Genomic DNA, 281429 nt, shown 5'->3' with positions numbered 1-281429 from the left:
TAGTTATGTTCCATTTGGATGTCTTTGTCTATGCATCCTATGACCAATTCAATCATTGGGGACTCGTTTCAGGATGTTTCAATGGATGGCACTTTTATCTCAGTGGTGCCCACTTATAGATGGGAAATTGAGGCACAGAGAGGCTAAGTGACTTGCCCAAGGTCACACACACAGTCTGTGGCAGACCAGGCAATTGAACTTGGGTTTCACCTGTCCCAGGCCAGTGCCTCAACCAATGGGCCATTGTTCCTCCCCTTCTTTTCGGATAAGAAGGAAAAAATAAATGCAAGTGTTGTGCGGATATTTTTAAAAATGGATTTCATCTGAGAACTTCCTCAACTGTCCAAAATGTAATTTGTCTCCAAAGGTATAGTATAAATTTTTTTTCAGTAATCTCTGAGGAATAACATTGTGTGGTCCTGTAGAACCACTAGGTGGCACTGTCCTCACAGTATTCCATTGCTCAACTGATGCAGGATATCTTTATGAAGAAAAACCATACGTAAAATAAACCAAAAAAAGTAGCGTATACTATTTTCCCTTCTGTAGCCAGATCTAAACCTCTGTACTTCAGATGAGTTCAGTTCTCCAATATACGAGATTGCTGTGGCATCCTTGTATTTTGAATACAAAATATTTCAGGGACTTATTTTCATACATCAGGCCCACAAGCATCATTGTGTGTGCAACCATGTGCCTACTTTGCACATGCACTTTTCCACATGTGTGCTCAAAATGGGGCTTTGCACAGTATATACAGAACTATGCATGCAAAACAAGCGCACAACTGTCTGCACAAAGTTGTGTGTGAACAGGGCTGAAAAAGGGGAGGAGGGAAGGTAATTGTTCCAGGGTCCTGAGCAGCGGGGGTGGGGTGGGGGGTGGACCAACATCTGAATAAATAAAGTGAAATGAGAGAGGGTGAGGCTGCAGCAAATATGATGCACCAGGACTTCACATTTTTCTCATCAGGTCTGGGGGGGGGGCTGCTTGGAGAAAATTAGGTCCCTCAGAATGTTGTATTCATTATTAATTAATTGTTAATTAATTAACTATTAATTGTTAAGCTCTGACAAGGCCCTTAATGCTGTACAAAATGTAAAATAAAGATAGTTCCTGCCTTGTTATTGGCTCCCTGGCAGGTGTTGCAGAAAAACGTCTTACGGAATTGGTTATGGAGGCTGCTCTGACAGGCTTGGCAGTGTTTGCCTGAAACCCCCCCAACCTGCTATCCAGTGTTGACCCAGCTGTGAAATAGTTAAATGGGATCTGCCGACTCACTGAGGTAGCTTTGGATATATAAGGGAGGCTGGAGCAGTTGACTTGGAGAGAGCGGATTTAGGGAATGAACACTGGAAAATCAAACCAAATAAGGTTTTGTTTTCCCTTTTTGCTTGTTGAAATTAGTGAAATGCTGATTCAGGCTGTAAGTGAGCAGATACAGAGTGAGTAGATAGTTCATGCTGTATCAGTTCAAAAAGAGAAAACTAGAAATGAAGGAAATCAACTAACATTAATGGCAGAGTTGTAACCTTTAAACCGGACACAAGCATAAGGTAGTATTGGCTCTATGAGCTAAGAGGTGAAAACATTATCTAAAGTTGTATCAAGGAACATATTTAGTACTGTAGCTAAGGAAAACATAATGCAAAGTGCTTCTTTCATATGCAAGATATAAAATACCAATAGAGGGGCAGTAACTGTTATAATTTAAAAAAAAATCACTTACTAACATTTCCAGTAGTAAATGCTGATGTTCCACCACAATTAGAATTATAAGCTTTCTTAGTCATGAAATCATTTTTTAAAAAGTGCCCATTGTAAATGCCACATAGTTGCATACAAAAAACACAGGCAGCATAGCTCTTAGAGAATTCTCAGATGTCTTCTAGAGCCTAGAATGTCTTAAAGGTAAATCATATATTAAAATAGACAAATCCAGAATTATTCATTCACAAAGAAAAGTTCCATTTATCCTAAGCAGATAAATTTAGAAACTGAACTTGATAATACAGAAAAGCTAGGAGTTAGTAAAAAGGTAGAACGCCAATAAAGTGTATTCGTTTTATGGTGTTATGAAGTGCTGAAGTTATAGTGGATGATGTTTCAAGATGGGTGTGACCGGGCTCCTAGTAGGGAGCCAGCTATGGTCACTCAATTAGGGTGAACTGCAAAGAATGGAGCAGACAGTCCCCATAAAGCTGGTGGATATTCCAATACTTAGGGTATGGCTACACTTGAGAGTTGCAGCGCTGGGAGTTACAGCGCTGGTCGTACAGCTGTGTAGGGCAAGCGCGGGTGTGTGGCCACACTCACAGCTACCAGCGCTGCAGTGTGGCCACATTTGCAGCATTTGCAGCGCTGTTGGGAGTGATGCATTATGGGCAGCTATCCCAGCGTTCAAGTGGCAGCAACGTACTTTTCAAAAGAGGGGGCTGGGGTGGAGTGTGACCAGGACCGGGGGAGAGAGAGAGAGTGGATTTTTGGAGCCAACACTGTGTATCAGCTCCCTGGCTTGCAAAATCAGAAAATTTTCCCGACCCCTTACTCTTAACTGCAAACAGCCTGCAGACCAGATAAGCAGCTGCTCCAATGGACTCCCTTTCTCCTCCCTGCCCCTGCTGTTTCTATCCTCAAGCAAACACTCATCCCCCTGCCTGCCTCATTCACAGCAAGGCAGTGGGTTATCTCATTTGATTGTTCACAGTCAGTTACAGATTGATCACAGCAAACAGGAGCTGTGTTTGTTTTTTAGATAAGCAGCTCCTGGAGCTCACAACAAAACAAAGAGAGGCAGCATAACAAAACAAAGAGAGTAATTTAGTTAAAAGCATTCTGGGATATCCTAATACCCTGGAGGCCAATAACAGTGCTGGTGTGTGGCCACACTTTACGAGCAGCGCCGTAGCACCAGCGCTGCAATCGTTATACCCCAAGCAGACCCAGGGGTACAGCCAGTGCTGCAGCCAGGGAGTTGCAGCGCTGGATGTGCCCTGCAGGTGTGGACAGTTACTAATTGCAGCGCTGGAAAGCCTCCACCAGTGCTGCAACTCTCAAGTGTAGCCATACGCTTAGGCTATGGCTACACTTAGCGCTGCCACGGGAGCGCTCCCGCAGCAGCGCTTTGAAGCGCGAGTGTGGGGTCCGTACTCCACCTCCCTATGGGGATTAACATCACACTGGCGCTTTGCAGTGCCGCAACTTGCAGCGCTGGAGGGGGTGTTTTTTCACACCCTGCTGCAGCGCTGCAAATCTGCAAGTGTAGCCATGGCCTTAGATTCACCAGGCCAGCACAAAACAGCTTCTTTATTACCTTACTGGCTACTCAGAAATCCAAACAACACAGTTCCCCTAAAGAGATCCAGCCTCATTCCTCCATCTAGGTACCCATGTCAAATATGATGAAAAATTTCTGTAAATCTTATTTCATCATATAAAAGAAAAGGTTCTACCAATCCCAAAGGATCAGACACATTACCTCCCAGGTTATTGAATGTTTCAGATCTTACCCAAATATGTGCTACAGCCAATTCTTAACTAAACTAAAATTTATTAAAAAACAAAGGAGAGAGAGTATGGTTAAAGGATTGATATACATACAGACATGAGTTCAATTCATTGAGGTGCAAATTCATAGCAGAGATGGTGAGTTTTGTAGTTGCAAAGAGTTCTTTCAGAAATAGTTCATAGTTTATAGTCCAATGTCCAAATATCATATTCAAGGCACACCAGCATAATTGGGACCTCAGAATTGACTCAAACTTCCCCTGATATCGCCTAAGCAGATCTGAGATGACAGAATCAGGACCCAAGGGTCTTTTATACAATTCCATGTCTTTTTGACAAGTTGGAGTTCCTCTGGGAACAAAAGTTAATTAATTAATGTAAGGCCATTTGCTTGTTCCTCCACCATTCACAGACTATTTGCTATACATTTCAAAGAGAGGTGAATACAGAGATATCCTGTGTTTACAATTCATTTAAATGATAGTCTGTTCTTTTGACCTCTGAATTATCTGAATACAGCATAGACAGGGACTGTTGATTACGACCCTATTCATACATATGTAAATGCACAAAAACACAAACATTATCTCCCCACATGTCTTTTGAGGGTTATTTATTCGGCAGGATGTTTAACCCTTTCTAGCCACCCGTCACACTGCTAACATGAGACTGGTGTGGAAGGACGAAATTAGAGTTCTGGATACACCTTAAGGACCTTCCAACATTGATATGGGCTGTGTTTATATTGAATTCTTTGTAAGGCCGAATTATTGAGGTCTGCTTTGGCCCCAGCCAAAAACTTAGTCCATACTTTGTGAAACACTTTAGTGATTCCAGGGTTTGGTCTATGTGTTGACTTAACATAGCCATTAATGTTCTTCAGAGAGCACTTACTTTGGCCTTCAGCCCTGAAGGCTGTGAGGCGCGGTACCTCAGTTTTCCCTTTTGCACAGCAGTTCAAGCTTGTAGAGGCTTTTCTGCTGTGGAAAGTTTTAGAATCGTGTCTATGCATTAGCTGTGAAGCCTCAACATCATTAGGTTTTTTAACGCAAAGTGTGTTCTTGTTGAACCAAACAACATAATTATAAGGGTTTCTATTAGGTACCACTCTTAACATGTTCAAGGGCTTTTCCAAAAGACCAGGCACGTTGTACATTTTTACAGTTCTTGGTTTCAGCAACAAGTTAGTTACAATCATTAGCAATAACATTAACATCAGTTCTGTCACATGTGTACATTTACAATTATTTTTGTCATGCCAAGCCTTTGGTTTAGACAAATCATTCTTTAGGTCAGCTTGTTCAATAGCCCTTTTGAATTTTTGTAGCTTTCTCTTGACTTCAGGGTCTTCCTTCACATAGGCTTTCAGTTTAACCACTTCCTTGGGTTTTGGTATTTTAGGGTTAACCCGTGGCTTTTATTTGCAAGGTTTAATCCTTCCCTTCCTCCCTGTCCAGTAGGGTCAAAATATGAACTCTTTTGTGTAACAGAATCCATTGAGTGGCTGGGTGTGTCCTCTTTGCTAATGGCTATGGGCAAATCTTTCTCCTCCTAGTCAGTCAGGTTTCAGAGTAGTAGCCGTGTTAGTCTGTATCCGCAAAAAGAACAGGAGTACAGGAAGGGAGAACTTAGAGACTAACAAGAAAGCTTATGTTGAAATAAATTTGTTAGTCTCTCAGGTGCCACAAGTACTCCTGTTCTTCTAGTCAGTCAGGTAATTTGCATCAACTCAAGCGTTACCAATTCCAAGGCTGGACTCTGTCTTAAAGAGATACCATCCATTTTCACTAGAATGTTAGACTCAAGGTTCTTTTGTCCTTCCACTATCAACCTCTGCTTCCACATGGGATCAGATGTTAAGTCCACTAAGAGACTACAAGTCATATCCAAAATATCTAGAGATGAGTTTCCCTGCCATCCCCTGTATGTATCTAGAGGTTAACTGCACAACTGTCCTCCTGCTCTGCAGATTCAGCTGTCCAGTCTTCCCTCTGAACCAGAAATACAGATTGTTTACATGAACTGTCCTGTCCCAAAACCATTGTCTCCCTGACAAGCTGGTTAAGCTTATAGGGCTGTCTAAACTCCCTAACAATTGTTATTCCATCTGAAATCTCCTCAAAGCTACCCACACTGGATTTTTTCAAAACAAATTCAGTGGATTCATTTTCATTTGAAAGACTTTGGCCACTAGGCACCAACACACTTTCTCAGAAAAGAGACTATTTACTATCAAAAATGGCCCATTAAGAGTCAATGGAAACAATTCCCTTTCAAAGACTTCACCAAGAATTTCCTTTCCTTCTGCAATGTCATGCACTGCAATAGGTTCTTTCTGAGCTTTATTTATGTCCATAACCAACTTTGGCACAACAGACAAATCACCAAACTCCTTCTGAGTTTCACATACATCCAGAACCACCTCTGGCCCATCGGGAGGATTTTCACAAAACCCCCTTTCAGGTAAACCGCTAGACTTCATAGTCACAAGATTAGAAGCTTTCTCTTCCTTGTTACATGTTTCTACACTGTCAGTGGGTAACACAATCCAATCACCTTCATGCTTTCCTTGTGCCCTGGCTGTGCTATCACCCCAATCAGACAAGGTTGTCATATCTTTACCCAGCAGCACACTAGCAACAGGCAAAATAGAAGCACCAGAATCATTTGGTCCCTGGGAGCTATTTATGACATCAACTGGATGCAACCTAGTTGCAATGCCATCATCCCTAGCAGACACAAATTCAGGACCACTTCCTTCCTGGGCTTTAGTTGTATCCAGAATCAACTCTGGGTCAACTGATAAATTTTCAACCATCATAGGCTAACAGGCTTCTTCTGTCTGCTTTACAGATAGAAAAGAGCTGGAGAAACATTCCCCTTAACAGACAAACAGCCTGGGATATCCTTTCCTTTGTGGCAGCACACATGGCTATTCACAGACAGCTGCCTGGAGATTGGGGTAGCTCCCTTCATGGACAAGTAATTACCCCTAACAGACACAGGAACATTTCCTTCACTGTCACAATTCTCCACGCTGGTAACAGGTAAGGTATAGGGATACTCATGTTTCACTAACCTTGCCTTCCAAAACTGCTGATTAGACAAAGCCGCCAGTTCAGAAGGCAGCCTATGCTCATCTAAACGTTCATTTCCTTCCCCTCCCTTAACAGATACACTGCTTTCCCCCCACAAATAGTGCCTTATTACACAGAGCTACCTTAAGCACATCGCTTTTACCTGAGTCGGGCTTACTTTCCCAAGCTTTACTAGCCTACATTCCATCACCATAAAAAATTTACCCTTTTCTTCCTCAGTTAGGGCTTTAACCTGATCACTAACTTTAATCTGCTCTAGAGAAACATCTTCCTGAGCCTTATCTAATGCCTGATTCACTTCTGAGATACCAGACAGACAATTAGGAATTTTTTCCACTCACGCACTGCTTCTTTGCACGGATAAACAGCTACCTTCCTCATACAAACATTCGGAGAAACCCTCCATAGGCAAATCCTTTCCCCTAGTAGACACAGATTCAGGATTATTTCTTTCCTGTGACTTATGTCAACCTGACTGAACAAAGCTTTAATATCATCCCCAATCAAAAGATCCTTAGGCAATAACTTCCTTACCCCAGCTATAACTCCATGTTTAACACCATTCCATTCAAGATGGATTCTGGCTAAAGCCACGCGTACAGTAAACTCATAGAGGCTTACAATATTCACACTCTGATTTGGTAAATAACCTTCCTCTTTGACAAAATCTGTTTTAACAAGAGTGATGTTAGAAGCTGTACTTTGCCCTAAACAGCTTTTACCATTGACGTTTACATTCTCTGCTCAAGTTATGGGGTTACCTTCACCTGAACCCACATTAAAAGCATTTACATAAAAGGTGGCAGTGTTGGGGTAAATTTGGTTACACACAGACAACTGCTCAGAGTCAAACAACAAACCAACATTGTTACAAACTGGATAGATTCTAGCCCCATCTTTGTTGTTGAGAGGAGCTGGCTTTCCAGAATGATACAGTTCCTACTGTTCCTTTATTCTCTTGAGTTGGAGCTTAAGTCTGTCCACTTTTGCCTTAGCTTCTCTCTAGTTCCTGCAATCGAATATCTGCCATGTTTTGTTCCTGTTCAAAACCCAGGTGTTCTCTTTCAGCAGCTTCTCCTTCCATCTCGGTTATTTTTTGCTTTTGTTCAAGTTCTAGCTGCTGGTTTCTCACTGCAGGCATTTTCACGGGGGCTGCTTCCTTATCACTGGCAATTAACAGATTTTTCAGTTCCTGTTCTGGGGCCTCCTGCTTAAAATACAGCCCTCTCTGTAAGCACAATTTGTCCAGGCTTTTTCTGTCAGGATCTTGATCGTGGGTCACTCACTGTAACTGATTCTTAACCTTTAAACTCTCCAATATCAAAATTAAATTTTGACACGCGCGTGGTTCTGATCCAAAAACCCAATTAACCCATGGTAATGTGCATCCAAGCATGACTACGCCACTGTGACCAGGGCTCCTAGTGGGGAGCCAGCTGTGGTCACTCAATTAGGGTGAACTGCAAAGAATGGGGCAGACAATCCCCATAAAGCTGGTGGATATTCCAGTACTTAGATTCACCAGGCCAGCATCAAACAGCTTCTTTATTACCTTACCGGTTACTCAGAAGTCCAAACAACACAGTTCCCTTCAAGAGATCCAGCCTCAGGCCACCATCCAGGTACCCACGTCAAATATGATGAAAAATTCTGTAAATCTTATTTCATCATATAAAAGAAAAGGTTCTACCAATCCCAAAGGACTGGACACGTTACCTCCCCAGGTAATGAACATTTCAGATCTTACCCAAATACGTGCGACAGCCAATTCTTATTAGCAAAACTAACATTTATTAAAAAACAAAAGAGAGAGAGAGTAAGGTTAAAAGATCGATATACATACAGACATGAGTTCAATTCATTGAGGTGCAAATTCATAGCAGAGATGGTGAGCTTTGTAGTTGCAAAGAGTTCTTTCAGAAATAGTTCATAGTTTATAGTCCAATGTCCAAATATCATATTCAAGCCACACCAGCATAACTGGGACCTCAGTCTTGTGACTCAAACTTCCCCTGATGAAGCCTAAGCAGATCTGAGATGACAGAATCAGGACTCAAGGATCTTTTATACAATTTCATGTCTTTTTGACAAGTTGGAGTTCCTCTGGGAACAAAAGGTAATTAGCCTGACTTTGAAGGAGGTTCATTACCGGTACTTAGCTATAGAATTAATGTAAGGCCATTTGCTTGTTCCTCCACCATTCACAGACTATTTGCTATACATTTCAAAGAGAGATGAATACAGAGATATCCCGTATTTACAATTCATTTAAATGATAGGATTTCTTTTGACCTCTGAATTATCAGAATACAGCGTAGACAGGCACTGTTGGTTACATTGATGTAAATACACAAAAACACAAACATTATCTCCCCACATGTCTTTTGAGGGTTATTTATTCTGCAGGATGCTTAACCCTTTCTAGCCATGCGTCACAATGGGATAAAAATCTAAAAGCCTGAATCCAAGAAAACGTCCCAATTCAAAAAAAATTGCTTAAATGCTTTCCTGAGAGCATGGCTACACTCGCAGATGTAGAGTGCTGGAGTTAAACCAGCCTTCGGAGACTGCAGCAGGGAAAATGCTGCCGTGTGTTTACACTGTCAGCTACCAGCGCACTGGCATGGCCACATTAGCAGCTCTTGCAATGCCACAAAGAGCAGTGCATTGTGGTAGCTAACTCAGCATGCAAGTGGCTGCAACATGCTTTTCAAATGGGGGGTGGTGGAGTGTGACAGGGAGTGTGTTGTGTGTATGTGTGGGGAGAGACAGTGTGTTTTGGGGGCCAGTGTGTCAGCATGCTGTCTTGTAAGTTCAGACAGCAGCAGACCCCCCCTCCCCTCCCACTCACAACAGCAGCATTCCACACTAATGGTTTGCTTTGTCCTGGAGCAGATAAGCATGCTGGCTGTCAGAAACGGAGCTTTGAAAGGGGCTATCCGCATGCCTGTAGCTGATTTCAAAACAATGACAAGAATGGCCACTTGACTTCAGGGGATTATGGGACATTTCCGGAGGCCAATCACAGCGCAGTAATGCAACACCTCATCCACACTGATGCCCGGGGGGTTTCAGCCAGGGCACAGCAAGCTTTATGCTTCTCGTGGAGGTGGATTACCAGGCGCGCTCCAGCTGCAGAGTCCAGGAGCTCTACATGCCTTGCCCGTGTGGACACATCGGGAGTTAGGGTGCCTGGGGCTGCTTTAATGTGCTCTAACTTGCAAGTGTAGCCAAGCCCTGAATCAAGGCCTTAAGGATCACAATGAACGACTTCAGGCATTTCTTTGCTACCAAATAGTAACCTTTCAGCAATTGGCTGTCAGCAACTGGTTTAGCTGAATCAGTGCTAGCCATGGTTTAGCTGTAAGTGTAGACAAAGAGCAGTTTCTAAATGTCATTGCAGCAAATCAGTTTTACTGCCAATAGCTGCAACCTTTGAAGGCTCACGTGTGTCTCTTATGCAGGAAGGCAGCGAGTCAAATTTGCCTCAAAACGAAGCAAAAAGAAGCTGTGTCCAGGTTGAAAAGGAGATAGTGACAGCATGTTATGGGCGAAAAAAAAGCACATGTGGAAACTGATCACAAATCACTTGTCTTTAGCCCCACTTAGAACATAGTTCAATAGTTTTCTCCTTCACTATCATATCTACAGATGCTACCCTTACGACAGTGTCACAAATCCAAGAATTCATGATTGTTATGGTAACACGAGAGAGTTTTGTTGTTGTTATAATTGTTTTCAGAGAAGCTGTATAAAACAGGCATCTTCTCTCTCGATATGTAATACCACATTTGTACAAGAAACAAATGACTCATTAACCACTCACTAGTGAGCTTAGTATTATTTTGAGATGTAAGATGGATGTCAGTATGCGATGCTTTTTCACTTCTCTCCTGTCTGCTCGGTATTGTAGTTTAAAATGTGATTACAACAGCCATCTGGGATCTGGGTTATAGATGTATGAAACTTTTATCTAACTTATGAAAATATTGTTGCTCATATTGTTTGGTGTCGGTCCTGAATCCTTCCAGTTCATATCCTGGTTCAATTCTTTCAATCAGTATTTTTTTGGGTTCTTGACTTTGAAAATTCTGTACCAAATCCATAGGTTGACAGGCTTCATGGTATTCACTCCACTCCACACCATGGGCGCGTGTGAGACGGTTAGGAGGGATGTGATTGTTTCAAAAACCTATTTTGAAAAAAATACTTGCAGATTAAAAAAAGGTTTTGTGCTTTAAGTGCCTTTAACATGTATGGAGTACAAATAAGTGCAGAGTATTTATGTACAAGTGTGAACAGGGCTGGCTCTGGCTTTTTTGCTGCCCCAAGCAAAAAAACAAAACAAAAACAAACTAGAAAAAAAAAAAACCTGCGGGGCAGCCGGAGCAGCGAAGGGAAAAAAACCCCAAACCTGCGGGGCAGCCAGAGCGGCGAAGGGAAAAACAAACAAAAAAACCCCTGCGGGGTGGCCGGAGCAGTGAAGGAGAAAAAAAAAAAAACCCTGCGGGGCGGCCGGAGCGCAGGTGCAGGGGTCTCCCAGCCCTGCAGATGTACCCTGGGCAGCAGAGTGCACGTCCTGGCTAGCGGGGGCGAGAGAGAGAAGGGGGGCGGCCAGGGCTTCCTTCAGCAGGGCGCTCGCCACGCTGCCTGCCAGGAGGGCTCCGCGCCGCTCCGGTTGGTGGGCAGAGAAGGACGCAGGTTGCCCTGCCGGGTTTGCTACAGACCTGGCACTGCTCCCAGCAGGGCGCTCCCCTCCTCTGCGCTGCTGCCCCCTATGGGGCGGCCAGAGCAGCGAACCAAAAAGAAAAAATCCTGCAGGGGCGGCCGAAGCCAAAAAAAGGGATTGGACAGAATTCCGCCCCTTGGAATCTGCCACCCCAAGCACAAGCTTGCTCGGCTGGTGCCTGGAGCCAGCCCTGAGTGTGAAGAGTGATTCAAAATGCTTACGTATGTACTTAAGAACATGGTAACACAGCTAAGGGCCTCTCTACACAGAGAAGAAATGCAGATGATGAAGATGTGATTTCTCAAGCGCACTGTGTTGCACATTAATTGGTCCATGTAGACCAGGGATTCTCAAACTGGGGGGTCACGAGGTTACTGCATGGGGGGGAGGTCACGAGCTGTCAGCCTCCACCCCAAACCCTGCTTTGGCTCCAGCATTTATAATGGTGTTAAATATATAAAGAAGTATTTTTAATTTATAAGGGGGGGTTGCACTCAGAGCTTGCTATGTGAAAGGGGTCACCAGTACAGTAGTTTGAGAACCACTGATGCAGACCCTGCTGGTGCTCACGAAAGGTTCCTTAGTGCACTTTAACATGGTGCTGTTCAAAACACAACTACATTAAAGGGCACGAGGGAACGTTACGGTATGTACGACTGTAAATGAGTAATGTATATAATACACAGTATTACAGTATGTGTGTAAGACACGATATATTCATTTCAGTATATACAAAAAAGAGCCCCCCCAAAACCACTGATGTATGGACAGCGACATAAAACTCAAAAATTGCTAAAAATAAATCCCCCCAAATGAAAGTAATAAACCCCCAAAGCAGAAGCCCTACGTATATACACAATAGCCAGTTCATTACAATACATTTAAATAATAACTTTTTATTTTCCTTAATGCAATGTAGCAACCGCAGCAAATTCTCTGCAGATCATAGTCTCTGAGAACAGTTAGACTAGGGCACCTAGTGGATCCTTTCCTTTGCTAATTTCTATGATTCTGGCCTACTAGAAGTGGAGTTTTGCACTGCTTTGTTCAGGAGAGGAAGATTTGATTCCTGGTTCTAGTATCTTACTTTCTCCATGAGCTGGTAGAGCTGTCAGGACAGTGTGTTTGTTTTACTGGGGAAGGGAGCATGTCACTTAACAGTGCGTCCTGTAGCCAAACCAATGGACCAAATTCAGCCTTTGGATAGCTAGAAAGAAGGTGGCTTCAGAGCTGAGTCTTGAGTGTGAAGGAAACAAAGTGAAGGTCGTTTGGGCTTCAGTCAAGACACAGAAGGCCAGATCCTCATTTTATAGGTCAATGGAGCTATGCTGATTTCTATCAGCTGAGGATCTGGCCAGAGGATCCTGCTTTTTGAGGGAAATGGAGGCCAGAAGAGAGGGAAACTTTGCCTAACTCTAAATACTCAACACTAAGAATGTTAAACATGTGTAGGAGCTGTTATGATTTAGCTTTATCAAGTCACGTTTAGGGCAATGTTCCACTCCACATGATGTGCACACAAAAGTCACTTCATCTTTTTGTTGTATTTGGGGGATCCTAGTCCGTGAGTACGGCTCCTGAGAATTGTGATAATACAAATAATAGATAAACATTTGTTTAAATATTTGAAAATTCTTTAGAAGCCCCGTGGAATTGAACAGGAGAATGCAAGCTTGCCTGTCATGTATTACATGGATGGGATAATCAAATAGCCCTGAGGAAGCAGTACATTAATGACAAGGTCAACCCTCATCCACCCCAAAAAAGGCTTCTGTATAGGTGTATGTAATTTCAGTAGGTACCAACTTCGTGACCTCTAGATTTGTCATGTCACTATGGAGCTATGAATAGAGGGAGTCTATATATTGGTAAGGTTTGCAACTGACTCCTACATAGTTGTATCTCTTGCTTGAGTTAAAAGCTCCTTAGGCAGAGGATCCACTTTCAGATGTACTCTGAGCCTATATAAATAATATCCTTGGACGTCTGTGGGTGGTTTTATTGCTTTTTGAACAATTTAAGTAGGGATCAAATTCAGTGGGGTGGGTAAGCAGAAGACAGAAAGGGAATATGGGGTCAGTCCCCTTGCTGAACATTAACTACTTAAGCCCGGGTAAAGTGGAATCTTATTGGCATGCCCAGAGGTGACAACATATTTGTGATCTCAGAAGACCTGTCAGAATATCTACACCCTGATGATAATTCTTTGCAAGATCATTCTCGTCCATGCAGTTTGGTTTCTCATCCTGTCCTAGAACTGATGAGTGTTTCATAGCCCCTGAAATTCTGCTCTTTTGTTATACTTGCTGCTTGTGTTTATATTTTGTTACCAGTAACCTGGAATCTGAAATGAATGGACATATTGTAGTGTATTATGTTTTCATATTCAGATCTGGATATGGCCAGCGTAATGACTGTATTAAATTTACTGGCAGAGGGTCCAATCCTGTGCAGTGGGAGGCCTTCCACTTATTTCAGTGAGAGAAGGATCAGACCCAACGTGGGATGTTTTGAACTCTACTGGGGAGCATTGCCTTACAAATCTCTAAAGCCAGAATATGTAAAAATGGATCCAGGAATTCCAAAAGATCAGACGTGAGATAATCTGGGTTTGGGAGGTTTTTTTATGTTAAATCCAGAGCTCTCCGAATGAGCCATTTAGAATTTCTGCACAGCCCCAAAATAATACGTTGTTCTAAGAGGCATCTGCAAACAGACTGTGTGTGTAAAATGTGAAAATCATAACAGAGAGGATGGAAGGAACTCCATGTTTCTGGGTTTGATTTCTTTAGCCACAGAGTGGCCTTCTTTTCAGACACTTGTCCTAGATAAAAATATTGTTTATGAAACTTTCAACAATCGAAAGGTTAAAAATAATTAAACATTTCATTTGATCTGAACGAAATATTTTGTTTTGCCTTTAAACATTTTTATGTTTTGTTTTCCAATTTTAAACAATAAATAAATAAATAAAAGAATAAAAGTAAAGAACAAAAAGTCACCTTGAACTGAAAAATCACACAGTTTTGTGTTGCAAATGCTGAAACAGTTCCCCCCCCCCCAAATAAACAATTCAGCAAAATCAACATGAGTTCCCAAAACATTTTGGTGTTGCCAAATATGCATTATTATTTTTTCTGCGGGGGAAAAAAAGTTTTGATCAAAAAACGTTGCCTAGCTCTATTCTCTCCTCTTTAACTGGTGAGGCTGGTTATGTAAGCTTTCAGAGTTAGTCTGTATCCGCAAAAAGAACAGGAGTACTGGTGACACTTAGGTCTGGTCTACACTAAGAAGGGGAGTCGAACTAGGGTACGCAAATTCAGCTACGTGAATAGCGTAGCTGAATTCGAAGTACCCTAGTTCGACCTACTCACCCGTCCAGACGCGGCGGGGTCGAACTCCGCGGCTCCCCCGTCGACTCCGTCACCGCCGTTTGCAGTGGTGGAGTACCGGAGTCGACCGCGGCGCTTCCGGAGTTCGAACTATCACGTCTAGATCAGACGCGATAGTTCGAACTCTGAGAAGTCGAACTCACCGCGTCGACCAGGAAGGTAAGTGTAAACCTACCCTTAGTGACTAACAAATTTATTTGAGCATAAGCTTTCGTGGGCTACAGCCCACTTCATCGAATGCATAGAATGGAACATATAATTCCCCATAATCCACTCATTCCGGCTGTGAGGGAATAGGAATGAACACAAGGCACTTAGGTGTTAATGTTGCCAAAGGAGTGGAAGAAACCTTTGTGTTTCTGCTGCACAAGCAGTAGAGCGGATGCAAAGGGGATTTGCAAACCCTGCTCAGCATGGGGCCCAGCAATTTGGGGGAGTCTTTGAATGGCTGCAGGCAAGCCAGTACTGGTGGTGAGATGTGGGACGGAGACTAGAGGATTCTTGGGTCTTTCTGTTCCCCCAAAACCTTCCCCTCCCTGGGCAGCCTTGAGAGGCTTTTTCACCAAGTTCCTAGTGAACACCGATCCAACCCCTTGGATCTTAACACAAGGAGAATTTAACCATCCCCCCTTCCCTCCCCCACCAATTCCTGGTGAGTCCAGATCCAATCCCCTTGGATCTTAACACAAGGAAAAAATCAATCAGGTTCTTAAAAAGAAAGCTTTTAATTAAAGAAAGAAAGGTAAAAATTATCTCTGTAAAATCAGGATGGAAAATACTTTACAGGGTAATCAGATTCCTATAGCCCAGAGAAACCCCCTCTAGCCTTAGGTTCAAAGTTACAGCAAACAGAGGTAAAATCCTCTCAGCAAAAAAGGAACATTTACAAGTTGAGAAAACAAAATTAAGACTAACACGCCTTGCCTGGCTGTTACTTACAAGTTTGAAACATGAGAGACTGATTCAGAAAGATTTGGAGAGCCTGGATTGATGTCTGGTCCCTCTTAGTCCCAAGAGTGAACAACCCCCAAAACAAAGAGCACAAACAAAAGACTTCCCCCTGCCAAGATTTGAAAGTATCTTGTCCCCTTATTGGTCCTCTGGTCAGGTGTCAGCCAGATTTACTGAGCTTCTTAACCCTTTACAGGTAAAAGAGGTATTAACCCTTAACTATCTGTTTATGACAGCTCCTATTACCCTCCACCCCCATCCCGATTTTTCACACTTGCTATCAGGTCACCGTAACTAGAAAGAAGACACAACAATGCACTCTTGCTTGTTGCCTGTAGGGCAGGCTTTGTTTGCCATAAAATACCTTTAGTTGGTTTATTCTTAAACTGATTCTTTTGTTTCCGTTCCTTAGAGCACAGTGATGAAGTGGAGATCCATCTAGAAGAAGTTTATTCATCATAGTGCACTGGTGACCCTTATGTCTGTATACATGAGGCCATGAAGGATTAAATAGTGAAGTGTGTCTAAGGCTCTGTAAATATTATCTGTTATATTTGGCAGGGACACATCAAGATGTAAAAGCATTTGATACAGTGGTACACAATGTCAGCACTTTCTTGTGTGAATAGGAATGCTTCAGTATTCATACAGAGTTAGTTTGTATTCTAGTTCTGGTTTATAATCAGCTAAATCTGGATAGTACATCAATATTAGTCTCATATAAAACATTTGCTTTTGAGAGAAGGTTTGTAGTTTTAGTAAAACCAAACAGAAATAAACTAACATTTATATGCAATTTGATAGGAGTAATTTCAGAAGGCAACAATTTTGCCAGGGGCTGAGTCATAACAGGGCAGAGAATATAAAACATTTTAAGAACAGGCCAATGCCATCTTGGTTGCCTTTCTTTGTTAATCCTAATCCCAAATTTCTGATTTTTACCGTGCCCTCCTGAATCCCCACCTTCTGTTATAGAGCTGCTGCAGTGACTTCAGGGTTAAAGTTACAGCTCACAGTTATGAATTCTACCCCCAACTTCCTCAGTGTATTCTCCTTTCCACCTCACATTTCTCGGTGTGGTTTCCTGCACAAAAAGGACACATGTGAGAAAACCTCTGGCTAATTGGACAGGATGTTTTAGAGATCTGGGAGTCTGAAAAATGAATGTTGTGTTTTTCTGTTTTGGAAGTCACTTAACATTTAAAAAATGTTTGGGACATTGTTATTTAAAAATTGACTTTGCCTAGGAACTCCAAATCAGTTTTATTAATTTGCCCTCTGTGTGACTAGTGCGGTCGTTTTAGAAAAGCTGTGTATAGAGAGAGAGAGAAAAGAGAGAAGGAGATCTCACTGGGGTTTATACATTGCTTCATAAATCTGGGGGGCTTTGATGAACTTCTTCATAAGTTTAGCAGAGTTTATAAACCCTGCTCATGAAGATGGATGAGCTTACACACATTCCAGTCAAAACAGATATGGTAAAGGAGTTTAAAATAGGGCTGTCGAGCAATTAAAAAAATTAACTGCAATTAATCGTGTGATTAATCACAATGTTAATAATAGAATAGCATTTATTTAAATATTTTTGGATGTTTTCTACATTTTTCAAATATATTGATTTCAATTACAACACAGAATACAAAGTGTACAGTGCTCGCTTTATATTTATTGTTGATTACAAATATTTGCATTGTAAATAACAAAAGAAATAGTATTTTTCAATTCACCTCATACAAGTACTGTAGTGCAATCTTTTTATAATGAAAGTTGAACTTACAAATGTAGAATTATGTACAAAAAATAACTGCACTCAAAAATAAAACAATGTAAAACTTTAGAACCTACACGTCCACTCAGTCCTACTTCAGCCAGTCGCTCAGACAAACAAGTTTGGTTACAATTTGCAGGAGCTAATGCTGCCCACGTCTTGTTTACAATGTCATCTGAAAATGAGAACAGGCATTCGCATGGCACTGTTGTAGGCGGCATCGCAAGATATTTACGTGCCAGATGCACTAAAGATTCATGTGTCCCTTCATGCTTCAACCACCATTCCAGTCCAGAATACATGCGTCCATGCTGATGACCGGTTTTGCTCGATAACAGTTCAAAGCAGAGTGGACCAACGCATGTTCATTTTCATCATCTGAGTCAGATGTGACCAGCAGAAGGTTGACTTTCTTTTTTGGTGGTTTGGGTTCTATAGTTTCCACATCAGAGTGTTGTTCTTTTAAGACTTCTCCACCCCTTGTCCCTCTCAGAGTTTGGATGGCACTTCAGATTCTTAAACCTTGGGTCGAGTGCTGTATCTATCCTTAGAAATCTCACATTGGTACCTTCTTTGCGTTTTGTCACATCTGCTGTGAAAATGTTCTTTAAAAGAACATGTGCTGGGTCATCATCCGAGACTGCTATAACATGAAATATATGGCAGAATGCGGGTAAAAAAAGAACAGGAGACATACAATTCTTCTCCAAAGAGTTCAGTCACAAATTTAATTAACACATTATTTTTTTAACAAGCATCACCAGCATGGAAGCATGTCTTCTGGAATGGTGGCCGAAGCATGAAGGGGCATATGAATGTTTAGCATATCTGGCACGTAAATACCTTGCTCTGGGCTGGGGCCGAGGGGTTCACAGTGTGGGAGGTGGCTCCAGGGGTGCGGGGTGCGAGCTCTAGGAGAGAGTTTGGGTGCAGGAGGGAGCTCGGGGCTGGGGCAGGGGGTTGGGGTGCAGGAGGGGGCATGGGGTGCTGGCTCTGGGAGTTCAGAGAGGTTGGGGCAGGGGTTGGGGTGCAGGAGGGGATGTGGGGTGCTGGCTCTGGGAGGAGTCAGGGCTGGGGCAGGGGTTGGGGTGCAGGAGGGGCATGGGGTGCGGGCTCTGGGGGGGAGTTCAGGGCTGGGGCAGGGGGTTCGGGTGCAGGAGGGGGCATGGGGTGCTGGCTCTGGGAGGGAGTTCAGGGCTGGGGCCGGGGGTTGGGGTGCAGGAGGGGGCATGGGGTGCTGACTCTGGGGGGGAGTTCAGGGCTGGGGCAGGGGGTTGGGGTGCAGGAGGGGATATGGGGTGCTGTCTCTGGGAGGGAGCTCTGGGCTGGGGCAGGGGGTTGGGGTGCAGGAGAGGAGATGGGGTGCTGGCTGTGGGAGGGAGCTCAGGGCTGGGGCTGGGGGGTGGGGTGCAGGAGGGGGCATGGGGTGCTGGCTCTGGGGGGAGCTCAGAGAAGAGGCAGGTGCAGGAGGGAGTTCAGGGTGCAGGAGGGGATATGGGGTGCTGGCTCTGGGAGGGAGCTCAGGGCTGGGGCAGGGGGTTGGGGTGCAGGAGGGGGCATGGGGTGCTGGCTTGGGGGGGCTCGGAGAAGAGGCAGGTGCAGGAGGGAGTTCAGGATGCAGGAGAGGATATGGGGTGCTGGCTCTGGGAGGGAGCTCTGGGCTGGGGCAGGGGGTTGGGGTGCAGGAGAGGATATGGGGTGCTGGCTCTGGGAGGGAGCTCAGGGCTGGGGGTTGGTGTGTGGTGTCCAGCTGGGGGGCACTTACCTCAGGTGGCTCCCGGGCGGTGGCGCAGCAGGGCTAAGGCAGGCTCCCTGCCTACCCGGTCCCACTCAGGCACATTGGCACCTCCTCCCTATTACGAGTCGGGCCACCCCCAACCAGCCAGTAGTGAACCACGTGGCCACGCCACTCTCGGAAGGGGCCAATGTGCCCCTGCAGCCCCTGGGCGGGGAGGGCGGGCACAATGCCCCTCTCTGCAGGCACCGCCCCTGCAGCACCCATTGACCACAGATCCCTGTTCCCGGCCAGTGGGGGCAGTGCTTACAGGCAGGAGCAGCATGCGGAGACCCCTTCCGCCCTCCCCCCGCCCCCTTCCCAGGGCCAAGGGGGCGTGCTGGCCACTTCCAGGAGTGGCATGGGGCAGGGGCAGGCAGCCCCACTGCACCGCCGCGGCCGGAGATCGTGATTGACTGGGAGAGTCTCCGGGATCAATCAGTCGATCGCAATCGACGAGCTGGTGATCACTGGCATAGACACACCCACTCTGCCTAAGTGAGCAGCACGATGGAGCTGCTTTGCCCAAATGACCACCTTTGACTGGTATTGGATTGCAAATCACTTTGGTATTGGGTGCAGGGGTAATAAATTGTTGTTACCTTTGCTGCGTGGGTAGAGGACAACAGAACTGTGTTTGGCATGCCATGATTGTGGGTGGTCACCCTCAGCTGAACTGCACTCACTAAGCAGGGGCTAGGGATGTCTCCAGTGAAAAAGATTGGCTAACCTGCCTTAGGCTCCTGCATTAACTGCTGAAATCACTGAGAGCCCTGTTCAGTGGGGGGACCTCAAGACATCACAGAGGCTAGAGTTGAATAACGCAGCGGGTGATGGTGCAGCGGCAGAGTGATTGATGGCATGGCAGCTGCTGTGGCTGTGTTTGATGCCTTCCCCCTGCCCTGGGGTAGGAGGTGAACTCATGCAAATGCATCTGTGCACTCTGGGTCTTTACTGACCAACGGCGACAACTGTGAGTGGGGTGCGGTGGAGGGAGAGGGGAGTGGCATGTTAAAGGAACATTTGTTTGTCAGACTTTCACACCACAAGGTGAGAAGCTAAAGTGAAGTACTCTGCCCAAGGGACTCTGGGGTGGATGTTTTGTTCATGGTTATTTGCTTGTAAATCACCTTTGTGGCATTTTCCCAATTAATGCTGGGTTCCTTTTTTATTATTATTAAAAGTTTTCTTTGCTATACACTGACTCAGTGCTTGCAAGAGAAGAGGTATTGCCTCTTAGGGTATGGCTACACTTGCAGCTGTAGAGCGCTGGGAGTTAAACCTGTCTTCGTACAGCTGAGTAGGGAAAGTGCTGCAGTCTGGCCACACTGACAGCTACCAGCGCACTGTCGTGGCCACATTTGCGGCATCTGCAGCGGCATTGGGAGTGATGTACTATGGGCAGCTATCCCAGCGTTCAAGTGGCTGCAACGTGCTTTTCAAAAGAGGGGGTGGGGTGGAGCGTGGGGGAGAGAGAGAGTGGATTTTTGGAGCCGACACTCTGTCAGCAGCTGCCTTGCAAGTTCCGACCCCCTCCACCACCCCTCTCTCACTCACTGAAAGCACATAGCCCTCTGTTTTTTTTCCTCACAGACCAGATAAGCAGCCGCTCTGAAACGGACACCCCCCGCCCCGCCCGCCACGCTGTTTCTCTCCTCAAGCCCCTTCCTTCCCCATCTCTTCAAGCAAACACTAGCTGTGGGCGTTCCAAAGGGAGCTCATTCACAGCAAACAGGAGCTGTGTTTGTTTTTTTGATAAGCAGGTCCCGGAGCCCGGAGTTCACAACAAAACAAAGAGAGTTATCTTTACTTAAAAGGATTATGGGAAGGTTCCAGAGGTCAGTTACAGCGTAGTAAGATTATTCCCTGTTTACACTGGCACCCCAGCGCTGCAGCAGCAGCACTATACTCTTTATTCCTCTCGTCGAGGTGGAGTACAAGCAGCGCTGTAGCCACGGAGATACAGCGCTGTATGTGCCTTGCCAGTGTGGACGGGGAGTGAGTTACAACGCTATAAAGCCACCACCAGCGCTGTAACTCTCAAGTGTAGCCAAGGCCTTAGAGCCACCATGGGGGGGTGGTTAAGTTTCCCAGATTACTGGGTGGGGGCTTTAGCACAGAACAGGCTCTATTGTTAAGAAGAGCCCCCAGATACTGAACCTGGCCCTTGTTGCTGCTGGCTCCACCTGGCAGAAGGGTTACGAGTATAATCTGACAGATCACTTAGACCTGAAGATGAACTCGTGAGGTTAGAAACACCACAGTCAAAGCCTTACTATGTATGTGGAGCACTTGCCTCAACTGAAATTCAACCACCCCGGAGGTGAAAAGTAGCAAAGTAGCAATTCTTTAACAGTGTACTCCAACACCGCTCAACAGTGTTAGGAACAAAAGAGAGAGAAAACCCTGGGCCATTGCATTTTTAGCACCTTTCCAACATTAAATGTTTCCACCCATGATTCCCCTTGTTTCTTGCTCTTAAGGAAGAGTTCTTCCTAGCATCCTGTGTGTTACTTCTTTATAACCTTTAACATTTCTCATTGAAACATTTTTTTTGAACATATAAAAGCAAAAAAGAACAGAATGGCAAACTTTAACATGACAAATGAAATGTAACCGAGCGACATACCACAAACACATTGGGTAGGAGGCATTCCTGAACACAGATGACAAATAGCCCTAGCCAATAGTAGACAGGAACATAAGAACAACCCTACTGGGTCAGACCAAAGGTCCATCTAGCCCAGTATCCTGTCTTCCGACAGTGGCCAGTGCCAGGTGCCCCAGAGGGAATGAACAGAACAGGGAATCACCAAGTGATCAATCCCTTGTTGCTCATTCTCAGCTTCTGGCAAACAGAGACTAGGGACACCATCCCTGCCCATCCTGGCTAATAGCCACTGATGGACCTATCCTCCGTGAATTTATCTAGTACTTTTTTGAACCCTGTTATGGTCTTGGACTTCACAACATCCACTGGCAAGGAGTTCCACAGGTTGACTGTGTGTTGTGTAGAATAAATACTTTCTTTTGTTTGTTTTAAACCTGCTGCCTATTAATTTAATTCGGTGACCCCTAGTTCTTGTGTTATGAGAAGTAGTAAACAACACTTCCTTATCTACTTTATCTACATCAGTCATGATTTTATAGACCTCAATCATATCTCCCCTTAGCCAGCAGTGTATTATCGCCTAGGCCAACAAGGCCTAGGCCTAGGGTGGCAAATTTGCAGGGGTGGCAAATTTGCTTGTGACCCCTCCCCAACTCTGCCCCTTCCCCAAATCCCTGGCCCGCCTCCTTCCCCAGGTGCGCCGCGCTTCCCTTCTCTCCCCTCCCTCCCAGGCTAGCCGCGCGAAAGCGCTGGTAGGGAGGGAGAAGCGAGTAGCGGTGTGCTTGGAGGAGGCAGAGCAGAGGTGAGCTGGGGCCCACGGGCGCAGGGAGTGAGTCGGGGGTGGGCAGGGAACCGCTCTCTGCCCCAGCTCACCTCCACGCCACTGCTGCCATCCCTCAAGCGCACCACAACTCCCCTTCTCCCCCCTCCCTCCCAGGCTTACCACGGGGGAGCAGAGGTGAGCTGGCGGGGGGGGGATTTTTTGAGGGCGTAGGGGCGCCAAATTTGTTAATCCGCCACTGCCCTTAGCCATCTCTTTTCCAAGCTGAAAAGTCCCAGTCTTATTAATCTCTCCTCATACGGAAGCCGTTCCATATCCCTCATAATTTTTGTTGCCTTTTTCTAGACCTTTTCCAATTCCAATATATTTTTTTTGCGATGGAGCGACCACATCTGCACACAGTATTCAAGATGTGGGCGTACCGTAGATTTATATAGAGGCAACATGATATTTTCTGTCCTATTATCTATCCCTTCCTTAATAATTCCCAGCATTCTGTTCACTTTTTTGACTGCCGCTGCACATCGAGTGGATGTTTTCAGAGAACTATCCACAATGACTCCAAGGTCTCTTTCTTGAGAATTCTGGATGCTGAAGTATGAGATCAAAGTTTCTAGTTAGAGCTCAGTAAATACCGCAAAAAGCTGCCTTATTATAATTGTTTATTATTTGTATTACTGTAGTGCCTAACAGCCCTAGTTATGGACCAGGTGCTTTATAAACACATGTTCACTTGAAGTCATGGAAAATTTACTTGTGCCTCTGTTGTGTTTGCGCTCCATGAATGCTCATTCACTTGAGTTGTGCTGACACAGTGTTCATCCAATGAGAATTTCAAAGTCACATGTAAGCATTTATGCAGAAACCAGATGTTAAATATAGACATGCAAGTATTTGTGCTGAAAGGGCTTATGCACTTCTCCAATTAGGAAATAGAAACAATACCACATGACTCATCTGAGCAACCACAACTAGCTGACACATCTCGCATAGTAAACGATGCATATGGAACTCTTGCAAAGAACTGCTCACAATCAAACCAAAAAGTTGCCCCAAAAAATTAATCACAAAATCAATTTGTTAGCTAGTTCTGAATAATGAGTAAATCCAAGGAAGTGCTCATCTGCTGCTCTGTCACCGAGCAAGTAAAATGAAGCTATGAGTGTCCTGTAAAGGAAAGAAGAGATGACAGAATACCAGCAGGACCTGCTATGAACATCCATACTTCCTTACCTGGGCTGGACATCTCTGACGTGAAACCTTATCAATTGCTCTAAAGAAATTCTAAATATACAATTGTGACGTTACTGGCATAACCAGTGACCATATAAAGCATGGTTGCGACTATTGTCATATATTTGCAGCAAATATTGTACAAAGGTTGTCGTGTAAGGTGTCTATGGAAAGGTTATGATTTGCTAATTATGATTATGCTATCTGTGTGTGTGTATCATTTTTGTAGTTAAAGTTATGAATATTGGCTGTGAACTTGTATATCAATGTATTTTGATTCTGCAAATTAAGTGCTCAATCAAGAAACACTTAACTGATAGTGGATTTTGGGAGACGCCAATCCACATCTGAGTTTTCCTGGAAACCTTCAAACTAACGTGAACAATTGCATCGGTCTGCAAACTGAGTCATGCATGGACATGTGACTTGCCCATGTGACTCCAAACTCCATTTTGCTGTAATTTTCCACAGTAAGAAAAAAGAGGTGTTCTTACACCTGGAAGAGATTATAAAAGGCTGTTGCCTCATCTCCATCTTGTCTTCAGTCCTGCTTCTTGCCTCTGGAGGGACTTTGCTACACTGTTAAACTTTGAACAAAGGACTAAATGACCCATCCCAGCGAGGGATGTACTCCAGAGACTTAATTTGAACCTGCAGTTTATTCCATTACTGCTACAAGCCTGAACTAAGAACTTTGCCATTACTGTATGTAATTGTTTCTATTTAACCAATTCTAGCTCTCATCTGTATCTTTTTCCTTTTATAAATAAACCTTTAGATTTTAGATTCTAAAGGATTGGTAACAACGTGATTTGTGGGTAAGATCTTGTATATGTTGACCTGGGTCTGGGGCTTGGTCCTTTGGGACCAGGAGATCCCTTTTTCTTTTAGTGGGACATTGTTTTTCATAACCATTCATCCCCATAACGAGTGGCACTGCTGGCGATACTGGGAAACTGGAGTGTCTAAGGGAATTGCTCGTGTGACTTGTGGTTAGCCAGTGGGGTAAAACCAAAGTCCTCTCTGTCTGGTTGTTTGGTTTGCCTTGGGAAAAACCCCAGCCTTGGGCTGTACCTGCCCTGCTTTAAGCAATTTGTCCTCAACTGACTCCCTCATTTGGGTCCCACCAAAGCCAGCATCATTACAACAATATCTGCTGATTTTCACTTATCTGTCATGCCAGTGATATGAACACAGAACTCCAGCTGGTTTTTGAGGCCTCAATCCAATGCCCTTTGAAGTCAATGGACAGAGCCCCATTGACTGATCTTTGTCTTAACCATGACTGCCCCTACCAGAAGCCAGGATAACTTTCCAGTTGTCCAGGTGTTCTCCCACCATTGGAAACTGGGAAGAACTAGCATCTCACGTCTTTTATAATACAATACAAGACACATCTTTTTGACCAGGTCTATCCCGTGGCTACAGAATAGGGTGACCAGATGTCCCGATTTTATAGGGACAGTCTCGATTTTGGGGTCTTTTTCTCACATAGGCACCTATTACCCCCCACCTCCTGTCCCAATGTTCGACACTTGCTATCTGGTCCTGGTCAGCCTACTACAGAAGAAGAGCTAGCAAGATGGTTCCTTCTCCAAACAAATCTATGGAGAAGAGCAGAGACATGGTCCATTCCTAAACAACTGACACTTTTCTTAACTGTTCTATTGCTGCCTAGATACCCCCTCTCCTGTTCACTGGCCCAGTATGAGGTTGTTCAAGATTGGGGAAGTCTGCCTTGCGACTTTACACAACTTTGGGAAACTGGGTCTGAGTCTCCTTTGTGCGCTCTGGATTGTGTGTCAGACCCACTCAGACAAACCACCAGGAACAAGGCTTTATTCTGTAAAGAACATAGAATAGGATTACAGTCCAGAAACCTCCTCTCTGCTTGCCGGCTACATGCTCCCAGCTCAGTCAGTGCTGAGACCTCCTGCTGCGGGGGCAGAGGGTACATTGTACAACACATGCACTAGACATCCATGAATATAGATAGATCACATATATAGTGGCTTGCCACATAATTGATATTTATAACCTGGTTGCACTCTATTATAATAATAACACCAAGCATTTTTCATCAGTAGATCTCAAAGCACTTTACAAGGAGCTCAGTATCATTTTTTTTTTTTTTCATGCCCGTCACCCCAACCGGGGTATGGGCCGCCAACAACAGATCTCCATAGTCTTCTATCCTGGGCCATTCGCTCTAGCTGGTTCCAGGTATATATATTTTTTTTTGACTCGTTACATGGTCCCCATGTGTGTGTGCTGGTGGCTGGGCCTCTGAAGAAAGAAAGGCTTGATCGGCTCGCGGCTTTCACACACCACCACCACCAGCGTCTGATTTCTTTTCCCTTCTTTTTCCTTCTTTTCCAGGCTAAGTCTCTGTTAACTCTATTGTTTGCGTTTTGCTGAGCTTTTTTTTTTTACAGGGTGGTGGCCCCCCCCCCTCCCCTCCCCTCTCCTTTACTACACAGAGGCAGGGCAGGCCCAGAAGCTCAGTATCATTATCACCATTTTACAGATGGGGAAACCGAGGCATGTAAAATGAAGCGACTTGCCCAAGGTCACCCAGCAGGCTAGGGGCAGACCTGGGACTAGAATCCAGATCTCCTGAGTTCCACTCCAGGGCACAAGCCACTAGACTACATTGTTTGTCTCTTGACTTGTACTCCCTCTTTATACTACTAATAAATACATAATTAATAGCATTAATAGTGGAAACAGCCTCCCAAAACTGTCATGAAAATGTACCAGACCAAGCACAAGAGTTGCTTACCTGCCCTTTGCCAGGATGATTGATGCTAATGAAAAAAACCCCATGATGCTTTATTTGCCAATCTAAAAAATTGCTTGCCCTGGATGAGTGAATGAGTAGAATTTTACAAGGGCTCAATGGAATTATGTTTTCCCTTTTTCCATATCTTATGAATGAATCATGAATTAGTGAATTCTTGAAAAGACTCATTAATTTTCCTATTCATTCATTTTGGAACACGTGGATGTATGTTAGCTGGTCCTAGTATCTGTTTACTTGATTCTTTGTTGTCAGAGCCATCTTGACTAGGAAAATCAAAGTGAAAGGGGAACTGGAGAAGGGTTTGAAAATGAGCCTTCTAGTGTCAAGGTTTTCTGTGATAGGCCCAGTTTTATTCACCATTTTTTCATAATGAGCTGGAAGAGGGAGTTAACATTTGCAGACAATACTAAATGAGGACGTGTTAAGAACAGCAGCAAGGATGGACACACAGAATGAAAGGCTCTAGCGAGGTTAGAAATATGGCCACAAAATAATAAAATGAGACTCAATTTGGAAAACGATGTAGTATGTGAAAAAAGCCAATTCATTTGTGAGCAGCATCTGCGTATCAGTGCTTCCTTCAGAAACGCGAACCTGCCAACCTCCCTGTAAAGCACAGGAGTCCCACTCTCAGAAACCAACACTCTAGCTGGAAAATCTCTCCAGCTATTCCCCGATCTCCAACTTCCCAATCCTGTGCATAACAACAACAACAACAACAACAATAATTAATAATAAATAACAAAATGCTTAAAAATCATTTAGAAAGTGGTTAAAACTAAGCTCCAAAAACTTATGATCCCTGCTGACATCCTGGTTGCTTCACAATCAAACTTCAGAGAGGGAAGTAACACAGAGTGAGCCCTTGTAGTACTGCTGGATAACCTCCTCATGGCAATCAGTACAGGACATATTTCACTGCTTGTACTACTTAACCTCTCAGCATCATCTGACCCAGTGGATCACAGGGTATAAAAGTCCTGCCTGCATGAAATAGCTGGAATAGACAGCACAGCATTCCATTGGCTCCAATCATTCTTCTCCATCAGAACCCACAGAGTGGCAATGGGCAACCTTTCCTTTTCCTGATAGGCCCTCACCTCCAGAGACCTGCAAGGATACATGCTGTACTCCCCTCCTCTTCAACATCGACATCAGACAAGTAGTGAGATATCAGAGGATCCACTACCAACAAGATGCCAATGACGCTAAAGCTGTCACCAACCAGAGTGGATGATCTCGGTGATCCGGCAGTCCTCCTGGCCTTAAACTCTCTGGCTATGGATTACGGTAATTCACTGTTGCTAAGGCTGAAGGTGGAAGCAATTAAGAGGCTTCAGGGTGTGTAGAATGTGGCTGCTTGTCTTCCCAGAGAAACTGTCCATTGTGAGTCCATCACTCCTTGCTGGACAAAGAACTAGAAAATAGGGAAGAATCCTGCAGTGGCCATGGGATGGATTGGATAACCTGATATACTTTCCCCATGTTTAGTTTCTATGGGAAATTAGGGCACTATCCCTTTTTCAAATGGTACAAATAAGTCTTGCACTTAAAACTTCAGAGCTAAAGAGGGGGAGTCATGCAGTGTGGGGTGGCTGGTGCTTTCCTGATAGCTGTGAAGTTAATTAAGGATAAGGAGCAAAAAATGTACATCAGTGACATGCTATTGAATCTAGGCTCCAAGACATGAATGGATGGGTTATGACATCACTTTTTAGCTAGGATCAGAAATGTAATGAAAATTCCTTCCAAAAGTTTGAGATGCTAATGAGGTGTCTGACTGACACCACATAATTCTTCTCAGGAATGCTGCCAGCCAAGGAATAATCTCTGGAAAGATAAGGGCCAATGGGTTATTGTGAAATGCTACCTCCTCCCCCGCCAAACTGGATTAGAAAGGAATGTTAAAATAAACCAGATAAGGGGGAAGCAGACATCCTCTTTGCCTGAAAGAAATAACCATCCAAGGCTGAAGGGAAGGGTAAGACTCAATATGGCCAATCCATACTGGATATTGTCCAGGAAAAATGCACTATCTGAGGAGGGTCACTATAGACCAGGTGGAACACATAACCACTATTGGAGTCTGTTTAAAACAAACTTGGAATCAGGATTTAATTTGGTTTTAGTACTTAATGTATGATATAGACTCCAAGTTTGTTTGTTTCCTAGATGTTGGTTTTATTGAGCTAGATTCATGGTGTAACATAAGTAAGACAATGGAGTTAAACCAGAGAGGAATTTGGCCCATTCTCTTACAATGTTATGGCTAGATATGGACTTCAACCAACACTCCAGATCTGAACACCCTTCAACTTTGCAGAAATCTGAAACCCAGACACAGGTCCAAATGCAAATATTAGGGCTTAAGCCCATCTCTATAGTGACATCACTGAGTATGTTTGATTTAAGTGTTTTTAAACTTCATGACTGATTTTTAGAGCTGGGTGAATTATTCCTTGAGAATAATATTCAGTATGAATGTTTGCATTTTAAAAATTCTAATGATTATATACGAATAACCATCTTTATTTAACAACCTGTAACTTTAAAAATCTGTGTGTGTATATATGTGTGTGTGTGTGTATATATAGAGAGAGAGAGAGAGCGAGAGAGAGAACAAAGCCAGACATCTTTGTTCAGTGAAACAATACAGATATCTCAGCACTACTGTGTATTAATCTCAACTACAGCAGGGAATGTCACCATTCCAAGAGTGTGAATGTTAGCAACCACTACCATTGTCTTTTTTTTTTTTTAATACAAGGGTTTTACACAGACTTTTGCCACCACAGGGGAAAAAAGCTACATTTTCATTCTCACCGTTTGGAGCTCAAAATGTAGCAAGCTGTAATCAAAAACTTGAAGCCAGAAAAGATAAAGATATGTCACTTGGGTGTGTGTCTGAGATCACTATTTAAAAATAAGATGTTTTGAAGCAGTTCAAACTAGAAAACAATATCTTGTGCCCAGGACAAACTTTGCACATACCCAAAAAGAGAAATACAAAAATAGTTTGTGTAATGAAGGAAATAAAATTGTTTGAGGATTGCAGAATATAGATGTCAAGTGTCAGAGGGGGAGCCGTGTTAGTCTGGATCTGTAAAAAGTGACAGAGTCCTGTGGCACCTCTTTGTTGCTTTGTACAGAATATAGATGATGATACAGACCTCAGTCTAGCAAAGCACTTAACCACATGCTTAACTTTAAACAGGTGAGTCGTCTCAATGACTTTAATGAGACTACTCATGTGCTTAAAATTAAGCACATACTTAAGTGTTTTGCTGGATTGGGACCTAAAGAGACACCAACTCGAAATCTAGTCAGTTAAAAACAAATGGTTTCAGGTACCCCCTGCCCGTATTTGTGGTTTTACCATCATGTTTGCCTGTTTTTTAAATGTTTTTCTTTGCCCTGTGGTTTGTGTGAATGATTCATCCAAACTACAGGGGAAACCAGCTGAGGGCCTGATTATAAATGAGCTCCATATTCAACCTTTGACCCCATATTGCAACATCAAGTCTTAGTCACATGAGTAGTCACACTGACTTCAATGGGGCTATTTGTGAGTAAAGTTACTCTCCTGTGTGTTTGCAGCTTCAGACTCTCATAGTAAGGAAACTGTGACACTCCCCAGACACAAAATGTTGTCGAATACACAAATTAAACGAACAGAAAAAAAAGTTTTTTTCCTTTCTAATAAGTTTTAGTGGTTTTAGACATTACTTATAATAAGAGTATACAAAACATGTTCAGCGAGATGTGATTTTAAATTGATGCTGTCCCTTAAAATTTGGGGTTTAGGGTGGGTTGTTTTGTTTTTTTTAAGAAAAGAAAACCTGTAAAAGGAACCAACTTTTTAAAGATTGTGCTATCTACCCTGAGACAATCCATGATTTTAGATGAGTGGCCTTATAAAAATATACTCCTGTATTCTACACTGATAGCCAGAACCATTGCAGCATCTTTATTATCAGCTGTCGTACTTTGGATCATTACTGTAGAATGCTGCAGTGCTATTTATAAGGATACCATGCAGTATGGCCCTGATTCAGCAATGCACTTATTCACATGATTAATTTTAAGTGTGTGCTTTATTCCCATGTGATAACGGGTCATGTATGTGGATGAATTAAGCATGTGCTGAAGTGTTTTACTGAATAGGAAGGGTATTATTACTAACATGCTTAAATTTGACCATGTGTTTAGGTGCTTTGCTAGGTCACAAAAAATAAAACGCTGTTGCAACTATGGGCAACACGTTCAGAGGCATTGCAGAGCAGAGGCATTGCTGAGAGATTCTCTGTAAAATGGCTTCAAGGGGCCATACCTGGAATACTGTATTTTATTCCAGTTACTGCAACAGCAGAAATAACAGAAATCATGTGGAGGGAAAGCAGAAAATAGGAACAAAATGTGTTAACCATATGAGGAAAGATCCAGAATAGCCCCCGCTTCCAGTGATGACCCTTAAAACTTTTCAGTTGCCTTAGCTAATTCCGGTTCTTGATATGGCAAATACTGAGATAACCTCATATAAGGTGCAACTGGAGTGCTTTAAGGGTAACTCCTGTGCCATGTTCAAAGCACCGTACAAACATTCACTAATTAATCTTCATAACATCCCTATGAGGCAGGGTCATAGCATTATTATCCCCATTTTGCAGACAGAGGTGCTGAGGTGAATGGATTTATCTGCAGCCCAACAGCTAGTCAATAATTAAGCTGGCATAAAATTCAGGGATGAAATTCCGCCCTGCTGAAGTCAACAGGCATTTTGCCATTGACTCACCGGGGAAGGATCTCAGCTCAGACTCTCTGCTGTATATACGCTCAAGCCTCCATCCCACACCCCTTCTGTAGTAAAAGAGCTAGCTATGCCGAGGCTGCCTAAATGGTGCCTCAGGGCTTGATCCTGCTCCACTGAAATCAATGGGAGTTTTGCCATTGACCTCAATGGAGATATGCCTATGCTGCAGCTGGGCGCAAGCCTCCCAGCCCGGGTAGCCAGACTTGTGCTAACTCGCTGAAAATAGCACTGTGGACATTGTTTCAGAGGGGCAGCCGTGTTAGTCTGTAGCAGCAAAAACAATCAACGAGGAGTCCTTGTGGCACCTTAGAGACTCACACATTTATTTGGGCATAAGCTTTTATTTGGGCATATACCTGCCTACTGGATTTTCCACTCCATGCATCGGATGACGTGGGTTATCGCCCATGGAAGCTTATGCCCAAATAAATTTGTTAGGGCTTGTCCACACCACCAAGTTTAGTTGACAAAACTTAGGTCGACACCCAAAAGTTGACAAAACAAAAATTGCCAAAGGGGGTTCACGCTTGCTCCCTCTGTCGACAGATCATGTACACAGTGAGGACACCATCATTGACAGGGTGAGCAATGCACCGTGGGGATGTATCCCACAGTGCAGTGTTGTGGGAAGGACGAGCGCATCTTGGGATTCTCTCCGAGTTCTCCCACAGCCCCCTCAGCTGCAGAAAGCAGCATCATGAGCAGCTCTGTGAGCTCTCTGTGCTGAGGAAGGACAGCCTGTCCCCCTCCCCCTGCAGCGGCAGTCTGCCTGCTGCTTGGTCCCTAGTGCTGGACAGAACCGGAGCACTCCAGTGATTTACTCTTTGTTCCCCAAAGGGAGCAGCACACAGATACTTCCCGGAGCTTTGCAAGGGGAGGGGTGCATGCCTGCGGGGCAGCAGAGATCAAAACACTGAGCAGAGCAATCAGGGCAGGCATTGTGGGATACTGGCGGAAGCCAGTTCTGTCGACAAAACAATCAGCAGTGTCTACACTGATTCTTTGTGGACAATAAAGGGAGGGGAAAAGAGAAAAGTCTCTCATAGGGCGTTTTTTGTGACAAAAGTCCCATGGTAGTGTGTGCGCTCTTGCTGTTTTGTCGTCAAAAGGCAGTTTTTGGTGACAGAACTTGGTACTGTAGACAAGGCCTAAGGATATGTCTACCCTTACAGGGTTTTTGCGCTATAAGTTTCACTGGTGATAGGGAACTGGTGAAAGAAAAGTGCTGCTTTGGGTACTCACTCAGTTCCTCTGGCGTCAGAGAGTGTTTATACCCGATGAGAGCAGCTTTGTAGGTCAGCTACCCCACAGTGCAGCTCTCTCGATAGGTCTTGTGGGGAAGGGGGGTGGGGTGAGTGGAAGGCATTCTGGGTCCCTGCTCAGTGCCCCGTGCCTCCCTGCTTCATGTCTCAGGAGCCCCGTTACTTCCTTGTTTCTTCCATGGCATTTTTAAAAAAACTTCCTGCTGTCTGGCTGCTTTCCCTGCCACATCTACAAACAAAGGGAAAGGGAGCTTCAAACTTCCCGGGGCTTACACGGGGAAGGGCGGCCGTCCGTGCGCGTCAGAGCTGCGGATATGCTGGCCAGAGCAGTCGCTTTTGGAACTGTGGGATATCCTGCGGATGCCAAAAGGTGTCTGCTAGAACACGTCTTCACTTTCACAGCAGTGCAAAAAAACAAACAGCGGTAAGAGCTGTATGCCTCCCATGAAGGTGGTTTTCTTTTTGCGGTGAAACTTCTGAGTTTTACCGCAAAAAGTCATTAACAAGTGTAGACGCTCCTGCGGTTTTAGCACAAAAAAGGGACTTTTTGTGCTTTAAATGGTAAGTGTAGACATACCCTAAGTCTCTAAGGTGCCAGAAGGATTCCTCATTGTTTTTACTGTGGACATTGGGCTTGGCAGGCAGCTCAGGCTCTCAAACTCACCCAGCTCCCCGGTCTGAGCTCAGGTGGCTAGCCCAAGGCTCAGCTGGAACGGCAACGTCCACACTGCTATTTTTTAGTGTGTTATCTTGAGCTAAACTAGCATGAGTCCAGATTACCAGGGCTGTGAGGCTTACTCCCAGCTGCGGTGTAGACATACCCATTGGGAGCAGGCTCAAACCCAAAGAGCGTGTTCCTGCCAACCCTACTGACAGTAGAGCTTACTCCTGGAAGTCAATGGGGCAACACCTAATGCAAGCACTGTGCATGGTATTGAGTGTTTACAGGTTCAGGCCCCAAGGGAGGATATGAAAACCATCCATTTAAGGGTATAAATACCAATGCAGGAGAGAAATTGTTTATTATGGCTCAAGGAAGATGTAGCGAGGAGTAACAAGGTGAATTAAGAAAAGGTAAGTCACATTAAGTCCAAATTCTGTCAAAAACTTGGAGATGATGCAGGGAAGAGCCATAAAAATGATCTGAGGGCTGGAAAAAAAAAAGCTGTATAGTGAGACACTGGAGACACTTATCAAAAAGAGGATTTATTACTGTGTATAAGTACCTCCACCGGCAGAAAACACTGGGTACCAAATGGCTCTTTAATCTAGCAGCGAAAGGCAACACAAGAACCAGTGGGTGGAAGGCAAAGCCATACCCATTTAAATGAGAAATAAGGCACTAATATTTAACCTCAAGGAACAAACTACTAAGGGGAGTGGTAGATTCTCCCTCTCGTGAAGAAAACTGTCTGTCTTTCGGGAAGATTTGTTTTAGTCAAACACAAGGTAGTGGGCTCAATACAGAAGTAACTGGTAAAATTCTCTGGCCTGTATTATGCAGGAAATCAGACTAGATGATCTCATGGTCCCTTCTGGCCACAAGATGTACAAATCTATACAAACAAAGATGGACTGTTGTGAAATTAAGAGCCAGGTGCTCCAAAGTACAGAAGAGAAGACTGCATGAGATTTGCCACATTCTTTAAAGTGACTAATTCTGGGCATATGTAGTGATGCTGTAGCTGGGCTGGCCCCTCCAATTTTTTTTTCTCCTCCTCCTCCTCCTCCCTTCAGTGACTGGAGGGGTGTTAACAGGCCACCTCACCTTGAAAATGAGTGAACTGCTTATGCTAAACTATCTGTTCCACCTTGTATTTAGCTGTGATTCTCAGAGTACATTTCTCAGACCTGCGGAAGAGCTCGGCGCAAGCTCAGAAGCTTGTCTCTCTCACCAACAAAAGTTGGTTCAATAAAAGATATTACCTCACCCACCTCGTCTCTCTGCTTCTGGGGGAAGAATGACCAAAGCACCTCAGCAAAGGTTAGGTCTCCTGCACTCACCATCCAGGACTTAAACTATCTTTTAAAAAAATTCTGCAGGGTTCCCATGCCAGACACGTTATTCATTATTATTTCTATAGCACGAAATGTGTGCTAGTCACTTTATAGCCACATAAGGGAACACATGTCCTGTCCCAAGGAGTTTACAATTAGAGATCCAGTCCTGCAGACTCTTACTACTAAGTGTAATGCTTACTACTGTGAGTAGTCCCATAGGGCCATGTTCCTTAGTGCTTTCAGGATTGAACCCCAAACAGGCAACATATAGACAAAGGATGGGAGGTGGAATACAACAAAGCGCAAGAGACTGAGTGGAGGAGTTTGGTATGTGCCTTGTTAATTGCTTGTTTTTATTTTGTGTGTGTGTGTGTGGTTTTTTTAAATGAACGATTGTATGAGGTAAGCACTAGGATTTGTACGTGTCCTGGAGGAAGTGCATTTTGAGGAGGGGACTTGAAGGGGGAATGGGTGGCGGGATGGTAGCTAGGACAGTTGGTTTTACTGCAGAACTGATTCACTTGATAGAGCTGGTTTACATTAATTACCCACCTCCTGAGCCTGTTATCAGTTTGTTCTTTGGTGAGTATGGATTCTTCAGGCCCATGTCTTTCTAATCTCTGTGAAGTGCCATACAAAGTTAGTGCACTAGCTCTCTCTTTGATAATAATAGCAGCAATAATAATTAATGCCAAGGCCAAAGATCAGACTTTTTTTTATGGTATCACGTAGAATATTTCCATCTTCCCAACCCCCAGTGAAATTGGCGCTGTTTTAGATGGAAAACTGTGATATGAGGCTGAAAGAAGGTCTCCCTCTCCTCCCTTCCACCTCCACTGTACCCACCTACCACCAGAAGGGCCTGGGTCTGAGGGGTAGATTTCAAGTAGAATCTTTAGACTTCTGCTCCGGGGAATTTGGAAGTTGAACACAGCCAGGAACAAGCTCCTGTTCAGCTTTCTATAGATACTGCATGTGGCCCCCTGGAAATGATTTTGGCTGTGGTCACCATTTCAGTGACCACAGACTGGTTAACCACAGACTGAAAGGCTGGTAGCACAGACCCATAGCTTAGGTTAGCCAATCAGCTACCAGTAACCAGGTAATTTATACTAAAAGAAGTAACCGAAGAAGAAAACGATAAAAGGTCTGTGATATACTGTGCTAAACTTCATAGATTTTAAAGGGGCTGTGGCAGGGCAACGACTCACTGGCACGGTGCCTCCTGCTGGTCGTCTCGGGAATTAGCTCTTTCCAGCCCAGAGCGCCCTCTGCAGGCCGGTGGCTTAGCTGCCGCTGGCCCCTGTGTTTCTACCAGACCCCGGTGCCCTTTGCCCAGGGGTTCTGCTCATCACAGTACCCCCTCGCTCTGGGTCTCCCCTCCCAGGGGAACCCCCAACCCTTGTGCCTTATTTTTCATTTGAATTTGCCTGGATTTAACTTCCAGCCACTGGTTCTTTAAGTTTTGCGTCACTAGATTGAAGAGCCTTTAGTACGGGGTATACTTTCACCCAGTGTAGGTATTTAATCACATCTATTTTAAAACTCTCAATTCACTTTGCAAAATTTGACTTTTGGTTCAGTGAAATACAGTTTTCTATGGTGTGTCACTTTCTAATTGCAGGTGTCAAGCAATAATTTGAAAAGCAGCAGGATGCAATTCTTTATAAATATTAGAGATCAACAATAGCAGTTAGTTGCAATTAGTTGTCGAAGGCTTTGAAAATTAATAAGAATGACAAATTGCCGTGCCAGCTGAGAGATGTCTGCAGAGCTGTATCCTTGACAATGTCTAAGAATGAGGGTTTGGTTGTTCTATTTTTCAGCATAAAACCTTTAACCATAAATCACAACTCAACTGAAATTAAGGTGACTAGAGCCCTCAGCAGGCAGCTCTAAATAATATTTCTCATTTATTTATTTTAAAATGTTGGCTCCCTGGTGTAGGCTATGGGATGCACATCTCGTTTTCGTAAGGGACCGTAGGTGACAGCAGCCCTACAGTATTATTCCATATATATTGTTATGCAAATATGCAGGACACATGCTGAGCAGACAAAATTGCAGTTCATTTTACAATGAGAGAACTTTATTAGCCAACATGGCTTAAACCTGATCATCCTCTCGCTTATATCTGGGTAACCCCATTGACATCAGTGGAGTCACGCGGGTATTACAGTGTGATGAGAGGAGAGTCCTGATCTTTCCTCTCATCCCTTGTGGTCCCCGCCATCTCCATTCTCAGTCTTCATTGCTGTGGATAACACCCCCATCCTCCTCCAAGCCCAAGAACACAACCTTGGGGTCATCTTTGCCTCTGCCCTCCCATTCTCAGTGGTACCAGATAACAGAACAAGGAATAATGGTCTTAAGTTGCAGTGGGGGAGGTTTAGGTTGGATATTATGAAAATCTTTTTCACTAGGAGGGTGGTGAAGCACTGGAATGGGTTTCCTAGGGAGGTGGTGGAATCTCCTTCCTTAGAGGTTTTTAAGGTCAGGCTTAACACAACCCTGGCTGGGATGATTTAGTTGGGGATTGGTCCTGCTTTGAGCAGGGGGTTGGACTAGATACCTCCTGAGGTCCCTTCCAACCCTGATATTCTATGATTCTCCCCCTACATCCAGGCTGTGACCAAACCCTGCCTTCTTCCTTTACCTCTCCAGAGCGCTCCCTCCCAATTGCTCCATCCCTTGCCAGTGATCTGGCCTTCTACTGCCTCAGGTATTAACCTCTTCTCACTCCAGCCTGCCTTCACATCCTTTGCTTTGCCCACATCACACGCCACTTCACTGACTCCCTGTTGCACTTTGTGTCAGGTTCAGACTTCCCCTTCCGTGAGCGATGTAGTTACCCGACCTAACCCCTGGTGTAGACAGCGCCATGTTGATGGGATGGCTTCTCTTGCCGACATAGCCAATGCCTCTTGGGGAGGTGGAGTACCTACGCCAACAGGAGAACCTCTCCTGTTGGCATACGTAGCGTCTACACAAGCACTACAGCAGTAAGTGTGGATGTATCCCACACACCTCCTGGGTATGGGGTTCTGTCCTATGTAGTGGCGCCGAGACCACTTAGAGAGAGATGAATGAGTCTGCTCTACAGCCTTAGCTAAGAGCCGCATGGTTTTTACCTCATGCAGTAGAGACTCACACATTTAGCTCCAGAGGTCCCAGGTTCAATCCTGCCCGCCAACAAGCTGGGGTCTGTTGGCATTACATAGACAAGCCCTGAGACTGCAGCTCTGTCTAATGAGTGTGCCTGCTCCTCAGTTAAAAACACAGCCAACTAATCGTTCACATGCAGTGTCTGAACTACCAAGGTGTATGTATGTGTTTCTAAACACATTAGCCTATTTCTGTAATCCATATCCTTCCTCGCCTCTCCCTTTCCTTGTGCTGGGTCTCTTGTCAGTCCTGTTCATCAATTAGACTGTAACCTTTTTGGAACAGGCCCCTACCTGTCTTCTCTATGTTTTCTGCTATGTATCTAGCATTCTTATGGGTGCTAAATGTAACAATGGTTGGGCAGTTGGTGTGCTGAGATGGCTGCCCATCATGCTGACCTACCCTCCGTCTGTTTGTATCCACCCGCTGTCTCTTGTCTTACACCTAGATTGTAAGCTTTTGGGGGCAAGGACTGTCTTTTTGTTCTGTGTTTGTACACAGTGGGGTCCTGCCCCACGGCAGCACGGTAGTCAAATAAATAAGCAGCAATATTAATAATCATAATAATAGTATTGAGATGAAATGGTAGCTGGGGGGAAAGGGATAGCTCAGTGGTTTGCACATTGGCCTGTTAAACCCAGGGTTGTGGGTTCAACCCTTAAGGGGGCCACTTAGGGATCTGGGGCAAAAATTGGTCCTGCTAGTGAAGGCAGGAGGCTGGACTCAATGACCTTTCAAGGTCCGTTCTAGGAGATTGGTATATCTCCAATTATTACCTTTATTATGTGCAGGTGTCACTGTTGCCCTAGAACATAAGAACAGCCAGACTGGGTCAGACCAATGGTCCATCTAGGAAGTATCCTGCCTTCTGACAGCGGCCAATGTGAGGGCATCAGAAGGAATGAACAGAAGAGGTCATCATCAAGTGATCCATCCTCTCTTGTCCAGTCCCAGCTTCCAGCAGTCAGAGGCTTTGGGACCCCTGGAGCATGGGCTTGCATCCCTGACCATCTTGGCTAATAACCATTGATGGTCCTATCCTTCAGTAACTTATCTAATTCTTTTTTGAACCCAGTTATAGTTCTGGCCTTCACAACATCCACTGGTGATGAGTTCCACAGGTTGACTGCACTTTGTGTTAAGTACTTCCTTAAGTTTGTTTTAAACCGACTGCCTGTTAATTTCATTGGATGACCCCTGGTTCTTAGGTTATGAGAAGGCATAAATAACACTTCCTTATTCATGTTCTCCACACCAGTCGTGATTTTATAGATGGCTATCATATCCCCTCGTAGTTATCTCTTTCCCAAGCTGAGCAGTCCCGTTCTTTTTAATCTCTCCTCATATGGAAGCCGTTCCACCCCCCCAATCATTTTTGTTCCCCTTTTCTGTATCTTTCCCAATTCGAACATGACTTTTTTGAGTTGATCTATTGGAGAGGATCGGAACCATTCAAATATGTGTCAGAGGCCCCGCACTGCTACAGACTAAGGCCCGGAGTGTCCCAAAGGAGTTAGGCACCTGAATACCTTTGCCAAACTGGGCCTAGCAGAGGTTACCTTTTGGCTGAGGTGGTAGTGAGCAGTGCTTTAGAAGCAGGAGACTCGGCGAGGTCCATCCCCCTGAAGTTCTGAATGGCTTTTGGGTTTGTTGCGCTTTGCCTAACTACATTTTCAATGAGGACTTAAACCAAATAGCACAAAGATGCTCAGAGAGTGGGAGCAGAGCTGATCAGAGGATGCGGGGTGGGGAGCAATGGCTTGGAAAGTTAGAGGAGTGAGAGGGCTGACAGGTCTGAGCAGAGATTTCTCACTGCAGGGGCCTGCCAGCCTGCAGCCCGGGCTGGGTGCTGCGCCCGAGGAGGAAGCTGTCAGCCGCAGAGCGAGCGGTCCCTTTAAGGAGCGGCCTCGGCTTCGGGGCGCTGTGTCTTTAAAAGGCTGGAGCCTGGCGCCGGGCTCCGGGAGAAGGCGATGGCCATTGTTTCGCTCCGGGCTTCCCCCGCGTTCCTCCGGCGCTGATTAGTGCAGCCGCGCGGGTGATCCAGGCAGGCAAGATGGCTGAGATGGGCAAGGGCGTCACGGCGGGGAAAATAGCCAGCAACATGCAGAAGAAACTCACCCGAGCCCAGGAGAAGGTAAACGGAGCTGGGGGAGCTGGTTTCACTGGGGACGTGTCAGTGCAAGGAGAGGGGGGCTGGGGGCGCTGCAGTCTCCTCCCCCCCGCCCGAGTTTTCCTCCCCACTTCACTGACAGCCCGGGGGGCGCGGTGGCTAGTGCTAGCCAGCCCGGACTAGCCACTTGGTGCCGCAGCTGCTGTGGCTCAGAGGGGCGCTGAGAGATGGGGGGGGGGGCGTTGATTGACGGCCGGTGGAAGAGGGGCGGGGAGTGTGTGTGTGTTGTGTTGTGTATGTGGGGGTGTCACAAACAGTTTGCTTTCCCAGGCAGATCGGACCTGTGCATTTACCCCCCTCCCCGGGCAGCTTTCCGCGTCCCCGCCTGCCTGGCTGCAGATGGTGCCCCCCCCCCCCAGCTGTTCTGCCCTTGCTCCCCTGCACTGCCTGGAGGGGGATCCCCCGGCATGGCACCCCAGGGGGATGTCCCCAGTGGATGGCTGGGCGGGCTGTATTACACAGGCAGGTCCCAGCGTGAGACTCCGCGGACAGGGAGGGAGTGACATGAGCTTGTGACATGGGGTGGGGGGATGGATTAAATCCAGGGAAGGCTGCAAAGCGCTCCCCACCTGCCTTGTCCATCAATCCAAGCGCTTGGGTTGAACGCAGCCTTTCAAAGGCTATTCTCCGAGCAGCCCCATGGATCCTGGCATGGGAAATGTTACAGGGCCAGGCTTGTAACATGGGGCCCAGTAGCGTGAGAATCTCCCCCTGAGATGCTAGCCATCCAAATCTGTCAGAGAGCAGCTCTCCTCTGGGCTGCCTGACCCCGATGCTGTTACGCACCCAGGTTAGCCCCCCGGGTTTATCACTGGAGGAGATGCCCGGTGGAGGAAATCAAAATTTTTAAACAGGTTTTCAGGGGGCTGCTGCAGGTGGGGTCACTGCAGCTGTCTCAAGCGTTTGCCAGGCGAGAATGTGACATTTCGCAGCAAGGTTTCCAACCTGTTCTTGTGCTCTAGTGGGGATCAGCAGGGGTGTGTGTGTGGTGGGGGGGAAGGATCAGGCCTGTTCCCTTTGAAACTCATTGCTGGCTGTAGATTGAACAGAAATCCCTCCTGATTTTTAGAAAGCTCTGGATGGCAATCTGAGCAACTCTTTGTGCTTCGTTAGCTGGAGGGTGCTAAGCATGGCACCCAAGGGTGGGGGAGTAAAGGAGTTCAACACCACCTTCCTCCCTGTCTCATCTTCTCTTCTGAAACCTAGCACATCATTTCCTAGTGCTTTCCCCTTTGATTCTCAGATTCCGGAGTCTGTCACTAGGCGATGTATGCCTTCCTCCGCTAACATCTAGCTGTTGCTGCAGGGGGATGAATCAGGGTCTCTTTTTCCTCATGTTGGGGAAAGCTTAGGGGACTATGCAGTGGATAGTTTTCATGTTCATCTCTCTGGGATCCTGCTCTGGACGCCAGATGCCTCGTCTGTGCAGGGATTATCGGACATTTTATGCAGGGACACTGATCAGCTGTTTTTTATCTCAAGCATGCTCATCTTGGTTTTCAGTGATTGCTGTCAGAGAGATGACATTGACTCAATAAGGAGCGGTGTGTCTTTGGGAGAATGCTTCTGCCATGACTGTTCCTATTTTCTAGGAGTTACCTTTAGCGACGATTCCTTCTAGATTGAAGGGCTGGGTACACAAAACAAAGGGAATGTAAAATACTACCAGATCAGAATGGTGAATGGAGGTCAGAGGCCCCCCGCCCCTGCCTGCCCTCCCTGACAGCTCTCACCGAATTGCACTTATTTAATGAAGCTGGAATTGGGCCCATAATTTTGTCTGACTGCTTTAAAAAGCAACCGAACAGTAACAGCACAGGGGGCAGCAAAGAAAACGCCTGCTCCTACACACTAAACCAGGGAACTAGGACAGCGACATCTCTTGGGTTGTAAACAACACAAAAAGAATTGCAGGGCTTGGTTCATCCTCTGCTTGGCCTCTAGGAACTGATTCAGTGGAGAGTGTGATTCATGTGGCATGGGGGTAGGGTGACCAGACAGCAAATGTGAAAAATCGGGACAGGGGGTGGGGGGTAATAGGAGCCTATATAAGAAAAAGACCCAAAAATCGGGACTCTCCCTATAAAATCGGGACATCTGGTCACCCTACATGGGGGAGACCTCACCTCTTCTCCTCGGGAATGGCTTGCATAGAGGAGAGTTATTCCACTAATTTAGATACTAGCAAAGTGAGAGGTAGGCGTACTGCAATAGTCACAGGATTATGCTCAATTCCATACGACGTGGTAATACAGGGAGACAAATGCAGTGAGCGTTATGCCATCACCCTGGCATTTGCCAAACTTTTTATTTCCTTTAAATAACAGATGCATTTAAATCATTGCTTGGTGGGAAGAATGTAATGCCCCTCTGTGGTCTGAGAGAAGAGTTGTGTATATTTAAAGACGGACATTAATAGTTGCATTAAGCAAAAGTGTTTGAAGATAAGCTGGGTGCTCAGCAATCAAACCTATTTTAAAAAAAGGTATGAAAAGGTTATCCCGAAAGGATGCTCTGAAAGATACAGCAATTTCCTTTAAAAAACCGTATTGAATAAAGTTGAAATAGCTTTGGAGCCCACTGTATTAAATGTGAAATATATACATTATTGTGGGCTCATATGTAACTTTGCTAAGGGGGAGCTGTGACCAATGTGAACCCTGAGAGGTGTTAAGAGCTTCAGAGGTCTATTTGCTAGGCAAGAATGAACTTTTGGGACAAAGTTAAGTTGGTTTCCTGGAGAGGAGGTGAATGCAAAATCCCTCCTCTGGTTATGCAAAGACCCAGCCTTTTGAAGCTACGCCCTGAGAAGAGAACCATTGTCTGCTGTTCACCTGCTACTTGAGGCCAAGATCAAAGCCCAAGCTTTATAAAGGAAAGAACTATCCGTGACTGTGTGTATTCTGAGCTAAAGCTGATATAAAACTGTGATCACAGGAAAGAACCCTAGGAGGGGTTTGAAGGAATGATCGCTTACCAGAGCCCTTGTTGGAGCTCAGGGTGATCTCCGGTAAGCTTATTAGCAGCCATGTAGGTTCTTTTATTGTTTCTAATCTGTTTTCTCTGTAATGCTTTCACCTTAATAGTAAATGTGCTTGCTTGGAAGGGGCTGTGTGGGTAACTTACCACTGTGGGCTGTTGTGCTGTTTATAGCTTCTGGTGAGAAAGCAGTGTGCAGCTGCTGGCTGTTTGGGCTGTCTGGCTTGCTGGGGATATCACAATGTAGGCTGGGAACTGTGCAGCATGGAAAAACTGGTCTGAAGGGAGAGAGACGTGAGTCTCCCCCCAAGAGAGGCCATAGCTGGGGAGCTAGAAGCCTACAAGTGGGTGCCCTTGCTGGGCCAGAAAGGGGGAATACCGATGCAGTTGCCTTGAACTGTGACAGATGCTCCAGGGAATTTTCATTTGCTTTTAAGCATAGGTGCCAACTCCGTGGGTGCCCCAGCCGATCAACTCCTCCCCGTCCCGCCTGGCTGCCGCGATCAGCTGTTCCATGGCATGCAGGAGGTGCTGGGAGGAAGGGGGTGGAGCGGGGAAGGGGCGCACAGTGGGAGGAGGCAGAGAGAGGTGGGCATGGAAGCTTGTGGGAATGGATGGAGTGGGGATGGGGCCTGGGGCTGAACACCCTCCCCCTCCCCCAAGCCCACAACGGAAAAAGCAGACACTTGTGCATTTAAGGTGGGTGTATTTTAGTGCTTAAACACACGTACAGTGTCCCTGTTATGTATCCTTTTTAGGTTTTATATTAGAATGAGAATCCTTCCTCTTACATTGATTTCCAGCTTGAGTGCTGAGAGTTTATGATCTCAGCCATTTCCCAGGTGATGAATTTGAGCCTTGTATTGAATGAAGAATGATGTCTTATTCAGTACCAAATTCACAATGGAATACTGGACACATCCTCTTTCCGCTTCTGAGATCTGTTATGAAACGATGTTCCTTCAGATATGGTGTTTGTGTCCTCTTTTCACCAAAGCTCTCAGTTTATTTCCAGAAGATACTTTCTTGTGTCAGGCAGAAATATGTGGCAAAGTGGTTGACTATGTGGTTGGGTAATTGGATACAAAATCTTGTATATTCATGTTCAGCCTAGAGTAGCAGTGACTTAAAATTGTTACCATCTGGTGGTTGTTCAGTGATCTATGTAAAGAATGATTTTGGTGTCTGACTGGTTACTAATGGACAGGTGTCCACCTGGCAAAAACAACCATCATAAATAGTACTTACTCACACCCTTTTTGGCAGTCTTAACAGAGAAGCTGGTGATTAATGGGACAAAGGCAAGAAATCACCTCTTGCGGTATGTCTACACAACAGCTGGAAGAGTGATTCCCACCTCCAGTAGATATAGATGTGCTAGCACTTTCTTGAACTAGTGCGCTAAAAATAGTGATATGGATGCAATGGCTCATGCTGGCCTCATGAATACATACTCACAGGTGGGATTTTATTTGGGTGACTAGCTTAAACTGCTGCTATTTTTAGTGTGCTAGCTTGAGCAGAGCTAATATTATCTAATGATCTCTACCTGAACTGGGAATCACACACCCCCACCAGCTGCTGGGTAAACACCCTTAGTCATTTAGCTGGTTCTTAGTCAGGAATGAGGCATGTTGGCGGGACATGTTCATTGCAGTTGTCTATCCTGTAGATAACTGGCGGATCTTCAGCTTCTAAGACTTTAAATATTTTGGTTCTAAACTCACTGTAAATAGGAGAAAAAAGGTTGGTACCACACAAATATTACAGATGTTCACGTCGGAGGTCATCATAGGCCTAGTGTTGATGTTTGTCTGCCCTTTCAGCTTGGAAAAGAGGAGACAAAGGGGGGGATATGATAGAGATATATAAAATCATGAGTGGTGTGGAGAAAGTGAATAAGGAAAAGTTATTTATTTGTTCCCATAATATAAGAAATAGTGGCCACCAAATGAAATGAATGGGCAGCAGGTTTAAAACAAATAAAAGGAAATTCTTCTTCACACAGCGCACAGTCAACCTGTGGAACTCCTTGCCTGAGGAGGTTGTGAAGGCTAGGACTATAACAGCGTTTAAAAGAGAACTGGATAAATTCATGGAGGTTAAGTCCATTAACGGCTATTAGCAAGGATGGGTAAGAATGGTGTCCCTAGCCTCTGTTTCTCTGAGGGTGGAGATGGATGGCAGGAGAGAGAGCACTTGATCATTACCTGTTAGGTTCACTCCCTCTGGGGCACCTGGCATTGGCCACTGTCAGTAGACAGGATACTCGTCTGGATGGACCTTTGGTCTGACCCAGTATGGCCATTCTTATGTTCTTGTGTTCCTTTTTATGGCATGTAATAAGTGCTCCACAATCTATGCTTTTCTTTTGTTTTTAACCTATAATAATCTAGTTTCTCATCTTGATTGTAAATATCTCTGTTCCCTATTCCACATGGACACTTTTCCCAATGCTTTACCGATACCAGTTTTACACACACAACTAAGTCATCCTAGCTCTGTTCCAGGGATTCGCTGTTTCTAGGCCTTTCAGTCTATCTGCATGAGCACACGTTTTCACTCAACATTTAAATAAAAACGAATTTGGCTGATTGGAATGAATCTTGGTGTCCTAGAAAGTCCTCCGTAAAATTCCAGGTGGAGGGTCGATTAATGCCGCAAACTGATCACTGACTTCTTGTTGCTCAGCTGGCCATAACTGGGCATGTCACGGAGACAAACCTGTTTTAGTTATTACTAGCATCTCCGATTGGCTGGCTAGAGAGCAGGAGTGGAATGATACTAGCTGTGTCAAGAGCAGCTCAGGATTTAAGGTGTCTGGAGGCAAGCCAACATGGTGAGGAGAGAAATGTGTGGTAGATGCAAGGAATAGAAAACCATCAGGTTTTGGGCAAAGGATTTCTGCAAGAATAATGTTAGGCAGAAATAATAGACTAGTTTATTCCTATTGCTCCAGGCTTGGGGTGTGTGTGTGTTGCGGTGTGTGTTTATCATATTTTTATTGTTTTGTTCTGTTGGTACTTAGATAAGAGTGGTCTCTTTGCCTAGTAAATATTACATTAAAAGACCTCTGCAGCTAGTTCAGCCTTCCAGAGGTACAGTCTTCTACTGTTATGACGTCAGTGGGGTGTAATCATTCTAGTTAATGTGAATGCTGACAAACAAATCCATCTTCACTTCTCTATCTTTATTCCTAATCTAAGCAACCTAAGAGCAGGAGGGATTCCTTCTAGATCAAGCTTTGTTTCAGTGATAGCTTACATTATGGGTGGCCTCCCTAGTGTGGTTTTAGATCACAGATCTGGGAGTCAGGACTCCCAGGTTCTAACTTTTTCCAACTCTGCCACTGACTTGCTGGGTTACCCTGGGCATTTTACTTCAACTCTCTTTCCCCATGTGTACTCTGGGGATGATGACACATAGCCATCTTTGGTGGGGCTTTGATGGCCTCAGAAGAGTGTTCTATGAGTGCCGAAGTGTTATCAGTTTTTTATTATTGGTGAGCATAACACTTTATATCAGTAAGACAAGCACTGCTTTAAAGAATTTACAATCCTAGGCAAATGGTTAATGGTGAGAAATAACAAAGGACCCTGGGGTGGAAGGGGGCTGGAAAGGATAAAAGAAAACTGTTCCTGCTCTGCCTCTCAATAAATTGTCTGCCACAAGAATGGTGTTAGTATGACACAGTTCAGAAGGGAGCTGTCTCTTCACTGCTCCAACTCTGTTCCTTTCTTTTTCTCACTCTTTCTTTAGCCCTCCACTGAACGGGAGCCATGAGAAGGATGTCAGTGGGTAGGAAGGGTTTAGCAAAAAGGCAGGCCATGCACGTTGCTCAGACCTGGTCTCAGTCTTGACCCTTATGTGAAGAAGCCCAGAGGTGGGGTCCAAGAGCCAAGAACCCTCTGAGTGAAATTCTGGCCCTATCGAAGTCAATGGGAGTTTTGCCGCTGACTTTAGTTGGCCCAAGGATTTTGCCCCGTGGTCCCCAGAGTCTTAACCTGGTCTCCTCCAGCAGTGGACTGCAGCTGTCTGGGAGGCAGCCTCGGGATGGCCAGGTCCTAGCTCTGAGGATGTCTGTGGAGGTCTTTTTAACTTGTATTGAAAAAGTAGAAAAGGGGCTAGTGCTGTGTGTTGCCTTGGCCCTTCCGTTGCGGGGAGTAAATGTCTGGAAAATCTACGCCTGCCTGATCTGTTCAAAATGGCGGAATTCATTTTTGCTGCACCTCAGGTTCTTCATGGCCTTTCAAAGCCTTGATCTAGTGCTACTGTTTGACCTCATTCCTCGGCGAAGTGTCAAACGCTCTGTGTGATGTCAGGCAGGAGGAGCGCAGAAGTGGCAACGCAGCTGGGGATAGAAGTACTGGACACGTGCTGATTCTGTCAGGAACTGTCTTTTTCTGGAGAACTCTCCAGCAGCTTGTACAAGGTTTGCTTTGTGGGGGGTGGTCTCTCTTCTCCACCTGCCTTTTCTAGAGCTAATCCTGGAAGTGACAACCTGACTCTAAGAGCTCTAATTAAGGACAGCTGCAAACTGACCACATTGTAGTTAATTCATTTAGGAAACATAAGGCTCTGGAATGCTTTCTGAGACTCTCTCCCTCTCTTCACCTGTGACTTAATTTGATTATTACAGCAAGCCCTCTCTAAAATTATTCTTGGGAGGTCAGGGGTTTGCATTGTTTACTGAGGTGTTGTAAAGGGAGTATTGATAAGACTTCAAGGGAGATTTACAGTAGCCCCCTGGAAGTTGCACTCTAGCTGGGAGAAACAAGGAGAAGTCCTGGTTCATGTTGAGGATAGCTCACTTCCACCTTAATTGAATTGCCCTGGTTAGCAGTGACCCCCCCCCCCCACTTGGTAAGGCAACTCCCATCTTTTCATGTGTTGTAATATATATCCTGCTTACTGTATTTTTCACTCCATGCATCTGATGAAGTGGGTTTTAGCCCACAAAAGCTTATGCCCAAATAAATTTGTTAGTCTCTAAGGTGCTACAAGGACTCCTCATTTTGTGTGATACAGACTAACACGGCTACCACTCTGAAATCTAGCTGGGAGATTAATTAAAGAGCGTTCATCCCTTCAGCCTTTCTTTGTTGCTAATCATTGCCCTAGAGCAAAACCACATCATTTAATTATTAATTATTGTTACAGCATCATAAAATTGCCTGGCACTTTACCAACAAATGAGACCAGTCACTGCCCTGAAGCATTTACAAGCTGAGGTGCTCAGCACCTTGTCAGATTGGATCCTACGGGCATGGCTGCACTACAAAATTAAATCCTAACTTAAGTAGGCACGCAGCTGCCGCAGTGATTCCATCGCTTGTCCGTGTCTACACTTTGTTCCTTGTGTTGGGGGTCTGGGTCCTCACCAGGAGCACATGCACCGATTGAACTGTCAGTGTGGTGTATAGTGGGACGGCTTCTGAAAGCCCGCAACAGTTGATGTAAGCAACACAGTGTCTACATTGATGCTGTGTTGACCTAGCTACGTTGAGATTGACTCTACGCCTCTCGTGGAGGTGGAGGTAAGTGGGTGTGGGTGAGTTCCGTTGGTGGGAGCGAAATTGTAGTGTAAACACTTTCAGAATTAGGTCAACATAGGTTGACGCAAGGCTGCTTAACTCTGTAGTGTAGACGCTGTCCTCCTTTCCTTCCCACCACCCTCCTCTTCTTCCCCTGAAAGGATCAACCAGAAGAGCCTGTGGTTGCTCTGTGCAGAGCTGTATGGTGCCTCGAACAGTGTCACCAACTTTGCCGATATTATTATTTTTTTTATCACAAGGGACAGGGCTTTGGAAGATGTTTGGAGCCCATCTGGTGAGAAGCTCCAGCCCCCTGCGGAAAGCCGGCCGAGTCTCTTCCCCTTGGCCTGGCTCCACTCTCACCTTCAACCCCATGTGAGAAATACAGATAGGACGGTGCATGCATCTGCTCCTTTCCCCTACCCACTGCAGCACCTGGCTTGGGAAGAGGTGGGGGGAGGAGGGGATGAAGAGCTCCAGGAGCTGGCACTCCAGGCTGGGAAAGGGGGAGATGGGATCCTGCTGTAGCCTCCCTGGTCTGGGGGTATGCGAAGAGCCTTAGGAGGAGCAGAGGTGAGGCTGGGAAGTGGGGACTGATGGGACTGGGGGGTGGGGTGCTGCTGAGTTCAGGGAAGAGGAGAGGCTGCAGGAAGGAAGAATAATTAAAATAATTGTTGTTTTTAGCTATTTGGACAATTATGAAGATTTAAAACTAAATTATTGTAATTACTGAACAATGTATATATTTATGTAGTGATCAAAATTATTCAGAGAAGAGAAACTTAAAATGACTTTTGAGATACTTTTGAATGTGACTGAGTGGATTATTTAAAAATATTTAGGGATTTATAAATATAATATAAGACTCTGGAAGTTGTTGCAAAGATATTCTTGCATGTGAAGGTCTTTGCAGCTTGTATAAATCATTACTGAAAAATAACTGGAAAATTTGCTACTTTGAGAGTGCCTTATGTTTCCAGGATGTTCATTTTTCAGCTCCATTTTATAGGCTTTGTATGGTATATTTTAAAATAAGTATGAATTAGGTTTTTCCATCATATTTTATCTTTATCACACTATGGAGCTCTCCACTGAGCACTTGTGTGTGCAAGAACTTAACAGAAGTGTGCCCCCTTTTCCCTACCAGTACAGCTGCCTTCCTTCCACCCCATCTTTCCATTTTTGAAGGGATACTTTTGAGGGGACGTCCATCCTAAAAATGAGATACGGTTCACGGAAGCATTACAATGATATTGAAATGAGTCTCTCTCGCTGCTTAGGAGTAGCTCAGATAAAACAAAGTCTTAACCGTTTTGTGACTGCTCCCTTCCAATTCTCCTAAATAGGTTTGTGTACCTTCAGCCTACACTGACTCTCTATCTCAGCAGCCAGGGAGAGGGGTGCATGCGTTAATGGTTGTAGTCAGTGAAGTCGTAGCCATGTCGGTCCTAAGATAGTAGAGAAACAAGGTAGGTGAGGGTCTGATAAAAGATATTACAACTTCTGTTGGTGAGAGAGACAAGCTATTGAGCCACCCAGAGCTCTTCTTCGGGTCTGGAAAACGTACTCCTGGTGTCACAGCTAAATACAAGGTGGAACAGATAGTTTAGCATAAGTAGTTGGCACATATTGTAAGGGATCATTCAAGATAGTGGCCCGTTAACACATCCTAGGACAGAAAGGGGGGGATAGTGGGTTACAGATTGTTGTAATAAGCCATAATTCAAGTGAGAACCTGCTTCAATACAGAAATAAACTTCTCTTGTAACCTGCCACCCCACACTGGAACCCATCTGGGGTATCATCAAACTACAACCTGTACTCCCTGGGGGACCCCCTCTTGAAAGAAATCGTTCCTGAACTCCCATTTCTGGTCTTCAAGCAACCCCCAACCTCTCCAAGCTCATCAGAAGCAAGCTCCCCAGAGACCAGGACCCACCAACTCAGTGACACCAGACTCTGCCAGGACAAGAGATGCAAAACCTCCAGACATCTCTCCTGTTCACTGCTACAATGATCAGTGCCTCCCCAACACACCCCTTTCAAGATCCAGGGATCCTACCACACCTGCCTATGACAACAAGTGGTGCATCCCATCCTGTGCGCTGAATGCCCCAATAGCAACAATGTCGGTGAAACCAGACGGTCACTGCTCTTGAATGAACTTACACAGGAAAATGATGCAAGACAAAAACATCCTGTCTGTCGCCTGTGGGTGAACTCACCTCTCCATCCTCATCTCAAAGGAAACCCACGCAACACTTTCAAAAGACAAGCCTGGGGCTTAAATTTATAACTCTGCTAGACCCTAAAAAATCAGACTGAACAGAGACACTGGATTTATGGCTTCTTACAACAATCTGTAACCCACTAACCCCCCCTCCCTTTTTTTTTTGGTCCTATGACTGCAGAGGTGTTAATGGGCCACTGTACCTTGAATGCAAAACAGGTACTTTGTGGGCACCTTAGACACAAATTTTATTGTAGCAGCATGCTTTTTCGAGCTAGCTCTCAGCTTTTTTTGATCCGAAGAAGTGAGCTTTAACTGCTCATAACTTCTTGTTCAGTGTTAATGGTCTTTTTTGTACTCCTTTTTTTTTTTTTGCTTTTTTTAACACTACTCTGACTCTGAAACCTGTACCTTGAATGGTCCCTTAGCATACGTAGTTAGCACATACTGCAAACAAGCTGTTCCACCTTGCATTGTGCTGTGATGCTGGAAGCACCTTCCCCAGACCTGAAAAAGAGCGCTGTGTGTCTGCATTCAAGGTTTACTTTTCCACCTGACATTATCAAACACACGTTGCCAGGAGAGTAGAGGGGAGTTAAAAAGTCAAATTACAGATGAAAAGCATGTTTGGTCTTTTTAAATCTCATGACTTGTGGGGTCAATCACATAATTTTTTCGATCTTCTGAGATTGGCAATACTGCTTGAAGCTTCTACACTAAAAATTGTTTCTTTGAAGGGAAGATGAGAGCTTAATTGACAGGCATCTGATTCTTGTCATGTTATGGGACACCTCCTAGTTCCATCACACAGTGCAACCTTCACAGTTCCATGTGGGCTGCCAGATCCTACAGAGCCTCTGTGATCAAATCATGCCCCAGTCAGTTGCACTGGCAATTTACCAGGATCCTGAAGGCTGCACTTGATTCGCGTTAACAGAACAGATTGCAGCCACCCTCTTCAGGGAGATGCAGCGGATGATACTAGCGTTCAGTCCTCTCTATTTATTTCAGTGACGCTGGGACATGTATTCCGAGAGCTGTCTTTTAAAAATAAAGTTGTATTATTCTGAGCTGTATTTGGCCAGCGGTCTCTGCATTATCCACCCTCGTACAATGTGCCTTTTCTATTTATGCAACGCAAGAACAAGAATTAAATTATCTGCTGTGGTGGCTTCAGAGACCGCCCACACACAGAGCTTGGTCTGCTAATGTCAGCAGCGTAGAGGAGATTGATGGCGACTTGGCATGGACAGCCTGCCTTTTAACCTTCCGCTCCAGAGCTAGTTTATTTGTCTCGCTGGAGTTAATTAACAAACAATCTAAGTTTCAGTGGTAGCCGTGTTAACCTGTATCAGCAAAAACAGTGAGGAGTCCTTAGTCGCTAAGGTGCCACAACAAATTTATTTGGGCATAAGCTTTTGTGGGCGAAAACCCACTTCATCAGAAGCATGGAGTGAAAAATACAGGAAGCACATATAGTGTAATATAACACATTACACCACATGAAAAGATGGGAGCTGCGTTACCAGCTGGGGGGCTGGTGCTAACAAGGCCAAGTCAATTAAGGTGGAAGTTAGCACTGCCCTCGCGTGCCCCCCCGCTGGCCTCGTTAACACTGACCCTCCACCTTGGTAAGGCAACTCCCATCTTTTCATGTGCTATAATCTGTATATACTGGTGGGGGTGTGTGTGTGTATATACACACTGCTTCCTGTAGTTTTCACTCCATGCTTCTGATGAAGTGGGTTTTAGCCCACGAAAGCTTATGCCCAAATAAATGTTAGTCTCTAAGGTGCCACAAGGACTCCTCGTTGTTTAAATAATCTAAGTGTTCCACAAGAGAGAGAGTGAAGTGAAAGTATAATAATCTGGTGTCTGCAACTGCTGAGCTAAGAGAAACTGAAATGTAGCTTTTTATTTATTTATTTTGAAAAAACTTTTGGAAGGAAAGTCACCCATTTAACATGCAAGTTTAGATCATTTGACACTGCAAGTCGCATCACATTTTAAATAAACAGCTGAGACATGAGCAGAAGCCTTTGCAGAAAAGCTTAGTTTTTAGGACAGTAGGGACAACAGATCTGACATGGGATTTCTGCCAAGGGGTACGTTTTGGTGATGTATAGACCTCAAATGGTTCAGGTCAGCACTCAGAATTTCAGATACATTTGCAAATTATTTGAACCTCTTGGATCTTTACAAACTGGCAGAGAGGGTTTCTGCCCTGATAAAAACAAACTATAGTAGTGCAAAGCAAAGAGAAAATAACTGGGCAGGGTTGGTGAAGATTAAACCACATTTTTTGGTTTAAGAAATGCAGGTTAGGGTTGACTTGCATGCATGGTTAGTGTGCTCACACATGCAAACTAGGTAACTTTTGGAGGTGTGTCTACTTAATTTGCCGGTCCAGTTACTAAATGTGTATGCACAATCCTGGTAAATATGCAAGCAAATTAAATGGCTAAACTGAAAATCTGGCCATAGATTTGTAATGGATATAATAGCTGGTGAGATCACAAAAAGCTCAAGTTTACCTGGGGGGGTGGGGGAGAAGGTACTTCTGCCTGTTTTGTGTAAACTTTCTTATAAATTAATAAGCTGATAAAAGGCTTTACCCTCTCTGCTGAGGAGGCCTTGGAAACTAGTGTATGCATAGCAGCGGCAGACATGGCCCAAGCCTGGCCAGAGAAACCAGGCATACAGGAACACTGAAGATGGAATTGTTGATGGATTGGAAAACAAGACGCTGATTGTGCCTTCTCACTCTTTCTGTGTAATGTAAACAAGTCCTGAGAACTCTACTCTGTATTAACTGAGATATATGGAACATGTTCAGGAGACCTCTTCCTCCAGAGCTGCACCCTGCAGTTTAAAATCTTTAATTGTCCCTCATGGCAGCAGAGTGCTGTTTCTTTAGGGCAATATATACCTTCAAGTCAGCAGCGCTGCTATGGGTACCCGCATGGCCTCACAGTAGGCCAACATTTTTATGGCTGACTTAGAACAACGCTTCCTCAGCTCTCGTCCCCTAACGCTCCTACTCTACTTGCGCTACATTGATGACATCTTCATCTGGACCCATGGAAAAGAAGCCCTTGAGGAATTCCACCATGATTTCAATAACTTCCATCCCACCATCAACCTCAGCCTAGATCAATCCACACAAGTGGTCCATTTCCTGGACACTACTGTGCTAATAAGCGATGGTCACATAAATACCACCCTATACCGGAAACCTACTGACCGCTATACTTACCTGCATGCCTCCAGCTTCCATCCAGGACACACCACACGATCCATTGTCTACAGCCAAGCTCTAAGATACAACCGCATTTGCTCCAATCCCTCAGACAGAGACAAGCACCTACAAGATCTCTATCAAGCATTCTTAAAACTACAATACCCACCTGCTGAAGTGAAAAAACAGATTGACAGAGCCAGACGAGTACCCAGAAGTCACCTCCTACAAAACAGGCCCAACAAAGAAAATAACAGAACACCACTAGCCGTCACCTTCAGCCCCCAACTAAAACCTCTCCAGCGCATCATCAAAGATCTACAACCTATCATGAAAGATGACTCCTCACTCGCACAGATCTTGGGGGACAGACCTGTCCTCGCTTACATACAGCCCCCCAACCTGAAGCAAATACTCACCAGCAACCACACATCACTGAACAAAAACACTAACCCAGGAACCTACCCTTGCAACAAAGTCCGCTGCCAACTCTATCCACATACCTGTTCAAGTGACATCATCATAGGACCTAATCACATCAGCCACACCATCAGGGGCTCATTCACCTGCACATCTGCCAATGTGATATATGCCATTATGTGCCAGCAATGCCCCTTTGCCATGTACATTGGCCAAACCAGACAGTCTCTATGCAAAAGAATTGATGGACCCAAGTCTGACATCAGGAATCATAACACTCAAAAACCAGTAGGAGAACACTTTAACCTTTCTGGTCATTCAATGACAGACCTGCGGCTGGTAATTTTGCAACAGAAAAGCTTCAAAAACAGACTCCAAGGAGAAACTGCTGAGCTGGAATTGATATGCAAACTAGATACAATCACCTTAGGTATAAATAGGGACTGGGAATGGCTGAGCCATTACAAACATTGAATCTATCTCCCCTTGTAAGTATTCTCACACTTATCAAACTGTCTGTACTGGGCTATCTTGATTATCACTTCAAAAGTGGTTTTTTCCTCTTACTTAATTGGCCTCTTAGATTTGGTAGGGCAACTCCCACCTTTTCATGTTCGCTGGGCTCTCTGTGTGTGTGTGTGTGTGTGTGTGTGATATATATTCCATTCCATGCATCCAAAGAAGTGGGCTGTAGCCCACGGAAGCTTATGCTCAAATAAATGTGTTAGTCTCTAAGGTGCCACCAGTACTCCTGTTCATTTTTGCGGATATAGACTAACACGGCTGCTACTCTGAAACCTATTAAACTCAGTCATTGCTGACTTTTTTTGCCTCTTGATTTAGAAAAGTCTAGATGGCAGTTGTTCCTTAAAATAGGCTGCAGGGCAGGATGAAGCGAGTGCTAAATATTTGACTTTTTCAGAGTAAAACATTATTTAGGAGTAGGGTGACCAGACAGCAAGTGTGAAAAATCTGGACAGGTGGGGGGGTAATAGGAGCTTATATAAGAGAGACCCAAAAATCGGGACTGTCCCTATAAAATTGGGACATCTGGTCACCCTATTTAGGAGTGACAAATCCATGACTAAAGAAGCTTGGGCTACGTCTTCGCTACCCACCGTATCGGCGGGTAGCGATCGATTTCTCGGGGATCGATATATCGCGTCTCAGCTAGACGCAATATATCGATCCCCGAATGAGTTCCTGTCGACTCCGGAACTCCACCAACCCGAACGGCAGTAGTGGAGTTGACATGGGGAGCCGCGGACGTCGATCCCGCGCCGTGAGGACGGTAGGTAATTCGATCTAAGATACTTTGACTTCAGCTACGTTATTCACGTAGCTGAAGTTGCGTATTTTAGATCGATTTCCCCCTGTAGTGTAGACCAGCCCTGAGTTACTATTACTAGTTTGATAGTGCCCTGGTAATAAATAAAATCTAGAGTGCCGGACTGTCTACAAGATGTCTGCCATTTTAGGCTAAAGAAAATAGTTACTTGGTTTGGAATGATTCATTAACTAGGCAGTTCTGTCAAGCATTCCCTCCCCCCACCCAAGTTGGCGGGCTTTTTGGGTGGAATTGCATAATAACTACCCCTCCCAAGGAGTTCTATTATCAGTATAGTAACTAGAGCTGAGCAGAGATCGTGTAAACATTTTTATTGAATAGTCTCTCTCATTCCAGTGTGAAATTGAATTAGGCAGGACTATAACGCTCTTCCATTCACTTTCCATGACCATTAGTCCAGTACTAAATGTTGGCTGAAACATTTTGAGAGGCATCAGCCATTGTAAAATTTGCAATTCATCCTGTGTCAAATACATTATCCAGGTATGCTTGGCCAAATGCATTATCCAGTCAAGGACCAGACACAAGAACACAACTTGTTCGACAAACCTACCTATGAAATTCAAATTGGTCACAGAACAGACTTGTTCATGCTACAGTAATGCCAAGAGGCCCAACTGAGATTGGGGCCTCACTGAGACAGGCGCTGGACATACAGAGTAAGATGGTCACTGCCCTGAGGACTTTACAGTCTAGGGTGAGGCAAGACTGATGAAAGGTGGACGAAAAGAAGGGTTATTATTCCCGCTTTACAGATGAGAGACTGGGAGCCTGATCCAGAGTCATTGAAGCCAGTGGAAAGACTTCAATAGACTTTTTGGATTGGGACCAAAGTGACTTCCCCAAGGTCACATAAGAAGGCTGCAAAGAGGCAGAAACTGAACTCAGCTTTAGATTCTCTTTATTCTGGTCTCTGGCTCCCTTTCTTTCCATTGTTATGAGGGAGGCCTTTTATAGAAGCCTGGCTTTCAACCGCTCTGGGAAAGTTACACAATTTCACCCATTGGTTAGGTTAATGGTCAATGTCTGTCTCGCCTCTGCTGCTGTTGCTATAGTCTGGCTCACCCTGTCAGCTGCTGTCCATTGTACATTTCCCTAAGGGGGGATTTTAACTTTAATAAACTCAAGCTCTAGCAGAGGCAAAATAGGGTTATTACTTGGTGGTTTGCACTGACTGGAAAAGCCTCAGGGGTTTCTTCTCCTGTTTGCCTGATGCATGTATAGGTAATTCCCATTAATGCCCATATGGGATATCTTTCCATGTTCTTATGCTGGCGCCTATCAATTATGTTGTCCTATCAATCTGTTAGGATTGCAAACAATAAGGTTCTGCAGAAATTACACTTAATACTTATAGCATCTACCCTAAAACTCTATAGATGAGATCGTTTTTTTTGTTGTTTTTTTTTAAGAAAAATCCATCCGTTAGATTTCTACAGCAGGAAGCAAATGGTCTAGTTTCAGTTAAACTGAATAAGATTTTTTCATAAGGGGCTTGACAGGAATTGAATGCGTGTCCGGTGGTGAGAGCAGAGCTCAGTGTTTTCTCCATATCAGTCACAGATAGTTTGGACCATCTCTTTACCCATCTCACCAATAGAAATCCTAGCTCTGTAGCTCTCCATAGCAGATCTACAGGTGGTGTTCCCAAATCCCCTGATTTTACTGCAAGTGTCATGATAGTTGGGGTGTTTTTTTTTTAAAGCCCTGATTTCTTGAGTCATGTGAATGTGAGAATCTCCATTTTCATCCTTAATTTTTTTTTTTTAAATAACCCTCATGGTTGCAGAGACAAGCTTGAAAACATGACTTCTAATGTTCTCAACCAGGGTACGTTTACCCATCAGGGTACGCAGAAGTCTTCCAGGGGATACATCAACTTAGCTAGATATCTGCCTAGTTTTATAACCGGCTACATAAGAAGCACTAGTGAAGTCAGTACAAACTACAATTTCATATGGACAATGACTTGTATATGCTCCTTCTGTTTGTTTGCTGTCTGTGTTTTCATCCTCTAGACCAGCGGCGCTCAACCTTTCCAGATTACTGTACCCCTTTCAGGAGTCTGAGCTGTCTTGTGTCGTCCCCCCCACCCCCAAAGTTTCATCTCACTTAAAAACTGCTTGCTAACAAAGTCATACATAAAAATACAAGTGTCCTAGCCACCTGTACTGAAATTACTTCCTTTCTCATTTTTACCATTTAATTATAAAATAAATCAATTAGAATATAAATATTGTACTTGCATTTCAGTGTGTATATAGAGCAGTATAAACAACTCATTGTCTGTATGACATTTGAGTTTGTACTGTCTTTGCTCAGGCTTTTTCTGTAGCCTGTTGTAAAACTAGGCAAATGCCTTGATGAATTGATGTGCCCATTGGAAGGCCTCTGCACATATCCCTGGTTGAGAACCGCTGTCCTGGGCTATCCAAAGGAAGGGATTAGTTAGGGTTTTTTGACCATTTTAATAGTTTATTGTAAACTGGACATTGCAGAAAGTGGGCATTCTTAGGGGGGATTTGGGTGATAGGCTTATGGCAATTGTCCAAAAAGGGCTGTATTTTTGGAGTTTAATCTACCCACCTATATCATTTGAAAGCTCATTTTATGACTGTTTAGATGAGGTATGATATGGAGCTGTCAAGCGGTGAAGTAAGCCTGTAGGCAGCCTGAAACAATGGTACCCAAAATGAGTTTTTTTTTTTTTGCACATTTCCGGAAACACTGCAACATGGCCATGACTACAGTTATTACTGGTTAAGTTAATTTCAACACCTTCATGTGGTGATTATGGGTCAGAGCTACCCAATGACAGTGTTTTAAAAGATTTGAATTGGTGTTGCATGGGCAAGGATTTTTCCCCTCAGAAATGATGAAGCTGTTTATCATGTTGCAAAAATGGCAAATCAACATTTTGCAATATATCAGGGGTCGGCAACCTCTGGCACGTGGCTCGCCAGGGTAAGTACCCTGGTGGGCCGGGCCAGTTTATCTGCTGCATTGGCAGTTTCGGCTGATCGCAGCTCCCACTGGCTGCGTTCGCCGTCCCAGGACAATGGGGGAGGCAGGAAGCCGTGGCCAGCACATTCCTTGCCTGTGCTGCTTCCTGCCTCACTCAGTGGCCGGGGACAGCGAACCACGGCCAATGGGAGTCGCGATTGGCCGAACCTGCGGACATGGCAGATAAACTGGCCCGGCCCACCAGAGTGCTTACCCTGGCAAGCAGCGTGCCAGAGGTTGCCGACCCCTGCAATATATTAATGTGGAATGGTTTCGCATTGCGCATTCTGAATTGTCAAAGTATCTCACAGGTGATTATAGAAGTTTGCTATATTTTCAGTTGAAACTTGTTCACCCAATCAGTCTCTCACTGAAGGTTGTGGACGAGTAGCAGTAGATTGCATGCCCATAGCTTGTACTGCATAGTGGGTAGTTGTAAATGTACACGAATTCCTAATGTAATGCTTCTCCATTTGTAAACTTTTGTACATACAATTTAGCATTTAGTCTGCCTGGTAGAAAGTTTTAACTTGTAACTGCCTTTGCTTGCAGTGCTAGTCTCTGAAATATTCTAGAAACTAGCTTTTTAATTCAGTGATGTTTATGCACGGATCAGTATTAGTGTCAAAGATGTCCGTACACAGCTTCATATTATGAATATGCAAAAGCTCTGAGAGAAAGAAGTGGCCTAATAAGTAGTGAAAACAAAGTCCATGAGGAGCACGTTACAGCTCTTACCAACCATGTCATTAACAATATGGCAAATCCATTTGACCCTGAATCGCATCCAGAGGTGCTTATCAACATATCTGTGGACTTCATCAGATGAACAAGTTTCACTACTGAAAATAGCAGATGTTGGTGAGGAAGAAATGAAGAGGTTTTTGAGAGGCGCATTTGATTCTGATGGGACATGTAGCTTCTTCAGCCCAGTCCAGAAATCTGGCATTAAAACATTTGCTGACATGGCCAAGAAGACAAAGGTAGATCTGCCAAGGGAGAGACGGTCCCTGTTGTGGTCAGTTCAGAAATTGCTTTCTGCAGATCCCTGTCCTTGGCAAGATGCAGAGATGAGGGTTCAATGGCAACTGTTCTTAATCACCAGTAGGACCTGTGCTTATGACCCTATTCCATGCTGATGGAACGATAAGAAGAAAAGACAAAGTTGAATTAGGGCTGTGATGCTCTCTAAAGGGGAAGTCGAGATTGAGACCCCTGGTGCAGACTAAGTCAATTTACCTTGGGGCCAGTGCCAGTCATCAAATCCTCCCAGCGGGCCAATAATGTCACCGAAGATGGTGTTCAGAAAAGAAAATGTTTATATCGTAGTTCTTATTTAGAATCTTAAAAATAAAACTGTCATACAATTCTTCGCCTGCCAGAGAGTTTTTAGTGTTTTGCCAGACACCTGGTAATGCTTCAGTTCTGTCAGTTTGTTGATGTTTGTTTGGCCTCAGTGGCTGAGCAGTTGAAACCTTCAGGATGGCAGCAAGGCGTGCACAGATAGTTGTGTTGGGTCCACTTTCCCATGCTCTGCTGACAGCAGGATCTTGCTGGGCTGGGCTGGGCCTCCTTGGGCACAGAAGCGGCTGAGGAGGAGGCACAGTCATGGTCTGCCCACTGGTCAGATGCAGGGGGTGAGGTGCATGGCAGTGGGTGGTTCTAACCCTCCCTGCGTGTCTGGGATTATGCTCCCCTCTGGTTCAGTGCCTCCTGCTGAGATGGCCCTGTTCTACACAGCCTACCAACATTACATGGGACAGTGAGTAAAAAAGTAAATTTTAAAGGGCCCCATTTCATTGCACAGACCTGCAGCACCAACAGCTAGAAATAATCTCTTTCCTTTCTTACCTTCACCTTATCTGTAGGCACCAGGTACATTGCCTCTGCAAACGCCATCCTCCGGAGCTCCCATTGGCCACGGAGTCGCGCTCGGGAAGGGGGAACGGAGGCAGTGTCCTCTTGCGCTGTCATTGGAGCCTCATGAGTTACGCCACCTCCCAGCCCGTTTTCCCACCCTTTTCCCTCACTCCCTTGGCCTCATGCCACCCTGGCTGACTCTACCCAGCGACTAGAGACGCTGCCTCCATGGCTGATTCCGCCCGGCGACTAGTGATGGTATCTCTGGCCCTCTTCCCTAGCCGATGGGAGCTGTGGGGTGCAGTGCCTGCAGCAGACAGTCGGCAGCATAGCTGCATGTCTCCTGCCCGCTCCCCTCCTAACTCCCCCCCGGCCAGCAGCCATGAGGGCCAGATGAAAGAACGTTTAAAAAAGTTTCCGCGGGCCGCAGTGGGGAGGTTCTCGGGCTGCAGATAGCCCACGGGCCGGGACTTTGAGCCCCTTGATCTACATGATTATGGTCTTCAGTTTTACAAAATTATTGTACAAGGTGCACCTTGTAAGGTATCATTGGAAAAGTTATAATCTGCTGAATATTGTTGTCCTGTTAAAAGTGCGTATCAACATTATGTATGGAATTGAGATTTTTTGCTATATGTTTGTGACTCAAACATGCATCTGAGAGATGCCAGCAGGTTAGCTATTCAGGAATAACAGAGGGATTATAAACAGTGACATGGAACTGCCTGACCTCATGACACAGCAAGGACTTTTTTTCCATTAAAAAAGGTCAAGATATAAAAAGGGGAAACAAAGGCTCCTTATCACTTCTCTCTCCTTCTCAGTCTCTGGACTGGTAAATACTGATGGGGATTCTGAACAAAAGGACAGAGATCCTCAAAAAACTATTTTTGGGCAACCCAGAGAAACACATAGAAAACTAGCAAATATTACATCCCTACTAGCGTTTGGAATTACAAACTTTAATTCACGTGTAAAGTATTCACCTGCTTTAACCTCTCTAACTTTTTTTTTCCTTAGCTAATACATTTTTAGTTTACTAAAGAAATTGGCTTCAGCGTTATCTTTGAGATCTGAAGCATACCTTGGCCTGGGGTAAGGTACTGGCCCTTTGGGGTTGGAAGAACCTAATATAGGGTGATTTTGGTTTTAATAACCTTTCTTCATAAAGTCCAGTCTGTCTGGGTGGTAAAGTGGGGGCTGGAGAGCCTAAGGAGGACTGTCCATGGCTTCATGGCAAAACTAATGTGATCCAGGAGTGCACACTTGTTACTGGTTGGGTGAAATCTACTAATAGAATATACCCAGCTGCCCTGTTTTCTGACTGTCTGACCTGAGAATGGGCTCTCTCAGCTGTGACCCATTCCGGGCACCCGTAACAAGGGCAGCAGCTGGAAGCTCAATGAGCTAAGAGCATGCAACAAAGAAACGGCAGTGTATATCAGATGCCATGGGTGTCATACAAATGATGGGTACAGACAGATTCCACACATTCGATTAATTGATCTGTTTTCATGTTGCCTAAACAAAGGGAGTTTATCCTGTTTAGAAATCTTGCAAAATTGGGAGAGTGACCGACAAGCTGCAACTTTTGCAGCAAGACAGTTGATAGTAGTGCTGCATGACCAGGGCAAGAAAGAGAAAAGGGTTCCCAGAGACCTGAATGGCTTGCACCCCAGTCTTGCCATCAAAAAGGAGAATTGACTGGCCAAACTCCTACTATGCGAGAACAGTTTTGAAGAACATGTCAGGAGAGCATCTTGGCAAACAAAGTTTTGGATGTCTTCACATATATGCAAACCAGATATTGGATCGTCATTGCTACCTGGATGGAAGAATGTGGATGATCTACTTCCTGAATTCTTCCAGGCATCTGAGCTTCTACAAGACCTCATTTGTGTACCCCTGTAGGGGTTGCTGTACAATCAATGTGTCTGTAGTCAGAAAAATCTTTCCTGCACACAACTGGGTACATGCCAAGGCAATGAAGACTGTGGTAACCCACTCACTCTCAGCAGGGATCATAATGGTGAACAAGATGCTAACGATGATGACTAGAAATGACACCAGTGCTACTTCAATGATTCCGTACACATTTAGAATTAGATTTTTCTTTTTCCCTTTAGATTGTGGTTGGGATGCTTTGAGGTCACAAATCCAATATTTTGTCTTGAAATAGTCATTAAACTAACAGAAATGAATGCATATATTTCAAAGTGGTTCTTTCAACGTGTTGATGTCATTGTTTATCCTTGTTTCTGCGGTAAGGGCACCACGTGACGGCTCCACATGAGACCTCATCTTTAAAATGGACGTAATAAGCTTTCAAGTGATGTGCCTGTGTGTGTAGAGGGTGCATTAAGTTGACTAGTGATGTCTGATGCTTGCCTGTGAAGAAGGGGTAATGGTTTTGTGAACTAGCACAGAGATGCCCAATCTACGGCCCATGGGCCATACACGGCCCACCAGAGCATTTCATAAGGCCCGCGGCCCGCTTCAGCACAATATACTAACAACCAATTCATCATTAGTGTTTTGTCATCCTGTTTACATCACTTTAATTTACACAAGTGTGTAAATAGACAATACTGTCTAAATACAAAACGCAACAAGCTGAACTTAAAATAAAAATCGCTACAGGCGACTTTAAATCTAGGTAGAGTCTGTTTGGCCCACCCAAGGTTGTGCTTAGCTTTGGGTGGGCCAAAGGTTGGGCACCACTTCACTAGAGCATTGAGGCCGTTCTGCACACAGGGCGCAGCATGGAAAATCTCACAGCCAGGAGCGGGCATAGTCATCAGGGCCTGGAGGATGAGTGGAGGGTGGCGTCGGAGGAAAGGAGGCTTGATCTGCAGCCTGGAGAGGAGTTGTGCAGGACTTTGGAGGTGAGGACTAAAAGTTTGACCTTGATGTGGTAGGAAGGGCAAGTGAGTGGAGAGATGAAGGGATGACGTGATTGGTTAGATAGGCGAATGGACATACAAAGTCCTGAACAGAATGGAGTTTCCAAATCTCTGATCTTCCAATAGTCACCTATGAATGGGTGACTATAATCAGCCACCGGACCAGATTTGTCCTCCCCAGATGCATGTAACCGATTCTGATGCTCTTTTAATACCTGACTCTTGGCACGTGTGGACAGCTTGCCAAAAGGAATACAGCGTTCGGCAGCCTGTCTTGGTTTCTCAGCTCATATGTGAACTCCTGAGGAGCACATCAGGATGGTGCAAAGTCCTTGCCACACACAACAGCACTTCTACACTTGAAAACACCATGGGGCAGAGTCACAGCTGGTGTGCGTTAGCACCGCGTCATTGACTTCAGTGGAGTTACCCCCATTCACGGCAAGAGGATCTGGCCCATCTCTCAAGTGCTCCATTGGTCGTTCCATTGACGCCGGTGCCTTACGATACTATAGGAGAGGAGGGGAATCGGGGCCCGTGCTGCTTGCTTCTGATTTTCTAGGGTCGGAATAAGTTCTGCAGAAAGTGACCAACAGAAATAGAAATCTGAAAGAGTAAATCTGAGAGAAGCCTTGACTTGATTTGCAGGACCAGTTAGATCTGCAATCAGTGATCACACACTCACTGCCCTTTGTCCATGTAACAGGCTGGGCTTTGCACCCAAGCTCAAACCTGCATTGCTGCATTACCAAGGCATTTCCAGCTATCCCACCCACGGCGATGCTGAGCTTTCCAGGTTCTAGCTTCTCTGCAGCGTATCAGAGGTCCTGCTGTTTTTCCTTCTCCACTCCTTCGATTGCCCTCCTCTCTGGGACTCAGACCTACCCAGCAGCATTACAGGACTCTCTCCTCTTCCTAATGGCCCAGGCTCAAACCTGCCTTGCGGCAAATGTTACAGTAGCTGTCCTGTTCTCTCACCTGCACCCAGGCTCAGAGCTGTCTTGCAGTACTACAGCACTTCCCCTGTGTTCCCAAATATTCTCTGCTCCCCAGCTGGGATCCCCACCTCTGGCCTGTGCTTCAGATCCCCTTCCCTCGTTAATTTGCATCCTAAATTGGTCACCTCATTTTGCATTTGCGTCCAGCTCTGGAGAAACGAAAATAATTGTTGCCTCTGTATCAACATTTAAACCGAATGTTACAGGGGCGAGATGGAGGAAGAGACGAGAGGCGGGGATTTGTACAAATGGCACTATTTGCGCTATCTATCCTCCTTTCTAGTGTTACAGCCAGCTATAGATAGGGCTTAATTAAGCCCTGTTAAATGCCTATCCAAATAACACAGATTTAACTTCTTGTGGAGTTCTGTCGGCTGGAATGTGACATTGATGCAAACTGAATTCAGTGATGCCATTTTGGCCCTCTTGGTTATGTGGTTACTATGTAGCTAAGACCCTGATTCACTGATAAGATTCTGTAGGTTTTGTCTCATGATATCAGCAGAATTTATTGTGGAAATTGACCTAATTTCACAGAGACCATTTTAGGTTATCCACAAAACTGACTAATAGTTACCTAAGATTTTGTTAATGATGAGGTTGGAGTATATTCCTTTCCCCCAGAATTCCTGCTTTTCAGGGATTCAGGGTGTGAGTTTTAAAGTTAGGCACATGCAATAATGTGCAAAACAAAACAAAAAAACAACCCCAACCCTAAATGCAATTGTGTGTCTAATTTGTGTGCAGAATGACCTTGATTGCACATCTGGTAATTGTGTGCACTAACAATGAGTTGCATGCCAGCTGATTTACCAAAAAAAATTACATATGCAATTGTATGCACCAACTTAAATAAATACTCAGCCTTGATTTTTAAAGTGACCTGACAGTCACAGGTGCTAAGTACCCACAGCTACCATTGACTTCTGATGGGGTGTAGGGTGTTCATCACATTTGAAAATCAGGCCAAGTGCCAAAACTTCAGGCTCTCAAATTTTGGGAAGTTTTTTGTTTCAGTTCTTAAAGTTCTTGGTCTCTTATGGCTTTAAATTAATATCTTACTTAATTGAGTTTTTAAGGCAAGAGATGCTGTCAAAATACAAATCCAATTTAAAAGCTATTTCCTTTGGTGTATAAACCCATTAGACAATTTAAAACAAATCTCATTTAAACTTTTAACTTTGCCATTTTGTTTACTTTTTCATTTTGCCTTACCATCAGCTTGGCTGGTTACACCAGAATGGTCTCTTCCAAATCTCATGCACTGATACAATGCTGTTTTGTTTGAGATGGGTGCAAGGGCATTGTCTTAAATTTAAATGAGAGCCTCTCTTTACATGTAAACTGTTAAATCTTTCAAGCATAAGAAAGCAACTGAAAATAGGTTTGTGTTTTTTTGGCATCCAAAGCAAGAATTTAATGTTTTCCCAATATGTTTACTCAAAACAAGTCAAGAACATCTATTTGCCCAGCAAAATCTGTTAAATACACAGTGCGTTCAGCCTATATTTAGGAAAAGTTGATTGACAGTCTTCTGTTCTTCTGTGGAGAAGAACGGAGGCAAAATAATTACACTAGAAATTAAAATAAGAATAGCATGTGTTTTATTTGCTTTACTTTAGCACCTGGTGACATCTTACACATGAACTAAGGTGTAAGCTTTGCTCAGGGTTGGATATATCACGGAGGACAGGCAAAATGCAAAGGGGCCTAAGAGAGCAGAAATATGTACGAAGCAGTAGCATAGTCAGATTAGACCTGGGATAATGCATCCGGAGGGAAGCAGTCCTCTGTGGAACCTTGGGATCAGCTGTATTGGAAGAGACTTTAGTGTTAGCGGACAGCAAAATGGATGTGATACTGCAATGTAACTTGTTTTGAACTTGAGCTACGCATGCAAAGACACCCTGCCATGGAAAAAGGAAGCAATCTTCCCACTCTGCGTAGCAGTGATGAGATCCTACCTGGAATATTGTGTTCTATGTTGGACATGACGATTCTAGAAAGAAATGGAGAGAGTTCAGAGAAAAAGCAACCCAAGTGCTCCAGAACCTGAAGGGAGAAACTATGGGGAGAAAAGAACCAAGCAGGCCAGATCTTCAGAACAACCACCCCGAACAACACAAGTCTAGCATTCCCACGTGCAATATGGGGACCTCTGCCTATTTATCAGGGCAGATGTCGGAATTGCACATGCGATGACTGTTAGGAGTCAACGATCCTCTTAAATGTACATTGTTTGTTTTTAGCTCTATACTTGACATTTTATTTTGAAGGGATGGTGCTTCAATTTGTTGAGCCAAATCCTCAGCTGATGGAAATCAGCGTAGCTCCCTTAATGCTATCTGAGTTCTGCAGGTGGGAGAGGCATGGCCTAGTGATGTGAGCAGAAGACTGAGAGCCAGGATCTTCTAAATTCTAATCCCAGCATTGTCACTGGCTTCCCTCTGCGGCTTTGGGCACGTCCTAGAACCTCTCTGCTTAACTACGGAACAGAAAGCTAATACGTTGCAAGAGCGTGGTGAGAATTAGTTCCTGCTTGTAGAGCACTGTGGAAATTAAGCGTTTGGATAGATTAGTATCAACAGCTGTTGCTCAGCAGTGCAGTGGTGGGGGTGTGAGTTACAAACTGTAAAAGAACCTTAAACTCTTGCATGCTGGAGATGGACAATATACAGTACAGTCCTAAATATACAGGACAGCACTGTCAAGTATTGTGGGTTGGGAAGGAATTATCCCTGAGGTCAGATTGGCAGTGATTTTGGGCTGTTCTTTCTGTCTTTCTCTGGAGCATGGGACATGGATCACCTAGGCATCTCTCTCTCTCCTAATTAATCAATGCTCTACCATTGCCAGGGTCTCAGGCTTTGGTGGCACCTTGGTCTCCTCTGTTCTCTGTCTGTGGCAAACAGTCTGAGGACTGACGTTCTTTGGTTTAACTAAAACTACTGGGCTCAACAAAGGAGTATCTGGTTGGAATTTAATGGCCTGTGTTACACAGGAGGTCAGACTAGATGTTCTAACGATCCCTTCTGGTCCTAGGCTCTATGAAACTAAACAACTTGTTTGGCTGGCTGATTGGAAAAACACCCGTATTCCAGAGGTTGATTTTTAAAAAATACTAAGGCACAATATAGCTTTATTATTATTCCTCTTTGCTAGAGCAAACATGGACTTTAAAACTAGCACCTGCTTCTAATCAGTGGACTGCAGACTCCAGACCGCTGGTAGTGTCCCTGATTTCCTTGGTTGGCCTTTCTGCTCTCTTACCGGTCTTGGGTCTCCTAGTTTTATTGCATTAGATATATATATTGCTGGTGCAGAAACCAGTTTCAGAAATGGTCAACATAGGACTCGTGCATAATTCTGCCACTCTACTCAATGCTGATTTAGGCCTCAACTGGAGTATTGTGTCCAGTTCTGGGTGCCGAATTTCAGGAAAGATGTGGACAGATTGGACAAAGTCCAGAGAAGAGCCACAAAAATGATTAAAGGTCTAGAAAACATGAAATATGAGGGAAGATTGAAAAAACTGAGTTTGTTTAGTCTGGAGAAAAGACATGACAACAGTTTTCAAGTACATAAAAAGAAGAGGGAGAAAAATTGTTCTTAACCTCTGAGGATAGGACAAGAAGCAATGGGCTTAAATTGCAGTAAGGGAGGTTTAGGTTGGACATTAGGCAAAACTTCCTAACTGTCAGGGTGGTTAAGCACTGGAATAAATTGCCTAGGGAGGTTGTGGCATCTCCATCGTTGGAGATTTTTAAGAGCAGGTTGGACAAACACCTGTCAGGGCTGGTTTAGATAATACTTAGTCCTGCCTTGAGTGCAGGGGACTGGACTGGGTGACCTTTCGAGGTCTCTTCCAGTCCTATGATTCTGAGATGATCACTAGCATGGTTTCATTTTTAAAAGTGTGGGGTTTCTACCATATTCAGCTGAGCAGCCACATCCTTCATGTACCTTCAGTTTTAGCCCGTGGCTTAGTGCCTTTGTATCTAAGTGACTTTTGTCAGTTTCATTTAACTTTTTAAAACTCTTTAGAGACCCAGAAAACATGTGCTATGCTTGCTCCGAGCCCATCCAAATAATGACAGAACTGTAGGCAACATCCTCTATGGTGCAACCTTCTATTGTAATCATATGTTGCAATCTCAGATGCCAAAGGGATGATTCTTATTTTTATCTTTGCCTTTCCCTGACTGCCAACCCACTGGCTGAGTGCATGATAGAGCTCTTGCTGGCAAACGTGAGAGAAATACTCTTTTTTCAGGCTGTCACCCAAAGGTTCTATGGGTCAGCTGATTACCTGGGCCACTAGTAAATGGCTTTGTTACAGCCCCAGCTTCTGGGGTCATGTGATTACATAAGAATCTCAGCTTTCACTCGGGGCGGAAAAAAAGGCAAGTTTCTTTGGCCTCGTGGCTGCAGAGAAAAGCTTGAAAATGTGATTCCTAAAGACTCAAAATCCAAAAAGCAAATAAAAAGACCCAAAATGGATTGTCTTTAAAATATGAGGTTTTTTAAAATAATCTCATGGTTTTTGGGGGCTGGTCTCCTGATTCCCTCCCCCCCTCCGTTGGCCCTCTTGTCTTTTTGCCTATGAAGCTCTCTGTTATGTGGGCCTCATCCACACAATATATATACTACTGTATGGCCCTGAGGATGTCACATGGGCCGCAGCTGTGTGCTGATTGGGCCGCATGCTGCCCACAGGCCGTGGGTTGAAAACCACTGATCTAGATGTTTTCTCATCCAAGATCTAGAACTATTGATTTAATTTGACACTGGCAGTGCAGTATTTATGGCGTGACATTGACAGCAACTACCAGGGGAAGAGACAAATGGAAAATTGGGCAAACAATATTTGTTAGGCACTAAGAGTCCAAGATCCAAAGGAGACATGGTCCCTGCCACAAGGGCACTGAAAACTAAATTGAGGGGCGTGTGGTACCCACTAAGGAATGGAGGAAAAATGGACCAATGCAGGAATGTAAGGATTGCAGTAAATTGCCAGCATGATGGGTATAGCAGAGTATGTAGCAATGAAACCATCTCTCAGCAAAAGTGCTCCTTCTGCTCCATGGATGGCCTATTTTAGGAAGTTGATTCCATAAATGGACTAATTCACTATGATTAGAAGGCTTTTGGAATGTAGTTTTCCAGTTCTGTTACCTGCAAGGTCACTCTACCCTTTTTAATCTCTTCTCATATCAAAGCTGTTCCACACCCCTAATCATTTTTGTTGCTCTACTCGGTATCTTTTCTGATTCTAATTAGGGTGACCAGACAGCAAATGTGAAAAATCGGGATGGAGTGCGGGGGTGGGGTGGGGTTTGCAGGGGTAATAGGAGTAAGAAAAAGACCCAAAAATCAGTACTGTCCCTATAAAATGGGACATCTGGTCACCCTAATTCTAATGTACCTTTTTTGAGATGGAGTGACCAGAACTGCACGTAGTACAGTAGAACCTCAGCGTTACGAACACCTCAGGAATGGAGATTATTTGGAACTCTGCAATGTTCATAACTCGGAAGAAAACCTTATGGTGATTCTTTCTTTCAAAAATTTACAAATGAACATTGACATAATACAGCCTTGAAACTTTACTATGCAGAAGAAGAATGCTGCTTTTAACCATCTTAATTTAAATGAAACGAGCACAGAAACAGTTTCCTTACCTTGAGTTTTTTTTATTTCCATTTATTTTTAGTAGCTTATTTAACACAATGCTGTATTGTATTTACTTTTTTGTTTGTCTCTGCTGCTGCTTGATTGCATACTTCTGAGGTGTTCCAAATGAGGTGTGTGGTTGACTGGTCAGCTCGTAACTCTGAGATCTACTGTATTCGAGTGGTGGGCGTACCATGGGTTTATATAGTGTCATGATGATATTTATTGTCTAATTATCTATCCCTTTCCTAATTGTTGCTAACATTCTGTTAGCTTTCACTTGTACATTCAGTGGATGTTTTGAGAGAACTGTCCATGATGACTCCAACATCTTTCTTGAGCGGTAACAGCTAATTTAGACCCCATCATTTTGTATGTATAGTTGGGATTGTTTCCCAAGGTGCATTACTTTGCATTTCTAAACACTGATTTTCATCTGCCCCTTTTTGCGCAGTCACCCAGTTTAGTGAGATCCCTTTGTAGCTCTTAGCAGTCTGCTTTGGACTTAACTATCTTGAGTAATTTTGTATCTTCTGCAAACTTTGCCACCTCACTGTTTACCCCTTATTCAGAAGTGATCTGAAAAACATTGAACAGCACTGGTCCCAGTACAGATCCTTGGGGGACCGCGTTATTTACCTCTCTCCACAGTGAAAGCTGATCATTTGTTTCTACCCTCTGTTTAACCAGTTACTGATCCATGAGAGGACCGTCCTTTAGCATATAGAAGAAGAGGAAAGAGCTGAGGTTAGATTGGGAATCTCCATGAGGCAGGATCAGAGTAGGAAGCTACACACTTCTAGGGAATCTTCAGAAGTACATTGGTGTTGATGCTTATTTATGATTGTTACTGGGGTTAGCAGCTGAAGGAGTTAAGATGTATGCACTGGAGACATCTGTGGATGTGTCAAAGGTTTTCCCCACCTTTCCTGAGCATTTGTGTGTATGGACCAAATTCTGCCCTTGAAATTGCTCACGCATCCCCAGCTGACATCAGTCAGTGGGACCTGTGCGTATATATCTAGTGAGCTGGCTACATCTTCAAAGCCCTGCATAAACTTAAATTAACTAATCAGTTCTCACAGCCTCCGAATGAGGAAGGGAAGTAGTAATATCCCAGTTTAACTGATGCGGGAAACCGAGACCTAGGATAAGGGCTGGATTTGGGACTTGTCTACATTGGTAAAATTACTGGCATAGCTCTGCTGGCAAATCTCCCTGTGTAGACACTCTCTTATCCTAGAAGAACAGTGTTTTTCCTGGTTTAGGTTTTGTCGCTTTGAAAACTGGTTATCTTCCCCATCTAGACAAATCCTTATATATTTGGGATCATGTTAGTCCTTTGTCTGATAAGTTAAAGAGCCCTCTATTATCCAATTTCTGTTTCCCATGTTGTACCAAGAGATTTTGCACAATGTAGGCACTCGGAGTGTGATCAAGTCACCCCTTAACCTTCTCTTGGACAAAATTTAGACTGATTTAGATTAGAAATGAGGCACATTTTTTTTACCAAGGAGGGTAACTGGGACAATTTAGAATCCTAGAATATCAGGGTTGGAAGGGACCTCAGGAGGTCATCTAGTCCAAGCCCCTGCTCAAAGCAGGACCAATTCCCAACTAAATCATCGCAGCCAGGGCTTTGTCAAGCCTGACCTTAATCTCTAAGGAAGGCGATTCCACCACCTCCCTAGGTAACACATTCCAGTGCTTCACCACCCTCCTAGTGAAATAGTGTTTCCTAATATCCAACCTAAACCTCCCACACTGCAACTTGAGACCATTACTCCTTGTTCTGTCACTTGGTCCACTGAGAACAGTCTAGATCCATCCTCTTTGGAACCTCCTCTCAGGTAGGTGAAAGCAGCTATCAAATCCCCACCTCATTCTTCTCTTCCGCAGACTAAACAATCCCTACCCGTTGAGCCTGACGATCTAGCCAGCTTTCTATCCATCTTATAGTCCATTCATCCAGCCCATACTACTTTAACTTGCTGGCAAGAATACTTCAAGGGCTGTGATAGATTCTCTATCACTTCGAACTTTTAAATTGATTGGATTTTTTTTTCCCTGAGAGAGAAACTCTAGTAGTGTCTGAAGTCATGGGAGATGTAGGTGCCCAACGAATTAGGCCCTTGGTAATTTTTCTTAAAGCAAGTTAATGACAGAGTTGGGATTAGATCTTGGAGGTTGCTGGTTCACATCCTCGTACACATTCTTTTAGGTTACACTGATTATGCTGCCTGGCTGAAGGCAGAATTTGGCCCTGTGTGTTAACCTACAGATTTTTGTCCCTCTTCTTGGTGCGTTAAAGTTAGCCATCATGAATAGGAGCCGAATGAGAAACAGGGTTGTAATCGGATCTGGAAAATGGTGGGACTGAGAATGAAGTGCTTCTTATGAACCATCTGTAACCTCCTGCCAACATCAGCTAATTTGCAACACTGAGACAAGGTGACAGCTGAGGGCTATGTAGGGAGATGCACCCTGCAGAACATTCTCTCAGACTGTACGGTGGCACTGGCCCTGGGCCAGTAATGCTACGGACACGCTATGATATTAAAAGGCCTGGCAGATATTTTAGACAAGGAGAGGTTGAGGACAAGGATGGTGGGGGGGAGGTCAAGAATCAAGAATGGCTCGGTAAATTTGCAGCTAATAGTGTGCTGGGGAACGAAGAGTCTCAGGAGGGAATTCTTTCTACATTCGGGGAGAGAAGAATGGGAACAAGCCAGGAGGCAAAGCATTTGTTTTCTAGATTAAGCAACCACCACAGCTTCGCTATTCTCATCATCTTGCCTTAACTGCCACTCCTTTCTCTGTGTCCTCCCTGAGCCACGGCTTTCCAGGCTCCAGCATGTGCAGAATGTCGCCGAACAGCTTCTCATGTATAAAGAAGACAGTCCATGTTCTCAAACCGCTCATAGCTTCTCTGTCCATTTCAAATTACCCTTGTTTTTAACATTTTTGCAGAAAGTGAGAGTGAGTGTAGTGTTAAATGACAATAGTTGGTTATTGTAGGATTGCTCGAGTGCTGGGCTGTGGGCAGTTCTTCCTTCTCCCCCTGCACTGTATCTCGCTGTGCAAAAAAGAGCAGTTAGCAAACACTTTTTTGGAGGGGTGTGAGGAAGTAGGTGTATGTGGAAAGTTGAAGCCTGTAAAACACGGTGTATGTGGGATTTGAAGGCTGCAAAGGGTTTGTGCTGATCTTCTGCACAGGGGCAAATTTTTCCTATACAAATTTAAAACCCAGAGTCTCAAAGATATGTAAAAATACCTTTTGAGGATCGGAGTCTATATGCCTGCAGGCAGATAGAAAAAAGGAAAAGAGTCACAATGAGCTTCTAAAACATTTTTTTATAGTTTTTTTTTCCTTTTATTATAAAGGGAGAACAAATATAAAGACATAAATACATAGTCCCTGTTAAAGGTATTGTTCTTAATAGCCATACGGGGACCTTAATAACCCTTTAACAAGTCATCGTGTGACCCTGGCTGGAATAAAGTTTGCTAGTGACAAGGGTGATTTCACAGGCCTGGAGATTTGAGGAAATTTGTTTATAAACGAGGTGTCTCATGATGAGTTGCTCTGATCACTAGGAAAAGGAAATATACATGTAATGCCTTGTGCTACCTTAACCAACTGGCTCTTTCTCACTAAATCCCTTTGTTTTTTGGTTTTTTTTTTCCCCACTTGTTGCCTTTTTAATGTAAGAGTTCCAAGGGCTCATTTAATGATTTCCTCCCTTTCTTAGGACGTTGGATTGTAAACGGTGTGAATCAGGGGCAGACTGGCTGATTCTGATGTCGTGTATACAGGGACTGGACTAGATAACCTCTTGAGGTCCCTTCCAGTCCTGTGATTCTATGAAGTCAGTTTTCAGATTACCAGCCATGTTAGTCTGTATCAGCAAAAAGAACAGGAGTCCTTGTGGCACCTTAGAGACTAAGGTGCCACAAAGACTCCTGTTCTGTTCTTTTTATGAAGTCGGTGAAATTCTAGCAGTGTAAAAAAGCCCTGGTGGGACGAACGTCCGTTCCACTGTCTTCTATTGGTCTGTAAAACACCATGAACATTTATGGTGTATTTAGTGCTTGCTTATTAAGGCCCCATAGCATTTCAGCAGGCTGTGGATCAAGGCCTCAGTGGCTGGTTAACAGGACTAGCCAGAAGAAGCTATTACACTTTGTGCATATTCCAGCCGTGAGTCCTTCTGGTGCAGATTCCCAAGGATCTGACTCTCTTGTGTCATATGCACATGGCCACGTTGCTGGGACCCACCAACCTGACTTTCACTGTGACTTCAGCACTCTGCTTTCTAGAGGTGAAAGGCAGGTGTGGCTACGCCCTGTGCAGCAGAGACCCACTCCTTCATGCAGCTGACTCAAAGCTGAAAAGTCAACAGCTTTTTCCATGCTTGCATCACCGCCCACTAATTAGAAACCGGAAGGTAGAAACACGGCCAACACCTTCCCATTTCCCTTATCAATAATAGGGTTTGCCTCTGCGTCTGGAACCTTATCTTGCAGGCGCAGACTGATAACGCGGTTTAGTAATAATACTCAGCATTAATGTAGCCCTTCAAACCACTGTGCAGCCATTAACCAAGAATTCCCACAATCCCCCCTGGGAGCTGAAGGGGGAGGGGGAAATGTCTTTAGTCCCATTTTACAGAAAGAAACTGAGACAGAAAGGTCCTGACTTGCCCAAAGCCACAAGTCGATGGCAAAGGCAGGATTTTAGTTCAGGCTTGCCTGGCTCCTAACCAGCCCTCCTCTGGAGGGGAATGTTTATCCTCATGGCTAATGCATGCCGGAGGTGAGAGTGTAGTCCTTGGTTCTGCCCGAGTTTCCGGTGTGGCTTTTGGCAAACCAGCCAATCCCTGTGTCTCAGTTTGCCGTCTGTAAAATGGGAAGAATAATCTTATTTCATCTATTAAGGTGGGAAATGTTTGGGTAGGGAACTGTTTCTTACTATGGGCATGTGCAGTGCCTAGCACAATGGGGCACTGATTTTTGGTTGGGGTGTCTGGGAGCTATGGGAATACAAATCCTAGAGATGTGCTGCTGCAAATAGAAATTAGCCCAGCCTACCTTGTAACTGGTCAGCTGCACAGAGGCAGGCTGAATCCCCTGCCCCAATTCACTTAGATAGCATTTCATTGGTAGTCTTGTTTCCTCTCTCCGGAGTGCAGGAGTAGGAGGCATCTGGCGCTGCCAGAGAAATGTGCTGCACCTGTTCTATTGTTGTATCCTGGACTCTGCTATTTCTGACTCGTCACTTTTCCCCTTTATCTGGAGGAAAGTACCCTGGTGTGATTCAGAGGAAGGTCTCCTTGTGCTAAATGCCAGCTGGGGGAGGGGGAGCAGGAGGTGGCATAAGCAGTAGCTGTTGCTGTTCACAAGTTCTAGGAGATGGATTCATCCCTAAAGTCTCGCGTGCCCTTGCAAAGATCTCACTCGCTCTGCTTAGCAAACCCCCAAGCCCTCACAACGAACTTCAGCTGCTTGTATACAGGGTGATCGCTTTTAATTTCCCTCCTTCCAGGCACTGCCTTCCTTATTCCCCATCTGCTGTAGTCTCCCGCCATCTCCTCGTGTGGTGGAGAACCAAGCACAGAATGAGATGGCTGTCCTGATCATGCAGATTCTAAGGAGGAGGGTTTCCTTATCCCAATAACCAAGGGAAATCCCTGGCAGCCGCCTCCTCTCTCTGCTACTCTCCCAGCCCCTGCTTGTCTTGGGAGAAAGGAGCCCAGTGCTGATTGCATCTTCCTGCCAGCAGAACACCAGCTGCATCATCTCCCTGCGCCTCCCTTCCTCCCTCCCCCTATTTTCCCTGGTGTCTGTATCAATCTTTGTCTCCTGCCTTTCCCATCTCTTTTGGCTGCTTTTCCCATTTGACCATCACTTCTCCATGTCCCTCTTGCTTTGTGTTTTAATGTAGTTCAGTCCTCGTTCCAGGCCCTCTTGCTGTCTTTGTTTATTCCTCTCCTCCCCCTGCCCCCCAAGCCTTTGCCTGTGGCAGTAACTTAACTGGAGCATAATTCCAAAGGAGCTGCTGCTTTGATGCTCTTTCGTTGCCAGGTTGCCATTTAATAACAGGGATCTGATGACTACAAAGGAAATAACACACCAATGCAACCCTGATCCTCTCTCATCTTAAAGTTTAATTAGAGATCAGGGTGATGTACAGGGGCCTCTGAACACAGGAGTGGTTATGCGGTGTTGAGACATTTGCAGCTGGATTGGATGCTCTAAGATCACTGGCTGCCTCAGCTCTTAATATGGATTTCATTGATCCTTCAGCTCGATTTTGGTTCTTTCTCTTCCCCACCCACTCCCCCCATTCTTGTTAGTAGCTCGAGGCATTTCTGTTTGGCGGCTGTTCTCCTGTCTGTGGGTTTGCAGTATTGATCCAGGCCTTTGCAGTTCAGTGTTTGTAGCAGTTGGATTAACTGTAGGGGCAGCAGGTATCTTTGGGCTATTAACTTCAAGTCAGTTCAGTGATCTTACTGCCCTGTTTGTCCATGGAGAATAGAGAGCAGGAGAAACATGGGCTGGGGCTGTGCAGCAGAGCTTGAGCATCTCCAGTGGCACCAATAATGCTGGGAATCTTTGTTGTGGACACCTGTCCATTAGGGACCAGACTGAAGTTACCCGAGCAGCTGACAGTGGAATGCACTTTGATCATCATGGGCCAGGCTTTCAAAAGACCACAACTTCCATATAGGCACCAGAATCCGTGGCCAGCTTTTCAAAGAACATGACATGTGGGCCCTTGATAAACCATGGCCATGAATGTCAGCGTGGGAGCTGCTGGGTGCTCAGCAATTTTGAGCATCTGGGCTCAGTCGTGGGAGCTGAGCATTAGAAAATCTAGCCCGATAATCCTGGGCTGCATTTGAGCCAGAGACCAAGCAGTGGGTGCCACAGTGACCTAGTAAGAATACTCTGAACCTCTGCCTTGCTTCACCTGCAGTAAGATGCAGGCAGAGGACAATAACCTAATTTCAGCCTTGATAGTCTGTTTGCAAACGTGTGGCCCATAGTCTTTCCTGTGTCTCAGAGCAAAGTTACCCTTGATGTCAATGAGTGTCTGCCATGGCTAATAGTTATTAAAGGTGCACTGTCCCCTAATTAATATTTATTCTGGTGCGGAACATTTGTTTTATCTTGGCTTCTCATTGGCTTAATTAAAATGCACACACTGCAATGTCCTCTTAAGGAGACTGCAGTATGTAAACTATTGAGCCAGCATTTGCAGTGGACAGTGTGGAAATTCTCCAAACAAACATGTCGCCCGCATTCTTAAACAGCTGTGTGGCTTTGTTTGCTTGTAATTTAGGTGCTAACCAGTTGGGGGAAAAAAAATTGTGTAACGTCAATCAGCTGATGCAAACTGAGTCTTAAATTCATTCCTATTGGAGGAGACATAAACCCAATATCCTGACTTCTGAATTCCTGCACTCTTGTGAAAAGAGGTGGTGAATTTGGCCAAAACATTAGGTGACCACCTTCTACCTACCTAATATTTCCTCCTGCAGTTTCAGCTGGTCAAGGTATTCACTTCTTGTCCTAGGCTGCCTGCTGTTGCTGATCCTTGCTACCTAAGGCTCTTGTTACACTAAATTACTATTTGTATTCTTGTAGTGCACAGGACCTCTAGTGAAGTTGTCCCCGTGGGGTTAGGTGCTTTACAAACAGAATAAAAAGATGATTCCCTCTCCTGAAGGTATTGGATCAGGGAAAGAATAAACTAGATGGAGCACCTGGAGTTTGCGATGCCTGTAGACCATCTTGTGTCCGTAGACTCCATGCCTACAAGCATTAATTGTACCAATAGGTTGTGACATTGGGGAGCAGGTCTCCAGCCATGTCGGACTGGACTGTCATAGTCTTCAGTACTTCTAGGTGGGCAGCTGCAAATACAGCAGTTGCACCTATTTTTGTTGGTCATCCTGTTTCTATCCCACAATGCAGAGCTTCATGCTTAGAAATTACCCAGAAGCTCCGGCTTCCAGCAACAGTGCTAGGATGGGTGCTTCAGGATTCCCACAGGATACGCACAGGCGTCAGGCATGTTGACCTGCCAAAAAGGTTCTGCTGTGTGGATGGCCCAGCACAGTTAATAGGGCAAGCAACGTGACGACTCGCTTCAAGCAGCCAATCTACCTGCAGTGGTTTTGTCACAGTTTAGATGCAGCCAAGGTGAAGCCCTACTGTATCACGTAGTCTGTTTGGAGGGCGCTCTGGAATCCGTGGCTAAAAACATGTTAAAGCAAGTCACGGTCAGAACTAGTGCTTTGGTGTGTGTCTTTGAGAGATGCTGCTTCACAAAGAAACATGGGGTGATACTAGTGGTGTGTGATTCTATTTGTTATCCAAACACAGGCAGTAATAAGAGCCTGTGTCTGAGTGGGAGAAAGAGAGGCTAGTCTGTAGCGTTACCAGTGGGATTTAACTCCGTAATTTCAATTTGTATTGCACGCTGCTCAGCTCTTGGGAATCCAAGAAACTTCACACCAGTCCTAGCATAGCCACAGAACCATTTGAGTTACAAGACAAAGGGGCTACAGGACAGTACTTTGTTTTGCATATTTTTTTCTACAAGAAAAAACAAACTTGCCATTGGTCCAGAAATGAGACCTATTTACATTGAAGTGGCACCATAAGATGTGCTTCAGCAGATAGTGAGGGATTGAAACAAAACACTGAAATGGAAGAAGAATAAAAAGTATTTGCTGTGATTCCTTCTTCCTGCCAAATGGTTATATTGAATTTTGGTGCTGTCTGGCAGACACTGAAGTATGAGCAGTGACAGCACACGCTTCCTCCAAACTGCCCTGCTGGTGCATTTTGTCCTGTACCTACAAAGTCCACTTTAGCAGTCGATGGAGACTAAAATTGCACTTCCATCTTTGATATCCCTCTGTCTAAATTTTTTTTGTGCATGATGTGGACACCTCTCCACCTGGAACTGGACTGAGGCCATTGGATCATTCATGGAAGAGCTGTGCAGTGGCTTTTGGTGTTCTATGTGAACCAGCAATCCAGGGGTGGTAGGTCCCATATCTCCTTGCCAGGGTCTCGAGCCCTCTAAAACAGGGGTGGGCAAACTTTTGGCCCAAGGGCCACAATGGGGTAGCAAAACTGTATGGAGGGCTGGGTAGGGAAGGCTGTGCCTCCCCAAACAGCCTGGCCCCTGCCCCCTGACTGCTCCCCTCAGAATCCCCCACCCATCGGACCCCCAGCCCCTAACCACCACCACCCCGCTTCCTGACTGCCCGACCCCTATCCACACCCCTACCCCCTGACAGGCCCCCTGGGACTCCCATGCCTATCCAATCCCTACCCCAGTTCCCTGTCCCCTGACCACCCTTTTTCCTCCCTCCACCCCCTGTCCCCTGACTGTCCCCCGGGACACCCCTCTGCCCCCTTACCATGCCGGAGCCAGCCACACCGCCGCTCTGCGTGGCAGGAGCAGCAGGCCAGAGTGCTGGCGGTGTGGCGCCGTGAGGCTGTGGGGGAGTGGGGACAGCAGGGGAGGGGCCAGGACCTAGCCTCCCTGGCCAGGAGCTCAAGGGCCAAGCAGGATGGTCCCGCGGGCCGTAGTTTGCCCACCTCTGCTCCAGAATGTGATTAGTTTTCCAGAGTCTGGGTCTTCCTTTCACAGGAGCGTGCAACTGCAGCTGGTGTGATGAGAGCTGCATGCATGTCAGAGCTGCACGTCTGTTGCACTCCCCCCTGTTCCCATTTCCCAGCTTCCCTGAATCCAGTCCCTTTCAGCCTGGCTCAGTTGTGCTGAAAGGCCCCCCCAGGACAAAGGCTCCTTTGTAGACAGCTGCAGCTGGTCACATCCATGTCCTTCTCTCTCCATTGCTTCTAAACACTTGTTGGTCCCCGCAGTACCACCCGGTGACAGCAGTGCCTCTCGGGATTGGTGTTGCTCGGTTTTGCCAGCCAATGGACACTTTGGACTCTGACACGTTACAGAAACAATGCTGTCAGAGGGTGTCGCAGAAGGAAAAAACAAACATGTGGCAGTAGCGTGTGTGGATAACAAACTACTCCCTGAGACCCTGCCAGCAACAATAGGCCTCACCCCCACCTCTCCTTACGTTCACCGTTAGGACCTTCCATTCATAAAGCCAGATCCCAAAGTCCTGCCTCAGTTTCTACCTGTCCATACACAGTCAAAGCTCCCATTTGACTCCCTCGTCTTTCATTCGTTTCAAACACTGTGCACGGCTGTCACCGAAGTGCAGCCATTGCTGGGGTGGAATGCGGCACCACCACGCAGCTGCAACTTGGGAACCGGGCCGCAACCATGAGATTGCAAATTTGTTTCTGTCGTCCTCAGAGTGGCTGCATTCCCATTTCTGGTCCCTGTAACTGCTTCTGTGGGTGCTGGGGAAGGGAAAGTGAAATCCGCAGGGGGAAAGCAGGGAGGTTGAAGGCAATGACCAGAAATGGCGATTCTTGTAAGTGAGAGACTAAATGATCACAACGGGTCTCTCTGAAAAGACACCCACGTGCCAGATGTGCCTTCACAACGTGGTCCAGCGTGGATGCGAAATAAGCAGCTGCTGTTGTGTTTACTACCCCGTTTGCAGAGTATTTTCCTCCATTGCTCCCAGTTCCTGGCCCTTGCCTCTCCTTCCTGCCCGCTAGCGCTCTAGACTAGAAAGCCATTAACTGAAGGGCATCTTCTGCAGCCCCCAGGCTGCCTGGGCAGCGACACAGAGGTTCGTGTGCGCATGTGTCACTCTCTTCCCTGAGTTGTTAGCGTAGCCGTAGGCAGCAGCGGAACATTTGCTGGTCACCGTCATGACTCACATTTTTATCCAGGCACTGCAAGGCGAGCAGGAGTATTTATAGGAGCTGCCTGGAAGGCTGATGTGACGCTGCCGGAAAAGGCAGCTGCGTGCGTTAGCAGCCGCGTCGCCAGACGATCGGCACAGGGCCAAGCCTGTTGTCTTTGCCTGATTGCAATCGTTTAACGCAGTCCAAATCCATAGATTGAATGAGCGAGTCGATGGCTGCTCAGGGGGAGTCACTGCATGGCGCGGTGTGGCAGAAACACTGCATGTGCCAGCCTGGCAACATGATGCTGCCAACCCTGGAAATATTTTTTTGTATTTGGGGTCAAAAGGGAGAGGAGATGTTGTTGTGTGTTTTTTATTATTATTATTAAACCGATGGGAGTTAGGCACTGAAATACCTCTGAGGATCTGGGTCTTAGTGTGTGTGTGGGGAGAAGGTGAAGGGAGCAGATTATCCCACATCTACCTCCTGCTAGGAATTTTACACCTTCCTCTGAAACGTCAAGTGTGGAGAAGGGATGCTGCGTGAGAGGGACCACGGACCTGATCCAGTCCAATTCCTTTGCTCTTTGTAGCAGTACGGTCTATGAGAACGAGGAATGGTTTCCTAAGGGAGTGGGGCGAGCCCTGTTTAAAACCAGGATGGCAAATGTATTTCAGGGGACAGTCCTACCCTGGCTTCTTAGGGAGGGACTAGATGAAGAATCTGGTGGGATCATCTCCCATGGCTCTGGTTTAATCCCGTTCCGTTGGGGCCTGCCTGGCTGGTTACTCCTGCTATTATGTTTTGAGTTCTAAACAAATCGTTGAGCCAAAGCAGAGCCCCCCTGTTCCTTCCACTTAGGCATCAGCCTGATTCTCCTAGATGCTGAAAATATTTCAGCAATTTCCTCTCTGTGGATTTTAGCACCAGACACCTAAAGTCTGGGCATTTCTCTTTAATGCTGGTAGCGACCAGCGTCTGCCTCTCACCTCCCTCCCCCGCCCGGAGCCTGGGTCTCATGACCCATCTGTCATTCTCCAGGAATGCTCTTTAAATATACTTAGGTGGGCTGGTGAGTGTGAACTTCCCCTTCTCTTCACCCCTCTTCAGGACCCCATTTCCTCCGCCGCTGTTTCTGTTCCAGGACAGCTTGTTTGTGTGATCCTGTGCGAGTAGAACTTAGGGGAGGCGGTAACAGAACTCCTGCTGGTTCGTAATAGAAATGATGCTCTGAACGTTATCAGATTGGGCCCTGCGACTCCTCTGTAGCACATGCAGTGTAATGTTACTTTATATTATGCATGGGCATCTGAAGGGCAAATGCTCGGCTTAGCTGAATGCCCCTCCCACTCCCCTGTCTCCCAGCCCCGCCACCTGTTCGAGGGAGCTCTCCTTAGCTTCTGCTCTCCTGAGTCAATGTTTTCGCCTTCCTTGTGCTGCTTCCGCACTGATTCTTGTCTCCTCTGGCTCAGGTGGATGGGGGTGGGGTTTATTCCCTGCTGAGATCATACAGAGTGTTACAAAGGGCCATGTGGGGCCTGCAGGGTGTTGACAACTCCAGGGACCTCTCCAGCTGTAGGAGAACAGGGTTGCCAGGTGTCCGGCTTTCGACCAGAACGCCTGGTCGAAAAGGGACCCTGGTGGCTCCGGTCAGCACCACCAACTGGGCCGTCAAAAGTCCAGTTGACAGTGCTGCAGGACTAAGGCAGGCTGGTCCATACCTGTCCTGGCACCGCGCTGCGTCCCGGAAGCGGCCAGCAGGTCCAGCTCCTAGGCAGGGGGGCCCACAGGACTCCATGCGCTGCCCCCGCCCCAAGCACTGGCTTCGCACTCCCATTGGCGAGGAATCCTGGCCAATGGGAGTTGAGGGGTGGGCGGTGCCTGCAGGTGACAGCTTCGCATGGAACCTCCTGGCCCCCCGTCTAGGAGCTGGACCTGCTGGCTACTTTTGGGGTGCAGCATGGTGCCGGGACAGGCAGGGAGCCTGCCTTAGCCCCACTGGGCTGCTGCCTGAGGTCAGCCTGTGCCCCAGCTCTGAGCGCCCCCCCTGCACTCCAACATTTCATCCTGCACCTCAATCCCCAGGCCCCTCCTGCACTCAGAATCCCTCATCCCAGGCCCCACCCTGGAGCCTGACCCTGCAGTTAGAGCCCTCACTGCCTCTTGCTCTCCAACCCCTGCACCAGCCCAGTGATGGTGTGGGAGAGTGAGCCACCAAGGGAAAGGAATGTAGTGAGCAGGGGGTGGGACCATGGGGCAGGGGGTGGGGCCTCAGGGAAGGGGTGGGGCCAGGGTGTTTGGTTTTGTGCAATTATTAGAAAGTGAGTAACCCTATAGGAGACCCAAACACCGCACAGGGAACTTGAAAGCAGAAAGATGTTGGATACTTCTCTTGTGCTATCTAAATCAGGTGGTGAACCTCTTTGATAAAAAAACGATGGTTACATGCATAACGTTCCATAAAGAAGGAAAATTATGCCGTAATCTTTTTTACTCTAACAGTTCTCCCTGCCATTTTCTGTGATCTATTGGTCCAGGTCAGTGGTCCTCAGCCTGTTTACCATTGTGGGCCGCATATGCAGCTCTGTGTTATGTGGGCTGCACCCACACCATATATATACTTCCTGTATGGCCCTGAGGATGTCACATGGGCCACAGCTGTGTGCTGATTGTGCTGCAGCTGTCCACAGGCTGCAGGTTGAGAACTATTGATCCAAAGGGACCAGATCTAAAGTTTTGGCCACATATCCAAACTCCCCCAGAGTGTTGGGCTGCAGGGTTTTGCTTCTGGCCTGATTGATTTGTGTGGTGTATGTCTCTTTGGGCGTGCTCCGGAAGCTATGTACACTGACCCAAAAGCTGTGTAAGGGGCGGAGCTGACTCAGTAGTTCAGAGATGTGTGCTGCTTCCTTCGGAGAATATTTTTCCTCTGACAAAATGGTTAGGGGAGGGAATGGAATGTCTTCCCTGGTGGCTCTTATATTTCCTCACCCAGTGGAAGGTTATGCCAGAGCCCCCTCTGAAGAGATGGTAACGCTCTGGAAAATGTCATTGGCTGCCCCTCTAGCATGAAGGGTGATGGAGAGGCTGAGAGGTGATATTCTCCTCTATCTCCCAGCTTCTCTTAGAAACTTGATGTTTATGTATTTCACCTCCCGCCCCCAGCAAAGCAGCATGGAAGAGGAATCTTGGCTTCCTGGGTGCATTGAGAATTTTCACCTCTAGGTCAGAAGTTCACCATTGACCCAGCTCAGCAATGACCAAAACTCAGTCTTGTCTTTTGAGCAATAGGCTGTTGATCTCGGGCTAGTTCCTAATGGACAAGTGCTCTCATCACAGCAGAGAGAACAAGGACTGAATGGGGCGTAAAGCTCCCTATTATGTCTTCACTGTGGAGTTAACCCTAACCCTCCTCCCATCCACACACACACAACCCTCTCGTCTGAGTTTGGTGGTGCTTTCACCCTGGAATGGGTGAGGGTAGCCTGACGTCTCTGCCATGAGGATGCAGGCTAAATCACTCCAGAGCTGATAGTCCTGCAGTGCCTGTGTGCTCAGATGGACAGACAGGTACATCTCCATTTATTTAAAAAACAAAAAACAAACCTATCTCCTAGGACTGGAAGGGACCCTGAAGGGTCATCAAGTCCAGCCCCCTGCCTTCACTAGCAGGACCAACTACTGATTTTTGCCTCAGATCCCTAAGTGGCCCCCTCAAGAATTGGGCTCACAACCCTGGGTTTAGCAGGCCAATGCTCAAATCACTGAGCTATCCCTCCCCCCACAATTTGGTGGGAAAAAACCACAGAGCAGCTCAGCTTGCAGCAGCGCTGAGAACCCTGGAATGCACCCCCAGGGGAGACACCTGGGGGAAGGCAGCACTAGTGAGGACACAGGAACTCTGGTAAGACATCGCCGCGGGGATGCTCACACCCAGGCTAGACTAACTAGAGGGCTCTGACCCAGTGGCTGACCACGCAGGTGAACTCTGCAGTGAAGACGTACCCCTAGAGGGTGGTCCCTTCCCGGTACAGGCAACCATGCAGGGCAGCGTCGGGTGGCAGCTTGCTTTGCCCCTGCCTATGCTAGTCCTGCTTTCTGATCATGAAAATTTTTCGTCAGTTGGCCGCCTGCCTGATTCCTCTTTCGTTCTTGCTTCCCCTGTTGTTGCTCTCTTCCTTCTTATAACAGCTGCTGAGGCTGCCATATAGAGTCTTCTGTTGCTTCCTGCCATGCAGAAGCATCGTATTGCAGTTGAATCTCCTAAGCCATGTTCAGTCACCTCCTTTCCAGTTCTGGGTTCTTCTCTTGCATTCTCACACAGCAGGGATTTAACCCACAGAAAAGCCAAAGAAAACCTGCTGTCAAATTTTTCCCTCACATAGGTCATTAAGACCTGGGATCTCCTCCTGTATGACACCGGGGAACAGGAACTGAACCAGGAACCACAAAGGTTACTTTATGTGCTGTGAAACCAAGCCAGAAAGGAGACCTTAATTGAATGATCCTATTCCTGGCAGTGGATCTGCTCTTTTACATGCTTCAGATGAGCTGTCTCCTGGAAAATGAAGCTTGTACTGTATTTGTTAGCTGTTGGAGGAAAACATCAAACAATTTAAGTGAGTCAATTCAGCAGCGACCGTAAACGTTTAAAATCTCTAAACCACAACACTCCAGACTGCTGAGGTAGCACCACTTTCTTTTAAAGACCGTCTAGTTGGACGGTTAATGTTAGGACCCAAGTCATGGATGGTTGAGTGCAGATGGTTAATGCTTAAACAGGGCAGGTTAAGTATGAGGAAGCCTGGTTTTGTCACACATGACATGCCTATTCCAGTTTATTGTAATAAAAAGTGCCACTAAACTGATCCCATTGGAGTCTCCAAAACAAATCTTAGATGGCTTTGAAAAATGAACACACCAGCTTGTCTGCCACTTTCTAGTGTAAAGTGTTCTCACACGTGCATGTGCACACACAAATACACTCACGTGAGGCAGAGAGTATAAAGCTTTAGCACAGCTGTGTCAACTGGAAAACCATTCTGGGTATTGGCATTTTAAGTAAGCCTCCAGCAATTCCATTTCACTTCCAGGCCTCTTTCACACTGGCACTACTGTAGCAAAGTGGCTTTTATTGGGAATATTAGAAAGTGAACTAGACAGCGGGAACAACCTGATTGGTTAGATGAGGTTGTAATTTCCACATAATTATGGGACAAAGACCACACAGTACTTAGACTTACTGTGATTTCAATTTGGGTAATTGCAAAAACAAAAATCCCAGTGGAATTTAAAAATAAAAATGAAGTATGGACATTGGACACTGGAACATGAACTTATTACTGATCCAAGGTCCCATCCTCTTCCTCACAGCTGTGTGTGTGTGTGTTCGTTCCACATTTTGACTATTAGGGGGTTGGGTTTTCTTAGTTATTTATTTTTTTTAAGATGCACCTTGGAAGCTACTCAGAAGTTTGCAATGTTAAAAGGAGCCTTGGCAGAGAGAACCTTAGTGGGCAGGTGAGACAGTCAAACGTACATGTGAAATATAAGTTTTGGTTAATCTTGCTAGGTATTGATACTGTGCTCACCCACATGGCATCAGAGTGGCTCCTGCTTGGGGATAGTGCCATGCATAATGTCTCCCTCTAATGGCTAGTCCACATGAAAGATAAGAGCCTGCTAGCAAGTGGAATGGCTCCTTTGGCTCAAGTGCTGGTGGCCCCCTGTGTTGGAGCTGAAAGTTGTGGGATCTATTCCTAGAGGAGATTGTTAGGGAAGAACAAAATACATTGTAGGTGACTTTCTAGAATCCTAGAATATCAGGGTTGGAAGAGACCTCAGGAGGTCATCTAGTCCAACCCCAACTAAATCATCCCAGCCAGGGCTTTGTCAAGCCTGACCTTAAACTCCTAAGGAAGGAGATTCCACCACCTCTCTAGGTAACCCATTCTAGTGCATCACCACCCTCCTAGAGAAAAGGTTTTTCCTAATATCCAAACTAAACCTCCCCCACTGCAATTTGAGACCATTGCTCCTTGTTCTGTCATCTGGTACCACTGAGAACAGTCTAGATCCATCCTCTTTGGAACCCCCTTTCAGGTAGTTGAAAGCAGCTATCAAATCCCCCCTCATTCTTCTCTTCTGCAGACTAAACAATCCCAGTTCCCTCGACCTCTAGTCATGAGTCATCTGCTCCAGCCCCCTAATGATTTTTGTTGCCTTCCGCTGGACTCTTTCCAGTGTTTCCACATCCTTCTTGTAGTGTGGGGCCCAAAACTGGACACAGTACTCCAGATGAGGCCTTACCAATGTCGAATAGAGGGGAATGATCACGTCCCTCGATCTGCTGGCCTTGCCCGTAGCCCAAAATGCTGTTGGCCTTCTTGGCAACAAGGGCACACTGACTCATATTCAACTTCTCGTCCACTGTAACCCCTAGGTCCTCTTCTGCAGAGCTGCTTCCTAGCCATTCGGTCCCTAGTCTGTAGCAGTGCATGGGATTCTTCCATCCTAAGTGCAGGACTCTGCACTTGTCCTTGTTGAACCTCATCAGGTTTCTTTTGGCCCAATCCTCTAATTTGTCTAGGTCCCTCTGTATCCTATCCCTCCCTCCAGCGTATCTGCCACTCCTCCCAGTTTAGTGTCATCTGCAAACTTGCTGAGAGTGCAGTCCACGGCATCCCCCAGATCATTAATGAAGCTATTGAACAAAACTGGCCCCAGGACCGACCCTTGGGGCACTCCACTTGAAACCGGCTGCCAACTAGTCATGGAGCCGTTGATCACTATCCACTGAGCCCGACGATCTTGCCAGCTTTTTATCCATCCTATAGTCCATTCATCCAGCCCATGCTTCTTTAACTTGCTGGCAAGAATACTGTGGGAGACCGTATCAAAAGCTTTGCTAAAGTCAAGGAATAACACATCCACTGCTTTCCCCTCATCCAGACCCAGTTATCTCCTCATAGAAGGCAAGTAGGTTAGTCAGGCATGACTTGCCCTTGGTGAATCCATGCTGACTGTTCCTGATCACTTTCCTCTCCTCAAAGGGCTTCAGAATTGATTCCTTAAGGACCTGCTCCATGATTTTTTTCCAGGGACTGAGGTGAGGCTGACTGGCCTGTAGTTCCCCAGATCCTTTCTTCCCTTTTTTTAAAGATGGGCACTACATTAGCCTTTTTCCAGTCATTCAGGACCTCCCCCGATCACCATGAGTTTTCAAAGATAATGGCCAATGGCTCTGCAATCACATCCGCCAACTCCTTTAGCACCCTTGGATGCACCACTTCTTTCTCCACAGAGGGCTGGTCACCTTCTCCCCATACTGTGCTGCCCAGTGCAGCAGTCTGGGAGCTGACCTTGTTTGTGAAGACAGAGGCAAAAAAATCGTTGAGTACATTAGCTTTTTCCACATCCTCTGTCACTAGGTTGCCTCCCTCATTCAGTAAGGGGCCCACACTTTCCTTGACTTTCTTCTTGCCAACATACTTGAAGAAACCCTTCTTGTGACTCAACATCTCTTGCTAGCTGCAACTCCAAGTATGATTTGGCCTTCCTGATTTCACTCCTGCATGCCTGAGCAATATTTTATACTCCTCCCTGGTCATTTGTCCAATCTTCCATTTCTTAAACGCAAAAAAGAAGCTTACAAGATCAGCAAGGATTTCACTGTTAAGCTAAACTGGTCGTCTGCCATATTTACTATTCTTCCTACACATCGGGATGGTATTTTTCTTTTTTTCCTGCAACCTCAATAAGGATTCTTTAAAATACAGCCAGCTCTCCTGGACTCCTTTTCCCCCCTCATGTTATTTTCCCAGGGGATCCTACCCATCAGTTCCCTGAGGGAGTCAAAGTCTGCTTTTCTGAAGTCCAGGGTCCATATTCTGCTGCTCTCCTTTCTTCCTTGTCAGAATCCTGAACTCGACCAGCTCATGGTCACTGCCTCCTAGGTTCCCATCCACTTTTGCTTCCCCTACTAATTCTTCCCGGTTTGTGAGCAGCAGGTCAAGAAGAACTCTGCCCCTAGTTGGTTCCTCCAGCACTTGCACCAGGAAATTGTCCCCTACACTTGCCAAAAACTTCCTGGATTGTCTGTGCACCGCTGTATTGCTCTCCCAGCAGATATCAGGGTGATTAAAGTCACCCATGAGAACCAGGGGCTGTGATGTAGCAACTTCTGTTAGTTGCTGGAAGAAAGCCTAGTCCACCTCATCCCCCTGGTCTGGTGGTCTATAGCAGACTCCCACTACGACATCACCCTTGTTGCTCACACTTCTAAACTTAATCCAGAGACTCTCAGGTTTTTCTGCAGTTTCATACCGGAGCTCTGAGCAGTCATACTGCTTTCTTACATACAATCCTTGTGTGTGCTGGATAGTTGCATACGTGTAGCTTGGGCCCAAGTATACATCTGTATGATTTATGTTTGTGGCTCCAGGTTAAGTTCTGCAAAATCATTCTTTCAAGGCATTTTGTGGGAGACTATAAAATCCTAGAGAGATTTTCACAAGATCCTGAATGTCTGATGGGAAGGGAGAAGATCCTTCCAATTTAGCCACCAGAAGACAGTCATATCCTGTACCTATTTCACTATGGGGCTCACTCAGCTGACATTAATTACCAAAATTCATACAGAAGATGGCTGGACAACTGGGGGAGAAAATGTGGATGGGTTCTGTGGGGCTGGTTAATTGCCCTAGAGAGAGACCTTGGAGAAATAAGGTTAGGCTGGTGCTGTGGATAATTCATGTAACTGATTAATTTTTAAAATCTAAAAAGTCACGTTGTTAACGTCAATAAAAGCCTTATTCATTGCTCCTCTACACACACGTCATGAGTCAATTTAATCCTTGGAGCGATCCAGCAACAAATTTGATCTGCATCACTTGTGACCAGATGAACGTTAGAGTCCATTAGTGCATCAACCACAATGCATTAGCTTAAGGTTGGAACTTGATGGTTGTTAGGACTGGTTGAAAAATTTCTGTCACAACTGGTTTTGTGAGGAAATTGGGTTTTATACTTCCACGGACAATGTCTGCTTTCTGGGCAAACTTTTGACTTTTTGCCTCTCAATTGCAAACTGAAAATGCTTTGGTTTCCTGATGAAAAGTCAAAATTTTCTACAGAAAATTAAACTATTTCTTTTCTGTTGAAACTTTTTGTAGGGTGAAAAGATCCTTTCCACCTAGCTTGACTATTAATACCCTGCATGGCAGAGGGTCTTGGACTGTGAACTCTTGACACAACAGGGCAATGGACAGAACAGCTGAACTCCGAAGCTTTGCCAAATTAGTTGTTGCTTGAATCTGGAGTGTCTCCCCCCGCCTGCTCCTTTCATTTAGTGTGCAGGCTAGATAGGCCCAGTACAGCATGTGTATTTGCAAATTCACTATATTGGGCTATAAGTGGGTGAAGCAGTCTAGTAAGTGAAACACTACTAAAAAGCGCACATAAGCAACACACACTACTCTTCCCTCCCCCCAGCTGCTGATCTGGTCACATGCTGTCCCATATCACATGAGTTTACAAGGCTCTGCTGAGTTTGCTGCCATTGTAAGTCTCAAAGACCAGACTTGAGGCTTTCATTTGTTGTTTCCATTTCATATGCCCTGTTAAGTGACAAAGCTGGGCAAGGACGTTTTCAAGGGAAAAGCAGGAGAAAATGAGACCTTTGTACGCACCATGATATTCAGAGTAGGCATCACCTTTAAAAGGTTATGGAGCTTTCTCTGGATTGATATGAAATTAGTTCCATTTTACTTAGTTGGTGTCTATTAACGGATATAACCACCATGATCACCTGGCGTGCTGAACAGTATGTATTTGTGGGGATGGAAGGCAGCTGAATTTGTTAATAGTGGTGATCCTGACTCATTAATAAATTGATCTTGTAATTTTATGTCCACACACAATCACTTCAGGCATGATAGTTAAGCCTCCTTTTTACTTTTACTGCCCTGTCGGGATGTGTATTTCTTCCACTCCTGGGATTGATCTCCCAAACACCTAGGCCTGTTGTGCAAGGGCCATGACTTGCACACTAGTGCTGGCTCTTGTAGATGAAATTTGTGTTCCTAAACTCTGGTCTCTGAAGTTACATGTGTGAGACTATATTGTTAGAGAAAACCTTAAGTTCCCTGTCAAGATTTGGGTGCTGAAGTCCATTGTCAAGGTGGCAATTAACGGAGTTAACCCTGTAAGAAGGGGCTGTAGGCATGCTATTGGAATAATCTGCTACGGACATTCAGAGGCCCAGTGCTGGTATGGAGGCATGGGACCTCTGTGCAGCTGGCCCTGCACATCCAGTGGATCCTAAAAATTCGTATGAATCTTGTGACCTGTGGGGCTGGGTGACCAAGACTTCCTGCTCCTTCTCTGGGATGTAAATCCTGCCCTGCAGTTGGAAAAGATTGGGATGAAACTCCATTAGGTGGAACTTCATAGGGTGACTTCCTTCAGTAGGTGCTTCTCCCATGCATGGGAGAAGGCATTTTGGCCCTCAGCCAAGGTGGTAGACTTTAGGTTTAATCACAGCTGCTATAAGGTGCTTTAGTTGGTTTCTGATAAGAGGGGGAGGGGGTGGCTTGGCCAAGATTTATTTTGGTCACCCCGGTGTATAGAAAAGAAGTTACAGGAGTGGCTCTGTGTGTGTGTGTGTGTGTGTGTGAGAGAGAATTTGGACAGAACTTTTGAGATCCTTCTCAAATGCTGGATAAACATGTGAGATCATTGTGTGTGGGAATGATGGTCTGTGACTGGGGCAGTCCCATGCTCCAGCTATTGATTGGCTGCATCGGAACCATGGGCAAGCTAGAGCAGCCTTTGAGACGACTGTGACCTGTACTGGGAGTGGTAGAGGCTCACATAGGGTGGCCAGGTGCCCAGTTTTTGACCCGAAAGTCAGATCAAAAAGGGGACCTGACAGTGTCTGGTCAGATCTACTGACCGGACACCCAAAGTCCAGTCACTGTGGGTGAGGGAGGCATCGAGTCATTACCTCCGTCAGCTCCTACTTAGCTAGGGCCACCTCCTACCTGTGTTGGGTGGCTGTAACTCCCAGCCCCAGCTCCAGCTCCACAGGCAAGTCCCTCCCGACCCAGGCAGAGGTGGGGGAGAGAGGGGAAGAGCAGCGAGCGACGGGGGGAGGAGGAAAGAGGAGCCAATGGGGGCAGGGCTTCAGGGGGATGGGGCAGAGCAAGAGCAGGGCCTTGAGGGAAGGGGCGGGGCCTCAGGGGAAGGGGAGGTTCCTGCTGGAGTGTCCGGTTTTTAAATATTACGAAGTTGGCAACCCTAGGCTCACAGCAACGCAAAGATCCGGCAAGGGACCCAATCCCCTTTCTCTCCAGCCACTACATCAGACTGTGTCCTAAGCAGGAATAAATCAGGGGCTAAATCTGCACCTGTGCCCTCTTCTTGCCGCTGCCCCCCCCTTGTTTCTAGGTGCTGGAAGCGTTTAGGGTCTCGTTCTCAGGTATGCCAAGGCCCCTTTATGCCACTCTGGCTCCTGCTTTAACTGAGGCTCAAGCCTGGCAAACTTTTCTTAGGTGTCTTCACTCCAGAAAGTCAAACCCAATTAAAAAAGGACGGGCCAGATTCTGATCTCAGTTACACCAGTGTAAATTGTGAGCGCTTCTGTTGAACTGACACCGGTGTAGCTGAGATCAGAGTCCAGCCCCAGGAGTTTTACAAAGTGTCTATTCTTCTTGAAGCCCATGGGGCTCTTTTTGTGTGAGTGACAGCTGGAGGATCAACCCCCTTCCCCCCCCAGCTGTATGTTCTTCCAACATATTACTGATGTCACTTCTTCACGACTCGTTTGTGAGCAGATGAAATGAGCAAGTTTAATCCATGCTTAGTTCGTCAGACTCTCTTGCATAACGAAGGCTCTACTCTGCCGAGCTCTGGACGCATAGTGGCTTTCTGCAATCCCCCTGCATTGTGCACTGGTGCTGCTGGTCCATTTCTGGTTTTAAGGATTTCTGGGCAGGGCTGTAATAGGAGGTGCTGGCGCCTGGGAGCAGGAGCTGGGAAAGGGAGGCCTGAAGGTTGCTGACAGTCCTATGGTTATTAATGACCAGGGCAGGGACCGGCAGGCCTGAGAATAGACTCCACACTTGCTTTAAAGGAGACAGCTGACAATGGTGTTTGATACAGCGATACTTCTTTGCCTGACATTTGACTGACAGCGACACAAACCCAGTCTCCTCTCAGCAGTAACTTAGATCTGGTGACATTTACAAGCAGAGCTGCTTTCTCCAGCCTAACTTGGGAGGGAGGGGTGTGTGTGTGTGTGTGTGTGTGTGTGTGTGTGTAAGTAAAGGCAGAAGAAAACTTATCCAAACAGATGAAGCAAGGGTACTAACAGTGGCTAGAGATCGAAAGAGGATTCTCTCTCACTTCTGTGCTTGCTTGAAAACTTTGTTAACATACCTAGAGGATGTGTGGTTATTCTCTGCCTTAGCGTGTGTGGGCCTTGCTCCCTTGAAGGTTTAATGGTAAATTTGTGTAACTGTGTGACTCTCTCTAACCCAAGTGTTCGTTTCTGATTGTTTTGCAATGCGAAGAATGTCTGTGTATATCTGAGTGTCTGTGTGTATATGTATAAGTAGGGGATGAGTGTTTAAACGCCAGGGCTAGGGGTCAAGCTAGTTGGAAATACAGTGTGGTCTCCTCTGGTAACTGAGATTTCATTTCTTTCCTTATACTTCTATTTTTTTTTCAAATGAATCTCCTGTTGGTGAAAAGCTGCTGGGCTGCCAGAATAAATCTGCACGCCACAGAATTGCTGCAGTCGCAGCTCGCCAGGCTGACTAGAGCTTGCAGCAGGATTCAACCCTGACCCAAAGGGAGCAGCTTTGACTGGCGCTTAGCCTGAATGGCCATGCCAGTCCTTGGGGCGTGTGCCGGGTTCTGATTGTTTGCGATGTGGGCACCTGTCCACCAGGCGTTGGGCAGAGCCCTGCTAACTCGTTTCATATACACTAGGTCACTGAGCCAATGTCAGATGGTAACTTTCTGTTACTAACAACCTGGGGCCAATTTCAGACCAGTGACTTAGAGATGAAAGGCTTCATATCCCATTACCAGCCACCCCTTGAGCCATCCGCCACCCTGCTGAGCCTACATTTCTTGAGAAGCTGCTGCTTGTTGGCAAACACGTCTTTTCTCTGAGGCCATCTTCTCCAAGGACTGAGCAGGGAACGGGCCATGCAATCTAAATAGAAATGAATGCCTTTTTAGTCTGATCCTTTGGGTGAGGGTGCCTCAAAGGGACATATACTGTACATCCTCCTTTGGCTGCATCAGGGTTTTGCAAGGGTCTCCTCCTGGCATCACAATGAGAACATACACAAAGGGCGGCCAAATATAATCCAGGGGAAACTTTGACACTATTGGCCATCCCTTGCTGGAGAGCTAAACCGTGACTTTAGATGGGATGAAAGTGGCAGTGTTTTCCTCAGGGGCTCTGTGCTGAGCGATATCTGGAGAGGCTGTTTGTGTGTGCTAGGGCTTGGCTACACTTGCAGGTGTGCAGCGCTGGGAGTTACAGCTGTCTTCGTACAGCTGTGTAGGGAAAGCGCTGGAGTGTGGCCACACTGACAGCTACCAGCGCTGCAGTGTGGCCACGTTTGCAGTATTTGCAGCGGTGTTGGGAGTGGTACATTATGGGCAGCTATCCTAGCGTTCAAGTGGCTGCAATGTGCTTTTCAAAAGAGGTGGGTGGGATGGAGTGTGACAGGGAGCGTGAGCGGGAGAGAGTGGATTTTTGGAGCTGACACTGTGTGTCAGCTCCTTGCCTTGCAAGTTCCGATCCCTTCCTTTCTTTTAAGTTTTGCCCAAGGCGATATCAGTGCAACCCCCAGCTCCTCTCACCTCCTCGTTCATGCTCTGTCAGCTCCCTGCCTTGCAAATTCTGACCATTTCCCCGACCCCTCATTCACTCTGGTCTGCAGGCTATTTGCATTTAAGATAAGCAGCTGCTCTGACGGACTCCCCCCCCCCCCCCCGCCGTGCTGTTTCTCTCCTCAAGCAAACACTAGCTGTAGACATTCATCCCCCTGCCTGCCTCATTCACAGCAAACAGGAGCTGTGTTTGTTTTTTAGATAAGCAGCTCTGGGAGCCCTGAGTTCACAACAAAACAGAGGCATCATAACAAAACAAAGAGTTCTTTAGTTAAAAGCATTATGGGAAAATTCTGGAGGCCAATTACAGCGCTTTCGGTGGCCACACTGGCGGAGCAGTGCTGCATCACCAGCGCTGCAATAGTTATACCCGAGGCAGAGCAGGAGTACAGCCAGCGCTGTAGCCAGGGAGATGCAGCGCTGTATGTGCCTTGCAAGTGTGGCCGGTGAGTAAGTTGCAGCGCTGTAAACCCACCGCCAGCGCTGCAACTCTCCAGTGTAGCCAAGCCCCTAGATAGACATGTTTCAGCGTGGGGCTAGCGGTTCTAAAAGTGGCTCTGTCAGGAGAGTGTAATGAATGAAAGATCTCTCTGAGCTTCCCTCCTAACCAACGGCTAAGGCCCAAATGTAGCCCTGGCATAAGCTGACACAGCTTCATTGACTTCAGTGGGGTCGCACCTGCTATGTCAGCATTACATTTGTGCCAAAGCTTTGGAAAACGTCGACTCTAGCAAGCTCCCGACTCGCCGGCTGTAAAGAACTCCAGGCTCTGTTAAGTGGAAAGAAGCAAGCTGGAAAGTGTTTCCATTTCTTCTTCCTCTCAACTTCAACTTCCCTCCCTGCTTCACGTATTCTTACGTAAGCAGCACTGGGAGTATTTTGAGCTGACAGATGTCCATCAAATGAGCATATTCTTTCTCCTTCATGAGATGTGGACATCTAAGTATACTTCAGTGCACCTTTTCCCTAATCAGTTGGCCAGACGTGCCAGATTCACGGGTATAATTGCTATTCAGTACTCTTTCTTTGCATTGCAGTATTGCTTATCCCTGGATCAGGACCTCATTGTGTTATGTACTGTGACCGTACACCCAAAAGAGGAGGAGGTCCTTGTTCCGAACAAAGCCACTGCATTGAGTCACCAGAGCAATCATAAGTGGTGCAACCAGCCAGGCCATGCTGGTGAATCTGTCCCATAACCTCTCTTACCTGGATTTGGGATTTTCTGGGGAGTTGTGGGTGGAGAATTTGATACATTAGGATCTCTATGAGGAGGTTCACAGAATGAAAGCTCTGGGGTGCTGCCAATTTAATGGGCATGTCTCTTGTTCCCTGGGTTTTGTTCAGGGATTGCACCTACTCCACCAGCTAATAGCATGGCATCAGAAGCTGTGGCCACCCTCTGTTGGGTCTGTAAATCCAGGAGAGGTGTGTTGGCACTGACTTTTAAATCCGAGAAAGCTCAAAGGGGAAACTTTTCTCTAACCACGAATCTGATTAGAGAGATTTCCCCAGCCATTCTGTGGTGGTGACACTCATTCTTGGCTTTTTCACTGCTGTCTTCTGTGTCGTGGTTTTAAATAATCGCCTCTGTATTGTTATCCAGTCTGTTTTAACCCTGATGAATGTGCCTATTGGGTGGCAGGAATAAAAGCTATACTGAGACTATCTGAAACGAACCCTTTTGAGTTTCAGTGGCATTATGCCTCTCTGGGCCATTGGGCACTGACAGCTTTTGTCCACTTGTATGTAATATATGCATCATCTGTCGCCACTCGCCCAGCCCAGAACTGAGCAAACACCCTTCGTATCCAAGCCTGGTAACTGAATCCTTAAGTGCTGTCAAAAATAAAACCTGCTGAGTGTGAATCGGCTCCGGTTATCTGAGAACTGGAAATATTCTGAAGGACAGAAACGAGTCAGTCGATAATTGGGCATGTGGGGGGCAGAGAGAAGTAACTGGCCACTCCATTCTTGACATTTCACTTTAGTTTAAAAATCTTGGTTTGGGGCATGGTTAAGAAAATCTATTTACCTTTTTTTAAAAGCACCTGAGCTCCGCAGTGTCCCTATATCCTAAAGGGGAGAGACAGTGAACGTGTCTCTGTACGTACTTAGCATACCTTTCCGTTGATGTGGATGCTGCATTGGTACCAGAGGGACGTGGTGAATTTGATTCAGGTTTTAGCGAACGCTAGCACCCTTCTGCAATTCCAGCTTTCCCACGGGAAAACCAGATGATGTTTCTGTCTCTAATTTGTGGCAGCCACAGGCAGGCTCCTCATTTGCAGAGGACCAGGCGTCCACGCCATTTCTGAAAGCAGAGTCTCTCCTCCTCTTTGCGTTGGAGATGGTATTGTGACAACTCCTCGTCCCCCTAGGGCTTCACAGTAGTCATGTTCCTGGAGACCATAATCACTTGGAACTTCATACCAACAGAAGGTCTACAATTCCTATCCTCCTGCTCCAAAAGCACACGCTTGTAAGACAAGAGCTCATGTGGAATCTTCATTCGCTTTTGGCAGCATAGGGCATATGATTCAAAATTGAGCAGTCCTGATTCCATCCAGTGGGGGGGCAGCGTGGTCACACATCCATACTAGCATTTCACTACAATACTTCGCTGATTTTTATAGCACCTTTTGTCAGAGGGTCTCAAGTGCTTTTCAAATATTGGCTATGTAATGAAACCTTGACAGTCCCTCAGTGGGGAAACTGAGGCACAATGTGGGGTGGTTTCTAAGTGACTCGCCCAAGGTCATTCAGCAAGTCAGTGTCAGAACTGGGATGAGAACTCGAGCATTCCTTTGTTCAGCCCATATACCCATCCTGTCTAACATGGACAATGTGGCCTGTGGACATTTTAAAGTTCTCATCACATGATGGTCCAGCTTTGGTATAGGATTGCCAGGTATCTGGTTTTCGACTGGAACGCCCGGTCGAAGAGGAACCCTGGGGGCTCCGGTCAGCACTCTTGACCGGGCTGTTAAAAGTCCGGTCGGTGGCGCAATGGGACTAAGGCAGGCTCCCTGCCTACTGTGACTCCACGCAGCTCCCGGAAGCAGCCTCATGTCCCTCCTCCAGCTCCTATGTGTAGGGGTGGCCAGGGGGCTCCGCACACTGCCCCCGCCCCAAGCACTGGTTCTGCAGCTCCCATTGGCTGGGAACTGCAACCAATGGGAGCTGTGGGGGCGGCACCTGCGGATGGGGCAGCATGCAGAGCTACCTGGCTGCGTCTCCACCTAGGAGTCAAAGCGGGGGACATGCTGCTGTTTCCAGGAGCTGCATGAGGTAAGCACTGCCTGGAGCCAGCACCCTGACCCCCTCCTGTGCCCCAACTCTCTGCCCCAGCCCTGATCCTCATCCTGTCCTCCAAAACCTGCATCCCCAGCCCCACCCCAGAGTCTGCACCCCCAGCCAGAGCCCTCACCCTCTCCTGCATCCCAACCCCCTGCCCCAGCCCAGAGCCAGCTTCCACACTCCGAACTCATTTCTGGCTCCACCCCGGAGCCTGCACCCCCAGCCTGAGCCTGCACCCCAACCCCCGAGCCAGCCTGGTGAAAATGAGTGAGTGGGAGAGTGTGGGGAGAGTGAGCGACAGAGGGAGGGGGATGGAGTGAGTGGGGGCGGGGCCTTGGAGAAGGGGTGGGGCCTCAGAGAGAGGGCGGGGCAAGGATGTTCGGTTTTGTGCCAGCAGAAAGTTGGCAACCCTGGCTTGGTCTGAATAGAAGTCTTTGGTGACAGTCTTGCAAGTGGGTACCCCATAGAGCTCCACATTGTAACGGAGGGGCACATGTGGTCTGGTCCCGTCAGTGCAAATGAAAACTCCTGGCAAGTTGTCAATGTGACCCTGACTCGGGGGGAGTTTTTGAGCACTTCGTGCCTGAGTTTCAGGATCCCTGTGCGATAGGGTTCTTCAAGGACTCTCCCCATCCCAAACAGGGGTAGTGGCAAGGAGAGCAGGCCTCTGAGTTAGACTTGCCAGCTGTGTTTTGGTTGGTGAGTATGAGCGTGCACATGAGGAGTTCTCGCTTCTGCTGTCCTCACGCTGCGTGGGCAGGGCAATGAAGCATAAGAGACTATTGGTCCCGGCGCATACAGCAGCGAGCAGTCCGCTCAAAAGAGCGCTACATTGAACTGCTAATGCAGTGCTGCCTTGTGCTCTAGGAGAAGTAGAGGCCTGTGCTTTTGGAACCAGGGGATCTGAGCTGCCGGGGTCCCATGCAGTTCTGTGTGGCTGTGGTGCCCAGCAGTGACCGCCAGGAAGTCCTGGATTAGTTATTATAATCTAGTATTTCTGTCATATCGTCCATCTGAGGATCTCAAAGCGTTGTAGGCTGCCTGCAGAGCTGAGCGGAGCAGCAGACATCTGCTGGGACAGGCAGCCATCTGCCAGCCATAGAGTTCATGCGGAAGACCCAATTTGGGTCTGGATTCTTGTTTTAAAAAAAAATCTAGTGATGAATTAGAGAAAAGAACGTTGCTAATGAAGAGGGGACATGCTGGGGTGTTCTCTAACCCTTGAAAGAACCAGTTTAGATGGGTTTAGTTCTCCAGCAGGATACAGAGCACCAAACATACACTTAATCAACAATGCCCAGGGTAAAAGTATTGCATCTTCAGAACATCTGGTCATTGGCCGCTCGGGATTCTGTAGCCGAGGCGCTGTGACCATGCTCTGAGAAGCTGTTAGCTTTTCCAAATAAACCTTTATGGGTGTTGGCATACTACGCCAGGTAGAGAATGTTATTGTAGGTCACCTTTAATGTTACCAGCTTTGTAGCACTTCTTGAAGGGATGTTGTAGATCTTTTTCAGGGCAGTTAATAAAACTGCTGACCACTCCATTGCTTGGGCAGTAGTTTTTGTTTTAGGATTTGTTCTTCTTTTTTAAATATGTGAAAAAAGGAAGAAAATCTAAATTGCTGATCAATGGTGGGTTTTTTTAACTGAAACATTTCTTCGGCTTCTCCTGGGGATGAGTTTCTCTTGACCCCTTACTTGGCTTGAAGACTTAAATTTATCTTTTAAAAAGACCTATAATTCCAGATACTTGAAAACAAGCAACAGTCTAAAGAAATGTGATGTTTACAGAAAATGCCCGTTCCCCAAAGACAATGTGATTTATTGGCTTCTTGGCCTGCTGTTCTAGTGATGTTGCACAAAAGTGACTGGCTCCCTCTCAGCTTGGCTCCCACTCAGAGAATTAATCTTTATCCCTTTCTTAATGAGTTTGTACAAGGCTGAAACTGGTGCAGACCAGCAGCAGTCCACTTCCTGTGCGTTCAGTTTCAGAACTCTGATGAACCACCTCCCTCACAGAATGGAGGATTGTCTTTTTTATTTCCAAGAAACTGCATTTTGAATGTGGTTGGTTGAGATGTAGGCAGGATGTCACACAGGGAGTCCCTTAAACTACTGAGCCTTGGTGGTGTGAACTATGAGCTTTGGTAATGTGTGCACTGCCTAGGTGTCTGTGCTATGCACTGAACTCGCCAGTTTCATTCCAGCATGCAAATGGGCCCTGTGCAAAACCTGGGATGAATTCTCTTGGGGCGGTATCTTTGCTTCAAATTCCTGATCAGGAACCTGGATGGGGTGTCACCAGGACCTTAGAGGAAGTATTGAAAGCCAGGGTACCAGCAAGGTAAATTACTATTACTTTTCATACCTGGTTGCTTCAGACACATTTCTGTGCACTTTGCCTTTGATCCACCTTCACCCAAACTGAAGCACATCTGTGTTCATGCCTAATCTTGCTGGGCAGAAGATACAATCGATATTCTAATGAAAATTTGTGGACACAAAGGAGCCCTAACAAAAAAAACTGCAGCGTGTGTGTACGTGTATGTAGGTTTATTTACTAGAGAGAGGACTGGTCTCTAGATCAGTGGATGGTTTTAACCCTGGCTTCCTCTCTGCCTGGGTGAACAGGCTTAACTTCCAACTGTCAGAGAAAAGATTTCGAAAGGGTGATGAAGATCAGTACAGAAGTCTCATTGTCTTAGATCTTCGCCTGCTTTTCAGCAAAAGCAGTATCCCAGATAAATTAAATACAGGTGCAAGCTAGAACACTAGTTGCAACAGTGTATTTCCTCTTCTCCCATTACTCTAGAAACACAACCGTTCACATGGACTCCAACTGAGTCCCAATGCATACACTGCATGAACCTTAGGCGAGTGGTTCCCAACTTCCCTGCACAAACTCGGCGATATCATGGCATACAGGGAGAAAATGGGAAACTGGAGATTTCTATCTTCCCAGTGGGACTCCTTCCCTTAGGCCTGCAATAGCAGACTTTAAAAACATTACATCTTTAGATGCAGAAAATGTATGAAGCTTTTTTTTCTAGAGCTTAGGGGGGCCCTGCGCCCTCTAGACCGGATGAATAAAAAAAATGGTCCAATAAATGTTTTCAAAGCTCTTTTTAAATGTAGGGTTTTTTTGTACCACCTGTGATGGGGTGTTGTGGTTTTATCAGCACTCACAATATTCTGCATAGAGCCCATCCGTCGCTTGACCACAGTATTAATCAGTGGCCATCTCAAACCTCTGCTGATTTAAAAAAAAAAGTGCTGTGTATTCTTTCTAGAATATGAATTTTACATAGACAGAAGTGCATATTGTACAGGAAGACAGTGAGTTACTTTCTCACTGTCACACATGGTGTACCTCTGAAAGGTTTCTCTGCCAGCGTCTTCTTTCAAGCAGCAATCTATACTGTTTCAGGTTAGGGTCCGAGAGTCCTGGTGAAACACCTAGAAATGAAACGTGTGTTCAGTATGTACGTACCTACATGCATGTGGGTGAGGGAGGTGCATATCCGTGTAGAGCACCTGGCTGTTATGCTAAACAAATAGACTTTGTGTTTGAGGTATTGAACCAAAACCTGGATATAAACACTCTTGGAGTCTGGAGCAGTTAGGCCCATGCCATGGTGTACAGATCAGGTCCAATCTCTAATATGTACTGTTAGGTGGTAAATAGCATCTTTTGGCAACGTGTGGAAGAAACTGGAGGTGGGCAGAAGTCCTCTTCCTTTCTTGAGGAATGTCTTCTGTAAACCTCTTTGGAAAAATTCTTGATAATTAGATCAAATCTCCCAGGGGGGAACAGAATGGGACCCCGTTGTTGGGACACTTGAAGCCAGCCTGGATAAATCATTGGCAATTATCCTGGCAGAGGTACAGCACTGGTGGGGGTGGACTGGCTAGGCTAGCAGGACATTTTTCAAACCTAATCTCTATGAATATGGCAAGTCCAGTCTTTGGAGGAAACGACCTGGATCCATTTACAGTTTCATGCATGGTCTTCAACTGACTTTCTTCCAAGAGGCCACTGCCCTGCGGAGCTATGTATTGGCAACGCACATCAGCCAGGTAGGAAGTCCCAGCATTGTCCTGGTCTCCCTCTCCTTTGCCTTCCTACCCTCTTCCCTCCATTCACTCGCACAGTGAACACCAGGATTTGATCCGGCGCCAATGACCCTAGTAACTGAGGCTTCCCTGCGGGCGTGACGCTATTGCAGGGAAATGTCAATGCCCAGTTTAGAACTGTGATTTGATACAAGGTGGGGACTCGAAACCAGCATGCTTGGCACCCTCCCCTGTGCTAAGGGACAAAGCTACTGTCCTGGGATAGAGAAGGGCCTACCCAATGCACGACACGCTGCAAAGAAGGGCTCCCACTCGCTCTGGGTCCTGTAATGATGTACAAGGTTGTATGACTCAAGCTAATTAGAAACATAGCGTGGGGCAGAACTAGCCTGACTGACCGACTTTATTACAGGCGCTGAGTTAATAGACCCCTCCCTCCAACCTAAGAAATCAAATCCCAGGTTTATGGTACAAAGGAAACTACTGTAGTTGGGCTGAGCAGGTCTGATGGGGGACTGGCCCTTAGACTGAATATTCTCTTAATTAGATTTGATGGAGGTGTTTTGGATGTAACGGTGGTGGAATCATGCAGTTGCCTGGGATGACCAGGGAAACCAAAGGCTTCTTATCATGACATCAATTCTGGGCAAAACAATGGAAAAACTGATACAGATTCCAACTGATCAAAAATGAAAGGGTGGGAATAGACTGAATGCCAGTCGCCGTGGTTTTATGGAAAATAGGTCTTGTCAAACAAACCTGATTTTTCATTCTTTGAGATCACAAGTTTTGGTTGGTGAAGGTATGTGCATAGCTGTAATCTACCTGGAGTTCTGTAAGGCATTTGGCTCGTACCGCATAACATTCTGATTTTTAAAAAGTAGCACTACACAACGTCAATAGAGCCCACATTAAATGGAGTAAGAACTGACTCACGGGCAGATCTCAAAAAGTAGTTGTGAATGGAGAATGATCACTGAATGGGGTTTGTCTAGTGGGGTTTCTCAGGAGTCAGTACCAGGGGCGGCTCTAGGAATTGCGCTGCCCCAAGCAGGGTGGCACGCTGCAGGGGGTGCTCTGGCGGTCGCCGGTCCCGTGGCTTTGGTGGACCCTCCGCAGGCACGCCTGCGGGAGGTCCACCGGAGCCGCCTGCCGCCCTCCCGCGGCACGCCGCCCCAAGCATGCGCTTGGTGCGCTGGGGTCTGGAGCCGGCCTTGGTCAGTACTAAGCCCTTATTCAACATTTTTGCCAATGAGCTGGAAGTAAACGTAATCTTGCTAATAACATTTGCCGATGACGGAAAGACGGGTGGAATTGTAAATAGTGATGAGGACAGGGCAGTCATAAGGAGAGATCTGGGTTGCTTGATAACTGGTCCCATTCAAACAATGCTGCCAATGCAAAGTTATCCATCTAGGAACAAGGAATGCAGGCCACAGCCACAGAATGGGGGACTGTACCCTGGAAAGCCATGAGTTTGAAAAGGATTTAGAGGACATAGTGAACAAACTACTTAACATGACAGTGTGATGCTGTAGTAAAATGGACTGATGTGATCCTGGGGTGTATAAACAAGGGTTAGTGAGTAGGAGCAGGGAGGTGATTTTCACCTCCTATTTTACCGACTTGGCGAGACCAATACTGGAATACTGCATCCAGATCTGGTGTCAACATTTTTAAAAGGATGTTGAAAAATTGGAGAGGGTGCAGAAAACTCTCGGTGATATCCAGTGGCAATGAGTTCCACAGGCTAAAAAAACTGTCCTTCAGATGATGGTATGAGCATTCTCTTCACTGACTGTTCTAGGTAGGAGGCTAAAGATCCCATGGCATAAGGGTGTTTGGAATAACCCTGTCTCCTGACCATCATTCCCTCTCGACTTGTCAGGTTCAAGTGTACAAGGCTCTGAGCTATTGCTCTGTGCATGCATAATGGCTGCAGCATTTGTCTATGCACCCACTGCAATTTGACTAGTGGTGTCGAAACTCCTCTCTTAATGAAGTACTATGAGTATGTAAAACCAGATCTTATTCCAAACAATCTTGTTTGTAAGCCTGGTGCTTGTTATGCATATTTATTTATGTATTTTTTTTAAATAGTTGGCTTTTTTACAGTATCATCGTGCATCTCAAGGTCTCGGAGTGCTTTCAAAATATTATTCAAGCTCTGTAAAGTACAGTAGAAATTAGTGTTCTTGGCCTACAGAAGGGAAAACTGAGGCACGAAGAGTGGGTTTTGTTTTCAAACGTGAGTATTTAAAGTTAAATACTGGCTTTAAATACGTGAGTATTTAAAGTGTCCTGGCTCTCCCAGAAATGTTGATCACCTGCAGCCCCACCAGATCTCAGCGGGCCTCATGGGTTCTCAGCACCACTGACAACCAAACCATTTATTTAGATGCTTAAAAATAGATTTGGGCTCCTACGTTAGGCACTCGAGTGCGAACACTGCCCAAAGTGAATTCCCCAGGCTCTCATAACCAATCTATGGGTGATCCAGGAATAGAAGCCACTTTCATGCAGGAGGCTTGTGCTGAAATCCCATCTAATGCCCAGCATGAAACTTCCTTTGGTAAAACCGCTTCCCTGATCCAAAACTGTCTCCCTCGTTTGGCTGCTTCTTACTCTGAAACCCGTTGTAAATCTTCACTGCCGCCGTAACGTGCTAGGATTTTAGAGACCGAGGGCTGAGGAGGGTGTCCGGCTGGGGTTTCTTAATTAATGCTCATGTGCCAGATCAACGCTTCTGGCTGCCATTGGCATGTGTGGCCTGACTGCAGACGGCAGCTGCCTGACTGTCTTTCCTGTCTGATCCACCCTTGGCTCTCCAGTCCTGGGTGCTGGGGCTGTGTCAGGATCTTAACTTACCGCATCTCTGCGCAGGCAAATCTGCTCCATTAATAGCTATAAAGAGCCTGAAGTTTCCATTCTAACTTGATCTGGCTTTGCAATGATCCGAGGGATTAAGCGCTGTCACTTGGGGGTGGGCGGGGGGAGAATAGCGCCCGGGCTCCCGGCAGAGGGGAGTTGTCCTATGAGCTCACTGTTTATTAACAGCCGGAATGGACATGTGCTGCTGGCTGCCTTATGGTTAAGGCCAACCTCGCCCCTTGCTCGGTTGGCACCCATGGGTGTGCGTGTTTTTTCCTGCCATATGACAACACCTGGCATGGAGCTGTCAGGCGGGTGACTCCTCATTTGCCTGCTCTCTTTTTCTGGCGTGGTCTCTTTTTAAAAAATGTTTTTAAATAAACCCCTTTTCCCTTACCTCACTTCCCGTCCTAGGGTTTCCTGAGGCTGTAGATTCCTCTGCTTTGCATGTTCCTCTGTGTCTCTCAGCTGCTGGCCACCCAAGGGCAAGACTTGGCCTTAGATGCTGTTATGTTGTTGGCCGCTGCACTCCTGGGTGGGGGGGAAGAGCTTTGGGGACGAATCTGAGTTCTCAGCAATGGAGAACACTTAGCAGCAGGGCTTAATTTGTGCAACTCTGGGCCTGGCAGTTCGGAGACCCTCCCGCCAGCCCCTCTGGGCTTGCCGCATCAGTTATGAAAGTAAAAAATTGGCTTGAGCGCCGGCACCTCTTTCATTACCAATTAAGCACTGCTGAGCAGCACCTCAACAGAGCTCCAAAGGAAAGGGGAGCTAGATCTCCTGGAGGGATGGATGGAGACCCCTGGGCGTAAGGGGCAGACCTCAGCTTGAGGGCTCTGATAAGCAGCTTGTGCGTATGAAGTATGGTGCATTTGAAATGCAGGGTCAGTTCCCAGGCACACAGGATGCAGGAGCACAAGGGAGTCCATTTAGTAGCCTTTTCCTTATCATTGCCTGTGACTAGTATTATGTCTGTTTGCACATATAAGCACCAAGTCCCTTTCAAACCTTTGAGCTCTGGCAACATACTCAGCATTCCTGTCTGAGTTAAATGACCCTTCCAGAGTCCTGAAAGCATCCTGTTATCAGCCGGACACATGTGCCCGTTAAAAAGCCTCTTTAGATGACGGACCGTTCTCTTGATCCTCTTATCAGAGCTTTTGTCCCTGCTTGGAATCTGCAGAAAGAAATATCTGATCAGTGTCATTGACAAGTGCGCCTGTAAAACAGGTCTCATGGAGTGCTAGCGATGTAAAAAATCCACCCTCTGCCCTGGATGAGCTTTGGCAGGAAGTCCTCCTCTGGCCCATGGTAACCCCTGGAGTACATCTGAACATCTGCTCAGTGAGTGACATCCTTCCTGGAAGTACTACATCACGCCTGAGAATGTCACCGGGCCGAGGCATTACTCGGGATTTCTGTCTCTGGGGGTGACCATGAAACCCTGGTGCGGATATGTAACCTCCTTGGGAGCATCCAGGCAACAGAAGCAGCGGCATGCTCCCCTTCTGGCTCTTACGTGGAGGTGTGGCACCAGGCAGCTCTGCGTGCTGCCTTGTTCACAGCTACTGCCCCTGCAGCTCCAATTGGCCATGGTTCCTAGTCAATGGGAACTTGGTGGGGGGGCACTTGGGATGGGGGCTGTGTGCAGAGCCCCCTGGCCCTGGCTGTCCCTATGCATAGGAGCCAATGGGGGGACATGCCGCTACTTCCGGCAGCTGCGCGGAAAGCCCCCGACCCCACTCCCGGGCCGGTGCGCAAGGGCTGGATTAAAAGGTCCGATGATCCGGACGTGGCCCGCGGGCCATACTTTGGCCACCCCTGGTCTAGCTCCACCTTCAGAACGGCCATCACTGGCCCTGGCCCTTGCTGTCCATCCAATTTCCCTTTCCTGCCACTCCCCACCTAGTTACCACGTGTACCTTTTTTATGGTTGCTTGATCAGGAGTTTCTGATTCACGTTCATCCCTGGTGTAACTCCACTGGAGGAACAGCTAGTGAGGGAGTTGTCCAGTTATTTCTGACCTGAAAGGCAAAATCTCTCTGGCTAGGCTGCCACTGCTGGCTCTTTAAGTCAAAAGCCTCTCGGATCACTGTCTGTGCCATGCTGTCTGCTCGCCAACAGCTCTGCCAGCCCATTCTTTTAATCATGTTTTCACTGCAGCCCTAGTGGGAGAGGTTCACTCAGGAGTCTGACCCGGTGTCCTTTGTTAGAATGGGCCCTGCACACTACGTATCTTCAGCCCCACAATTTGCCTCCTGTAACACAGGATGAACACTGTGTACCCCACTTGCCGGCACCTGGTTTTTGACTGGAATGCCCGGTCGAAAAGGGACCCTGGCAGTTCCCCACTAAGTCTGGTTGACTGCAGCAGCCAGCTCCGCACAGATCCTAGAAGCAGCCAGCATGTTCCTCCAGCTCCTAGGCGCAAGGCGGCCAGGGGGCTCCACACATTGCCCCTGCCTGCAGGACAGGTGCTGCCCTGAGCATTGGCTCTGCAGCTCCCATTGGCTGGGAATTGCAACCAATGGGAGCTGTGGGGGCAGCACCTGCGGATGGGGGCAGCGTGCAGAGCTCCCTGGTTGCCCTGCAACTAGGAGCCGGAGGGACATGTCACCACTTCCTGGGAGCCACCTGAAGTAAGTGCTGCCTGGAGCCTGCACCCTGAACCCACTCCTGCACCCCAAACCCCTGCCCCAGCCCAGAGCCCCTTCCTGCAACTAAACTCCCTCTCAGTGCCCTCATCCTCCTCTTCACCCCAACCTCCTTCCCTACCCCGGAGCTCCCTCCCACACTCTGAACCCCTGGGCCCCACCCCCAGCTCAGAGCCCCCTCCTGCACCCTAAACCCTTCATCTCCGGCCCCACCCCACAGCCTGCACCCCCCCACCAGCACCCTCACAACCCCCCACACCCTAACTCCTGCCCCAGCCTGGAGCCCCCTCCCACACTCTGAACCCCTTGGCCTCACCCCAGAGCCCATAGCCTGAGCCTCCTCACTCCCCTCCCCCCCCCCTCCCTGCCCCCCCTCTCCTCCCTCTCCCTCTCTCAAACTCTCAGCCTCAGCCTCCCTCCCCCTCCCCCCTCCCTGACTCCTGGAATCCTCCCCCCCCCCCCCCCCACCCCCATGCTCCACCCCCCTTGCCTCCCTGCCCCTGCTGCCCCTGCCCCTGCCAGGTGAAAAATGAGCAGGGGGGAGGGGGGGCGGGGGGGGGGGTGGGGGTGGGGGGGGGGGTTGGGGGGGGGGGCAGGGAATGGGGCGGGGGAAGGGGTGTGGGTAATCAGTACGTTGGCACCACTGGCCCACCACTGTCTGTCTGGTGCATGCCCTGCTGTGTGTCCCTATTCCTTTAGCTCAAGTTGTAGAGACTTCTAGCTCTGGAGGTCCCAGGTTCAAGCCCTGGTCCCAAGGAAGATGGTTTTCATCACAGTTGCAGGTGTCATTTCCTCCCCCCTTCCCTTGCTGTTACATGAACACCCCAGAGATTCTCCCTCTCCCCCTTGCGTAGGCAGAGGAGCAAAACGCAGTCACTCTAATCTAGATAATCTGACCACAGCCGTAGCAGGGGCTGTGTGGACCAGGTGCTGAATGACTAAACAGATTTATCACGCACAGCTCCAGTGTGAGTTGCTGTACCTCCCGGGTGCTCGCGACCTTGAGGAAAGGTTGCAAGCCCTGGCACAGGGCTGTGTCAGCACGCTGCTAATTCCATCAGCTGGCTGTGTAACAGCATGGGCTGGCCAGTGGGTGCATGAAATCTTGTTCTTAACACTGTGCTCAAAAAAAAAGTCACATCCTGTGTGTGTTTTTTTCTTCTTTGTCATGCTAGCAAAACCACTATGCTGCTGCCTCAGGCAGGAGCGACCTCCAGAGAGGCGAGTGGCAAAGGGCTTAAGTTGTGGTCACAGCTTCTAGGTTGCAGGCTTGATGGAAGTTGCTAGTGGCTAGTGCCGTTGCACGGGGGACACCCAGGGCGATGAGCTGGGAGAAATCCCTCGTGGCTGTCTGAACAGGCACCATCTTATTAGCCGCACCCCCGCATATGCATGTATTGGTGGCCTTCTTGGAGAGGATCCAGACTTGATGGTCTGCAGAGGCTGATTTCCCTCAGCTGCGAGTGAAAGCAGATTGTCAGGGCCCGTCTTGTGCGTGTTCCGAGCAGGGAGAGTGGGCTTCGCCTTCCCGGTCTGTCAGTTGGGTGCTGGCCACCTGCGTTAATCCCATACGCACTTGCAGGCAGCAAAAATTCTGGGGGAGGGCGCAGAAGGGGACGGGGTAAAAAGGGGCTGGCCTCCCTTGTAACCAGAGAGCTGGGGGAATGGAGACTAACCAGCCGCAGTGCCGCTAGGCCTCCCGGAGGGTGTGGCTCTTGGAAACCTGAGTTGGGGCCGCCGGCCTGGGTTGCCCTTTTGCAGTGCTCTCCCAGCTGGAACGTGCCATTCCTCCAACCTCAGTTTACCCACAACACCCTGCAGCCAGGAGGGGTTGGACCTTTCCCTGTTCACCTGTTTTGAGGTTCTATGGACTCCGGTGCTGCTTCCCCTACCTGGTCTGGAAAGTTTAACTGGCCAAGGGCCCGGGCAGCTAGGAAATCCAGTCTCTGCTTTTACCTGTTGGCAGAGTTGGGTAGGACTAAGAACAGGGGACTAAGCCCTGCCCCCCCTGCCGCACCCTAACTCCCTCCCAGAGCCCGCACCCCTGGCCCCCCTCCTGCAGCCTGCACCCCACATTCCCTCCTCCACCCCAACCTCCTGCCCCAGCCCTGAGCCCCCTCCTGCACCCTGAACCCCTCATCCCCGGCCCCACCTCAGAGCCTGCACCCCCAGCTGGAGCCATCATCCCCTCCCGCACCCCGACCCCCTGTCCCAGCCCAGTGAAAGTCAGTGAAGGTGGGGGAGAGCGAACGATGGCGGAAGTGAGGGTGGAGTGGGGGCGGGGCCTTTGAGAAGGGGCGGGGCAAGGGCAGGAGTGTTCGGTTTTGTGCGATTAGAAATCTGGCAACCCTAACTGGGGGGCTCTCTCCCTGCTTAAGTGGTAGTGGTGGGGAGCTTCTCAAGTGAACCAGAATAGCTTGATATCCTTAATTACAGCCTTAGGGCCATGCTGTGTACCTCTCCCCCACCCCCCACACTCGTGCTTTTGGATTTATGCTGCTGATAGGAGAGGTTTCGGGGTGCAGAATTAGTGTTCGTTAGGCTGCATTTTCTACTTCAAGTGTAATCTCTGTGTGTGTAACGCTCGGCGTGTGCATGTAACCCTCTGTGTGTGCACATACATATGTGTTGTATTCGTGACCAGCCCATGCTTCTGAATCCACCAGCTGGCTGGCTGGGAATACCATGTGCCCTTTCATGCATAGCGGGCCTTCTCCCCCGCTCCATCAACGTCCTCCCCCGAGATCCTCCCCAGCATCCCTGCGGCTCCAGGACTGGAATTGCCCAAGGCAGGGTGAGTCAGTCCTGATCTCCTCTACAGCTGGAATCCATCGCGCTGCCCCTGACAGGCCCTATCGCTGTGGGTCTCCCTGGCCAGCGAGTGATCAAGCACTCTGGAGAGAGTGTGTTGAAGGGGAACTTCTGATAGGGGAAGTGCCCTGATAAGGGTTTACTTGGCCGGGGCCCAGCTGTGTTGTGCAAAGAGCTCTCGCTGTGGAGAGGAGACTAGCTGGGCGATGTGGTTATTGGGTGTGGGGAGATAGATGGGTGCATGGTCCCTTGCCCTCCTCTGGCACCAGCTGGAATTGAATAGCATTGGATCAGGGCCCTTTTACCCCTTAGCGACCAGGTACCCCAAACCTGGTGTGTGTTTGTGTGAGAAGAGGGAATGGAGGGAAGGTGGTGTTCCCTTTCCTCCATACCCTTTGTGTCTTCCTTATATACCCTCATTTGCCTTCCCTCTCGTGGGCTGGAGGGTCCAGCAATCCTGGGAGGGAAAAAAAATGATCTCCTGACTGAACCTGATTCTGTGCCGCTTGGTACCCCGTGCAATTATGCTTGTGCTTGTTCATTAATGATCTGGAGCATGGCATGGACTGCACCCTCAGCAAGTTTGCAGATGACACTTAACTGGGGAGGAGTGGTAGATACACTGGAGGGTAGGGATAGGATACAGAGGGACCTAGACAAATTAGAGGATTGGGCCAAAAGAAATCTGAAGTTCAACAAGGACAAGTGCAGAGTCCTGCACTTAGGATGGAACAATCCCATGCACTGCTACAGACTAGGGACTGCAGAAAACGACCCAGGAGTTACAGTGCACGAGAAACTGGATATGAGTCAACAGTGTGCCCTTGTTGCCAAGAAAGCTAACGGCATTTTGGGCTGTATAAGTAGGGGCATTGCCAGCAGATTGAGGGATGTGATCATTTCCCCTCTATTTGACATTGGTGAGGCCTCATCTGGAGTATTCTGTCCAGTTTTGGACCCCACACTACAAGAAGGATGTGGAAAAATTGGAAAGAATCCAGCGGAGGGCAGCAAAAATGATTAGGGGGCTGGAGCACATGACTCATGAGGAGAGGCTGAGGGAACTGGGCTTGTTTAGTCTGCAGAAGAGAAGAAAGAGGGGGGATTTGATAGCTGCTTTCAACTACCTGAAAGGGGGTTCCAAAGAGGATGGATCTAGACTGTTCTCAGTGGTACCAGATGACAGAACAAGGAGCAATGGTCTCAAATTGCAGTGGGGGAGGTTTAGTTTGGATATTAGGAAAAACCTTTTCTCTAGGAGGGTGGTGAAGTACTGGAATGGGTTACCCAGGGAGGTGGTGGAATCTCCTTCCTTAGAGATTTTTAAGGTCAGGCTTGATGAAGCCCTGGCTGGGATGATTCAGTTGGGTTTAGTCCTGCTTTGAGCAGGGGGTTGGACTAGATACCTCCTGAGGTCCCTTCCAACCCTGAGATTCTATGAAAGCGGGTGTAAAATGCTGCACGCTCCGGATTCCCCGCTCACAGACACCGGAGTTAGTATGTTGCACCCATTCGGCACAAGGTGTGAGGCAGCAGGGTCCTTCCTTTGCTGGCCTCATAAACAAAACCAGGCAGCATCCATCCCACTGCTATTGCCTCATTCGCCCTCACCCTGGGTGGAGGCCGGGCTCTGATCGCTGAAGTAGCGTTCCCAGCAGGGCTGAGCAGGCATGAGCTCACGCTGACTCAGCTCCGCACCCTTTGTCCACTCGTGAAGCATCTCAGACGTGCTGAGCGCAGCGCGGGAGAGGCTTCCCTTTTCCTGTCTGATGTGCCAAGAAGCTGCCACAGTCTGCTCCTGCCTCATACAGTTTTGTGTCAGCCTTGTGACCTCCGGGTTAAAGCCTCCTCTTCTGTTCCCCGCCTGCAGGTCTTACAGAAGCTCGGCAAAGCGGACGAAACAAAAGACGAGCAGTTTGAGCAGTGTGTGCAGAACTTCAACAAACAGCTGGTAAGTGAATTGGTGATATGTAATTACACACTGGGCCCTAGCGCTGCAGGGGGCTTTTGGAAATGAACATGCAATTAAGGCACTTACAAATGAAGCCATAGTCACACAGAAGTTACCCACCCACCTGTAAGCCCCCTCCTGTGCATACATGCCAGATCACGCTAGTCCAAAATTTAGATTTAATAATATCTAATCTGAGTAGCAAGATTTCCATATCTCCCCCTCCTCTTATAAACTCAGTTTAACAACAGCGGTTTACTACAGGCATTCCTCTGGCAGTGCGGGAAACTCTGCCCACCAGCTGCATTGTGCTTGTGCCAGAGAACCAGGAAATGAAACTGTGACAAACTAAACATAACATTAGCCAATGTACCTTCCCTTTCCTCAGCTGAGTGAAATGCAAAAAAGTAAACAAACTGCATAAATAGTGAAAGGAAATACACTGCTAACACCCACAGCGTTATTTCCCTTTTTGTATCTGTTTGCTAAGTCCAGCCAATCCTGTGTGTCTGGTAAAATGTTTCACTGCTGCATTTTAACAAAATGTATTTCTATTACTGTAGCGCCTAGGAGTTCTAGTCCTGGACTAAGACACCATTGTGCAAACACAGCACAAAATAAATGTATGTTTGCAGGATGGCAAGAAAACCCATTGATTTGTAGGCTTTTTATACAGAGCTGTCACATCATATTCTCTATCTAGAGCGCGTTGCCACTTAGACTGGAAACTGTAGCTAATGGGAGAGATTTTGGAAAAGAGAAGCTAAAGGACGAGTGGGCCAGAGGGAGTGACTTGTGAGGAAAGGATGAAATAGCTAAGCGTGATCCCACACAGGAATGAGAGGACAGGACGATAACTGTGGTAGAGAGAGGGTCGTGGAGACCTCGGCATAGGAAGGCAAACCTGAATGCTGGAAGATTTCTCGAGAGCCCTTGTTTAAGGCATTCGGAGCTAGACTGAGGGATGGGGCGAGTCCCCAGGTGGTGGGAGTTGCACATGCAACAGAAACTCTTTAATTTATACTGGGTATTAAAGGATAGATACTGGTTTTAATATCTCTCAGCTCTCTCCTGACCAACCTCCCGGTCCCCTCCCACCAATCAGTCTCTCTGCCTGGCTCCGTTCCTCCTCTCCGTCCATAGAATTTCCCTACCACTCTTCCAGCTCCCTCTCCCTTATTCATGCATACAGAGTCCGTTTCCACAGGCACCCTTTCCCCTCCTGCTACTGCATCCATACGTCCCAGAGAACCCAGTCTGTGCCGGTACGGCTCAGCGCCTGTTCCATTGCCTTTCTGTGGCCTGTCCCCCAAAGTCCCAGAACCACAGATGTTAGTAGTAGAAAGACCTACTCCAGAGACTCACCTATGGAACCCTCAAGGCCTCTGTCCTGCCTCGGGCAGCAGTGGTAACTGGTGCTTCAAAAGGAAGTGCAAACCCCCCCGTTGCTGGTCTTGGTGATTGTGCAGTGTTATACGTGGGGGAGAAGTGTTTCTCGCAGCTGATGTGGTATCATGAAACGCAATTTGCACTTAATATTTGTTGCTTGACTAGCCATCAGCGGCCACGGAATTATATGACCCTTTTTAAAAGGAAACAAACAGCTTCCTGCCCCCCCCAACCCCCCCATTAAATCTAGCCACCCTCCTGCAGCAGAGAGTTCCACAGTGCATCAAAATGAGGTGTGAAGAAGCATTTCATTTTTGTGTTATCCTGAATGTTGTGGTGGTCAGTTTCATACTGCCCTCTCTGTTCTCAGGGGACAGGACAAGGAAGGAGGAACTATGCCACTCAGTTAGTTGATCGTAGGACTGGGAGCTGCTCTATACCCGTTGCTTGTCCTCTCTTTGCCTCTCAGTTTCCCTATGTGTAAAAAAGGGATGGTGCCTGTTTTGCAGGGAGTGTCATTAAACCTGGATTAGTTTGATTGTGCAGCATTCTGAAAATGCCAGGGATAATTATTATGATGTTGGCTCAGATATGTTGGAAAAAGAGCTCTATATATAGATGAGATTTCTGTGGACTTCCTTATAAAGGGCTTGTCTATGCGGGGAAATTGACCAGAATAGCTGCTGTGGAATAAGCATTTCTGGAATAGCTCCATGTGTGAACGTTCTATTCCAGAATGATTAGTGTGCTCGCAAACTGCACTAATCATTCCAGAATAAAGTGACTGAATAGAGGATCTACCTCGGGTGTGCAATCACTTATTCTGCAGTGGGGACAATTTCTCCATGTAGACAATGCCAAAGAAGGCACCTTAGGTCAAAACTAAAGCTTTAAGAAAAGTTGGGCTCAGACCCTCAGAAATGTTTAGGTGCCTAACTCCCATTGACTTTAGAGCCAGTGGGATTTAGGCACTTAAATACCTTTTTTGGGTCTGGGCCTTGATCTCTTGCAGCAAGGGGCTGAAAATTTGTATCCAGTTTAGCATTTCATTGGGCTGGAATTGACTGGGGTGCATCCAGAGGGCTATTGAAGCAGGAGGGGAGGGAAACTGCAGATGAGCAGATGGCCCTGATCCTTGTCTGCTATCTCAGTCAGAGGGGCCCCAGGCTCTGTGGCCCTGGATTGAGTCGTCTCGATGGGTGTTTCTGGGTATGGGCTATTTGTGAATATAGGCCAGGCTGGGTAAGGAATGGTGTCTCTAGCCTCTGTTTGTCAGAGGGTGGAGATGGATGGCAGGAGAGAGATCACTTGATCTTTGCCAGTTAGGTTCACTCCCTCTGGGACACCTGGCATTGGCCGCTGTCGGCGGACAGGATACTGGGCTGGATGGACCTTTGGTCTGACCCAGTGTGGCCGTTCTTATGTTCTTATGTTAAGTTCTAGGACAGAGATAAAGTTAGCTCTCTCCTTCCCCCCCAAGGCATCCTGTGGTTTCTCCAAGTGGTGGGTGGGTGTGGGGAGGGGGGGGATCCCCTGCTGTATAAACCGCCCTGTGTCCATTCAAAGCAATGCAAGAATCTCTCTTTGCAGTCTGTGAATGGTAGGAGCTCTCTGCTTAGACAAGTGGACTTCGCTACGTGACACAGGAGCTGAACATGGCCTTGCATCTGCAGAGCTATAGATGGCCCCACACGCTAGGTCTCGTAGGACTTGACGAGGCATCACAACTGGGCTGTTAGTCTAATCCTTGTGACGGGCTAAATTTGGCTGTTAACCTCCTGCCTGGATCCTTGGAATGTCCCTCTTCCCCCCACCTCTCCCCACCTGGCTGCCTTGCCCAAATGTCATTTGTATACAGCCACCACCATAGTTCCCAGCCACCCAATGCATGTCGCCCAGAACTGGGAACAGGGGGCATGCAGGAAAGAGTGAAAGGGGACCCTGGACTCGAGAGGTTGGACCCATGTTGCTCACCCGAAGCCTCTGAATGTCGCTGGCCTGGGAGGGAGGAGAGTTGAAGGCTTGGTGTGGAATCCAGGCTTGGCACATGGCAATGCTACCTGCTCCTGGCTGGCGGAGTTGCTGTGTTTTGATACCCTGGTGTCTGTCACTCATGTGGAACTGCTGGGCTGGCCTGCACATGTTTGTGATAAGGGCTCCCGTCTCTCTTGCTCTCACGTGATAGCCGGGAGCTGCAACTGTTCCTGGCGAAGGCTGGGCCTTTCTAGACTCGTTCCATCAGGGCTGACATCGGCACCACTCCCCACCGCCCCTCCCTGGCATGCACCAGTCAGTGTGGATGCCCCTTGTGCAGAGCAAAGAATCTGATTGATTGCTTTCAGCAGCGCTGTTTCCTAGTTCTTGGGGTGGATGAAGGTTTTGTGGGGCCCTGGGCCAGAGCAAGTAGTTGGCCCCTCACAACTCCTTCTGCCTGCAGTCCCGCCCCAGTTCTGCCTATGGCCCCGCCCATGCACCCATCCCGTTCTGCCCTGCCCCATTCCACCCATGGTCCACCTCATTCCACCCCCTACTGCGGTCCTGCTCCTTTCTGCCCCCCCACTTGGCTGCAAGGCCATGGAGGGTGGGGACGGGACTGAGGGCTCCCCCGGCCCTGAGGCCATGGCAAGGAGCTAGAGCTCCTCCAGTCCCCAGGCTGCAGCAGGGGTCTGGGCACTGGGGTTTCCCCTGTCACCTGGTGCTCCTGCCAGGGAGCAGGTTCAGGGCACAGTGGCTTCCCCTGCCCTGCCCAGTGCTCCTGTCAGGGGACAGGGGCACCCATTTTTCTAGGCCCCCCCAATTGACTGGAGCCCCATCAGCCCAGTGGCTGCTAATCCGCGCCTAGGGGGAAGTATGGGATTTAGTTGCCCATACATTCACAGACACGGGAGCTGGGAGCCTCTTACCAAACGCAGAAGTGCCAATGTCAAAATCCAATGAGCAATGACTTTCACGACCAGATTTTCAGTGAGCCTCCTTCACTGCGCCGTGCTGAACTGGGGAGCATGCTGTCTTTTGTGTGTGCCAAGCTCATAGGCTGGCAGTTTTTTTCAGACACAGTTAAGGAAAGATGCCTTGAGCTTTCCGGATGGACATCCTGCCGATGCCAGAATGTTATCTACTCCCACCGCTGACCCAGAGTCAGTGCTGATCTTCCACCTTAGCTTGGTTTTCTTGGCATTTGTGGATTTTAATAGATATTTCATTGAATCCTTCTACATTTGTGATCATTTTAAAGAATATTGTGCAACCACATTTTTTTTCTGGTCAGCCTAAAAAGATACAACCTTCTTCCCCTTAGACAAAACAATAATGCTGAGAAAAGGGTTTACGTCCTGTATTACAGGGCTCTATTGGTCTCTCTCTAATTCTGCAGTGGCCTGACTGTGTCAGAAACCTACTCTGCCCCCAGGACTTTATGGAACATCTTGTAAGTGGCCACTTACAGGGCATTGATTCTTCTATGTAGAGTCCTTGACAGTGCCTGACTGCTTCTTGAAAGCTGCTTGTGCACTGTCATGGCTGGAGATAAGTAAAGGCTTTGCCAGTGAAGCCATTACCGGCAATTTGCAAAAGCAGATGGTGGGTGTACATAGAAAACCCAGTTGCTAAAGGTTCTTGGGAAAGCGTTAATGCTAAAAATAAAACCCGCCAGCTTTCTTATGTGTGTGAGAGAGCTGCTCTTAAATGCAAAATAACCTCTTCATGGAATCAATGGCTAACATGGAACAAATAAAGGAAATGCTAGGCACGGGCCTGCATCAGATCTCCAGATCCCAACAACCCTGGAGTTTAGGAACATTCAGGGAACTGGATACAGAGCTGAACGCTGCGTAAAATATTCTAGATAGAAGTGCATGTTATGGTGAGGGGTTGTCTTGTTCTGAAACATCAGGCACTGGCGATGGTTGGAGAATGAAAGGGGATGGTGGTGTTTTTCTGCTACCACTTTTGTGTGTGTGTGTGTGTGTGTGATGTTTATAGTCTCATTCACCAGGATTTACACAGTGCATCTGAATGGTGTCCCATGGCCGATCTACTAGGCACTATATCTAAAAGAATCTCCTTTCATCTGTTTATACATTTGCTGCCAGACAACTCCCCGGAGTGTTCCTGTGCAGCTGGACGTTCTTGTGTTATTTCGGGACTGGCTGATGAGACCAGCATCTGATGGAAATGTACCCTGCCATTTGTAGATCTGGTAGGGCCTGGTCATGTATGGTCAGTTTTTCACAAGTTGTGTTGTAATAACTGGGCCTACACATTTCCCCGTGTTGTGAGCTCAATTGTTTAAAAAAAACAAAGGTGAAAGTTCACAAAACGTTGTCCTGACCTATCACAACAAATTGTGGTGGGGAAAGGTACGAAAGGGAGACGGACTGAATCAGTTCAACCAAAAAGGCCTCTTGATGTAATTCAAGGACTGTGTTAAGATCATGCCAGCTAAACAAGAGAACTGTGGGACCGGAAATCAATGGACCAAAACCGGTGTGTTGGAAATTGGGCTTAACTGGTGAACAAAATATTGAGGGCATGGACTGTTCCATCCACCACTGCCTTTTTGGGGTGCTTAAAAGAAAAGACGTGTGAGGGGAAAATTTGGGAGGCGAACGCAACAGTGGCTGACTAAAAGAAGAGGAAGCTGTCTGCCAACAACAGCAGCTGCGAGCTTACCGTCATGGCCGCCTTCCCCACCATCTCTTGGACCCAGTGTTGGGCCTTTGCCATCCTAATCCAGAGAGATGTCCTGACCAGAACAGGCCAGGGAAAGGAACCCAACTGACATCTCCACCTCCATCTGCTTTGGTTAAATCCCAGTCACCAGCTGGGATATGAGACTGTTGTCACCCCTCCCCCTCATGTGTCCTTTTCCTTCCCCAGGATATTTTCACCTTAAAATTTTGAAACATACCATTGATTTCCGCAGACTTAGGACATAGGAAGAAATCATAGTCAACCCCCTGCAAGTTCAGGTTGTCACTGGGAGGCAGGAGACTTCACCGGGCAAGAGACAGGTACTGCATATGATCTTTGCTGGAAGGCCATGTAATTAATGATGAGCTAGTTAATTAATGGTGAGTGTTCCTCTCCAGCTGCTCTAGCCACTTGCTAATTGCTTGGTGTTGCCCTGGCTACCCAGCACCTAACTCTTGGAGAATGTCTCAAATCTCTATTATATAGAGATGGCCCTTTAACAGGGTTCACATCAAGGGAGGGAGAAGGGTGTGCCTCTGCTCACCCAGTTCCAAAGACCAACTGACTTCCCTGTTGCAGACGCACATGACACATTCTACGGCACTCAGTTGATTGCCGTTTCATCAGCAAATCAGTACTTTGTCACTTGGCGATGTCCTTTGAATTTGTACATTTTAATGGGGATATGCTTGCAATGTGTGTGCAAACATGACAAAGGAAAAAAGGAAGGGAAGGAGGAGTAGCTCTGCAAACCCAACCAAGCCAATTAGATCACAATCACAAGTGTATGATTAATGTATATGTATGACAGACATTTTCCATTTTTTACCACAAGACTTCCACCCCCAGAGCAGAAGCAGCAGCAGCCAGAAGCCATGTCTAAGGCCATGGAATTCAGAGAATTAAGGCCTTTAATGGTGCCTAAATACCTCTCTCCTGCTCCTCTCACTCTCCTGTGTGTGTCATGTGGTGTGTGTATCAGGTGTGTGTATACAGAACACAGACACAAACACATAGAACACCATTCATTAACCCAACTGCCAAGCAATTGTTTGTTGTGACTTTGTTGATGTGTGTTGTTTTTTGTTAGAAAATTATTATTTAGAAGAATGAGAACCATCACCCAATATGATGCACCATCCACCAGTTTGGGCAGGGGTGGGGATGGGATTGGGCCTGGGCCTGGCCACGGCGCTGCTGGTGACCAGAGCAGAGGGCAAGCCTGTGAAAAGCAAGGCAGCAAAGCCTTAAAGCACAACAGCCCCAGGTCCCAGAGTGGCAAGGTTGCCAGGCTGTGTCCCACCCAGCAAGAACGTGTCCTGTGCAGCTAAAGTCAATGCCAGAGACAGAAGCTGCATTTTCTGTTCTTTTCTCTCCTTTTCTGTGGGTGTTTGTCCCTTTTTGGTCTTCTAAAAGCGGGATCGGACTTTAACAGCTCCAGCCCATCTCGATTAACCCCTTTTCGTTTCCCCAAAAGGACAGGTATTGCCATCCTTATTACCATCAAAGAGCCTGTCAAACGGGGTTTTTCTTTATTAAAAACTGTCTACAGCTAAAGGGAAAGAGAACAAGAGAGGTTGTTAAAATGGAAGCCTTCCTTAACGCTTTACATAGGAAATGCTTTCACTGTTTCCTTCTTTTTGGTATCTTTAATACAAGGTCAAAAAGTTTTTAATCATGTGGTTGCCATGGTATTAAGCAAGCTGAGGTCTTGGTACACCAAACCTTGAGTCTTGTTTAACACTGTTTCAGTGCTGGATAGCGGCAGCGTCATGGTAACACCTTTTTAACTCTTTGGGCCCGTTTATTCCACCTAGATTAAAACAGCAGTGGCTTCTAAGTCTGGAAGCCTCCATTTTTAGTTCACCAACTTTTGCCATGTGTGCAGGAGGAGAGTTATCTGGAGGATGTTCCCTGCGTGCTAGTTCATGAGGCCTGACGTTGGACACCACAAAAATGGGGGTACCCAAAATTGGAGGTTACTTTGGAAAATGTGGTTATCAAGGATCCCTCCTTCCTTCCTCCCCCAAACCTTCCTCAAGCCTAGAATCACTGGTTCCACAGAATGAAAGCCCTAGAGCAGGGGTCCTCACAACACATTTTTTTTGGTGGCCTCAGAGTGCGGCCACCAAGTCTTGCTGGTGGTCGCTCTGACAATTTTTCCTAAAATACTTTAGGAAAAGAAAATAAATATGCACAGATACATGTCCAAATCATTGCAATTTATTTATGTAAAGATTTTTTTTGCAGATTCAATAATAATAATGTACAGTTGTCTCTCTTCTTTACTGGACCTAAACAGACTAGAAACACAAATAAGGTGCTTTGCACATTCTTGTCTGTTTTTTCTTTTGCTTCTCTAGTAAGTCTGTAGCTGAAAAAAGTAATATTTGTATGCTTGTTAATGTCACTTTGCAGCAGGCTTACTAGCTAGCAGGGAGGCTGTGAAAAGTGGTATTAACAGGCATACAAATATCAATTTTCACAGCAGACTTATTCTGTGAGCCAGAGGACAAATTAAGCTCTGGATGGGGAGGTGGGTAGGGAGACAGCAGGGGGTCAGGGTAGTGGGGGGATGTGGGGGTGTGTGTGAGCTGAGGGCTTGTACGGTGGTCGGGGTGCAGGGCTGGAGCCCAAAGCCCCACAAGCAGGGCCAGCCGCCTGCCACCCCAGGGCTGAAGCCTGAGCCTCCCTGCCCCCGGGAAGGTGGGGAACTCATTGGCTGTCTGCTCCTCCTGTGTTTGTGGCTCCAGAGGGGGGCAGGGCTGCTGGTGGCCCTTTGGGAGGGACCACTGCTTTGTGTCATCCCCTCCGCCAGGCTGTGGCCACAGGAAAAGCTCCTGGTGGCCGCGTTTGAAAAACGCTGCCCTAGAGGTTGTTTTTGTGTGATAGCCTTTTATGGCCCATCTCCCTGCCCCACCTGCCAGCTTCCCTTGGCATTGTCAGGCTGTAACTCGAGAGGTCTGCTCAGCAACCAAGAGGTGTGACTGCTGTACACGAGATCAAAGCTGGCTTGAATTATAGTAGCAGTGAAGCTGCGGCAGGACGGGCCCCGACCGCCTGGGACCCTGGTATGTACTCGAGTGGCTAGTGTGTGCTGCCACCACTTCGCTGCTGTAGTTATGTGAGCCAGCTGGAATCTAGCTAGATGAAAGCAAGTTCAGGTATGGCTGCACCTGCTGCAATCAGACCTCCCAGTTGCGGTGTAGACATACCCTTAGGTTGTTTTCACAGGAACTAGACGCCTGCGGCTGGCCCGCTCCAGCCAACTCGGGCTCGGGTTGAGGGGGGAGGTTTCACTGCTTGGGCTGGAGCCCAGTTGCTGGGACCCTCCCATCCCGCAGTTCCCCTATTCTTGCAGCACATGTGGTCACTGTTCCTTCTCCCCAGGCCCTCTGAATTTAGCACAGACACACTGAACTTTGCCACATCAACCGCTGGCAGAGAGTATTCTGGAGGGGACCTGCTGGATCTCAGCTCAGTGCGTGCAGCAGTGTTTGGAACACCAGAGACGTTGGCATGAGCTCTGTTTTAGGGAAGGCGCGCTGCGGGCAAGAGGCAGGCGCCTGAAGAGTGGCGGGTGATAGGAAACAGCTGCTTCCACAAAGGTACTAAGTTTAAAGCTGTCAGAGCGTGCCTGCGAGCTCCCTCATCAACCTGTCAAGAGGCATTGTGCTGGGGCTCCATGTAGAAAATGCTGGGACGGATGACAGGGAAACGAAATGTAACAGAATGTGTGATGCTGGTGCATGGCATAACAGCCACCCTCTAGCATCCTCGTGAAGTTTCACAGCTGCTTCCATGGCTAGCAAAGCTCCAATGCAAGTGTTCAATATAGGGAAACCAAACCTGTTTTTTCCCTCTTAGGACATCTGTCTCTCTCAAACCCTTCTTCAGCCTTTGTGTCTCAGAAGACCCTTAGACTTCTGATGCCATCTGAGCCAACGCTCACTTTACTGCAAAGCATCAGAGGATGGAAACGTAAATCCAAATGAAAACAGAATCCATACGCTGTCTGATGTCACCTCTATGCCTCTGCTGTCTTGCGCCTGCCTTTCCGCTGCCTTCCCCCCTCTGGTGTTTGCATCTGCACAAAGTGGATGTAAAATTCTCCTTTTCTGGCTTGGTGTAGTGTGTTTACACCTCCCTTTACACAGATGTAAGTGATGACACATTGCGAGGCAGGGGTGAGTTGGGCCCAGTATATTTTAAGCGTTCAATAAAAGGCAACATTTGCATCATTCAGTATCGAGTGCTTCCAAAGTGGTCAAAGGGTGTGTGTGTGTGTGTGAGAGAGAGATTGCAATGTAAGACGTTTTGATCGAGGTTCTTGTACTGTATGCATCACCATGATGTCTGATCGCCTCTGAAATCCAAAAAGGAAACCAGAGTAATTGTTATTTATTAACCATTGGCTTCCAAATCCGTGAAATCCAATGGGGGCCACTGAATGACATTAAAAAGAAAAATGCATTTGGGTTTTCACCATTCCTGCTAATTGTTTGCTTCCTGCAGCTTCACTCAGTTTGGACAGTAAGTGGAACAGTTCCATGTCCCTTTCTAGCCGCTACATTGGCACAGCGCTGGTGTGTTTTGTGTTTCCAATATCCCAGAGGAAAGTTCAGACTGAAACTGCTCACAATAATGTACAAAATAAATCAAGAATACATCACTGCTTGTATTGGAGCATATAACCTCCCCTCAAACCTACATGTTGGGCTCCTTTGTGGGATTCTAGAGCATCTGTCCCTCTGTTGGTAGGGCTACACTGCACACTAACCCTGGGTTCTGGCTCACGTTTGAGCCCAAGCCCCCTTTCCATCCACAAACCAATCAGTCTGACTCAGGTCAGGAAGCACTCAGGATCCAAGTCCTAGGACCCTGCTGGGAGGAGTGGGGGGTCAGAGCCTCAGTCCCACTATGACTCCGGCCCAAACCCTGTAATTCTGCAGTGTGGACCTGAGTCAAAAGGTCTGGACATGTCAGCACAGCGGTAAGACCCGGGGCTGGCCATGGTAAGCCCAGGTTTACAATGCAGTGTAGACGCTCAAGCGTGGGTTGGACACACTGAATCCGCAAGCCTAGGTCCCACAGAGTCTGGCTTAGAATGCAGTGTAGAAACACCCTATGGGGATCAGGGCCTATTGGGCTAAACAGCCTCATCTGCCTTGATTTCTTGGTTCACTTTGCTCCATCCTGCATAGACAGTTTCTTAGTCCTGTGTCGGCTCCTCAGTCGTCAGGTGTATTGGGCAGTTTTGGGTGTGTGGTGTGTGGTTTTTTTTAATAGCGCAGATGAGTCCTGCACAAATCCATCTCCCTCAGTAAAAACCAATAACTGTCTGGCTTTTCCTTGTCTTTGCAGACAGAAGGCACCAAGCTGCAGAAGGATCTCCGAACTTACCTGGCTTCTGTAAAAGGTAACATCTGTGCAACTGGAGGTCTGTCACTTTTCCAGCTGCAGGCACTGCAAATAGGGTTTTCCTGGCTATCGCTCTCCCTGCCCAGTGCAAATAGGGTGATGGAGTTCTGGTTTCAGATCTCTTGCTCCTCAGGCTTGCAAGGTGGCTCTGGTGGGAGACATTGGGGTGCGGAGGCTATTTTCTCCTCCTAGCTGCCAGGCGGGCTTGGTGCAGATTTGTAGGTGGCCACCTACTCTATCCTGCTAGGTGAGGATGAACACTGAACGTCCTGTGGTCTGGGTGACTAGATCCTTGAGCCCCTCACCTCCTTTGTTTTACATCCATCTTATTGTGAGTCCCAGATGTATTAGCAAGGATCATGCTTGGAAAATATCCTGCCTTAAACTAGAATCAGGCCCCTGTTATCCATTCCACGCAGTCGAGTTCCTGCTAGCAATGGGGAGGGGCTCTTGGTGCCCTGGTGGAGCTCTGTCCCTCGGTTTCTGACGCTGCCCTCTCTTCTCTCCTAGCAATGCACGAGGCCTCCAAGAAGCTGACTGAGTGCTTGCAGGAAGTGTATGAACCGGAATGGCCTGGGAGAGACGATACCAACAAAATAGCCGAGGTGAGACTCCATGCCGGGGCGGGAGGCCGGCCCCCGGGGAAGAGCGGATTAGTGGGACCAGTGCACTTACGTCCTGCGCTCGGCTTGGGACCCTTGCTGCGAGACATCTGTCCGGCAGCAATGATCCTAGGAAGAAAATAGCTTTGGCCATCAGGAGCCACTTCGGAGAGAACGTTGGCCCAAATGTGTCATGGATGGGGACTGGGTGAATCCTCTGTACGCCCATCAGCACCAGGGGAAGCACTGGTGCTCTCAGCCCTGCAAAAATGTGGATAATTAGCCATCCCCAGGTAAACCCTCAGCACTGGCCCTGTTTGTCCCAGCCTGGCCAGGCTGTCCGGTCTCTTTCCCTGGGGAAACAGTGTTGAGAGTCACGCTAGGGTTCGGTTAGTTGATTATCTCCAGCAACGCACAGCCGCTTGCATGGTTTCCAGCTGTCCCGAGATGGAATATTAACGCTTCAAACCCTTCACGCTGGCTGCCTGTGAAATGTCGCTGCGAGCTACCTGCTCGGTGCTAATGGTGAACTCGGCACTCTACAGCAGAGACCCTACCCCAGCCCCAAAACAGGAGACGTGCCAGAGGGTCTGTGAGGCCCCCTGGGGACTTTGCGATTGCTGTTGTTCGTACCTTGTTTGCAGTGTTGTTGTAGCCGTGTTGGACCCAGGATATTAGAGAGAGACCAGTTGATGTCGTTTATTGGACCAGTGTCTGGTTGTGTGACAAGCTTTTGAGCTTTCCCAGACCTGAATTCTGTGTACCTTGATGGCTTGTCTTTCACCGCCAGACGTTGGTCCAATAAAAGATATTCCCTCCTGTCGCTTGTCCCCCACTGACTGTACATGGCAGGTGCTCAGATACTCTGGTGATAACCTCTAGATAGCTAGAAACAAAGTCCCTGCCCCCACCCGTCTTATAATCTAAGAAGACGAACAACAGACAACACCTCCGGCACTGAATGGGCATGAGAAGGATTCCTTACGGCGCTCGCTCATTTGAAAGTGGTGCTTTGAAAGGAACGGGTCACGGGGTGGACTGAAGCTGAGAGGCTGCCTGGTGGAGTTGTGTGCCGAGCAGGGATTTGAAGGAGAGCGTGGGCTAAGGGGAGTGTTTTAGGCCTGGAGGGGCAGTCTCTGTCTAGGACACAGGAGAGGGCGGATATGAAAGGGAAGGGCAGCATGATGTGGGGGTGGAGCCAAAGCAGAGGGGAATGTCACTGTTATGAATAAAGGGGTTATACAAGGAGACAGGTTTTATTGGGTCTGTTTATCTAACCAAGTTCCATGCGTTACTGATCACTTCATCACGAGCTCCTGGCTGGCTCTTCTCTGCACCAGTAGATTTTTTTTTCCCCCTGGGGTGTCCACAGAGAGGTGTTAGGGGCTGGTCACGGCGACTTAGAGCCAAGGGGCAGTCACTCTAGCAGGAGACCCACAGGGAGGTGTAAGGTGTGGATGTTTTGGGGCATGTACTTTGGACATAGTGAAACAATGATTGTGGTGGCGGTGGGCAGGTTGGTCTGGGGATGAAGATCTTCAACAGCTTTAAAAAAAAACCTTCTATTGAAATTACTCAGTGTACGCACGGTTTGCAATGTAACAAATAAGCTGAACTGTGGTGAATGGTGATGATGCGGGAATGCTCTTCCTTTGGTCTTTCTCCTCTGGCTCTCACAGGATAGGTGAGCTGCAGCTTTTGGCTTGGGGAGAAAACCAGCTGCTCCTCCGCTTTGTTCCAGTTGCATGGGACGTGCTGCCTGCATCTAGGCCATGGTCCATTGAAGTCAGCGGGAGTTTTTTTCCATTGACTTCAAAGGGAGCATGATCAAGCCTATGGTGCCCTGAGTCTCGCACACAAATGTGGAGAGTCTCAGCTCTGCACGCCAGCTGGAAGCATTTGGCGTTCCGAGCCCTTCATTACTACTCATAAAGTCTCCCAGGACAGCTGGTCCTAGGAAAGGAAAGGAGCTGTTTGGGGGAAGGCACGCACACAGGAGGCATGGGCTGGCAGATAAATTGAACAGACTGGGCCTTGGTACCGAGCAGAGAGTATGGTCTAGCACAGTGGTCTCCAACCTTTTTATGCAGAAGAACCACTTTCTGAATTTAAGATCAACCCAGAATCTGCCCCGCCCCTTTCCCAAAGCCCCGCCCCACTCACTCTATCCCCCCTTCTCTCCATGGTTCGCTCTTCCCCCACCCTTCCTCACTTTCACCAGGCTGAGGCAGGGGGTTGGGATGAGGGAGGGGATGCAGGCTCTGGGCTGGGGCTGAGGGGTTTGGAGTGTGGGAGGGGGCTCCAGGCTGAGCCTGGGGCAGGGGGTTGGGGTGCAGAAAGAGATTGTCTGTCTGCTCTACAGCCTTAGCTAACAGCCAGCTGCGGTAGAGAGAGAGGCTCATGCACTAAGCTCCTGAGGTCCCAGGTTCTATCCTGCCTGTCGGTGACCGGGGGCTGTCGGCATTACGCAAGCTCTAGGAGGGAGTTTGGGTGTAGGAGGGGACTGGGGCAGGGTGTTGAGGTGCAGGCTCTGGGAGGGGGTTCGGGTGTGGGCTCAGGGCTGGGGCAGAGGGGTTGGGGTTCAGGAGGGGATGCAGGCTCTGGGGGGGAGTGTGGATGCAGGAGGGGGCTGGGGTGCAGGAGAGGGTGCAGGCTCTGGGAGGGAGTTTGGGTGTGGGGTCAGGGCTGGGGCAGAGGGTTGGGGTGCAGGGTCTGGGAGGTAGTTTGGGTGCAGGATGGGGCTGTGGACATGGGCAGCCCATGGAGACCCACTCACCCTCCCCCGCAAGGGCTGCAGAGACATGCCGTCCGCTTCCGGGAGCGGCATGGGGCCAGGGCAGGCAGGCAACCTGATGTAGCCCCCTCACTGCGCCAGCGGACTTCTAGCGGCCAGAGATCGCGATCGACTGTTAGAGGCTCCAGGATAGACCAGTTGATCGCGATCGACCATTAGGGACCACTGGTCTAGCAGTTGGACTAGGAGAATCGGGACTTGTGGGTTCCATTTCTGCATCTGCCGTGTGACCTGGGATATGCATTGTTGTGGCCGTTTCGGTCCCGGGATACTGGAGAGACAAGCTGGGTGAGATAATATCTTTTATTGGACCAACTTCTGTTGGTGAGAGAGCCAAGCTTTTGAGCCTCAGAGTTCTTCTTGATCTGGGATATGTCTGCTTCAGTTTCTCCAAAAGAGATGGGAGAACTATCTCTGGGATGCTGGGAGGCTTCACAGATTGGCGATCACTGGCAATAGAAAGGTAAAGCGTTCTGATTGTGCTCATAAGCACGGACGTTCCTTTTTGTCTTCCAGAACAATGACCTGCTTTGGGTGGATTTCCATCAGAAGCTCGTGGATCAGGCGCTTCTCACCATGGACACTTACCTGGGCCAATTCCCGGACATCAAAGTAGGTTGCTCCCCTCGCTCCTGTCACGTTGTGCTAGAGAGTCTCGGGGACGCTGCGAGTTGAGGTTGGGGCTTTGCACGAGCGCTTCTCTTGGCACTCTATATCCTTTAGCTTGGGGGTAGCGAAATGGATGTGGCATGGGAACACCCCCCACTGAAATGACACTGCCCTCTGTTGGCCAAACACCAATCCTCTGCTCTCTTGGCTAGTGAATAGCTGCCCTGGCAACCAGGGATGTGGGGTATGTGAAAGAGAAGGAAAGGGGATGCTGCTATTGGATGCATTCCAAAGAGGATGGAGCTTGGCTGTTCTCAGGGGTAGCAAATGACAGAACAAGGAGCAATGGTCTCAAGTTGCAGTGGGGGAGGTCTAGGTTGGATAGTGGAAAACACTATTTCACTAGGAGGGTGGTGAAGTACTGGAATGGGTTACATAGGGAGGTGGTGGTATCTCCTTCCTTAGAGGTTTTTAAGGCCCGGCTTGACAAAGCCCTGGCTGGGATGATTCAGTTGGGGTTGGCCCTGCTTTGAGCAGGGAGTTGGACTAGATGAGCTCCTGAGGTCTCTTCCAACCCTGATACTCTATGATTTTATGCTGCAGGATCAGCTCCCATGTAGATTGTCCTCTACGTATCAGTGCAATAGCTGGATTAACTGGAGCTGCCCTGGGAAGGCGTGAGATCTGCACACTTGGGCTTCCCAGGGAGTTTGTGGGGAGCTCCACGCTTCACTCATCATGATAAATATTCCCTGGTTCCTCTGCTCTTTTACTTCCTGTCACTGGAGAGTGGCTCCATGCCATAGACTGGGGAATTGTCTGTTAGCCAAGTGTGGTAGCATTTTCTAATACACAGGCTTTCATCAGCCCCCTGTGAGCAGAACATGTTTCAATCGGAAGCCCTCTGTCATCACTAGACTAGGGTTTCATTGTCTACCAGCCTTGTAAAGGGAATAAAACCACCCAGACAAGGCTTCATTCATGCTTTCCTGCTACCACAGATCCAGGGCTGTGGAAAGGAAAAGCCATGTCAGGCATTAATGCATTGGCATCTAATGCACTGAAGAGAAGTAGCTGAAATGACATAATGGTCTTTATTCCTCTCTCCCATGTTAAAAGGTGCAGGAGGGAAAAATTTACCTGTGATACTCAGGGGCTTTGATATACCAGCAAGCCTGCTGCATTTCCCCCTTCTAGAGGAGAAGCTACAGGCAATGCCAGGGGGATTGAATGAGAAAACGCATGGGTAACCTCACATGCATCTGCCTGAATGGTCCCTGAACCACTTTGGGAGCCCCTGGCCCCGTCAGTGCCACCTTTGCTCTTGTTCTGCCATGTCTGAGCCCCATTACAGCTGTGCTGGCACAGTGTATGCCAACTGGAGAGAACACACTGCCCAGCAAGCAGCTGTCAGCCGACCCTGCCTCTCCCCCACCAGGCTCCCTGGCATTAGCACACAGCTTTGCAGTGGAGGGTAGGGGCTGCATGGGAATTAGCCTGGTTTTGCTCCGTGCTATTCAGGCCAACGCTGCAGGGCAATGGTCCCCAACCTTTCTGTGGCCAGTAGCACATTCATGTTTTCAGAAGAGTGTGGTGGGCGCCAACAGTTACTCACATACAGGGCCGGCTCCAGGCACCAGTGGAGCAAGCACGTGCCTGGGGCAGCACGTGCTACGAGGCGGCATTCCCTCTGTTCTGCAGAGTCAGAGCATTGTTTGGTTTGGTTTGGGGTTTTTTTGGTGCCAGTTCTGGGCAGGGCAGAGAAGCCGGAGAGAAGCTGGGAGGACAGAGAACCCTGGCGCCTGCAGCCTGCAGCCCCAGAGTACTCTGTCCCTAGCAGGCGTGGGACCCCGGCTTCTCTCCCCTGCTGGGCACTAGGCGGACGCACATAGATGCCCCGGTGGGCGCCATGGCGCCCGCGGGCACTGCGTTGAGGACCACTGCTGTAGGGAGTACTGGGACCCGGGTATGTTTGTGCACAAGGGCGCAGGCTGCATGTGATTCTCTTGTCAATCCAGCATGATGTTGGTGTGGATTCACGGACGGCAACGAAGTTAGTTCTGATTCTCTCCATTTAAGTGGGAGCAGCATGAGGTACACACAGAGCAGCTGTATCCAACTGGCCACACTGGTGTTTTTTAGTGGAAAACAGGCCCCAGCTTTTCCTACCCAAGTGCAGCTACAGAAACACCAAGCGGGAACACGAGTGCTGCAGAGGCATTCCCCATATACTCTGCATGGTGCGCGCTCGCTCGCGTGCTCTCTCACTGACATTCTCACATGCGTGTGCGCACACTCACTTCTCTGCATGTCTGTCTCTCTCACACTGGCTGACACTCACTCGCTCACACACGCACACTCTGCATGTCTCTCTCTCTCGCACACTCTGCATCTCTTGTTTTTGTGTTTTGGCTCATTTTTAAAACTGGAGCCGGGAGGGCCCCTGCCTGGCAAGTTGACAGAATCCCTTTAAGTGACTGAGTTTTCCTGTTTAGCCCGTTGATGCCCTGGCTTTCCCTTCCCCTGGAGATGCAGAGCCGTCAGGAAGGAGCCAGTGCTGCTGGCAAGTGGCCAGTATGTTTGAGGCTTGTGTGGCAGGCAGATCTGTGTATTGGGTTAAAATCTGTTTGCACATGGCCAGCTGCTCAGGAGGGGTGGGGGTCTCTGCTGACAGCGCAGGATCATCTGATATCCTGTGAGTTCCATCTCCAAGCTCCATCCCTTCCCCCAGCACCAGTTCATTTTTGAAATAGCTGCACAGGGAATGGGCTTTTCCATGTGGCAGCACTTGTAACAATGTCACCATATGGGATGGGTCAGCCTGGCTCCTTCCCTAGGAAAGGAACCCCCCACTCTCCCTCTGCCCACCCGCTTCCTGATTGGCTTAAACTTTTGTCACTATCTGGTGTTTCTGAAGGAAAGTGCCACTTCAAACGGTTTCAGGTCCCGGGATCATAGTGCGAGCTGTGAACACGTGCAGCCACATGGGTCTCTGCTTCCTGGGGCTCCTCTTCTCCCACTTGCTTCTACAGGTTCCCCTATCACTGTACATCAGAGGTCAAACCATAGGAGAAAAAGTAGGTGTCTTCTTCCAAGCTTCACCCACAAACCATGTCCCACCCATGTGAGATGCCAGACACGGCGATTCCCTTGAGATGCGCTGCTCCCGCTCTCCTGCAATCCATAGTGGAATGGCTAGTGGTGCTGATATTTTTGCACTGTTCTTGTTAGGCTTCAGAATTTGTGGAGATGGGGAAGGCTTGTTTGCGCTTCTCGGAGCTATTCTTCCCAGCTATCTGCAGACTCTGTCTTGGTTACACCTTGTTTGCATTTTTCAGCAGACACCTAACTAGGTGATCTACAATACCCAGGGCATGTCTACACTTAGAAACTTAAGTCAACCTATATAGGTCGACTTACAGCCACTGCAGTCACGTCCACACTACCCTCCTGGGGTCGGTGGTGTGTGTCCTCAACAGAAGTGCTTCCACCGATCTAAGAGGGGCACTGTGGGGAGCGGAGAGCCCTGTCTGCCCCACAGGCTCTCGGTTCCTGGTGGACTCCGCCCCCATTCGCTCCCCATTCCCTGCTGGGATCCTGGAGAAACCGCCTACCTGTTTCCTGCCGGGGGACGGGGGTGGGGTGGGAGTGGGGGGTGAGAGAGAAGCCGCCCAGGCTTCTCGCCCTGGCTCTCAGCTGGGAGTGGGTTCCAGCAGGCCAGCTCTCCAGGGAAGTGGGGAGACTGTTGGGCTTTTCAGCTTGGAAAAGAGATGACTAAGGGGGGATATGATGGGGTCTATAAAATCATGACTGGTGTGGAGAAAGTAAATAAGGAAGTGTTATTTACTCCTTCCCATAACACAAGAACTAGGGGCCACCAAATGAAATGAGTAGGCAGCAGGTTTAAAACACACAAAAGGGAAGTATTTCTTCACACAACATGTAGTCAACTTGTGGAACTCCTTGCCAGAGGATGTTGTGAAGGCCAAGACTATAACAGGCTTCAAAAAAGAACTAGATACATTCATGGAGGATAGGTCCATCAATGGCTATTAGCTAGGATGGGCAGGGATGGTGTCTCTAGTCTCTGTTTGCCAGAAGCCGGGAATGGGTGACAGAGGATGGATCACTTGATGATTACCTGTTCTGTTCATTCCCTCTGGGGCACCTGCCATTGGCCACTGTTGGAAGTTCTCTAGCTGCCTGGCTTTCTTGTCTCCAGCCTTCTTGTTCTCTAGCTTCCAACAGCTGATGTAAGTAAGGCAGTGTCTACACAGACTCTGTGTGTTGCCCACCCCTAATTACACCAACATCAGCCCCACACCTCTGAGAGGTGGCGTTATTATGTTGGTGTATCTATTGGGTTTCTGGGAACTGGGCGGGCAGAAGCCCGCCCAATGCTAAAGGATTCCCCCCCCTCCCCAGCCTAAGGGGAGGATCTACAGGACCTCAGAAACCCACGAATTTCGGGGGACAACTAATAAAAGAACAGGGACAGGAGTGCGGTCAGAGGGTCATAAGGGAGCCTGTCGGGGACACCGAGCAGAGAACCCCGGACAGCGCCCACGTGCTCCTCGAAGGCGTCACGGGAGCCAGTGGACACCGCCCAGAGAACTCTGCCCGGACTAAGGATCGGAAACAAGCCCCACAGTCGGCCGATGGAGACTCCGGTAACCTCCTCTCCCTGGTTGCGTAGACGGCCATTTTAGCCAGGGCGAGGAGGAGGCTGACCAGGAGGTCCCGCAACTTTGTGGGGCCACAGATAGGGAGTGCATAGAGAAGGAGATGAGGGGAAACGTGCAGCCAGAAACATAACAGGATATTGGTGAGGAGCTGGTATAGGGGCTGCAACCTGGCGCAGGGCACTTACAAGACTGTAGTAGACACTGACATAATTAGGTGGACGTAAGCTGCCTTGGGTCAACCTAACTGTGTCGTGTAGACCAGGGCTAAATTTTTTCCACATCTAGCATCTCTTGAACACTGTTTGTTTAGGTTCCTTTTGGAACCCCAGCCTAAAACCTTAAGGAGTCAGGCACCCAAACTCTCCTTTCAAAATCTCAGGCCACGAATATTGCAGCATTACAGATGTGGTTTTTTTCATCCTCTTTCTCAATCCCCAAGGAGGGTTGACATCTCTCCAGGATTGTCCTGGAGTCTCCAGGAATTAAATTGTAATCTTTAACTGAAGATGATGTCATGGGATGAAACCTCCAGGAATATGTCCCTTGGCAACCCTATCCCCAAATGATGATGCTCCAAAGAGTGAGAAATTAAAACAACCCCCTGCTTGGTTTAGATCCCTCTATAATCAAAGCCCTGTCCATCTCTTGATCCTTTCCTAGGATTAGCTAAAGATCCGATTCCAGTTGGGGCCTACATTAAGACATATATTTTATTGAGCAGGTCATTTCTTTTACAATAAAACCTGGGTTTAAAAAAAATTAATTTGTCTTTTTTCTGGTAAAGTCCTATTCAGCATGGATGCGTTTGCCACCCGCACTGAACAGTGGCTTGAGTCAAGTCTGGTTTGCGTGACTGATCGAAAACCATTACAAAAGATGTTGCAAATGCCACATCAGTGAGACTGCACAGCAAAGCTTTACATAAGAACATACAATGTATTAAAGGTGACCTGCAAAAGGAAACAAAATGGATTTGTGCCCTGTTTTTGCTGCTTTAGGATCTAGAAAGTGGCTTTTCTGTTTTTAAATAAAGTGTTTTTTTACATTAGAAATTCCCCTGCTTCTCCTGGGATGCAGGAGCTGGTGTGATTACATTGTTGCAAGTACTGAGGAAATAGGAACTGACTGTCAATTTGACAAATTCTCTCCCATCTCAAAAAGCTTTTTGTCTTAACAGCCATTTAACTCAAATATACAGAAAACAGGCGGGAGGAAAGATTTCTTTGTTAAAGAACAACCAGGTCCTTCAGTTAAGGGCAGTGAATGCTCCCATTCAGTTCTCTGGACTTTCAAGGAGACCCTATTCAGAACAGGAAAGCTGCTATTTCTGAGTGGTTTTATTTTTTTTTAAACAGCTAAGAAGAAGCAGATTTAAAACCCCAAAACCTTTCAGGCCTTCTGCAACCATCATTTAAGAAGCAAAAAAAGGCACAAAAGCCAGTTCCCCCTCCTGTGCGGGTCACTGTCTAGGGTTTACTTGTATAAAATATTGTGAAACCCAATACTGAACATTCTGGAGTGCATTTTTATGGAGTTTCTAGAATACATAAGGAGACCCTGCGCCCCAACGGAGCTGGGGATGAGGGGTTTGGGGTGTGGGAGGGGCTCAGGGTTGGGGTGCAGGGGTGACGGCTATGAGGTGGGGCTGGGAATGAGGGGTTCAGGGTGTGTGGGGGAACTCTAGGCTGGGGACAGAGGGTTGAGGTGCAGGAAGGGGTTAGGCTCTTGTCTAGGGGTGCAGGCTCTGGGGTGGTGCTGGGGATGAGGGGCTTGGGGTACAGGAAGGGGGCTCTGGGTTGGGGGGGGCGTGTCTTTGCTTCATGTCCTGCGCTGTTGGTGCTTCACAGATAATGGAGAAGGTTGATGCAGAGAGACATTTCCCTGATGCCTGGGGAAAATGCTGCCAGCGGCAGAGACTTTCCGAAGGGGGTGACCTATTATGGGGTCTGAACCCCAGAAGCAACAGGGAGTTCCAGCTAGCCCACACCCGGAAGGGCCAATTCTTTACTCACTCCATGGGGTGTAATTAAGGAGGGGTTTAATTGTGGAGCCCAGATGCCGAGGGTCTAAACTTTATGGTTCTAGCTGTTCATAGCTGGTGTTTCTCTCTCTCTCTCAGTCTCGGATCGCTAAGCGAGGGAGGAAGCTTGTGGATTACGACAGCGCCAGACACCATTTTGAATCCCTACAAACTGCAAAGAAGAAAGACGAAACCAAAATCGCCAAGGTAAAGCACAGGGCGGGCCCTGCTTTCATTTATTATTATTATTTTTAATAATGCTCATTTAGGAACTTTTAACATGCTGACTCATCGTTCCCAGGTGCTTTCTGTTTAGAGAACTGTCATGCGATGATCCAGCCAGAATGTTTTCTCTTTGGCAGGGTCCCACCCATGCATTTATTTTTACTCCCAAAATAAACTTCAGGAGAAGGCTCTGAAGGCCTTAGTGCACGGACGCTGGTCTTCTGTGCAGTGTCCCTGACACAGATTTCAGGGGTATGTGGTTAAGTTTTGGTGAGCACAGAAGCCTGAGTGAGAAAGGAAGAATGGCCTTATGGTGTCAGCTAGGAACTGGGAGGCAGGAGATCTGGGATCTATTTCCTTCCCTGATCCTGGATACCTGTATGCCTCAGTTTCCCCATCTGTAAAATGGTGATGAGAATAAGTGGTTGGCTGCTGTGCCCTGAATTCAGTAAGTCCGCAGAGCGCTCTGGGATGCTCAAATCAAAAGTGCGATAGCAGTGTTTGCTGGGAGGGACTACCTGGCACTTTCAGCGTGGACACAACCGTGACCTGTTCAGAGCCTCTGATCTGTTAATTCCTGCTGTATAAATCATCCCCTGAACAGCTTTGCTCTTTCATACTGGAAGGTGCCATGGCCAAAGCAAAATTGGCAATTCAGTTGTCAGAACACCCTTCAGTCTCTCTGAAATCACGCCCTCCCGGATCACTTGGGCCTTATCGTGACTAGGAATTAACATGTGAAACTGCAAAGAAGAAAGACGAAACCAAAATCGCCAAGGTAAAGCACAGGGCGGGCCCTGCTTTCATTTATTATTATTATTTTTAATAACTGCTCATTTAGGAACTTTTAACATGCTGACTCATCGTTCCCAGGTGCTTTCTGTTTAGAGAACTGTCATGCGATGATCCAGCCAGAATGTTTTCTCTTTGGCAGGGTCCCACCCATGCATTTATTTTTACTCCCAAAATAAACTTCAGGAGAAGGCTCTGAAGGCCTTAGTGCACGGACGCTGATCTTCTGTGCAATGTCCCTGACACAGATTTCAGGGGTATGTGGTTAAGTTTTGGTGAGCACAGAAGCCTGAGTGAGAGAGGAAGAATGGCCTTATGGTGTCAGCTAGGAACTGGGAGGAAGGAGATCTGGGATCTATTTCCTTCCCTGATCCTGGATACCTGTATGCCTCAGTTTCCCCATCTGTAAAATGGTGATGAGAATAAGTGGTTGGCTGCTGTGCCAGATGGATCAGTTAACAGAACTTTCCATTGGCTTTTCTCTTTAAAGAGAAACTGAAGCACGATAGCAGTGTTTGCTGGGAGGGACTACCTGGCACTTTCAGCGTGGACACAACCGTGACCTGTTCAGAGCCTCTGATCTGTTAATTCCTGCTGTATAAATCATCCCCTGAACAGCTTTGCTCTTTCATACTGGAAGGTGCCACTGGCTCTGGTATTTTCAAGTCTGGGAAGCTAGACTCTGCTAGCTTTGCTTCACTCACTGCTCTTGCCCAAACTGCTCATGTGCTGACGCTCTGTGACAGGTGACCAGTTATTGACGGATGAATAGATAAGGTCGATGAGCAATGTGGACCAAAGGACAGAGCCCAGCCCAGAGCAATTGGACAAAGCAATTAGAAGTCAACAGGAGCTGTTCCAGTCACTGCAATGGGCTTGGTCTGGCCCTTCAGCCCTCTCTGCCTCAGTTACCCTGCCTGGTAAATAGGAATAATGCTACTTACCTGCCTTTTGTAAAGTGCTTTGAGATTCTATGGAAAAGCACTGGAGAAACGCAAAGTCTCGTTATTACAGTATAGAGCAAATATTGGGAGCTAACTGACGTTTTTTCATGATATTCGAATAACACCAACAGCATCATGAATTCTTTTGGACTCATCCTTCCTCTCCTGTCTCCCTTCTTATAACACATGTACACACCCTTTAGGAATCCTGCTACTTACTGCTGAGTTAACACTCTATTTTAATGGAGTGCTGTGGACTTTAAATAATTGCACGTGGACGAGAGTGACGTTGAATTAATCCCGACCTCCTGGAAGGCACTTGGCGGAAACTCAACACGTGGCATTTGTGTGCTAAGTCACTAACCATTCTTGCCTGTTGCTCTTTGCAGCTGGGCTGCTGGTAAACAGTCTGCCAGCCCTGGTGCCCTCCGTCTCCCGATCGGAGCATTAATTACCGCTATACTTGGCATGCTTTGAAGGATTCGTAACTAATTGTCCCCTGGATGCTGTGTCTCTTGCCTTGGTGGTATTGGGTTGGCCCAGCCTGTAATGCTCTCTCTTGTGATTTTGTTTTCTAAACAGATGTCTGTCTCTCTCTTGTTTTTGTTTTCTCTTTCCTTTGAAAACGCTCCCCCCGCAGCCTGTCTCGCTGCTTGAGAAAGCTGCGCCTCAGTGGTGCCAAGGAAAACTGCAAGCTCATCTCGTTGCTCAAACTAATCTGCTCCGAAATCAGGTGATTGCCGACCTACCTGGCTCTAACCCCCGCATGTGCTATTTTGGGCTCTAGTCCTGTAACGTGCGTTTAATTTCCAGGCAGTGTTCACTCTAGGCCCTCCGTCAAGTGTGTCCTCCTTATGCAGGCGACAGATTTCTTCCTGGTCTAACACCAGTGACCTTAAGTGAAGTTGCATCTGGTGTAGGGTTGATCTGTTGATTTCTCCCCCTCCCCCAGTAAAACTGTATTATGCTTTGCTCAGAGATGGATTAAGATTTATTGGGCACAAAGAATATTTGGGCTCCCCCACACTTCCCTTTCAATGGGGCCCCAACCCCTGCTCCTCAATGCTCCAGCAGGGGCCCCCAAATTCGCCAGGCTCCCATAGGCCCATGCGTTAATCTGCCACTGGCCTTGCCCCATAAAGTGAGCACCAGGGGAGGGGGCGTAGAATGGGACTGGGACAAAAGATCCCATGCAGTTCTACTAGTATCTTTTTTTTTCCCTAAATGAGAAGCAGATTTTTATGGTTTAAAAATAGAAACCGTAAGAAGCTGCCTCATGAATTTCTGCCATTCAGTAAAGCTGGAAGCAAAATATCACAGCAAAAACCAGAAGTGGTTTATACGTTTGTACAAATTAGTTGCAAAACTTTCCCAGGGTGAGATCCAAAAATGCAGATTTGAAATGATTCATTTATAGAACAAGTGCTGAGAAAATCTCCCAAGGCCTCATAGGTCCGGTCTGATTTGGGTTAGAAATGGATGCAAGATGTGCGACCCGCGCTAGACTTTGAACACCGTCAAGCTGCAGGCCTTGGGGCTGCCTGAAAGCAGGGTTTGTCCAGGTACTATTTAGATTTGAGAACCTACAGGGAAGGAGCTTAGGAAGTGAAGTCAATGAAACTATAGTTACTGAAATTGGATTCTTTGTTCATCCCCTTGCTTGGGGAGTGGGAAGGTGGAATCTCCCATGGTGAATGTTTTTCAGGGAAATACCCAGACCCAGATCCTCAAAGGTCGGTAGGTGCCTAACTTCCATTTAAAACATTTCCTAAGTACCTTTTGAGCATCTGGGTCTCAGGGACCTACAGTAGGAGCAGACAGACAGGAGGACTGTGCTAGGGAGGAAGAAAAACAAATATTCTGAATGGGAGGAGGACAGTAAGTCATTGTCCTGACTCAGAGAAACCCAAATACCTACTCCTACATTCCAGGTGATCTCATCTGCTTCATTCAAATGCTCTCTCAGATTCCTGGTCAGTGAATGAATCACTGTTTACCCATGACAGGTCACACTTCAAAATGCCTGGGAGCTTTCACAGCCAATTTCTGATTGTACAGATAACGATACTGGCTAATAAAATGCTGGGGTGCCATGTAAACTGAGCATCGGCTCATGGAGAAAATGGCTGATTGCATTGCCCCTAAAGGTGACCTGCAAAGGAGGAAAAATTGTATACTTTTGCTTCTTGATGTCTAAAGGCCTGACAGGATTCTTTAGGCTTGTTTTTCAGCTGAGAAATACCAGGGAAAAAGGGAGAATTTGCTGGAAGTTTCTTTGGAGGCCTACACAGCTGGAGAGGGAAGTTTCTCAGCCCATAACCAAAGGACTCAGCATTAAGCTATCAAATCCCAGAAGGTTAAACAGCCCGAGTAAAAATCTCTTCTCCTGCCAATTGCTCATCTTTCAGTCTCGGGTTATTTCACAGTCTCCCTAATTGTCCGCTGTGTTTTTGTGCGGCGACTAAGACTGGGCAAGCCCTTTGGTTTCTAATATAAAAAGGAGTTGAGAATGAACCTTTCAAATAACTAACCAGCCAGGCCTTTAACAGATAGAAAATAGTGGGAGTTTCTTGTGAACGCTCGGGAGGTTTCCTCTTAGCGGGTGTAAGCGAGTTACACTGTAGCGTTCTGGTGACTATGCCATTTGGAACAAAGAGGAAACCGCTTACAGCAGCAAATTCCTGCTGCTCCTCAGCTCCAATGAAACGCTGACTCCTGTCTGAGCAGCAGTGTCCTTAGTGATCTGTAACTCCAGCAGAACAGTGTTTCTGGTGCTCCGTCCCATCAGCCAGCGAGTAACCAACTAACTGAGCGGTGTGTCCCTCTGTTTCCCCAGAGAGGAAGCATGGCCTATGGGTTAGGCGCTAGCCTGGGACTTGGGAGACCTGGGTTTAGCTTTGACACTGCTTCCTGTGTTGCCTTGGGCAAGTCACTTAGGCCCAGATCCTACATGCCTCAATCAAAACGGGAGCTCAATGAGAGAGGTGCCTAAGTACCTTTAAACATCTGGGCCTTGGACTCTCTACCCGCTGCACATTAAGCCTGGGTATGTGGAACCTGGGCTTGTGCACTTGGTGTTTCCAAGCCTGCGCTTAGGCATCTGTACTGCACTGTAAGCCTGGGTTTACAATTGCTGCACCGGGGTCTTGCAGCTGTGTTAACACATCCACACTGCACTGCAGAGACCTTCGGACTTTGGGTCTGCAGCTTGAGCTGCCTCCCTACTGCAGAATGACCAGGTTTGGACCTGCGTCTCAGCAGGACTTGGTCTCTGACTCACCCCCATATCAGGGTCCTAGGATCCAGGCCTTGGGTCCTTACTGACCCGAGTCAGCCTGAGATGTGTGTGGATGGAAGGGGGGGCTAGGGCTCAAACCTGAGTCAGAGTCTGGCCCACAGTGTGCAGTGTAGATGTTCCCTCTCTTCCCTACCTGTAACATGGGGATAGCGGCTGAAGGGATGACAGTGGGAGTTGAGGACAGCTGCGAGGAGATGCTCAGCACTGCACAGAATCAGGCCAGCTGCATCCAACCAAAATAAATTCTACGTAGAGCTGGATCCCGGTGACCATATACCATTGGCTTGGCCAGAGCATGAGAGAGACTTAATTTAGCTCCATCACTGGGAACATCCAAAGGGATTTGAAATATCCACCACAGAGCCCTAGGCATAGCTCTGAGTTGCACGGACCTCTCTTCCCTTACGTTTCTAGAGTGAACGCTGCCTGCGGGCTTTTAGGGGCTGTGCTTTTGGGCTGTCACAATACTCGCAGATCAGTGTAGGATTTGCTTTCTGGCTCCTTCGGCCTGGAGAACGGATAAACCTGAGGGAGTGACCATGTCATTTCCTTCATTGTGCAATGGGGCTACTGAGAAACAAACAGAATTTAATGGGGATCTTAGTCTCTGGGGATTTTAACTCCTGATTATGGTTCAAGCCTGGTGTGGAAATGAAAGGGGACACGTACTTCACCCTTTTTTCCCTTTTGAGTGAATGGGTCAGAAACATTCGTGCCCTGATAGATGTTAAGGCCAGAAGAGACCCTCGTGATCCCGTCCTCTGCCCTCCTGCATAGCCTAAAGTGGCATCTCTGTTTAAGAGGGGGTTCATTTTTTGCAAGCCCACAGAAAATGGTGGGCTTGTCTGTGCCATGCACCGGGCAGAACTGCTGAACGCCAGTGCGCAAGAAAGATGGATGTGACTCCCGTTGCTCCATGTCTTCCCTGGAGTGGCTCCCTATCTCGGTTAGAGACCCACCATTTCACAGACAGGCCGAGCTGGGCATTCCTTCCAGTACCCAGCGCTCTCTCCTCTGGAAGGAACCCCTTGTCCTCTGACCTTGAGCACTGAGGACGTCACTCCAGGCTTCTGCTGGGGGCTGGCGACTTCTGAAAGTTGGGTGGGGGCTAGACTGACACACACTGAGCTGCCTCCTCTGCTAGTTCCCCCTGGCCAGCGAAGCAGGAGACCAGAAATAGGACTTGGGTCTGCCACATACTAGGCCAGTATGCATCTTTTTCTGACGTCCACCCTCCCCAATCTGGTTTGTGTGCATGCTCATCCTTGAGACAGAGAGCCCAACGCTGCCTAAAGCCAGATTTCCTCTATTAACCCCATTGCAGAGCAGGTCTCCTTCTCCTGGCGATGTCTGTCCCCTTGTCTCTCGGAAGGGGCAGGAAGCCAGCTTCCGGTGCCGAAGTTCCTGTGACAATAGGAAGGCAGAGAGTGGGCCCCTGGGAGGGTGGGGGGCTGGATTTGCACACAGGCTGGAGAGCCCTGTGGCATTGTGACATTCCTGCTATTGTTAATATAAACAGCAGCTTGTGCTGGCCTTCCTGTTAGGCTGTGCTGCGGGGTGGTTACCCCGGGGATTCGCTGTTCTCTCTTCCCCCACACCACCACCACGCGGGCAGGGGCGAGGCAGAAAATGGAAACCTTGAAACTGGAATGTTCGCAGTACAGGGCCTTGAAGGGAGGAAGAAGGATGCTGGGACGGGGAGAGGAGCGGGCGAGTGGGGAGGTGGACGTGCCCGGTGCTGACTCAGAGGGAGTGGGGTGGGGGCTTGGGGAGGTGGGCGTGCCTGGTGCTGACTTGCGGGGAGTGGGGTGGCAGACGTGCCCGTGCTGCCTCGGGAGGGTTGGGGGAGGTGGGCGTGCTCGGTGCTGATTCAGGGCAGGTGTAGGGTGGTGGGTGTGGCAAGTGCTGACATGTGGGTGGAAGGGGGGTAGAGTAGTGGTGGGCAGTGGCAGATTAATGATTTTGCCGCCCCAGGGCCAGCTCTGGGTTTTTTTGCCACCCCAAGCAAAAACCTCTGAGATCGCAAGTGCTGAAGTGCACCAAAAAACAAAACAAAAAACCCCCAAACTCTTAGAGAGCTCAAGTGCCGCCCCTGCAAATTTGCTGCCCTAGGCCTAGGCCTTGTCGGCGTAGGTGATAATACGCTGCTGGTGGTGGGTGCGCCTGGTGCTGACTCGGGGGGAGGGTGGTGGGTGGACCTGGTGCTGACTCGGGGTGGGGGGGGGGGAGTGGGGTGGTGGAGGTGCCCAGTGCTGACTCTGGGCATGTGGGGCGGTGGACGTGCCTGGTGCTGACTTGTGCTGTTTGCAGTAGGAGCAATGAGCGTCTTGTGTCTCTGCGTTATGCCAGAATTCTTGCCCCGGTCCTGGGCTCCTTGGTGCTGGCAATGGGAGATAGGGGGATTCACCCAGAGAGTGGTCCAACGGGCAGAGCGGGCTGCTGGGCTGGGTGCTGGAGTTAAAATCTTGATCAGACCCCAGTGTAGGAGCTTTGCACCTGCGGTGGGTTCCCCCATGACGGAGGATTCCTCGTCAGCTGGTTTAAGCTCTTGCTCTGGCAGTGCAGAGCTCTGTCTTTGATTCTCCCTATGCAGTGGGGGTTCAAAGCTGGGGTGGGGTGCCCAGCCGGCTCGGCACCATTGCTGTCCATGGAGCTAGGCTGAGGTACACCCGCTGGGGTCTGATCTTCCCTCTCGGCAGTCAATTAGGGGAGTGGCACCACCATAAAAGGTGGGTAAACAAGAGGAGAATGAGGCCCTCTGTCCTCAGCAGAGAATTAACCCAGGCAGCGTCCCGAGGGGTTCAGTGCGGCCTGTGTGGCGTGGGGGATCTCCCTCGCCTGGTCTTTCCAGCTGGCCAGGGAAGCAGCGAATGCCTTGCGCTGCAGGGAGCTGGTTGGGTGCTGACTTGTCCTGTCTCTGTTGTGAAGGCTGAAGAAGAGCTGGTGAAAGCTCAGAAGGTGTTTGAGGAGATGAACCTCGATCTGCAGGAGGAGCTGCCTTCGCTATGGAATAGGTGAGTGCCCAAGGGCGGCCGCTGGGGGCCAGTCACCCCTTAGGGAGGTCGTTACTGTGATGGGCTCCCCATTGGTGTGAAGGGGGGGCCTGGGTTAAGGGTGACCCTCTGCCCTGGATTTCTGGGTGCGTCCCAGCTCTTGGGGCCTCTCCTAGCGTTCACAGAAGCCACCCCTTATCCTGTTTCCAAGACCCTGCCGTCCTTGGATCTTCCGGGAACGCAGTAGCCACCCAGTGTGTGTTGCTTTTGGGGGCTGTCCATAAATTACATAGTGCATTAGGGCGTGTGTGTGTGGGGGGTGTGTGTGTGTTAATTTTGCATGTTTGTTTCAGTGGTACAAAATGGTACAATGGGTGGTAGGGGTCATGAAAATCTGCCTAGGGAGAGCTGAACTACACTGGTGATGTAGTGGGACGGGAGTGGGGAAGGGGATTTAGGTGCTTTTCCACACCACAAAGAAAAACCTGTGGCAGTGAGTCTTGGAGTCTGGGTTAATTGACTTGAGCCTGTGGGGCTCGGGCTAGGGGGCTACAACCAGCAGTGTAGACATTCCCACTCAGGCTGGCACCTGGGCTGTGAGACCTTCCCCCTTCGCTGGACTTCACAGCCTGGGCTGCAGCGCAACCAGGAGCATCTACGCTGCTGTTTTTAGTCCCGCAGCCTGAGGCAATTGACCCCAGCTCTGCAGGATTTTCTTTGCAGGGCGCCTTTCGGCACTGAGTTCCCAGGTGTGGCTCTGGCTGGCATGTCCTTTCCCTGGCATGGGGGTCCCAGACCCTCCAGCCCTGCTGCACAGCAGGGACCCAGCTGTCCACCTGATGGTGCTTGGCTCCTGAGTGCAGGCTGGGCACAGGAAAACAGGCAGGCAATGAAAGGAGACCAGTGGATCATAGGTTTGCTGTACAGGGATTCCAGCCACAGAGAGGAGGGGAGCTAGGAGACATCCTGGTGGAGGCCAGGGGATGAGTGAGGAAGGAGAGCTGATGTTTGGGGAGGGGAGTGTTAGGGTGGAGTGCAGGCAAAGTCCACTCAGAAGTGTCCCAATTTCTGATTTAAAAATGCAGTCCCCTGGGGCTGGGGCTGATGGGGGCGGAGGCAGGACAGGAGGAGGGGAGAGCAGGCATCGGCGGGATGAAAGCAAAATCCTGAGGGGCCGCTGGACCCCTGGGGATCCTGACTTCTAGCAGGGTACACGCACAGTGTGGCAGCGTGAGTGATGCAGCCGCCGGCTGCGAGCTGTGCAGCGGTTGGGCCGGTGCCTGCTGGGGAGTTCCCTCCCCTGCTGGGTGTAATCCTCTCTTGGCTGCTGATCCCCACCATGCAGGTCGGGACCCCTCTGCCCATCAGATGGAGGCAGCTGGAACTGTGGCTCTGTCTTGGTCTGAGGGTGGGGGGACCGCCTCTGGTTTGGCTTTTTTGAGGGCACAGGCCGCGCTCTCCCTTGCCTGCTATTGTAAAGCACCCAGCAGTTCCGCCCACTTTCCTCTCCTGCTCCAATCCTGTGGCCACACGCTCCCTTCTGCCCCTGCAGTGAGGGCTGCTCCCAACCCCACCCTGGCTGGAGGGGATGCCAGACAGATGCCCGGCAGGAGTGGGTTGAATTCAGGGGGTGCCTCCGCCTCCTCACCCAACCCCAAAGGCTGGTAGGTGTCCCAGCCAGACAGCGCCGGGCTCTCTCCTGAGGAAGCAGAGGCAATGGCCCTAGCTCCTCAGGAGAAACCCATCTCACAGCAAGAGCTGGGCGGCTGCAGCTCCAGAGAGCACATTGTCGTGAGGAGAGCGTGGGGCAGCGCCAGCCCTGGCTTGGTGCTGCCCCGACATCCCTAACCCAACCCCCCTCTGCTCCTGCACAATCCCTCCCCACCCTCAAGGTGCTGGGTTGGCAGCGGGCAGTCAGGCAACAGGCAGAGTCTGTCCCTGCCAGTTTGCACCAGCTGAGGATCTGGCCCCTGCCAGCTTCAGGCATCTGTCAGTTTGGCTATTGGCAGCAGGGCACTTCACCCCGTGACCCCCGAGTAACCAGCTTGTCCCCCTGTAGTCAGTCTCTAGCTTTCTAGCCGTGTAGTTTATTCGCTCCCCTTCTGCAGAGAAGAAAACCCAGCAGGCAAGACAGCACTTTTCTTGGATTGACTCAAATCACTAGATTTGGGAGTCACGTAGTGAATGTATCTGGGACCAGGCCCCTAAAGCCTGCTCGAGTTCGGGGGTTTCCCTGCTCAACCCTTTTGTTTTTCCCCCGGCAGTTACTGTTATCATGGTCTCTTTTCCCAGAAGGGAGGACGGGGGGGTGTTGGTCCATGGCCTGTGCCACTCTGGAGAATGGCGTGGGGTGGGTCCACCATGGAAAGCGCCCTGACAGGCCTGTCTTCTCCCTTTCTGCTAGAACCAACCATCTCCTATAGGCCCCACTGGCCTGGTTTATTCCGTAACTAGTGGCTCCCACATGGCAGCAAAGCAAAACAGTTGCCCCAACCCACAGGGCTGTCCGGGGACTTCCTGACCTACACTGCTGTTAGGACGGAGAGTGAGCGCAGCTTCACTGTGAAGTGTGTGTGTGGGGGGGTATTAGCAAAGGAAACCAAGTCCGCAGATCTTGGAAGAGCCACCTGTATCCACTAACTCTTGCTCTGTTTCCATTTGGCAGTCGTGTTGGTTTCTATGTCAACACATTCCAGAGTATAGCAGGCCTAGAAGAGAACTTCCATAAAGAAATGAGCAAGGTAAGGTTACGGGCCCTTGTATTCATTTGCCGTGCTATTATTGATAGCAGTCACTTGTGCAGTGCAGCAAATGCACCCGGGACTGTACAAGAGGCCAGCACCAAGCTGAGGCCAGGCACTTGTCTTGATGGCTTTACAATCCTAACATCCCTGTTTAAATAGCCATCTGGTCACTGCAGGGAATCTTATTGTTTTCAGCTGGGAATACTGTTGATTGGAGCATATTCCCCTGAGAGCAGTGGATCCCACCAAGAGTGAATGAAGCCAGTCTGATTCAGCACCTTCAAACTTTTGGGTAAAGAGTTTCACTTACTAAAATGGATAAACTGGTAGCAAAGGCGCCATCTGTAGTAAACCTTCAATGCCATAAGGAGTATCTTAAGGAGCAGATGCCTTAGTTGCTCCATGCTTGTTGTGTAGCTGCCTAGCCAGGCCCTGAAGAGGTCTGAGGGGTAGTGAGTGGCGAGGCCAACACACTGACTCTCTCATCCAGAATTTGTATTCATTTAACTTAAAAACCAGATTTGAAATAACTCCCGGAGTCCTCCAGGCTCGTGCGTTACTCACATGATTTATACACTCCCTATACATCCCGCTAATCTTTTATGAGGAGACAGGGAGCCCAAGTGAAAATAGATACTTTTGTTCTCCAACTGTAGTCCGGGCAACAATACAGCAGCTAAGCAACAAGCAACATTATGGTCGTTAGATTCCCAGAAGTAACCACTCACAGTGAGGAAACGACTGGCATCATTTAAACATTAGCTTCAAGGTCTGCTGATACTTCACAGGGACCCTTACAAAAATAATCCAGTGTTCTACAGTCATGCTACAAACCACGGTAGTAACACTATTGTTAAAGGCAATGGTTTTTTCTTTCGTTTTTTTACTTATACTTCAGTATTTTATAAGGGAAAACTTTGGGAAACCCATTTGTGTAGAGCAGTGGTCCCCAGACTGTGGGGTATGCCCCCGCCCCCAGGGGGGCATGGAGGAACATTTGGGGGGTGCGGCAGGGCCTGGCCCAGTCCCCACGGTGGGCAAAGAGGGAGCGCCACCCAATCCCGCTCTGCCCCCAGCTCTGCTCCGGCTCCACCTCCTGGCCCCATGCCCAGCCGTGGCCCCCACCGAGGCCCGGCCGCAGCTCCACTCTCTGCCCTGCCCCTTCCCTCCCTCCCCCCCAGCCTCGGCCAGGGGCTTCATTCATGGCCCCAGCTGCACCCCCCCCCCCAGCCCTGTCTCCACTCCCAGCCTTGGCTCCGGGGGGGACTAGGGTTAAAGGGGGGGGCATGACCCTGAAAAGTTTGGGGACCACTGGTTTAGAGAGAATCCTCTTCCTGTGTCACATGTTTTGCAGTTCTCTTCCCCATTTTTTTGTTGTTTGGGGACATATGCAAGAAATCAGGACCTTTTTGTTCCTTAAGAGTCATCTGCTTCTTATTAGAGCTGTAGGATCGAATTAATCGCTGGCATGGCCGGTGCAATACCATTGACATTGATGGAGTGGGATCTCTTAGCGCCAAGGGTGACTTTGGCCTGTAATTTCGTTTGCGACACAGCCGTTTCGTTGTAGTAACCTCTGGTGTGGACACAGATGAGGTTTGAGGCTTCAGCTGTGCTCATGCAGAGGTCCCTGGTAATATCGGGGAGGGTGGAGAAAGGCAGGAAATAGAAAAGATCTGAGCAGGGTTGTTTGTAAATCAGACACAAAGGCTCCCCAGGGGGTGCTGGTGAGGCGTTAAAGAATGCATGGATTGCTGTAGTGCTTCCGGATTATGTTCCCGTTAAAAGGGGGTGACCAAGGAAGGGCCGGAACCAAGGTGGGCCCAGTTTCACCAGCACCATGCCTTCTCCTGGGGCGTCGTGGTCCTGATGCAGGTCTTTGCCTTGGCTAGCCAGCCCTATTCCCCACCTGCTTCTTAGGGTTCTCTTCTTTTTACAGTTGAACCAAAACCTCAACGATGTCCTGACGAGCCTAGACAAGCAGTACTCGAGCAACGCCTTCCCCATTAAAGCACAGCCAAGGTGAGCCACCGTTGGAGCGATGCGCTTTCCCCTGCAGAGGTCGAAGGGGCAGGTGGGAGCCCACTGTGGAAATGTCTCTCTTACAGGGGAGAGTGAAATGATTTTATCTGCATCCTCTTGATTTCAGTTCTCCTTCCTCACCCTATGTGGCTCTCACCTAGTGGCTCTGAATAGATCATTCCACCCCCAAGATGCAGAACTGACCCACCCAGTGCGTCTCATTGCAGGTCAGGTCGCACAGTGGGACACTTCCACTTCCAGATCACTCTCTGACACACATCTAAGACCAACGGACACAAGAGCCCCATGTCCTATCTCTCCCTGCCCACCGCCCCCTTTCCATTCCAGCTCTGGTCACCAAACCCGAATCTCCAGTTGGCAGACTCTTGTGCGCAATTACCTATTTTGTGTATGAAAATGGCGGTTATGCCTGGGCAAATCTCGTGGGTACAGTTAGAGCCTCATGGGAGTTCGGTCTTTGCATTTAGGGAACATCAGACCCCTAATATGGAGGTCTCTGCAAAGTGCTAGCGTCCACAGGATCTTTTTTTTTTTTCTCAGCAGAATCTGGTCCTTGTTGGTTAACTGCAAATCTGTACGTTCTTGAGCTTTTCCAGTTAAGGGGGCGGGAGGGGCGGGCTCTGGCTGAGGCTGTGTCTGGCTCCCATCCAAATGTGTGAGTGATGAAGCAATGTGGGCCTCTGGCTTCCAGCTGCTGCTCGTCCCACATGCTGGGTGAGCAGTAATGCAACATACATGCCAAATCAGCATATAAGGGGAGTTAGCATGATGTCAGTGATAACTTCAGCCTATATGCCTTTAGGACAGCTGTTGGAAAGGTTAGAGCAGCTGTGGGGACCCCTGTGGACTCCTATTCCTTCCCCTCCCAATTTAACTCTTTGTTGCAAACACAAAACCCAGTACCAGCGGGTTTATAGGATTCACCAACTTTAAAGGTGAAGATGTTATCCTAAGTCGGAGGCCAAATTTTACCTGTGTAGACACAAACTTCTATGAAACTTAAGACCAGTAGAAACTTTTCCATCTTCCCCATCTAGCAAACATTCCCCCTGCAGACTTCACAACCCAAAGACTGCAGCATTGTGCATGGGGAACTGAAAGAGAAACAGACTTTTCTATCCTCTACCAAACGATGTTATGATCTGAATAGGGCACTACCGTGTTAGAACATTTCCTACCCCATGGCAGATAGGTCCTGTGCTATGTAGCAGACCTTCTTTCCTGCCTCCTCCCTTCCAGAAGAGCACCTGCCCGTTGTTCCATAGCAGGCACGAGATCTGTGATGTTGTGAGCACAGAAGTTTGGGGTCTGCTCTTGGCCATAGAGTCCAGTGACCTTGCAAAACCCTGACCCAGCCTCATACCTTGCGGTTGGGTTTCTGGTGTGCAGGGTCTTTCTCAGCTGGGAGCAGGTGAGATCCTTACAGTTCTAAAGACACCAGGGGTGAAATCCTGGCCACCTTCTGGTCAGTGGGAGTTTTGCTATTGACTTCAGTGGAGCTGTTATTCCATCCCAGCAGTACAGGGTGGTTCTTCCCTGGTCCCTTTCCTCATGCAGCCGGCTCCAACCTGCCGGTCCACTGGGATGGGGTCATACGGGGCAGGTCTCCTCTCATGAACGATGGAGATCTGATTCCCTCCAGAAGGCACCCAGTCCTGGTTAATCAAAATGATTGGGATGCTCTCCTGAAGTCTGCTCGGATGGAAGGCACAAAGCACAAGAGAGGGAGGAGGAGGCAGAAGGGCTGCAGCTGATGCTTTGGCCCGGTGGAACGCAGTAACGGCGACTCAACATGCGTTTGTTTATTTTTATGAATACTTGTGACTCCTGGCCAGCTGCGAGGCCTCCCCAACAAAAGCTTCCAAGAAAATCAAATTTTCCATCAGTGCAATTCTGGCCCAGGCAAGTCTCCAGCTTCATCTGTAGGATGTGAGGCAGCCCAGCTCCCTCCACTTGTAGCCCAGAGCACCGTAACTGGCTGGGAGAGCTCATGCACTTAGGAGGGAAGATGAACATGGAAAACCCTGTATGTGTAGAAACTCACGGGCTTGGCTCCATCTTTCCCCTCCATGCCCAGTTGCCCCAGACCTGCCCCACTGACCCACTCCACACATGTTCTGAGTCAGAGCTCTGGAGATCTTTGCAGACAGAAAAGCATTCTCCCTCTCTCTCCTCTTGCATTGCTTTTGGGCTCTACCGAGGGTCCAGACCTGTCCTGTAATAGAGCCGTTCCACACAGGTACCCAGGGAGGGGGTTGGATGGCATCAAACATTTGTCGGGGCAATGGATTTTTGCAGATGGCAGGAAATGCCCAGTTGCGTTTCCTGCCATCTCTCCCGCATCTTGCCGGGGACTCTTGTCTGGTGGGGTTGGGGAAATGCCCCTTCCCTGTCTCATTGAGGGGAATCATCTGCTCTTATTGCAGGCCAGGATCTGCAATAAGAGCAGACGATTCCCCTCATTTGTCTACGCAGGGGCTGGAGATGGAGAGAGTGAAAGGAAATGGATGTAGATGGGCGGAGAGATGGGATGGTTCCCCTGTTATGTCAGTGTGTTGTCTTTGAGGAATCCTGCTGTTTGGAGCTGCGCCTGGTGCGACTCCTTGTGCTTTGAGAGTGTAAATGGAGGGAAGCAGCGTAAGCTGGTTTCAGTGCAGGTGGGGAGAATGGAGAACTGGGAGTCAGGATTTCTGGCTTCTAACCCCAGGTCTTCCGCTGGCTTGCTGTGGGACTGTAACTTCTCAACCTCCATTTGTCCACCTGTGAAACAAGACTATTTATGGATCCCCTGCCTGGCTGGCTTTCTACACATCTGCCCCAGGGTCCCCAGGGGAAATTCACATCTCTTAACACTGCCATGCACAAGGAGTCCTGTCCTGTCCTGTGCTCTGCCCTGTAGCACATAGACCAAATCCAGAAGCTAGGAGAAAGAAGGGCTTGAATACAATCATCCTGTGGCACCAGGTTCACTGGTGCGTGGCACCTTAACATTTGCTCCCCCATGGCTGTGTTATCCAGTAATGGAAATCCATTGTGTGCCATCCCCACCAGAAAGAAAACTAAACTGTTCTCCAGGCTGAAGAAGAAGATGAGCAGGTACCGGTATGGAGAGCAGCATTATGAGACGTGTCTGAGTGGAATATAAGGCCATGTTCTAACAGCCTGGCGGGTGTTAACTTGGGGACTGGAACGGAGTTCCTTGCATGACTCAGTGTGTTTCTGGCCCCGTGGAATCACTGAAGATTTCTGCATGTCTGACTAATCCTAATAATTTTTTTTATTCTTGGTTTGAATCCCTGCTCCCTTCTGGTTGTTGGCCTTCATTTGAGGGTGCTGGGAGGTATTAGTGACCGGTGACACGCAGGAGGTCAGATTGGATGACCTGGAGTCCATTCTGGCCTGACACTTAGAGTCCATGACTGTTTGAACCCTGAGGTTTTGTCTGGGTTCAGAGTTGCTCTGGTTTAACTAAGTGTGATTTGATTAAAAGCTGCTTTAAACTGGTGCAACTTTGACTGTTTAAAAAGGCCTCATTTTCCCAAGCTGGAGATCTCCTTTCGAATGGGTTCTGATTTATTGAATGTGTAAGAGAAAATAAGTTGCTATGACCCTGCTCCTGGCTGAACCTGGATTCCCCGTGCTTTGTCCCTCGTGACACCAATTACATGGATCAGTGCAATGTGGTTATAAAATGCTACCACATCGCACAGGTGCGAATCACAGGACCAGGTAGAAGCAGCGAGGAGTCAAGCCTCTCGCCTTTTAAAAAGCACATGTTTGTAACTTCTGTTTCAATACACAGAATAGTCCTACCGCCTAGTGGTTGTAGCTGATGCCTACGTGCATGTTGTAACTAAAGTGGAAACATGTAGGAGATTGAGTGTATTTGTAAAGGGAGAGTTAAGAGAGGGACTGAATGCACCAGAAGGGGTAGGGGCGCAGAAAAGAATAGTTGCATAATTGTGGAGAAGCATTTCCTAGCTTGGAGGTCAGAAAAAATAATTCTAATCCCAGCTGGCTCCTAGAATGCAGTGAATTGGGAGCCAGGCCTCCTGGGTTCTAATCCCAGCGCTGCCACGGACTTTCTATGTGCCCTCAGGCTCTCTCTGCCTCAATTTTACCCCTCTGTACAATGGAGATGATGATACTTCTCGCAGGAAAGTTGAGGGATTTAGTGAATTTTTTAGAAGACACTTTTGAGCTCTTCAGATGAAAGGGGATAAGTGACGACTGTTTTAATGTTAGTTTCAGAGTAGCAGCCCTGTTAGCCTGTATCCTCAAAAAGAACAGGTGGTGTACTTGTGGCACCTTAGAGACTAACACATTTATTCGAGCATGCTTGGGGGTCGACCTCCGAGCATGCTCAGATAAATTTGTTAGCCTCTAAGATGCCACAAGTACTGCTGTTCTTTTTGTTTTAATGTTAAGTCTTTTATTGGTGAACTGAAAGGTTAAGATTTGGGCAAGTTGTGTCTGTTTTTACTGCTGTCTGGTAATCTGAGGGCCCCAGTAACAGGAAACCTAAATAGCTTTACCCAACTGTTATCCCACGCAATAGCTGTGCCCGCACTAAGTACAGCATCTCCACACATTTCCCTTTGTGGCACTAACACTGCAACAGCAGAAGCTCTGGTATAGACCAACCACTAGAGTTCTAACCACAGGGTCATCTTGCTTAGAGCAGGTCCAGATGACCCTGGGTTAAAACGCCAGGGCTTTGACTGGGGAGGAGGGATAGCTCAGTGGCTTGAGCATTGGCCTGCTAAACCCAGGGTTGTGAGTTCAGTCCTTGAGGAGGCCACTTAGGGATCTGGGGCAAAAATTGGTCCTGCTAGTGAAGGCAGGGGGCTGGACTCAATGACCTTTCAAGGTCCCTTCCAGTTCTAGGAGATTGGTATATCTCCAATTATTAAACTATTAAATTTTTAAAAACTAGGGCTCCCCCTGGGTGGAATGATGAGACATTTGCAGGCACTGGAGCACGTGTTGGGACCAGGCTCTGATCTGCTGCTTGCGGGTTATAGTGGTGCTACTTGTGTCCTCCTACATCTGGGCGTGTAGGTGCTTCCCTTGCCATTCCCTGGAGATCAGTGTGCTTTGGTGCTAAAGAATAAATTGTGTTTGGCTAGAATGCACCATCCGATCCTTAGCCCCTCTGCTGAGATGCCCATCCCTCTGCCACGTGGGAGTTTGCAGAGGGGCGACCGGGCTGGGAACAAAAAGTGGAACCAGTGGTGTCCCGTCCCTGTGTAACAGCATTGCTGCAGCACATGGGAGTCCCATTTGCAAATGCTGGCATAGGCTGTTCTAAAACAGTCCAGGCTGGGGGGGCCCCTAGAATCTCAGCAGCACAATAAGGGTGTCTTTGGATTGTGTTAATTTGCTTGCGTTGATAAATTGTGTGACTACACTTCCGTTCATTTATAAACTATATTCAAGAGACCACATAGCCAATGTCAGTCAAGTTTCCTGTGATAAGCCAATAAGAATCTAATACAGGAAAAAGGTTCAACGCGCCCCCCGTCTCCAAGAAGCTGTCTCATGAAGCGTTGTTGCATCCATTCACCTTACACGAAGATGTGCTCCCAAACTTACGCAGTTCAGCTGGTGTTATTTATATGATGATTTGACAAGTTACACATCACTAAAATCCAACCTGTCAGTTTGTCCCGGATCCTTAACTTGTTGGTTTTGTTCCTTTCTTACCTTTGTTTTGGGGACTAGCATTTCAGGGACTGCTCTGTCAAGGTACTTCCCTAGCTTGTGCTAAGACACAGGACAAAAGTATCTTGAATTTTGACACGTTTCCTATCGGTGTATGCCAAATGCTTACTTCCGCAAATGCAAGGTGTTATGGGTTACTTAGCATAAGTGAGCAGGGTTATATAAAAAGCATAGGCCGCTTCAGGCTGTATAACTGCTATTCTATTAGTATTACATGCTTCATACCCACTGATACATGTACAGGGTGGATAATACATATCGGGAATGTGATATATATGTTCTAGCCCAGCACATATTAGTCAACTCTTGTGCTAGAGCCAGGCCTTAGTACGTGCGTTACACATGGGAGACCAGAACCCCAAAGCTGCGTCATTCCTTAACTCAGCATTATTTCCCAGTAACATACTGGAGGGCAGCGGGAAGTGTTTGTCTTGTACCTCTGCTGCAATTGAGTAAGAGTTCAGTGCCCAGTTGGTCAGTAGGGGGCAGGCTGCCTGTCTTAGCTTCCCAAAGCAGTGCCTACCCCGCTCTCTCCAGAGACACTGAGCTGTCAGTTCAGAGGCACGGTTTGTTCTGAGTGGGGCTTTGAAGTGATTTCCGGGGATCTGTTCCCTTAGAAGCCCTGAAGGCCACAGAAGCTCAGCAGTGGGTTTAATTGGTGGTTGCTGGATGAGCGCTAATGCTGGATGCCTCCGAAGCAGCGGGCTTGTTCAGAATGAAGACGCCACCCTGGGCTTCTAAAAGGTTCAGGGTCAGACAAAATTAGCACTGGCATTTTCCTACCCGGAGCAGCAAAAAGCTTCAGCTGGCTATAAATAGCAGTGACTTACTGAGGGCTTTGGTCTGGGGCCTGCTAAACCCACGGCAGGAGGCGTGGGAGGAAATGGGATGGGCCTAAAGGAGGAAGGGGGCAGCTAGATGTGTGGAGCCTTTCACCTATGGGGCACCAGTCCAGATCCCTGGTAGGGACTGAAAATAACTGCCTCTGAAGACTGCGAATGAGTTGGTTGGTTCCTGATGGGGCAGATGCCCGTACCACAGCTGGTGGCAGAGACGCCAATGAGTGAACGGGATTGGAGTCTGAAGTCCCCTCTTCCCCAGTCCCTCCAGGCACATGGGTGGGGAAGCCAGCACACAGCTGCCTGGGTGGTGTCTATTCTGTGGCTAGGGCATCAGCCGGGCCCTGTGAGATGCATCCGTTTCAGACAAATGACCCATTTCAAGAGTCACGGAGGGGACCTGAGATCTGGCGTCTTCACTCCAATCCATATCAGGATCTTGTTCTCCGCACCCCAAGGAGAGGAGTCTGGGGCTCAGATTCATCCCTTGCTTAATTTTATACGAAGTCTGAGACTCCAGTGGCCAAGCTCACCCAATGTTATCCTGGGGGGGAGGGATAGCTTAGTGGGTTTGAGCATTGGCCTGCTAAACCCAGGGTTGTGAGTTCAGTCCTTGAGGGGGCCACTTAGGGATCTGGGGCAAAATCAGCACTTGGTCCTGCTAGTGAAGGTAGGGGACTGGACTCGACTCAATAACCTCACAGGGTCCCTTCCAGTTCTATGAGATAGGTATTGGGACCAAATGTGTCCCCAAGGCCAGTGCTTACTGCTAAGGCTGAGCCCCCAGTACCACTGGGCCTGGCAGATCACACAGCCCCAATGCCTCCAGGCCTGGCAGTTGAGAGCTCCAGCACTGCTGGGCTTGCTGCATCACTAGGGTGACCAGACCACAAGTGTGAAGGATGGGGATGGGGGGTAATAGGATCCTATATAAGAAAAAGACCCAAAAATCAGGACTGTCCCTATAAAATTGGGACATCTGGTCACCCTATGCATCACTCATGAATGTAAAAAAATTGCTTGAGCTCCAGCACTTCTTTCCCTACAAATTAAGCATGGTCTAAGGCTATTACAAATGAGACCAGTCCTACCACTGACCTCCATCTGCACACAGCAGTTTTTCCTTCCTTTTTGGAAAATCCAGGACCAGATGCCAATGGTGCAATGCCACCTGGCCCATAATTTAGATCCTCATGGGAGCTGAGCAGGATTGAAGCAGCCCCATATGGCTGCCAAACTGGGGGTTTATTGTTCCCCTGGGTACTCCCCTGCTGGCGGGATTCTCCCTGGCTTTGCTGTCCACATCTGGTGGACTGGAGGAAGCCTTGGGTATTTGGGCCCCCTAAAACAAGGACCTTCTATACATTCCCCAGAGTGGAACCTGGATAGTTGTTTTCCCTATAGCAATAAAGCTTTTTATAATCAAACCGAAGAATGCATCATTTCCCCCCAGTGGTAGAGAATAGGGGTGTGCAGCTGTGGGAAAAGTTGGGGATTGATTTGAATACCCCTCCCTCCCCCAGCGTGTCTTGGAACACCCCCCTGTAATTACCATATTTCTGGCATAGACAGTCCCAGGCAGAGCCCTGCAACAGGATTGGGATCCTGTGGGTCCTGCAGGACCCGCTGCCATAACAACGGGAGTGGGTAAAATGTACTTTGTTGTGAGCAGGATTGGTTGGGTAACAAAAACCAGAGTGTTGCAATTTGCAGGAAAACACTAAATCACTAAATGGTTTAAGCAAGATTTTGTTTAATCCTTTTAGTGGCAAAAATTGTGCCTGAATTCCATTTATAAATATATTAACCACCTTTTTTTTTTTTTTTTTTTTGGGTGGCCTGGGGGAATCTGTCTCTCTTGCAGGATTTATGGGCTCTAAGGTTTTTTGTGGGTGGGAGTGGAATAAAAATGCAAGAAACAATGCATTGGCAGGCAGGAGAGGGTATTGCGGGGCGGGGCAGGGCAGGGACAGGATTAAAAAAATTGTCCCATGCAAGGTTCTGGTCCCAGGCAATCCCATCCTATCCCTTCCTTCCTAGGTGCGCTAATGCTGAAATCACCAGCAGGGGGCACTGTTGGGGGGGGAGTCATTCCATCCTGGGATGCAAGAGGCTGCGGACCAGGATTGAAACCCGGGTCTCCTCTGGCTGTATTCTGCACTCTCACTGAGTCGCTGGGTCAGCCTGAGCAATGCGGTTTTAACCGAGTTGCTCTGAAGCTGGTGGGGAGCTGAGGAGCCTAGTGAGGCCAGCCCTTCCTCTGTGCCCTAGAAATGCGGAATCACAGGACGGGAGGACGTGGTGTACTTGCTACTGACAGGTGACTGACTAGCTTGCTGCACACTGCTTATATCGAGGTTGCTGTGACTCTGATTTACAGCAGGAGTTCTCAGCCTCCTCCCTTCCTCAGCTGGGTCCCACAATCCTTCGCACTGCAGTAGCTTAAGGGACATCTGAGGAGGACCCAGTAGGCAAATCCAGTCAAGTTGAAGAGCAGGAGGGTTGAATGCATGTTTGTGACCCGTTCCTGGTTTCCTCCCAACAAGCTCCCGCTTCTTCTCTAGGTCCATGTGACCCACAGGGTGAGAGCTGTCGGCACGGAAAGCTGTTGGTTTTTTTGCATCTTGTTGTCATGCTGCTGATGTGAACGTCATTAGAAACGTCTGATCTGCATGAGAGTGTGGAGTGACTGCTTCTTGGGGGTGTCTCTGTGAGGTTGGGGAGTGAGGTGGGATCGGGGGCTCAAAGGCTGACGCTTGCTTTGAATGGAGAGAAATCTTTAAATGCCTCTTGGTTCTTCCTCCATCCTATCCCAAGACTCTGTGTATTTAAGCATGAGACCGTAGTGCATCCTCCGTTGGCGTGAGCATCGCCATGCCACCGTTAGCCAGTGACTACGAGAACATGGGCACCATGGGGCATGGCTGTTTCAAGTGGAGATACATACAGGGAGTGCATTGTTGCCCTCTGGGATGGGGACCAAGGTTCTGAGTCCCATCCGGTTTTAGACTGGGTCTAATCCAGGTTTTGGAGTGCACGGTGTTATGGACCAGGTGGCTGGCCTCAGGGTGTGTTTCATGCCACAGAGGATGGCCCATGCCTTTTCCCCACAAGACATGTCTGCTGGCTTTACTTATGTAATAGAGGAGCTGCCTCTTAAACACTTGTATTTTCTCTCCAATTATAGGTGGGGCTAGTAGTACTGTCCCTTACTAAGGTTGCCCAACACTTCCCATTATAAGACCCTGTTTTCAGTTGCTTATAACCTTGCCATTAACTGTTTGGGCTGAAATTTTCCACGCCAAGCTCAGTTGGTTTTGATAATTTCAGCCGAAGAGGTTCAGCTGTTTCTGAGAACGAGACTCGGAAGAAACGTGGTGTTTGGCCCATGCTGGGGGAGTAGATTGGGACAAGTAGCCTGGGAGAGGAAGGGAAATCTGGAATTGGAAGATGGTAGGGTGGGGGAGGGAAACTGAGAGTCAGAGGGGAGACTGGGACTGCGACCAGGGGGGAGGGGAGATGGTGGGGGTGGGGAGCTGGGAGCCAGTGGGGATAGGGACTAGAGGTTGGGGGGTGGAGGAGGTGACAGGTAGGATGAGAAGCCAGGAAGGGGGAACTGTGACTGACTGGATGGACAAGGAGCCTGGGACAAGGAGCTAAGGGGGAGGGAGGGACTGGGAAAGGCAAAGACTAGGATTGGAAACGGGGAATAACTGGGACTGGGAGTTATGGTGGGACACTGGGACAGAGATTGTGAGTCTGGAGGGGGAGGCTGGGAGAAGCCTCAGTGGGCCCCACACTACAAGAAGGATGTGGGAAAAATTGGAAAGAGTCCAGTGGAGGGCAACAAAAATGATTAGGGGGCTGGAGCACATGATTTATGAGGAGAGGCTGAGGGAACTGAGGTTATTTAGTCTGCAGAAGAGAAGAGTGAGGGGGGATTTGATAGCAGCCTTCAACTACCTGAAGGGGGGTTCCAAAGAGGATGGATCTAGACTGTTCTCAGTGGTACCAGATGACAGAACAAGGAGTAATGGTCTCAAGTTGCAGTGGGGGAGGTTTAGTTTGGATATTAGGAAAATTTTTTTCACTAGGAGGGTGGTGAAGCACTGGAATGGGTTACCTAGGGAGGTGGTGGAATCTCCTTAGAGGTTTTTAAGGTCAGGCTTGACAAAGCCCTGGCTGGGATGATTTAGTTGGGGATTGGTCCTGCTTTGAGCAGGGGGTTGGACTAGATGACCTCCTGAGGTCCCTTCCAACCCTGATATTCTATGATTCTAAGCCTGAGCAGCCTGAGGCGAGGCATCTGGGACTGGCTAGTACGGAGAATGGGACTGGGAGCCGGGTGGGAAACAGACAATACCAGGACAGGGACAGATTGGAGGCAACAGGGCAGAAGGGGTCAAGCTTGGGGAAACGGGCAGCTGAGTGTTGGTCCTGTCTTGAGCAGAACCAGTGCTGGTCCTGCTTTGAGCAGGGGGTGGGACTAGATGGCCTCCTGAGGTCCCTTCCAACCCCGATCTTCTATGATTTGGTGAGTCTTTGTCCACTAGACCACACTGCCCTCGAGAGCCTGGGATGGAACCCAAGATGCCTGAGTCTCAGTGTTCTTCTGCTGTCAGCAAATATCTGTGAAACCCTCTGGCAAAGGGTCTGTCCCCCTCTCGTGCTGGTCCCCACAGAGGATGGCAACCTGCTAGTGCTGTCAGTTACTTTGTTAGCTCACATGGCAGAGGTCCGTGTGGTGCAGCCGCCTATGTGGGTGTCAATATAATGCCACAGGACAGAATTTCTGTTTTTTCAGTGTGTCTAAGTGCATCCATGCGCATGCAAGGCAATGACCTGGGTTAATATATCGTGATCTGCATGAGTTCCTACTGCAGAAAGACAATGTACTGGATTGAGGGTGACTCAGCAAGAAGCTGCTCAGAAGCTTATAAACTCTGCCTGGTACTGGACTGAGGGTCCGTCATTGCAGGTGTGGGCATTGAAATGGGGAGAGAATCGAGACCACGAGGCCTGGCTGGATCAGTCTGTCTGATCAGAATAATTCATTCAGGGGCTGGTTCTGACTCTCTCCTTTGTTTTCTCTCCTGCAGCGACAGTGCCCCAGCGAAAGCAAACAAAAGCCCCTCGCCTCCCCCTGACGGGACCCCCATCACCAGCCCCGAGATCAAGACTGTCAACCATGAGCTGGAACCGTCCTCATTGGAAACACCTGGGGCTGGCATCCCTAAGTCACCGTCTCAGGTAGTGTCCTCGCGGTGTTAACCTGGCCCCAGAAATGGGATTCCTGCTGCCAAAGGCTCAGTGGGCCAGACAAGACACAAGTCAGGTCTCTGGCTGCTATTGAAGATAGGAGATGGTGTCTGCTCTCCATCTTGTGGAATGGCCTGGATCCCTGTGTGGCAGGCGCTGCCTCCCTGATAAGATCAGTTGCTCTTTGTCGGTCTCTATTGCTGGGAGAAAGCTAACCAAGCCCTGAAATTCCTCTTCAATGCTGTTAACGTGTGTACTCCATAGGAGACAAAATAATACCCCTCTACCAGGGTGGTGTATGACCATTCAGTGAGGGTGAAGGTCAGTGTTGAGCTATGAAATTTGTTCTCTCCCCCATAATTAACCTGTAGAACTCATTGCCACAGGATATTACTGAAGCCAATAGTTGAGCACTATCCAAAAAAGGATCAGACACTGACGGGGGGGTAAGGAGAACTTCCACAATTACATCAAACAGTGAACAATCAAGGCAATAAATCCTCGTTCTTCAAGGAGCAGGCCAACTGCTGACTGATGGAGGCCAGGAAGAGGCATGTCCCTTGTGGGGAATCTAATACCTTCCACTGCAGCGTTTGATGCCAGCCATTGTTGGTGACAGCGTGCTGGACAAGCTGAGCCACTGATCTGAAGGGCAGGGCTTCGTCTGCCCCTTATGGTCCCTGCACCATCCTTGCTGCACACATTTAATTTAAGCTCATTGGTCTTTTTCCTCACATGTGAAACCCCAAGTGGTATGTTTAAAATATGGTGTCAGTTACCACTTGCAATATCACTATAGCTGGATTCTCACCTGACGGGCTTCATAATTTTTATTCTGGGCTTTAAAGAAAATTAAATCTGTTGCCGCTCTCTACCATCCCCACATAAGAAGGAGTGAAAGGAGAGGCTGGATGGGAAATGCAGAATAAACTTAGCTGTCCAAATTCAGGTGTGGCGCAAGTCCCTGGACCTCAGTAGGTGACTTCACTAGATTATCTTCCCAATGGAAGAATCCTGGTTCTCAGTGGTTCTGGCCTAATAGCGTCCTAACCGGAGAAAAAATACCCAATTGCTCTTCAGCTGAGATGGCTACAGATCAAAGCTTTCCTGAAGTCCAGGTGAGGTGGAGTCATGCTTTTGGGTCAGGGCCTACGTCCGCCTTGGAATAGTAATCTCTCATTCTGTCTCTTCTTCAGTGTTATTTGTCTCCCTAATGGGATCTGGATGCTGGGGGTGGGGAGATGTTCACAGCCTCATGAAAGGCCTTTTTTAGCCCTTTGAGGTGTGTAGGTACCTGGCAGCATTTTCTAAAGCCCTGTTAGAAAACTCGTCTTTCCCCTCCAACCTTCTTCAACTGCTGTTGGTCTTGGTTCTGGTTTCTTTTCCATTGCAGGGACCTGTCCGCTCTTCTTGCTGGGCCATCACCTTGCACCTCCTTGTGCAATTGTTGGCCAGCGATATAGCCCCGGACCCTGAAAATCCCACCTGGGCTGCAGGGAGGGAGTGTGCTGTGTCTCGTCCGTTGGGTTTTTAGACAGGACCCAAGTGTTACTTGGTGGCATTCACCTTGCAGGAGAGGTGGAGAGCGTAGCTGGAGCAATAACAGAACGGCAAAGAAATCTTGAAACAAAACCAGTGCCTCTGACAGCAGCTAACTCCAGGGCTGTGGGTGGTGAATGTTTAAGTAAGAGAGTGTGAGTGTGTGTTTGAGAGAAGGATGTCACATCACCCACTCAATCTCTAGCCATCAACATCCAGGGAGAGGACCATGCTTGCTCCTCCACAGCCATTGCATTGGAGCATCCATTTAACGATGAGTGGCTCAGTGCCCATTGGCGCGTTGGAGGGGTAAGGCCATGGGATCTCCGCCGACAGCTTCAAGGAGATGAGGTCTGGCCAGGCTTGGGGGCAGCACAGCGCCAAAGGGGCACAAGCCTCGCCCGTTGTCCTGATGATACGCTCACCTTGTCTCCAGCGATGGCAGCCCAAGTGATCTGGGACGCTCTTGGGGAAGGGCTAGTTTGCTCCCCAGCTCCAGGGCCGGATGGAATTCCTCCACCTTAAACCAGCCTGAGTAACCGACTGTCTCCATCCCTCTCTCCAATGCCTCTTTCCACAAGCTGCTCAACCTTCTGCTCTGACCGAGTTACAGGCCTGAGTCTGAACTTCCGTCTGGTCTCTCGTTGGCTGTCCCAGAACTCTGGATCGGAACCCGGAGCAGGGGCCGTGTGTGGATGTGGGACTGAAGATGGAGCCAAACATTCAGGCTCCCGCCCATTCTACGAACTACTTCAGAATAACCCACCTTCATTCTCCCTGCAGCGCCCCCAGCTCACTGCTACCTATTCAGCTCTGCCCTGGCCAGCTCGGGAGCATCATCCCTGCCCACTGTCCTCCTGCGACGGTGCCTTGTCTGCCTCAGTCAGCTTTGAAGTTTGGAGAGGTGCTGAGTTGTTGAGCGGAGAGCAGGTGCGGCCCTCTCTCTGCAGGGCTCTTTCAGCCCATCTTCCACCTCGTTCTGCTGCAACAGGGTTTCCTCTCCCTCCTCTTTACTTTAAATAGCACATGTTCTCCTTGCTCTTGTAATGCCCTGGGTGCTCCCCTGGCGGGCTGAGTGACTGCAGCAGCAGGGCGGTGGATTGATCACTGTTAAGCAAGCAGAATACAGTAGAACCCCGTTTAATGGAGCCTCAGTTATCTGGCTCTCCGTATTAACCAAATCCCCAGCCGCCTGGAGCTGGCAGCACAAGCCCCAACCGCCCTGGGGCTGGCAGCAGGAGCCTGGCTGCCCATTCTCTGGTTTATCCAGATTTTTGCTTATCTGATCAGGCCCCAGTTCCAATTGGATCGGGTAACGGTTGTTCTGCTGCTCAGTGTGTTTAAGTGGCCTGGCAGTAACAGCAGCTGGAACAGAGCAAGGTGGGCCTTCATGCAGCCGACGCTGCCATCTGCTGGCAGCTGTTTTTCAGTGCATGCGTAGTTCACCTGGCTGCTGCTGTGAGGAGTGCGGAAAAGGGGCGGTGTGCGGTCAGCGTGACCTTCTGCGTTGGTGCAGCAAGCACAAGAGAGGGAGCTGGATCCAGAAGCTTGAAAGGCAGCGAGGGGCTTTGCAAGCAACGGGAGGGAGGAATGACACTGGGTAGACTTGGACAGCCACATGGCCTCCTCCTTATCCCCAGAGCATGTAGCCACATGAGTTAGAAGCCGCAAAAGCTGCACCCTCAGTTATCAGCATTTAATATGAAGCTTTCTATGGGATGAATGTGGGTGACGGCAAGTCACTGGGTAGATGATGAGCCCTGAGTGGACAGCAACAAGGATGTGAAGTACCCTGGCTAGATCCTCACCCCACCTCAGGGTACACTGATGCTAACAACCAGGGTGGTGCGCGGAAAGTAACAGAGGGGCATATTGAACAGACAGGGAAGGAGGCACAAGGAGAGACCATTGACATCAGTGGGTGCTAGGCACCTAACTACCTTAGAAGATCCGTGCCTAACAAAGAAATCCTGTTGGGTTGTGAACTACTCATTGTTTCAGCTCTCAAGATGTTTCCCGACATCTCTTTTCTGAAAAGCTGCCTGTGTCTAGCCTCCTAATGAAGCGACTGCCAGCCTGACTCCACGCTCGTTAATGTGTCTGTGAGGATGATCCTGGACTTCAGAACCAATGGGCCCCATGAAACCAGAAGGGCCGGAATTGGGCTGTCAGCTACGGTGCTGCTGATCTGGAGTGATGCTACTGAAGTCAATGGAACTACAATGGACGTATGCTGCTACAGCTGAACATGGCCCAAGCTTAGTAGACGGGGTTCGGGGTGTAAATTCCTTTCCAGGCAGCGGAGTCCTTCCGATGGTCTTGTTCGTTTTGAACGATGTCTCGTTTATCCAGAAGAGGGGGATCTGGGGTCCAGTCTGGGCTGGAACCAGAAGGGTATTCCATTTCCTTCAGCATATAACCACTGTGTCCAGGGAGCATTCTTTCCATTCATAATCAAGACACAGGGACAGGGCTCTGTACAGACGCAGTGCAGGGTGCGTTGGGCAGCATACGCTGTGGGAGGATTAGCCATTGTGTTGCTGACATTTCCCCACACAGCCGCCCCCATGAGTGATTAGGAGGATGGGTGTACTGGGGAGGGGCAAACTTCCAAAGGGTCAGTGTTGGGTTCCGGATTAGTACCCAGAGCCTCTTGTGCCAGCAAACTTTGGCTTCACTCTTAGGAGAACAGTCTTTCCCATGAGACTTCTGGTCCCATCTGCATCTGGCTGGGCTCAGGATACTGCAGGAGAGGCCGTTCCCATGGCATTTTGGCACTTCTGCTTCCGCGCAGCTGAGATCTGGAAGTGAAAGTGCCACTTTCATTATTACTTACCCTCCACCCAGGGGCCTGCAGCCAGCTGCAGTTCAGATGTGTATATGGAATCTTACAGGCACGTTGCCCGGGGCGGATTAACCCTCTAGAAAGCTGACATTTTCCGTGGCCAGCCAAATAAATGTCTGGTAGGGCACACGTTCATGCATCTGAGGGCGGGGCAGTGCAGCCTAGTGGAGTGAACACAGGCCTGAGAGCCAGGATCTGCTGTGTTCTAATCCCAGATCTGACACTGATAAGCAGTCTGTCCTTTGTCAAGTCACACACTCTCTGCCTCAGTTTTCCCTGGCTGCAAATGGGGATAATAATGACCTGCCTTCTTAGGTAGGATGAGAAGATTAATGTTCATAAAGTCTTTTGCACATAGAAAGTTATGGGGGTGCTAAGCAACATTACAGTTCTGGAAATCTTCACTGCACAGTACAGTAGACTTTTCAGCATCTTCTCAACAGCTTCAGTTTGAGCTCGAATGTCTGGGGCTAAGGGAAATTAAAACAGTGCCTGAGCTGGTTTGCCGTCCCCACAGCATTCAAAGAGTGGTGCGTGCAGCACTGAATCAAAGGCTCCCTCTGTGAAGTGAGGGAGGATGTCGGATATGGACAGGGGCATGGCCTGACCCCCCCCCGCCTGCCCCTGGATTTATGCCCCTGTGACTCTCTTGTGACTTCAGTGGTGTCCCTGGTGTTACATGCCGGTTAAGCTGAGAGCCGACAGGCTCAGGGCGAGCCCATTCTCATATGTTTCAGTGACCCATGCCCAGATCTCAGTCTTGGTCGTGTCACTCTCACGAGAAGCCCCATCTGGTCTCACTTATGCCACAGTTGATCCACTGAAACCAGTGGAGTGGAACCGGTGGAAGGGAGATCAGGATCCAGCCCACTGGTGTCCACATGTGAATAAGGCCAATCTGCTTTGGCTTCTAACTCCCCTAGGCTCACGCCACACAGGTAGGTATTGGGAGCGGTGGCCAGCGCACTGGGCTTCTGTGCTGAAACGTGTGCCGAGTAACCTGTCTGTCACCCCTGGTGGTTCTCTGGAAGGTTGCACATGCTCTAATTACGTATGCATGTCCGAGTGATGCATATTAATTGTGTTACGCTTCTCCTCCACAGAGGGAGACCCGCCCGCAGCTGAAGTGTAACTAATGATGCCAAACCTTCTCTGGAGGCGTGTGGTTGTTTCCCCTCCCCCCTTCCCCATGTTTATTTGACCCCTCCTTGTGTCTGTGGTTCTATTTTGCTAACCTGGTTCCTGTCTCTGGTTTTTTTGGGTGTCGCCGTGTGCTCGCTCGCTTGCATGCAGTTGCGGAAAGGCCCTCCGGTGCCGCCACCTCCAAAGCACACCCCCTCCAAGGAGATCAAGCACGAGAACATCATCAGTCTGTTTGATGACAATTTTGTCCCCGAGATAAGTGTGACCACCCCCTCGCAGGTTAGCCGCTCCGCCCTGCCTTATCTCTGTCTGCTCCCAGCCCCCGGCACTGTCCCCTGCTTAGAGGTGTCACGCCATGAAACCTGGTCAGGAGGCAGGGCCAGAGGGGCCGGCTGCCAGCGCGCGGCTTGCCTGAGATTGCCAATGGGATACCGCACCTGTCGCCCCTGAGCAGCTGGTCAGTTTGAAGCCAGCCTTGATCGGTGCGGCCAGGAAGCCAGGGCTGTGTGACGGCTGTTCTCGTGGCCGGTGGAGAATGGAGAGGGAGGACTCTGTGGGGTACCTAGTGAAGGGGTCACAAAGCTATCACTGCGAAGAGCGGCCGGGCCTAGACATGGTTCCCACCAGGCCTGGGTGAGGCACTCGTTGCTCTGCTGCTGTACGCTCCCGGGGCCTGCTAATCAGAGGCTATGAGAGGTCCAGCTGAAGTTTGATATGGACACTCAGCACCTCTGAAAATCAGGCTCCCGCGGCTTTGAAATGCCACTTCTGTGTGTAAAGGGAGTGTCTCAAGAACCCAGTGGAGTGGGCAAGAAAGCACTACAGGGCAGGGCTGTGGATCAAGGACTTCAGTCTCCAGAGACCTGAGCTGGAACCTTTCGCTGCAATCAGCTCTCTATAACAGCATTATCTCTGTGTGAGTGGTGCTGGGCATCTGGCTGGCGTGAGGCTGGTGGCTCTTAATCAGCCCTCGGTCTCTGCAGCTAAAGTCCTGAAGATCAAACGCAATTTCAAAGGGAAAAGATTCCTCTTCTCCCTCTCTTCTTTAATGTGTTCTGCAGCTGGAGAAGGGGGCTGGGGAAGTGGGCAGGCTATTCGGTGTTAGATCCCTGGGTACTACTCCCTGTGCTGATGGGAGCCTGACCAGTTTTCTGGCTTAATTATGAGACTTGCGCTGTCTTTTATGTTCAATTTTTTTAATTCATCCCTTAAAGACCCAGGTGACACCTCTAACAATGCTGCTGTGTAACTGTCCTCCTCGCTTTTCCTTCTGTAACCCAAATTCAGTGGCCTGTGGCTTTCCAGCTTCCACCTGACTGTGGAGAAACAAGACACCCAGGTTTGGGAGGAAAGAAAGCTAGGCCTCAAGTTACATTCAGATATCAGGGAGGCTGGTTGAACTCATAGAGTGGAGGGATGATGTGGACAGCAATAGTGTCCGAGTACTCAGCATCAAACAGGCAGGGGTGGGTTACCATTAAAGGGGGTCCCTGCTCATTCTGACCAAAGGACCCCCAACGAACAAAATTCCACTCTTCAAAACAAAATCTTTCCTCCTTTGCTAAAGCTCTCAAAGTAGGGTTGCCGATTTTGGTTGGATGTATTCCTGGAGATTTAATCACATGACATAATCTTTAAAGATTAATCTTTAATTCCTGGCAACACCAGGCCAATCCTGGAAGGTTGGCAACCTTATCTCAAAGCATGTTAGGCTCCCAGCCCTGTCACTGCTACTATATTCTTTAGGAAATATTTAGCTGACAGCTGCTTGGTGGATGCTTGCCTTTGTTTTTAGTGAGGACATTTCACGTGAAAACTTGGCTGTGCAATGCTCATGCCATCACAGACAGAGGTGTCTCCTTTCGGAGGAGGCAGGGAATAAGAAATTGGTGCAGGTATGTCCTTCAGCGCAAGTTCCTGTATTGACGCTGGGGTCCAACATAATATTAAACCAAGGTAGGGAAGCAGACTATAAAAGTCTGTGGGCTAAATTGTCCCCAAACAAGGCCAGATTCCAGACTTGGTTACTCCAAGGTAAATCTGGAGTGACTCCATTCAGTTCATTGCATTTGCACCCATGTGACGAGCTCAGAATCTGGCCCAGAAGAGTTGGTGTTGGGTGATTTTTGGCACTTCCTGTGGTTTGTTGCTCTTGCAGTGTTCTTCTTGTAGCATGACACCCTGTCATCTCCACCAGACCGAGCACCATGGGGTCAATGCAGGCAATATGGGATCTGCTTTCCCTCTGAATCTACTGGCCTTTGTCAGTGTACTCATCCCCTTAATTGATTGATTAATTATTGGAATGTCAATTTCTGTGAGGGCTTCTGTAAGACAGAAACCATAGTGAATGGCTGGGATCTTAAAGAAAATATTAAGTTTTCCAGCTTTCAAAGCAAACTTCCAGCCGGACATGAGAAGGTTCTAATAAAGTCCATTGACCTGCCTGGGAAGGAGACTGTCTAGAAGCCATTAGAGATTGCTTTGGCTTTGTGGATCTGTGCATTGGAGTGAAATCCTGGCCCCATTAAAATCAATGGGAGTTTTGCCATTGACTTTAGGGGGGACGGGATTTCTCCCGTTATCTCTGCTTGGGGTGAAAGGCAGCAGTGACCAGGGCATGACAGGATACAGCTCTGGACCTTTTCCTCAATTTTGGTACATTTTACAAATATTATGCAGGGTCCATTAGTCTTTGTTTAACTTTAAGTATTAAAGGTTTGCAGGCAAAGAGATGGGCCCAGACCTCTGGGCATCCTAAATTCATGGGCTCCTAACTCATCCCAAGGCAAAGGGCCCGATACCCAGATCCATATTTTGTGGCCTGAGCCCACCTCAGCTGGATGCTTTCCCGCAGTGTCCTTGTTGGATACTGCTGGCATCACAGCTAGGGGTAAGGGTCTGCTTTGGCTTAGTCAGGGCATCCAGCCAAGCTGAGGGAAAATCACTGGGGTTGAACTGATATTAGCAGAGCCTTGTAAATGTGTAAAACACTTTCCAAACACTTAGTAAAGATGAGGTCCCTTCTCCAAGGAGCTTAAACTAATTCGGATGCTCTATGTGGGGTAATGGCTATGGTGCATGAAAGTGCGAGGACCCTGTTTGTGGGGAGATCCCCAAAGAGGTGGGTTTTAAGGAGGTATTTGCAGGAAGAGCGGAGAGAGTGCTTAGTTCCGCGGGAGCAGGAGACTGTTCTTGGGAACAGTAGCGGCATGAAAAAAGGAGACAAAGGGAGCAGTCAGGAAGGAGTATCTGGAGGACCGTAAGGAGCAAGTGGACAGTAGGGAGGAGACGAGAGCACGCACAAAAGCAAGCGTGTAATCATGCAGAGCTTTGGAGGTCAACAGCTGTCCCCAATACAGAACTCTCCTCCGTCTCCAGTTACATTCATATCTGGACAATCTAACGAGCGTTCTGTGTCTGTTTACATCACAGGAGAAAGCCACGGACCACTGAGCAATTCTTTCTCCCTCTGCATGCCTGGGTAGCTTGTAGCATGTCTGTGTAACCGATCGCTGTGTCTGTTACGTTGTTCGTATCATGTGTGAACACCTGCGTTTATCCAGGGATTCCAGCACACGGCGGTTCAGTGCACACGACCCAGGATGGGACCTGCAGGACGTGATCTCTGAGTGGGGACTCTTGTTTCTAGAACAGACACCACTGGGGTACCCCAGTGTCCGTTAATGTTTGGTGTATTCCCCAGGGCCATTTCAATGTGCACTCGGGGCCCTTATAAGATAGTTATTGGGGGTGAATTAGGCAAAGGGCAGGAAGCCCTAATCCATGGTGTATATAACTCTTGAACAGCAGGTAAGATTCCAGCATAGCCAGAGCCTTTGATCTCTGAGCACCAAGAAAAACATGGGAGGTGGAACCTCTGTGAAGACATTGCTCTACTGGAGAATTATCTAGGAACTAGGATAGAATTATCCAGTGGGATATAGAGGCTGGGTGCTGGTTAGTGTTTAACACTTTGGGTTGAGGACCTGCATGTCTGCTGGCCACACTCCTTCTTGTGAGTGCTAATCAGTGGGCCACAAGCCTATAAGAAGGGGAGAGCTATAAAGAGAAGTGGAACTGGGTGTAAAGTGCGTTGAGGTGGAAAGTAACGAGCGTGGATCTCATGTATGACACTTTCTGTTAACTGTAGTGGTTTTGCTGCAAAATGCTAAACGTTGTGGTCCCCTTTTGCCTGGATGGACCAATGAATTCATGTCCTAACTTGATGCTGAAGCTTGTCGCTGGGTAATCTGATGTGTTTAGTAAGTACTAGGAGCATTTTCACTCTTGGACTTTGTTGGAGTTGGGGCGGAACAACAGAAAACAACTTTGGGTGGAACTGGAAATATAGTTGAAACTATAGGGCCAGCGATCTTGGGGAAATCCATTGAAAGCACAAAGCTCATAGAGCAGAATTGTTTCGTCTCAAAGGAAGAGCTAGGCAGAAAAGGGGCAGCTCATAATGGCCCTGCAGGAATCTAAAAATGAATGGCATTAGCTCAGGACTGAATGTTAATAACCAGTTCCCCTTATGTGACGGTTACCACGTCGGCTGCATTAAAGGCAGTTCATGAATGCCCTGATAGTGCCACCTGCTTGTGTATTAGAGATAATGGAACTCACTCTGCTGGCTCAGAAGGCAGCGGTGACATCTCTTGAATCTGGGTGTCTTGGAAAATACAAAGCACATTAGTCCTGGTGTGTGTCTGAGGACTGGAGCCCCATTGTGGACAGCACTGGAGCTTGCACTGACAGGTGTGGAATTTGGTGGCCGTCAAGGACCATGGGTTAGGTGTGAACTCTCACCTATGACTCATGTGACTGTGGATGGCGTTTGGAGTCTGAAGAGGGATAACAGATCAGCAACTTTAGGAATTAGGCTTGGGACTCCATTGGAGGTACCTGCCAGGGTCATGTGCCGTTCCCTCCTTAGCTCCAGGTTCCTGAGCAACTGGCGTAGATATGACGGGTGAGCTGAATGCTGGTTGGCCGCACAGCAGACGGTGGCGCCTCCTGAGGAGGATGGGAAATTAATCTTGAGCTGTGAGCACCATGTAGCTGGTGCTGATGCAGAAAAGCTGCAAAGGACAGTTGGGAATAGATGAGAAACCTTTCCAAGCTGACGGGTGCAATGGCATTTCGGCCATCTCAGACCACCCTGTCCTGTCAGAAGCATTCAGACAAGTAGGAAAACGGACAAGGTTTGAGTTCTTGGTTTGCATGCGTTCCTTGGTGCGCTGTACGTGCTCACAGGCATCATGCAATCTGGGGCAAAGGCATGGAGGCATTCGTTGTTATCATGCCCACCATGTGCTTTCTGCATCTGCACCCTGAGCCCTGGATATCAAGTGCCATATACCATCTATCTCCGATATCTGTCTAATGCTCATGCTGCTTTTCTTCCTTACTGCTGCCAAGTTTGATGCCCCTGGGCCCTTCCAGGAGGGAGCCAGCCTGTTGGATCTGGATTTTGATCCCATTAAACCAGATGCCAGCCCTGTGGGGAAGACACCCACTCCTGCCACTCAGGTTTGTTACTATCCCCATTCCTTCTTCCATGAGTACGTGAACCGTTACCAACTGCGGAGTCAGCCTCTGCCTTCAGTGCATATTTCCATATTGACTGAGCTCTCAAGGGGTGTGCACGTGCCCCCGCACATCCATGAGCTCTCTGACACTTGTGTGCATGAGTTGGGTGAGCGTGCACCTGGCTTTGCACACGCAGCAATCTGATCTGCATAGAGAATGTGGATGTTTGCGGGATTTGGCCTAGGAAACTCAGTCAACGTGCATCACAAGGTTAGCATGGACCATGTCCCACATGGATTTAGTGTTGCCCTGATTGTGTTGCTGGGAAACCCAGCCTTAGTGCTGGGTGCTTCCCAGCAAATGGCTCGATTTGGTTAGTGACGGGAGCAAAGTGATTTTTAAGAATCAAAGTGTGAACAATCTGCGGTTCCATTAGATAGGATAAAACTTTGGACTTGCAGACAAGCCACCAATGTCAGGATTATGGGAGGGATTTTCCAAAGCGCTCCGCACTGGCCTCTCTTTGCGGCTACCGACGTTGCAGGGAGTTGATCCTTGGCATCAGTGGGGGGCCGAACACTAAGCAGAGTTCTGAAAACCGCCCCCCCCCCGAACACATCGCTGCAGTCGTGGAAATGAGCATGATCAGCCCAATGCTTCCAAAGGTTTTAAATGGAGAAAACCGTATGCCACTAGCCCTTGGATTTTCCCAGTGGCGAGATGGTGACCAGTAGTACCATGGGCCATTGATGTTTGAGGGATGTGTGACTTAGAGCAGTGGTTTTCAAGCTGTGGGTTGGGACCCAGTACTGGGTCGCGGAATGTGAGGCACTGGGTTGCAGTGGCTCCAGTCAGCACCACTGATCGGGTCGTTAAAAGTCCCGTTCGTGATGCTGACTGGCTAAGGCAGGCTAGTCCCTACCTATTCTGACACCGCGCTGTGCCCTGGAAGCAGGTCTGGCTCCTAGGCGGGGGACTACAGGGCTTCACGCATTGCCCCCACCCCGAGCACTGTCTCTGCACTCCCATTGGCTGGTACTTGGCTAATGGGAGCTGGGGGGTGGGGGTGTTGCCTGCAAGCGAGGGCTGCATGGAGCTGCTTGTGCACCTCTGCCTAGGAGCCAGACCTGCTGCTGGCTGCTTCCGGGGCGCAGCGCGGTCTGCAGTGCCAGGAAAGGCAGGAAGCCTGCCTTAGCATCCCCGCTGGGCCGCTGGCCGGGAGCTGCCCAAGGTAAGCCCACATCCCAACTCCACACCCCAATCGCCTGCCCCAGCCCAGAGCCCTCCCAAACCCAGAGCTCGTTCCTGCACCCCAAATCCCTCATTCCCAGTCCCAGCCCAGAGCTTGCACCTCCAGCCCACAGCCCTGACCTCCTCCTGCACCCCAACCCTCTGCCTCAGCCCTGAGCCCCTCCCAAACCCCTCATCCCCAGCTCCGTTTGGTTGTGGTCATCAACAATTTTCTTCAACTGAGTCGCCAGAAAAAAAAGTTTGAAAACCAGGGACAGAGTACGGAACTGTATGGCAGGTAGGCGTAGCCGCACTAGCTTTAATCGAGCTTGCCTGGGTAACAGTGAACCGAGGACTGTGTGGATTTTGGCATGGTCTAGCCACCCCAGTACAAGCCCGCTGGGGGCTCTGGGTATGTACTCAGGTTGCTAACCCGAAGCTGGGGTCTGTGCAACTGCATTCACTGCTATTGTTACCCATGCGGGCTAGAATAAAGGTAGCACGGATGTATTGACACCCGCTGCCGTTGCACCTTCGCTTGCAGTGCTGTTGTACCAGCGTCAAAGGTGGGGCTGTGCTTAGTCTAATGCCATTGTGCTTCAAATCCAACGTGTGACGCAGGCAGGTCTCAATCATGCAATTGTTAAGAAGTGTCAAAATGTAGAGGCGAGTGCAGTGGAATGTGTACGTCTGCCTCGCTCTGAACGATATTTGTATTGCTTCCGTTGGCAGAAATAATCCAGTATAAACCTGTTTTTCTTGTTGCTCTTTGACACGCTTAGTCTTTACCTTGGGATTTATGGGAGGTAAGAATTTTCTACAGCTTCCGTTTTGGTAAACTTACTGTCTACCTTGGCATGTGATGGCACTGTCTTCTTCTTCCTTCTCCCTCCCTGCCACGCTAGAATTGCTCCCTGTGCCTCGAACCTGCTTTCGCCTTCTGGTCTGTGGATCGGCCTAAAAAGGCAGCCCTGTGTTCTGGCACTGCACCTGGCGCTCCTAGCAGAATGCACTATCCCCTGTGCCGTTAGCTCTCCTGTCTTTCCCTTGGTGTTTTGCATTGCAGTCAGCATCGCCTGAAGCGAACCCTACCACTGCCGCACAATCAATATTTGTTCCTTTCCTCTCCAGATCTCCAAACCTTTCTGTCCTCTCTCCCTTTCATTGTGCAACCTGCGTGCCTCTCAACTGCTCCTCCTGTATGCAAATTTGGGATATCTGCCAGGCTTTGCTGCTCGTGGTCAACCACTCTTAATAGAAGTGCCGAATCGAGAAACGCAACCTCTTCGTTTCTGCTCAAGAAATGAATCTGCCTTCCTTTGTGTTAAAGGGCCAGCCCCTCTGCTGGTGTAAAATCAAAGGAAGAGGGCTGACTAAGGCCAGGGGACAATCTGGCCCAAGGTTCCTATATGGCTGTTGAGCTGTCTCCACGATGCATGCCCTGGGCACGTTGAGAAGGATGCTTCCCCTATGTATTTTTACTGGCTGTTGATGTTGATCTTTGCTTCCCCTCTTTGTGCATTGTCTGTCTGTCTTTGTTTAAAAAAAAATAGTCTGTGTCTTCACAGGGAAAGACGTCAAGCCTTAAAAGTGGACAGTCCTGGTTGCGGATGTCTGCCTGCTGCGTGGCAGTGCAGCCGGTCCCTTTGAGAAGTGTTTGCTCTCATGCGCCCATCATGGTCTGACATGAGTCAGCTGAGTGTTCCTTCCCCAGATGAACGAGTGCCTGTTATTCCCTGAAGCTGTGGTTTCTTTGCTATATTTGGGTATCAGAGTGAAGAACCGATGTATATTCTTTCCCTTGTCTGTCCTCCCAGACAGTGGCGGTGGGTGGTCTCCAATCACTAGGCTCAGGTGGAGTTGGAAACCCTGCTTCTCCTTTGTTTATACACAAGGAAATATATTGACCCACCTGTGTTCTTGCTATTAAACTGAGCGTAACTGGGGAGAAGCAGTTTGAATAAAGCGAGGGTCGGCCCAGACTGTGACTCCCCCCCCGAACTCCTAATCTGCTTTGAGTTTGGAAAAGCTTTAGCTTTGAAATAAAATGTTTTTTTTCATTGTTGCTACCTTTGGTCTTCTGCTTCCTGTTGGAAGCAGGAAGGGCTGAAACACTCTGAAAAAGACATTATTCCCGGCCTGGCTGGAGTAGGAAGTTATTAGTGTCAGAGTAACACCTGGGAACCCCAATCAGGGATCAGAACCCCATTGTGCCAGGTGCTGTATGCACAAGTAACAATGAGCAGAGTCCCTTGCATCAGAGAGTTCCCAGTCTCGGCAATGTACCCGCTATCTCACGAGACCCTGTTTCCACGAGATTTCAGATTCAAGAGATCTGGGTTCCTGTCGTTGGGACAAGCACCTGGAATCCGATCCTCAAGTCTCGCTGAGCGGGAGTGAAAGTTGTTTTAAGCCACCTTTCTGCTCCTCTTCTCCTGGGAGCCAGCTTGACCCCACCATAACTGAGAGCAACCTCAGAACTATGCTGACAGAAACAGTTGCCTAGGGACAATTGTACCACCCAGGGATCGCTGGAACATAAGATACCCGGGCCACACCCTTTCTTGCCCCAGCCCACTCGGATAATTGGGAGCAGGGGGATGTCTGAGGCTTTGTCTACACTATACACCACTGGCTGCAGCATGTAGCCACACACTGCGGTGAAAGGTAGGCCATGTCCACACTGTACTGGCGAGGGGGGAGGCAGCGGGGAAAAGCTCCATCAGCTCCCTGCTGCCGGAGCCTTTCTGTGTGGCAGCAGGACGCTGCTGGAAAAAAAGCTGTGTAGACAGACAGAGGAGGTACTGCTTGGGCACGTAGAGGGCCGTGCGGGGTTTATACCGTAAAGGTTCAGCTGTGGGTTTACTCACCTAAGCAGTACCTCACTGTCGACACCTTTATTAACCCCCATACTGGGGTGTGTGCAGGGTCTGTACTCTGCACGCCACTGTAAGGAGTGCGCTGTGTAGACGTACCGTGAGAGAGGGGAGCGTAGAGCCAGCTACACTGGTTTGAACCAACCAGGCTTCCCTAACTTCCCCCGTAAGGCAGGTGCCTGGTTTTTCTGCTGCAGCGTTGAATCCTCTGGCAAGTAACCAGCTTTGTCGAACCTTGCCGTCACGGTTCAGGGGGTTGCCAGGAGACCTGGTTCAGTTCTGCTGCTCCAGAGAGCAGTCTGGCGGACGCGCACCCGAGTGTGTGTGTGAAGATGCTGATCGATAAAACAAAGCAGAAAAGCCATTCAGTAACAAAGCTTCCAAACCTGGGTATAGCAAAGGCACCTCCCCCATCTCTGTGACCGTACATGACTGCACTGTCCCTGGGCTGCTATGGTGAAAGTCCCTAAAGTAGAGACGTAGGCAGGTGACATCAAAATGCCTTTTGCTGAAAGCCAAGAGACTAACTGGATTCCATCCCTCGCTCATTAAACACAGTTTCTGCAAATTAGCTAGCTGAGAAATCCATTGCTCCCCATGGGTTTCTTTTCACCTGTCCAAACAAAGACACACTTGGCCAAATGGATGTTGGTTGCTGTCAGTCCCTGTTACAAGCCCATTGAATTCAAATAATAAGCAACCTGTGAGTGAATCTAATTAAACAGGAGCGACCTGTGTAGCATTCCCTGTGTTTGTGTTTGTCAGAGCTGCAGTGGGAAGCGTCTACTTGGGGGTTATAGCTCAGGTATTCAAAATATCCATGGTATTGTAAGGCCATGAATGGAGTAGGCAGGAAACATTAGGACGGAACTGATGGGATAAAGAGTGTATGCTAAATTAGACCAGTAGGGTGGCTGGCAGTAAGTAATGACTGTCGGCCCAAGGTAATTATTTTTCCATTACTCCTGCTGTTATTAGCAAAACACTTACAGGATCTTGTAGGTTTCAGACTGGAAGCTGACTGCGCTTGGGGTTAAGAAAAATGGTGGTGCTTGCACTGTGGGAATACTGTGTATATCCAAGCTTGACTCATGGATAAATCCAAGTGCCTCAGGAGGGTTACTGGGCCAGTCCATTGACTTGAGTGGTGTCTAGGAGACCCGAGGCATGAGAGCAGCAGAGAACGGGTTTGACGCAGACGTGACGGGGAAAGAACATGCTGGATGTGTTGGTCTTGCGGTGAGATCTGCTGGCGAAGGTGTGTGCTTTCTCGGAGGATTCTGTTTCCCTCCACTCAGGAGGACTCGCCAGTTGAAGGGAGGGATGTGAGGAAACTACAGGTATAAACTTGCCCATGAGTGGAGGGGTGAGAGGCCTTTGGACACAGCTGGGGCTCAGATCTGAGGCCTGACCTTGTTACGGGGGGACCCGTGCCTTGTGCTTTACTGAGTGTTTTGAAATTAGATGGTTTCATTAACTGGTAAAATCAGTAGTGATAACAATGTAGAAGGTCTGTCCCTTCCTGGCAGGCTCTCTGAGCCTCTGCTGAAGAGGTTGATGTTGCCTATTGTTTGTTTTAACACCAGTTTGCTGAGCTGTGCTCATGACCCACACCCAGCCTACTTTGCAGGTATCCAGTTTACGCGAAGCACAACAGGGCTTCATTTCCCCCTGAAGTTCTAGTGAGCAAGGCAGGATGGTGTGGGAGAGGCTAGCTAGTGCAGGAAGGTTGGGTGAACAAGCCTGTTGGCGCCGAGTTCAAATCTTGCATCCAGTTAGTCTTCACTGTGTTGGTTCTTGTTCATTCCAGAGCCACTAAGTTTGCAGAACTGGCAGTTTCTGCTCCAGAAAGGCCTGTTGCTGGACTTAGCAGGAGGTGGTCATATTCCCAGAGCTGTGAAAGGCCCCAGGATTGGAATAGCGGAGTGGGGGCAGAGGGTTAGGCGTGAGGTGCATTGGCAGAGTTGAGGAAAGGGAAGAACACGCCCGTTACCAGTCTTTAGTCCCGCCTGGAAGTCCGCCATTTCCGTGGGCGCTGAATTCATACTTCCCAATTAAGGAAACCCTAGAATATGTTCTTGGGAGAAGGTTCATTATAATAGACACCCTCCTCACCTATTGATCCCAGTGAGAGAACCTGTTTTCCTTGCTTATCTGAACTAATTTTACTTTTCACTTTTACCACAGTGTAACCCCCCACCGCTCCCCGATTGCTTTCTTGTCTATTCAGCTATCAGCTGTCTCCCCCAAAGGCCAACACCCCGCCTGCATCAAACTGCATGGGGCTAGTCTGTTCAACCAAACCATCAGTGGGTATGCTTGGCCTTCTGAGCTGTGTTGATCCCATGAAGTCTCCAATCACCAGGCACTTTCTCCTCCACAACACCATGCGGAGTTTCTTTTAATTAAAGTGATTAATTTTTCTAAGCAGCTGCTGCTGTAAACAAATGATGAAAAGCCACTCAGCTTCCTTCTCCATAATAGCTATAATAAATGATCCCGTGCATACCGCCTTGCTGGACTAAAGCGCATTGCCCACATAGAGTTTTCTTGGCTGTCCTGTAAACTGAAACCTTGCTTCCTTTGAAGGGACAGTGAGTCACACACGTCTCTGTAGTACCGTCGCTCGGGTTAGGAGACACAAGGGAACAATTACTAAGCTGGCCATGTATACGGGGGTGTGTGGGTGTGTTCTGTGGGCTGGATTCTGTTCCCAGTCACACTGGGGTAAATCCAGAGTTGCTCTGTTGTCATTGTCCAAGACCACTGGAGTTACTCTGGATCTGCACCATTGTTATTGAGAATACACAGCAAGCATCGGAAAGATCATGAGGTTTGCTGGTGGAGTTGCAGCTCTGTTTCCATAATATGTTCAAGTGTTTGTAGTTCATCTGAATTGCAAATAGCTGCCCGGCCGATCTGTACCTCTGTGAATGTCTCATTTTCTGCTGTTTCCCCCCTTACTTACCATGCACTTCTCCTTTTTATCCACTGCCATCTTCCTCCTCTCTCTCTGTCTCTCTTCCCCAATCCCAACTGCCAGCCTGAAAAGACTTCCTCGAGCAGCGTGCAGTCCGTGGATCCGTGTCTTGCTGACAACCCTAGTGATAGCACATTTGCTGTGGACTGGCCCAGCCAGTCCACAGAGACCCAGCCAACACAAGTAAGTGGAATCCAAGCCTGAGTCTATCCAGAATGTAGTGCTCCCATGAGACTGGAGGGCGGGTGGGAGTGGTTCTAAGATCTGAAGGCTGGCAGCTGTGTTCTAGGATGTGGAGAGCAGGATGTCTGGGTTCTGGTTATTATTGTGGTAGCATCTAGAGTCCTAGTGATGGACCAGGTCCCCATGACGCTAGGTGCTGCACAAACGCAGAACAAGACAATCCCTGCCCCAATGAGCTTACAGTCTGAATACATGTGTTTATGCTAGCTGTAACAGATGCTAATGACAGCACCCCATGCTTAAACCCTGTTCAGGGCTACCACTCTCCTGACATGGCCTCACCACTCTTACTTTGCAAGGAACAAGGTGCTCCCCCACTTTGGGAGATAACATTTGGGGAGGTTGAGGCACTAGGTCTGCTCCCCCTTTAAGCTGCAGCCAGTGGGGTCAAATGGAAATGGGAGGTGACAGTAGGCAGTGTAGAAGGATTCATGCACAAACCTGCCATTTTGGAGGGACCTACCTTAAATTAGGGGCTGCTTTGTCTAGTGCTCTAAGTTCAAGAGGAGCAGCTAGGGGGTCCTGAGTTCTCAGCCGGGCTCTGCTAGTGACACACTCCGATCTTCAGCTGATCATGTAGCCTGTCTGCCTGTCAGTCTCACCATTTGTAAAATAGGAATAATACTTACACAGAGCACAGAGATGCAGGAGAGGACACAGCCCCACAGCGCACCACCGTGGGGCAGCAGGGCACAGCCTGTCCCTTAATGACTGGACAGTGTTTTGGGGAGATCATTGTGAAGTGTCAGTGTCCTCAGCTCTATAGAAGGGGAAGCAAGAATGACAGTCCAGTCAGAAGTGGCTGTCCTGACAGACTGGCACAGATTAGAACGGGAGAAATTCATGTCCCATTTAAATGCACAGCGGAGTTTAGAGTTGTAAGTTCTAGGCCTCCCCCACCGTTACAGGACTAAATCCCAAATGTTCGTATAACACAGCAGGCCTTACCTGCCAGCAACTTCCTGCACCAAGAGTTTTCCAGTAGGATGGGCATTCCTGGAGCAGTAACCTGCCTCCTCAGACTGATACCCACTGGGAGGTATCTGCACAAGGACAACTTTTGCCAAGGTTCTGGTCTCACAGAGAGCCCCACAGGGTGGGACCCTCTGCCTGAAGCCCCAGTGGGGCTGCAGGGTTCTGTCTACACAGAGCTCATGGCAGAATCTGTGCCTAAGAGAATTTACGCCATTCAGAATTCTGGAGTAGTTCTATAACTTGCTTTGGAAAACCCCTGCATTCTATAGTACGTGTAATAAACTTTATATATGTAGAGAATATGTAGAGTGTGTGTAAGTAGATAATTACCGTCGTGCATTAGTGTATTTAGTAAATCTACATAGAAAACATAAGTACGTATGTACTTTATATATTCACATACATATACTGTGTGTATATAAATATATTTGTGCATATATATATTGTAACATGCGTATGTACACACAAATAGACACACAAAAGATCATCTCTGTTGTAGAGCTGCATATAACAGATAGCAAATATCTACTGAAGTTATTAAAACTAGTCACTGCAGTTTTCCTGGTAAGTGTTTTGGTCATAGTTCTGAGGACCCTTTCTGCACGTTCCTCTCTTGTGGAATTGAACAGTCCTTTAAAATCCAGGGCAGTTTCTTTTATGACGGTGTCTGACCCTTTAGAAAACCACTGCTGCGCACTGGGGATCTTGTCTCGTTGGCTCATAGGTTCTTGTGACCCCCTCTGGTGGCATGGATTGTGTGGCTCAGCTGCCTGCCAGTTGCTTGCTGGTACCTGTTCTTAAGCGATAGATAGTCTGAAAGTGTAGGTCTGGAGGTTTCTAGATTAGCTGGACCTAGCTGTAGATTTTAGGCAATTTAGGGCATGCATTCTTGTTGTGTTTCAAAATGGCATATACTTTGTACAAACTCACAGCCCCCAAATCTCTCTGAACATTCACACCTGGGAAGCAGTGTCTAGGCAGGGAGAAATTGGTGAATATTTCTCTCTAGGCATATTGCATATTGGAGCTTGTCCCTCCACCCCCACCAGGAAGTGCAGAGCCTTATAACAAGAATATTGCTAACAAAACCCAAATCCATAACCTTGCAAGACATCAGAAGTCATGTTTGTGCTAGAATGATCACATGGGTCTGCATTTCTTCTCACATCAACGCCATGGAGATCAAATCCTCAGCTGGGGTAAATTGTTATAAGGGAGAGGAGGATCAGGCCCACTGGGACTATCTGTCTAAGTGTTGCAGGATTGGGCCCTCCAGTTTCCAGGGAGATGGGCTGGTTGGTTTCGGCCCAGGTATTGTGCGCGTAACTGAGTGTTTCATGAAGATACATTTGATGCTATGAAACATTTTGGTCTTCCCCTATGCAGTGTGCGTGTGGGATGGAGAATTCAGTGGAGCATTCTATATCAGAGGCGTAGAAACGTAGGGCTAGAAAGACATTTAACGGGTCATCTAGTCCATCCATCCTCCTCACCCCCGGTGAGGAGGCAGGACCAAATATACCTAGACCATCCCTGACAGGTGTTTGTCCAACCTGTTCTTAAACACCTCCAATGACGGGGATTCCACAACCTCCTCAGGTAACCGGTCCCTGTATTTAAGCTGCAGCAAGGGACATTTAGAGTAAATATTAGGAAAAACTGTCTAAATCTAAGGATAGTTAAGCCAACTCTCTCTCTCTCATTTCAGGGTTACACGAAAATTAAATATTCCAAGTAATATGGATCCCTAGAAATTGCCTGTTAGAGGATCTTGCCTTTAGGAAAGTTCCTATAAGAATTAAAACCAGGCCAAGTATTTGCGGCTGACCCCTATTTATTGGACGGGCTGAAAACCAAATAGTAACCCGGGTCATAGCACTGACAACTTTGTTCATTCCTACTCAGTCTGGCAGGTTAACAGGATTCCCATTTCTGCACCTTGTACTGCATGGACAAAGCCTCAGCTTGTGGAAATCAACATAGCTCCATGGAAGTCGATGTGGTGACATTGATTTACACCAGCTGAGCATCTGGCTCATAGTCCTCAATCCAAGCCCTAGAATCATAGAACCATAAGGTTAGAAGGGACCACAAGGGTCATCTAGTCTATCCCCCGGCCAGGATGCAGTATTTGGTGTGTCTAAACTATCCAAGGCAGACGGCTGTCCAGCCTCCTTTTGGAAACCTCCAGTGAAGAAGCTTCCACGACTTCCATGGCCAGTCTGTTCCATTGCCCTACTGTTCTTACAGCTAGGAAGTTTTTCCTGAGATTTAATCTACATTTGCTATGCGGTAGGTTGATCCCATTGCCTCTTGTCCTGCCCTCTGTGGCAAGAGAGAACAACTTTTCTCCTTCTTTATTATGGCAGCCTTTCAAGTATTTGAAGACCGGTATCATGTCCCCCCCTTAATCTCCTCTTTCACAAACTAAACATACCCAGTTTCTTCAGCCTTTGCCCCTATGGCTGCATTCCATCCCTGTGATCATCTTTGTCGCTCACCTCTGGATCCTTTCCAGTTTCTCTACATCCTTTCTATACATTGGTGACCAAAATTGAACACAGTACTCCAGCTGCAGCTTAACCTGCGCTGAGTAGAATGGAACTATCGCCTACTGTGACTTGCATGCCAGGCTTCTGTTAATGCAACCTAAAATTGCATTTGTCTTTTTTTCTGCAAGAGCATCACATTGCTGACTCATGTTGAGGTTGTGATCTATCACAGCTCCCAGATCCTTCTCAGCAGTGCTGCTGCCCAGCCTGTTATCCCCCATTCTATATTTGTGCATTTGGTTTTTCTTCCCTAAGTGTGGCACCTCATATTTGTCGTTGAATTTAATTTTGTTGTCTATAGCTCAGTTCTCCAATTTATCAAGATCCCTTTGAATTTTAGCTCTATCTTCCAAAGTGTTTGCAACACCCCATTGCTTTGTGCCATCTGCAGATATGATCAGTATGCTCTCTATTCCTAAATCCAGGTCATTAATAACGATGTTAACCAACACCAGGACCCAGAACATATCCCTGTGGAACCCCATTGAGACCTGCCAATCCGACATCATTCCATTAATAGTTACTCTTTGTTTGTGGTTGTTTAACTAATTATGTGTCCACTTAATAGTACTGCCAACAAGCCTACATTTCGCCAGCTTATTTATCAGAATGTCATGTAGGACTGTGTCAAAAGCGTTGCTGAAGTCCATATATATTATGTCCACCACATTTTCCCCCATCCGCAAACCAGTTACCCTGTCAAAGAAGGCGATCAGGCTGGTTTGGCATGATTTGTTCTTAGTAAATCCATGCTGGCAGCTAATGATTACCTCTTCATCCTCCAGGTATTTACAATTGATGTTTTATACATTGCTCTAGTAGCTTCCCAGGTATCGAAGCCAGGCTGACTGGTCTATAGTTTCCCGGCTCTTCCTTCCCCCCCCCCCCCCCTTTTAAAAAGATGGGAACTATGTTAGCCCTTCTCCAGTCTTCCAGGACCTCTCCTGTCATCCATAAGTTTGCAAATATTATTGCCAGTGGCTCTGAGATTTCTTCAGCTAATTCCTTCAGCACCCTGGGGTGAATAGCATCAGGCCCTGCTGATTTGAATTCATTCAGAATGGTCAGAGATCTCTGATGTGTTCTTTACTTATCCTGATCTGCATCCGTTCCCTTTATTGTCTATGGTAAGTTCGCTAGTCATCTGGTCACATGGTGTTTTTTTTGTGAGAAGACTGAAGCAAAGTAGGCATTGAGCAGCTCTGCCTTCCTATCATCTTCCATTACCAGCTCACCTTCTCCATTGAGCAGTGGACCCAAACCATCCCTGATCTTTCTTTTTGTCTGACCTATTGAAGAACCCTGTCTTGTCTCTAACATTTCTTGCTGCTGTAACTCATTCTTTGCCTGGGCTTTCCTGGTTTTGTCCCTAGACGCTCATGCTATTCCCATGTATACTTTTTAGTGACATGTCCCCCTTCCATTTCCTGTATGGATCCCTTTGGGTTTTTAGATCGCTTAGAAGCTCCCTGTGCAGCCACCTTGGCCTCCTGTGGCGGCTCTTATCCTCCCTCTGTATCGGAATAGCTTGATGTTGAGCTTCTAGTGTTACATCTTTTAAGAACTGCCAGCCGCCTTTGACTCCTTTTCTTCCTAATTAGTCTTCCCATGGGACCTTGCCTACTATTTCTCGCAGTCATTTGAGATCCACTTTTCTGAAGTCCTGTGTCCTTGTTTTGCTGTTCTCGTGTCCTCCTTTCCTTAGGATCTTGAATTCTATCAGATCGTGATCACTGCCTCCCAAGTTCCCAACCACCTTGACGTTCATAACTAATTCATCCCCGTTGGTCAAAACCAGATCCAAAATGGACGACCCCCTAGTTGTTTGTTCAACTTTCTGAATCAGAAAGTTGTCCCCTACACAGAACTTGCAGGACATACTGTGCTTTGCTGCATTAGTCTTCCAGCAGATATCAGTATTAATGGGGGATTTTAACTTCCCTATCTCAGGTGTGTTAGCTAATCTTGTTAATTGCTTATAGAATGACTCATCCACTTCTTCTCTTCCTGATTTGGTGGTCTATAATAGACCCTTACCATAAAATCGCTACTGACCTTTTCCCTTTTTATTGTCACCCAGAGACTCTCAGTAGGTCTGTCGCTCACTTCTCCGTGGACCTTGAAGCAAGTGTATACATTGACATACAGTACAACATCATCTCTTTTTTTCTCCCCCATATCTCTCCCTCGGGAACAAGCTATATCCCTGAATGCTGGTACTGCAATCATGGGAGTTATCCCATCGACTTTCTGTAATGCCAATTAAGTTGTCATTTTCTTCATATACCATGTCTTCAGTTCATCCTGCTTCTTCCCCAGACTCCCTGCATTTGTGTACAGGCCTGGAAGATATTTTGCAGACTGCCCTGTTTGCTTTTCCTTTTGCCTTTTTAATGCAGTTCTGATTTTTAGGCCCGTCTCCAGAAATTTTCCCCTTTCCCATGTCTTCATTACTTGAGCCTAGATGTGCATTGGCTGGATTTTTGTCACCATCCCCCATAAGACCTAGTTTAAAGCTCTCCTTATCAGGTTAGCCAGAGGATGTCCAGAGATGCTCCTCCCAGTATTTGCTAGAGGGAGCCCATCCCAGCACAGTAATTCGACAACCAGCTGATGGTTCCAGGAAGGAGAAGAAGCCAAAGCCCTCTTGCCGACACCACGCATGTACTTCCACGATTCCGTTATAATTCCATAGAGATCTGTACCTGTTCTATATAGGGAATGGATCAGAGTTTGCTCTTGGTTACACCTGGGTGAATTGGGGTAGCCCCAGTGACTGCAAGGGAGCGCCTTTACTGGAGTAACTGAGAACAGTATTCGGCCCAGCAAATGAAAGCGTCAGGTCAGCTGCATGTACCTGCATGTGGTTGTCTCCTTTCCTGTGGCTGCATGCAGTCAACTAATTCATTCTGTACTCAGGTAAAACGCTCATTAATTTTACTCAGAGCTTTACCTGAGGCTGGATGGAGTGGGAACTACAGGCTAGCTAGACTATGGAGAGTCAGGAAAACATACGAGCAAGAATCATTTTCCTAATTGCCAGGAGATGGCAGCGGTGGACAGCGTAGATCTTGATCTGGCTAGCTGTGATCTCTGCCTGGAGAGTGTAATCTTTAAATTGGTCTCTTTTCCATGCACAGACTCTCTCTCTCTCTTTCCCCCCCCCCCCCCAATAACTTTCTTCCTGGATGCCTCTTGTGTTGCAGCCAGCAGAAACGGCTCCTGCCAGTGCCGAGCCGGCTGGGACGGAAGCACCTCCTGCTAGTGCCGAAGCATCTGGGACAGAAGCAGCAGCTGGAGCTGAAGCACCTAAAACGGAAACTGACTCAGGATCTGCTCCTGTAAGAATATACAGGAGCAGATTTGCGGGGGCAGCTGTGATGGAAAGAGGGCTATGAAATGATCAGGCGTGGAAACTGCCTGTGTGGCTGGCATGCTCACGTTGTGTCCCTGTTCACAGGCCAGACGTGCACTGTGTTTGTCTTGCACGCTCAAGCCAAGGCCTTCGGGAGCAGATGAGGAACCTTCCTTCTCCCTCGGCCCCAAAGCCAAGCCAGTAGGAGTTGTGATAAGCCCGAATCCCCAGACCTCTAACTCTTGCTGTGACCTCGAGCAAGTCGCTTCACCTCACTGCCTCCATTTCCCAGTCTGTAAGAGGGGCGTTATGCCACTGGCCCGCTCCACAGGGGTACCGTGAGGAGTGAGGAAACGTAAATGTCCCAGCAGCGTGGCACCACTGCGTGTGTATTTCATGGCTGTGAGCGTGATGGGGCTCCCTAAACGTTCAGTATCGCAGCGCAGATACGACGTTCCTTGGAGAATACAAAAATGTCCATATTGTCCCGCAAAAGGTAGTCAAAGCACCTTCATTGCCCAGCTTAAGGTCACTGATAATCTAGTCCCTTACAAGCCCAGATCCCTCGATAGTATCTTCCACCTTCTCTGCTTTCCCTTTCATGCCAGTCACGGCTATAAGCTGACATGGCTGAGCATGCTTGGAAACCGCACTGCCAATCCTGGTGCTTGGGATCCGGGGCAGGCGGTGGCTGGATTTAGTGGGTCTCTGCGGCGGGGGAGCGGTTCGGACGCTCCTTTCTCAGTGTGGCTTTGTTCTTTCTCCCCTTCTCTTCCCCGCCTGCCCCCCCAGACTTCCCTGCCTGCTGTCGTCGTGGAGACGTTCCCAGCCACCGTCAATGGCACCGAGGAGGGCAGCGCCGCCTCCGAAAGGGCGGACATGCCTCCGGGCTTCCTGTTTAAGGTAAGCGCGTGCGGGGTGGGGGCTGATCCGTCCCTGCGACCCACGTGCAGGAGGCGTTACACCAAGTGCTGTGACACCAGTGGCTATGGGGCTGCCAGGGACAGTGAATGGGAATGGGATGTGGGTTCCTTTAGACACCAGGTCAGGTTCACTGCAGCCAGTGCAGGGGGCAGCCTGTTTGTCCCCTCCGGGCTTTTGTTCTGCAGGGGGCAGGTTGGAGTCATGTCCGCCTCTCCCCATCCCAGGGGCAGGGGGACGGGGAAAGCTCTAATCCCTGCAGGCTGAGCCTGGCGGAGCCCTGCAAGTGGGAGAGACGTTGAATCAGTGCTTTTGGCTACGCCAATTGGCCCTCTTGACCGGGTGCCAGTTGCTGTCTGGAGAAGTGTGACAGGGCCCCGTTAAAGGCAGAACTCAGGCAGATAAACCACAGTCAGGCCTGAAAGTTCAGAGCTGCATTTCCAACCCCCCAGATTTCTAGGGTCAGTCAGATCTGGGGGTTTGGAGGTCATCCCGTAAAGAGGCGTGATAAGAGTGAGCAGTGAAATAAGGTCCCAGATCGCAGCCGCTCCCGTGTTTGAGGGTGCTGGGATCTGGTTCAGCCCCAAACTGCGGGGTGACTTCTGACCTGCAGGCATTTTCTGTGCCCTGGGCTAAGGCGGGTGTCAGAAACTCACAGCCTCTCTTTAAAGGGGATCTGTGCCCTTTGGAGGTAAGAATAGGGTGATATTTCCCAAAAGGAAAATGGGACACCCCATGGGGCTTGCCCAAAGCCTCCCCACCCCCCATGGGGCTGACCCCAGCTGCTCGCCCAAGGCGCTCCCCCTAGACTGTCACTGGTCACTCAAACCCTGCCAGCCCCCACTTGAAGCTGTTGCTGGTCACTCGAACCCCGCGTGCCCCCAACTTGAGGCGGTCACTACTCACTGGTCATTTGAACCCTGCCGGCCTCCAGTCAGGCTGTCACTGGTCACTCGAACCCTGCAGGCCTCTCACAGGAGGCTGTCGCTGGTCACTCGAGCCCTGCTGACCGGGTCACTGGAACCCTGCCCTGCTGCCTCCCCCCGCCCCTGGTCAGGACTGTCGCTGGTTGCTGGAACCCCGCCGGTCCCCCATGCACTGAAACCCTCCCCCACCCTCCAAGCCAGCCTCCTCCCCACAGGGCTGGCATCTCCCCACCACGTTCCTCCCCATAGCACCTCACTTTTTTGACAAAAGTGGCCATTTATCCTATGTGTTCTTGCCAATTTGATCAGTCAGCAAGAACAAACAGGACAAGTGCCCTCTTTTGCCAAAAAAGTTGGGACGTCTGGGACAGGGCTTAAAAAAGGACTGTCCCATCCAAAATGGGCCGTATGGTCACCCTAGGTAAGAACAGCTATTGTGGACTCCAGTGGCCCAAGTCACTTAAATAGGGAACTCAGCCTGAGTCTAGAAGCAGAAGCCCGTCTACACCAAAGCAGCTGTGTCTGAGCAGTTCATTTCCGGGCGAGGCAGAGTGACTGCCTGTAAGTGATAGAGAAACAGAGATGGGAGGGACAAAGGCCCAGATCCTCAAAGGGACATAGTGCCTAACTCCCTTTGAAACCAATCGGGCACCTCAATTACTTTGAGGATCTGGGCTGAAATGGCTGGGATAAAACTGGCTCGAAGAAACGGGAATCGCGGAGATTTGAAAATTCTGCACAAGGTTCCGTGTGCCTCGTCCCGCCTTTGGAGAGCTGGGCGGCTGCTCATCCGAGTCCTCATCTCTCGTAGGTTCAGGCCATGCATGACTATGCGGCCACGGACAGCGACGAGCTGCCGCTGAAGGCTGGGGACGTGGTGCTGGTGATTCCGTTCGACAACCCGGATGAGCAGGTGGGGTGGGGGGGAGAGAAGGCTGGGCGGGGTCAGGACTGATCGCTTTTCCTCCCTTCATTGGCTGGGGTCTGTTGCGGGCAGCTGGGTGGAGAACCTAGGGTGGGTTTTCTCCTAGAGGGAGGGTCCTGCAGAGACATCAGCCTGGCTAAAGGCATGGAAAGTGAGGTGTGTGTGTGGGGGGGGCCCTCTACAACAAATTATCCCTCTCCTCTTTCCTGTAACTACATCCTAAGGTAGCTAGGGCTTCCTCTTGCCCGCAGAGCAGCTGGTCAGGCCTCAGGTGGGCACCTGTCAGTGCTGCTCCTTGATCAGCCAGCAGGGGTCATTACTTGGCTAAATCAAGGCTGACCTTCATCATCTTCCTGCTCCCAATCCCAGCTCCTAGCATGCTGAGAATCGCAGGCTGCAATCCCGGGTATACGGATCCTCTGCTTACAGGGAATCTTGTGGAGTGGAGTGGGGAGGGGAAGCTCCAGGACTTCACTCTTCAGGTGTGTCTACGCTGCAGCTGGGAGGGGTCGTTCCCAGCTCAATAGACGTACATGGGCGAGCTAGCGCGCTAAATGGACCGGTGTGGTCGTGGGGGAATGGGGGGAGGGGTGGGCTAGCCACCTGAGTATGAACTGAGGAGCCCGGACGGTGTTGCACCCAGGGCTACGCCGCTAAGTTTAGCGCGCTAACGCCATCAAAGCGAGTGTGTATACGTGGCGTCACGCCTCCCAGCTACAGCGTAGCTACACCTGAAGAGTGAAATCCTACCTGGGATGGGAATCCCTTCCCGCCACAGTGTAGACGTGTCCTAAGGAGGCAACACGCTATGGAGCAGGTCCTTGACTTCAGTGTAGCTATGCCAGCTACTCCATCAGGGATGTTTTGGTATTGCTCTAATGTCATTGCCCAGCAGGTGTCAGTATAGTCTAAGGACTACAACAAAATTGTCATCCTTCCGCCGCAGAATCTTGTGATAATCCCTTGTGATAATCTTGCCTGACTCTCCCAGCTCCAAGCCCGAGCTGAATGAGCTGGGACTGACTTTGTTTATTATGAGCCCCCCATAAAAGCATTGAGGAAATCCCCCTAGCTGTGCTGAGATTCAGGACTTCCAGTTTAGGGAAGCTGCAGTTGCGCTGTTAACAGGAGAGGAGAGCAGCTGCTAGGAGAACACAGATCTAACCTCCCTGCCCCGCAGCCCCGGTGGCTTTTGAAGCAGGTAGGAGAATTCCCTGCTCTTTAGAACAAAGCCGCAGGGCTGGATTTCCCCCATGGAGGTCTGGATTGAGCCAGGGATAAAGCTGGCCCTTTGAATACCTTTTTAATGGCAGGCAGGCAGTGTGGTGCATACAAACTGGAAGGCAGAAGGTGTGGGGGTTCTAGTTCCAGTCCCAGTTCTGCCATTGGCTTGCTGTGTCACCTGGGCAAGTCTCATCCCTGCCGGGAAAATGGAATTAACGCTGTATATGCACCTGTCTGTAAAGCACTCGGAGATTTACAGCTGCTCCCTGCAGTGTGAGAGAGTCTTGGGAGGAGCTCAAACGGGCCACTTCTGCTGGCTATGGTATCCTCTTCTGGCTGGGACTTACCTGCCTCCAGCAGCTTCCAGGATAGAAACTCTGATCCTATGGAGCGTGATGGGGAGATTCCCTTCCAGCTTCGCTGGCAGGAGAGGACGCTTATGGAGCAGAGTTTCTCTGTGCCCTATACATGCACTTGAGCTGGATGCAGCTCTGAGAGCCACAGTGCCGTGATCGTCCAGCCTGCCGCCAGCCATGCTCTGAGTGTTGCAGCCTACTAACAATAGCTTCCAGAGCATCCTCTGCTCCAGCTCATCTCTGGCAAAGCCTGGACCTGTAAAACGTGCCTATCAAAGAGCACGCTTGGTGCATGTGAGTGGAGAAAGCTTGGAAAACCAGGCAATTAATGTATTTAATTGTGTATAACCATCTGCAGCCTCAGTGCTCAAACCCAGCAGCTCAGGTGTCAGTCCCTGAGTGCAGCAAACAGGAAGCTAATGCCATGTCTTGCAGCACCTAGATCCAGGGACCCTGCCCTGTGTAATTGGGTGCAGTAGAGGGGTGGGAGGCACCCAGCTTGTGCCTCTGTGCATCACAGGTGCAGACCAGCAGCTGGATGGTACCTAGCGCTTGCCTCACTGGGCATTGCAGGAAATGACCCCCCGGGCTTGCTTCTTCCTACCCAGCCATTTGCCTGCCTAAATTATGGCACATGGAAGCGATAGTCTGTCACAGACCCTCCAACCTTCAGTCTGCAGCTCCGCCAAATTGGGCACGTGGGTTTGTGTCGTGTACGGTTTCCGGGATGCCCCCTTAATGCACGAAGCCAAGACTTCTTAGGAAGCTGCCGGGGTAAATCAGCCTGCAGCAGCGGCACTGCCAGCGGGGAGCTGCCAGCCTGAGGATGCTGGGCCTTTTGTTCTAGTGGCGGCGATAGAAAATATTCAGAGAGCAGGACAAGAAAGCAAAAGGGCAAAAACCCTGAGGAGAGCATGTGCCCTGCTGCTCGATCCCTAAGAGAGGCAGGCTGCAGAGAGCATGGGGTGTGGGGTTGCCATATAGGCAGCTCTCTTGTGTGTTTTTATATAGCTGCCTTGGTTGTCCTCAGGTGACTCCTGCCAGCTCCAGTAAAGTAATCAGAGCAAACCGTCTGAATTCACCACCACCGCTGGCTGGGGCGGCCAGTAGCTGAGCATTCCGTCCCAGCTGCTTAGTTAGCTTAGTCCAGGGGTGGGCAATAATTTTCTTGGGGGGGGAGGGGGGTTGGCACTTCACAAATTTTGATAAGTCATCACAGGCCGCACATTTCTACTATATTAATGGAGGGGTTGTGGGGTCAGGGAGGGAGTTTGGGTGCAGGAGGGGGCTCTGGGCTGGGGCAGGGGGTTGGGGTGTGGGAGGGGGTGTGAGGTGTAGGCGCTGGCCGGGAGGCGCTTACCACAGGCGGCTCCCGTCTGGCGGCACAGCAGGGCTCAGGCAGGCTGCTTGCCTGCATGCCGTGGCCCACGCCGCACCTGGAAGCGGCTGCGGCCGGCATGTTTCTGTGTGCCCCTTGCGGGGAGGGAGGCAGCGGGCCTCCGTGTGCTGACTCTGCCCACAAGTACCGCCCCCACAGCTCCCATTGGCTGGTTTCCGGCCAATGGGAGCTGTGAGGACATTGCTGGGGGTGAGGGCAGCACGTGGAGCCGCCTCCCCCACCCCGGCCTCCAGGGCATGCAAAGATGTACCAAGAGCAGCCAGCCGCTGTTGCTTCCAGGAGTACTGTGGGGGCTGAGCGCCCCGCTGCACCATGGGACTTTTAGTGGCCCGGAGACTGCAAGGGGGCAGAGGAGGCTGGACAGAAATGTTAAGACGGGCTGGATCCGGCCCACGGTCCGTATTTTTCCCACCCCTGGCTTAGTCTGACCGGATGCATATAAATGAGCTCAGGGCTGAGGTAGATGCCTCACCCAAAGAGGTGGACGCAGGGCACAGAACGACGTGTGCAGCTGTTGTAGTAAACAGTCCTCCATGCATGCACTGTCCATGGGGCCAGGATATGAACCCGTAGGCTGTCTCGATGCACGTGGCTGGTGCCCCCGCCCCGGAGCCTTTGCGTGCTGTTAGCTGAGAGGATGCTTCCTCGTGACAGCACAGAGCTATGCAGAGAGAATTGCACCAGGCAAGAGCATCTGCATGTCTGAGCAGCCTCCTCCCCTGAAACCGCTCTTACTGCAGATGCACTCCCAATCTGCAGGGAACCTCCTTGCTGAATGACCTCAGCAGAGGACAAAACACCCAGGGGCGGGGATTGTACACCTGCAGGGCTCTGCTGGCGGCTATGCAGTTCCTCCTGGCTTATAGGTTATCCATAGGTTTTAAGGCCACAAGGGACCATCCAGTCCGAGCTCCTACATGACATGGGCCAGGGAATTCCATGCAACAATTCCTACACTGAGCCCAGCGAAAGCGCATCATCTAGGAAGGGACCCCCCCCCCCCACCCCCGTCTCAATGTAAAGACTACACTGGATCCCATCACGCCCCAGGGATCTGCTCGCCCCCTTTGCCCAGGGGCCAGGTTCTGAACTCTCTGGCACTGATCTGACTTCAGTGGGAGTACTGATTGACAGGTGGCATAAATGAGAGCAAGCTCAGGCCTTGCATATAATCAGGCAGGGGTGGGAGCTTTGCCATTGCCTCCAGTGGGAGGTGGGCTTAACTGCAAAAATGAAAAGAAGATCCTTTGCCCATCTGGTTTGGAGTCCGGTAGGGCTAGCTCAGAGCATCACTTTGTGCATCTGTTTCACCCACTCCCTTTCTGATGTCTCCCAACCTGCACTGCATAAAAAAAAAAATCTGACCCTTGGTATCTGATCTCTCTCTCTCTCTGCCAGGATGAAGGATGGCTGATGGGCGTGAAAGAGGCTGACTGGCTCCAGCATAAGGAACTTGATCAAAGTCGAGGGGTTTTCCCGGAGAATTTCACAGAGCGGGTGCAGTGAGAGCCCGGAGCTGCCAGCTGATTTTTCTGCCAGAAGAAAGCAAGTTTTCTGGGAGGTGTTTTAAAAACAAAAGAAAAGAGAATTTTAAAGGAACATGAGCCTAAAAAAAGTGTCAACTTAAAGGTTGGATTCTTCTTAAAGAGCAAGGTTTTAGCAGTAAAGTGAATTCAAAAGTGTTATTAAAATATATACATAATAATAAGACAGGTCAAATGCCCCTTTCCCACTTTGATTTGGCAGCATTTGAATTCCGAGGCTGATGCAGAAGTGGCTTAGCATGGTACCTGTAAATGCTGTGATGGCTGAATTTTGGGGATGTCAGTCTGATACCTGAACAGGAAAGCGCCAAGGCCTAGATCTTCAAAGGCTCCTAACTGCCACTGAAATCAATTTAAAGTTAGGATCCTAAATACCTTTGAGGATCTGAGCCCAGCTGTCCCATGCTCTGAGCCTGTCAGCAAAGGTACTCATGGGTGGGTGGGTTCCGCTGTTTTGTGATCTAGGTTGCTGGCATGGCATCCCTAAAGTTTCAGGCACTGCCCGTGTTACACCCTATGATAGGCCAAACGTCCTATTCTGCTGTTGAAAAGACCTATTTAGTGTACAGTGTTCACAAATATGATTGTGTGTGTGTGTGTTTTGTTTTCTTCCTTTGAAGCTGTAACATGAACTGTGATTTTATACGTTTAAAAGCAAACACAAGAAGTTATCAGGAAGAGTACATATTGGAGTGAAATGTGTGCAGCTGGGCTCCGTCCAAAATTCCTCCAGCTCGGAGCTGGACGATCGCAGCAGCACACACCGCCCCGGGAAATTTTCTTGAGGGAAAATTGGGAAACTGACAAATTAAAAAGAAAGGAAAAAATGTGAAACTTTGGATTTGTTTAAACTAGTTGTGAAATAATAAGAATAAAAAAGCCTGTTAATAAAGCGGAAAAGTTTAGATTCATGTAGGCAGGGATGGTCTTGAAATGTGGCTGTTTAGAAAGTGCAGTTTTAAGGAAGAGGGTGGGGGAAAAGAAAGGGTGAGACAGAATATCCGAGACATACCACTGAGAAAACAACTCTGCTTTCTGTGTTTCCGGTTGTGCGCTTACTTTTATTTTCCTTTCTTGAATTCTGCATATGAAGTATCGTTAGACCTGCTTCCTCCAATCCTGTGCTGGTGAACAAGTTGAAGTCAGAGAAAAGGGAACTGTTTGAATACTTATTTAAAATTGCTGCATGACTTTATTATATTGTGAGGAGTTAGAAGACACGGGACTATCACAGCGGCGACGTGGGGATGATACTCCAGGTCCTAATACTGACACTGGGCTTCCCCACAATTCCTTGCTCCTGTTTGGTTCTGGGAGTTTGAAACTCCCCTGCAGCCTGCTTGCTTAAAATAAAACAGCGGGTCTTACACGTGTCACAGTCAACAGACTAGATTCCCCAGAGATTCTAAAGTCCCATGGAGGTACTTTAAATGCTACTTGAATGCTGCTCAAGCTGGCAAGCAGATCTGATCTTTTGTTTTTTAAGGTCACAGCCCCCTGCCCAAACTCCTCCTCCTTTTTGCCGTGACAGGGTTGGTATAGTTGCAGCTACCTCCTCAATACTTAGGACACTGTATGAAATAACACTCTCCCCTAACATAAGCTGGCTTTAGCAAAGCATGCAAAATGTTCTGGCACAGTTAAACTTCCCAAACAAACCCATCTTTCTGATCCTGCATGTACAATATCAGGGGAAAAAAACCGTCTTGCAGGTCAAAAGGGTGTATATATATTTAAAGTTAGTGGTCAGCTTGTGATCTCAGTGATGCTGATGTAAATTCAGGAACACTGGAGTTACCCCAGATTTACACAGTAGCGTAACTAACACCAATAGAGTCACTCTGGATTCACACCGGGGTAACTGAGATCAGAATCTGGCCCATCTCCTCAGATTCTCTCCATATTTTATCATCGTGTGTGATGCGGGGGAATTGCTACAACTGATATTCCTTTATCCTTTTCCTCCTTCCAGGCCCCCGTTCCAAAAACACAAGACTATTCAAGAGTAACTGCTCACAGCAAAGCTTTACCGTGAGCCAGCGCTGTAGAATATTATCCCATCGTTTTAATCAGAGGTGCCTTGAGCATCTTAACTAGCACGCTGCCCTTTCAAAATCTCTATTTTTATGCCTTTGTAAACCCAGTTGCTCCTTCAAAGAACAATGTTAGGGAAAATTTTTTAGAGGGATATCTATCTATCTATCTATAAAAAAACGGGTTAACTTAGTTAACAGCAAGCTCTTGGCTTAAATGTGCTTATTTTTATGCAGAACCCTGCAGCCTGTTGGTTTTTTTAAAAAAAAGATAAGATTATAAGTACCAGAGCTCTAGTTTGTCTCCCAAGTAATCGTTTTATTAGTGACTAGTATGTTAGGAAGCTGGGCTAATTTCTAATTTATTGTATATGGGTTTTTTTGGGTCATCTGCTGCGTTTGAACCAGACAGTTGTTACAAAAGAAATCCTACTAAGGCCTTTTCAGTGTGTAGGGCTAACAAAACAACCGTCCGGTACTGTATTGTCCCTGCAGAGCCTCTCCCCGAAAGGCAATGTAGCGTTCAGCTCTGATGAATTCTGTTCCAGTGCTGCTTGAAGGGGAAAGTGCCTCTCCCTCTCTCGCCATTTGCTCCTGAAGAAAGCTGCTCAGAGCAGACAGAATGTACCACCCAGGCTCTATGCCTCCCAGCTAGGCCGGGATCCTGCATTTCTCGCGCGCACACAAACTTAGGGGGAGTATTGAGGGCATGAGGCCTGCAGGATCAGATCCAGGCATTGTAAACTGCCCTGCGCAAAAAGCTCCAGCTTATACTGCAGGAGGCAGGCCTTGAGCTCCTGGGCCAAAATCAGCCCTGGTGTAAGCAGGTGCCACTCCGTTTATTTTACTGAAGACACAGCTGCCGTACCCCAGGGCTGGATTTGAGCCTGTCAGGTGAAAAGAACCCACAGTCCACACTGGCTAGGATGGATCCCTGTATAAAACGGGGCAATAAATTCCCTGACCCCGCTGGCTGCTAGAATGGGACCGTTTTAGGGACTATGCATCAGATGACCCCGAAAAAGCTGCTATTTCACTGTCTGCGAAGCTGCTGTTGGAGAGTGTTGCTGAATCAACAATAAAGCATTTCTCTCCCCACCTCTCCTCCCACCAGCTGGTTTTGTCGGCTTGGTTAGAAGGGAGCTCTTGCCTTTCCGACCGCAGTTGGTCCAGTTACGTGTTCCCCTCCAGCTTGAGTGTAGCCACCTTGCCTTGTCCCAGAGGGCAGCGGTCACACAGCCACTTGATGATGAAGAAATAAGGCATCATTCTCCTGTTTTTTCCTCCCGTCTCCTTAGCAGGGTCAGCAATCTGAGTTTATTACCTGGCATTCAGAGCGTAGGATGCTATGACAAGCCCTAACCAGCTGTGGCTCCTACTTGCTCTCTGCCTTTTCCCTTGGCTAAGTGCCCTGTGCGTTTCTTCACTGGGCAGGCCATCTAGCAAAGAAAAAGACGCCCGCAGCCCGGGCTTCAAGCACACTGAGCCAGTCTGCCCGGCTGTTTTCCCTAGTGGAAACCAAGCACCCATCCCTCAACCTGGCTTTCCTATTTACGCAGGCTGTAAGTGGTGATTTTTCTTTCCTCTCCCAGCTCTCCAAGGGCCTAAGCCTGGGGAAGTCAAGGGGTGTCTGGCCATTGACTGGAGCTTTGGATCAGGGCTCGAGTGTCTGTTGTCCTGGGCGGTATCAGTTTATAGGGTGGGTTTAGTTTCAGAACATCCACTTGAATTATAAAGGCTCAAATTTGAGGGGAAAGCGAGGAGGGTAAGGAAGGGGGTTGGGAGAGGCATAGATCATCTGTCAATGATTTCAGGTTGGTGTGTTGGTCGTCTCGGCAACAGGTCTCCGGTTCAGGGCTAAGGATGGGCGACGTGAATCGCTAAGATCCTTGAGAATAATAACTGCTGTAGACTGGCGCAGGGAAGTGTGGTCAGAGCCTCTCCTCGGCTTGGCACTAAGAGGACTCACACGCGCTGGAGCGCTCTCTCTTTTCTTTGCAAACCAGCGGTCGCTCCCCTGAGTCACTAACCTGGATATTTTGGGCACCACACGATCCAGCCTAGAAGCTGCTCGGGTGCCGTCTACAACATGCTCCACTCCTCCTGCCATCAGGGGAGGCTTGGCCTCAACACCTTGCAGGCAGGATGCGCAGAACTGGGGCCCCCATGCTGCCGCTTGGTGCGAGTGGTTACTGCAGCTCCTCCCTTTTTCCAAAACAGACACTGCCAAACCCCAGTCCTTGCTGCAGAACCCAGCAGCCACTGAGCTCCATTGAGCAGCCTGCCAGCTGCCTCTGCAATCGCTTGCATATCGCTACGGAAGCCCGGGAGCTCCTGAGCACCCACAGCTCTCAGCCGGTCAATGGCAGGTGCGTGGCACCTCCTTGCTGAATTGTGCCAGAGTCGCAGCAATGAAGCACGTGCTTAAGTCCCATATCGGTCAAATGAATCTTAGGCACTTGCCTAAGAACTTACCTGAGGTGACTGGGTCCTGCTGGCCATAGTCAGCATTGACCCATTCCCCATGCATCACTGGAGCAACACCTGGGACAGATTTGGCCCATCGGATGTAAAGTTTCCCCTCCCTTTCTGTGTTACGAATGGCTCCTCCAGGGCTGACCAGGCATTGGAGCAAAGGAGTGGACAGGAGTGGAGGAAGCCAGCAATGTTCCCCTGCAGCGCAGCTGGGAACGCAGCAGAGTTGTACCGACTTACCCCCAGTGCAAAGCCCTTCCATGCTAGAGGAGCCCCTGCATGCACCAATGGGCCCGCTGCCAGAGTCGCACATTGATTAGTGCTGGCCATGGCCTAGCCAATGCCGGGGAAGAACTAGGGATCCCACCTGACAGAGGCAGAAAGTTCCAGTTGGACCCTTTGGGCTTGGCTGCGTTTGCATGGACGTGGCACCATGGGTGGCTACAACCCCCAGTGCAGACGAGTCACAGTTCACATGGCTGCACCCTGTCGGCAGGAGGGGTCTGTTCATTGGGGTAGCTACAGTGGTGGCTAAAATCCCAGGGAGCAGCTACCTAACAAAGGGCCCAGAGCTGCATCAGCTGCCCAGTCCAGCCTGCCATGAACCAGGAATGGCCTCTATGATTTCCTGGGCTGATGCAGGGGGCGCTCTAGGAATGCAGGCTCAGATTGAATGTCTTGTCCCCTACACCCGTACAAAGTGAATGCCGACCGCTGCCGAGGCAGGATCCGCCACTGTCACTGGTGGTAGCATTGTGTGCTCCCTGGGCCCCGGAGTCCGTGACCACACAAGGCCACCAGGTCCAGCTCCTCCAATGGGAGTTAGGAGCCTAACTGCCTTTTGAGGAGCAACTCCTCTGAGTCTGAACTGGGGGGAGGTTTCAGATGGAGAGAGAATGCCCTGGGCTTGAGCTTCCCTGACCCAGTTGCCTCTGAACATGTGTCCAATGGGAAGAGCGGCCCTTGACTCCACTCCGGCCTAGGGAATTGCAGACAGATGATAGCCAGGGGGAGGCGCTGCTTTTCCCGGTTGCTCCCAGGCCCTGATGTACTGCGTGGGGTGTTGCAGGCTGCACCTTCCCATCAGCCTGGAGCATGAAGCTAGAAAACACCTGCGCTCCTCATGTAGCGGGCAAGATGCAATGCAATTAGATTGGACTGAGGCCAGAAAAACAAAGCAAGCTGGCTGGGGGAGGCCCTTCCTTGTACTGCACGCCACACCTCCCAGAGAGCAGAGGTTCTCAACCTGGGTTCCCCTGAGGGGTCACAAGCAGGCTTACGGGGGCCCACCGAAATAAACCAGAAAGCAAGGCTGGTGTTAGACTGGCGGGGGCCCAGGGCAGAAAGCCGCAGCCCGAGCCCTGCTGCCTGGGGCTGAAGCCAAAGCCTGAGGAACTTAGTTTGGCTTGGGGCCCTAGGCTTGCTACCCGCTAACGCTGGCTCTGGTTTTTAATGTACTGGCTGTGCAGAAAAACAGTTACCGTGGTCTGGGGAGGGAAGTTCTTACAGCACGTTGGGGAGGCCTCAGAGGTTGAGAACCCTGCCATAGATCATTGCACACATGGGAGGGGGGCAGCTGACTACACCTCACCCCTTCAGTTCTTGTGGAACATAATTCCTGAGTAACCAACCCTCTCCCCCCGCCCCCATTCTCTGGAGTGGGGAGGCAGATTTTGACAATGGGGAAGCCCAGTGGAAATGGCCACATTTGGCTCAGAGCCTTCAAATGTAGCATTTGACCCTTTCAGAGGTCTGAGTCTGTATTCTACTGGGGGGTGGGGAGCGGGCAGGGACACCCCAATGGCTGAGAATGAAATGATTTCCCATGGTGAGCGGGGGAGTCTTATTAAACAATGAGATGGGGAAACTCCAGCTTTCAGGCTGTTCTGTATTGGCTTGTATTTTAACTGGTCTGCTGGCTAGAATTCTTTCCCCTGTTTTTCTAGCGTATGCTGCTAACCCTGTCTCCTAGTCTGAGCTTCACTGAGGCGGCCAATATTTCAGGCTTGCCCCATGCAAGCCTTGGTTTCATTCGGCTTCTCGTTCTCCGAGTCCTTTGGAACGGCTTTGATGCTGTGCTGGCAACCTCGCGTCCGTCTGGTCAGTCAGTCTCTGAGTTTAACCCTGGTGACCTGAGCGATGTTTGGTTTTTGGGTGGGTTTTTTTTTATTTTTTATTTTTTGTTTTTGTCATACGAAACCTGAACAATTCCCGCTGTATTCAGAGCTGTGACTCCCGGTGCCGGTGACATGTACTAGACGACTTTGTCCCGTTTGTTTCTTGGCAATGTTCAGCAAATACAGTTTTGTGTCATCCTACAGCCTGTGTCAGTCATTTCACTTTTCACCCAGGGCCAGCTTTGCTCTTAAAGAGGCAAAACACCGAGACAGAGAGGCTGTGCTCAGGCAGGATTATCTGCTCATCTGGTCTGATCTCTCGCTTCTTCCAGGCCACCGACCGCCCCTCCCACCCCCAGCTATCCCTGCATCGAGCCCAATGGATTAGACTAAAGTACTTACAGCCCTCAGGAGACTAAACCATTGTGTGCCCCGGGCAGAGAACAGGAGGGACCGAGGGCCACCAGTGCCCAAGGCCCCTGCAATGGCAGGAGATGGAGTTATGCCGCTGATGGTGAAGATTAGCTGTTTTATTGCGTGGCCTAAGAGCGCCAGCCCTGGACCAGGAACCCAGTGGTGTCAGGTGCTGTACAAACACAGAATTAAAAGACGTGCCCTGTGGAATTTACAGTCCCAAGTGTGACATGAGTCAGCTGGACAGGTTTATCTGGGTATTGATTACTGCTGGGGGGTTGGGCTGGGGGGCAAGAGGGAGGGGCTCTGTTCTCGATGGTGCCACTGACTCAGTGTAACTTTGGCCAACTCAGTCTCTCCCTGTGACTCAGTTCCCCCAGCTGTAAAACAAGGTGAATGGTGTTTGTCCTCCCCTCCCCCCCTTCATGGGGATGCTGTGTGGCAAAAGCCACTAATGTCGGTCTAGTGCGTTGATAGAAGGTACCACAGCCACGCAGGGTGGGTTATCACTCCACATTCATGCCAGCCAGCCAGGCCTAGGTGTGCTGCCCCCCTTCGGCCACTGTAAGTGTGTCTGATTTGAGTGGCACGAATGCGGGAGTGTGGAAAGAGGGGGCAGGACATTTAAAAATAAACCACGGGCCCCAGGTTGACGTGAACTGATAAATGCCAACCGTTGCCAATTAGTGCTTTGCTGACCGGCGTGACAGGCTCCGTTCTAAGGAGGACAAGCAAGGCCAGGAGCCAAGGCGACCGTCTGGTTGCATGGGCCCTTTGCAGATTTTAGACAGCGCAGAGCATTAGTGCTTTAGCCTTTCACTTCTGTGGTGCTGGATTCAAACCTTCCGGAGCAAGAGGCCAGGATATGCCCCTAAAACAGCCCTGGTGGCCACCTCCTGCTCTAGCTGGTGTCTCAACTCCCCCGTGTTAACGGGTTCACAACTGCCCGGGGGTGGCTGCAGGTCAGGACTGAGATGCCTTGGCAGAACACTGGAGGTGTGCAGAATTTGTACCTTTTCTGCCGGGGTTGTGCCTGGTGCACTCCTACTCCATTCACCCAGAAACGTGAAGAGGAGGGAAAGCGTCCCTGCAGCACTGCTCTGCTGTGCGTCAGCAGGTCAGCCAGTGCAGCTGCATAAATCATCCCCCATGCTCCCTGCTAACAAACAGCCCTTAAAGCCCGTGCATGCCTGCTAACCTGCTGTGCTGGCTGCTCATACGTGTGCAGAGGATCAGCCTAAGTGTCCATACAGTCCCACAGCTAGTTTCATGATGGCACAAGAGAGCTGCATGCCAGGCCTGAGCTGTCCCGAGGGAATACCGCAGTGCAGGAAACCTACCTGCCAGGAGCAAAGCCAGCTCTAAAAGAGATCCAGCTGTAGGGGGCATATGCAGGGTACTCTAGAGCTAGGGTGATGAGATGTCCCAATTTTATAGGGACAGTCCCGACTTTTGGGGCTTTTTCTTATACAGTAACTCCTCACTTAATGTTGTAGTTGTGTTCCTGAAAAATGCAACTTTAAGCGAAACGATGTTAAGCAAATCCAATTTCCTCATAAGAATTAATGTAAATGAGGGGGTTAGGTTCCAGGGAAATTTTTTTCACCAGACATAAGACTATATATATATAGATAGATAGATAGATACACACACACAGAGTATAAGTTTTAAACTTAATACTTTTAAATTTTAAATTGAATACTGGTACACAGTGATGATGATTGTGAAGCTTGGTTGAGGTGGAGGAGTCAGAGGGTGGGATATTTCCCTTACTGCTAAATGATAAAGTAGCAATTGGCTGAGCCCTCAAGGGTTAACTCTCTCTCTCTGCAAGGCAGCAGGAATGGAGGGAGATATGCGCATTTCCGTTAAGTCAGTGGGTCTCAAACTTTTTTTTACCCCTTTCACACAGCAAGCCTCTGAGTACGACCCCTCCCAATAAATTAAACACATTTAATATATTTAACATCATTATAAATGCTGGAGGCAAGCAGGGTTTGGGGTGGAGGCTGACAGCTCGCAACCCCCCATGTAATAACCTCACGACCCCCTGAGGGGTCCTGACCCCCAGTTTGAGAACCCCTGCCTTAAGTACACTGTCTTGTTAATTAGATCAGCTTGCTGAGACCGCAGCTGCTGCAAGCTCCCTCTGTCCTGAGCCCTGTTCTATGGAAGATGGGGTAAGCAGGGTGCAGGAGCAAGGGGGAGGGGGAAACCCTGACATTAGCGCCCCCCCCCCAGCACAGCAAGCAGGAGTTTCGGGGAGTAGCTCCAAGGCAGAGGGCAGGAGCAGCACATGGCAGTGGGGGGAGGGACACAGCTGAACTGCAGGCAGCTGCTGCACAGAGAACTTAGGGGAGCTGATGGGGGAGCTGATAGGGGGCTGCTGGTCCACCCTGGTTACAAGCCCCCACCAGCTAGCTGTAATGGGCTGCTCTTCCTGCAAGCAGTAGACAAAGCAGGCGGCTTCCAAATGACGTTAGAAGGGAGCATTACACAACTTTAAATGTGCATGTTCCCTAATTGATCAGCAAGGTAACAACGAAACGACGTTAACCGGGATGATTTTAAATGAGGACTTACTGTACAGGCACCTATTACCCCCCTACCTCCTGTCCCGATTTTTCACACTTGCTGTCTGGTCACCCTATCCGGAGCAGGGTGGTGTGGGAGGCCTGGGGCTGATCAGGGATAGAAGGTGAGAAGGTCGAGGCTGACTGGCATCCTGGCTATGGCCCAGAGCCCATTTGCTAATGCTATGGCCATTGCAACAGGGCCCCCCTCAGTGCCCCCTTAGCCTGGGCTGGGCACAAACTGGCCCCCACAGCTTGCCTTGGGCAGGTGCCTGCTGCCTGCCTCAGTCCCTGGGCTGGACCTCACTCTGCCACAGGGATGAATCTGTTGCGCTGGCAGTAGCCGGTGCTGTTTGGAGGAAGGATGCAGCCCAGACATGGCCCTGGTTAGAGAATGAGTGATTCTCCCCCACAGGAATCCCTGATGTCTCCCCTGTCCCCCCATTTGAAAGACTGAGGGTTGAGCCCTGAGTCCCAGGCTGGATTTTGTGCGATGGATTCATTACCCGAAGCTGAGAGCCAGGGAGGAAAGAAGAAATGGGGAGGGAGGGAAGCATGGGCTATGGGGCTGGATATTCATCAAACAAGCTGCCGGCTTGTCTCTGTGCTCCCCCCAGCCCACCTTAGTTCAGCACAAACATTCCCTGCACACGCACCCCGCGCTGGAGGATCCGGGCAGGAAGAGAGCCCCTGTTCTCCCCCCCGCCCCCCGCAGTGATTTCACTCTGCCGTGTCCACTGGGATCAGCACTGCCGCACGGCTAAAGCCCCGCCAGGCCGTGCTTGGAAAAACCCAGCAGCCACCAGTGAACCCTGGCTGGGCCTGGCTGCAATGTGGGCCTGCGGGAGGGGCAGGGAGCAGCAGTGCACGGACGGACGGGGCCATCCTGGCCGATGGCTTTGTGGCTCCACGCGGCCGCGCTGGGACAGGCCTGTCGATGTCCAGGGGACTCAGCCCTGGGCTGGGGCTCTGCTTGGCCAGCCAGGCATCGCAGCTGGCGGCCCTGACACATGCAGGTTGTCCTGGTCCCAGCCCAGCTGGCTTGCTCCTGTTGCCGGAGGAGGGGTACAGCCAAGTCCCAGAGACCCCCGGAGAGCTCACGGTGGCTCGGGCTGACGTTTTAAAGCCACCTCTTCAGCCGCCTGCTCCTGGGAGAAGCAGCGGAGTGGCCCAGCCAGGGGTGTGTGTCGCTGGCCGATCACAGCCTGGGGGCAGGGTGGTGGGGGTGAACAAACCGACCTGCTGTGTGGCTTTGAAGCTGCTTCCCCCCACCTTGCTCTGGAGGTCGCTGGCGCAGGAATATGCTGCCTCCTCGGCAATCAACGTGCAGCTTGGCCCAGCTTGTTTCTAGGGGGTCGTGTTTGCCAAGGGGTGCAGGCTGACCCCAACACAGAGTGGTGAGGGCATCAAGGGGCACCCTTAGAGGCAAACCCTCCCTCCCTCCCTTCAGGACAAGCCCCCTTAGCAGCCCCCGTGCAGGTGCCTGGTCCCAGCCCCGCCCCGAGCCTGCACAGGGCCCAGAAGGTGACTTCGCCGATCCTAGTATGCCGGCAGAACACCGGTCTGCACCCGGGGATTGCACGGGCCTCAGCACTGCCGACTCCGTGAGTTCGCCCGGCCCTGGAGGCCGTGTGCCATAATGGGAGTGGCCTGGGGAGGTTTCTTCGGCTCCCCCTGAGTGTCCTGCCCGGCCTGCAGAGACGCCTTTGAGTGCCCGAGACTGCACGGGGCGAATCCTGATGCATGTTTCCAGCTCCATGAATCAGCATTTCTGAGAGTGCTGTTGGGAGAGATCGGCACAAGATAGCGGCGTGGGAGCAAGGGACCATGGGAGCGAATCCAGGGTGGCTCCTGCCCTCAGGGCTGGCAGAGAGTTCTCAGTCGCTTTCTCATACACAAATCCATTCCTTCCGCTCTCAGACCAAGGACAACCTGGAATCAGGCCAGGGAAGGGCATGTCAGTTGTGAGTTAAACCCCACCCCAAGCCCTGCCTGCCCCTCTCTCGCACACAAGATTCACACACACAGAAAGCCACCAAGAGACACACACAGCCTGTTTCTCCCCAGCGACTCGCTCACACACTCAGAGAGATGCAGAGAGTGAGCACACGTGCACACACACACACACACACATGCACGCACACACACACATATTACAGTGTTACTCTTGAGATTTTTTATCACGAGGCTCAAGCTATTTGGTGTTTTCCTCAAAGACCCAGCTCCTGGAGGCATGGGATTATGAAACTCAGCTTTCATTTTACATAAAAAAATTGGTGTTTCTGGCCTTTCAGGGTGGAGAGAGGAGCTTGAAAATGGCAGCCCTAAAGACAACCCTCCCCCCCGAAAGGAACTACCCCCCAACTTAAAAAAAAATCTGATTTTTAATCCAATCATCTTCGTCTTTTCCATGCCTGACATGATTTCTGAAGGCTCAAGGTTGGCACACCCAAGACTTTTGCAAACACCAGACTTTCACACTGTTGCCCACCACCCTGCCTGCCTCCAAGCTTTTAATAGCAGCTCCTAAGGAGTAAAATAGTCGCACCAAGGTCAGCTCTGAGTGATAAATTTACTGGCTGCTGGTGCCGTGAAAACTCCCCCTTAATTGTCTTGTTAATAAAGCCACAAATCCTGCCAGCAGCTCCTCAGCTGCATGTCACAACAGGTGCTCCAGGGCGGCTGCAGGGCTGCCTGTTCTGGAGAGTATTACATTAACTTTTCCTCCCGTGTGAGGTCATAAGGCGCTATGGCCAGGTGATTAGCGCACTTGACGGGGACTCAGGAGCCCAGCATTCTATTCTGGGCAAACTCAGGCAAGTCATTTCATGGTGCCGTGCCTCAGTTTCCCCATCTGTAACATGACGCTACTGCGATTGCTGTCCTTCGTAAAGTGCTTTGCGATCTACAGATGGAAAAGGGCTTATATAGGAGGTTGGTATTTGGATAGTCTCACCAGGAGGCACTAGAGGCACAAGGATGGTTAACGAAGCTACTCAGCTCTACTTCTGATGCTGATCTTTATGCCTTTCGGCAAGTTATTTAAGCAGCTCTGTGGCTCAGTTTGCCTGTCTGTAAAACAAGGCATATGACACTGACCTCACAAGGGGCTAGCGAGACTTAACATTGCCTAGGAAGGCTGTGGCATCTCTGTCAGTGGAGGTTTTTAAGAGCAGCTGAGACAAACACAGTGGTTCTCAAACTTCCATACTGGTGACCCCTTTCACATAGCAAGCCCCTGAGTCTGATCCCCCTTGTAAATTAAAAACACTTTTTTGTATATTTAACACCATTATAAGTGCTGGAGGTGATGCAGGGTTTGGGGTGGAGGCTGACAGCTCGCGACCCCCCCCATGTAATAACTTCGCGACCCCCCTAAGGGGTCCCAACCCCCAGTTTGAGAACCCCTGACCTATCAGGAATGGTTTAGCCATTACTTAGTCCCGCCTTGCATGCAGGGGACTGGACCATATGACTTCTCGAGGGCCCTGCCAGTCCTCCAGGGCTACAACTCTATGATTGTAAAGTGCTTGGAGATCCTTTGCTGGAAGGGGCTAGGAAAATTTCTCAATGACACCTAGTGACGCCACTAGCATTGGGAACTGGGGACGTCCCCCTATTGTCTAGCAACTGTTGTGCCTCTCCCCTTTGCTGTGGTATCTGAGCACCTCACAGTCTTCAATGGACTTACGCTCCCCCTGCTGCTGTGAGCTAAGGAAACGCTACTATCCCCATTTCACAAATAGGGAACCGAGGCACAAAGAGTCTCTGGCTCAGATCCCATTGGGAGTTAGGCGCAGATCCTCAAAGGCATTGAGATACCTACATGACTAGCCCAAGGCCACCTAGGAAGTCCATGACAGCGCAAAGAATTAAACCTGGATCTGCCGAGCGCCACTGGGCCAGCGTGCTGGCACGCAGGGCTGAATGCTATATAACAGCTGGTGATCAATATTTAAGGCCTACTGGCATGCGGAAGAGAGAGGAGTAAATAGCCACAAGTCTGAGCGATTCCCTTCTTTGCAGAGGGGCCTTCCCCCGAGTCAGGGCTGCTGCCGAAAGAGCTTGGCCTCATGACTTCTGGCCCAAACCAAGCACACTGTGGTTTTTCCCACTACGCCATCTTCCTTGGTGATGGCCTGAATCAAACCCGCGAGGAGCTGGGTTATCAGTCCACCCGGTGCACCATACTGTCCATACATAACAAGGCAGGAAGCGGGATGCAGGAAGTTCCTGTGATGAATTAGCTCCTGACTGGCAGTTAATGTGGCCTGTGCTCCTTGGACCAGTGGTGGGCAACCTGTGGCCCGCATGCGGCCCGTCAGGGTAATCCGCTGGCGGGCTGCCAGACAGTTCGTTTACATTTGCACAGCTGCCCGCAGCTCCCGATGAGCAGGGTTCGCCGTTCCCGGCCAATGGAAGCTGCGGGAAGCGGCGCGGGCCACAGGGACATGCTGACCACCGCTTCCTGCAGCTCCCATTGGCCAGGAACGGCGAACCCTGCCCATCGGGAGCTGCGGGCGGTCATGCCTGTGGACGGTCAATGGAAACAAACTGTCTGGTGGCCCGCCAGTGGGTTACCGTGACGGGCCATGTGCGGCCCACCACTGCTTTGGACTGCTGATGCTAGCTATGGACAATGTCTCATTGATCGTTCAGTTAGGAGACTCCAGCGCTGGAGCATCTGGCTGGGAAGATGGCAGAGCTGGCTGCGACCCAGGGGCCAGATTTTTAATGGGATTTAGGCACCTAAAAATGCAGAGAGGTGCCTAGCGGGGTTTTCAAAAGGGCCTAGGTGCCTAATTCCCTCTGGTAACACAGCAGTTCAATAATACCAGTATTTGCTTTAATACAATTAAACTTCAAACACCCCTCCACTCTCTGAGAGTTTGGACCAGGGATCCCCTGCAGATCTAGTCAAGGTAGAATTAAATGTAAGAAGGGAGCTAGCTCCTTGCCCCATCCCCTGCTGGCCAAGGTTGGCAATTGCCATGTTTTTTTCCTCATGCACATCAAATTGGAACGATCGTGAGTTGCTGGAGTCAAGTGCATGTTATCACCCGGGCCCTGGCTCTTCCACCCAATGGACCATGTGATCATGGGGTGGATAAAGAAGCTTTGATAGGAGAGAGCGGAACGAGAGATATTAAAATTTAGCTGCATCTGTTGACGTTCTGTGATCAATGCTGCATAACCCATTGCATGAAATAAACAGCTCGTGAGCGGGGCTTCTCCACTGTTGAGGACTGTAACAACACTCCCCGCTCGACATCAGCTGTCTTTTATCCTAGCTTTTTTTGGCTAGCAGCTCACTTTTGCTTCGACAACCAAGCCAAAGACTCGCCTTTTCCTTGCTTACATTTCAGACCAACACCCACCATCAGACCAACTTGCCTGTGTGACTTCTGTGCTGCTTGGTAGTCTCATTTCAACCACATTCTTGTGGCAGTCTCACTGATGATTGCCCTCATGTTGTGTCCAGCGGTGCGCCCCTCCTTGCTCCTGGCTTAGGACTTGACAACAAGTGAAACAGAGCCAGCCACCCACCAACCATTTCCGGAGTTGTAGAAGGCCCATTTTGTGAACCGATGCAGTGTTTAGTCACTGCTGTGTAGACCTCCAACCAAGGTGGAGGGATTCAATAAAGCTGCTAGCTCTTTACCTGAGTACAGAGATTCATAGATTCCAAGGCCAGACGAGACCGTTGTGAAAAGCCCATGGTGAGTCTGACTTGAATGTCTGACTTCAAGGAGTGTGTGAAATTCAGGGCTCCCATTAATGGAAGTAAGAAGGAACCTTTCCATGGAGGCAGGTGTCCCATAACTGCCTACTACAGGTCTTCTTGCATCTTTCTCTGAACCATGGTGCTGACCATGTAGAAGGCAGGATACTGGTTTAAGGTATGTTCCCATGTTCCTTTTTAACATAGCTCAGCTTTATTTCCCTGGGCTCATGTATGTGTCTGTGAGTCCATTGCATGCTTTCTAGAATCTCCCAGGAGCAGACATTGACTTGCTGTTGCCCGTCAGATATGCAGATTTGTTTTTACAGGGGCATAAATTACTCCAATCTGGCGACTCTTTTATTAACCACTTTGTTCTGCACATTGAAGAAAAACAGAAGTGAAGTTAGTAATTAAATGTTTATTGTTAAGTACTTTATATATTATATACTGTAGGCCATTCCATCCATTAAACAACCCATTTAACTCCCGTAAACTGCATTATTGTCTATTATTAGGGTAATCAGCATTCACACCCTGTAACGCTGTATTTCCATCTAATTGCCCTTACTTACTTGCTTCATATTTCTATTTAATTAAGCCCAGCATCATCAGAGAATTCACTGGGATGCAGTGCGAGGAGATGACGTGACCCTTTGAAATTCACAGTTGGGACTGGGAGTTCAGGTCTCTAACAGTCTTCTTTGATATCTGCTAAAGCAGTGGTCCCCAGGACCATGGCGGCGGACGAGCATCCGGCGAAATGCTGCTGACAAGCGGCAACATCAATAGGCGTCGCCGCTGACAAGCAGCGTCATCCAGAGGTGTCGCCGCCGAAAACCGGCAGCATTTAGTTGGCAATGCCCCTGGATGATGTTGCTTGTCGGTGGCATTTTGGCGGATGCTCGTCTGCCGGCCAGTACGTGGGCACACTTAGACGCCCCAGCAGACGACATGGTGCCCGCGGGCACTGCATTGGGGACCTCTGTGCTAAAGGTTTCCCACCCGGGGGTAAACCAGAGCCAAGCACCACTGAACTCTGAGGAAACTTGGGCGTGGAGAGGAATTTGTGGCATTGGCCCACCCCTAGATTTCATCCGATCACCCTTAAATGAGCCCTCTGCAGTAGGGTGGAAGCCAAGACCAGCCTAGCAATGGTAACCTGCCCTGGTGCTGCAGAGCCAGACTAATGGGGAGTTTTTAACCATGGCTCCAGTTTTTAAACATTGGAGCCGCAAGCTTGGGAGGCGGGAGAAGTGGCGTGATGACGGCATGCTCGGGGAGGAGGCGGAGCAGAGGTGAGCTGGGGCGGGGAGCTGCCGCATGACTCCTCAGGCCGGGGGCAGCTGCTGCAGGGGGGGGGGGGCATCTCAGGGCAGAGGGCGGGGTGGAGAGCTGCCACAGGCCTAGGGCGTGAAACTACCTTGCACCCGCCCTGATGGTTATGGAGAAGGTGCTCTGCTAATTGGCAACATTAATGGTAGACCTAATGCTATGTGCTGCATTTTACCATGTTTCCAGCCTGGGTTTCAGGGCCATGTCAGCACAGGTTTGAGCAGGAAATGAAGCAGCTGGCAGAGGACAACTTAAAACATTTTCGGGTATGATCAGAATAAAATTTGAGGCCTGGCCTGAATCCAAATGCTCTCAAATTTAGGCTGACTCCTAGACTTCAAGGCCAGAAAGAACCACTGGACCATCTAGTCTGGCCTCCTGCATAGCACGGGCCAGAGATTTCCATCCAGTTATGCCTGTATTGAGCCTAATGTGTTTCCACTTGGTTCTGAACTCTGTGTCTCTATCAATATAGCTGTCATCACCCCTGCTAGTCATTCAATCATTGGACTCCGTCAAGTTAGATGTCGGCTGCCCTCAACTACCATTGAGCCAGGGCGCCCTCTGCTGGCAGCGATTGGCAGTGGCTATCTGTATCTGGTTGTATAGCCACTGAGAACATGCAAGTCCGCCTACAGGATAGGGCCGGTTGACAGCACAGTCATTTTCTCGTTTGCAGACTGTATTGTCCCTCGGCAGTCCAGGCCAGCTGATTTAGTTGGGGATTGGTCCTGCTTTGAGCAGGGGGTTGGACTAGATGACCTCCTGAGGGCCCTCCCAACCCTGATATTCTATGAAACGGAAACCCAGCCTCCATAAGCACGCCCGTTGGTTGTCACTGAGCAACCAAGCTGCTGAGGCGTCGTCTGGCCCCTCTGGAATCCCTCGGCAGCTTCTTTGGCTAGCACCAAGTCCAAAACAATTTGATTCCTGTTATTAACTTTAAAGGGGGAGGTTAGCCTCAGCCAGCAGAATAAAACCAATTTATGAGGCAATTAGCTCTGTGGAGACAGAGCAGCCATCTGAGAAGCATCTTATTCCATCTGCAGAGCCTCTTACGTCCCTGTGTTTACGGCACACTTCACTTGTCATTAAATAATCCTACTGTAAAAACAAACGGCTTCCTGATGCTCTGTGGGGTCAGCTGGGAAACCCTTCCATAGCTGGTGCTGAGCTGCATTGCTTTCCTCCCTGAAGATGTCCTTCAAGCCCTTGTGTTGTGTGTCTTGGTTGTATGTACTTTCCAGTCCCAAATTCTTAAAGGGACATCCTTTGGCATGGGCGGTTCACAGGATCTGCATGTGCAGATGGGTTAATTGCACGCCAAAGTACTTGCATTGCAATGCAGGGGTAGCAAGAGCACATTGAAAAGAGCAGGTGTGCAAAGGGCACACAACCCTCCTCAAACACTTGGGCGTCCTGGTTCATTGTCGTGGCTGGAGCCCTGCTCATAGGAATGTGCCTTCAGGTTACCTGACACAGTCATTGCTTTTGTCAGCCAGGGTTGAGTCTCAGCATAGACTGGTGCCTGACTTAAAAGGCCTTGTGAAACAAAGTGGCAGATGTGAATTATTGTATGGTAGAATTGGCTAAAATATGGAATTTCCGTTGCATGGGAAATTCAGAGATTCCAAATCTGGTGTTGGCCCAGATGGGGAAAAAATGTCAGAATTTGTCATGAAACAAAATATTCCAAACTATTTCATTCTGATAAGGTCAAAACATTTAATTTCAATGTTATTGTTTCAATTCTCATTAATTATACTTATAATTAATTTACATAATGTAATATAATTATATTAATTAATTTTATATTATAGATTCATAGATGGCAAGAGCAGAAGGGACCATTGTGATCATCCAGTCTGACCTCCTGTATAACCCAACCCAGAGAACTTCCCAAAAATAATTCTTAGAGCCAACCTTTGCGAAAAAATCCACTCTTGATTTACAAATTGCCAGTGATGGAGAATCCACCATGACCCTGGGTAATTATTCTATCTTGTGTAATCCGGGGTCTGAATGAGCTCTTCTCTACCATCTATTAATGTCCTGGGGGAAAAGACCTCAGGAGAAGACCACATTTGGATAGACACACCTACTTGGCATAGGTGAACTGTTGCCTATACAGCAACGCTCATGCTACATATGTGAGGACGTACCGACCACCATCCTATTGTTAACATGCAGCACATGGGGAGGAGAGAGTAGGAGAATGATCTGTTGTTCAAGCACAGAATTAGCAGCTTTGGGTTGTTCCTGGCTCTTCCACTGAAGCTGAACGTTTCAAAGGAGGGCATTAACTTTGGGTGCCTCCATATTTTTTGGTGGTCCCCTTGAGACACTGAGGGGCCTAACTTTTAGAAGGTCTGAACACCCAAGGCCCCCAGCTGACATCAGTAGGAATGGCTGTGCGCTCAGCACACATGCATACCAGGCTGGCCTTAATGCTAATACAGCCAAAGGGGCCACTAATCTTGGGTGCGATAGTCTCAGGCAGGACACCTGAAGCTAGCAGCCAGTTTTCACCCCTCTGCACCTTGGTTCTCCCATCTGCAAAATGAAGTTGACTTGAGGGGGTTGTGAGGCCTAATTTCCATTTGCAAAGCATGTTGCGATCTGTGCAATGCGACGCTATAAAAACGAGAAGAGTTATGAGTGCATGAGGCAATATTACTGTGTACTGGACCAGATGCTCAACTAATATAAATCAGCAAAGCTTCACTGAAGTCTCTGAAGCCAGATCAATTTATGCCAGCGGAGGTTCTGGCTCATTGTCTTCAGAATGCAAGATCCCATTGTAATCAATAGCTCATCGGCATATCGTTGTTTAAAAACGCAGTATAAAAGCATTTGATTAAAGCACTAAAACTTCTGGAAGTGCTGGTGTATAAGATGCCCTGTATGCCCTATATTAGCTGAAGAAGAAATAATACTGCAGTCAACCCACAGAGAGATTTACAAGCTAAAGAAGCCACATCTAATGGAGCAGGATAGACACTAATTAAACACACAGGAACTTAGAAGCAGCAAATTTTGGAAGAACAGGGTGAGACACAGAGACAAAAAGGAAAATAACCTGACAAATGTGAACTTGGTGAGCAGAAAATTTACATTCATCATACTCAGAAGGACTTCACCATCATTACCAATTATGATCTCTACATGCAGGATGCCCCCTTAGCTACTGAGTCAGCGTGATCATGGATGGAGCCATAGTATAGCGTGTGTATCAGTCTGTACATTTATGTCACTATAACATTCACCACGATAGTACAGCCACCTCTGGCCTGGAACACAGTGGCTGGCTATCAACACTGCTTGAGAGTTTAGGACAGGAAGCGGAGAATAATAGTGGAATATTGTATTCCACTGAAACCGGAGGTGGAATTCAGGGAGACAGAATGGAATTTGGCCAGAATTTGGGCAGATGAGTGGAATTAACAGATGCAAAAAGATTTGCAAGATCTTTACCAACCAGATTTTACATTATATCCTGAGAGGCTGGACTGAGCAGCTGCACTGCTGCATTGTTAGAGGATGCTCTGCGGGGCGGGTGGAGCCACCCTAAAGAGAGGACAGTGTATCCTGGAGCATTTTAAGCTTTCCCATCCAAGTACTGATCAGGTCCAAAGCGTGTGGGATCTACGAGGATCACAACCTCAGACAGCACGGTTACACGCCCCCGAGCTCTAGACAGGCAAACTAGCGAGGGCTGTGCCGTATGGTTAAGGGTATAGCTCCATTGCAGTTGGTGCGTGCCTTCACAGCCAGGCAGGATGGACACACGCTAGCTCTGCTTGCGCTAGTGCGCTAAAAATACCAGCATGGGCGTTGTGATCTGAGCTTGGCCCCGGGGGCCAGGTGGGCTTGTACTCAGGTGGCTAGATGGTGCCGCAATGGCCATGCTGTTATTTTCAGCATGCTAGCCTGAGTGGAGCGGGCACGTGGCAGGAGGCACACGGCCAGCAGCTTAAGTGGCTCAGCTCATTTGAGGCTTCTGCACCAACTTTCCGCTGACAGCCCATTTTCCTGCAACTCTGCTCTACAGATTAAGCCCAGGATTTATCGCCGCTCAGAAACGAAGTTACCAATAAAACAGCTCAGCTAAGTCTGTTGATTGCGCTAAGGTTTTTTTAATTCCCCCACCCCTCCCCCACTTCTTCCTGCTAAATCCACCGAGTTAAAGGCCTGGTTAACATCTACTTTTGAGTAATTCTGCCTTTAAATTTTGATGACTCAATAAATCTAAGGGCAGCTTTTAAAAAAAGCTTTTAATTCTAAACGGTTGGGCTTTTACAAAGCTGGTTCCATGTGTAACGACTTTTCTCCTTCCCCCCCTTGAACGCACTACTTCTTTGGCCGCGCTGAGCTCCCGCTAGATCTAAAGGAGGGACCATCAAGAAGCTATTCATTCCTGGGGATGTTTTCTCCCTGAATGTCTGGGTGTACATGGCACTCACATAACTGGACTTGATCTGTTACCTCGAGGGAGTACGGACCCCTAAGAAAGGCATTAGGGAAAGGTTACGTTGATTTCTGTGGAGGCTGCAGGGTTTAAATTGCATGAGCTGTATGCGATATGGTGTGTACTGTATAGATTATGTGGGCCAACCACTCTTGGCTCCAGGCGTCCTACCGTGTATGCATGGAACAGCCTCCTGCGACTTGTTTAACTAAGTCAATGGCTGGAGATGGGCCATTGGGCGGGAAGGGCCAGGGCTCTGAGGTGGCACTAAGCATTTTGTCTCTTACAGGTGCCCAGCAGGCTGGCTCTTGCTCACATGCTCAGAGTCTAGCTGTTTGCCATAGGCCTGGTTGGGAAGGAATTTCCCCCCCATGTAAATTAAACCAGGCTTGTGAGTTCAATCCTTGAGGGGGCCACTTAGGGATCTGGGGCAAAATCAGTAGTTGGTCCTGCTAGTGAAGGCAGGGGGCTGGACTTGATGACCTTTCAGAGTCCCTTCCACTTCTATGAGATAGGTATATCTCCATATTTTAAGGGAAAGGGATAGCATAGTGGTTTGAGCATTGGCCTGCTAAACCCAGGGTTGTGAGTTCAATTCTTGAGGGGGTGATTTAGGGATCTGGGACAAAAATCAGTCTAGGGATTGGTCCTGCTTTGAGCAGGAGGTTGGACTACATGACCTCCTGAGGTCCCTTCCAATCCTGATATTCTGATTCTATGCCAGATTGGCAGTGACCACAGGGGGTTTTCACTTTCCTCTGCAGCAGGTGAGTGCAGATCACTTACCAGGATTATCTGGGTATAGCTCAATCATTTTCCACCATCACAGGGGCCTTGGGCACTGGTGCACCTCTGCCTGGAGCACATAATAATCTAGTCTCTGATGGACCATAACACAGTCATCTAATTTTGGTTGGGGGTTTAGTGCTTGGGTGCTGGCTCATGTTGGTGGCCTGTGATCGACAGGGGGGCTCTTCTGTCATCCCACCCTTGGAGAAGTAAGACGGAGGAAAAGGAACTAATCAACACACGAATGAATCATCTTTAGTTGTTAGAGATGCATCCAAAACAAACCCCTGTCTCTGGCCGTGGCTGAACATGAGGAGATATTTGGATCTGGCTGGTGCTGAGCTCTGCAGCTTGGGCCCATGCTTGGCAAACACGGGGTGTAGTGTTTATACAAAACTGCACAGAAAGTCCACCCTGGGAAAACACGTGGTGGTCTCCAGCCAGCTCCTAATTGCCCAGGGATTGAAGACTTTTTTCACCATCACGGTTGGCTCCCAGTGGCCCTCTTGCTCACTGTCTTGGCAGAAAGGTCAAGGGTCGAATGGGACCGAATTATTCTCCCCATGCCTAGAGATGAAGAGAATAGAGGCACGTTGGGAGGGGACTGAGTGTGCGTCCACAGCCAGTGGTGTACCTGTACCTGGGGAGAAATAAGTGAGCGTGATTGTCCAGGGGGACAGTAGGACTCCATCGCTTTTCCCTGGCACTACCAAACACTAACAAAAGATGATGAGGACACCTGGTTCCCCCAGCCCTGGGTGTGAGACAAGTACTTGGCAGAGCAAACGCTCTTAAAAGTCACTGCAAGTAAACACAAACCCATGGCTGAATAGGGAACCAGTCCTCTGCTCGCTGTGGTGTACCATGCCTCAGCTTTGCTAGGAAGCTTCATCCTGTTTATTTAACTTTGAAGTTGAGCCTAGAGGGGAATCCTCTGTGTTTTAAATCTTTTTATTACCCTGTAAAATTACCTTCCATCCTGATTTTACAGAGGTGCTTCTTTTACTTTTTTCTTTATAATAAAGTTCTCCTTTTAAGACTCTAATTGATTTTAGTGTCCTAAAGATAAAGGATCTGGTCTGTACTTTTATTAAAGGCAATTGTTTGGTATATTATTCTCACGCCTTCCCAGGAAAGGGGGTTAAGGGGCTTGGAGGGATATTTTGGGGTAACAGGAACTCCAAGTGGTCCTTTTTCCTGAATCTTTGTCTAAATCACTTGATGGTGGCAGCAATACCATCCAAGGACAAGGAAAGGATTTGTGCATTGGGGAAGTTTTTAACCTAAGCTGGTAGAAATAAGCTTAGGGGATCTTTCATGCTGGTCCCCACATCTGTACCCCAGAGTTCAGAGTGGGGAGGGAACCCTGTCACCACCCAAGGGAAAGTTCTGCTTCCCTACAGTAACTTCCAGCCACAGAACCCCGTCCGGATTGTGTACCTGTTGGAGCTGGAGGCACAGAGCCAAATCATCAACTGGCGAAGGGCAGAAAATAGTGACATTCCAAGCTGCTTTTCTGTGAAAAATAGAAAACAGACCCTCCTTCCGTTGGGCGAGAGGGAGCGTGTTACAGTCATCGGCTCAGAGGTTAAGAGAAATGCTGGCCAGCATTTTAAAATACTGCTGGTAACACTAACACCTTGGCTTTCGATAGCATTCCCACAGCCCGTCTGCGATCACTCAGGGCTGTTAAACCCAGAGACTGATGTGATTTTGCAGTGGTATAAAACAGTTGCTTAGCTGCACGGCGCTCTTGCCTTCTAATGGCTTCTCCGACAAAACCAAATTTCAGTGGCGTAAATGTGGTTAGACTATTGGTTGGCAGAAGCCTGGTTGCAGCACCCCATGGTTAGCGAAACACACAGACTCACACTGTACAAGATAGTACCATAATAACCAGGGTGGAAACCAGCCAGCCAGCTATGAAAGAACAGTTTCATGACATGCACACATTGCATTAAAACAATTGTGGAGGGTTTGGCCTCCTCCTCCCCCCAATAAATTCCTGTGTTAAAGAAGCAGGCTACTGAACGATACACATCCACACTTTGTAAACAGTATTTTGGGGGTAAGTGGACCGAATTTGGGTGAACCCATTACATAAAACCAATGTTACTGATGCACCTGCAACAATGAGGATAATTAATCACTGGAACAATTTACCAAGGGCTCTCCTGGGTTCGCCATCACTGGCAAGTTTTAGATCTCGATTGGATGTTGTCTAAAAGATCTGCTCTTGTTCAACCAGGAAGTAATTCGGGGCAGTTCTGTGGCTTGTGGTACGCAAGGCAGACTAGATTATCACAGTCATCCCCTCTGCCGCACAATGTATGAATCTATGAACCTGCACTAAAGCAACCGTACAGAATTCTTGCCCTTGCAAGGATTATTATTATAGTAGCGCTGACTGAGATCAAGGTCTGTTGTGCTGGCATCGTGCAGCCTGATTGTAAATTCTTTGGGGCACAGCCCATCTCTTACTCTCGGAACAGACAAAGGGTGGTGGCAGTGGGGAAAGAGACAATGTGATTTTCCCCCAATGTCACCAGTGGAGTCAGGCTTAGAATCAAGGATTTCTAAGCCCTAATCCGTTGCCTTAGCCACTGGCCTAACTACCTCTCACCAATAATGGTTTTACAGAATGACTTCCAAGGAGCTATGCCTGTTTGCCCCAGCTGAGGACTGGGCCCAATATATTTAATATAAAAGCAGGACATGAAAGTAAAATGGATGGGAAGACACTTGCCATTAAAATTATGACATTTGTTGCCCCTTTGGTATTTGCGGTATTTCCTATACTCAGACAAGGAATACTGCAAATATCGTCGTATTAGAATGACTGCTGGTGGTAAATGTCAGACGTTAATGCTGCCGTTGTATTAAGATAACAAACCAATAAGCTCTTTCCCCTTAAACCTTTCAAGGCTTGTCTCATTTGGACCCAACGAATTTCATTCTCGAGGTAGGTCAGGTGGATTGTCTGCAGTAAATCCGTTAGGGCAGAAATGAGGCTGAGACGCCCAACAAGTGACGGGCCAGACCGCACCTTTGGCTAGGGACGGTGAGTAAACTGTGCCTGGGGAAACACCTCCTTTGTCGTTCCGCCTTGGTGGTGGGATGAGGTGATGAGCAATTTGCTGCTGGCCAAAAACAGCAGCGATCTCGGGATGCTCCTGGCACTGGCTCAGCTGTGTTGGCCAGCGTGGAACAAGGTGAAACTAAGTCTCCAGCCTTTTCCCAACCATCCACTCCACCGAGGGAGTAAGTAGGCATTAGCCATGCTTACTCCTGCATGGCCAAACCCCAGGTCCAGGTAGCCTGCATAGCAGGTACAAGGGGCCTTCTTACTCCCTTGCATGGATGTGGCAGTATCTACCCCCTAGATCAGGGGTCCCCAAACTTTTCATGGTCATGCCCCCCCCCTTACCCCTGTCCATGTCTCCCCGGGACCAGGGCCATGGCTGGTGCAGGGCGGGGGAGTGGACAGGGGTAAGAGGGCTGAGGCTGGGGCCAGAGCTGTGGGTGCGGCTGGGGTCGGGAACGGAGCTGTGGCCAGGGGCTGAGGCATGGGGCTGGGGGCAGGGCCAGAGTGGGGCTGGGTAGTGCTCCCTCCCTGCCCCCCCATGGAGGCTGCCGCCCCCCCCATCCCCCTTGAAACAGTCCTCCACGCCCCCCCCACAGTTTGGGGACCTCTGCCTTAGGTTGTAAATTCTTCATGGCCGGGACTGAGTCCCTCTCTATGTTTATCAGCAGTTAGCACAACAGGGCCGTTGATGTATTCGCCGTTCATGTCCTTTGGCACTAGGTGGCAACATTCCACATGTTGCATCGACTACAGCAGCTCTCGGGAGGGGAGTTGGTTGCAGCTGAAGGATGACCCATAGAATTTCTGAGCTACCTTTAGCTTCCTCTTGTGGTGCACTACAGAAGAACTGACAAGCCTTTTCGAATGTCTGTGTCCTGAAATGTGCATCCATTTGGGGACAGGAGACAGCTGGGATACCCCCCCACCCCCGGCTCTTTGCAGGGGCTCTCCTTTCTTCATTCTCTGCTTTAGCAAAGTGGCTAGTGAGTTGTAATTATTTGTTAGTATTCACAATGAGGCCCCCTGGAGGAGGACCCGTTCTGCTAGGCACTGTGTATCCACGGAGTCAGAGACAGCCTCTGCCCCCAAAGACCTTCTAAACCACAATCTGACACAAAAGGTATCACCGGCTGTTAAAAGGACGCTGTTCAAGTCGTTTGACAGTAGAAGGGTGTTCCGTCTGGCAGACCAAGGTATAACAAGATCCAGTGGCTGGAAATTGCAGTTAGATAAATTCAGATGAGAATTAAGGTGCACATTTTTAACAGTGAGGGTAATTAGCCCCTGGAACAATTTACCAACAGTCGTGGGGGATTCCCCATCACTGGCCATTTTAAAATTGAGATTGGATGTTTTCCCAAAAGGTCTGCTCCAGTTCAAACAGGCACTAACTCCATGAAGTTATGCAGGAGGTCAGATCAGATGGTCCCTTGGAGGCTAAGAAAGCTGGAAGTAAGTCTAGATATGGTTCTGGGCAGCAGCCCCTTCTGGAATTGCTTCACTGTAGAAGCCTGTCCCTGTATTTATTGTTTTTTGGCACTGTGAACTGTACAGACCGTGTATAACAACAAAGACATTCAGGATACAGAGCAGCAAACCCAGGAGACAGTAAATGTGCCTATTGGCGTCAGAGGGGGCTGCTTGTTTGGGTAAAGGACTGTGTGGGATCAGAACTCCACTCAGGAATATAGAGGCAGGTCCAAGCTTGCAGGGGGCCTGCTGTGTGGCCTCTTCCACACATGGGGTCAACAGCCTTTCCTGCCTTCCCTAACCTTGCGGATGGTTCTCAGTGGGTCTGGCAATCTGCAAGTGGGGAGAAGCTGGGTGGGAGTGGGGCTGAGATCTCAGGGCATTAGCCACAGGAAAGTTAATACTGTACCACACAACGGCCGTGTGGATTAACGTTCCCACCAGGTGCGGGGGACCTATGCAGCGCAGCGGTGGTGTGACACAGAGAGAGGAGGTGGCTTGTCCGAGGCCACACAGCGAGCCCCACGGCCAACCTTCCTCCCCTAACATTTAACCAGTGCATTCCTATTTATTGAATTCTTTCTATTCATAGCACATTTTACCAGGGAGAGGCAATCTGTTCAGATGAAGACCCTTGCTGACTGATGCGGGACCTCCCCCTCAAACCCAGAAGCGGCAAAGATCTGGCTCTTTATACTGAAAAGTTATCTTTCCCCGGACATCAGCCCTGTCTTGCTAGTCTCCAAATGGGAGTTCCTCAAGGTGGCGGTGTTGCTACATGGTTGGAATGGTTCCTGGTCGCCTTGATTTCTCTCGGTTTTATCCCAACAGTCAGCAGCAGGGGTTTCACATGCAGGCTACGCTGGGACGAGGCTGCAGTGAAGCTGCAGAATGCTGTGTCTCACCCAGGTTGGGTTTAATTAAGGACACGCTGAAGTATCCCACATTAGGTAACGTATATTTGAAGTCAAAGCTGCACTGGCATTTAATGGGTCCTAGGACAAGCCTGAACTTTGAATTGAATCTGGCACCATCACAATAGTTTGTCGTTCTGCATTTGGCCCGGCTAACAAAAACGTAACCCTCAGTCCTTTGGCTAAAGCATGCACCTCTGCTACAACAGAAAGCGCTGGATAGAAGGCACAGCTGTCACGCTAGGTCACTGGTTTACAACCCTGGGGGTTTGCAGACTATGTCTATTTCCAAAGGGGTCTGCACCTCCATTCGAAATTTATTAGGGGTCCACAAATAAAAAAAGACTGAAAAACCACTGTGCTAGGTAAACCGTTCTAAGGGGCAGCCGTAAGTCGGCGCATTGCTCCCCTGTTGATTATTTCATATTCCCCAGTTCTCAGTGAAACTAAAGACGTCTCAAGAGAGCAGCTGATTCTTTCTCTATTGAGTCTCTTTGCTGCACTTCCCTGCGGGATGTATGGGGAGGTGATGGCTGCGTGATAACTTACAGGCTCACGTGACACATGGCAGAATCCATGTGATAAACTGTTCATCTGACTGACCCTGCGCTCTAACCCTTCTGCCCTGAGACTGATTATAACATTTCAGACCTCTGAGTAGCTCCGCACAGCTGCCATTTAAAAGCAGAATCAACCAGTTAACTAACAAAACGTTGCCTTCTTTTCCCTGTTCAGTATGTAATTCCCACCACTTCAAAATCACATCACTCTGGGATGGTCCATATCCAGTCCTGGACTAGTGACAGGTCTGGTCTGGTATCTAGTGACCCTGTAGGAAGAAAAAGCAACACTTTCTCCCAGGGGACAGGTGGGGTTCCCCAGTGGACAGGAGGGGCTCCCCAAGTGGTTCTAGGGGAGTTGGCACTTGCTTCTAGTCTTGGCGGGGTCCCCAGTACTGGATTTTGCAGTCCTGAGTTCTAGTCTAGGTTCTGCTATTGATGTGCTGTGCAACCTTCGGCCTGTCAATTCACCTCTGTAGTTGGGGTTTCCCCATCTGTAAAATGGGGCAATGATACTGACTGAAGATTAGCTAATATTTGTAAAGCAGTATGGGTCTGTAGGGTCAAACTCAGCCTTGCTGAAAACAGGCACAACCCCACCGAGTTTAGCAGGTTCACACTAGGACTATATTAGCCCGATCTCATTACTCTTTGTTCACCTCCTTTAGTGTAAGACAATGGGGCTATTTTCCAGGTTCTCTGTGACCCTTTTGCTGAAAAAATTTCTGCAAAACTGAATCCAGAATGACTATGAAAAAGTGACAAAGCATCAGAAGTGCAGAGTCAGAAGTGATTTTACAGAGGTTGCAAACCATGTAATTTTAAAAATCCTCAGCTGCTTTTTGTGTGTGAGTGTGCTCAGTGAGATCCCATTGTTTCCTTGGAACGTGGACGATGCAGTCAACGCTTGCTTTTTTAGCAAAGCTCTGTATTGTAATCTGCAATAGTCGGTTTGTTTAAATGGGCATTAAAATGCAAATGATCCATTTTAATAGGCATAGTGGAGACAGTCTCCGAGGTATCAGGAGTCAAATCAACACAATTTCAATCTCTTCTTTTAGCTTGTGCCCCTCTGATTCACTTTTCTTTTGCTTCTCTACTTTTTTCAATTGCCTCCCACTCTCTTCCCAGATCAACCCCCCTCTCCCCTTGCAAACATCGTTCCTATGGCAGGAGAGATACTGTGCTCTTCGGCATCTCAGCAAAGACTGAAACCCAAGAGGGGAGGCTAAAGAGTTGCAGAGCAGGAGGTGTATAGGATGCCGATACAGCAAGGGCAGAGAGTAATACAATATGGAGCTGTTAACCGCACGACAAAATAAACGCTCCTTTGGGAAAAATCTAACACTAATGCCCATTAGCTTAATAGGCTTGTGGTTAAGACATAGGGGACAGGAAGCAGGAGATCTGGGTTTCATATGCAGTTCTGCCATAGACTTCAGGACACTCAAGAAGTGCGATCCTCACTGGGCTCTTAATTGTCCCGTGCTTCAATCTTCTCGTCTATCAAAAGTACCCTGAGTATCCTAACACGGACTGGCCTCACTGAGGGTGTTCTGAGTCTCGGGGGGCCAAGAGCCCACGGTAGCCAGGGCTACAGAAGGACAGGGCCCAGGGATGGGATTTTCTCCCTTTCACGTCTCAGGATTTTGCCAGTTGTTCCATTCTGACACAAGCTACGTGGAGGACTTTCATTTTTCTGGGCGGGTGCCGTGCCCCTGTGCCGCTCTGAGGCCTTGCCCCCACTCTGCCCCTTCCCCCAAGACCCCACTCATGCTTCGCCTCTTCCTGCCAGACCCCTTCCCCCAATGCCCCACCCTCACTCTCTCTCTTCCCGCCCCCACTCTGCCGCTTCCTGCCCCTCCCCCAAGACCCCGCCTTCGCTCCACTGCTTCCCGCCCCCTCCCTGGAATGCCGCCTGCCTGCTGCTGAACAGCTACTCGGTGAGGCCGGCCGAATAGCTGATTGGCAGGTGGGTGCTAAGCACCCGCTATTTTTCTTTCCATGGATAGTCCAGCCCTGAAGCACCCATGGAGTCAACGCCTATGCATCGAAGGCTGGGTTTAGAACAGACTCTGGCCAGCACTAACTTATGCAAGCGGTATTCATGGGGCACGCGCTGGGGAGTCTTCTTCTTACCGAACACCAAGCAACTTTTCCTACACTTCTATACCAAACTCATTGCTCACACATACATAACTAACACCTTTGCATGTACCACTAGGATGGCTCCCACTCACTGCTCAGAGGAAAGTAAAATGAAAAAGCACCACCCCTGTCTGACCGGGACGTGCTTACAATAGCCCCATCTTTAGGCTCTGATTCAGCAAAGCACATGCTTACATTTGGGCACATGAGTAACTCCACCCCCGCTTGGCAAAGCACATGGGACTTAAGCAGGTGTTTAGCTGAAAGCTGGAAACAAGTGTCCCCCAGGAGACAGTTTCAGCTGCACGGGCAAATGAAAGGAGATTGTGTGTGTGGAGGGGTGGTAACCCTGCTGCAGCTGTCGGGAAAAGAAAGGCGGCCACAGGACCTCCAAGCTTGGAACGGGAGCTATCGGTGAAAAAAAAACCATAACCCCAGAGAGTCAATTCCTGCCTGGGTTGTATGGGGCAGAATGAGAGCCCATGCTTTCCTGCAATAGGTGCAGCAGCCTGATGGACACCCTGGGCAAAAACAAGTCACGGTGGGTAGTCAAAATGTTGGTTTCTTTTCTCTCTCCTGGACGAGTATGCCCCCATGTCTGTGCTATTTCAGTGATGACTGAGGCAGGTGTTATGATGATAAATGTATTTAACTACCAACAAGAAATCACTTATAAGGCAAATGTGGTACTGCTGCTGCTGCTGGAATCTAGCGTCGCTGCATTCTCTGTCCCAGGCTCTGCGGCTCCTTCCTGTCTGTATGTGTCCAATGCCTGGTGTGCACCTAAAAATTAGTTTGGCCAAGCGACATTGCTCCGGGCTGTGAAAAATGTCATGCCCTGTGCGACATAGTTAGGTTGACCTAACCCCCACTGTAGATGCAGCGAGGTCAACAGAAGAATTCTTTCATTGATCTCGCTACCACCTCTCAGAGAGGGAGTTTAACCACATCAATGGAAAAAAATCCCTTCAGATGCTGTAGGAAGTGTCTACCCACTGCACTACAGCAGCACAGCTGTAGTGTAGACATACACTGAGACTCTGTGACCCTAACCAGGAAGTGTGGCACTGCAGAGCTTTTGGAAGGATGTGGTTGTGGGGCAGCTTTAATCTTCCTGCTAGAACTTAACCCTTTACAGCACAGTGTCCTGATGCCCAAGGAACAGAACATGTAGGTTCAGTTGAGACGACTTTTATTTTAGATTAGGGAAAAATCACAAAGAAAAAACGAATATAAAGTCTCTGTGAAATACAGAGAGAGATGCATATTTTCTTTGAGATGTTGGCAGTTGTTAATGCAGTAGTTTTATACTACTGTTGGCAAAGTCACTGGCCAGCCTGTCTTCAGGCACAGGACAACTCACCTGAAACTTTAGTTCAAACTATTTGTTTAGCCATTCAGTTGCTAGCAATGGCTGAGAAAAAAACAGGTGAGTTTACCAAAATGGCAGTTGGCAAAGAGCCCTAGGATAGCAAATAGATTTTTTAGGTCTCAAGTCAAAGGGTTTTGATAATTTTTGTGTGTGTCTGTGTATTGTGAGTGTAACTGAAAAAAAATCAGCTATTCACCCACCTCTAGCTGAAAGATCTCAGCGCTCTACACCTTCTTACATTTAAGATCGAAACAATCATAGCCATTTCACTGAGATATATGTAGCTATTTAGAGGTGTTGCACATATCTTACACACAAACATATATTGCATATAGTATATATACACATACACACACACACACAAAGGGGTAAACAGGAAAAGGGGGTAAACAGTGAGGTGGCAAAATTTGCAGAAGATACAAAATTACTCAAGATAGTTAAGTCCAAAGCAGACTGCAAAGAGAGCTCACAAAACTGGGTGACTGCGCAACAAAATAGCAGATGAAATTCAGAGTGGATTAATGCAAAGTAATGCACATTGGAAAACATAACCCCAACTATACATTTAAAATGATGAGGTCTAAATTAGCTGTTACCACTCAAGAAAGAGATCTTGGAGTCATTGTGGATAGTTCTCTGAAAACATCCACTCAATGTGCAGCGGCAGTCAAAAAAGCGAACAGAATGTTTAGACCCATTAGGAAAGGGAGAGATAGTAAGCCAGTAAATATCATAATGGCATTATATAAATCAATGGTTCACGCAGGCCTTGAATACTGTGTGCATTTATGGTCACCCGCTCTTAAAAAAAGATATGTTAGAATTGGAAAAGGTACAGAGACGGGCAACAAAATTGATTAACTTCCATAGGAGGAAAGATTAAAAAGACGGACTCTTCAGCTTGGAAAAGACACGACTAAGGGGGATCAGTTGAGGTCTATAAAATCTTGACTGGTGTGGAGAACATGAAGAAGGAAGTGTTATTTACTCCTTCACATAACACAAGAACGAGGGGTCATGCAATGAAATTAATAGGCAGCAAGTTTAAAACAAACAAAAGGAAGGACTTCTTCACACAATACACAGTCAACCTGTGGAACTCATTGCCAGGGGATGTTGTGAAGACCAAAACTATAATGGGGTTCAAAAAAGAATTAGATAAGTTCCTGGAGGATAGGTCTGTCAATGGCTATTAGCCAAGATAGTCAGGGATTCAACCCCCAGAGGTGTCCCTAGCCTCTGACTGCCAGAAGATGAGAGGGGATGGATCACTCGATGACTGTTTTGTTCATTCCCTCTAAAGCACCTGGCATTGGCCACTGTTGGAAGACGGATACTGGGCTAAATGGACCATTGGTCTGACCCAGTATGGCCATTTTATGTTCTTATGTTGCCCGTCTCAAGATGAAGTGAAGAGAATCTGTATCCAACTGAAAATGCAGGGGGTATTAACCTAGGCAGAACATGCTCAACCAATCTGGAAGTTGGAGGACGTTGAAGTAAAGAACCCGACTGAGTAAAGTGCCATGGGAACTTTAGTAATGGCAGTCAGGAACCTGTTTTTGACTCTTCGGCAAGAAAATGGCCACCAGCTGAGGCACAGATTTGTTTCTACCATGAGTCAGAAGGAATATTGCCATGGGCATGAGTTGCAAATACCACTTTCCTACAGCAACCTGTGTTCTCCTTGAAAAAGCCTTTCTATACAAGCACCGAGCATACTTCACCATGCATAGCATGTGAGAGCCAATGGGATCACAACCTCACGTTATATGACTTAGCAGGTGTCTGCGCATATAAATAAATATACTGAAACATTAGAGGCAGCACAGATAACTGTGTCTGTAGTTAACATTACAAGAGTTTCTTTTCAGATCAATATATGGAGATATACCTCTCTCATAGAATTGGAAGGGATCCAGAAAGGTTATTGAGTCCAGCCCCCTGCCTTCACTAGCAGGACCAAGTACTGATTTTGCCCCACATCTCTAAGTGGCCCCCTCAAGGATTGAACTCACAACCCTGGATTCAGCAAGCCAATGCTCAAACCACTGAGCTATCCCTCCTCCTGAATCACCCAAATTAAATGCTCCTAACTTTGCCAAATGAATTTTCCATGATGGATGTTTGCTTCAGGCTAAATATTTCTGGAAAGTTTCAGCTAAAAATGATTCCGCTGTTCCATTGTTTTGTCCAGGTTAAAAAATTCTTCCAACCATTTTCTTGAGACCGTTTAGTGCCACAGTGCTTTGGAGCAGGGACTTGAAATTTGGCAAGGTGGCTGCGCCTTTCCCCACCCCTGTGAAAAATGACCCAAATTTGGCCAAGTTATAAGCCTTTCAAAAAAATCTTAGTTCACGCATGCTCAGTAGAGACTTGGTAGAGTTTGGCAGCTAAATTCTCTGTTGATTCTGTCTGCACTGGGCATGCTCCATCCAGCCCCTCACAGTTCCTGTGTTCCTACTGGACTGCACATGAGCCATTCCCACAGAGCGATCCAGCTTGTTCCAGCCCAAGACTGCAGGGACTAAGTGGAACTTTCCAGGCAATTGTTCCTTCCATCTGCAGGAGGCCTCTGTGGCGCTGGACAATGTTGCTGAAAGCAGGGAGCATGCCTTTCCTGTGCTCTCTACGTGCCTCAGGCAGCGTGGAGGAAACATTGGAACAGCCTGACTTGAAAGCAGAGAGGGAGGAAAAGGTGATGGGGGAGGCAGGGTCCAAAGCAGAGGGAGGTGGAAGCAGAGGTAGGAAAGTTGTGATTTTTTTTGCTTTAAAAAAAAAATGTGGCTGGCACTTGTGACAGCTGTGGCTGCAGCTACCTTCCAAAGCAGGGCAGCAGCACAGGCGAAACGCCATGTGGCTCATGAAAGCAAACATGACAGAGGGGCAGCCAGGCCAAATTTGAGTCGTGGTGCAACCCTGTTCCCCTGGGGGGTAATGCAACTGGCTCAAATTGGGCCCATCCATCCCTCTGTCATGATGGCTGGGCCAGATCTGAGCGAGCGGCATTGCAACCTGGAGTATGGGGTTGCAGTGCGACCCAAATGTGTGGCAGCTATAAAAAAATTGCTGTGTGTGTTAAAATCATGGGCCGTGATTTTATTGCAGAAACCGCAACGTTTCCTTCAGCCCTAGGCATAGGAATGAGTTGGGGAGAGGGGCAGGAGCTGGAGATGGGGGGAAGCTAGGAATGGAGGGTGGGGGGAAATGAGCAGGTGCCATGGGAGAGGACAGGAGTAGGGGGATAAGCAGGAGCTGGGAAGGGGAGAACAGGGAGAGGGGGGCAGAAGCTGCTATAACCATTAGAGAACACTCTCCTCCAGAGTCTGGAGCTGAAGCCAAGTTTTCTGAATCTCCATATTTCTTTCACAGCAAACAGCTGTGAAACCCATGGGCAAAATGTCTCCACCCCCCTCTAGTGGCTGGTCTGCACAGAAGACGAAAGCCCCCTATTGCTACCAGTTACTCCGTTAACTCATGTCGTAGAGGACTGTGCTATGGATCTAAAGAGCTCAGCCCTGCCGATGATCGATCCATGTGGCTCTACAGGATGAATTTTTTGTTTTCTCCATTAAATAAAAATTTGGCAAATACCCCTTTTCCCCTGATGTTAAAAGAACATCACAAAGTCAATTACTCAAAAGTTAGGCGATGTCAGAATTAAAGTCTCCTGTGTAACCTTTTTTCAGTCCTCTTATACATATGAATGATGAGACGGTTGTTGATTATATGATCACTTCCTATTGTTCCCTAGGATCCCTGCCTCATTCAGAGCATAGGTTTGACCTGCTCTGGGGATGAAACAGGGTTGGGTAGGGCCCTTGCCTCATTCATTGCAGATGATATGTGGTGAATCAGACTGCAGGACAAGAAAGGATGATCTGTGATTAAGGAAGTTGAATGACACTCCGGAGAATTGGATTGTATCGTTGTCTCTGGCACCACATCTTATCTGATGCTGGGCAAGTCACTTCATCCAAACTTTTCTGCAGTGGTCACTGTGTGTTCCTCATTTTCTGGGTACCTAACCTGAGACAGCTGGAGTCTGCTTTGCAGAAGAGTTGAGTACTCACAACCACAATTGATGTCAATGGGAGGAATGCTCTAAACCTCCAGAGGGCTAGGAATTCAGAAATTTCAGACCGCGGACTTCTCAAATTGAGCATCCAAAATTGGTTGAAATTTGGACAATTTTGGCTTTATTCTCCTTGCCTCAGAGAGTGTAAAATGGGAATGATCCACCTCAAAGGGGCGATGAATATAAATTCATTAGGATTTGTAAAGAACTGAGTCACTACATTAGAAAAGCCCACGAGGAAATGAATAATTCTATATTCACTGCAGGGTTTGGATGGTGCGCAATGGACAATGGCTGGGGCCACACATTGAATGATGAAGATAAAAAGAAATATTGATTAGCTGCCCATTCAGGGAGCACTGTCCCTTCTCTGTGCTGAATGAAGCAGGGTTGTACAGAAAAAAGTAGTATGTGATCATGTAATTAAAGATTGTACTGTAAATACATATGCAAAGGGGGCTGAATTAAGGTTATAGAGGCAACCTGGAATTCTGGCATTGCCTAACTTTTGAGTGCTTGACTTTGCAACCTTAACGTTCTTTTAACATGGGTTTTTGTACTTAAATGGAAAACATGTAGCGATGAAAATCTTTCCATTCACTGACTTCTTAATTTCATTATCTGAGCTGTAGTTACTTAGTTTGCTTCCCCATTGATTGTACAACATAATATCTGACCCTTTCTTAGAAGTGCAAGAGAACAGCACTTTGCTGAAAAGTATAGGCCCAGTGGAGTGGAAACTTAGGGGTGTGTGTGTGTATGTGTGTGCATGTGTGCACAATTGTATAGTTAAATCCTAGAGAATGCAGATTTGTAGCACTCTTTCTTTGCTGAAAGACAAACTCTTATAACAGCAGATAAGTAAATAAATGTGAAACTGTCACTATCTCTCTCTCTTTTGTCTTCTCAGTTTCACTAAGGAACCTCCCTAGCACTCCTGTGTCTAGTCTATCGTGAGCGGGTGTGAATGTCCTAATGCAGGTGGGGGTATCCCTGCCTCCTAACCAAATCTGTCTGGCCTGGCCCTGACTGAGGGAAGGTGAATAAATACTGTATTGATATACAAAAAAAATCAAAAAAAAAAATCAGTCAATACCAGTTTCCTAGTGCAAACCCACATTGGCAATGGAGTGAGGGGAAGAAAAATGCTTGCTGGAAAGCTAATGGAAAAATCAATGAGTTGCAGGTGAGTTTGACTTTATTAATTATTATTATTTTCTCTTTCCATTGTAGAGGATCATAAAAAACAGTCTGCATTTTACAAAGACAGAGGGCCAGATTGTGCCCCCTGCTAATGCGGCTCCATTGGCACAAAACAACCACTGTCAAAGGTACATCAGAGGCACAGCTGGAGGGCAAAAGGACATGGCCAAGGAACTGCCATCCCTAGCTGACCTTGGGCTGATGTAATGACCTATGGGGCCATAGCCAGTGGTGCATACAGCATCCTCAGAATTGCCCTATTTTGCATCAGCACCAGACAACTGCCTGAGAGTGCATAGCCCCAGAGATTTTAAAGGGACGGTTCAGAAATAATATATTTTTGCAAAGATAAATTTCCTTACTTCTGTCACCAGTAACACCTTCGATTATTAAACTGAAACAATTTTATAGGCCAAATTTATTTTTAATGCTGCTTGTTTGGGTGGGGTTTTTTTTGTTTTTGTTTTTTGCATTTTGCTCCGCTTGAAAATTAGAAACGGGACTAGTCAGGCTCACTTTCTCCTTCTGTTGTACTCATAACTGCAAAGTGTTGTGCATATTTGTGAATAATTTGTGTACAGCCATAAACTTCAGCTTGAAAATACCCTTGTGATTCAGTGCAGATGAAAGGCCAGATCCAGCGGATTCATAGATTTCAAGGACAGAAGGGACCACTGTGATCATCTAATCTCATGTCCTATAATGGACTATAAGGTGGACAGAAAGCTGGCTAGATCATCGGGCTCAACGGGTAGTGATCAATGGCTCCATGTCTAGTTGGCAGCCGGTATCAAGCAGAGTGCCCCAAGGTTCGGTCCTGGGGCCAGTTTTGTTCAATATCTTCATTAATGATCTGGAGGATGGCGTGGACTGCACCCTCAGCAAGTTTGCAGATGACACTAAACTGGGAAGAGTGCTAGATACACTGGAGGGTAGGGATAGGATACAGAGGGACCTAGACAAATTAGAGGATTGGGCCAAAAGAAATCCGATGAGGTTCAACAAGGACAAGTGCAGAGTCCTGCACTTAGGATGGAAGAATCCCATGCACTGCTACAGACTAGGGACTGAATGGCTAGGCAGCAATTCTGCAGAGAAAGACTTAGGGGTTACAGTGGATGAGAAGCTGGATATGAGTCGACAGTGTGCCCTTGTTGCCAAGAAAGCTAATGGCATTTTGGACTGTATAAGTAGGGGCATTGCCAGCAGATCGAGGTATGTGATCATTCCCCTCTATTCGACATTGGTGAGGCCTCATCTGGAGTACTGTGTCCAGTTTTGGGCCCCACACTATAAGAAGGATGTGGAAAAATTGGAGAGAGTCCAGCAGAGGGCAACAAAAATGATTAGGGGGCTGGAGCACATGACTTATGAGGAGAGGCCAAGGGAACTGGGATTGTTTAGTCTGCAGAAGAGAAGAATGAGGGGGGATTTGATAGCTGCTTTTAACTACCTGAAAGGGGGTTCCAAAGAGGATGGATCTAGACTGTTCTCAGTGGTACCAGATGACAGAACAAGGAGTAATGGTCTCAAATTGCAGTGGGAGAAGTTTAGGCTGGATATTAGGAAAAAGTTTTTCACTAGGAGAGTGGTGAAGCACTGGAATGGGTTACCTAGGGAGGTGGTAGAATCTCCTTCCTTAGATGTTTTTAAGGTCAGGCTTGACAAAGCCCTGGCTGGGATGATTTAGTTGGGTTTGGTCCTGCTTTGAGCAGGGGGTTGGACTAGATGACCTCCTGAGGTCCCTTCCAACCCTGATATTCTATGATTCTATATAACACAGGCTAGAGAACTTCTCCAAAATAACTCCTAGAGCATATTTTATAGAAAAACATCCAGTCTTTATTTTAAAATTGTCAGTGATGGAGAATCCATTTTGACCCTTGGTAAATTGTTCCAATGGTTAATTACTCTCACTGTTAAAAATATGCACCTTATTTCTGTTTTTTTTATCTAACTTCAACTTTCAGTCATTGGATCATGTTGTACTTTTCTCCACTAGAGTGAAGAGCCCATTATTAAATATTTGTTCCCCATGTAGGTACTTATAGCCTCTAATAAAGTTACCCCTTAGCTTAACAGAGAGAAGGTTATCCCTAGAGGGCATGTTTTCTAATCCTTTAATCATTCTCGTGGCTCTTCTCTGAACCCTCTTCAATTTTTCAACATCCTTCTTGAATTGTGGGCGCCAGAACTGGACACAGTGTTCCAGAAGTGGTCACATCAGTGCCAAATACGGAGGTAAAATAACTTCTCTGCTCCTACTTGGGAGTCCCCTGTATATGCATCCAAAGACTACATTAACCCTTTTGGCCACAGCATCGCACAGGGAGCTTATGTTTAGCTGATTACTCACCATGACTCTCAAATCTTTTTCAGAATCACTGCTTCCCAGGATAGAGTTTCGCACTATGTAAGTACAGTATGGCCTACTTCCTTTGTTCCTAGAGGTATACATTTGCATTTAGCCATATTAAAACACATAGATTGATCTAGATCACTTGGTAAACTGGGCACACTCTGTATTAGTTACCAGTCCTCTTCCTTATTTACCACTCCCCAATTTTTAGGTCATCTGCAAACTTTATCAGTGATGATTTTATGTTTTCTTTCAGGTCATTGATAAAAGCAGTGTAGGACCATGAACAGATCCCTAGGGGACACCACTAGAAAGACACCCGGCTCGATGTTGATTTCCTGCTTACATTTACTATTGAGATCTAACAGCTAGCCAGTTTTTAATTCCTATAATGTGTGACATGTTAATTTTATTGTTCTAGTTTCATTAATCAAAATGTCAGGCGGTACCAAGTCAAATGCAGTACAGAAGTCTAAGTATATTACATTAACACAATTATCTTTGTCAACTAAATGTATAATTTCATTGTAATGGGGTGCACTCACCTCTGACAAGCGCCCCATCTCAGTGCGTGTGGGTCTTCGGTGACTCAGCCCTCCAGCCAAGTCACACAGTCCATATGTGGGATAAAATCAAAACCCCTTCTGGGATAAACATCCAACAAGGGGACTATCTCAGCACCCTCTGTAAGGTCCCTTGATCCGCAGCTCTATCTCTGGGCTTGCTTCTCAATCAGCCCAGCAGGTCCTATTGCAGTACCCTGGTTTGAACTGTTTCTCAGTCCCTTCTGGGCTCTCTCAAGTTGTCTCTGCTCTTCAAGCAGTCCCAACCCTGATGTGGGGCCACATTCTCCAAAGCTCCCTCCCTGGAGACTCTTCGCCTCTCTGGAACTTTCTGGTGCCAGCTCTTCAGCTGGACCACTAAAAGAGTTCAGTTCCCCTTCTAGGGTGTATCAAAGTCCAGGACACTTTCTCAGTGGCTGGTGGAAGGGGCCAGCCCTCTACTCCAGGTCCCAGCCAGGAACCTATAGCTAGCAGCCATCCACCACACATCTTTATCCTGCAGCTCCCTCAATCAGCCAGGCACACCATCTATGCTCCTCCAACACTAGCAAGGAACTGATCTCATGTTGGCCCTGCAGCTCTTCTTATACTAACCTGATGGACCCTGATTGGCTGCTTCCCACACAGACACTCTAGTCAGCTTGGAGGACATCTCTACTGCCCTTCTGTGGGGCGGGGTGTGGCAGGGCACAAGGCCTCCATCAGGTGGCCTCCAGACTTAGCTGACTCTGTCACACTCATCAAAAAAAGACATCAAGTTAGTCTGAGAGGATCTATTTCCCTTAAACTCATGTTGATTGGCATTAATTATGTTACCCTCTTTTAATTCTTTTTTAATCAAATCCCATATCAGCCACTTCATTATTTTGCCTGGGATTGATGTCAAACTGATAGGCCTAGAATTACCTGGGTCATCACATTTACCGTTTAAAAATATTGGCACAACATTAGATGTCTTCGCATCTTCTGGAGTTCCCCCAGTGTTCCAAGACTTATTGCAAATCAGCACTAATTGCCCAGCAAGCTCTTCAGTCAGCTCTTTAAAAACTCTTGTATATAAGTTTATCCAGAGCTGGTAATTTAAAAATGTCTAACTTGAGTAGCTGCTCTTTAACATCCTTCTGAGAGACCAATAAGATGAGACTACACCTTCTATTTCTTCCCCAATACAGAACAGAAATATTTATTGAACACCTCTGCTTTTTCTGCATTATTATTGATAATTCTACCCCTTCCACCCAGCAATGGTCTAATACCATTACTAGGATTCCTTTTGTTCCTAATATATTTAAAAACTCCTTTTTATTGTCCTTAACTCTGCTGGCCATAAATGTCTCATTGTGTCCCTTTGCTTTTCTTATAAACTTTCTACAATTCCTAACTTCTGATTCATATTTCTTACTATTAAGCTTTCCTTTCTTCCATTTCATTCATATATATATTAGTTGAGTGATTAAAAAAGTTAATCACGATTAATCACGCTGTTAAACAATAATAGAATACCATTTATATAAATATTTTTGGATGTTTTCCACATTTTCAAATATATTGATTACAAAACAGAATACAAAGTGTACAGTGCTCACTTTATATTTATTTTTTATTATAAACATTTTCACTGTAAAAATAAAAGAAATAGTATTTTCCAATTCACTTAATACGAGTACTGTAGTGCAATCTCTTTATCATGAAAGTTGAACTTACAAATGTAGAGTTATGTACAAAAAATAACTGCATTCAGAAATAAAACAATGTAAAACTTTAAAGCCTACAAGTCCCCTCAGTCCTATTTCTTGTTCAGCCAATCAAGTTTGTTTACATTTGTAGGCGATAATGTTGCCTGCTTGTTAAAATTGTCACCTGAAAGTGAGAACAGGTGTTCGCATGGCACTGTTGTAGCCAGCGCTGCAAGATATTTACATGCCAGATGCGCTAAAGATTCATATGTCCCTTCATGCTTCAACCACAGTTCCAGAGGATGTGTGTCCATGCTGATAATGGGTTCTGCTTGATAACGATCCAAAGCAGTGCAGACCAACGCATGTTCATTTTCATCATCTGAGTCAGATGTCACCAGCAGAAGGTTGATTTTATTTTTTGGTGGTTTGGGTTCTGTAGTTTCCGCATGAGAGTGTTGCTCTTTTAAGACTTCTGAAAGCATGTTGTACATCTCGTCCCTCTCAGATTTTGGAAGGCATCTGAGCTACAGCACTCGACCCAAAATTTAAGAATCTATCTTTAGAAATCTCACATTGGTACTTTCTTTGCGTTTTGTCAAAGTGAAAGTGTTCTTAAAACGAACAACATGCGGGGTCGTCATCCGAGACTGCGATAACATGAAATATATGGCAGATTATGGGTCAAAAAGAACAGGAGACATACAATTCTCCCCCAAGGAGTTCAGTCACAAATTTAATTAACACATTTTTTTTTAACGAGTGTCATCAGTATGGAAGCATGTCCTCCGAAATAGTGGCCGAAGTATGAAAGGGCATACGAATGTTTAGCATATCTGGCACATAAATAATTTGCAATGCTGGCTACAAAAGTACCATGTGAATGCCTGTTCTCACTTTCAGGTGACATTGTAAATAAGAACAATTTACAATGGCAACAAAAATGATTAGGAGGCTGGAGCACATGACTTATGAGGAGAGGCTGAGGGAACTGGGATTGTTTAGTCTGCAGAAGAGAAGAATGAGGGGGGATTTGATAGCTGCTTTCAACTACCTGAAAGGGGGTTCCAAAGAGGATGGATCTAGACTGTTCTCAGTGGTAGCAGATGACAGAACAAGGAGTAATGGTCTCAAGTTGCAGAGGGGGAGGTTTAGGTTGGATATTAGGAAAAACTTTTTCACTAGTAGGGTGGTGAAGAACTGGAATGGGTTACCTAGGGAGGTAGTGGAATCTCCTTCCTTAGAGGTTTTTAAGGTCAGGCTTGACAAAGCCCTGGCTGGGATGATTTAGTTGGGTTTGGTCCTGCTTTGAGCAGGGGGTTGGACTAGATGACCTCCTGAGGTCCCTTCCAACCCTGAGATTCTATGATTCTATGATTCTATGAAGAAGTGGGCAGCATTATCTCCCGTAAATGTAAGCAAACTTTTTTCTCTTAGCGATTGGCTGAATGAGAAGGAGCACTGAGTGGACTTGTAGGCGCTAAAGTTGTACATTGTTTTGTTTTTGAGTGCAGTCATGTAACAAAAAAAAATCTACATTGTAAGTTGTGCTTTCATGATAAAGAGATTGCACTACAGTACTTGAATGAGGTGAACTGAAAAATACTATTTCTTTTATCATTTTTACAGTGCAAATATTTGTAGTAAAAATAACATAAAGTGAGCACTGTACACTTTGTATTCTGTGTTGTAATTGAAATCAATATATTTGAAAATGTAGAAAAACATCCAAAATATGGAATACATTTCAATTGGTATTCTATTGTTTAACAGTGTGATTAAAACCGAGATTAATCGCGATTAATTTTTTTAATCACGATTTTTTTTAGTTAATCATGTGAGTTAACTGCGATTAATCAACAGCCTAATATATATATGTAAAATTTATAACCAATATTCCCTTCTTCCTTGATTGAGGGATTGTGGCTTTTGGGACATCTAATAAGGTGTTCTGAAACAATTCTCAATTATCATTCACATTTTTCTGATTAAATTCTTCCTCCTGGCTGATCTGTCTAATTGTTTTCAGCTGTGTGAAATTGGCCATTTTGAAGCACCAAGCGTATAACTGGTTTGGACTTTATTCCGTTTGCACAGAATGTCAATAGGATTATTTCCGGAGTAAGAACTGCAGAATCTGGGTCACAGTGAAAATGGTTTTTAGCGAGGAAATGACACCTTGCTGCTTTTCATTTTCAAGAAGCACAGTACTGCTGCCTAGTCCTGCTAAGTAGGGACCATGCGGACCAGCTATTGGTCCCACTGAAGTCAATGGGAGTTTTGTTGTTCACTTCAATGGGAGCAGAATTTGACCATTTGACTTTACTGGGGCCAGAATGTATTTCTTAGAAATTAATTGCAAAGGTTCTACATTCCTGGCACATTTTTACATACAGTTCTGCACTGTGAGTGACATTCCTCCCATGCAGAGGATCAACGAAAGGACGATACAACACTTCCGGCCTCCAATTTGGGCTGAAATAATGTAGAGACCTTGCCTGCACATCGATGAATTTCACCCTTGGTGAATTAAAACAAATATCTGCAGCACCCACTGTGGTGTCCAATGATCCCTCAATGCTTGGAAAAGAAGCTGAGACTTTAAAGGCACAGGCCCCATTATCATACCCACTACTGCTTGCTTCATTGCCCAGCTGGGTAGAGAGGCTGTAGTTACAATGATGCTATGAATCAGTCCTTGCAGAGGAGAGAATTCTTTCATGATTTATCCAGGTGGGATAGGCATGTTGGCTGGACTCTTACAGCAATTACTTAATTATGATTCTGCCCCCTTTGACAACAGCAAAAAAGGCTGAAGAGTGGAGATGGGAAAGACCATGAAACGGGGATTGGAACATCCCCCGACTTCTCTGCAACTCAACCCTCTTGCTATAATGAACTGACCCAAAACCCTGGGTCATATCTCACCACTTGATCTCTGCAGAACGTCTCATCCTGATCCGGTTTTTTGTTCTCTGTAAAGAACAGGAAAATTCTTCACACCCACTTCAGATTCCAAAGTCGATTTTATTGGCCTCTGCGGTTATTTTCTACCTTGGTGATGTTGACTCAACTTCTTGTTTCCCCCCAGCAAAAAAAAAATGCTTTATGGTGTTTAGAAATAGAAAAGAAAAATACCTGTTCATAAGCAAAAAGCAATTGTATGTAAAAAAGCTTGTTATAAGTGTTGAAATTCAGGTCAGACAGAAAAGATCTATTATGTTACCGATTTGTTTAGCATTGACTTGTTTTAATCAATGGGGTCTTCCACCGCTTCCTTTTTGAGGCTATTACACATTCTAATCAACCTTGCAGGTGGGCCATTTTTAGCATTCTTTAAACATTGCGACATTAGATTATATCAGTGATTAGCTATTTGTCTAAAAAGATATTTCAAGTGCTGTGAGATGCCCAGTGCAGGGCTAACCATGTATCAAACGCAGAGACATATGTAGGGTAGGTCACCAGTAAAAAGAGGAGACCAGGCAATTTCACACAGCTTTCCCCTCTCCCCCCCTGCCTTTTTAATCTGACAGTAAAATTGGGTTTTGGTATTCCTTTAACACACCGAACAGCAAACCCCTCTCCTGACGTGCAATGTTTTCCGAAGTAATTCAAAGAGAATACCCTTCAGTTTTTAAATTGCCCCTTTGCGGATTGGAAGCTGCTGTTGTTTTCTGAAAGCGCTTGCCGTTTAAAACTGCTTTATATGAAAAAAATAAATAAATCCACAACCCCGGCTACTTCACTTTCCTTCTGATCTGCCCAGTGCTTTTCAAGTGAGTGGGAACACGCAGACAAATGCACGCTGAAGAAAATCTCATTTCAACCCTAAATGGTGCTTCAGAATTTCCAATTCATGCTGTTGCCATTTTTACAGGAATTGATGGCTGCCATTGTTATCAAAGCTGACAGGCCTCTAGTCGGTTACACAATCGGCTTGGTCTGCTTGAGCCTTTCATTATTCCCGAATGGCAGATTCTCATGATATCTCTCTTTTATAGGCATTGCTCATTTTTATTTCTCATTTGACATGGCTGCTCCACACTTCTACTGCTGGGGTGCTGAGATAAAACAACTCCTTTAAAGTTAAAGGAACAACAGCTCCGATCCACTCGGAACGTAGCTGTCTTTCTGTTCATTTAGAATCAAAGCTCTTTTCTGTTTGTAGAAATTAACAGTTGGGTAATTGCCCAATGCTGCTTAATGCACAGTGGTTGATTCTGCTCCACCCCCCTGCAACTACATTTTCTAGTTGAACAACATAGGGGAGGATACAAATGTCTCTGTTACCAAAGTTAAAATGTGCTGTAAAAAAAAGATAATGCTAGATGTTTTTGTCCTTGTGCTGAAAAATAAAAGAACAAGTTTTCCTTTGAGTAGGTGTTTGTCTAAAAATATCCCACCCAACAGAGAGCTGGGCGGATCTGCAGGGGTGCTGGGGCTTTGAGCCCTGGGGTGATCGAGCCAATCGTCAGACTGACAATAAAACTAGCCAAAGCAGAAAACAAATGGGATGAGCGGGGAGTTGCCAGGAGCCCAACTATGCAACAACTTACGGGAGGGCTGCACGGACCAGATAAAATACCCTGAGATGGTTAAATATTTAACTGACTCCGAACAGAGTTTATGCCGCATGAAAAAATAATGAATTTTCTGACTTTTGAAAAATAATCCTGGGCACCTTCCAGCTGAAAAGCTCAGCCTGCTTTCTAAACGGTAGGGGACCAGTAAATAAAGTGGGAAAATAAGACATGGGGGTGCTACAGAGTGAAATTCACCCCTGTGCTGAGGGACAACTCCTGGACTGTCCAGGCCGTTCATTAGGGCTCCTAGGAGCTATCATGATACAAATCAATAATAAATAATAATAACAGGCCTATGCAACAATTAAATCTCGGAGGATTAAGCAGCGCATCAACCTGATGTTAGCTCTCAGCATAAGAGTGAATTTCACCCTACAGGCTTTGCCCGAGGTCACATAGGACATTTGTCCAAGCGAGTTAGCAGGATCCCTCATATTTCTGAAGCTGTAGTCGATAATGCAGGGCAGAGATGAAGCTGGGGAGAGTCCATATGGAAAGGGAGGGAAACATATATTAACATACGCACAGGCACAGAGGCCAGAGATGCTTTTTTCTGGTGGGGCATGGAGGAGGAGAGGGGATGATCTTACAGTCGCAGATTCCCAGGCTAGAACAGACATTGTGATCATCCAGTCCAACTTCTTGTGCAACACAGGCTAGAGAACGTCCCCCATATAATCCCTAATGTGGATCCGTTAGAAAAACATCCAGTCTTGATTTAAAAATTACCTGTGATGGAGAATCCACTACAACCCTAGGCAAATGGTTCCCATGGTTAATTACTCTCACCACTAAAAAAAAATGCACCTTATTTCCGGTCTGAATTTGTCTAGCTTCAGTTTCTAGCCATTGGACTGGGTTAGACCTTTCTCTGCTAGACTGACAAGCCCATTGTTAAATTTTTGTTCCCCAGGTAGGTACTTACAGACTGTAATCAAGTCACCCCTTAAACTTTTCTTTGACTCAAAGAGCTTCTCATCCTTTAAGCACTCTTGTGGCTCTTCTCTGTTGTGAAGGGAGCCCATGGGGCGTTGCTTTGATAAGGAATTTTAAAACAAAAATAATTTAATTGTGGCAATGATTTGGAACTATCAAGTCGTACCCATTGTAAGTCTATGAGCAGTGTGATCTTGCTACGCTTACATTGATCTCCGTTTCATCTTCCCGCATTCACTCGCTCCATTTGTCTTAATGAGCCTGGATGCACTGTGGGGCGGGGGTTTGTTATGTTCACAGCATACACACTGAGAAATTAGATAAAACCGTAAATACCCTTGCTGGAAGGTTGCAACGTTAACTCGACTTTAGGTCTTCGAATTCAGAACAATAACACACAAGAACCCCCCCAAGCAGAGAGAGGAACAGAGAAAGACCCTAAAGTAGACAGATATAACTCACTCCCATTTGCTCTAGGCCAGCGGTTGTCAACCAGGAGTCTGTGGCCCGCTGCGGGGGCTGCAAGCCAGTTTCAGAGGGCCCCAGGGCCCCACGTCTGAAGCTCGGTGCCCCAAGTCTCAGCACCCCTACGGGGCTGAAACTGGCAGTGGAGCTGTGGGGAGCCCTGAGCCCCAGCACTCCCCCTGGGGCTTAAACCCTGAGCCCAGCACCCCCATGGGGCTGAAGCCCAGAGGCCGGAGCCCTGGCACAGTCTAAAGCCCAGAGCTCCAGTGACTCCTCAGGGCTGATGCCCCGAGCTTCTTCCCCAGCTCCAGCACCCCGCCGGGCAGAAGTCCCAAGCCTCCCCCACCCCCAGTGGCTGAAGCCAGGAGCCCCAAGGCCTGCCTTCCCGGGAGGCCCTGGAGTTTTCATAGCATGTTGTGGGGGCCTCACAAAGAAAAAGGTTGAGACCCGCTGCTCTAGGCTGTCTGGCTGCAAACTAACTGCTGCTAGGCCCAGGTTGCATGCGTCCCTTCAGAGCTCCTGGCGCGCAAACAGGCCAAGGAAAGCCCCCTGAGATTTAAGTGACAGCTTCCAGGTTTTACACCACTCTCAATACGCCACAGGGTTCCCTCTTTGAGACAGGCATGGTCATTTACTCCATGTCTGCACAGCTGTTAGAGATTGATCCCTGGGCAGTTATGCCTAGTGGTCAGAGCAAGAGTCCGGCCTAGTGGTCACAGCAGGATCCAGGAAGCAGATCCAGTCCCAGAGTCAGGGCCGGAGTCAGGAACTGGTAACTATGGCAGGAATCAGAGCAGGAACAGCCAAGCCAAGGATCGTAACCCAGTAGCAGGAGAATCAGAACCAGAGTAAGAAGCTGGAACCAGGACAAGCTGAGGTAGCAAGGATGGTGCAAAAGCAAGGCTGGGGAACAAGGCAGGAGCAGGACGGGAATAAAGCTCGAGCAGCAGGGTATTGCAGCTGCAGACAGCTGCCCTTCCTCACCAGTCAGGCGGTGCAGGCTGTCACCTAGCCTGCTGCACTTGGGTTGCCAAGTGACTGACTCTGCACCTGGCAAGATGGGACCTTGAACTGGCCGCCTTCTAGGCACTGCTGCAAGCGCACAGTGAAATGCCCCTACGTCTGTTCAGCCCCAGCACGTTTGGCTGCTGTCCCCTGAATAAAGATAATCCATAATAAATCAGTCCATTAACAAAATGTGGTTTAATACAATTAAATTAACCAGAAATTCAGAACCATGTTCTATTTTTAATCACCTGTTCATTGCCCTCCCTTCTCCTCTGCCCACAGGGTGCCTTGTTCTCACAATGTCTGCAGCAGGGTGACAAGTTTAAGGAGTCCCAGTGGCAGCAGTGCTACTGCAGGGCCGTTTACGGAAAGGCCAGGCTAACATAACTGATTTCCAACTGCAGCCTTTCCTCTCCTACCGAAGGGAAAAGCTCCATTTTCTCTGCTAATGGCCATGGCAAGACGCCAGCTTCAGGGAGGAAAAGCAAATCCCTCTTAAAGCTTATTTCCATGAACCGACTGTAAATGACTCAGAAGCTTAATCTTTAAGTCATTTTGCCGTGCTGCTTAAAGAGAGGAAGTCTTTAAAATTAGACCTCCGATTTTCCCAGGGACTAGTAAACCAGAGGAAAGCTTTTATGGGGCAGGTTACTTAGATTAGCATGCACCAATCGTTCCAAGGGCACGACTGTATCAGGGGTTCGGGCTAAGAAGACTCGCCACCTGCTGACCGCATAATGTCCTTCCCCTTTCTTCACCTCGACCCCGCCCCATCCAGGATGATGTCACTATTCATTGGCTCATCTATCTAATTTTTGAGCTCATAATAGTACAGATGGGCTGTAAGTGGAACCCTTCATCGGCCAAACACTTGAACCTTTTATCAGACAAATGCTAAATGGGTCTGAATCGTCTTTGGTTGAAGTTTTTCCAAACCAAACCTCTGCCTTCTTTGACCTTTCTTCTACTTGAGCTCCTGGTGCCCCTTCCTCCGCTTCCTCTACAGCCGTGACTTATTGACTCTGTAGGATTTAATCTCAGTGGGTTTCAGTGCCACCTGAATACAATTTTGAACTACATTTCCATTAAATCTGCAAGCCACCAGTCCAAGTGCAAATTCTGTCCTCCCTCCATCGCTTCACTAGTAGATCTGTCTCTAATTACTCCAAATATTTATGTCAGGGGAACAAAGGACTGGAACAGATCCCCTGGGTCACTGAGCCCAGTCCCTTGCTATCTCAGACAATCCCCTCATATAATCCCTTTCATCGATGTATCAACCTTCATTGTAAAACTGTTTGCTCCCAGTGCACCTACTGGAAAGCTGTCCCAGAACCTCACTCTGATGCTTAGATCCTTGAAGGTTCATGGCTACATCTAGGTTATGCAGTACGGTCGTCTTCTCACTATTTCCTCCAATTAACAAATAATAGACTAAAACATGTTGTATCCATCCACCCATCTAGGTACAGCTCTCATCGCCATACTAGCTGAGCCTGTTGGAGCCTGAAACCTCCAGTTTTGCTTCCTTCTTACCATACAGTTTCAGCCTCGCCTGCAGCCCATGTTACTACAGCTTTTTGATCTCACGCTCACATGATTAAAAGAGATGCCCTTTCATTGATGCGCAGAAGCCAAAGTGGACATGTGAATGCAAAGATGTCTATTCTCAATCCTGGATGGGTTGCTTGTTTTGGGTCTGTGAGGTAAGATTATTTAAGCTTCTGTTGGATAATGTTCGACGAAGAGAGGGTGTGGTTTTGGAAGATGCTAAATGACATTCTTTAGCGGCGCTACTCTGTCTTCAGATTACAAATATTAGCGCCTTTGTAGCTTCTGCCTTCAAAGTGGTGATAAAAGAACCAGCTCAGCATATCTACAAGTCATTTGCATTTTGTGTTATCTTCGCACAATTATGTGTTTGAAGAGAGAATGCTTTTTTCTTTTCTTTTTTGTTTTCAAAGCCCCCTTAATTACTTGCAGTTCAGGTTGACTACCCATCTTATTCTAGGTAATGAAAGTCAGATGGGAAATGGTGAAACTGAGTCTGGAGTCAAGCAGCCTGCTAAGTTGAAATGCCAAATACAAAACACACTGGTGGTTCATTCACCCCTGCTAGGGAAAGAGAGAGGCAGATGATTCCTGCTGAACACCCTGGGAAGGAATGAAAGAATGTCATTAAGGCAAATATTAACACTGGAGAGAGGAGAGCTAGTAGTGAAACACAAGGAGAACCATGTTTCTGATGTGCCAGAAGTATACCAAATCTTAGGAGATACCTCACATGAATTTCAGAGTTGTTTTTTTATTCTGTCTTTCTTACCCAAAACGAAAAGCTCAGCCAGCCAGGATTGTAAGTGATGAAACAATACAATGGAATTTTACTTGTAGCATCTTGCATATAAATCATGGATCCTCGTCCCTCCTGATACAAGCCACTGCAGCTAGCTGGGGGATGCACTGATAGGGATGAATTTGTGGCTTGGTTTAACCCCATGGGAGCCCCTTCTGCTGGAATCCAGATTGGACGGTGTGAAGGGCTGGTCGTGGGGCAGCTCTCCACCCCCAGCGCAGCATGATCTGCAGTAACTTGTGCAGATTCTCCTGTGTCATGCAATGCTTCCTCCCCCAAGCTGGTTCTGGGGATCAAGAATCTGCAGAAGCCCCCCGCAGCATCACTTTTGTGAGAGCAGGACAGCCAAAGTACAGCAGGAAAGCAGCTTTAGGTGATGGTGCAGAGGCAAGGGAAATCCGTGAAGCTCAAGGAGGATTTATGGAGCTATTCTGTTCTGTGTAGGTTCTTGTACCAAACTCATTACCGTGGTAGCTGATTAGCATGCACACATTTTCATGCATTAAGCAAGGTGACTAACCCTCTGTCATGTGTTTGTCCTCTCATCTTCTCCCCCAGGGGAAAAGTGCATGTATGCTTATGACAAAGAAGGCAAGTTCCAAGAAATGTGCCTTGTGTGACGTTGCACTCTATATGATTTTATGAAAATATGCTGATGTAACTGGAATATGCTTCATGGAAAAGGTCTCTTGTAAGAGCAGCAAAGAATCCTGTGGCACCTTATAGACTAACAGACGTTTCTGTTAGTCTATAAGGTGCCACAGGATTCTTTGCTGCTTTTACAGAACCAGACTAACACGGCTACCCCTCTGATACTTGTCTCTTGTAAGGTATCATTACAAAGCTTATAATCTACTGAGTGTGGTCATCCTATTTGTTTAAATGTATCACTCTTGTATCTGAAACTAGAAATATGAAATATAACTCTGAGGGCCTATTGTAATTTTGCAAAGGGTGGGCCATTAATGGTGGTTTGGAATCTTGATGACTCCCATTAACCAGGACAATTGACTGCAGATGGCTCTGTTTTACCTGTAAGTCTTCCTGTACACGTGTGTGCTGGCAAGTGGGTAATGAAGTCTTACCGTGACATGTGATCATGTCACCTGAGCTGGGATCCATCTTTAACCTGGTGTCTTTCCATTGAGAAGGAGGGGTGGGAACCCAGAGAGGGACAAAGGATTCCCGCCTTATGCAAAAGATATATAAATGGGTGGAACAGAACAAGAGGAGGCTGCCATCATGAGGAATCCCCTAGCTATCACCTGAGCTGGAACAAGGGCTGTACCAGGGGAAAGGATTGTGCCCAGACTAGGAAGGTGTCCAGTCTGTGAAAGAAACTCATTGAAACATCTCTCAGGGTGAGATTTTATCTGTACTCAATTGTATTACTGTATTAGGCTTAGATTTGCATGTTTTATTTTGTTTTGCTTGGTAATTCACTTTGTTCTGTCTGTCACTACTTGGAACCACTTAAATCCTACTTTCTGTATTTAATAAAATCACTTTTTACTTATTAATTAACTCAGAGTATGTATTAATACCTGGGGGGGGGGGGTAGGCAAACAGCTGTGCATATCTCTCGATCAGTGTTATATAGGGCGAACAATTTATGAGTTTACCCTGTATAAGCTTTATACAGGGTAAAACGGATTTATTTGGGTTTAGACCCCACTGTGAGCTGGGCATCTGAGTGTTAGAGACAAGAACACTTCTGTAAGCTGCTTTTGGTTAAGTCTGCAGCTTTGGGGCAAGTAATTCAGACCCCAGGTCTGTGTTGGAGCAGACGGGAGCGTCTGGCTCAGCAAAACAGGGTGCTGGGGTCCTGAGCTGGCAGGGAAAGCTGGGGTAGAAATAGTCTTGGCACATCAGGTGGCAGCTCCAAGGGGATTTCTGTGATTCTAACCTGTCACACCTTGCACTTGGAGGAGAAGGAGGTGAGGCCTCTGATGGCCCTTGGTTCCTGGGCGTGTTCATTCCACAGTCAGCCGCCACAAAAGCGCTGTCTCCTGAACAGACGAGTGTTACCCTTATTGTAGAATTCCATTGTAGTGAGGAGAGAAGTGGTCGACTACAGTCTTCAGCCCACAGCATCAGTCCAGCTTTGATTTTGATATTGATTTGCTATGCTGTGGGAAGCCAGGGTAGGGAGCAGAGGGCAGCTGTGATACGTTCATGGTAGCCAGTGTTACTGAGGAGACGCACTGAAGGGTTCCGTGCTAGCTGAAGATTCCTAAGCACTGAAGGCTTCATGCCCTGGTATTTCCCATTGGTGTAGCCCAGCTGAGGGGTGACAAAGGCATGAATAACTGAGGCCAGGTCTTGGCCTGCCAGGAGTTAGGGGGGCAGTTCACCTGCCTCTTTTGTGGGGCTGTGGGGACATACTTTAAGCAATGGAAGAATGAAGAGGAAAGGTAGACCTAGCATGCTGTTTGCAGACCATGACATAGTTCACTCTGCTTGTATGTTACACCCCTTTCGCCTCCAATCCCATAGGGTCTTCAGGGCAGGGACTTTCTTATACTCCATCTTAGCACAGCACCTCCCAGAATGGAGGGGCCCGGTGTTGGAATCTTATGCTGCAGGGCCGAGCCATTCTCCGTTAGGGTAGTGTACACTCCTCGCAGCAGCGAGGCTCCCTGCGCGGGTTGACAAAGTCAGGCTTGCAGGGCTTGCACGGCGGTGCTAAAAACAGCTGTACAGATGTTGCAGCTGGGGCTCGGGCTTGGACTTGGTGCAACTTCAAAGCGCCATCTACACCGTTATTTTTATTTTTTGTGTTGACCCAAGCTGGGAGGCTCGCTGCTGCGGGCTGTGTAGATGTGCCCCCAGAGACCAGGATGGCAGATTATGACACATATGCCTACTTTGGGGTTCTTACACCATCCTTTGAAACATCTGGAGCTGGGCATGGTTGGCGACAGGATGCAGGGATAGAAGGACCATGGCGCTCATCCAGTCTGTCCCTGCCTGTGTTCCTATCTCCATTGGGGTCTCTAGACACAGGCTCTAACACAAATAAATAGTAATGTCTCCCAACTCAGTGGTGTGCCCTACTTGCTTAGTGGATAGGGGCTTACTGGACTAGGACTCAGGAGACCTAGACTCTATTTCTACCTCTGCCACTGGCTTGCTGGATGACCGTGGGCACATCCCCTCGTCTGTGCCTCAGTTTTCCCATCTGTAAAATGGAGATATTGTAAAGTGCTGTGAGACCTAGAGATGAAAAGCATTATACAAGAACTAGGTATTGTTGTTATTGCTCTGCGACGTTGCCTCCCCTTTTTGCCACTGGCAGTAAAACCAAGAACTGAACCGTGGCTGTCTTGGGAGTACTCAGCCCCTCTGAAAATCAGGGCTGCTTATGTAGGTGTCTAATGTTAGAGCTGAAAATACTGGCTTCGAATTTCCAAGACTTGGATGGGCTCTGAGGCCTCCCAAACTTCAGGAAAGTTTGAATCTGCATTCAAGCTTTGACGGTCGGGGGGCTCAATTCTGCATTTGAAAAGAACAGACCAAAACCACTTTCCTACCCGCCCTTTATTTTGCTATGTGACCCTTGCTCATGAAAGCGCTGACGATGTTCCAAAGGGGGGATGGCGTAGATTAGTCTAATTGCTTATACTTCCCTTGCTTGCAGGTGTCACATTTGTTTTCAGCTTGCTGCAATTAATTGGAATGAATTTTAATGACTTCATGGGGCTCGGACAGGAAGAAATCCTAATAAATTCCACGAGGGCTCTGAAATATATTCAAAAAAAGGAGAGAAATGGCTTGATCAAAGAATTATTCCATTTCAGAAGCAAAAGCTAATGGCATGCCATACAATATACAAACAGCACAGGCGCTTCCCCTATAGGGAAACCATTTCAGGGACTGTAAAGATCATCTTGCGATAGCAAGAAAAAGCAGAACAAACATACATTTCCCAGGCTGCTCAGATAGTCACACCCGGCACTGGAGGGTAACTAGGTTTTATGCTAGCATACAGAGGGTGTCAAAGCTAGAGCGCGTGGTGGTTTGTGATAGGCAGGAGAGTGACTTCCACTACAACTCCGACTGGCTTGCCAAGAAGCGCAGGCGACCTTAAACTCCCAATTGTGAGTCAGGCCTATATTTAGCCACAAGATAGGCCCCACAGCAGGGCGGGCAAGCTGCCCCGACGTTGCCACTAATGAGCTCCAGCTCAGAGCTGCAGGGACCATCACTTTTGGAGCAGGCAAAGGAAGTTTGGAGAGTCCATTCTATAGGACTTCAAAAATGTGCCGAACATCTGCTAGCCCAAGGACCATGTGAGTCTGAGTCTGCAGAAGCCTGGCAATTGCAGGTTGAATTCTGAGCCCCTAGCTAATGCTACCCCAACCAGATACACGGCTAATAGATCCATTAACGATGCTGTCCCCCCACAGAACACATGACACTCACCGTGGCTGGTAGGTGGCTTTACAGCATGCCAAGTGGTACAGTCGCTTTTCTGGTGTGGCCACTTGTCAGTTAGAATTGGGACCCAAACTCTCATTTCATATAGGTTACTGGATGCCCATCCAATGGTAACTCTTAATCGCTCTCAAGCCGGTGAAGGGATTGTAAATAGCAACCTCCGCTCCGTAGCCCAATCAACAATCCCTTGAGCCACCCAGTCATTCACCTGGGAAGTGTGAATTTAGTTGCAACAAATCCGGGAAGCTTCAAACAACAGTTGCTGGTAATGAGCTGTAGGGATGTGGTAGCTCCTCCCATGCAGCTCTCTCAATGCGTTTCTATCCCTCCTGACTTCCATCCATCCTCTGCCTCACAGAGCCACCGTGACACCTCTGAATCAGGACCTGCTCCAGGCCTATGCCCCACACAGCTCTGCCAAGCACCATAGTCTGGGCCTACAGGCTTCACTGATGTTTTAGTTCTGGACTTCTCCTGAAAAGAATGTTGCCTGTTTTGGCAAGCTGTTTTTTTGCTGTGCTGAAATGGAGAGCAGGCTAAGCCCCACCTAATGCAGTTTTCCTGGTGACTCTAGACATCAGGATTTGAACGTGTGGGTCCAGGGGTGTATTAAAACCACTGCACCAATCAGTTTACAATGACTAACACAATGGCCAGGTGCATCTTTGTGCCCCGTTAGTGGCTGGACCTTGTAAAGACATTTGTGAGTGTGCTACTGTTTACAAATTAATGTATTTGGTGCTCAAGCAGTAAAGCCTAATGCATTTAGCTCTGTAGGTCCCAAGTTCAAGTCCCATAGATAGCCCACCCAAGGAGTCATCAGTCACCATTTTTAATAAATATGTTTCCATGTAGGTTTCATTTGCAGACTAAGATATACCACAAAGATGTGCCTAACTGGATACTGTGGCCTTAGAAAGGTTATTTTACAGTGGCTTTTATTTTTCACAGTCCAGTTACATTTCTTAATTCCCAGTTTACCCGTTTCAGTTACATGCATACACCATTTTTGATCAACTCCCTTGAAATTCCACTCATGTGGCTGTCCAATGTCTAGAAAGTGCTGATTCCACAGCTATCATCTCCCCTGTTCACCATCTGAACCTCAGCAACAGATTAATAAGGGCTAAAGTATGAAGGGTTAATCTGAACAATCAAAATGAGCAAGAATTTAGGCTATCCAGCACCGCCTTGAGGAGTGGAGGTGCCCCATGCCATCTGATGAGAATGAAACAGCATGTCACCAAGGAGGAAGGTGGATGTCAGGAAGATAAATTACATGCCTGGCCAATGACCACCCAAACCAGTGTAAATTAATAGACACTTCACTTTATCTGACGCTCTAGGGTTCTGCGGACTGCTCACTGCCACCTTCACATCCATTGCTGCCAGAGATCCAGCAGCTTGTAGAGAACTCAGGTGTAGCAGAGGTGTTGATTTCACCTTGTGTGAGATGCTACGAACCCCTATGAAATGTGTGAGGGTGAAAATCAGGTCAGAATCAGCGTGTCTCTCATCCAGCCCTGGTAGTTTTATTCTGAAGTCAGTTTAGGTTATACTGAAAGATGCTTGGTCACCAGCATCAGAGACCGATGTTCCCTCTTTGCTCCAAGAAACAACGCGGCCGTTTGCGCAGTGTTTCAAAGATGTCAGGAGCTAATTATCTGCGTCCCCAACATTGCCAGCATCAGTGGATGCTTCCCCTTAGCTCACCCTGACATGACTTGGAGGGACCCCCTTGCTGAAGTGAGGGGTTTACAGTCTAGCCTCCAGCCTCACTGAACCCTTAGCCTCTCTCCTGAGGGTTTTAACAGACGTGCCTATTGTTGTGGTGGTTTGTGGATACCTGTCCGCGGGAAAGCAAACTGCCCAACTCATTTCAGATCAGCTACCAAATGCTCAGCAAGGGGCAATGGCTGGTTCTGATTTGAACCAGTGACCCAGAAGGGAACAACTAGAAGACACATTGCCACACCCTTGAGACATTCCTTCCTCCCCAAGGAGAACAGAGGAAAAAAACCTCAGCTGAATCAAACTCCCCACTGGCCTTCATGACGGGATCGTTCAGAGAAGAACAGAGGTAACTTTTCTCCTCAAGCAAACTTTTCTCTTGAACAGGGGGGCTCTGAGACTTTGGGGTGGAGAGGGAGTCGCCTTTCTCCAGTGAACTTTGTTGTTCGAAAGTTGAACCAACCTTTATTTTTTTAAAGGATGAATACCTGCCTTAGGAACAAACAGAATATATAGATAGGCACTTAGAAAGAGAACTGCCACCCTGGTCCAATGCAGAACTTTTGATATGGTTTTGAAAGATGCTATGAAAGACTGGGCTGTTTCTTTTCAGCTGCTTTGTGCCATTAAAAAGAACTGCAGAGCGGTGGCAGGAACACAAGAGGCCTGTAATGAATGTGCTTCGAAGAGAGCTTTCACTCTCTCCTTTCCTTGGAGGGGAATCGTGGGCCAGGCACACCTTCCATCAAAGACGGGGAAAATAAAGGTGCTTTCAACCAAGAGGCTTTGTAGGAAGGCAATGAAAGAGTTAAATTGCCACCCACCCAAAAATAACCACAAAGATGTGCTTTGAAAAACATACCCTGCCTACGTGCTCTTTTCCCATTGGTGGGGCTGAATGGGAAAATAATAAGGTTACTATCAAATCTTGCAGATGGTGGGGAAAAAAAAGATTTAAAAATCACCCGGTACCAGTTCAAATCCTCCTTGGCATCATTTCAAGAGTTTCCTTTGATCATATCCCCCCTTGCTTGGAGTTTTTATACACATCTCTCCTCCTTTTAGATGCTTTCCATCTTTTCCAGCCCGTTGGTGGCTACATGCCTGAGCACGATATTTCTGTTGCAAAGCAAAGCCCCAAAGCAAGAATATATGTACCGTAGTACAGGGGATAGGAGAGGTTTTCTCCTCTGGACAACTGAAAATAAACAGTGATCAGATTAAACAAACAACCATTTGCGCTGACAAGCACAATGCGGAGATTGGACCCAAGAAAAAAGACCGGTGAATCAAATGGAACAGATTGTGCATACTAGTAAGCACAGGTTACAGTGATACAGCACCCGTCAACTGCAGGAAATAGATCCCAACTTGCTTTGCAGTCTGAGCAGATACTGTCCAGTATCTGGTGCACCAGGAAGCTGGGCCCGTGTGGGTGTATAGATCACTTCACCCATAATGGAAATGCAGCTGCCTCCGCAGGCATTCTGCGCCAGCATCACTACCCAGGAGTTTAGGACAGGAGGGGAAGAATAACGGACACCCCTTAAATGTAAATGACAGGATTTGTTTAGGATGTTCAGTGTGTAATGACCAGCACTAGAATTTCAGTGGTGGTTCAGATCTGTAGCAATTACAAATTAAGGGGATAGATGCAGATAATAAGGCAGATATGGAAGGCAGGATCGCTTCCCAGGCACTGGCCTACTTCAGGTGGCTTAGGTCTGTCCGCGCTCCATATAGTGCTCTCATGAAGGTGTGCGGGAAGGCAGGGTCAGGGCTGTGGCCACACCCTCAACGCCTCTCAACGATTCCGATTCCTGCAGGCAATGCTAGTGCCCCATCTCTTTCATCAGTACCTGCAGCCAAATTACAGCTGCCTCCCATACAGAAGGGCAGGGGAGAGGCATGGGGAAAATTGCCCCGGCCTGCTCCATTTTTAGAGCATCTGCTCAAAGACAGCCATAATCGTTCCATATGGGTAACTTAATTGAGTCTGGGTCCTTAATGTTAAATAAAACATTACAGGATGAACAGATCAGGAGAAGGAGAAACCAATTGCTAGGGTGTGTGTAGCACGGCACGCACTCAACACCATGAAACCTCCTGCTGGTCAGTCTGGGAATTAGCTCATCCCAGCCTCGGAGCACCTCCTGCTGGCTGATGTCTTCCTACTGGTATCTGCTTCCTAGTCAATCTCCACCCCATATAATATTTCTGACCCCACCTCACTCACTGGTCCATGATGCCCCTTCTCCTGGGTTGGGTACTGCCCCGCAGCAGTGCCCCCACACTCAGGGTCCTCCGCCCCAGGGAACCCCAGTCCCTTAAGCCCACCTCAGCTCAGTGACCCACTGCCAGTCTTCATCTAGCCCCTTCTCTCAGGGACAAACTGCAGGCTGAAGTGGCCACTCATCATCGTCCAGGGGGTTGGACCTGCTGCCTCCTTTCCCACAGTCCTAATACCTCTTCCGGCCCTGAAAGCAAGGCCCCTGCCTGGGGGTTTGCCAGGCTGGAGCTTCCTCAGCTCCTCCTGCCCTTCCCCAGCACCTCACTGTCCAAAGTACCCTTTGCTCTTTCAGGCAGAGAGGTCCAGCTCTCTCCAAGGCTGGAGAGAGACTGACTAGCCCTTCTGGTCTGCTCTTTTTTATACCGGCTTGGCCAGCTCTGATTGGCTGCCTCCTGCCTCTTCCTGATTGGCTCTCAGCCCCAGCCCTCTTCAAGGGCTGGCTTTTTACCCTTTCTGAGCTGGAGCTGCATAACCGCCCTGCTACAGTGTGTTATTGAACCTCAGTCACGGAAATTTGATTCTACAAGGCACCTTTTAAAATCATGTCCATCAACTGCCCAGAACAGAAGCCTGTAAGGAAAGCTACTCAGAGGAATGCTGATCACAGAAAACTGGAAGGGAATAATATCAATAATAAAAAAAAAAAGGCCAGATCCTCAGCCGATATAAATCAGTGGAGCTCAATTGAGGTCATTCAAATGATACTCACACAAACTGAGCATCTGGCCCAATCTATTATCATAGAATCGTAGAAGATTAGGGTTGGAAGAAACCTCAGGTGGTCATATAGTCCAACCCCATGCTCAAAACAGGACCAACACCAACTAAATCATCCCAGCCAGGGCTTTGTCAAGCCAGGCTGTAAAAACCTCTAAGGAAGGAGATTCCACCACCTCCCTAGGTAACCCATTCCAGTGCTTCACCACCCTCCTAGTAAAACAGTTTTTCCTAATATCCAATCCAGACCCCACCCCGCAACTTGAGACCATTGCTCCTTGTTTTGCCATGTGCCACCACTGAGAACAGCTGAGCTCCATCCTCTTGGGAATCTCCCTTCAGGTAGTTGAAGGCTGCTATCAAATCCCTCCTCACTCTTCTCTTCTGCAGACTAAATAACCACAATTCCCTCAGCCTCTCCTCATAAGTCATGTGCCCAGCCCCCTAATCATTTTCGTTGCCCTCCTCTGGACTCTCTCCTATTTGTCCACATCCTTTCTGTGATGGTGGGCTCAAAAACTGGATGCAATACTCCAGATGTGGCCTCACCAGTGCCAAATAGAGGGGAATAATCACTTCCTTCGATCTGCTGGCAGTGCTCCTACTAATGCAGCCCAATATGCCGTTAGCCTTCTTGGCAACAAGGGCACATTGTTGACTCATATCCAGCTTTCTCATCCACTGTAATCCCCCAGGTCCTTTTCTGTAGAACTGCCGCTTAGCCAATTGGTCCCCGGACTGTAGCAGTGCGTAGGATTCTTCCGTCCTAAGTGCAGGACTTTGCACTTGTCCTTGTTGAACCTCATCGGATTTCTTTTGGCCCAATCCTCCAATTTGTCTAGGTCACTCTGGACCCTATCCCTACCTCCAGCGTATCACCTCTCCCCCCGTATTAATCTTCCAGTTCGGTCAACGTCCAGCTAGACTTGCTGTGAAGTCCGTGGACCTAGTCATGGGATTAAAGTTAAGCATGTGCTTTAGTGGTTTGCTGGAGCAGGACTAGAATGCTCAGCTCTTTGCAGGATTGAGCCCTAAATAACACAGTAAGTTGGTAACTCTCAGAAATCCACAAAAACTCTACGGACTTCACATCTTTACATCTGCCTACATCAGTGTATTTTAGATATTTATATGCCCCCCCTCGTTACTGTTGTATCTGAGCACCTCTTAATATTTTAAATCTATTTATGCTCAGAAAAACTGTATGGGGGTAAGGAAGAATTTACAGTTATGACTGCTATGTAAGCAATTCTCCTGTGTTTATAGTTATAAAAAATGCAATGGATAACAAGACCTTTTCAGAGAGGTCCACTAGAATCCTGCAGGTGAACTGTGAGCACCGAGGAAGCACACTGTTTACTGAATATATAAGTAATTCCATACAGTATACTATAGCTCATCAAAATACAGAGCGCGCATCACAAGCTTCAGTGATCTTTGCTTTGGAGTATTTTAAATGAGTTCAAAGCCTCTCCGATGCTTTACTTCACAGGTGACTGACTAGCCAATGTACCAAAAGCCAAAATGTAATTAAACGTTAAACTCTTTAAATACCACGTACTGTTGGGATAACATGCGGGTAAAACACAGTAATTGTTTGTATTTACTCTAAATCTAGTTAGTTTCATTTTCATGCTCCCGCCTCAATTGCTAGCTCGGGAAATAAAAGCGCCAAGCCCTAGACTGTCCTTGTGGATTTAGGGACTCCAACCAGTAACTGACCATTGATGTTCTGTTAGCTCCTTACCGGCCTGCTGTGTAAAATGTTCTGCTGAAAGCTGATTGTGGGGGCTGTTGATGAGTTCTCACCAATAAATATTGAAGCCTCTGCTAGAAACTTGTCACTTTCACCTTGACCCCCTGCAGTGGGACATACATTTTCAGAGACATCGGGCATCTAGCTTGTTCAGACTTGTTTTCTGTGTGTCACAACTTTAAAATGGAGAAAAGGCTCAACTCCTGGATGCAGCTGCCATCTTGTGTTGAGAGGAAACCCACACACTATGCTCTCTCCTGGCAACCTTGCCTTTGTTCTTGCTCGTTTTGATGTTCTCGCAACAGAAAATAAAGAGAACTGTCGCTGATAGAATCAAGTCCCATCCCATAGGAGCACTAAAGACAATAGAACATTTTAAACAGCTTCTAAATTGCACTAGTGAGATGGTTGCAACATGGCTTTAGCACAGGGTTAGGCAACCTATGGCACGTGTGCCGAAGGCGGCACGCGAGCAGATTTTCAGTGGCACTCACACTGCCCAGGTCCAGGCCACCGGCCTGGGGGGCTCTGCATTTTAATTTAATTTTAAATTAAGTTTCTTAAACATTTTAAAAACCTTATTTACTTTACATACAACAATAATTTAGTTATATATTGTAGATGTATAGAAAGATCTTCTAAAAACATTAAAATGTATTACTGGCACGTGAAACCTTAAATTAGAGTGAATAAATGAAGACTCGGCACAGCACTTCTGAAAGGTTGCCGACCCCTGCTTTAGCACTTCTGTGTCATACAGCAACCCATGTTAGATCAGTCACATTCAGAGTTAACCTCCTGTCCTCAGTTGTCTGGACACTCATGCCTCTGAGTAACCTTAACCCTGTGAGTAGTCCCACTGAAATCAATGGGACTTCTATGTACTATATCAAATGCCTTTGACTGTGCCACAAGCTCCGTGCTGCCTGAGAAGCAGGTTGTGTGTGCCTGCACATACCAGTCAACGTCTTCAATCTGGTCCTAGCCAGGTCTAGCAAGTGGAGGGGGAAGGGATAGCTCAGTGGTTTGAGCATTGCTTCCCCCAACCCAGGGTTGTGAATTCAATCCTTGAGGGGGCCATTTGGGGATTTAGTTGGGGATTGGTCCTGCTTTGAGCAGGGGGTAGACTAGATAACCTCCTGAGTCCCTTCCAACCTTGATATTCTGTGATTCTACATTTTGCACAACTTAGATTTTCACAGAAACATTTTCTGTTAAAAATAAACCATCACAAAACATTTTCCACTAAAGATAAACCATTGTTTACCAAATGGAAGTATAATGAAAACTACAGCCCATGCTATGCAAAAAAGAAAGATTCTTGATCTTATAGTCATTGTTGATCTTCTAGAACATTAAGAAGACTAACGTTATCTGAACAGTCGCCTAGAATTTACATTTTGCCAGCACTCTCAAATTTACAAATGGTTGCAGATCCATTCTAAATATAAACCCCATGATTTCAAGAGGGTTCTAAATTTGCAAAAAGCAAGTTCTCTCACTAATATCCATATATCATGTCAAGTATACTGAGAGCTGCCCCTGCGGCTGTTGGATTGACTTTATGGGAATTTACAATAGGAAGTAGTAACATTTTGAAGATCAGACTGTTAGATAACAGCTGGTACAATATCTCATACCTGTGTTGCTGCAAATCGAGTCTCTAAAGAGGTTAAAAAAATTCAGAAAACTTTGTACAGATTTTTTTGAACCTTTGCAGAGATTCAAAATGCAGGAAGTTCCCAAGTTAGTTCCCAATGCAGGAATTAATTCCTTGCTACATCAGTATGCTCAGTCCTCTTGGCATTTAAAAACATGCCAAGGATGGGGTCTCTGTTAAACAGAGGAGACACAGCTGGAAGTTGAGCTATGTTGAAGCCTGTTTCTGTCTGCGTCTGTTTTCTTTAATCAATGCCTCCTTGGTTAGATGGACTGTGATTCCATGACACACAACTCACATGGCCTTTCAATTATATTCAATATCTTGAATTCTTATTATTTGTTTATGTGAACTCCATAAGGTACTGGGTACTTTCCGTACATTCAATAAGGGGTTGCTCAACCCCTGAGGAAAGCTTACAGTTTAAGACAGACAGACAGGTAGGTAGATAGAGGTTAGAGGAAGGGGAAGTGGACCCACCTAGAGGGATTTTTATATCAGTCAACTACATTTACTGTAGTGAGCATGGCAGAAATGGGTCCTTAAGACGGACTTAAATGTGGACAACTTAGCAGCTTTGCACATGAATCAGGGAGGTTTTTCCTTACATAAGAACCTTAAACTGAACCCTGCTCAGCTCTAGATGCAACTGTGGTTAAAATGCCAGCATCTGCATATGTCCTGCCACCAGAGATGTCACCGGTGGAGCTGCACCTATGGTGGCTTCACTAGAAAATTAAACGTAGACAAGCCCGGGATATATCTCTGAGGTCTTTTAGAGTCTGTCTACACTGCACTTAGAAAACCCTGGGTGGCCTGTGCCAGCTGACTCAGGCTCACGGGGCTCAGGCTAAGGGGCTGTTTTAATTGTAGTGTAGAGTTCAGGCTCACGCTGGAGCTGGGTTCTAGGACCTTGCGAGGTGGGAGGGTCTAGAGACTGGGCTCCAGACTGAGCCTGAGTGTCTACACTGCAATTAAACAGTCCCTTAACCTGAGCCGGAGTCAGCTGGCACCGGCCAGCCATGGGTTTTCAGTTGCAGTGTAGACGTACCCCCAGCACCTCAGACTTTCAGTGTCAGCATCACTAAAGCACTGCCTGTGTGGATATGCTGAATTGGTTTTGAAAGCAGTTTCACTTTAACGTTAAATCATATTATTGAAACCAATCTCAACAGCGGGTCAGCTTAACACTAGGCAGAGTCTGTGCATTCTGCAGGGATTTGAGGAAATAAATCTGCATCAAGAAATGCTATTAGCTGCCCTGGGAAGCTCATGGAGTGTGGCAGAAAGCATCCCACTTTGGCGCAGGCTCCATTTAGCTCATTATTCCACTGAAGGCAAAGAAGCCTCAATTATTCACTGGTGGATAAGGTGGATTCTTCTAAACAAAACAAACCCTTTAGAAGTGTAAGCAGGGTCTACTGAATTCTTCCCTGACAGCTAGCTGGGAGGGGGAGAGACTTCAAGAGCAAACTGTATTTACATGAACACACCAACTCTGCTTAGATATCCAGCAGACAGAGCGGTATTCTGCTCAAAGTGATCAGCTTTGACTGGTGTTGGGTTACAAATCGCTTTTGTACTGAATGCAGGGGTAGTGAAATGCTGTTACTCATGTTGGCATTATTGTGAATAAAGGGGAGCAGAACTGTGCTTAACTTGTCCCAAATATGGAGGTCACCCTCAGCTGAAAGGACCTCATTAAGCCAGGGGCTCGAATGTCTGTGCCCTGTGAAGAGAAGAGGGATGGGACTAGGTGTGTAAGTCAGGAGATGTAGACTCTCCCCTCAGGGTCCTCCCTGGAGTGGTTTAATGTGTTCCCCCCGTCCCCCACTCAAAGAAAGAGCTACATAGGCTTAATTAGGAGCCTCTTTGTTATTTTAAATGCTCAGTCAGAGCTGAAATCACTTGAGATGGGGAAGTGTCTCTGCCCAGCCTGCAAAGAGCTGAAAATTACTAAGAGACTGATGTGCAGATGTCACAGCAGAGAGGCCAGTGGCAGTAGAAATTGACTGATAGTCAGCTGGCAATGAGCGGCCAGCAGGGGCGGCTGGTGGAGAGGCGCAGCGAGCGGCCAGCAGGGCGGCTGGGGGAGAGGCACGTGAGCGGCCAGCAGGGCGGCTGGCGGAGAGGGCCAGAGCAGAGCCCCGCAGAGAGGCATAGTGATCAGCCTGCAAGGTGGCTGGCAGAGAGGCACGTGAGTGGCCAGCAGGGTGGCTGGTGGAGAGGCACATGAGCGGCTGGCAGAGAGGCGCAGCGAGCAGTCAGCAGGGTGGCTGATGGAGAGGCGCAGTGAGCGGCCAGAAGGGCGGCTGGCGGAGAGGCACAGCGAGCAGTCAGCAGGGTGGCTGATGGAGAGGCGCAGCGAGCTGCCAGCAGGGCGGCTGGCGGAGAGGCACGTGAGCTGCCAGCAGGGCGGCTGGCGGAGAGGCGCAGCGAGTGGCCAGCAGGGTGGCTGATGGAGAGGCGCAGCGAGCTGCCAGCAGGGCGGCTGGCGGAGAGGCACATGAGCTGCCAGCAGGGCGGCTGGCGGAGAGGCACGTGAGCTGCGGAGAGGCACGTGAGTGGCTGGCAGAGAGGCGCAGCGAGCAGTCAGCAGGGTGGCTGATGGAGAGGCGCAGTGAGTGGCCAGCAGGGCGGCTGGCGGAGAGGGCCAGAGCAGAGCCCCGCAGAGAGGCGTAGTGATCAGCCTGCAAGGTGGCTGGCAGAGAGGCACGTGAATGGCCAGAAGGGTGGCTGGTGGAGAGGCACGTGAGTGGCTGGCAGAGAGGCGCAGCGAGCAGTCAGCAGGGTGGCTGATGGAGAGGTGCAGTGAGTGGCCAGCAGGGCGGCTGGCGGAGAGGCACAGCGAGCTGCCAGCAGGGTGGCTGATGGAGAGGTGCAGTGAGTGGCCAGCAGGGCGGCTGGCAGAGAGGCATATGAGCTGCCAGCAGGGTGGCTGGCGGAGAGGCGCAGCGGGTGGCCAGCAGGGTGGCTGATGGAGAGGCGCAGTGAGTGGCCAGCAGGGCGGCTGGCGGAGAGGCATGTGAGCTGCCAGCAGGGCGGCTGGCGGAGAGGCACGTGAGCTGCCAGCAGGGCGGCTGGCGGAGAGGCACATGAGCGGCCAGCAGGGTGGCTGGCGAAGAGGGCCAGAGCAGAGCCCCGCAGAGAGGCGTAGAGATAAGCCGACAAGGTGGCTGGCAGAGAGGGGCAGCGACCGAGTGCCTGAGCAGTGGTGCAAGTAAGGTGCCTCTCTCCCCGCCCTCCATCCAGGGTGGGAGGTGAACTCTGCAGATGCACCTCTGAACTCTGGGGCTGCACTGACCAAGGACAGTAACTGTGAGTGGGGTGCAGAGGAGGGACAGGCACATTAAAAGGACTTTTGGGTTGCTGGACTTAAGAACCTGAGGGGAAAAGGACACTGCCCAACTTACTTGGGTATGGGCCTTTTGCTCAAGGTTTAGGTTTATGAACCCTGTTTGCGGAGTTTTCCCAAATTAATGCCATGTTACTTCCCTCCTTTTATAAAGTTTCTTTTCTACACTCAGATGCTGTGCTTGCGAGTGGGGAAGTATTGCCTTTCAGAGACGCCCGGGGTGGTGTGTAATTGTCCCAGGTCACTGGGTGGGGGCTCGAGCCAGTTCTGTGTTCTGTCGATGGAAAGGAACCCCTAGATATTGAACCCGGCCCTGGCTGCTGCTGGCTCCACCTGGCAGAAGGGTTACAGAAGCTGTAGCTGAAAAGATGAAGGCCATCCCTTTATTTCCCCCCTAGCAAGATGGCAGAGGAGCAGCTCATTAATAGCAGGAAGCGGAGCAGATTTGTCCATTTCTCAAACATCAGACTCTAGCAAAACAGAGAAAGTGATTTTAAAAAACAAGCTGTGGAAATGAGGTCAGACAAGCTGGAGGAAGTGATCTTCTTTCCCAGGATACAGGGGTCTACAGGCTTCCCTCCGCTTGCCTTTTATTATCAATGGATGAGCAAGAAGGTTGTAATTTGGGGGAGTGTACATAGCCACTGCACCCTGTCTCACAGCCTTGGAGTGTTAGCAGGTGGCCTGGCAGTGCTGTGATGTCTCTGAGAGCTGCATCTGCAGGGGGGTGAAGGAGGAAAAATTTGCACAAGTCCCTCAGACCCTTCCTTTTTCTCAGCCCAGCCAAGCTGCTTTGATCTCCCTTGTGTTTGTGATTCTTCCCGACAGCTAGGCTCAAGGCTAAGGCAAACCCAGGCTAGATACCTACATAGTCAGATTCACACAACACACACCTGTATAAAGCATTGAGAGCAGCAGGTTCAGGAGCAATCAGTGTGCATGCCTGTGGCAGGCATCCATCAGGAACAATGTGTTTCCCACACTTCAAATGCTGCTGTAACCCCAGAGGTGGCAGGGGTATCCCATAGCTCCCTGCCCCCATGGGCAGCGGGGGACCCTGCCGCTCCCAACCACCGCAGTCTGAAGTCATGGAGGTCACTGGAAGTCACGGATTCTGTGACTTCCGCGACCTCCGTGACTAAATCATAGTCTTAGATATTACTGATTTATATTAGTGGCCCACCAAACACTGGATTTTACACTGAGACATTTGGATGTCCCCAAACCTTGATAGCCCCCCAGACTCTTTGGGCTTGTCTACACTGGTAATGGCATGTAGGGAGTGCCAGAACTAGCAGTGTGGACATGGGTGGCACTACTTGGGCATAAAGAGCTGTGTGGGGTACCTAGCCTAAGGTTCTGGCGTGTCTTTACTCATCTAAGCAGTGCCTCACTGTCTGCACTGCTATTTATACGCATGCTTGGGGGGCCTGCAGTCCCTGTATTCCACTCACTGCCCTAAGTGTAGACAGAGCCATTGTAATATTCATGAGGAAACAGGGAATAGTCAGTGCACGGCTTTTATTTCACTGTTTCATCAACCGCTTAAGTGATGAGACTCTTACTCACAGAGCATCTAAACTGCAGCTCTCCACACGTCTCTCTTTAGGCTACTTCCTGTTAGATACCTGCCCACAAGATGGCACAGTCTCACAGTCCAATTCTATTGCCATTTAACTCAATGGCAAAATTTCCACTGACTTCAATGAGACCAGGTGCAGACTCTTCAACTGCTCTTAAATCATCCTTGTTATCTCAGCCCACATCTGTGACTGACAACTGATGACTGGCTAAAGGATATAACAGTGGTAAGGAAGGCAGCCATATGCTGCTCGATTCAACCTGATGCTGCTATTTCCCTGGGCCTCTTCCCACCTGGCCCCTTTATCTTAGCTCAGGGCCAAAGCTCTCAGCTGGATCTCTCCCTGCAAACCCACCTGTGTCAGTGCAATTGGAGATGAACCATGGCTCATCCTCAGGCACCTGTGACCAGAGAGTAACATCCACCCCTGCTCTTCCAGTCCCAGCCAGGGACTGCACTGCTCAGCCCCTGCAGCTCCTTTTATCTGAGCCTGCTAGGTTCTGATTGGCTGTTGTTAGCCCTTCTAGCTCTTGGAGGACCAGGTCTCTGTAGTTTCCAAGATAGCTGGTCCAGAAAGCCCTCAGTAGACAGGTCTGGAGAACTCACCTTCACTGCTCCTTTCCTCCCACATTGCCACTGCCTAGGACAGGGTATAGTAAGACTGAGGGCCTGGTACACCCCATCACAGAAGCCACAGTAATCATTGTGTGTCAAGGAAAAGAAGGGCCTTTCCAAGCATGTGAGCCCTGCTAATTTTCAAAGAGCTGAAAATCAACGCAAAGCAAATGCAAACACTCAGAAGTGATAAACTGATCAATAGCACCATGGGCAAGTCACATGGGCAGTCACGCCTGCATACCTGTTTTGTAAATACGTCTACACTGCTTTGCGACTAGTCCCTTCAATATCTGATCATCTGGGGTTTTGTGTAACTCCCTGTCCAGCCTGAACTGAAAGCTACCTGGGGCAGAGACTGTTATGTATTATCCAGGACTGTGCATCCTCCTGTTCAGGAGGTCAGACTAGATCATCTAATGGTTCCCTCTGGCCTTAACTTCTGTGAGTCTTTGCCTCTGGTGCTTAGTAAATAGGGGCCCCATCCAGTGCCCATTATAGTGAATGAGAATCATTTCACCAAATAGCAGCTGCAAAAACGGTCCATATATAGCAACGGCTACTCATGGACCACGAGCAAGGGCCAGATTTTACTCTGGGGTTGCACAGGAGTCTAAGTAAATTCGGGCAGAATTAAGCCTCAAGTCTATATAATATTATAAGGACCAAATTCTGCTCTTAGTTAGCTGGGTGAAATGCCTGCTGAATTTGGCTCTCAAATCCACCAGTTTAGGCCCCAGGCCAGCAAAGCACTTAACTTTAATTCTATGACCAGCCCCATTGAGGTCAATAGGATTATTCACCACGGTGTTTAAAGTTAAGCATGTCCTCATGCGCTTTTCTGTACTGATAGCTCCACAGATGTTAATAGGAACCTGTTGTACCTTGGAGATCCTTTGTCAGTATTTGCCCACAGATACCACACACTTACAGAGGTTATCTTCTTTTCTAAGTATAGGAAAAAACATTGGTACCTCCCATACTGTTGTGTTAGAGCGTTAACTGACTGGCAATGTGGCTTTAATGGTGAAAGCTCTGTGCCACTCTGGTGTATCCTGGCTACTCAGGAGCAGTGTTCTTAGGCTGGATGAATTCTCCCTGTCAGGACGCTAGAGGTGATGTTTACTCAAGAGATAAATGATCCCAGTGTCATGTAGAATTGCTGGTTTTGAAAAATTTCCCCTGATTATTTTATTTTTGAAATATATTCTCTGCAGGAGCCAAATTTACCTCAGAACCCTGCGCCTCACACATTCAGTTCAGGAGGATGAGTGCTAATTGGGTCAGTCCTGTTTGAATGATTTATGGGACAGACAGTATTAGCTGCCCTAAATCTCCTCCTTAGATAGTCAATGAAGTTACTCTCACCCTTCTTCAAGGTTTAGATAATCTTAATCTTCAGTGCAATGGAATAAAGGACCTGCTTTCAGGGATCAATCTAAAGTCCCTTGAACTGAGTGGAAGGATGACCACTGATTTCTGTGGTCACTGGATTGAGCTCCTATATATTTAATAAATAAATACTAATAATTAATAAATAACACCTAACTCTCCAGCTGGAATTTTCAGCAGTAGATCCCAAAGCACTTTACAAAGGAGGTCAGTATCATTAGCCTCATTTTGCAGATCAGGAAACTGAGGCACAGGGCAGAGAGGTGACTTGCCCAAGGTCACACAGCAGGCTGGTGGCAGAGCTGGGAACAAATTCTGAGTCATAGTCCAGGCGTGGCCCAGGTGCCTCTCTGTCAGGACGCTATGTGGGAGGGCAGCTGGGCCAAATCTGAGGGAGCAGTGCTGCGATCCTGGGCACCAGGTCACAAAAAAACACAAACTTGGCCTGGCCAAACCTGTGCTGTGCTGTGGCGCTAAATCAGAACACCTAGAGACGGGAGCTGAGCTCTGCCAGCTCCGAGGGACAGGAACCGCAGCCGCCAGTATGGTTTTCACAGTGTACTTATTTAGTACTTATTGTATGAATGTGTCTATTATATGCCATGGGTATGAAATACTTAGTGAGCCAGCTGTTTCTTGCGCTGAAGCTGTTCACTGGGTTGCGACAGGCTATCAAGGTTTGCAAATGGGCCCTGAGCCCCAGGAGGTTGAGAACCACTGTTCCAGAATTCATAATTGGGTACAGACTCCCAGCTCGTCAAGGGCCCACGCCGGCACGGGCCCTATATTTAAGCCAGTTATACAGCAGAAAGAAACTGCCCCTCCCCACCTGATCGATAAATAAATAGACACTCACCAGCTGTAAAGCAGTGTTCCCCAAACTTTTTACCTAAGGCCTCCTCTTGCCCCAGTCCATCTCCCCCCGCCCCTCCTAGAGTTGTGGTCAGGAGCAGGGCCATGGCTCCGGGAGGGGAGGATGCAGACAGGGGTAAGGAGGCCAAGGCTGGGGCCACAGCTGGGGGCAGGCACAGAGCCCCGTGTGAAATCTGGGGGTGCTGTAGCACCCCCCCCGCCCCTACTTCCAGCACCTATGATAAAGGGTGTCAGGATCTGGCCCACAATGAAGACAAAACAATCTGCTGCCTCCCTCAGGCCCCCTTTGGGGGAAAAGGTGGGCTCTGCCACCCCCCCCAGATAGTTAAACCCAGGCTGTGATGGGTCAAGGTAAGTAGAGAAGTGTGAAGCTAAAGGCTCCTCCTGGAAAGCGGCCGGCAATGCTGAATGCTCCACTAACGTGAGGATAAAATGCACCCTGACTTTCCCAGGCAAGAATAGAACTTCACTTTCCCAGGCGAGACTAGAACTTCACAATGTATAGAGTTCATGGTAAACAAACCGACCAACCCCCCACTCTCCCCACCACTTTCCGTTGTCTACATTTTCCTTTTCATCTGGAGCAAAAGGGCTTCTAAGAATAATACAAAAGATTTTTTTTTCTAGCCCTGTGATCTTTCTAGTCCGGGCTGCCGATTCCCCTGATAACTGACCCTGCCTTCGTTTTTATTCATGACAGCGATTCTACTGTAGAGATCCATTAGGCTGATAGCAAGCAGATCAGTCATGAGACGCAACCAGACAAGAACGTCTAATTGGTACACAAGGTTATGAAAACATTTACAATGGGAACTCTCCTGGGAGAGCGTTTTCCACAGTGAGAAATGTCTCCTGCTCAACATCTCTATATTTGTACACTGAGTCCTCCTGGCAGCCCGTGCTGCAAATGTTTCCCTTTGAGAATGGAAACTATGATCTCAGTCCTCGCATATATTTTTAGGCTGGTCACAATGTTAGTTTGGGTTGATGAAAGGGGCAAGATTTATCAACCCAGATTTTGACCTGTTTCTATGATCTTTATTTTTGCAAAGTCCACATCATTCTTAAAATATGTTCTGCCCCCTCCAAATAAATACTATAATTTTTATTTTTGCGTCTTAAAAATACCCAGAAAAAGAACACCAGGGTGCAGATCCTAGCAAACAGGTATTAAACCAGCATGCACAGTCCTTGGTTCCTGAACTGGCAGAAGAAAACAAAGATCACTTGAGTTAGATCCACCCATTTAAGAACAGCCCTTCTCTAGCACCAGATCAGTCTGTCTGGCGATCTTAGCATTGCTTTCCCTCCCTGTTTTTAATCGGTGGTAGATATTTAATATTTAGATAGCTGTAAAACACAGAGGTCTCAAGCAGAATCGGGGTCCCATTACGTTAGATGCTTGCAAACATATAGGAGGACACTGTTCCAGCCCGGAGGAGTTTACAGTCTGAGTGAAGTGGGAAAAATGTTACCATACCCCATTGGCCTGCATCAGTGAGAAGTGGGACATAGAAAGGAAGAAACTCTTGCTTGCTTACTCCTTTCTGTAGGGCAGTGACACTGGTACAGACAGGCCATCCCGCAGTTAGAACCAAGTTAGGCATCAATATGACTGTGAGTTTAAGGCTCAGTTGGGCAGGTATGTAGAAAGGGAGAGACATGCCTGCCTGTTTCCTGGCCCCACTGGGGTAGCTAGTGCCGCTGTGGGGGCTTGGAGCACAGCTGGGTGGGAAACTGTTTTCCCAGCCTGCGAGAGCTGGAGATGTTGCAATTTCCCGTCTTAAATCAGGACGAAAAGTTGAAATCTCAAAACTGTTCGCGAACTGATCATCGGAAAAAATTTGGATCGGGCCAATCCAAATGTTTTGTTTTGATCATTTCAAAATGTTTCATTTTGATTTCTGTCTTTTAAAAAATGTCACCCCTTTTTTTGTTTAAACAAGTATACATTCACTAACATCTCCAAACAAAAATGCGTTTTGAACCAGAAAATGAAAAATTGTTTCGTTCTGAAAATGTCAAAATGGGACTTTTGACAATTTTGAAAAAAAAATCAATTTTTTTTTCAAATCTGGAAATTGATTAAAATTGGCATTTTCTGAAGAAAAACGTTTTGTTTTGTTTTTTGAAAATTCCCAACCAGGCCTAGCTAGAAGGGACTTAGACTGTACCCTACTGATGCATGTGGGGTACAATGGCCATTGTACCCTTCCCCAGCTATGCACCCAGGCAGCAAACTGAGCACAATCAGTGTCTTTCATAGCCCACTTCCTACTACCGCCATGGACTGCAGGTTAGTTTTAGCTGAGAAGGTCGCCCTGCTGGCTGAATAAAGGAAGTGGAGGTGCTGGTATCCTGACCAAGGGGAGGGATTTCTATTTCTAGGTCAGATTTTCTCCCTTCTCATTCACAAAGAACTTGTTTGTCTGGCTCCCTGTCACGCTCTTCTCTTCTCTTCTCTTTTGCAGCTCGGCATTTCCTGGTGCAGCCAAAAACTCACCTTTATCCATGGGATGCTCATGGACAGGCAGCCCCAAGCAGAAGTGGGGCCTGGAAGAACTAGAGCTGGAAGTGGCTTCCTCCTCCTGCTTCTCTGGCTCTCCTTTGCAGACTGGAGTGATCTAGATTGCCTAACACCTGGTTCTTCAGAGCTTTGACTTCCTCTATAAAAGGGAAGGGAAACGAGCAATAGCACCAGACGTGGAGCACTGTTGAAATACTCTGTTGGGGCCTCATGAGATTGATTGCCACCCTCCTATGGATGGCAACAATCCCCCACCGCTGACACGAGAGGCATGGCTACCAATCACTGCATGGCACGCCAACCGAGACAGCTCAGTAAGACACCACAACACACAAATGGATTCCTTGAAGAGACCCTTTTAAGAAAATTACTCTGTGTGTGGTGTGACCTCCATAGCAATTGTATCCTGGCTCTCACACTACCAGCATGGAAGCTAAGGTCATATTTTTCTAGCGAACCTACTCTGTTTATCTGGGGTAGCGGGGGATGGGTAGGGATGTGAGGATTCGGAAAACGAGCAGGTGCAGATAAGGAGCTTTTCAACATGTGGGATGCATCTGCCTGGTTGTGTTTGTGAAGCAGGTTTTTAAAAATGTATTTCTATTCTTTCCTCTCTGAAAAGTTTCCAATAAAAAGAAATCAATGACAAAAAAGAATGACAAATTCACAGGAGAAAAAATAACATCAAACCAGAAGTGATTTTGAATATGGGCTTTTGTATCAAGTTTAATGACAAGTCAGGCTCGCCGGAGCAGAAAAGAGCTGAGCTAATGGGAAAGTATCAGAGATTTTCCCCTTCACTTCCACATATAATGCTGCTCAGCTCGCACACACATTCCATACTAACAGCTGGCTGCAAAGCATCTCCTTCCAACAACTGCATGCAGAATCTTTGTGCTGTATCTGCAACCAGGCAGATGGCATTGCAAATACAGAGATGCTTCAGGTTCATTTCCTTATTGTTAAGTTAAAATTGCAGCTGAGGGGAGGCGTTTGACAGGGTATGGGAAGTGGCTCACAAGCACCAATGTATTGTTGCACAGAATTACTTTACCGCAGACAAATGAAGACTGCAAACTTTTCCACCTGCTGTTGAAGTTAAATGCCAACTTATTAGACAGGACAAATAAGAATGGTGATGGAGAGGCACACACTTCACAGATTGAAGTGTCACTAGAGGAGGTTTTGGAATTAATTGATAAACTCAACATTAACAAGTCACCGGGACCAGATGGCATTCACCCAAGAGTTCTGAAAGAACTCAAATGTGAAGTTGCGGAACTATTAACTAAGGTTTGTAACCTGTCCTTTAAATCGGCTTCAGTACCTAATGACTGGAAGTTAGCTAACGTAACGCCAATATTTAAAAAGGGCTCTAGGGGTGATCCCGGCAATTACAGACTGGTAAGTCTAACGTCGGTACCGGGCAAATTAGTTGAAACAATAGTAAAGAATAAAATTGTCAGACACATAGAAAAACATAAACTCTTGAGCAATAGTCAACATGGTTTCTGTAAAGGGAAATCGTGTCTTACTAATCTATTAGAGTTCTTTGAAGGTGTCAACAAACATGTGGACTAGGGGGATCCGGTGGACATAGTGTACTTAGATTTCCAGAAGGCCTTTGACAAGGTCCCTCACCAAAGGCTCTTACGTAAATTAAGCTGTCATGGGATAAAAGGGAAGGTCCTTTCATGGACTGAGAACTGGTTAAAAGACAGGGAACAAAGGGTAGGAATTAATGGTAAATTCTCAGAATGGAGAGGGGTAACTAGTGGTGTTCCCCAAGGGTCAGTCCTAGGACCAATCCTATTCAATTTATTCATAAATGATCTGGAGAAAGGGGTAAACAGTGAGGTGGCAAAGTTTGCAGACGATACTAAACTACTCAAGATAGTTAAGACCAAAGCAGATCGTGAAGAACTTCAAAAAGATCTCACAAAACTAAGTGATTGGGCAACAAAATGGCAAATGAAATTTAATGTGGATAAATGTAAAGTAATGCACATTGGAAAAAATAACCCCAACTATACATACAACATGATGGGGGCTAATTTAGCTACAACGAGTCAGGAAAAAGATCTTGGTGTCATCGTGGATAGTTCTCTGAAGATGTCCACGCAGTGTGCAGAGGTGGTCAAAAAAGCAAACAGGATGTTAGGAATCATTAAAAAGGGGATAGAGAATAATACTGAGACTACATTATTGCCCTTATATAAATCCATGGTATGCCCACATCTCGAATACTGTGTACAGATGTGGTCTCCTCACCTCAAAAAAGATATTCTAGCACTAGAAAAGGTTCAGAAAAGGGCAACTAAAATGATTAGGGGTTTAGAGAGGGTCCCATACGAGGAAAGATTAAAGAGGCTAGGACTCTTCAGCTTGGAAAAGAGAAGACTAAGGGGGGACATGATAGAGGTATATAAAATCATGAGTGATGTTGAGAAAGTGGATAAGGAAAAGTTATTTACTTATTCCCATAATACAAGAACTAGGGGTCACCAAATGAAATTAATAGGCAGCAGGTTTAAAACAAATAAAAGGAAGTTCTTCTTCACGCAGCGCACAGTCAACTTGTGGAACTCCTTACCTGAGGAGGTTGTGAAGGCTAGGACTATAACAATGTTTAAAAGGGGACTGGATAAATTCATGGTGGCTAAGTCCATAAATGGCTATTAGCCAGGATGGGTAAGAATGGTGTCCCTAGCCTCTGTTAGTCAGAGGATGGAGATGGATGGCAGGAGAGAGATCACTTGATCATTGCCTGTTAGGTTCACTCCCTCAGGGGCACCTGGCATTGGCCACTGTCGGTAGACAGATACTGGGCTAGATGGACCTTTGGTCTGACCCGGTACGGCCTTTCTTATGTTCTTATGTTCTTATTACTGTCTGACCCTCAATCCCCAGCAGTGTATTCTGGAACTGAATGAAATTACCTTTACCCAGAGAAGACGCTGGGTGTGAATGAAATGCACAGGAGGGTGCTGATTTTCAGAAGCAGCCTCCGATTCGGTGACTGCATTTTTACCAGTGCCATTTTGCGGTTGCAGATAATTGCGGCTGCCTCTTGGTAGTGCTTAGAGATGAACAACACAGCCTTGGCTTTTAAAATAACTACAGGAAAATAAAATAATTGTGTGTCCCTGAAAGCCAGGAATGGCTCTGTGTTCAGGGTCTGGCCTGATGTAACCCCCTGCAACCCACCACCCAAAGGAGCTGCTGGCCAGCTGGTGAAATTGACATATGTCTGTGTGAGCATATATCCACCTCCAGCTCTTTGATCCATGTGACTTGACAGAAGCAGTAGAGGGAGCTGTGCAATAATGTTGCCATCTGCCCCTCCAGCAGCCCTCCCAGAGAGTAACCTCATCCAACCCACCCTTGCCAATAAAACCCACAGCAGCTTCTTTAAACCCCCTTTGCCCTGCTGCATCCATGCAAACGTGACTTACTGGGTGATGAGGATGGGCCCCTTGATGTTCATTGCCACTGGATGCAAAATCAAAGCAAATGCAAAGAATGAAAACGAAGGGCCTGACCCTATTTTCATCCAAGTCAAAAGGAGTTTTGCCATTGACTTTACTTTCCCAGAAGCGCCGCCTGGTTAGTTTCCCAGCACTTTCTACTGTTGAAATTGTTATACTGCAGTTGTAACCTCCATTGGTGCATGATTATCGGGGCTCCCAGAGTACGACCGGTAGGGTTTGCTGAGTGCCATCAGTAAGAAGGTAGCTGTACAAAAGTGTGGAAGAAGACACCATGCTGGCGCCTAAAAGCACTCGCTCTGCAAATAGACAGATAATCCTGTTCAAATCTCTACGGGGCCAGACGATCAGATGAAGGTCCAGGTTCTTCTCTGTTGTCTGCGCACTCCTCTCTCTCACTTTATGGTGGATAATTGCCAATGAGGTTTAGGGCTGAATGAGCTTTAATGAGGGATCGAATGGTATTTGTATTGATTCATTCATAGATGCATCGATTTTCAGCCAGAGGGGATCACCTAGTCCGCACATAGCACAAGCCTTCATCGTTCCTGGTATTCATTCCAAGATGAATGGGGAGAGGTTGGTCATTTGAAGCACCATCTGGAAGAGCAAGTTATAAACATAAGAGGTGGAATGGGGATATATACAAAAAGGCCACTCCAAACATGTTGTCTGAATGCTCTGGCCAAGTGCTTGTGATCTTAGGGGCTGGTCCCAGTGACTATACAGCTCCCTGTGAAGGGCGTTCTCCTTCAGATCAAGAAGTCAGGAAGGATCTGTGGTTTTGGTTCTTGGTTCACGCCCCAGTGCTGGCTATGGTGTCAATAGCTAAGGTTTGTTACCTGATCGTGGTCCATCTTTATGGATTTTTTGCCTTTATTCTGCTTTGCAATAAAACACAACAATTTTAAAACAACCCCACTCTCTGAAAGCTTTTCAGTACAACCAATTACTTCTTCCTTCAGACACCTGCTGGGCAAAACTCAGAGGATCAGGGACATTCCACCATTATTTTTGATGATCCCATCAAAAACTGTGTTTCTGAATCTGGGGAAATTCCTTGTCAGTGCTGGGATAGGGCAGACATCAGCTTAAATGGGTTCTTCTAGTTTATGGGCTGTATATTCTGCTAGGTTATAAACCTCATTAGATTATTTGCTGAAACCATGTTTATTCCCGGAATCAGTACCTACAGATGTAATGTCCTAATTAGATCAGCTGGTCAGGAGTGGGAAGCGTCTGTTTTCACTGTGACCCACAAGATGTAGCACTGAACTCCCATTATTACTAATGAGCCTCAGAGGCTTAATTCTTGATGCAACCCACTGAACTGGTGTGTATCAGCTCCATTGTTTTTCTGAATGCTGAAAGTTCCACATCATGCATCATTTAGCATTTGGAACATGATGCTCTTTCATTGCTTGTGCTCTGCATTGTGTGTGCCTCAGCAGGGCCCTGATCCAAAGCCCATTGAAAAGACTCCCACTGACGTCAGTGAGCTTTGGATCGGGTCCCAGAAGTCTGCTGACTGGGCCATTGGGATTTGGCAGACATGTTGAGCTGCAGAGGGAGACCACTTTTACTTAGATTCATGGTGCACGTTAAGCAACTCCAAGAGGGAGCTAGTAATGCTGGTAATGGGCCTTGTTTGGGCCTTAAATAATAATACTTTACAATTTCTATGTTGGGATCATTTATCATATCACAAAGCGTTTTACAAACCAGATTGATTTCGCCCGCCACTGGAATGCTACCGCCTCTGGCATAGATCAGGGCTGCTGTTCCATAGCACACAACAACCTTACACAACAATGAAGGAGACTGTTTTTGCCAATGATAACTGCAGAGGAATTTTCAGGTGGGTAGAATACAATGACCTACCCTGCAATTTGGCCAGGAGACTCAGGACCCTTTTGAGAAGAATACAGTGGACTCTTTCATAGTCACAAGTGGGCAGTATCTTGTATCCGCAGAGGCTGGAACTACCATATTATAACAGCAGCAGCTTTATACTCTCATTTGGATCCAGTCAGTACCCATTTTAGTGATGTTACAAATGGCTCATTGCACTGGTTTACTACACTTTAAAAGTGTGTTCATTGCTTGCAACCTATTTGCTTACATCTGGAGCAGACTGTAAATACAGTAACTCCTCGCTTAATGTTGTAGTTGTGTTCCTGAAAAATGCTACTTTAAGCGAAACGATGTTAAGTGAATCCAATTTCCCCATAAGAATTATCGTAAATGAGCAGGGGGGAAAGGGGGGATTAGGTTTCAGGGAATTTTTTTTTGCCAAAGACTATATTTTATATATATATATACACACACGTATACACAGTATAAGTTTTAAACAAACAATTTAATACTGTACACAGCAATGATGATTGTGAAGCTTGGTTGAGGTGGTGGAGTCAGAGGGTGGGATATTTCCCAGGGAACGCCTTACTGCTAAATGATGAACTAGCACTCGGCTGAGCCCTCAAGGCTTAACACATTGTTGTTAATGTAGCCTCATACTCTACAAGGCAGCAGGAATGGAGGGAAAGGAGACAGCATGGCAGAGAGAGACAGAGACACACACCATGTGTGTGAGAGAGAGATGTGCATTTCCCCTTTAAGTACGCTGACCCCACTCTAAGTACATTGCCTTTTTAAGTAGATCAGCAAGTTGAGACAGCAGCTGCTGCCAGCAAGCTCCCTCCATCCTGAGCCCTGTCGTGTCCCCCCCTGCTCTGTGGCGATGGGGTACAGGAGCAGGGAACAGGAGCAGGGGGAGAGGGACACCCTGACATCAGCACCCTGCTTCTCCCCACCTCTGCACAGCAAGCAGGAGGCTCCCAGGAGCAGCACCAAGGCAGAGGGCAGGAGCAGCACATGGTAGTGGAGGGAGGGACAGCTGAAGTGCCAGGCAATTGATAGCCTGCTAGGCGGCTGCCGCACAGGGAATTTAGTAGAGCTGATAGGGGGGCTGCTGGCCCTCCCTGTCTCCAAGCCCCCACCAGCTTGCTCCAATGGGCTGCTCTTTCTGCAAGCAGTGGACAAAGCAGGTGGCTGCCAAACAATGTAATAAGGGAGCATTGCGCAACTTTAAACGAGCATGTTCTCAAATTGATCAGCAACGAAACAACGTTAACTAGGGTGACTTTAAGTGCAGAGATGGTCATGTGAAGGGCATGCAGTAACTCTAAACTTCAGGTTTGTAGAGTCTAAACGGACAAATTTTGGAAGTTGCAGGTCCAAACAGCTGGACTAAGATTCCTGTTGCATTACAACATTGTCTGGTTTTATGCAGCTTTTGATCTCTCACCTAATAGGGCCTTGCCCAGGCAAAAGGAATTGAAATTGTTCTTCCTCTGACACTATTCTGGACCAGTGGTGACTCAGGGACTAGTGATGCCTATTAAAGTGCCAACACGAGAGTGGGTTAACATGGTTTGACCCAGAAGTTTTCCTGCTGAAATATAGGGTATTATCGAAATCGACATTTCTTTCAGGAAAATGTCAGTTTCAAGGAAATTTTCTGATTTTTCAAAGGGAAAATTTGAAGCAAAACACTAAAAAATGTCAACTTTTTCCATTTTGATATGCCCCAGCTGAAATTTTTCAGAACTTCGATGCTTCTGATGGTGAAGCACTGGAATGGGTTCCCTAGGGAGGTGGTGGAATCTCTTCCTTAGAGGTTTTTAAGGTCAGGCTTGACAAAGCCCTGGCTGGAATGATTTAGTTGGGGTTGGTCCTGCTTTGAGCAGGGGGTTGGACTAGATGACCTCCTGAGGTTTCTTCCAACCCTAATCTTCTACAATTCTATGATTATGAACCTTTTTTGTTATTTTGACCTTTTGGCCTGTTACAGGATGAAAGCAAATGTTCAAATAGCATAATTTTCCACTGACTGGAAATCTCATTTTCCAAAAAGCTCTAGCCAAGTCTACGTCAAAGCTCCCTGCAGATATGCATTCCAAGTACCCTCCTGCTTAAGTGATACGATCTAACTGTCACAACTACCATCTTGGTCAACGCTTGAGACTGAACCTGCAATCTCTGGAGCTAAAAACATGAGATGCTGCAGCATGAACTGAAGAGCAAGCCTGTTAAGCTTAGCACTCTAAAAGATTCACATAATCTGTGGCTTGACTTGATGCAACACTCTGGGTTACATCACAAGGTCATACACAGAAGCAGCATAGTTAAGGCATCACACTCCAAATAGTGCAGCAGTGGCACATTGTCCAATTTCCTCTGTTTAAACAAAGGCTTTATGAAAGGGTGAATCCTTGCTAACTACTTTTTGAAGAGGGATAATAACCCCTCTTTCCTGCATCTCTGGGGGGAAGCCTGAAGAACAAGAAATGTGATTTCGCAGAGACCATTTCAGATGACTAGGTTGAAAGCATCTTTGGAATTGGCAGCTCAGCTAAAATCTAATCAGGTGCTTGTGTGCAACAGACCCAAGAGCAACTGCAATCAAGATAGTTCTTGCAACTGATTACGCATGAAAACCCTCGTACCACTTAACGTTTTGCAATTCTTAATAAAATATGAATTGCACCAGGCAGTTCTTTTAATACTAAGAATTTGCTGGGGAAAACTAAAACGAACCAGGAGAGAAAACAATATAGGTGAGTCAGGGTAAATCAGTGCCTGACTTCCCTGCAGTTTCCTTAAACAGAAACAAGTTGGAAGGCAATGTTTTAAGCTGAATTTGAGCCTTGGGGTCAACGACTTGGAAACTCCTGTCTGGCCAAACAGCAGGGGGCAGAGTATCAATTGGGATGGCATTTCTAGGCTGTACAGCTTCAGGAAACCTTCACATGCCAACAGGACTAGAATTAGTTTTGAGTCCATGAGACAGAATTTTGAAGGGGGACTCAGGACGGCCTTTCCCACCAGACAGAATTTTAGCGCTGCTGTTTGCTTTTAATATGCATGGTTAATTGTGCCCATACACACGAGCACTGTCCCTGCCCAGGGCAATTTACAATCCAAAGCAGGTTGCTAAAATTGCTACATTAGTGTCCCCCTTTCTCTTATCCAATTGGTTTACGTCTTTTGGAAATGTATGTAGAGATTGGCCCAAACTCCCCCATCTGACCTTTGCCTCTTTGGCCCATTGTGAAATAATTGTGTGCTCTGCTTTCAATAGGCCAGCGTTTAGTCTCAGTTTCACCACTGTAAGCCTGGAGCAACTGTCCTGGAGCCCATCGGTCACCGTAGATCTACATCAGAGTAACTGAGATGATCACTGGGCTGAGATCATAGTTTGGCCTTCAGGTATTTCTAGAGCTCCAATTGACCAAATATGATGGAATTTTGCACTGCTCATAATTATGGAGTAGTTTTTCTTTTATTGTACAGTTGTTTCTGGACTCTCTGTTCCAGATATTGAGTACATTAGACACCCCAGGGCAGAAACCTTGCCCGTTTAACATTTCATCTAAAGGGAGACTGTCTCTGCAGCATTTTGTTTTCTTAGCTCACTTGCTAATTCCATCGCCACAGGCTACTCAAACTGAAGACCATGATTTTCAAAAGCCACTGGAGATTTTGGGTGCTTCAGGATTTTGTGCCCAACCCCAGACACCTGAAAGGGGTCTGCTTTCCAGTGAGCGACTGCTCAGAGCTTTCTGAAAACCAGGTGCCTGTAACGCATCTCAAACTGGACTCTTAAAATCACTAATTACTTTTTAAAATCTTGGAGCTCTTACATGCGCATAACTTCCACTGAAATCAATGGGAGCTTTGCTTGCAGAGAGACTGCAGAACTGATCTGCTCCAATTCACTCTTCACCAGGTATAATGTATTCTTTACATTCATTTTGCCCTTCACCCAGTTTAGACAATTAAACCACTGGGGAGTTTAGCTTTTATTTCTTTTGCCGTATGTGGTGTTTTTCTAAAAGTCCCAGCTCCCCAGAGTCAGTGGGACTTAAATGTAAACTTCAGTGAGAATCAGGCGTGAGTCGTGGTCACGTGATCAGGCCCCCAAATTCGTTCAACCTTAATAACCAAGAGCAAGAGTCAACTGTGAACAATGGACCTGTGCCCAGGTACACCAGCACTGTATCTGCTTGTGGTGTTGTGGCTTTGACACGCGTGACAATGAGTTGCCCTGCCAGACATAAGTGAAGCAGAGCTGGTGTGAATTGGGATAGCTTAATTAAAGCGATTGACTTAATCAGGCAATGATGTCATCAGTAGAATCAGACAACTTTTCCATTTCTACTCTGAGTCCAGCAGATTGACGGGATTCCCACTTCAGCTGGCGTAGATAGTCCCAGCTCCATGGATGTGACTGGTTTAAACCAGCCGGCCTTCCATGTAGTCTGTGATCCTGCTAAGTTCTGAAAAAGTTCTGCCCTTCATTTGACTTTTAGCGGCACTTCCTGCGCACTCAGGCACTGGCTTAAAATGACCGCAACTGTGCTTCAATCTGACTGCCAGGGTGATAAGCGATACTACTCCGTTTATTCCCAGAATCCATCAAGTGTCACCATGTTTGTTTATGACAGCAGCTGATGATACATATCCCCCTCTGCACACCAGACATCATAAATCGAACCATCAGGCTGACCCTGAACAACAGTTAATACAGTTGAGATTTGTCAATATCGATGGCAAAATTGCTTGGAACAAAAGCAGCTAAACTGCAACGAGGGCATTTAACTGGGATGCAAAGTTGCATGTAAAACAACCTCTGCCTTTTCTGCGTCCGGGAGCCAATGCGCATTGATGCTGTCACTAATAGGGCATGTTCAAATTATATTTCATAATTGAGCATTAGAATTTAGAGCCCAAAGGACAACATTTTCCACCTGAAGTCGTCTCGGGAAGTACAGCAGGGAGAGCAGTAGCAGCGTGAGTTGCCATACGCTGCTCTGCCAATGCAGCTCAGCTCCCGTCCGGGAGAGGGTCTGTTCGTGAGGGTAATAGAGTATTTAGGCCTGTTTATTTGCCCGAGATAGAGTTTTGGGTTTTGTTTGAATTTTGAGGCTTTTCAGATACAATTGTTTGTGTCTTCTATCCTTATTGAGATATGTGAACAGGGAACAAAGACACGGTGTGTTGCTTCTGCCTACTACCAGATGGGGGTTTTAGTACAATGAGTAAAGATAAGAAATAGTGTGACTGGATAAGGCGGGAATTCAGTATTCGAATGTACAATTGAAGGACAGTTCTGCTTCGACTCCTCTCCCAAGACAAGGTCGAGCAACCAGTTGAGGGATCAAAAGAGGAGGAGAGGGAGGCATCAGAAACACTAAAAGCCAAAGTAAAAAGGTGCCCGTGGCTGGTACACAGCCTCACTCCCTACCCCTCCCATGGGGTACAAAAGAGGAGGCACCAAAGCCCCCCGACTCAAGACCCTCCAAAACGGGTCCATGACCATAAATTGTAAGGGGTGGTGCCAGGGCGAGCACTACACATATAATTAAGCCCACTAGGGAGGAGGGAGGAAGGAAGCTTTACTGGTGTAATGAGCTGTGATTACGCTCGCTTGTTAACCCCAATAAACATCCCCTTGCCTGCACTTCAGACTCCGACCTTTTGCTTTCTGTCTGCGGACCAAGAACCAAGGGAGGGTGGGGAACCCCTAACAGGGTCTTTCATTTTCAGTCCCAGCCTTCTCCACTGGGACGACCAGGGATGGTGATGATGTGGACACATGGGCACTAGGAACTGGCCTTTGGGTCAGGGAGTGTCATTTACTTTCTGTTTGTACAGCACCTAGCACACCGAGGCCCCAAGCCAGTTGTCCATTTGGTGCTACTGCACCGTAAATGTTAAATAACAGCAACAAGAATCCGGGTCTTTTGATTTTCAGGCTAACTCTGTAAACTTGATGAATTTATACACTACACCCCATCACCCCCTAATATGAACACAAACATACATGGTGCAGACCCATCTCTCATCCTCACCCCCTGCTGAAACCACTGTACCAAAAGTACATATCTGTCAACATTAAAAGGACTGGTTTTTAAACAAACAAGGTGTGCAATTGCTCACACAAAACAGATGCACAGTTTCCACCGCTGTGCATGCAAATTGGGGACCTGCCTCTGAAAATGGCTAATGGAGAGGCCATTCTATGTTTGGCTTCCATGTTTCATTGTTAACCCCAAGCCCAGACCCCAAAGCAAAGGGCGGTGTGTCGGAAAATTAATAGAAATGAATAAATAGGAAGTGTGGGGGTGGGTTTCTTCCCCTCCTTTTTTGCTGCAGATGCTCAGCAGATGAGGTCAGAGAACCATTGAATCAACTTAGTCTGGTAGAAACTCTTATTAATGACTGTCAATTCTCACCAGTGCCCCTGGGGATGCCATCATGGTAGGGCAAAGGTGAGCTGCAGCTGGAATATCTGTGCACACTGCCCTGCCCTCTGAGAAATTGAGTTCTCAAGCACAATGGTGACTGTCCCCTTGTGGGCCAATTGGGAATCACAGTGGTCGTGTGATTAGCCACCATCTGGTCCCCATCACATGCGGTTCATGGGGATAGATCAAACTCTGTCTGGTGGAGGCTTCAGGGGAACAAAATGGAGGTTTATGACAGCAGATCAACACAAAATAAGGGTGAATATGGGCTGGGTAATGCAGAAAACAGCAAGTCAATGAGCAGGGAAGTGATGGGCTCTATGCATAGGACTCTGATTGAGTATTGCACCCACGTCTGGGCTCCTCACTATGGGAAAAATGTAGACAAGTTGGATGAAGCTCAGAGGAAAGCAACCAAACCAAGATTATGAATAGGCTGCAGACAGGGGTTAAGGTAAGGGTGTAACAGGAAGAGTAGGGGCACAGCTACCCCTCCTCCGATCAACGTTGAGGATTCATACGTAGGAAGACCATGAGATCTAGTGAGATCGTCTCCCAGTGGAAGTGGTGGAATCACCCTCCTTGGTGACATTTAAAATGGGACTAGACTAAACTCTAGAAAATAGAATTTAGGGAACAATCTTGCACAAGCTTCCAAAGGATGGGCTCAACGATCTAAGAGATCATTTCTATGCCGGATATATATGATTTTAATGGGTAAACAATGACAAGTGAGGGGAACCATGACTATCCACCTCTCTTATATGGTCTCTACTCTGATAAGAGTAAAAAGCGTGTTTGCCTTTGAGAAACGAATCTCTTTGTTGCTAGTCTCTGCCGCAGGATCTGTGCATTGGAGTAACACAATTCCCCAATGGAATATAACCCACTTCAGTGGAGCATGAATCCTTCAAATTGATATTCATGGGGCAGCACTGGATGGATGGGCTTTTTGCCCCAAATACCAGGGAAGTTAGCCAGACACCAAGGAGTTAAAGTAAAAATAAAACAGTCAAAGCCAAACATCATACAGAGTACACTTACCGGGGCAGCAACATTCACCCATGGATAGTGCAATGCTAGTGCAGTTGTTTTCAACCTTTTTTAAATTTGCAGACCCCTAAAAAATTTCCAATGGAGGTGCAGACCCCTTTGGAAATTTTAGATATAGTCTGCAGACCGCCAGGGTCCGCAGACCCCAGGTTGAAAAACTGTTCTGTGGTAACGACAACCTTCATGGACTCCTTAGGCATAGTCTGGGGACCCCCGGGAGTCCGTGGACCACAGGTTGAAAACCACTGACCTAGTGCCCTGGAGCCAAGGTGGAAGGAAGAATTCACATCTCAGCTGGACCAAAACCAAACACATGCTAGTCACAAATCAGTGATTCTAGCCAGGAGTTCCCCTAGAAACTCTAAACAAAGGGCAAAGAGGACTGCCCAGAAATGACCAGGCCTTCCTTCCCTCTTCCCTTTAGAAAAAATATAAATAAAACCACAACTTCTACCTTGATGGCGTTCAGAAATTAATACTCTCCAGTGTAAATCATTCACAGAACATTAATTTTTATGCCAGTCAGGGAAAATTAATTGGCATAATCACATTACATGTTCACCGTTACAGGCTCTGCAAAGCTTTGACTGCATTTGGTTTGAGGCTATTTCATTCAGCTGGACTCTTTTGATATTGCAGTGCCTATGTATGCAATTAAAATATTTTTTTTTATTAACCAGTTTTTACATTACGCTCAATGGTTCCTTCACACAACTAAATGACCCGTTTAACAAGCATGATAAAATCCTCATTAGGGCCTATTATGGGATTTAGTGGAATCTTCCTGCTTTACTACAGCACAAACCTAATCTAATTAACTCCAGCACTTAATTTCCCCCCTCTTCTTTCTATTTATTGGACTTCTTGTGGAAAACAGATCCAAGGGACACAATTAATGTAATTTATCCTGAAAAAAAAATCCCCAAACATTAGCAAGCTACCAGCGTAATTGGAAAAGGCCTCCCAGAGTTCAAGTCTTTTGACCATTACTCCAAAACTACAACGCTGCATATTATTCTGTTATTTCTTATTATACTTTCCCAAGATGAGCGAGGAGGCTGCAATTCTAACCAAGTGCAGTGCAAACAGAACTTAAGGGTCAGCTATGTGTTTGAACAGCTTTCATATTCCATTTGAGGAAAAATTTTCACCTTCAAGGATGAAGTGCTTGTTTTGTGAGCTATGGAATAGAACGGCTTCTGTGCCCTGGGGCACACAGGTCTAAATCCCGAGTAACTCCCCTGGAACTAAACCCTGTGGAGCATTTTGTAGCCACGTACTTTACAGCAGAATTTACCCACATTATGCCATTAAACTCTATTTTCTATTCTTGCCAACATGCACAGGGCATGCCCAAAATGCAACACACACTGTGAAAAAGCCAAGACTGGGATTGACCGGAAGGAAAGCAAATTAGTTGGCCATCTTCATAGACAGAGGCGGTGGAAGGTCCCGCCCCCGAAATGCTGCCCCTGACAGAGGAAGCGGAAGGTCCCGCCCCCGAAATACCGTTGACAACCAGGGTGGCTGAAGATCCGGCCACCTTGGTCGTCGCCTCCCAAATGTTAGTGCCTTAGGCAACTGCCTAGGTTGCCTAATGGGTTGCGCTGGCCCTGCCCAGGGGTCCACTCAGGTGGACTCACTGTGGGGAGCTCATGGTGTGAAATGGGTGCTGAAGGCTCTGTGGTTAATCCCAGGAGGTGGTGAAGCCAAGGAGGCTTACCCTATTGAGAATGTGCCCTTAGGAGTTGTCACACTGAAGAGGGTCCTGCCAGGGATTGATTCAGAGCTGTCTGAGAGCACCGAGCCTGTGGACCCATGACCATGGCTTAGCAACAATAAGCAGATGCATAGCAGTTAGCTACAGAGCCAATGCAGAGACATTTGAAAAACCTTCTTGCACTGGTCAAGGAAGACACCATCTTCCTGACACTAATCAACCTCCAACTCAATGGATTTGCAACAATATGAATCAGGAAAATAAAACCACTGAACAATTATGGTGCAGAAAGTAACCTTAAATTAGTTTGCAATGGATCCGAGCAGTCTGACAAACTCACAGCTGCCCTCAGCACTCAGCAGCAGCCTCTGAAACCTTTGTCTGATTCCTGACAGAGACCTCGTGTCTGAAAAGGTTTGATTAGCAGCAGGAGAGATGCACTGCAAACTTCTCGGCTCTGAGGAGTCTGTGCAGAAATGGAAAAGGACCATCGCTCAAACATCAGCCTGCCTGGTGGGTCTCAGTGAAGAGCCCAGGGACGGAAAGGTCATGGAGAAGAACAGCAATCACACTTTGCACTATGAGGGCCAGCTCGCAGTTTCTTTGCATTGCTTAGCTGGCACAAAGCAGCTGGAATCTAGCTTAGCTACCCAGCTCAGAATTCTTCCAGAGCAGGAAGCTCATAGCAGGTACCAACCTGGGCATGGGTTAGGCTAGGAGCAGGCACACTATCTGCTGGGAGGGGCACAGCTCCATCCCATCAATTCTCAGCCAGCATGTGCTCCCTTAAGGACCATATGAAGTTGGAGTAACTTAGAGCAGCCCCAGCTATAACTGAGCACCCCCCTCCCCCAGCTGCCTTATGTAGTGGAGAGTATCTGGCCCATACGGAGATTTTCAAACATAGAATTCAGTTGGAGGAATCTGATTCCCTTTTAAATACTGGGAAACCGAGG

The 281429-nt window shown here is 47.9% G+C and overlaps 1 protein-coding gene across 7 annotated transcripts; it reads left to right on the top strand.

Annotated features, from left to right (window-relative positions):
• The first annotated feature begins 39819 nt into the window (after nt 1-39819).
• BIN1 (bridging integrator 1) lies at nt 39820-194463 on the top strand. Of its 7 annotated transcripts, XM_039495961.1 has the most exons (18): nt 39820-40019; nt 112542-112622; nt 124068-124122; nt 124635-124729; nt 128037-128132; nt 134934-135041; nt 137436-137528; nt 143022-143107; nt 145752-145827; nt 147770-147852; nt 150925-150969; nt 159536-159686; nt 165373-165501; nt 177904-178023; nt 184817-184951; nt 185758-185868; nt 187624-187725; nt 192115-194463. In XM_039495961.1, exons 1-18 carry the CDS (start codon nt 39939-39941, stop codon nt 192220-192222), a joined length of 1755 nt encoding a protein of 584 aa, XP_039351895.1. In that variant the 5' UTR covers nt 39820-39938; the 3' UTR covers nt 192223-194463. The 7 variants fall into 7 exon arrangements, with proteins under 7 accessions (XP_039351895.1, XP_039351897.1, XP_039351898.1 ...); XM_039495963.1 differs by lacking the exon at nt 137436-137528 and having other exon boundaries at nt 39821-40019; XM_039495964.1 differs by lacking the exon at nt 177904-178023 and having other exon boundaries at nt 39822-40019.
• Nucleotides 194464-281429: the final 86966 nt, after the last annotated feature.

Source organism: Mauremys reevesii, linkage group 11 (assembly GCF_016161935.1).
Source record: "Mauremys reevesii isolate NIE-2019 linkage group 11, ASM1616193v1, whole genome shotgun sequence".
Classification (NCBI taxonomy): Eukaryota; Metazoa; Chordata; order Testudines; family Geoemydidae; genus Mauremys; species Mauremys reevesii.
This window is presented reverse-complemented; position numbering and strand designations above follow the sequence as displayed.

Bases quoted from the DNA above. Each gene is read 5' to 3' on its own strand.
- BIN1 (XM_039495961.1), top strand. From the start codon at position 39,939: ATGGCTGAGATGGGCAAGGGCGTCACGGCGGGGAAAATAGCCAGCAAC. The intron at 145,828-147,769 runs GTAAGGTTACGG...TTCTTTTTACAG, and splicing joins TCCATAAAGAAATGAGCAAG to TTGAACCAAAACCTCAACGA. The intron at 178,024-184,816 runs GTAAGTGGAATC...CTTGTGTTGCAG, and splicing joins CAGAGACCCAGCCAACACAA to CCAGCAGAAACGGCTCCTGC.